General features: G+C 43.5%; 4 protein-coding genes across 10 annotated transcripts in view; 2 read left to right on the top strand and 2 right to left on the bottom strand.

Moving 5' to 3' along the window:
- The window catches only part of Cc2d2b (coiled-coil and C2 domain containing 2B), a 110,651-nt gene extending 10,311 nt beyond the window's left edge, over nucleotides 1-100,340 (bottom strand). Inside the window, exons 1-32 of one of the 3 annotated variants that reach the window (XM_042263452.2) lie at nucleotides 100,146-100,340; nucleotides 92,539-92,603; nucleotides 87,582-87,639; nucleotides 86,596-86,666; nucleotides 85,717-85,782; nucleotides 82,882-82,965; nucleotides 72,765-72,963; nucleotides 72,501-72,637; nucleotides 72,271-72,399; nucleotides 68,308-68,517; nucleotides 63,729-63,826; nucleotides 61,611-61,751; nucleotides 55,910-56,012; nucleotides 55,635-55,753; nucleotides 52,186-52,363; nucleotides 51,480-51,630; nucleotides 48,189-48,336; nucleotides 45,724-45,862; nucleotides 44,811-45,014; nucleotides 42,557-42,649; nucleotides 40,297-40,388; nucleotides 22,844-23,014; nucleotides 21,084-21,180; nucleotides 20,287-20,396; nucleotides 16,379-16,475; nucleotides 11,930-12,028; nucleotides 9,003-9,185; nucleotides 8,637-8,834; nucleotides 7,049-7,138; nucleotides 3,117-3,230; nucleotides 883-1,017; nucleotides 422-544 (exon numbers count right to left, since the gene is read on the bottom strand). In XM_042263452.2, the coding sequence (XP_042119386.2) occupies nucleotides 422-544; nucleotides 883-1,017; nucleotides 3,117-3,230; nucleotides 7,049-7,138; nucleotides 8,637-8,834; nucleotides 9,003-9,185; nucleotides 11,930-12,028; nucleotides 16,379-16,475; nucleotides 20,287-20,396; nucleotides 21,084-21,180; nucleotides 22,844-23,014; nucleotides 40,297-40,388; nucleotides 42,557-42,649; nucleotides 44,811-45,014; nucleotides 45,724-45,862; nucleotides 48,189-48,336; nucleotides 51,480-51,630; nucleotides 52,186-52,363; nucleotides 55,635-55,753; nucleotides 55,910-56,012; nucleotides 61,611-61,751; nucleotides 63,729-63,826; nucleotides 68,308-68,517; nucleotides 72,271-72,399; nucleotides 72,501-72,637; nucleotides 72,765-72,963; nucleotides 82,882-82,965; nucleotides 85,717-85,782; nucleotides 86,596-86,666; nucleotides 87,582-87,639; nucleotides 92,539-92,603; nucleotides 100,146-100,227 (3,984 nt within the window). In that variant the 5' untranslated portion in view covers nucleotides 100,228-100,340. Of the gene's footprint in view, nucleotides 1-421; nucleotides 545-882; nucleotides 1,018-3,116; nucleotides 3,231-7,048; nucleotides 7,139-8,636; nucleotides 8,835-9,002; nucleotides 9,186-11,929; nucleotides 12,029-16,378; nucleotides 16,476-20,286; nucleotides 20,397-21,083; nucleotides 21,181-22,843; nucleotides 23,015-40,296; nucleotides 40,389-42,556; nucleotides 42,650-44,810; nucleotides 45,015-45,723; nucleotides 45,863-48,188; nucleotides 48,337-51,479; nucleotides 51,631-52,185; nucleotides 52,364-55,634; nucleotides 55,754-55,909; nucleotides 56,013-61,610; nucleotides 61,752-63,728; nucleotides 63,827-68,307; nucleotides 68,518-72,270; nucleotides 72,400-72,500; nucleotides 72,638-72,764; nucleotides 72,964-82,881; nucleotides 82,966-85,716; nucleotides 85,783-86,595; nucleotides 86,667-87,581; nucleotides 87,640-92,538; nucleotides 92,604-99,977; nucleotides 100,108-100,145 lie in introns of those variants that run through there. The other 2 variants (XM_076563079.1, XM_076563078.1) reach the window with 2 other exon arrangements.
- A 7,585-nt stretch (nucleotides 100,341-107,925) lies between these two features.
- Nucleotides 107,926-220,565, bottom strand: Entpd1 (ectonucleoside triphosphate diphosphohydrolase 1). 4 transcript variants are annotated; one of them, XM_076563077.1, is made up of 11 exons: nucleotides 220,276-220,442; nucleotides 192,859-192,983; nucleotides 133,899-134,026; nucleotides 125,150-125,267; nucleotides 122,004-122,154; nucleotides 120,855-121,014; nucleotides 119,648-119,887; nucleotides 118,311-118,571; nucleotides 115,154-115,273; nucleotides 110,841-110,978; nucleotides 107,926-108,896 (listed from the first exon to the last, which is right to left on the bottom strand). In XM_076563077.1, the coding sequence occupies exons 5-11, from the start codon at nucleotides 122,090-122,092 to the stop codon at nucleotides 108,690-108,692; spliced, it is 1,215 nt and encodes a 404-aa protein (XP_076419192.1). In that variant the 5' UTR covers nucleotides 122,093-122,154; nucleotides 125,150-125,267; nucleotides 133,899-134,026; nucleotides 192,859-192,983; nucleotides 220,276-220,442; the 3' UTR covers nucleotides 107,926-108,689. The 4 variants fall into 4 exon arrangements, with proteins under 4 accessions (XP_076419192.1, XP_042119382.1, XP_042119383.1 ...); XM_042263448.2 differs by lacking the exon at nucleotides 192,859-192,983 and having other exon boundaries at nucleotides 220,276-220,565; XM_042263449.2 differs by lacking the exons at nucleotides 192,859-192,983; nucleotides 220,276-220,442 and adding an exon at nucleotides 185,017-185,169.
- Nucleotides 220,566-220,571: 6 nt separating this feature from the next.
- Tctn3 (tectonic family member 3) lies at nucleotides 220,572-238,634 on the top strand. Its single transcript, XM_006986067.4, has 14 exons — nucleotides 220,572-220,892; nucleotides 221,045-221,168; nucleotides 221,426-221,544; nucleotides 223,754-223,881; nucleotides 224,095-224,203; nucleotides 224,290-224,405; nucleotides 224,865-224,900; nucleotides 225,390-225,470; nucleotides 226,166-226,291; nucleotides 227,253-227,357; nucleotides 227,817-227,911; nucleotides 228,180-228,333; nucleotides 230,530-230,667; nucleotides 237,639-238,634. Exons 1-14 carry the CDS (start codon nucleotides 220,676-220,678, stop codon nucleotides 237,870-237,872), a joined length of 1,782 nt encoding a protein of 593 aa, XP_006986129.1. The 5' UTR covers nucleotides 220,572-220,675; the 3' UTR covers nucleotides 237,873-238,634.
- Nucleotides 238,635-248,515: 9,881 nt separating this feature from the next.
- Aldh18a1 (aldehyde dehydrogenase 18 family member A1) lies at nucleotides 248,516-286,458 on the top strand. 2 transcript variants are annotated; one of them, XM_016004674.3, is made up of 18 exons: nucleotides 248,516-248,777; nucleotides 251,860-251,975; nucleotides 257,045-257,259; nucleotides 259,720-259,869; nucleotides 259,958-260,062; nucleotides 263,372-263,524; nucleotides 263,926-264,016; nucleotides 267,567-267,691; nucleotides 268,761-268,905; nucleotides 269,536-269,609; nucleotides 270,908-271,001; nucleotides 273,029-273,249; nucleotides 275,452-275,589; nucleotides 278,414-278,609; nucleotides 278,717-278,838; nucleotides 281,884-282,070; nucleotides 283,068-283,163; nucleotides 285,371-286,458. In XM_016004674.3, the coding sequence occupies exons 2-18, from the start codon at nucleotides 251,888-251,890 to the stop codon at nucleotides 285,550-285,552; spliced, it is 2,382 nt and encodes a 793-aa protein (XP_015860160.1). In that variant the 5' UTR covers nucleotides 248,516-248,777; nucleotides 251,860-251,887; the 3' UTR covers nucleotides 285,553-286,458. The 2 variants fall into 2 exon arrangements, with proteins under 2 accessions (XP_015860160.1, XP_015860159.1); XM_016004673.3 differs by having other exon boundaries at nucleotides 263,372-263,530.
- Nucleotides 286,459-288,358: the final 1,900 nt, after the last annotated feature.

Here is a 288,358-nt window from a genome sequence, read left to right as displayed (position 1 = left end):
TGTTGCCATCCTTGCTTCAGCCTCACTCACTGTCCTATTTCTGTCCTGTTTTCATTCTGCAAGACAACTACTATGGTTTGTGATTGAGAGACCACTCTTATTTATCATTTTTTTATACTTGATCATCACTGATGTAAAAACCTACTATGCCATGTTGAACATTACATGCTATATTTCTGATGGGGAAAAGGTTATAAAATCTAAATAACACTCAACATTATATTTTTTTCCCTCAAATTCTTTTTTTCCGCAGATACAGGAATGGGGTCAAATTAGCCCAAATGTAATTTGGATGGCAGAGAAGATTCATTTTGGGTGAACAATGCCAAGCAATTCAACAACCAAGGGGCTGCCACAACTAACAAAGATTAGAAGCAATACTAACACTTATGCAGACACACTTGAAAGAGTATTTATTTACCTGTACACTTTGGGCTTTTGTCCCCTGAAAGTCTTTTGGCAGCAACTGTTTCCAGAAGCTTTCTTTTGAATAGTCAAAATGCACAGCCATTGGTGTATTATTTTGTTGAATATTAAACCAGACCTATAAAAACATTAACAAAAAGTCAGTGTAAGCCCATGGAAACACAAAACCCATGGTGGGTAAGAATGGTGCAAAATATTACAGCCTGGTACTCAACAAAGTGGCCGAAGCCAAGGGAGGCCTGAGGGAGGAGCCGATTCTAGGGTGCTGCAAGGGCAGCATTAGCTTGGTAGTGCCACTGTTGGAAGTTCTACTGACTGGCTTTAAGGGTAAAAGTTGGCCTGATCCCTGGCCCCACAGACTTCTGAGTACCACCACTTCAAAGTTCCTGGGTGATTCTAATGTGTGCTCAGGATGACGTGAAGAAATAACTCAAAGTATTTCCTTCATATACTTACATTTCTATCGTTGAACAAACAGTCCACACTTTGCAAGGGGCAAAATGGGTCAAACTGCTTATGACACTGCCCTGTTGATGGATTCCAAAGCAAAGACTCACCAGTTTCTTGGGTTAACACATAAGCCACGTGCCCCTGCATAGGGAATAGGATTCAGTCATATTTGCTGTATTTGTTGACTACCTTCTCTATAATTATTCTGAGCTTTGAAAGTTTTCTTTGGAGGTTTAAAAAATTTGGCTTCTTTTTTTTTTAAAAAAAAAAAAAAACAACCTAGCAGCAAAACAAAACTCTGAAAAACAACAACAGCAAAAACCCCCAAATCTAGAAAGTTCCAGAAATCCTGAGACCCAGGTAGTATGAGGATTTAAAACAAGAGACCCTGTGACCCTGCCACCATTGGAGGTTCTGTAGGGTACATTGATGGCAATAAAATATGTTACTTGACAAAATCAATATGCTCTGATGACTCTCTAAGAGTTCTAAAGCATTTTGTGACAGGATCACTTTTGTCTAATTCACACAAAAGAACTGTGGGGACTCACTTGGTTAGAATATACTTGGAGACTGAACACCTGGCAGAGTAGGGGAGCAAGACTGGCCTAAGGCTAAGAGGGAATCATTAAAGTAGTTTAAAATCCACTAAATTAAAATCGAGAGCAGGACTTGGAATTAGAAGCTGAAGGATACAGGAAGGCAATCTGATGACTAGGAAGCCGGGACTGGGGAGCTGGCTCCGTGGGTAGACACTTGCCATGCAAGGCTAGCCACCTGATCCTGGGGACTCATGTAAAAGTGCAAGGACAGCCCCACAGAGTTCTCCTCTAACCTCCACATGTGCATCTTGGCATGCTGCCCCCCCCCCACGCTAATAATAAATACTTATTTAGAAAAGATACTAAGAATTGGTTATGGAGCCAGTGAGGTGGATGAGTAGGTAAAAACCTGTTGGCCTGACCCCAGGACCCTGTGTGAGGGTCGGAGAGAAGGCACTCTAAAGTTTTCCTATGACCATCACAAGTGTGTTGTGCCATGTGCCTCCTCAATAATAAATACACGTGTAAAGTTTTTCAAAAATAATTATTTTACTCTACATGTTTCTTTTTAGTGGTGACACTTTCTTAGTGAAAAATAAATAGTTCAAGTAATGATAAATTTAACATTTATTGTTTAGGCTAAGACTCACACTGATTTTTTAGTTCACTCTCAATTCTGTGAGTTGGGAACATTTATTTTGCCCCTCTTTCATGAGAAATCAGAATTTAAGGGACTACAGTGATCATGAGAGGCAGGATTGCACTTCTGGGCAGAGGTTAGGATCTGAGAGGTAAACAAAGCTGAGCTCAGACCCAAATGCAGTTGCTGGGTATTAACCCTTGTCCCCAACCCAGCCAGTCTCAACCCTGCTCGGTGTACCCTGACATCCCTAGCCTCTAGCCCAGAGCTCTTACTCTTCACTATGCTTCTCCATAGTGAAGAAGGGGCTTCACCCCAACCACAGAATTGAGGTGAAATCGGCCTCCTATGGCGTTCCTTCGTGGATTCAAATTAATGTATTTGAGACCTAGTTGTGTGTTTACTGCCACCTAGTGGCATTCACAACTACAGCAGGGGATTAAATGGGGCATTAACAAATGTGACAAGTATTAAGCAATGGCAAAGGATACTGGGAAATAAGACCTAGTAACAAAACAACAACAGAAGACCTAAGACTGGAAATGCTGACATGTGGACAGATATCCATGCAGGGCTAGAAGCAGCTACAAAGGACAGCTTCGGGGAGGATATATTCACAAGTATATAAATCGAGTTGTAAAATGTTTCCTATTAGTAAGGATGTATTTCTCATCCATTCTCGTAAGGTTAAATCCTGGAAGACACCATTGTTGTGTTTGTTCAAGGACTTCCGATGTATCTGAAACCCAGAATGATGGTGGTGCATGAGGACAACTCCATGCACTGATGCTGCTGCATAACCTCGATCCCATTCATTGCGCACGTGCCACGAACAGCTGCTGCTGAGTGATGTAATTTAATAGCCCCAGTGGCCTTTAAAGCAGCACTGTTTTACCAGGATTAAAAAAAGCTATTCTTCGCACTGCAAAAATTTTGGTGGACTACCATTATCCTGAAGTCACAAATGTTTGCCCCTGAGACTCTCTAGGTCGCTGAAAGTCTATCAGATATACAGCTTAAATCTGGTTTAGTCTTGTTCACATTTCCCCAGCACTTACCTCGAGGACTGAGGTCCCCAGGAGCACCAATGCCTTCTTTCCGAAATACAGGAAGAAATTACAGAGAAGTATGGCGTGCTCTTCCTTATTTCCAATCGCCAAACTAATGCAGCACTGGGCAGAAGAGGAGGAACAAGAATACTACAATATAGTGAAAAGGTGGAGACGAAGGAAGAAGAGGAGGAGAAGGGAAAGAGAAAGTCGAGTAGAGTAAGCGACACGTTTAGAGCCCTACACTTCCCTTCAGTCTTAGTGTCCTGACTTTACCAGCTGCTACTATGAAAACACAACCTAACACTCTGGCTTCAGTGAGGCAGAAGAAGAGGAGAACAATAACTTGGAGCACCAGGCCACTCTGACGATGGGACAGTTAATATGAATATTACATAGAGTGGCCAGACAATTTATACCCAAAGTGAGGCACTTTTGTTCAGGACAAGTAGTATACTGACTGCCCTGAGCTTCCAAGGAAGTGTATCTGATAAGGAATCACACAGATCTGGGGAGAAGCAATATTTGGGGCCCCAAAGCTACAGTCTGTCCTTTACCAATATAGTATTTGACTCAAAGAAAGAAAGAAATATGAGTTAGATGATGCCCAATCAGGAAGTGTAATAGAAACTTCTGTACCCTATAGAGCTGAACGCTGAGCTACAGGTAAGAGATCAAATACTGGTTGCCAAGTAAGACTGTAGAGCAAGAAGGAGTGGGGACAGCAGGGAAATCAGCCAGTGACCGAAGACTCATCATCATAAGGGGGTTTGGTCCCTACAGTTTGTTTTATTTTTTGAGACAGGGTTTCTCTGGGTAGCCTGCTATGTGGACCAGGATGGCCTTGAACTCACAGAGATCTGCCTCTCTCTGCCTCCAGAGTGCTGGGATTAAACGCATTTGCCACCATTCCTGGGCTTAGTCCCTATAATGCTTTTAAAAGCAAAATTTTGTGTAAAACTTTGAATTTCTGGCTTTTATGGAAAAAAATCTAAAGATGTGGCTTAAATGTTCAAATGATAGCTAGCTGTTAGGTCTCTCAGGCTGTCCAAATATCCAGAAATGAGTTCAAACTGGACTAGAGGAGGATTCTTGGTGCGTAGATAAAAGCCCACATTCTTTGGGCACTTGTGAAATCTGTTCCCACTTGCCAAAAAAGCCATTTCTCTTACCTCTGGCAAAAGGGACACATGGCTACCTGTGGCACTTACCACACGTCATCAGAGCACATGCTGGCCCCCAGGTTCCCTCAGTATCACAAGCACCTGTCACACATTACAAAGTCCACACTAACATCCTAGCCCTTCTCACCTCCTCCTCACCCTAAACTCCCTCCAGCTCTCAGGCTTCCCTGCCCTTGGCTATTCATCTTTCTCCTACCCTGCTATCCCCACTATTCTCTCTCTTATGTACTTATTCTCTCTCTATCTCTTGCTGTCTTCTTTCTCTCTCTTACTCTCACCAACTCTCTCTTATTTTCACTGTTCTCTCTCTTACTCTCTATGTCCTGCTATTCTCCCCTCTCTTGCAGACAGCCCTGGCCATGTCCAGTCTGCTGGCAATGTTCAGTTTACTTCCTTTTCTCTTTATCCTCACTGCTTCAGATGCTCTGGCTGTTCTCTCTCTCATATCTACAATAAAAACCTGAACCATATCATGGGGTGGTCATGTAGGCAGTTTCTTTACTGTGCACCCTCAGACCCAGTAGCAATCTTTTGTTGAGTAGCAGTGATAACATGCCGACGACACACATACTCTCCAGATCATTACAGCCCCAGAGAGGGCCAGGCAGATGGGGTGGGATGAGGATGCCGCCAGGCTTCTGACATCAACTGTTTATTCAACAGCATGGAAACATCTTACAGAAGCATAACAAGAGATACAACCACACCAATGTGTACTGGCTGCATCTGACACTAGATGACAGGGTTAGGAGAGACAGTAAGGAGAAACATTAGCCAAGAGGAATCTCAAGCATGTAGTAACACCTTATATTCATGGGTGGGGCCAGGGAGGTGGTGCTCAGGGTATGACTGAATGCTTGTTTTCAGCTCAGCTTCTTTAATGCACAACAGGACCACAATACCCTTGAACATGTTTTGATTAGATAGTCTCAAAAGAAGCTAGACTAAATAACAGCATTCTGATTTCTGCCAGGTTCCAATTGTTTGACTGGAACCTCCAGCTCACTTCTGCTTGATCTGGAAAGCCCCATTCCTCTCTCTCCAAGGCCCACCCTCTCAGAGGCTGAAAAGGCTCCAAAAGCCCAGTTCTGCCTTCTTGGTGGCCACCCATAACTCCTCCCTTGAAGTTGTCAGTGGCCCAAGACCCCACCTAAAAGCATACCATACTTGGGCACAAAGCCCAGCTTATGGAGGATATATCATCACCCCTTGCCTACAGGGTATTTAAGCTCCCTCCTTTAGTTTGGGCATGTGATTTCTCCTGCCCCTTCTCTGGGGGCTGGAGGACTCACCTAGGAGTTGCTTTGCTCAAAATAAACCTGTTCTTTTACTTTTTCAATTGGGTTTGATCAGGCTTACTGCATCAGTGGAGAAACCTGCCATTGAGGTACAGAAAACCTACTACCAATTGTTGGATCCTGGAGCAAAACCATCTGCATATGTCCACTTTAGTCCCATTTAATGGGAGGCAGAAAAGCCAAGTATTAAGTTAGTTCTGTACGTCCTAGTTTGTTTTAGCCCAAATCCAGCCCCTTCAAGAAATCTAGGTAAGTGCCAGCAGAACTGTCAGCTTCAGATCAAAGTGTCCCTCTCTCCCTTTTTAAAAAAATTTATTTATTTATTTATTTATTTATTATTATTATTATTATTATTATTATTATCTTCTATCTATCTATCTATCTATCTATCTATCTATCTATCTATCTATCTATCTATCTATCTATCTATCTATTTTGTTAGAGTCTTACTACATTTCCATGGCTGTCTTGGAACTCACTATGTAGACCTCTGGCCTCTGCCTCCTCAGTGCTGGGATTAAAGCAAATAACACCATACCCAGCTCTCTCTTATGATCTTTTTTATATTTGTATTATCCAATTGAAAATATGTGTTGGGCCGGGCGGTGGTGGCGCACGCCTTTAATCCCAGCACTCGGGAGGCAGAGACAGGCGGATCTCTGTGAGTTCGAGGCCAGCCTGGACTACCAAGTGAGTCCCAGGAAAGGCGCAAAGCTACACAGAGAAACCCTGTCTTGAAAAACAAAACAAAACAAAAACAAAAAAAAAAAAAAAAAGAAAATATGTGTTGGATGTTTGCTAAATTTAAATATGAGAAGAAATAAAAACCAGGTGTCCCTCTGCTTCAAAGAGATCATCACTGAGATAGATGTTTATACAGTTTGAGTGTGGGGTCAATTTAAAAGCAACTCAATAAAAGCTAAGGTAGGATGGAAGAAATACTAAAATTAGGGTTTGGAAAAAAATTATCGAATCCCAGTTAAATGTAAATTCCAGATAATATTAAGTACGTGACAAATACTGCATGGGCCCTGTACTCCACTTGGCAATCCGTCTGCAAAGAACCAGAAATGGATGCTAAAGAAGAGCACAGTTACAGGAGTTCTCCATCCAGAGAAGGGGACCGGGAACACTTTTGGGAAATGACATGCTTGCTGTAGATATCAGTCTGGCCATTTCCATAGAGACAATCCACTGATCTCTGGAGGATGTCCTAATACTGCACTGCTAAAATTCCCATGGAATAAAAATATTCATGAGGAATTACTTTGAATTTTGAAAATGAATCATCTTAGTGATTTATTTTCATAAATTATTAGGGAGCTGGAAAGTATACACAAGTTATCAAATACTTTCGCAGCTCACAAGGCAGAACACTGGATAAGAAGTGCTACTTTAAGAGGAAAGACAAGTGAGAAATATTACACATTTAAAGTGACTATAAAGTGTCATTTGTTACCTCTGATGTCATCCATATGTCAAAACCATCGTTTTCATCCAGTGTTTCTGTCGTAAAAGGAATCAAAGATACAAATCGAGCAATGCGGTCCTGGAATAACAGTAACTGACAGTCACTGAGTATGTCCATTGTCCAGCACAGTGCTTTATGAACATTCTCTCAGAGCCACTACAGACCTCTCAGGGGACCGAGGAACAAGCTCAGAGTGATGAAATAACTTGTTCAGGCTCACCAAGATGTGCTACATGAGTCTCTGGTGATTGGGCCACTTGCTAGGTGCTATGTTTTATTGTAATAAATTATTAGAATTTAAAATACTTTAACACTGCATCAACAGGTCGACATTTTTTTTTTTTTTTTTTTTTTTTTTTTTTTTTTTTTGGTTTTTTTCGAGACAGGGTTTCTCGGTGTAGCTTTGCGCCTTTCCTGGGACTCACTTGGTAGCCCAGGCTGGCCTCGAACTCACAAAGATCCGCCTGCCTCTGCCTCCCGAGTGCTGGGATTAAAGGCGTGCGCCACCACCGCCCGGCTGCGCCACCACCGCCCGGCTTTATTGTAATAAATTATTAGAATTTAAAATACTTTAACACTGCATCAACAGGTCGACATTTTTTAAAAGGTGTGAAGCAGTGGAGGCTTGAGTTGCTTTTGCTTCAAACTCTTTCCGAATTCCTTTTCTTATAAACTTGCATTAAGCTGCTGTGGCAGGAGACAGCTGTGACCTGCTTCCCCCACAACAGAAGTCACACTGGGGGTCCCCCTCCCCACTAGAATGTGGCAGACTAAGACTCAAAGGCAAGAGAGGAGGAAGGATGACAACACAGAAGGTTCTTTAACATTCAAAGTGATGTGTGACAGGTGCTATTTACACCCAGCTGTGACTTGTTACACTGATGACTTCATGTGGTTAAGTTACATGCCCCACAATGCTCCACAAGCACACAAGAATACTGCTCTCTCCAGGGCAGTGGTGTTAGACCAAGCAGCATGAAGAAACAACAGAAAAGCAGAGTACAGCTGTAGGTGGACTTTTCTTTTCCACCTGCCAGTTCCCAAATAACCGACACAGAGACTTAATATTAATTACAAATGCTCGGCCAATAGCTCAGGCTTGTTACTAGCTAACTCTTACATTTTCAATTAACTCATGTTTTAATTTGTGCTTTGCCACCTGGCTTGGTACCTTTTCTCAGTACGGCATGTCCATCTTGCTTCTCTCTGTGTCTGCTTGTGACTCCAGAGACTCTGCCCGCCTTCTTCCCAGCATCCTTAGTCGGGTTCTCCCTCGTAACCTTTTCCTGTCTAGCTGTCAGCCACTCAGCTTCTTTATTAAACCAATCACAGCGACATATATTCACACAGTGTAAAGGAATATTCCACATACAGTAAAAAGCAACCTAAATCCAGACTTTGATTTTTAGCTCCTGTTAAGAGAGCTTTGTAACTCATAAATAACATAAATTGTCTGAAGAGAACAAATCACCTAGATTGATCCCCATATAAAAGATATACATGATTCTTCACACATGCTCCATGATCTTGATGAAGCTGTTAAAAACAATAACTGAAAGAAAAAAATGTTACTCACAAGGGTTGCATTCGAGTCATGAAGAAATATATCCAGAAGTTGCTGTGGTGGATTCAATGCCTTGATGTATCTTGTAACAAAGACCTGCATCCCTTCACCATTAAAAACAGTGGTCACGACTCTTCGGTTGGGAAACATGGCCTTACAGTTCTTGGTAAAAGTCTGTGCTCTTTGCAAAATGTCTGTTTGATCTGAAAACTAGAATCAGATTTAAAATAGTTCAAACTGTGCTGCTCCCTTCCCCCTTAGGAGATAAGAGAAAAACCAGTGTTTACTTCTGGTAACTTTGAAATTACTACTGGTTTTTAAAAGACAGTTTATACTTTTTTGATGATTTGTCTCAGAATAATTCAGTGTGAAACCTACCTCATCTAGTTTTGGGTTGAACGTGATATATGATAGCTGAGGTTCAATTGTAGCAAAAATATTCAGGAAGGTGCATTCTTTGGGGTTCTGCCCACTGCAGTCTTCTCTAGGAGGGACATAAGTGTTACTCCAGGTGTACCCAAGCAAGGTAGGTGGAATGTTCACTTGAAATGTCCCGCTAATCTGAAAGAACACGTGTTTAGAATCAACATCAGCCAAACCTATATCCTAGATCAGTCTTCTCCCCAGGAGAGACTTGGCTTACAGCGACATGGGTTCCTGCTGGGGAATAATCAGGCTGTCTGGGGTGATCAATGGGCACTCTTGACACCTTGGATCCCTGACCAATATGTAGTATGCAAAGAGAGAAAAAGTAAGAAAAGGATGAACCAAAGAAGCAGGTTACCATACCACAGTGATAAAAACTCTTAGAAAATCTAATTTGAGGGGCTGGCGTGATGGCTCAGCAGTTAAGAGTATATGCTCCTCTTCCAAAGGACTCTAGTGGGGTTCCCAGTGCCTATGTCAGGGGCTCACAACAGCCTGCAACTCCAGCTCCAGGGGGTTTTATGCCCTCATCTGGACTCACGAACACATACCCACACACATATACAGAATCAAACCTTAAAACAAGAAAATCTAATTTAGGCTCAAAGAAGATGCTGAAAGATCATGTTACATTCTGCATTTGAGTCTGGAGTGTGTGTGTGTGTGTGTGTGTGTGTGTGTGTGTGTGTGTGTGTGTGTGTGAAGGGGGGGGGGGAAGTAACTGCAGGAAGAACAACCCTGAGGAAGGCTTATGGAAACAAGGATCAGGAATGTAAGTGAGGAAGTTGGAGGAGGGAGCCATGAAACATGGTGGCGGTGGCAGCTGATGCTTACTGAGCCCTCACTATGTGCAAGGCCCTGTACCACGTGCTGGTGAAGGCTGTTCTATTCAGTGAGGCAGCTACCACCCCTACCTTTACTTGAAGTATTAAATTTGAGTTTCGGAGAGTTGTAATTTGCGAAAGATCACAGAACTAATGAATAGTGGAGCCAGGATTATAATCCAGATGTGTTCATCTTTGAAACGCACACTTCTTAACTACCGGTCCATCACACAGCCTGGTCCGAGGCTGAGAGATATCTAAAGAAACTCACAACTATAGGAAGCCCTGTGCCTCTGATCTCTGGGATCTCTATCAGTACTATGTTCCATCATGGCTTCGTGTGATTGCCCATAACATCTTTCTATCTTTCAGCTATTATCTGTGATCTCTTTCTTAAAAAAAAAAAAAAAAAAAAAAAAAAAAAAAAAAAAAAAAGCCAACAGTTTCTGTTGGTACCATGACAGAAGGGCTGTGGTCACATAAATAAAATGCAAGCACAAGCCTGGATGGCTGGGGACCTCCTTCCCTGATACAGGGAGTGACTGTCTCTTTCTCCCTGCCCCGGGTCCTAACACAGCTACGAAGCTGGAGTTGTAGCGAAGAGTTTGCCACTCTGAGGATAAAGAACACATAATGAGGTCAGTGGAGCAGAAGAATAAAGATAGCTTGGGTTCTTGACAATATCCCTGAGCAGCTGCCCCTGGCGTCTGGACTTCTTTACCGGGGAGGGGAGCAGACCCCTGACTTACATCAGCCATGGTTGGTTTTCTGTTGTACCTGGCCTAATCAAGTCCTAAGTAATGTACACGTGATTCATCTTCACTCACATGCCCTAAAGTGCTTGTGAAATTCATTGAAATACTTACTTCAGCAAGTCAAACAAGAAAGAAAAAATGTAATCAGACCTTCCTTTGGGCTGCCAGCTCACAAATAATGACATAGAGACTTACTATTATTTATGAAAGCTCGGCCTTAGCTTAGGCTTGTTCCACTAGCTCTTATAACAAATTAACCTGCTTTTATTAACCTACGTTTTACCATGTAGCTTTTCACCTTTCTTTCATTCTGTGTGTCCAAATCCCTCCATGACTCATTGGTGTCTCCTCCGCACCTCGATTATCTCCTTCTACTTCCTCTCTCTGCCCGGAAGTCCTGCCTATACCTCCTGCCTAGCTAGTGGCCATTCAGCTTTTTATTAAACCAGTCACAGCAATATATCTTCACACAGTGTACAAATATCCCACAACAAAACCGAACAAATTACTGAAACATTCTTCTCCTCTGATCCTACACCTCCATTGCCCCAGCGGCCCAGGCAGAGGGAGGTCCTGTTACTCTACACTCACAAGACCCATCCCATATACCACTGAAACACTACAGCATACAACTGCACCAAAATGTTAATCCTCCCTCCCACACCACCACAGAAACACTATAGCACACCACACTGTACCACGTGTTAATCCCCTCCCACCCCAGACAATGAACTTAAGGCAGGAAATTCACTTCTGACTCTTCAAATCCTTGGTGTCCGGCATAGCTTCCGGGATATCAGGTACCAGGCTTAAGATCTTTCAGTAAGGAAGGAACTGAGCCTAAAGGGGAGCCTAGCCTGGAGTTTCACACTGGCTGCTCATGCAGGCTCACTGCTGCTACTGAACCAAGACAGTGGAGGGAGCCTCCGAGGGTCTTGCAGAGGCCAGAGCTCATCATCATGGTATAACTGATAAACAAGACTGGGAGACAGAATTCTTGGCACCTGGGTCTGGCCTTAGAAAGGCCTTTATGCAAATACAAATTTTGCTTTATGTCTTTGGACTAGATTTTTTTTTCTGTCTTAGTAAACACTTTAAAAATGCAAGAAGTAAGTTTACAGGTATCTCCTAGAGACAGTCACACTCTGTAAATACTCTAAACCCCACAACTTGGTAATATAGGGTCATTTTAATAACCCTGTAACCTGTCAGTCACAGACTCTGACTCAAAAACGTCAGAAAGTGCTTTTACTAGGCAGAAACAAATCTTGGAATAATTAGCGAAGAACTTCTCTGTTACCTCGGACTGCTGCAGAAGCGCTGAGAAAGGGAAGCTGAGGGAGCCCAGCCAGTTCTTCTGTATGTAAGAGTGAGCACTGCAGCTCTTGAGACAATGGTCCTGTTAAAGCACATTTAAGGTAAACTCACAAAGACGGTTCCGATAAGATGGATACTCTTACAAGCTCATAGGTAGCTTTAACAAACTATTGTTTTTTGACACCCCCCCCTCCCGCCCCCGTGTGTGTGTGTGTGTGTGTGTGTGTGTGTGTGTGTGTGTGTGTATTTGGGTGCAGTTTGCATGCCTATTTCATTGGGTGTTCTTCTGTTTCACTTTGTCTTATTCCTTTGAGGCAAGATCTCTCCATAAACCCAGGTATGTAGTTGAGACTGACCTTGAACTTCACATCTTTACCTCCCATGTGCTGGGAGTACAGCCCTGAACCACTACACCTGGCTAAGAATTTGATTTTTAAGATGATGGGTTTGGGAGTCTGTTGTGTCTGGTAGGGTGGGTCAAGAGGAGGCAGATTCTCAAAGAGGCAGTTGAACACTTTCAAATGCTAACATTTCAGCACACAATCCTTGCAAATCAAAATAACCCTTTTCTTTTTGTCTTAGGCTGTGGTTTCTTTGTAACCTAGCTTGCCCAGTGGGGGCCTTCTCTTTTTATTAGGGTGTGTTAAAGGGCCACCATAGATCAGGACCAGTGGCTCCACAAAACTGGAAACAAGGAAATAAATATAATTGCTCACACAACTAAATGATGCAATTAAAATTTAAAACTGAAAGTTGCCGGGCGGTGGTGGCGCACGCCTTTAATCCCAGCACTTGGGAGGCAGAGCCAGGTGGATCTCTGTGAGTTCGAGGCCAGCCTGGGCTACCAAGTGAGTTCCAGGAGAGGCGCAAAGCTACACAGAGAAACCCTGTCTCAAAAACCAAAAAAAAAAAAAAAAAAAAATTATTAAAACTGAAAGTTTACACTGAAACCTCTCAAACATTTGAAAATGTAAAAACATAATATACAAAAATTGCAGACTAAGGAAGAATACATAATAAAAATACACAGAAAAGAATGCAAATTAAAAATAGTAGGTAAATCAGGTAGAAAATATGCAGTCCAAGATAGTTTGAAGATGAGGGCATAGTTTTTGAATGGCTCTATTATTTAGGATTGAGTCAGAGATCAAACAAACAAATAAACAGATATTGAACACATCTGCCCAAATAAATTCAGAAGTCATGGTCACAAGGACATTGGAAGAATGTAATTGCCGGGCGGTGGTGGCGCACCCCTTTAATCCCAGCACTCGGGAGGCAGAGGCAGGTGAATCTCTGTGAGTTCGAGGCCAGCCTGGGCTACCAAGTGAGTCCCAGGAAAGGCACAAAGCTACACAGAGAAACCCTGTCTCGAAAAACCAAAAAAAAAAAAAAAAAAAAAAAAAATGTAATAAAATCTCAAGCAGAAATAAATGAAACAGAAAATACAGAATAAGTATAAAACTTCAAATAATTTTTTCAAAAAGATTTGAGAAATCTGGTAGAAGTTCCATGAAGTTCTAAATTTTAGCCCAAGGGTCAGAGGAGGAGGGAAAACAGGGATGTTCATCAGTTAAGAAGATACAGAGTCAAGGCCTGAGTTATCACTACATCCCATCAATACCACGTGCTGCACATCCTGCTGACAAGGGCCACCCAAGCAGAAGCAAGTCTCTCTCGCTAGGGACTATCCTGTCTTGGCTTTTCCCCATCCTTGTCTACAGCCAGTGTTAGTTCATTGTGAATGACTTACGCTCTCCTAGCCCACATTTTCATTATAAAAATGTCCTGGCTTTTAGGTCCTTTTGACTTATTTGGAACTGCTGTCAGGCTTTGCTGCAGGACGTTGCCCGAGGACCCCTTGTGACTAGAAGCTGCTATAGCCAAATAAGCCCCACCCTTTTATTTCATAGCTCCTTGATCTCAAAGAATTTGAGTGTGCTGGCGCATACCTGTTCTCCCTCCCTTTGGGGAACTAAGGCAGAAGAATCGTGAGTTTTAGGACAGTCTGAACAACATTTTAAGATCTTGTCTTAAAAAACAGATATAAGGGGCTAGTGAGATGAGACGGATCAGAAGTCAAAAGCACTTGCTGCTCTTCTAGGGGACCTGAGTTCAATTCCCAGCATCCACATCAGGCTGCTTACAACCACCAGTAACTAACTCCAGCTCCAGGGGATCTGACATCTCTCTGGCCTCTGCATACACATGCACATAAATGCACATGGACACATAAATAAATAGTAACATAAATCTTTTTAAAAAACAGGTACAAACAATAAAATCAGAAGAAAAAATAGAAGCTCTTGGATAAAGTCAGGAATGATAAGTGGCTAACAGTATAATATTAAAGATGAGAAGACTACTGATAATCATATACTAATGATGTGAACTCTTTCAAAAGAATCCTTTCTCCTCATCCTTCAATCCTTCTCCTCTCCCCTGTACTCTCTCCACACCCCACCCCCACCCCAATTTCCTTTCCTAAGTATTTAAACCATCATCTGAGCACTGGATTCATTTAAGTTCTCTCTGTGGCCATCCTGTTTATGTTACAGTTTTAGTTAACCCAAGCTTCCAAATGCAGTTCACGACAGCTCTGCCATCTCTCGGGTTGAAAAATCTGGGATGTGTCTGTGAGACGTATAACAAAAGGGAGAGCCATGGGGAGTAGGAAAGATTTGATAATAGGAAGAAAAAACATAGGAGAAAAGAGGAGACGAGGCATTTGTGAACAGAATAGTGATCAATAATAAACCCAAACTGTCTTTCAAATAGATGCTTGTCGCTCGTTCTAATCTTTTATGGGAAAATGGAGTGTTTCCTCTACAGCTACCTACAATGCAGTCCATGAGGAAAGGCCAATATGGACAGTTTCCTCTTATAACTAGAGTACCAACATTGTCCCAAGCACATCTTAACACATGACACATGTAGACTGAACCCATAACAAAGCAAAGCACTTACAAGAGTTCAATTCCAATCAGCTTATTCCCATTTGTTAAACCAGTCTCTGAGATGGAATCAGAAAACTACTCAGTATAAATCCTTGAATGTAAGCCATCAACAAATGGCCATTTAAGACCTTACCCTCAGCCTTTATTAAGAAATCATTTAAAGTTGGTTTTGTTTTGCTTTTTTTTGTTTTTTTTTTTTTTGTTTTTTTCCCGAGACAGGGTTTTTCTGTGTAGCTTTGCGCCTTTCCTGGATCTTGCTCTGTAGACCAGGCTGGCCTCGAACTCACAGAGATTCGCCTGCCTCTGCCTCCCCAGTGCTGGGATTAAAGGCGTGGGCCACCACCACTCGGCTAAAGTTTTAATACCAATGTTTGTTCACTCTTGGAAAGCTGGCTTAAAGACATTGTTGCTAAGATTGTTTTCTGATGATCCAATCCTGAGCTCTACACTGCAAGGTCTCATCAATCCTCTCTGACCTATAGCTTCCATTCCCCCAGACAAAATCATCTGTCCTTTCAACAAACTGTGGTAACAGGGCCAGTTCTTCAGGGTGTTGTCCTCAGCAGAGTTCTTCTATGTATCCTTTCCTTCCTGATAAAGCCCTCTGCATACCTGAGTGCCTCAAGAATGAACTCGGAGGTGAGGAAGGCTCTTGAGTAATCCTGATTCCTTTCTACCATCTCCCACCTACCGAATACTGGCTCTCAGGCAGTGAGCAGGGTGGACCTTACCCCTAGTAACTGTTGCAATGATTTTAAAGCCATTTATATGAAAGCACTTAACTTGCCTACCCAGAGACAGCAGCTCTGGTGGTCACACATCTTTATATTTTTCATGTCAAGCTAACAGGAAGGAAACTAACACTTCCTACAGAACTTGCTGTGGTGCTAGGCTTTGGGTTAAGACTTTTCACTAATGCACAGGGAAGGCAGTCATTAATTTAAAAAATTATAGCAAACATAACAAAATTCTGGTCCTAAAACAACTTGGTGTCTTGTGTGGAGTGGTTTTCTTTGATCAGAAAATAAAAAATATCTGAGGTTTTCTGCCAGTCTTTCTGTATTTACTACTAAAAAGCTCATATTTGAGTGTGTAATGTTGAGTCATAAGCATCTGTTTCTTTCAAGTCCTGGCCTGGTCACCATCCTTCTCCTTATAGGTTGCTATGATTTGTTATATTTAGAGTGGTTTGTCATGTGTCTAACTTTATTGCACACTGACTCAAACCCTTTTAAGAAAATATTACATATATCACATTAAAAGCAAATTACATGTGCTGGCATATACTCATAATAGCACTGCTACAAGTTCAAGACCAGCCAGGGACACACAGTGACTTCAGGCCAGCCTAGGCTGCACAATGAGCCCCTGTCTCAGAGACAGACAACAAAATAAGTTCACAAACATGTTCCAAGATCTCATTCAGTTTGACCTCATAATTATTTCAACATTAACCAGACAGTTTCCTATATTACCTCATGTTTTTCAATTACCACTTCATCAAAAACATTGATATGAATATTATCTTTTATTTTTGATAAACTAGAGAAGCTGTAATCATGTCCTGGTGATCTGAAAACAAGAAAAGCACATTTGAATGTTTAAGGCTTTTTTTCAAAATCCACTTATTTTGTAAGCATGTAATTGATAAAGTATAATAAATTGACTATGATCTTTTCCTTTGTAAAGTTTAAACTTGGAAAAAGCTATATGCCTTGAAGCCTGGCTTCTACTATTCATTAGAACTAAAGTAAGTATCATAATCTACCTTACATTTCTCTTAAGATGAAAATAAAAATAGACAACAGAATGGGTCCAGCTGGAGATCATGTTAAGGGAAATGAGCCAGGCAGAGAAAGACAATGCTTGGCACTGTGAATCCTAAAGAGAAGACTCATTGAAATGACCAAGATTCCAGACAGTCCATCTTTGGAGTTAACAATTCCCGGATCAGCTAGTGATCACCACATTACACCAGAGTGTGTACCACCCTTCTTTAGTCTAGTTCTGTGCAACAATAATACAAAACATGGGCATTGCTGTGGGATTTTAACTTTTAGAAAGGTAGTATGCCTCACTGAAGAAATTCAGGAATTAGTTCCAGGAGGTTCAGGTCAACTAAGATGTCCTGGCAGCAGATAAAAAGGAAATGCTTGCCCTGGTTGATGTGGCTCTGCCCAGCATGTAGCCTTCCTGTTCCTGGTCTCACTCTACTCCTTTCCCCACCTTTAAGAGCCCTTTGTACCTCTGTCCCCAAGATAGAGCTTTGAGGATGACAGCTCCCCCATCCCAGGATGCCCACAACCCTGAGGTTCCAACTATTGGCTTCTGAGTGGCAAGCAGTCCAGCCCTTGCCTGGTAATATTTTTACTTTTTAACCATACAATTGCCACTGCTACTGACATTGTTAAAGCTTTCTTTTTTTTTTTTTTTTAATGAAGGAAGTACTACTTCAACGAATCTCCAATAATACCCATACTTTTCTGATAATAGGTGCAGCAGTGACCACTGAAAAACACTGGCTGAGTTCCTTGACAATTTTAAATTGAATACTCCTTATATTTCCAAGAAATAAAATAAGCTAATTCTCCTACTTTGTTCCTCTAGGGTTTTGTTTCATGGTAAGAATGCCCAGGCCAAGGCAGGGGAGGCTATGTATCTTTACAGCACTCTACTAGCACAATTAAGGACAAGAATATCTTCAAAACACTTTTCAGTTTGTCCATTTGGTACACCTTAAATTACCAAGTGCTTTGTGCTACCTTACGTTATATAGTATATTCAAATTCACCTCAAATTTTGCTGCAATTCCTTCTCCAAAGTAGAGCTCACTAATTATTCTTTATGTGCTGGCACTATATGTTACACTTGCATGTAGGTTTTTTCCCCCCTTTTCAAATACTAGGAATTGAACCCAGAGCCTCATGTAGACTGCAAATACTGAAGCACTCTACAGTCCTGCATATAGTTTTTAATCACTAGAATGTCACAGGGAACAAGGAGTTGGGACAGGATTTTCTATTACAGACAACAAAAAGTAATAGTTGGATCCTTAGCTGACTGTCTGGTTCCCACTGCATTTTTGGCTTATCTCACCATCAGAACCAGCATCTATGGTCTCCCCTTTAGTTTACTGACAAATTTATCTTTCTTACTGATCCTTTTATGTTCTCCTAATCAAATTACTTTAATGTAGTGTATCTGTCTAGGCATACTGGCACATGGCTATAATCCAAGCACTCAGAATGCTCAGGCAGAAGGAACAGGAGTTCAAGGCCAGCTTCATCTATATAGTGATATCTAGGTCAGTCTGGGCTACATGGCAAGAAACTGTCTTAACAAACAAACAAACAAACAAATTAATAATCCAAGTATTTTCAAGCACACATGATCATCTACCTTCCTTTAAAACTTTTCCAGCAAATACAATTTCTTTTCATTGTTTCCCACTCATCCTACTCCTTCTCCCTCCTTCTCCCCCTTTCTCTCACACATCCTGGTCTTGTCTGGTAGCTTTCACTTTGAGAGAGGAATCTTGGGTAAGAAAGCCCACATAGCATGCACAATGTTACCATAGAGAGCATGTAGATGGTTACATCAGTTCTTCTACGTTTCCTTAGCATTTGTTGGAAGAGGTTATATGTTAACATGGAAACCAGATAAAACATATAAATAATATCAAATCATATAAATAATCACATAAAATGATTGTCATATAGACTATGAAATTATATAAAAGATTCATAGAAAATGATCTTACATTTAGGAATAGAAATTAAATTTTCCAAAAATTGAATAAAATATTATTATTTGAAATAAAATCATGTTATTTGAAAAATGTTTTGGTGTTTAGCAGCTATGGACACTTGATCATGAAGTAAACAGTAAACATGTGCCCAGCAGTAAAACACAGAGATATCAGAGAAAGTAGACATGGAGTTTGACCTATTTTTATTGGGTCCTGTGTGGGCTGCTTCTAAACACACTTAGTTATGAGATTATTTGAGCCCAAATTCATTTTTTCTTCTTTGAAGCAAGCAGAAACATGGGGACATATTTCTTCTGGGAGTTGAAATCTGATTTATTAACTTTCATTAAAATGCCTTTTACATGTAGGAGTCTTTTGAGTAATGTGGTTTTACTCATTCTTGACAAAATGTAAGTAGTCTAAAACATTAATATAAATCACTACAAGTTTTAAAGGAAGGAAATCCACTACTGATTAAGCATGTACATGTTGTACAATCTTGATAGATGCCAGATTACTGGGCCCTGCCCTAAACCTACAAAGTTAGAAACTGAGAAGGTGGGCCCAGACATCTATGTTTAAGAAGCTATCTAGGGGACTATAATGCACAAAAATTGAGAGTCACTAACTCAAAACCGTATGCTTCAGAAGACAAGTTCAGGAATGTACAGAACAGCGCTGTTTGCAAAGGCAAAAAATAAGTGGTGGTGGTGGTGGGGTAAAGACAAGAAAGGGTTAAGTAATCATAGTGTTTTCACTCAGCAGAAGATTATATAGAAGTTCAAATAAAGGGATGAAACTGTCAGTCTATTATGCAATTGTAGAACACCTGAGACAAGGTAACTTGTAAAGAACAGACTGTTCACTCACAGTTATGGAAGCTGGGAATATAGAACCTATGCAGTATCTGGTGTGGGTCTTGATGTCTCTTCACGTAGCTCAAGAGAGAAACCCACTTCTACAAGCCCAGCCTGCTCCACCTTTCTATAACAGTATCAATTCACTGATAAGGGCTGGTGAGTACTAGGACAATGAGATACCCTGTGTTCTATAGTGATATCCTTGAAATTGAAACATTTCTATCCCAGAGAGAGGCTGCTTAAGACTCATGAAGTAAACAATTCACAAATTTCAGGAAGTCCCTGAAACATATTAGATTTACAAGTCCCATTTCTGAAGTTATATAAGCAGTAATGACTGCTGAGAAGAGCATACTCTGACCCATCAAGCTACCTTCAGGTTCTGCAGAGCTCTCTAGGACTGCTGTTTTCTTGATTTGGCATCCAGGCTGGGGTGTGTTTCCTAGTGACGCAGCTGCCTTTGAGTCATCCATGCTTCTGTAAATAAGCCCTCATCTGTACTCATGTTGGTAGCTACAATACACCCATTGGTTTGCCAAGGTGGATTTTTGTAGAATTATTTCTTTGGTCCCTATCTGTCATTGGTTCCCTATCTGGGATGATCAGACATTTGTTTGTGCCTCCCTAAAAAAAAGCCTCACACAACACCCCCTCCCAAGAATAAGGTGGATAGTACCTACCTCTACATATACACTCACTCAAGCATACATGAACATGCTTCCACACCACAGAATTACTCTGACTAGGAACTGCAGGAAAATGGACTCCAACTTACATAAAATCTACTTTGATTTCTTCATTCCAACATGGATGAAATCCACTCGCAGTATTGGTTTGATATATGGTATGTTGAAAAGAAACTTCTATGAAAGGGTGCACAGTATCCTGAAATGCAGAGTAAACACTGACTGGATTTTTGTAATATCTTACATGATGGAGAAAAGCAAAAAGTTAAGAGATTATTTGGTAACTAGTTTCCTTGTTTAGTCATTAATTTAATGAACATTATTGGTCTTATGTTAGGCACTCTTCAAAGATCCAAAGGCAAATAGAATTTTTCCTTAAAGACTTGAAGTTTGCCAGGGAAAAATAAACATACAAGTAAGTACCATGAAATGTAAGCAATTCAGCAAGAGAACCAGCTTGCAGCTGTGGGGTTCAGGAAAGAGCATGGGTATGTTTCTGGGGTGAGGACCAGATGAACATCACAAAGAAAATCCTGCTTGAGCTCAGGCTTTGAAACACTGCTATGCTTATCTGGCTAAGCCCATGGAGATGGGTGGAGGCCATTCTCAGCCAAGGGAGCAACTACTGGAAGCCAAGACAACATGGCTGGCAGAAAAAGAGCTAGACTATCAAAGATTCTGTGTGTGAGTCAGGAGCTTATACCTTGTTCTACAGGGCCTGAGAGCAGAGAACGAGATAATATGAATTCCATTAATAAATAATACCTTTATTTTGTTAATGGAAAATAACTGAAATCTGAGTAATGTAGATATGAAGAGGCTAATTGAGACCCAGGTGCAACTGAGAGCAATCAGCCAATACTGAACTTTATAAGATGTTAAGTACCTCATTTAAGAAGTCATTCGAGGCTATGCACTTGATAGCTTCTTGATGTCTGCGGTAAGACATGGATGACCTCGAGTAAGTAGGCGTATCCAAAGTTCTTCAGGAAAAACAACATCGAGACACGGTTTTAACATTAGTGTTGGTAAAGCAGAGGCAGGCTGATCTCTGTGAGTTGGAGGTCAGCCTGGTCTACAGGGAGTTCCAGGTTAGCCAGGGCTACACAGAGAAACCCTGTCTCAAAAAACAAAACAAAACAAAAAATATTAGTGTTGGTAGGCATGAGGATTACTCTGGATCTTAGAGAGGTGTGTGTGTGTGTGTGTGTGTGTGTGTGTGTGTGTGTGTGTGTGTGTGTGTGCGTGTTTGTTTTTTCTTTTCTTTTTGGTCTTATCACGTTGGCGATCATCACTGCTCTGGTGGAGTGGATCCTAACCACTTAAGTACAAGCTTGATCTAGTCTGTGGTAACATGATCACTGGTTTTCAGCACCAAGGGAACAGTGAACTAAGTGATATTTGGGGAATATAGTCTTCCTACTCTCTTTTGGTGTTAGAATATTTTCTTCTACAGGATGATGGCTCTAGAAAATGACAGAAATTTTATGTCCTTTCTTCACAAATAGATACTAAGATGTGCACTGGTTGTGAAAATTATTAGCTGTGTCAAGGAATAAGGTTGTAGTTTGTAAAACAAAGTAAAAACCTCTAAGGTTTTAAATATAAATTAACAGCCAGTAAGAAAAACGTCTGTTTTTCACAGATAGAATCCATGAGTTATACTTAGCTGAAAAAAAAGAAAGAAAAAAGAAAAAGCAAGCAGAGACCATATATGATAAACATGGAAGAGGAAATACCTGCTATTACGAGGACATTTGGGTAGTAATATTATATTTATCAATCATCCCTGACCCTAAATATCCATGATACATGTAATGAAATTGGTACTCAATATTCACAAGGCCAACATTTGGCCAGCCTTTGGTAGGTAATGTCTATTTTGGTCCCCAAAAATATAAATAAAATGTACTTGGTGCATACGGGAAAGAGAGGTGAAATCCCACTTTGGTAGAGTTACCTACAGACCCTAAGCAGAACAGGCTGTGGCTGTACTGACTCTGACCACACGAACCTTTCCACGTTTGAAGACTCCCTGAAACAAAATGTGTGTCCCATCTGCTTTTCCCATCTTTCTGATTCCGACACTGAGGGCACACCGCTGTGACAGTGAATGGAACGGCTGGCAGCAGAAACTTCTAAAACTCACAGTAGGGGACAGGGACAGACGAGAAGAACTCCCTTGGTGACACAGAAGATGCTAGGGTGGCAAGTGCCTCCAAGGCATGCACCGAGGCTACTCTGGGAGTCTCATACCCCTGAAATGTATTTGTTTGGTTTGGGCCAGGGCTTTGAGCACGTTATGCAAACACTCTACCTCTGAGCTATGACAGAAACTTTTACTATATGACATCGAGAATAGGTTTGACTATCCAAATGAGGGGTTGAAAGCTTATTCATTTTATGCATGTGATTTGTGTGTGTGTGTGTGTGTGTGTGTGTGTGTGTGTGTGTGTGTGTGTTAGACATTACACCCACAGCATTGCATGTACCAGGCAGGTGCTCCATCACTGTGCTACACATCTCCAGGCATTATATCCTGAAACATTAATGAAATACAAAGTTTCACAGATGAAGTAATGAGGATGTTTAGCATATGGTAGAGAGATCTCTGGCAACTGCAGACATTGGAGCCTGTCACTTTACCTATGAGATATTTTTTTTCTGGTAGGAATGTTGTAGGCCCTCAGGATCCTGACCAGAATCTTGATATCTCCATCTGAGACAGTCTGTGCTGTGACCTTTCTTCTTTCTTTCCGCTGAGGCTTTAACTTCCTTCGTGGTTCAATGAACTTACAAATCGCATCTGTCAACTGGCTAAAGAGTAAAAAGAGATCAGCTCCATATAAACAGAATAACACCATTTCAAATACACTAGTGTTTACGATAATTGCTAATAAGTCCACTATTCAGAACCACATTGTGTCCATTATGGAAGGGGACAGAGCTCTTTTCAACTCAAAGTAGAAATCATTTCCTGAGCTTAGAAAGGAAGTGGTGCTAGGTCCCCTGAGGCTGGGTGCGCATATAATTGCTCCATTTCTTTGGTTACACACGCCAAAGTTTTATAGCAGCAAGATGAAGCTATAAAACATCTTTCACCATGATTATTATTACTTTTAAAAGCAAGCACTTTCTCAAAAATGACTGAATACCCCATATTCTCCATTGCTCTCAATCAGTTATTTGCCCATGCTGACAACCTAAATCCACAGATTACAGGTTGATAGTCACAGCAGTTTCTGTTCAAGGTCTGAAAATACAAGACAGTGGATTTCAGTATCGCACAGCAGTCAGACCATTACTGGTGATGCTGAGAATTTGCATGTACCCTCTGGAGGGGTTCAGACCCACTCCCGACTCTCCCCTTGGCCTTCACAGTGGGTGCTGGAGAATGGGGATAACCCAGCAAAGGCTCCACCATTTGCCCCTGTGCAGCTCAGGGCCCTGGCACCACTGAGGTGTTGAGATATTTGATTACATTGTGAAACCCTGAGAATGTGTTAATAAAATCAACCTTGGACCAGAGGGTGGAACCAGCAACTAGTTGACAGGAATTAGCCTTCCAGAGTACAGAAGAGCCAGGAAGATGGATAAAGAGACACACAGGAGGGAGTAGATAGGAACTTGGAGTTCCCTGGTCTTTTTTGGTTTGGGACAGCTGGAGAGATCCTCTGTTGCTGGTTCTCCAGCCAAAAAGGAGGGTGGTCTGGTTGCTTCTCAGCCTTTCTGAGCTAGCAGGTTTTAAAAATGGATTATGGATGTTTGTCTTTGTTTAGAATGTTGGTTACAAATTGTTATGGATAATGGTCAGAAAAAAAGCTAAACAAAGGAGATTAGATTCAGGGTTTTTGTTTTGAAAAGAAGAAAAGGGGAAATGCTGTGGGATAATGCTCTTGTACGCTGTAAAGATTTGTCACTCCCATTGGTTTAATAAAATGCTGATTGGCCAGTAGCCAGGCAGAAAGAGTAGGCGGGGTGACCAGACTAGGAGAATTCTGGGAAGAGGAAAGGAGAGACAGGGTCGCCAGCCAGATGCATAAGAAGTGAGATGAGAATGCTGGACTGAGAAAAGGTACCAAGTCACGTGGTACATAGACAAGAATTATGGGTTAATTTTAAGAGCTAATTAGTTATAAGCCTGAGCGATAGGCCATAGCAGCTTCTTTATTAACCCATGGTAGCAACACGTATTCACAGTGTACAGAAAGACGTCCACCCCACAGCCGCTTCCACCACAACACCTGACTCCCGAGTCCTAATTGGTCAACAGAATGATAGAGACCCGGTGGAAATATCACAATGCAGGGAGGTAGGACTCTGTATATGCCACAACGGATAACGTGAAAATGAAAAAATTAAACGAAGGGATAACTGACTTAGCTGGGATTGACATAATGTCAATTATAATTACTATCAGTTTGGTAATTCATGTTTTATCCTTTAAAAAGTGATTTGATAACTGTGCCAATATGAAAAATTGGCTGATAAGATACAAGCCTTAGAAAGACCTACTAATGAAAATAAGAAAAAATATTCAGACACTGGCAGAGGAATTTAAATGAGGACCTACCATACCACTGCATAATGAAACTGAAGAGGGGCAATCCAAGGTTATTAGAAATCCAACCTCAGTTTATCCAGTTACTATACAAGAATGACCAGGAGACAATAGATACCCCCAAGGTTGTGCAGAAGTTAAATGGAATCCTATAGAAATGTTGGATTTGAGGAGATTTAAGGAAGCAGTCATTTCATAGGGTATACATTCACCCTATGTGAAACAGATGTTAAATTCATGAGCAACTCAGAACAGAATTATCCCCCAAGACTGGAAAGATTTAGCTACAGCAATATTGGAAGCTGGTCCTCAGTTACAATAGTGAAAATGGTGGAAAGAGGAAGCTAGGGACATAGAACAATGAAATAGGGCTAGAAGTATGGATATTCCCAAGATCAGTTTCTTGGTGAAGGACAGTATGCTGATTTGCAAAAACAGTTTGGATTTGATAATCACGCCTTAGCTCTATGGCATTTAGCAGCTTTGAATGCTTAGGACAAGGCTGAAGAATCAAGAAAGAGGACTGAGTCATTTACTAAAATTATACAAGGCTGAAAAGAAACATTTACTGATTTTTTTTTACAAAGATGGACTTGAGCTAGAAATAGAATAGTATCAGATCCAGAAGTTAGAAAAATATTAATTGAATCTTTGGCTTTTAAAAATGCTAATTCATAATGCATAAGGGTGATGAGGCCTTTAAAGGCAAGATTAGCACCAATAGATGAAATACAGCTGATGGACTGGAGAGATGGCTCAGTGGTTAAGAGCACAGACTGTCCTTCCAAAGGTCCTGAGTTCAATTCCCAGCAACCACATGGTGGCTCACAACCACCTGTAATGATATCTGGCGCCCTCTTCTGGCCTGCAGGGACACATGCAGACAGAACATAAATAAATAAATATTTTAAAAAAAGAAATACAGCTGATGTTGGATTTCACGCTTATGATGTTACTTTGATAGGAGACATGACTTCCCAGCTGGATCAAGAACAGAGAGGGAGAACAGGGAATAGGAGACCATGGTAAATGAAGACCACATGAGAATAGGAAGAAGCAAAGTGCTAGAGAGGCCCACAGAAATCCACAGATACCCCCACAATAGACTGCTGGCAATGGTCGAGAGACAGCCCTAACTGACCTACTCTGGTGATGGGATGGCCAAACACCCTAATTGTCATGCTAGAAACCTCATCCAATGACTGAGGGATCTGTATGCAGAGATCCACTGCTAGGTCCCAGGTGGAGCTCCGGGAGTCCAATTAGCGAGAAAGAGGAGGGTTTATATGAGCAGGAATTGTTGAGACCAAGGTTGGATAAAGCACAGGGACAAATAGCCAAACAAATGGAAACACATGAACTATGAACCAATGGATGAGGGGCCCCCAACTGGATCAGGCTCTCTGAATGGGTGAGACAGTTGATTGGCTTGATCTGTTTGGGAGGACCCCAGGCAAAGGGAACCGGGTCCTGTGCTCATTGCATGAGTTGGCTGTTTGAAACCTGGGGCTTATGCAGGGTCGCTTGGCTCGGCCTGGGAGGAGGGGACTGGACCTGCCTGGACTGAGTCTACCAGGTTGATCTCAGTCCTCGGGGGAGGCTTTGCCCTGGAGGAGGTGAGAATGGGGGGTGTGCTGGGGGGAAGGAGAAGGGGGCAGGAAGGGGGAGAACAAGGTAATCCGTGACTGATATGTAGAATTGAATTTTATTGTAAAATTAAATTAAATTTAAAAAAATTTTCAAGAAAAATCAAAATGTCAGATGTTTTAATTGTGGTAAACATGGTCATCTTAAAAAAAAAACTTGTAGGCAGGCATTCATAGAAACAAAGTTTTGTGGTTTTTTTTTTTTTTTTTTTTTTTTTTTTTCAGAGATAATCCAAATAGAAGGCCTCAGCCTTCTGGAGTGTGCAGAAGGTGTGGCAAAGGCCGGCATTAGACTAACGAATGCTGATCAACAAGGGGCAAGAAGGTAACCCTTTGCCATTGGGAAATGCACTGAGGTGCCTTGTGGTGGTATTCTAATTGTACTGAAATGTGATTTTGATTGTATGTTAATAAATAAAGTTGCCCGGGGGTCATAGCAAGAGTGTGGCGGTGGAGGCACACACCTTTAATCCCATAGATCTCTGTGTGTTCAGGGATACAGCCAGCATTGGAGACATATGCCTTTAAGACCTGGGGGGCTGTACATACAGACAGTGACGAGGCAGTCACGTGTTTGGGTTTATAACCAATGAGAAGGCAGAGCAAAATAATATAAAAAGACGGACAGACAGGATATAGCTCTCTTTCGGGAAGCTGGGACAGCAGGAGGAAGGGTGAGATTTTAGCTCTGAGCTTTGACCTCTCGGCTTTCTCTTTTACATTGTTTCTGTGTTTCTTATTTAATAAGACTGTTGGATACATCTACAGTGCCTCTTGTTGGCCCCAATATCAAATTTGGTTTAATTGTTCCCTGTCAGCATTGGAGAAACTCATCCACAGAGCAATTAGAAGACTTAATTCTTGTTGTTTCAAAACCATACTGCTCTGTATTACAGACAACTTCATTAGATAAAACAAAAAATTCAGGGGAGACCATAAAAGAAGTATTTTGTCAAACTTCTATTATCAAAGACTGAGCTAAAAATACAAATAGATGCATTGTAATTGAAGGTTTGGTAAACACAAGTGCTGAGGTAACAGTAATTTCACCAAAATCTTGGCATCCTGATTGGCCTCTTCAGGAAGTAAATATTCAGCATCTAGGGATTGGAACTTTATCTCAGGTAAAATAAAGTACAAAGTGGGTTGAGTATATAGGTCCAGAAAGACAAATAGGAAAATTAAAGCCATATGTGGCTAACATAGCAATGAATTTATGGGGATTTGATTTGTCACAGCAATGGAAAACACAGATTAACATTCTTCCAATCTCAGAAACAAACCATAAAATAAAGAATGATTCTGAGAGAAATATTAAAAGGTATTATTAAGAATAGTAGCCGGGCGGTGGTGGCACACGCCTTTAATCCCAGCACTCGGGAGGCAGAGGCAGGCGGATCCCTGTGAATTCGAGGCCAGCCTGGGCTACCAAGTGAGTTCCAGGAAAGGCGCAAAGCTACACAGAGAAACCCTGTCTCGAAAAACCAAAAAAAAAAAAAAAAAGAATAGTAACTGACAATTCAGGTTGTACATAAGCAGGACACAACAGCTGTTGGTCTCTCAAAGATACCAACAGCTCTACCTTTAAAGGTTAACTGACAAACCTGTCTGGGTGGAACAATGGCTTTTGACATCAGAAATATTACAGGCACTAGAACATCTGGTCCAGGAGCAGCTAAATGGTCTAAATATTGAAGATTCTACCAATCCTTTGAATTCTCCTATATTTGTCATTAAAAAGAATCTGGAAAACGAAGAATAATGGTCACAGATCTGAGAGCTATAAATAAGGCAATCTAGCCAATGGGCTCTTTACAGTTTGGAATTCCATTGCCTTCTTTATTACCTAAGGGATGGTCTATTATAGTGATTGATTTAAAAGACTGCTTTTTCTTTTTTAACTATACCTTTACAAGAACAGGATAGAGAAAAATTTGCCTTCATGGGGCCCACTTATAATAATGGTCAGTCTGTTAGAAGATACCAATGGAGGGTCTTGGCACTTTGTGTCAATGTTTTATACAACAGCTGTTAGAAATAATTCATAAAGTTTCCTCAAACTGTAATTAATCATTATATGGATGATATCTGAGACATGGATACCTTAGGAAAAATGTTTGATGAAGTAAAGAGAAGTTTGCCTTATTGGGGATTACAAATTGCTCCTGAAAAAATACAGGGAAGATTCTATTAATTACCTAGGGTATAACATAGAAAATTCAGTGACAGAAAGTACAAATCAGTAGAGATCAATTACAAACTCTATGATTTTCAAAAATTGCTGGGAGATATTAACTGGCTATGGCCCACAGTTAGATTAACAACTCAAGAACTAAGTCATTGATTTCAAAACTTACAATGTGATAAGGACTTAAATAGTCCAAGAAAATTATCAACTGAGAGAGAATTGGCCCTAGTAGAAAAGAAATTACAGGATGCACATGTGGATCACTTGGATCCAGAGCTTGATTGTAATCTGGTGATTTTACGTTCTACACATTCTCCCACAGGAATTCTTATGCAGAGAGAAGATAATATCTTATAATGTATATTCTTGCCACACAGAGTAAAAAATTAAAGACCTATATAGACAAGATTTCTGAATTGATTCTGAAAGGAAAATTGAGACTTCACCAATTAGCAGGAACAGACCCAGCTGAAATTGTGGTATCTTTTAATAATGCTGAAATTTCCTCATTATGGGCATAAAATGAACATTGGCAAAGAACTTGTAGTAATTTTTTGGGAGACATTAATAACAAATATCCCAAAAAGTAAGAGACTTCGGTTTATAAAAAGAACTAATTGGATTCTCCCTCATATAATAAAGGGGGCACCAATTTCTGGAGCCCCTACATTCTATATTGATGCAAATAAATTAGGAAAGGTGGGTTATAAGTCAGGAAAAATAAGTAAAATGGTTCAAAGCCCTTATGACTCAGTTCAGAAACCAGAATTATGTGCTATTCTCATTGTATTACTAGATTTTTCAGAACCTTTTAATATAGTTTCTGACTCTCAATATGCAGAGAGTTGTTTTATGTATGGAAACCACTGAACTTATTCCAGATGATTCAGAAATAATTTTGTTATTTATTCAGTTACAACAAATAATCAGAAATAGGTCCGGCCCCCAGCTCTCATCCTGTCCCCGACTTCCCTTCTGGACCAGAGGTGAGTATCTGGGCCCATCCCGGACCCCATCCCTGGGCACCAGCTACTTCTGGGAACACCTGCCAACTTGGCCCCAGGTTCGGGCCACGGGGCAGGTCCCCTTCTAGCCCCACTGGGAAGGATCCCCTTGTCTAAGCCCCTGGCAGCCCCTGCAATCTCCACGCCCTGCCCCCACACCCATCTGCCTGAGACCCCAACCACTTCCTGAGACTTAGAGACCGGCCCCCAGCTCTCATCCTGCCCCCGACTTCCCTTCTGGACCAGAGAGAGGGCTCCCATTCTGCCCTGGACTTCCCTTCTGGACAACAGCTCACATCCTGCCCTGGACTTCCCTTCAGGATAAGAGCGCCCATCCTACCACTGACTTCCTGTCTGGACAAAAGCTCCCATCCTGCCCCAGTTTCCCATCCAGATAGGAGCTTCCATCCTGCCCCGGAGTTCCCATTTGGACAAGGGAGCTCCCATCTGGACAAGAGAGAGAAAATTCCTGAATCTGTCAGCTCTGTCTGAAACAAGTGCACTGATAAGGCCAAGAACAAACCATAAGGAGATGGGCAGACTTCAAGGCAGAAGTACATACAACAAAATGAAGAGCAATACAGCATCACCAGAACCTAGCCCACCTCCAACATCTAGATCTGAACATCAAAAATTGGAAGAAGCATAAGAAAACAGCCTTATGAATAACATCATGAAGAAGTTAGAGGCTTGTGGAGAGGAAAAGACAAAAAAATGGGAAGAACGCTGTAAACAACTAGAGGAAAGGGCAAACAATTTAGAAGAAAACAATAAAGTCCTGGAAGAAAACAATAAAGTACTGAAAGAAAATCATGAAAAAGCAATGAAACAAATAAAGGAAACAGTCCAAGACCTGAAAAGGGAAATAGAAAAAATGAAGAAGACACAAACAGAGGGAATGCTGGAAATAGAAAATCTGAGTAAAAGATAGGGAACTTCAGATGCAAGTATAACCAACAGAATGCAAGAGATGGAAGAGAAGATCTCTGGCATTGAAGATACAGTAGAAGAAATAGATTCATCAGTCAAAGAAAACACTAAAGCCAACAAAGCCATGAACCAAAATGTCCAAGAAATTTGACCAAACCTACGAATTATAGGGATAGAAGAAGGTGAAGAATACCAACTCAAAGGCACAGAAAATATATTCAACAAAATCATAGAAGAAAACTTTCCCAAATTAAAGAAGGAAATGCCTATGAAGATACAAGAAGGCTATAGAACACCAAACAGACTAGACCCCCCAAAAAAGTCCCCTCGACACATAATAATTAAACAACTAAATGTACAGAATAAAGAAAGAATATTAAGAGCAGCAAAGGAAAAAGGCCAAGTGACCTATAAAGGTAAACCCATCAGAATAACACCTGATTTCTCAATGGGAACTTTGAAAGCCAGAAGGACCTGGACAGATATAATGCAGACACTAAGAAACCATGGGTGTCAGCCCAGACTAGTATATTCAGCAAAACTTTCAATCATCATAGATGGAATGAACAAGACATTCCAAGACAAAGCCAGATTCAAACAATACTTATCCACAAACCCAGCCCTACAGAAACTAGAAGGAAAATTCCAACCGAAGGAAGTCAGACACACACTTGAAAACACAGGCAATAGATAAAGCCACAGCAGTAAACCCCAAAGAAAAGAAGTACACACACGCTACCACCAAAAATAACAGGGATGAACAATTACTGGTCATTAATATCCCTTAATATCAATGGACTTAATTCACCTATAAAAAGACATAGGCTTACAGAATGGATACGAAAGCAGGACCCATCTTTCTGCTGCATACAAGAAACACATCTCAAATTCAAAGACAGATACTACCTAAGAATAAAAGGCTGGGAAAAGACTTCCAATCAAATGGTCTTAAGAAACAAGCGGGGGTAGCCATCCTGATATCCAACAAAATAGACTTTAAACTAAAATCAATCAAAAGGGATCAAGAAGGGCATTACATACTCATCACAGGAAAGATCCACCAAGATGAAGTTTCAATTCTGAACATTTATGCCCCAAACACAAGGACACCCACATATGTAAAAGAAACATTACTAAAGCTTAAACCATATATAAAACCCCACACATTAATAGTGGGAGGTCTCAACACCCCACTTTCACCACTGAACAGATCTCCCAAATCGGAACTTAACAGAGAAATAAAGGACTTAACTGATGTCATGACCCAAATGGACCTAATAGATATCTACAGAACATTCCATCCTAACAAAAAAGAATATACCTTCTTCTCAGCACCCCATGGAACTTTCTCTAAAATCGACCACATACTTGGCCACAAAGCAAATCTCAACAGATACAAAACAATTGGAATAACCTCCTGTGTTCTATCAGACCACCATGGTTTAAAGTTAGATTTCAACAACAACAAAAACTACAGAAAACCTACAATCTCAAAGAAACTGAGTAATACTCAACTGAATCACCAATGGGTTAAGGAAGAAATAAAAAAAGAAATTAAAGACTTCCTAAAGATCAACAAAAATGAAGACACCACATACCCAAACTTATGGGACACTATGAAAGCAGTGCTAAGAGGGAAATTCATAGCACTAAATGCCCACATAAAGAAGTTGGAGAAATCTCACACTAGTGACTTAACAGCACACCTGAAAGCTCTAGAACAAGAAGAAGCAAAGTCTCCCAGGAAGAATAGACGCCAGGAAATTATCAAAGTGAGAGGTGAAATTAATAAAATAGAAACTAAGAAAATAATACAAAAAATTAATGAAACAAAGAGTTGGTTCTTTGAGAAAATCAACAAGATAGACAAGCCCTTATCCAAACTAACCAAAAGACACAGAGAGAGAATCCAAATCAACAAAATCAGAAATGAAAAGGGGGATATAACAACAGACATTGAGGAAATCCAGAGAATTATCAGGTCATATTTCAAAAACCTCTACTCCACAAAACTGGAAAACCTAAAAGAAATGGACAATTTTCTGGATAGGTACCACATACCTAAGTTAAATCAAGACCAGATGAACTATTTAAATAGTCCAATAACCCCTAAGGAAATAGAAACAGTCATTAAAAGTCTCCCAACCAAAAAAAGCCCAGGACCAGATGGTTTCAGCGCAGAATTCTACCAGATCTTCAAAGAAGAGTTAATACCAATACTCTCTAAATTGTTCCACATAACAGAAACAGAAGGGACATCACCAAACTCCTTCTATGAGGCTACAATAACCCTGATTCCCAAACCAATCAAGGATACAACAAAGAAAGAGAACTACAGACCGATCTCCCTCATGAACATTGATGCAAAAAATACTCAATAAAATACTGGCAAACAGACTCCAAGAACACATCAGAACAATTATCCACCATGATCAAGTAGGCTTCATCCCAGGGATCCAAGGGTGGTTCAACATACAAAAGTTCGTCAATGTAATACACCATATAAACAAACTCAAAGAAAAAAAAAAACCACATGATCATCTCACTAGATGCAGAAAAGGCATTTGACAAAATCCAACACCCCTTCATGATAAAAGTCTTGGAGCGCCGGGCGGTGGTGGCGCACGCCTTTAATCTCAGCACTCGGGAGGCAGAGCCAGGTGGATCTCTATGAGTTCGAGGCCAGCCTGGGCTACAAAGTGGGTTCCAGGAAAGGCACAAAGCTACACAGAGAAACCCTGTCTCGAAAAATAAAAATAAATAAATAAATAAATAAATAAATAAATAAATAAATAAATAAATAAATAAATAAATAAAATTAAAAAATAAAGGCAATTTACAGCAAGCCAACAGCCAACATCAAATTAAATGGAGAGAAACTCAAAGAAATTCCACTAAAATCAGGAACGAGGCAAGGCTGTCCACTCTCCCCATACTTATTCAATATAGTACTTGAAGTTCTAGCCAGAGCAATAAGACAACATAAGGAGATTACGGGGATACAAACTGGAAAGGAAGAAATCAAGCTTTCCCTATTTGCAGATGACATGATAGTATACTTGAGTGACCCCAAAGATTCCACCCAGGAACTGATAAAGCTTATAAACACCTTCAGCAACATAGCAGGATACAAGATCAACTAAAAAAAAAAATCAGTAGCCCTCCTATATACAATGGACAAAGAAGCTGAGAAGGAAATCAGAGATACATCACCCTTTACAATAGCCACAAATGACATAAAATACCTTGGGGTAACACTAACCAAGCAAGTGAAGGACCTGTATGACAAGAACTTTAAGTCCCTGAAAAAAGAAATTGAAGAAGATGTCAGAAAATGGAAAGATCTCCCATGCTCATGGATAGGCAGGACCAACATAGTAAAAATGGCAATTTTACCAAAAGCAATCTACAGATTCAATGCAATCCCCATCAAAATACCAACACAATTCTTCACAGACCTGGAAAGAATAATACTCAACTTCATATGGAAAAACAAAAAAACCCAGGATAGCCAAAAGAATCCTGTACAATAAAACAACCTCTGGAGGCATCACAATCCCAGACTTCAAGCTCTACTATAAAGCTACAGTAATAAAAACAGCTTGGTATTGGCATAAAAACTGACATGTGGACCAATGGAATCGAATTGAAGACCCTGACATTAACCCACACACCTATGAACATATAATTTTTGACAAAGAAGCCAAAAGTATACAATGGAAAAAACAAAGCATCTTCAACAAATGGTGCTGGCATAACTGGATATCAACATGTAGAAGGCTGCAAATAGATCCATATCTGTCACCATGCACAAAACTTAAGTCCAAGTGGATCAAGGACCTCAACATAAATCCAGCTACTCTGAACCTGCTAGAAGATTAAGTAGGAAGTAGTCTTGAACACATTGGCATAGGAGATCACTTCCTAAATATAACACCAGTAGCACAGACATTGAGAGAAATAATCAATCAATGGGACCTCTTGAAACTGAGAAGCTTTTGTAGAGCAAAGGATACGGTCAACAAGGCAAAGCAACAGCCTACAGAATGGGAAAAGATCTTCACCAACCCCACATCTGACAGAGGACTGATATACAGAATATATAAGGAACTCAAGAAATTAGACATCAAAACGACCAACAGTCCAATTAAGAAATGGGCTATAGAACTAAACAGAGAATTCTCAACAGAGGAAACTCAAATGGCTGAAAGACATTTAAGGAATTGCTCAACATCCCTAATCATCAGGGAAATGCAAATCAAAACAACTCTGAGATACCACCTTATGCCTGTCAGAATGGCTAAGATCAAAAACACTGAGGACACTTTATGCTGGAGAGGATGTGGAACTCGGGGAACTCTCCTCCACTGCTGGTGGGAATGCAAGCTTGTACAACCACTTTGGAAATCAATATGGCGCTTTCTTAGAAAATTGGGAATCAATCTCCCCCAAGATCCAGCTATACTACTCTTGGGCATATACCCAAGAAATGCTCAATCATACCACAAGAGCACTTGCTCAGCTATGTTTATATCAGCATTGTTTGTAATAGCCAAAACCTGGAAACAACCTAGATGCCCTTCAACTGAAGAATGGATAAATAAATTGTGGCACATATACACAATGGAATACTACTCAGCAGAGAAAAACAATGACATCATGAGGTTTGCAGGCAAATGGATGGATCTAGAAAAAATCATCCTGAGTGAGGTAACCCAGACTCAGAAAGACAAATATGGTATGTACTCACTCATAGGAGGATACTAGATGTGGAACAAGGATGACTGGACTGCTACTCATATCACCAGTGAGGCTACCTGGAAAACAGGACCCCAAGAAAGACACGGGGATTACCCAATGACGGAGAAATGGATGAGATCTACATGAACAGCCTGGACATGAGTGGGAGCAATGAACGGTGAGGGTTGAGGGAAAGAGAGCGGGAGATCCCAGTTGGATCAAGAACAGAGAGGGAGAACAAGGAATAGGAGACCATGGTAAATGAAAACCACCCGAGAAAAGGAAGAAACAAAGTGCTAAAGAGGCCCACAGAAATCCACAAAGATGCCCCCACAAAAGACTGCTGGCAATGGCCGAGAGACAGCCGGGACTGACCTACTCTGGTGATGGGATGGCCAAACACCCTAATAGTTGTGCCGGAAACCCCATCCAAGTACTGAGGAATCTGGATGCAGACATCCACGGCTAGGCCCCGGGTGGAGCTCTGGGAGTCTAATTAGTGAGAAAGAGGAGGGTTTATTTGAGCGAGAATTGTTGAAACCAAGGTTGGATAAAGCACGGGGACAGATAGCCAAACGAATGGAAACACATGACTATGAACCAAAGGCTGAGGGGCCCCCAACTGGATCAGGCCCTCTGAATGGGTGAGACGGTTGATTGGCTTGATCTGTTTGGGAGGCATCTGGGCAGTGGTGCCAGGTCCTGGGCTCGCTGCATGAGACAGCTGTTTGAAACCTGGGACTTATGCAGGGACGCTTGGCTCAATCTGGGAGGAGGGGACTGGACCTGCCTGGACTGAGTCTATCAGGTCAATCTCAGTCCTCGGGGGTGGCCTTGATCTGGAGGTGGTGGTAATGGGGGTGGGCTGGGGGGAAGGGGAGGGGGGCAGGAAGGGGGAGAACAAGGGAATCTGTGGCTGTTATGTAGAACTGAATATTATTGTAAAATAAATAATAATAATAATAATAATAATAATAATAATAAATAAAATACAAAAAAATCAGAAATAGAAATTGTTTTTTGTATATAACACATATCAGATCCCAATCGGGTCTACCAGGCCATCCAACACAAGGTAATAATGAAATTAATCAGTTAATGGTAGGAAATATGCTAGAAGCCCTAGAATTTCATAAGAAACACCATGTTAATAGTAACGGTTTGAAGAAAGATTCTCCTATCACTTGGCAACAAGCCAAAGAAATTATAAGAAAATATCCTACTTGTCTTTTGTATAACCAAACTCTAGTTAGCTGGCCTTACTAAGATAGAATAAGGTGTTTAGATGGCATGGAAAATTTTGAATTCTCAGGTATAAGTTCAATTCCTATTATCCTAGAAATAAGAGGATTTAAACCTCCACTACCTACAGGAAGCAACCCAAAGGATACTCAAAGAAATGACATTTGGCAAATGGATGTGTATCATTTTGCAAACTTTGGAAAAATTAAAGTATGTGTACCATACCATACAATACATACATATTCAGGATTTTTTTTTTTTTGGTTTTTTGAGACAGGGTTTCTCTGTGTAGCTTTGTGCCTTTCCTGGAACTCACTTTGTAGCCCAGGCTAGCCTTGAACTCACAGAGATCTGCCTGGCTCTGCCTCCCGAGTGCTGGGATTAAAGGCGTGCGCTGCCGCCGCTGCCACCGCCGCCACCACCCGGCCATATTCAGGATTTTAATGGGCAACTGTTTTAAGTTCTGAAAAGGCTGATTCTATAACTATACATTTACTGGAATTTATGGCCATTGTGAGAATATCTGTACAAGAGTAACAGTGCTCTAGCATATGTCTCTAGAAAAATGAATTTTTTTGCATATTCCAACATAAATCATATTACAAGTATACCACACAATCCTACAGGAAATGCAGTTATAGAAAGATCTAGTCCCACCTTAAAAGACATGCTTAATAAACAGAAACAGACAATGAAGACCCCCCCAGGGATAGACACATTGTGCTTTAATAACTTTAATTTTTTAAACACTAATGAAAAAGGATCGACAGCTGCAGAGAGACATTGGATACTAGAAAAAACTACTGAATTAAATCAGTCTGTATATTTTAAAGATGTGTTGACCTCAGAACAGAAACCAAAATGTGTTACATTGGGAGAGAAATATTGCTTTTGTTTCCATAGGAAATGAAAAGCTATGGATTTTTTTCATAATTAATAAAGACCTTAAAATTCTTGGCTTCGAACATAAAGGAAGAAACCAAGAAAATCTACAAGACAGGTGATGTATATGCTGATCCATTGACATGGGAACAGCTCTGAGACTGAAAGAGGCATGATAAATATTGTTGGCTACAGAGTCCTCATGACTTATTATTACATGCCATCCTTTCATATGGCATGGATGGAGATTTATATCACAGTTTGTTTATGCAGTCCAAAGGGACTTATAAAGTTGACAGATGCTTTTTTAATCTCAAACATAGCCCAGGTGATCCAGCCTTTCAGAATGCCTCTGTTGCAGTTTCCTCAAAAATCTGCATCCAAGCTGGGCAGTGGTGGCACACACCTTTAATCCCAGCACTCGGGAGACAGAGCCAGGCAGATCTCTGCGAGTTCGAGGCCAGCCTAATCTACAGAGTGAGATCCAAGACAGGCACCAAAACTACACAAAGAAACCCTGTCTCAAAAAACCAAAAACCAAAAACCAAAAATCTGTATCCAAAACAACTTCAAAGTAGCTAGCTGAGATGGTTCAGCTCACAGACTACTCCAGCCAGGACTTCAGTAAGCCCTGCACTGACCCATCACACAGACTGGACAACAAATGATATAGCTAGCTCTCCCAGGACTTGACCATTATCCCAGTTTTCTCACAGTCCCCTAAAGATGCTGTCAATCCCAGACAACAGGAAGTAATTTTAAGAACATGATACCCACATTCCCGAGAGGTAGGGTAGGTGGTTTTTGGTCATTTAGTGGGTTATGTATGTTTGACATTTTTAGGGGGGTCAGTTGCAAGTTGTTATTGGTTATGGTCATGGAAGAAACTAAACAAAAAAGGTTGGATTAAGGGATTTCTTTCTTCTTTTTCTTTTCTCTATCCTTTTTTCTCTCCTATCTAGTGGGGAAAAAGGGAAGATATAGGAATGATAGGATAAAAGAGTAATTTATTGAATCTACTAAAAAGAAACTACTAGTCACAAAGAAGTTGCATTGGTATGGATTTTTGTATACTGATACAAATTTAAGGTTATTTTTGTTACAACATACTATATGTATGTTTCTACTCTTGTTTAAGGTATTGTACTTATGCAGCTCATTTAAAAATGTGATGTAAAGTTCTAGTCCTTGAAAGCTATTATTATAAACTGTTTAGGATAATTAAGAAATGCAGATTAATAGTTAATCATCTATAACAATCAAATTTGTAGTCATGTTAGACATGTTTTCAAGGTTAAACATATATTTTAGATAGGTTGTCTTCAAACACTTCAGAGATCTTCAGAATATGGCATTTAAGATATTTTAATAACATAAGACTTTTCATGACAGTGAGATATGTCTGCTCCTGGCAGCACCAAGGATAATGGACATCAAAGAACCTCCATATGGAGTTTGCTTTCATTGTGGCAAAGTTAGCCACTGGGCAAGAAATGCCCTTGCCTTAACTGTTGACAGTATTCTGCAATTCCAAATTGGACAAGCAGGATACAAAAGAAGGCAACTGATGAACTTTGCTGAGACAGGGTAGGACAGCCCTTCAAAATTCCTACTTCACAGAAAAGTTTGTCAGATATTCTAGCCTGTAGACTGAAGATGGATGCCTGCCTGTGTCATTTCTATAGTTTTAGAAGTTGTTTGCTCTGCACTTCCTATTTATTTAGGTATATTTTATCATTCTCGGGTCTCTGATGGGGGTTGAAGATGATAGCTACAATTTTCTTTGTTGCCAAATTCAGAAAAAAAAGTTACAAAAGAGATCTAAAGTTGATAAGTTTGAGAGACATACAAGCTTAAGTTGTTTATTTAAGAAAATGTCTTAAGATCTAAAAGGATAATTTTGGCTGGTAATATAAGTTATGATAGAAAGTAATTTAGGTATAAAACTTTGGGTTTATCAAGACTAGATAATAAGTAATTTCTCCATATTTGCCAAATACAAATGGACTTGACATCGTGAATGTAATTCTTATTTGACAATTGTTCCTATTGCATATAGCTTTACTATGTAGAGTTGAAGCCTTTCCTTTTTATTTAGATTAAAAGGGGAAAATATTGTGGGATATTTGATTGCACTGTGATACCCTGAGACTGTGCTAATAAAGTTAACCTTGGGGGTGGAGCCAGTGACTAGCTGACTGGAATTAGCCATAGAGAAGCCAGGAATACAGATAGAGAAGATTCCAGGAAGGAGTAGGGCAAGACTTAGATATTTCACAGTCTCTTGGATCTGAGAAGTGTGGAGAGAAGGTCAGCTGGTCATTCCTCCTCTGCTGCTTCTTTGATCCATCAGGTTTTCACCCCAATATTTGACTTCCAAGGCTTGATTGGTAATAGAACAACTTAGATAAACACATCACTGCATTTTGGCATGTGACATAATATTTATAAAATATAGAGAACCTAGAATGTGGTTATATATTGTACCCTATTAAAATTTGCCTGAAGATCACAGAGACAAAGGAACAAACCACTGCCACATCTTAGCTCTAGGACTCCTCAGCCTGAAAAGCTGTAGTTTCTGTCTCCTCAACCTTATATATGCCTTTCTCCATCCAGCCTTCTTAGTGCTGGGATTAAAGGCATGTGCTACCACTGCCTGGCTCTGTTCCTCTCCTAGACTGAGTCAATCTCATGTAGTCCAGGGTGGCTTTGAACTCACAGAGATCCATTTGGATTAAAGGTGTGTGCCATCACTGCCTGGCATCTATGTTTAACCTAGTGGCTTGTTCTGTTTTCTGATCTTCAGGCAAATTTTATTAGGGTACACAATATATCACCACACCAGAGGATCCTGAAGATAGTAGCTTAAGGCTTTAATTTCACATTTAATAATTTTAAAGTACCTTGTAGATACAATTTCTTCATAGTCAGCCACGATATCGGACAAGTTAAATTTGCTGACTTTGATGATTCTTTTCATTATCAACCGTCTCACCTAAAGAAAAATCCAGAAGTTAAAAGAAATGGAGTGTTTCTGTTTTAAGGCTATGTATTTACAATTTGCACTGTGTATTTTGCCCCTCGATTTTTCAAACAGTGGGTAGGAAGGGAGTCAGGTAAGTGGAAATATGGCTATTTCTACTATTATTCAAACCATCCTCAAAACACAGGTGTTTTGTTCTCTATATTTTATGCCAAAGCAGATTCCTTCTACACCTCTCCCTTTCTTGTTCCTTTCATCTTATCCAAATCCCTTGCTCAGTTTTCCCACCCAACTCATGGTCTGTGGTGCCAGAATGAGTCTTTGCTAAGAAAAAAGGCAGTCCTGGGTGCTCATCTCTACAACAGCCCTAGGAACCAACACAAATCACCTTGACCTGCAGACTGGGAGAACCCTGCCCCTGTGTTTCCCTCAAGCCCATTCCATGCTAACTGTAAGTCCCTGTTCCCCAGCATGGCAAGAGAGTCAGTCAGAGCCAAAAGCTTCAATGATGCTGCTATAAACCTTGATTTTTTTTCTTCTTTTTATAATTTGAGTCAGGGTCTCAGTATACAGCACAGGCTGGCTTAGGTGATCCAGGTTGTCCTTGAACTTGCAATCCTCACTCAGCCTCCCAAGTGCTAGGATTACAGTTATGTACCACTATTCCTGGCCCAGGTCTCTGTTCTTCTAAAGACTACAGTAGTCTCGGGAAACTCTTTCCCCCTCCTTGAACTCTAGTCTTCATAATAGATTTAGGCTTTCAGACATGAAACCAGAAAGTAGGATTGGCAATGCTCAGCTTTCTGTCCTGCCGCACGTCACCCTGGAGACAGTGCAATCTGAAGCTTGGTTGGTTACCTGCTTGAATTGTTGAGGGAATAGAGTGGTGGCAGAGAATGGATAAAACAAACTGTTCCCTTGAAATTGAACCAGACCTCTCTTTCATCTCCCTTGGCACCCTGTGAGACTGGGCTCCTTGCTGCTTCTCCCATAAGACAGATGGGATTCACTTGAGTTTTCAAACACGTAGATTTCTGTTACCTGGAATGTTACCTGTCTCCCCCACCCAGTTCAGGCTTAAATGAACAAGTGGTGAGTTACTATCCAACTGTTCCTGTGGGCTTCCTTTCTTGGCCACCTTATTTACATGTGCACCCCCCAAACACACACACACACACAGAGAGAGAGAGAGAGAGAGAGAGAGAACCTCATATCCTCATTTTCTACTCTTTTCCCTAACATGTTTAATTCTTTCAAATATGATTTATTTTTATTATATGGCTTCTTCTAGAATATAAATTTCGGGAGGTCAAGACTCATAGCAGATACTCAGTGATAAACAAACTGAAGGACCACTCTGAAGAATGCACTAGCCTTTTAGATGCTATCGTTTCAGCAAAACATGACCTAGTGATGCTTGAGCTAGCTGGGACTGTACTCCTTACAGCTGTAGCCCCAGCCTTGGGGGCTACACTGATGCCAATCCAACGGTAAAAATCTAGTGCACATAACTCATGTCCCATGGAACTCAGATAATCCTCAACAACACCCAGCAAACACTGTCAGACACTCCGGTGAGGCTAAGGGTTAAGAATCTACAGACCTAATAGGTCTCCAGGGTAAACATTTTCCATTATCTGTAACTCTAGTACTGTGAACCTGCCAAACTTGTAGGTTTACATTAACCTCGGATGACAGTCTTGGCACAGGTTTACATCTAACTACACAGCCACACAGCTTTTTTAAGGCTCCTTCCTAGGATTGGCTTATGCCTTTCAGGCATCCTCAGCAATTACTCCCTTGGCCCTGGGTAGAACCAGCTCACCTCCCTCTTGGATGTCCCAGAAGGAGTAAAATGAGAAGAGTTCTCTTTCCTCGGGAGCAAGCACATTTCTCTATTTTCCAATATGGCAAACTCGTTATGAGGGCACATCCTAAGCCTTGTTTTTAAAGTGCAGAGTTAATTAGGATGCGGGAGGAGGATGACACTGTAACTTTCTCGCTTAAACAGGAGCTGGGTCTGCGCTCTCACAGTTTGTTCTTGGTGATGAAGTAAACTGAAAAGGAGATCTGAAGAGAGCTGTCCCTCCAGCTCTCTGAGAACAGTATCTGCCGTGTGCCCAGCAGATGGGTTCTTAGACAAGTAAATAAAAACATTGACAATATCAAGCTGTCATTACCTTTCTCAGAAAACTGACAGAATTAATCCTTTGTGCAGTGATAGAGTTCACATCTGAAATGGATATATCCTTCTGTGCCTGACTTTCATACTCCTAAACAGAGAATTAGGTTAGTTTCGCCTGCGTGTAATATGGGGATCAAATCTGATGTGCTCCAACAAAATCACAGTCGTTTGTTTCTGTCCACGCACAAGGATGGTGGCAAACACTCCTTAGAAGGAACCACCCTCTTCTGATTCTCTCACTGAGAAATGGCTCAAACCAGTTTATGACTGTATCCATTTTCTTCCATATAAAGTCCATCGGTTTTTACTTGTATTAATTTGTGTAGTTTATGCACCTGCAGGTGGAGGGCAATTTGCAGGAGTGGGTTCTCTCCTCCTACTATGTAGATCTCGGGGATCAAACTCAGATCGTCAGGCTTTGTAGCAGGTACCTTTATCCTCTGAATCATTTGAAAGGCCCACTTGTGGTGGTATTATGTTCCCCAAAATATTGTTACCCTAATAAACTTATCTGGGGTGTGTTCCCCAAAATATTGTGTACCCTAATAAACTTATCTGGGGTCAGAGACAGAACAGCCACTAGATACAGAGGCTAGAAAATGGCGGCACTCACACCTCTAATTCTAGCATTCCAGAGGCAGAAATCCCTCTGGGATCTCTGTGAGTTCAAGGCCACTTTGGAAACAGCCAGGCATGGAGACACATGCCTTTAATCCCAGGGAGTGAGCATTTAATCCCAGGGAGTGATGGTAGAAAGCAGAAAGGTATATAAGGCGTGGAGACCAGAAACTAGCAGCATCTGGCTGGTTAAGCTTTTCAGTCTTTAAAGCAGCACACTTCAGCTGAGAGCCATTCGGATATGAGGACACAGAGGCTTCCAGTCTGAGGAAACAAAATCAGCTGAGAAGTTGGCCAGGTGAGGTTAGCTGTGGCTTGTTCTGTCTCTCTGATCTTCCAGTGTTTACCCCAATACCTGGCTTCAAGTTTGTTCTTTATTAATAAGAACTTTTAAGATTCATGCTACACCTACTGATTTTCTAACTTACAGTGATGGCCAAGAAAAATTGTCATTTTGAAAATGGGGAGAAAAGTCATCACTTTGCATTTCTTCTTTCCTCTCTGAGCCACACCTAAGGAACTTCCAGGACACTCCTGACTAGGCTGTGAGCATGTTCCCACTACAACTTGAGTTCTAAATATGATGAGATGAGTCCTGTGTAATTTTGTTTGTGCAGCTTCTAAATGACTGAGAGGACATCAGAATATGGCTTTTTTGTAGTTGTTATTGTTTTTCTGTTTGGTTTTTTGAGACAGGGTTTCTCTGTGTAGCTTGTGCCTTTCCTGGAACCCACGCTGTAGACCAGGCTGGCCTCAAACTCACAGAGATCTGCCTACCTCTGCCTCCCGAGTGCTGAGATTTAAAGGTGTGCGCCACCACCAATTCTGGCATTTTTATCCAAGCTGGCTGTCATCACCCTACAGCAGTAATTCCACTGGACAGGGATTTTCCTCAGAGATCGGGAACAGTCGTTTTTAAACTATCTCTTAAAGCTCCAGTGTAGGGTTCTGACAGTTTGCTGCTTTCATGGCCCTCCTTTTTTACAGTCCCTTACTGCGAAACTGGTGAGGTGCTGGTAAAGTGTTTAAAAGCGGGTCCTTTTGAAGTAGGGAGAGAAGAAGCTCCTAGCTGGAACATTTACTATTCCATGGCACAAATACTCCCCCAGCTGCAGATGGATGGCAGCCACCAGGTACTCCTGGAGGGTGTGGCTTGGAAGGGACATGTGTAACAGACTGTCACTGGTTGAACTGAGCTGGCTGCTGCATATAACCCAACAAGACCAGCGCTCCTCTTGTCCCTTTTCCAGATTCTAAAGATCTGAATTGAGATATGTTACAGCTAATATCTACATTCACCATGGTAGTGTTCCTTTCCTGACTCCTCCCTGGAACCAATGTTAAAATTGGTGACATATTTTATGAAAACAAAAATATGCCATTTATATCAATCTGGAATACACCTAAAGGATTTAGGCTGTTAAGTAGATGGGATAATACTACATTGTAAAGTCATGCTAAGGACATGATGGGACTTAGGTGATCTGTACATTTACTATCTAAAGAGAAAGGAAGGATCTGTGCGTTCTTAGTTACCAAAATTAATACAGACATATAATGAAGACAGATTTAAAGCAGCTGGATATTAACTCTATCATACAATGAGCTGTGTCTGAATAAGAGCCGAGTACCTGGAAGACTACGTCTGGAATCTCTTTGTCATAGAGCGGCATCTGCTGCAGAAGGAAGAAATCCAGCTGGCCCGCGTTTCTCAGCTGCAACAGCTGGAAGCGTTTGCTCCTTTTTATTTCTTCCTCAGACACAAAGTTAAATTCATCTTGCAACTGCTCTAGACGGAAATATTTTGGGATTTCCTGCCCTTTGTGTCTCAAATACTGTAAAACACCAACATGCAAAGTCTTTACTTAGGAGATTATTTTTAATTCACAAATTATTTCAGAACACTATTTTTGCTCCATCAACAGTGAGGTCTATTGCAGTCTGAGTAGGATGAAGCAATTGGACCTGGAGAGGCATGCAACCTGTGGACATACAGACTCCAGCTGACGTGCTTTCTAACCTGTCTGCTCAGTACTTACACAGAACGAGAAAATGTCAATGTTGTATATGAACAACAGGCGGGAATGGGCATACGGATGGACTGTGGACACCAGACCCGGAGGGGGGGTATGACAGCCACTGTCAGCTGACAAAGGGAGGTCAAAATAAAGCCTGCTGGGAACACAGAGCAGTTCAGTTGGCTGCAGGGACGAGTACGAGTGACCAGATAATGGTGTTGAGTGCAAGAGTGCATTTTTAAGTCCTCTTGATACATCACCTTCAGTACCTAATAATATGGTTGGTGTGTAACAGATGTTAGCCTAAAGGTCAGCCTGCCAACCATCAGGTAAGGTCTAAAGTAGTCATTTCAGCAGATGCATTGCTAATGCCTTTCCAATGCTCTAAACTGACTGAAAATCATACGTGCCCTCAATTCCACTTTTACATGCACCCTAAGTGTCTAGAAAAATACACAGCAAATAATGGAGGAGTATATGAGATACATGAGTAAATAAAATACATTTGATGGCTTCTAAAACTTACCATAATAAGTTCTGTTATATCAGAATACTCTGGATTGTTTGGATCAATCCTGATGTCATCTGCCCAGTCACAAAGCTTTTGTGAGTTCACGGGCCACGGAAGTCCAGGAACACCTCTGGCGTCAACATTCCTTAGCACACTAATGTGGAGAAAACATTTTGTGACTCTACATACAATATGCAGGTTACACATTACACAGGCTAAAGCCCACCCATGGTAGGAACCCAGTATTTAAGGATGAAACAGAACTTTTCTTTATGATCCCCTGGTGCTCCTCACGGTCTAGTTTCACTCTAGCTTTCTGATAAGTGTCTACTTAAAAGATAATAAGCCTGCTAAGGATAAAACTCTATAGATACTCATCTGTGCTGTCTCCATTTGCAGAGGAGCTGGATGCTTAAGTGAATAGTACTCTTTGGTTGTAGTCCAAACATAATGTTGAGTTAAATATTTTATGTGATGCACAATACTAAAATTTAATCCAAATATTTGTTTGTAAAAAACCAAGAAAGCATACAATGTAAAAAGTGAGCCTAAGGGGCTGGCAGGTGGCTCAGTGGGTCAAGGTGCCTGCTACCAATCCTGGTAACCTGAGTTCTATTCCTGGAATCCACATAGCGGAATGAGAAAACTGTTCTAAGTTGTCCTCTGACCTCCACGGGCACTGCAGCATGTATATGTAAAAAATGTGAAAATAAAATACATACACAAAACAAATAAGTGTGAAAAATATTTTCAAAACATTTTAGGTTGTATTATAGTCATTGAAATCTAACAAAAAGCAATGTGATTTAGTAGACAGTATAGGCCAGGAGAGTGTCTTTAGTTATGAACAACCATCTTCAAACACTGGGGCTATAAAAATAAGCTAGATTCACAATATACCCTTAGTGTCTCAGCAATAGACTAAGAGCAGAAAGAAGGCAACCCTAGAGTATGTGCCTGGAGTTGTCAAGTAACTTGGTGTCTTCATAGATAAGTTAATTAGAAGAATCTGGGTAGGTTTCTAAGATCTTTTCGTTGGGTCTCAAACCTGGGACAGATGGCTGAGGTACCTATTTAACATATCAAAGCAGACCTGGCCACCAGGTTCTCCCAGAATCCCTCAGTCCACCATCCGTCCGTCCGTCCGTCCCTATCTGTTACAGGGTATGGTTGGCAGATGCTGTCCCCCGACAGCTCTCCATCCCAGGACCTGGGCTGCCCTTCTCTATATCATCCAGCCCTTTTGGTTACCTGGCCCTTTGTCTACCCTTTATCCTCCTGGTCTCTTGGTCTCCTACCGGTCCCCTTTCCTCTCCCTGTCTCTCCTCACGTGGCTCAGGGTCATGTCACTCTGGACTCTCCCAGATGTCTCTGCCTCTGGCTATGCTCTCCCTCACATCTACAATAAACCTTCTCCTCCACCATACCGAGGAGCAGTCATGGCTTCCTTTTTTATTTTTCTCTTTCCTTTTCATCCACTTTTCTTGTAGGCACCTAAGAACAGATCCCGCCTGTCAACTGAGGTCCCAGAATTGCAGTTTGGACACAGCTTCTGTAATGTTTGAGCCCCAGAGTGATGTCCACTTGGTATAGTCTCCTTTTACCTGTGTCTCCTCTCACGTCTCTGACAGCTGTTAGCAAGCTGTGGTTGACCCACCCCAGGACATGGTGCCTGCGAACGAAGTCACAGACGTGCCAGGCGGAGTCCGGGCCAGTCTTCCTTTTATTTCCTATTTCTGAACTCGAAGTTGAACTATTTTTCTATCTTTGTTATGAAAGATCTCTAAGAGCTGACACCCTTGACATCTTGCAACGAATTTTCCTTCCTCTTGGGACAGTGTTAGCCCACATGCCCCAGAACACAAAGCTTGAGACGAAACTTGAATGTTCACAAGTAGACTGGAGAGAAAAATTTACACAAGTTACCTTCTTAGGAAGGAAGCTGTCACTGGATTCCAGAGTCCCATGACATCTGCCTCATCAAATATCACAAACCTCAGAACCACGTTGCAGTGACTTCCCTAGATATTCTGCTGACATTCAACTGAGGCCAAGTCCCCACCAGCCGAGAACCATTTCCACCAACAAACACCACGTCAGCCGCACTGTCTCTTGGCTCAAGGCCAGCTGGAGAGCTGAAGTTCACACTGTGCAGACGGAGCAATGGAAGGACATTCTAGAATTCTAGGACTTTCCTTCCACCAAGCCATCTGGAATGACTGGGAAAATTTAAGTCCTCAGAAACGAACTCTTTGGGAGTCTGGGCCTTTGTAAGTTAAGGAAATGCCTCTCCAGTTGTCCACGTGACTGGAAACCTAAGCAGTGAAGAAACACATCACCCTGCACAGAAAACCCTGCCACAGTGTGAAGAGTCAAAAGGAAAGTCGGCAGCCGACCGCTGTCTGCACCCCCTTTACATGCACATCTTATGGGGTGTCTTGTGAGATGCAGAACTGTTTCAAACAGGAAACGTTTATTACCTGCAGTATGCCGATCGCAAGGACTGCGACACAGGCGTTAGAGGGATTCCGTTCTCATCCAAAGCCCACGAGAGGGAATAGCTAAGTTTCCCTGAGGTTAAAAGACAAAGCTCTTCATTCTCACTCCCCTCGAGATTAAAAGGCACATCTGTTTACAAAAGACATTTAAAACACATCACTACTTTAGAAACTCACAAGTTGAGGGGCCGGGAAGATGACTGGTGTGTAAAATGCCTCTTATGAGCCGGGCGGGCACTTGGGAGGCAGAAGCAGGCAGATCTCCGTGAGTTTGAAGCCATCCTGGGCTACAGAGTGAGTTCCACAAACAAACAAACAAACAAACAAACAAACAAACAAACAGAAATGCCTCTTGTGCAAGCATGGAGATGAGTTTGGATCCCCAGAACCCATAGGAAAGCTATCTGTAATCCCAGAGCTGGGGAGGCAGAGCCAGGTGGATCCTGGAGCTCAACTATCCAGCCAGGCTTGCCAACCTGATGGTCATCAGGTTCAGGGAGAGACTCAGTTTCAAAAACAACAGGGTGGATGGAGCACAATGGTAGAAGTTACTCAATGGCAGCCTCTGGCCTCCATCTTGGTACTCTTCACCTCCCCTCTAAGATACCACAGGTGGACTGCCTCAGACTGCAAATGAGTGGAAAACATTGAGCCAAACAGAGATGAGCATCTCTCCATTTCTTATGCCTGGGATTTTGTAACCATTCTTCCCATGGCTTCTTCTAGTAAGAAAGGATCATTGGCAGAAAAAAAAATAGAGGCAGATGGGGTGGTTCAGTGGTTAAGAGCACTTGCCACTCAATCATGAGGACCAGAGTTAGAATCCCGGAACTCACACTGGGCCTCTCACAAATGCCTGTAACTCTAGCTCCAAAGGATACACCACCTCTTTCTAGCTTCCATGAGTGATCATGAGGGAACACGCCCATACACATACACACACACACACACACACACACACACACACACACCTTACACACACTAACTCTTTTTAAAAATGAACCAGACTTTCTCTCTTTACATTCCTGCATCTTCTCTCCCCCACCTCAGCATTTACCACCACTACGTGAAACTACTGCGATGCTCCCATATGTTTTGGGTCCTTAGTCGTAGCTCCAAGGTTTCTGTAGGAGAAAAGAATTTTCTGGTCTCTATGGACCCAAGAAGACTGCTCTTCAGCCTGTCCTTCCTAGTTATTTGCTTTGTTTTTGACTCACATTTTCTTGGCTTTCTCCTGGTTCATTTGTTCATACCTCCTTCCTTTACATCTGATAGGCTCAAATAGAGGCAAAGCCCCTGAGAAGATGAAAGACAGGAATCTGGGGGGCGGGGCTTGTTCTGGGTTCTCAGAGACGTGATAACTAGTCTACTTGCACAAGAAGAGTGAAGTAATCGAATAACAAAGGGATAGAAAATGCCCTTCTTTCCTTCATCCCTTTTCTGAGTCCCTTTTTTTTTCCTTTTCTCTTTACTTTTTATACTGATTCAAGAATAGCAGACACATCCTGTAGCATCCCTACAGTCATTAAAAGAGAGGAAGTCAGAAGCAAAGCCCTGGACTGGGAGATAGCTCAGAACAGGACCTGAGTTCAGTTCTCCAGCACCCAAGTAAAAAGCTGGGCAGGTGGCACACCTCTGCAATCCCAGACTAGGAGGCATGTGACATACACCTCTGCAATCCCAGACTGGGGAGTCAGGGGCATACCTCTCCAATCCTAGACTGGGAGGCATGTGACACATACCTCTGCAATCCCAGACTGGAAGGCAGGGACACACCTCTCCAATTCCAGACTGGGAGTTAGGGGCACACCTCTGCAATCCCAGACTGGAAGGCTGGGGAACACCTCTCCAGTCCCAGACTGGGGAGTCAGGGGCACACCTCTCCAATCCCAGATTGGGAGTTAGGGGCACACCTCTCCAATCCCAGACTGGGGAGTCAGGGACACACCTTTCCAATCCCAGACTGGGGAGTCAGGGGCACACCTCTCCAATCCCAGACTGGGGAGTAAGGGGCACACCTCTCCAATCCTAGACTGAGAGTTAGGGGCAAGCAGATCCTTGTTGGCCAGCCTGCCTAGGTTTAGTAAAAGACTCTGTCTCAAAATAAGGTAAAGAATGACTGATGAAAGATAACCAGCATCTACCTCTGGCCTGTGCACACAAGGACATATCACATGAATACACAACACACATACATACATAGACACACTTCACACAAATAAATACACCCCACACAATTACACACACACACACACACACACACACTTACACCCCCTACATACCACACAAATACACATACCCCACACAAACTTACACCCACACAGACACCCTCCCCCCCAAATACATGCCCCCAGAGCCCAGAGCTCACATTCCAGAACCCACAATGCTCCTTAGGACTAGGAGAAGCACAGACAGGTGTTCAGGGCAATATTTAAATTTCCCAAAGACCTAATTCAAGACAAAGTTTTAAACAATCTAGCTTTTGACACCTGGAGTAATTTTTTTTTTTTGTAACCAAATACTATAAATGGGATTTGTTTGTTTGTTTGTTTGTTTGTTTGTTTTGAGACTTGCTATGGAGTCCAGGCTGGTCTAGAACTCTTCATCCTTCAGGGCCTTCGGAGAGCTGGGATTACAGGCAGGTGCTATCATAGCCAGGGTCGTGTAAATTACCTCCAGAGTGAAACATTCTACCCTGCAGGGAAACAACTCAAACAGCTTCAGGAAGTCCCTCAAACTGACCAGATTCACTAGACCCCTTCCTTGCCAGAATGAGCAATAAAAGTTGGGAATCCCTCTGAGAGGAAGGGAAGCTGGGCTTCAAAGAAGACTCTGAGACCAGACCAGCTTGCCTGGGAGAGGCAGAGACCAGCCAGGCTGCCTGGAAATGGTTTAGACTAACTGAGGCACCTGGAAAGGATGCCTTCCAACCTGCTGAGCTGAGTGCAGGCTGTTCAGGTGTGCTCCAAGTTCCCAGCTTTGTGAGCTGTCACTCATGCTAGGGTGGGCTTTGGGGATGCAGCTGTCTTCTCTGCCCCTGTAAGTAACTACAATAAAACTCATTGTTTCACAAAGTTGGACTTTGGTGGTCTCCATTCTTTGCTCTGTTGTGGGATCCCTATTTGGGGTGAGTAGACATGTGTGTTGTGTCTTCCCAGGAAGGGTTTTGTCACAGAAGACGCAGCTAAGATTCTTTACTCAGGAGTACGACCCAGGTTCATTTAGGATTTGGTACACATGAAGAAAGTGAGGGGAGAGATTGGAATCACTCACTGCTTCCTACGCCTCCATCCACAGGTATGACCAGTTTATCAGAACTAAATTCTGTATATTCCAGGACAGTCTTGTCTTTCAGCTCTGTCTTGTTGGGTAAAGGCAGATAGAGTTTAACCAGTAAACTTGTCCTTTTACTTATTTCATAAACCTAAACATAAAATAAATGGTTGAGAACTCACCAAAATGCAAAACAGGGACCACAGAAAAACAGAAGAACAATCAATAACACATTTGTATCATTTTTGAAAACTGCTATATGAAAATGGCATTGTTCTGTTACGTCTTATTCAGAGTTAAGGTGGGAACAGGAAGCTGGCAGGTCACACTGCGACCTCCCTCACCAAGCAGCAAGAACGGGAAGTGGGGACCAGCTAGAACACCTCAGTTCTGTCTTTTGCGGTGACCCACTTCCTCCAGCAAGGCTCCACCCCCTGCAGGTTCCACAGCCTTCCCAGATAGTGCCACCAACTGAGGATTATGTATTTAAACAGGTGAGCCTCGGAGATCAGGGGTTCGTACTTAAGACATGAAAGACCATAGCAGAGGTAGATTATGCATTTACTAATTGTAAATCCATGGGTAGTTGTAGAAATAAGGCATTCCTTCATATAAAGAAATAAACTACCGTATATAACAGGCATTAACAAGAAAAATGACACATTGGGCATAAAATAAGACAGAAACATAAATGAAAACAGCATACCTCCAAGCAGATTGTTTCAGGCCAATATAAGAGTTGAATGTTAAAAATCTGTTGAAACATGACTTTAAAATCAAACTGTAGGGGAGATATGGAAGTGCAGGAAACCTGTTTATCATTATAAAATATTTTGATAAAATATTTAAGCTTCTGAATTTTGGCTCTCCTCTTTTGCTCATATCTAAAAAAAAATCAAACAAACCATTAGATGACCCACAAAATCAGAGACAATGTAAAATGTTATTTTTTTCCCCAAAATTACCTTAGGATGTTAAAAAAATGATTATTTCAGAAGATAAATTCTGTCTTTAAGTCAAATAGCACCTGCCTGTGTGTGGTAAAAATATCCTTTTTACAGTCAATCATTTTTGAAGAAATATGCACATTCAAAAATAGAAAGGAACTAAAATCAAGGTTTGGCTGTTAATTCTGCCAAGTCCTATCTTAAAGACACTATAACACCCACCCGATGTCTTATAAGAGAGGGAAGGGGGAGACTTTGGCATGGGAGTGGAGGGTTTACATAAACGACAACAAAACTGCGCGTGCACATGCACGCGCACGTGCGCACACACACATCACTGTTCTTTTCTGTTAAAAGAACTGTAAATCCCTTAGGCTTCAGGCTGTGTTTGCCCCTAGGTGAGACAATATGCTACTTTCCTGGGGTCTCTATAGAAACATTTGCTGGCCATAAAATCACTCGGTTAGTGACAGGAAATCCCCAGTCTTCCCTGTGTCTGTTCACTCACCTAGCCAGTTTCTGTCTTCTCAGCCACAGAACAACTGGCCCAGTGAGGATTAAGGCTTGATCTTAGAACTGTTCTTAGGAGGTAAGCCCTAGGCACAGGCCTGAACCCCACTTCTGCCCTCTGCCACAATCAATTTATGGGCCTGAGTCCCTTCCCATTCTTTATCTACGCCTCTTGTAACACTCACAGAAGGTCAGGGGACAGACAATGCTTATTCTACCTCCCCTTTGTCTCCTTCACCTTCCCAATTACCCCAGAGAAAGCTGCCCTGTGGGTTATCCTCTGAAAGTAGTTATAACAACCTACTCCCAAATAGATTATGTGTTAGGAACGTAAGTATAAAACCAAGTCACGTTTTATGTGACTTGAAATACGATGCAAAGATTGCCACCAGAAATGTAGGCCTCATAAGCAAGCCCCTGGGAGGCCACCCCACAGCTCAGATATAGCCTACCCCAGGACAACCCTTGATATGCTAATGAACTGACCCCAAGGTGGCGTTCAGTGTGCTGGGGAACCAGCCCCCAGAGGAGAGCCCTGATAACCGCACAATGGCATGATACAATTGGAACTTGGGGAATGGTCTCTAGGATCACACTGCCATGCTCCCAAGACAGGGCTTTTCCAGCCTCTGTGTTGATACCCATCAGTGAGAAGTCTTTGAGACTCTTTGTGGCTCTGGCCTCAGTAGCTGCTGGACTTCTGGCACTGTCACTCGGCTTGCACAGGCTGCTGGCCAGCATTCTTGAGTACTTCCTGGACCTCCTTCAATGCCATCCTTCCACTTGCCACAGCTGAGGGACTTCAGGGCAGATGTGGGTAAAGCCTACAAGGCTCAGAAGTGTTCTCACCAGAGATTTCCCCAGGAAAAGCCTGCAGCAGCATTCCTGCTTGGTGAGATATCTGTTTCAACTTTTTATATTATCATGACATTATAAGGAATTTTGTTTGAATAAACTGAGCATATTTGAAAGTCAAATCTTGTGTGGACATCCTAATTGCTGAGGACCTTATAGACCATAGACCGTGCTCTCTATGTTATGAAAATTTATCAATTCAAAATTATATTATTATCTTCAGGAAACAGCACCCCCTTTCTTCCACCGTAAACCATCTTTAACCCTCCCCTTGTTTCTGTATTCTTTTCATTTCTGGCCTTAGTATATTTTACTCCTTTCTAAAGAATCGATTTTGTTCATCTGTAAATTGGCAGCCAGCCACACTATCTGACAGTCATGGCTTTGGAAACTGTATTTCCTTTTGCCTTAACCACACTAAGCCTTTTCTAGGTTTTCTGACATGGAGGATCCTCTTTCCTCTCTCCTCTTTCCTTCTCTCAGGCCTCAGGCTCTCCATATGTCTAGAAATAAGCCCAAGCTGGACTACAGAAGGATGTCTGGCCATTAGACAGAAGCCAGCATTCCTCAGGAACTTGGGGTTTTCCATCGCCCAAAGGAGTCCTTCCTCCCAGCTAGCCTCCTTATACTCTAATCTAATCCTCCTCCCTATAATCCGCACCAGTTGTCCCCCCCTGCTCTCTTGTGTATCTCACTGCTCTATCTGCTGCTCTCTGATGCTCTTTCCCCTCTCATAGACAGCCCTGGCCATGCCCAGTCTATTCCTCCTTCTCTCTGCTATGGACTCTTCCAGATGCCTTTGGATATTTTCTCTCTCTTATTCACGATAAAGACCTTCCCCCAAATGGATCGGTCATGCTGGCCATTTCTTCACTGCGGCCCAGATGCCCTCCAATTTCTTTTCTTGGTTCATTTCCCTTCCTTCTTTTTGATGGGTATTTTGTACACGTTTTACCTAATAAATTATCTTAGGCCCCCCATTAAAGGACAAATAAAAGGCTGCTTTTCTGCTGCACCTTTGCTCAGAAAGAGGGTGGTGCTAATTGTGCCCTTCTGTTTGCTATTCTTTGTGGGTTTTTTTTTTTTTTAATATAACGATCTATCCATTTGCTTGTAAGTATTTACTGGGGTATCGTCCACGTCCCAACTCGGTGCTAAATGATGCATTCACAATACTCAACGTGAATTTGTTCTGCCTCCTCTGGGATTACGAAGTAGAAAACCAGATGCAGTTCAGTGCCCTAAGATGCAATGTCCTGTTTATGGGAGATGGGATCTGTAAGCCTAGTGGATGAGAGAAATGGGTATATTTGTGTGTGCATAATGTCATAGGCAAGGACAAGGAAGAAATCTGGGAAGGAATGAAATTTGTACTGTCAAAAAAAGGAACTGTCCAAGGGGCCCTCTTGATATGAACAGTTTTCATAAACACTAGGTGTTCCATCATGAGCATGGTGACAATATAATAACAATGGCTTTACATCCACCATCTCTACCTGAATAAAAATTTCTACCATGACAAAGTGTAAAGCTCACTAATATATCGGGCTTGCTGGTAAAGACAGTATAGGTTGTACTCAAGTTCAAATGGTTTGTGTCCTTCCTCAGGAATGTACTTGATTTGTGGCCTAGAGCAACTTTACCTTCCATTAGAATAAACTCCCCCACTTCCAAGATGAGGACAGCATCCCACTCCATAGAGCAGGGGGGACAATGGAATGTGCAAACGAATATATACAAATGCAACAGTGTCCAGTGCCCGGGACTCAGGACATCTGACACTGTTATTAGAACAGTCCAGCAGGTGACTGGTGAGGAAGAAACAGCTCTCTGAGGTGCTTACAGTGAACACTTGGAAAGGTTTGTTAATTCTGCTGTGAAAGAAAGCTGTGGCACCAGCGTGATTGGCTTTATCTTTTCCACTTCCGTTCCTTCCGGGTCTGGAGCTGGATAGGGGAGTCTCTGGAAACCAAAAACAGAAGGGCGTATAATTTAGCATGTAAACTGTTGACGCTTGCATTTGTCTGGTATCTGTTGCATGTACCAAGAAGCACATACCAAGCAATGAAAGCCTCCAACGAGTTAAGACAGCCGGGGGTCATGGCGCACACTACATACCTCCTGTGTGTCTCCATTCTGAAATGGCTTTTCTTTGCTTTCTTTCCCAGATACTCCTGATGTTTCCGCTTGGTTCTGCTCATCCCATGTGTTCATTTTTATCCTAATTAACAATAAATAAAATTGTTTAGAGCAGAAGTAATGTAGGTATTTGGGAGTTGTCAGAGATAAATTAAACAAAAACAAAAACAAAAAAGCCAAAAAACCAATTTGCTAAGCTTTTCTGCCATCTCACCGGTTTCTTCCTCATGGGTAAATCTGCCACCAGCATTTGCAGCCTTTTCGGAGGCCATCTCTCTCTTCTCAGGTGAGAAAAGCAGCCAGGAGAATGGGGATAATGTAAACTGAAGGCCATGCATCTGGAATCTCGTTTTTGTCTCTCGTGGTTTAAGCTATGCAAACAAGAACTGGTGTAGAGGTCGGGGACCGGAGGGACAGCGGGTACACACTCCAGCTAGTCTCTGGGGCTGATGTGCTAACAGCCAGGAGCTCACAGTGCCACGACCGTTTCTGTTACTGTTGGCATTGGTTAACTCCCAGTACTTACTGAGCATGTGTGCCCTAAGTACTTGATACACATTGACTCAGTCCTCACAGACTTGTGCAGCGGGCACTACTACAATTCAATAAAGTTCCACTTATCTGGAACATTTTTAGAAAGTAACTGTCCTGGGAGCTGAATTTTCTTAACTGGGGGATTTGTGCTTTTCAGTTCAAAGTTTCAGTTTTTATTTTTAAGCTTTAGGGAGGGAGTTGTATGTATGCTCTGTTCAGAGTGTAAAAGGGTACAGCTACTCTGGAAAGCAGTCTGGAGGTTCCTCAGAATGCTAACCAGGTTATTACCATGTGACCCAGCAATTCCTCAGTAAGATGCAGTCACAGGAGAAGTGAAACCTATCCACACATGTGAGGAATGATCACAAACAGGACGGTGGCTTCTTTTTGGGTGATGTAAGTGCTCTAAGACTCTGGAATAGATTTAAAAATTGACAAACTGTGAAGTATATCCTAGTAGAGCTGTTTAAAATATATGCTTTGTCCGTCTGAAACAGAACACAGGGATGCCACTGCGTATAATACCAGTCCAGGCTTGAGACCAGGGTACATGTATTGAAAACCCAGCCTCATTAGTGGCACTACAAAATTCAGACAAACGACTGGAGTGCTCTAGGCCTGCTCTCATCTGAGAGTCAGGTGGATGTGAAGGCCGAATGCAGGTGGCATTTTACGTAAAGTGCACGGCCAAACATTCACAGTAAGACAAAGGATAGCCATTATTACTTTTCTCTGACTCACGGCCATCAGCATGGAATCAGCTGACTTATTTACTTTAATGCAATGGCTCAAACTTTATAACTTATTAAATTACTCAGGGAAATTCAATTTTAAGACTCCTGGGCTCAGACCATGCACCATACCAATTAAATAGGAACAGTGGTTTCTTACAAGTCCCGGGTGATTCTAATAGACAGTAATTTGGAGAACCAGTGTTATTAGTAAGTTAGAGACTGGGTGTCATTAGTCATGTGTCCTTAGGCCATTCAATCTAGAATCCCATTGGGACAGTTATTGAGGTAGAGTGATCTTGGGTTTGTGGACTCCTTTTTATTCTGTACCGTTTGGAAAATGACAAGATTCTGGTTGGTCTATAAGTGTAGGGTCTCCCCTGTGTGGCTTGCATTCACCTTCTCACATCTTCTGATCTTAGACATTTCTTAGTGATTTGAATTGCTCCAGGTAGTAGTAACCAACATAGAACATAAGTGAAGACATACCTACATGAACTTGAGTTCCCTGTATTTACCAGTGTTGTGGTTTGGATACAGTAGCTGGTAGCAAGCAGCTCAGACAGTTTCTCTCTGCCTTTTAAAAAGTTGTGTGTGTCTATATATGAAATATATATATATATATATATATATATATATATATATATATATTCATGTATTTGTTAATTTAGGTAGGGGTGAGTGGCTCATACACATTGAGGAACCAAGGCCCTTGCCCAGACCCCTGCCTTGGCCATTCTGCAGCCATGACAGGCTGCAGAAAAGACCCAATAGGATGTAGGCCCCTGGCACAGCACAATGTACCCTTGAGCCCCTGACCTTGGGCCTAGAACTAGTTACAAAAAAACTCTACCAGATGTCCCTGTAGTTGGAAGTTTTCTTGTGTCCCGCCTGGTCCACAGCCACTCAGACCCAAATAAATACAGAGAGGCTTATATTAATTACGAACTGTATGGCTATTAGCTCAGGCTTATTACTGACTAGCTCTTACACTTAAATTAACCCATAATTCTTAGCTATGTTTAGCCACATGGCTTGGTACCTTTTCTCAGTTCTACTCAGACATCTTTCTTCCTCTGTGTCTGGCTGGCGACTCCTGACTCAGCCCTTCTCTTCCCAGAGTTCTCCTCATCTGCTTGCCCCTCCTACACTTCCTGTCTGGCTACTGGCCAATCAGCATTTTATTATTTATCAACCAATCAGAGCAACACATATTCACAGCATACAGAACATCCCACAGCATGTCCCCATATGGTAAAAATTAAAAATTAAAAGTTACAACTAACCAGTTCATAATAAAGAAAAAATGTAGTGACCACAGCAACCGCTGTAAGAGATAAGAGTTTTCCTGCAGCTGCAAGCTGACTAATTAAGCCAAGGACAGCACCTCTGAATGGGAGGTACACCAATCCCGAGTCTGTTACTATGCAGTCTGTAGACCCTAAAATCTCCCTTGCTTAACACCCTATAAAAACCCTGCCCCATTGCTACCCTGGGTCTCTCCTGCTCTGCTGCTGTGTCAGAAAGATGAAGAGGCCTGAGTTAACTCACATTAAAAAGACTCTTTGCTTTTGCATGGATTTGATCTCTTGGTGGTCTTTGGGGACTCTGGATACAACACGCAGGAACACCATGGCCCAGGAGTCAGTTCTCCTTTTACCATGTGGGTCCTGGGGACTGAACTCAGGTTGTCACACTTGGCAGCACCTGCTGTCACCCATTGAGCCATCTCACCAGCCCAGGTCTCTCTAAGTTGAATGAAGTGATGCTCACACTTGACAAGGTGAGTTTCTAGCCTGAATAAGACGATCAGCTTTCTCTTCAACTTCCTGCTAGTTCCTGTCAGCCACTGCTACTTGTATAAAACATGCTTTAGCTGAGACTGTCATCTCCTCCATGTCAGAAAGCCAATCAGTATCTCAGAAGCATTCATCATGGCCAGATGTTCTTTCCTACTGTACATACATAAAGTGCTCACTGATGTTCCTCTGCCTTGTGTTTGGTCTCTCCTCCTCTAAGCCACTTAAAGCTGTTTCTCAAGTATCTGTTCTTGAGCCTCTCCTAATCTCACTGTCTCCCCTTTCCTTAAGGAGTATCATGGACACTGGTGGCATTAGTAGTGAAAACTAAGCTACTGGCTTCCACATTTTTATTTCTAACATACATCTAGCTGTTCACTCAACTACCTCACTTAGGAATATTATTAGGAAACATCAGATTCTGTGCCCCAACCAAAACGCAAGAAGGAGACAGCATATCGGTGCCAAGCTTCCTTGTTACAAGTTGTCTTTTCTGGAAAAGTGGCTACTGTAGATGTAACCAACCGTCTTATTAAATAAGAAACACAGAACAAATACAAAGAAGAAAGCCAAGAGATCAGAGCTAAGAGCCTTACCGTCTGCTGCAGCTAGCCTCTTCAGCCAAGAGACCTACTTCCTGTGTTTTTGTCTTTATATACACTTTCTGTTCTGCCTTCTCATTGGTTGTAAACCTAACCACATAACTGCCTTGTCACTGCCTGTCTGTACAGACCACTGCCTGTCTGTACAGACCACTGCCTGTCTGTACAGACCTCCAGGTCTTCTATAGTTGGTATTGAGATTAAAGGTGTGTGTCTCCAATGTTGGCTGTATCCTTGAACACACAGAGATCTACCTAGCTCTGCCTACAAAGTGCTGGGATTAAAGGCGTGCACCATCACTGCCCTGTGGTGGTAATCTAATTGTACTGAAATGTGATTTTGAGTGTATGTTGATAAATAAAGTTGCCCGGGGGTCAGAGCTATTAGAGCCATAGCAAGAGTGTGGCAGTGGTGGCACACGCCTTTAATCCCATAGATCCCTGTGTGTTCAGGGATACAGCCAGCATTGGAGACATATACCTTTAAGACCTAGGGGGCTGTACATTCAGACAGTGATGAGGCAGTCATGTGTTTGGGTTTACAACCAATGAGAAGGCAGAACAAAATACTATAAATAGAGGAACAGACAGGATATAGCTCTCTTTCGGGAAGCTGGGACACCGCAGGAGGAAGGGTGAGATTTTAGCTCTGAGCTCTGACCTCTCAGCTTTCTCTTTTACATTGTTTCTGTGTTTCTTATTTAATAAGACTGGTGGATACATCTACACTGCCCAGCTTTTCCTATGGCTCTAACAGCTCTGACCCCTGGGCAACTTTATTTATTAACATACAAATCACATTTTAGTACAAATAAAATACCACCATAGGCTACAATCTTGTTTAGTTAGGATCTACCAGGACTAGGTTGGGTGGTAGTACAATCAGGGTAAAATTGTCCAGGAAAAAGAATTCTCAGGAGCACTGAACATGCTGCTTTTCTAGTTGATCTGAACGATACTTTAGGATCACTGGAGCTAAGCCCTGCTAGGACCAACCTAGTAACTGACACTCTGGGGTTTAGTTCAGGAGTTTCAAAGCAAGAGCACTGTGGTAAACCCCAGCCCAAATCTGTTGAATGCTAGGAAGAGCCCACACTGAGGGCCTCTGGTAGGACTGGAGTTCAAAGCAGTGGAAACAAGATTTGGGGAACATATATTATGTACTCAAGGCCACAATTCTGAATAGCCTTGTGGTATCTGTAGCTATCCTTTGGAGTTCATGGTACATGGGTATGTCGAGTGGGTTAAAAGACTAAAAGCAAGTTCAAGCTCGAATTGATTTGGGAGGTTAAGATAAAATTCCATGCTGGGTTTGGGTTTAGAAACTGTCAGAAGCACTTTTGTTAAAAGCTACTACATAGCAGGGCAACATGCCTTCCCTAGTTGCCTGAAACAACTCACCCTTACCAGTTTGAAAAAGATGGACTCAGGACAAAGAGTTGTTAAGAGGGACCTAGTTACTTCTCTGGAGTTCATAAACAGCTTACATGATTTCTAAATTAGAATACCCATATAGTAGATGCACTTTTATGACTCGATCTAATTATTTAAAGTATGTTTCACCATATTTTATATATGGGGTATGATTGGGGTCCACATTCAACTTTGTGAAGAAGTGCCAGACCACCTCTGTGTCCCTCAGCAACAAGTGGAGATTTTTGCTCCCCGGCATCCTTGGCAGCATCTGTTAATGACTTTTTGTGCTTAGCCATTTGGACAGTTATTAATAATGTTTCTCCGTGGCTTTAACTTACATTTCTCTCTGACATGTTGCTAAGCATGTTTTCATGTGTTCATTGCCCATCCACTTACCTCCTGGGGTATATCTGCCCAAACCCTTTGGCCACTTTTAATTCAAGCTACCTTCTAGCTGATTTGTAAGATTTGTTTATTTATTCAAGACACAGGACTTTACCAAGTACATGAAATAACTATGTTTCTTCTACATCTTTTCCCAGAAAGTGTGAATTCTCTGTATCCAGAGACCAATGGACACAAATAGAGTGACCACTTACCTATAAAACTGCAGCTTTACTGGGGTGCTTGTAAATCCTTGCTTTTGCCGGAGAGATTTCATCTGTTTCCAAGTCTGTAAAACACTGTGCAGTAGGCAGTGGTCCTTTTCCCTTTCTGCCTCATACAGCCGCTTTGTGTCACTGTGAAAATAATTGCAGACCAAGAATGGTCTGCTAGGTTAGAATTGTAAGTTGTAGAAGTAACCATCTTATTCAATAAGAAACACAGAACCAATGCAAAGAAGAAAGCCAAGAGGTCAGAGCTATTAGCAAGCCATAGCGAAAGCTGGGCAGTGGTAGTGCACACCTTTAATCCCAGCACTTGGTAGGCAGAGCTAGGTAGATCTCTGTATGTTTAAGGATACAGCCAGCATTGGAGACACACACCTTTAATTTCAATACCAACCATAGAAGACCTGGAGGGCTGTACAGACAGGCAGTGACGAGGCGGTCATGTGGTTGGGTTTACAACCACTGAGAAGGCAGAACAGAAAGTCTATATAAAGGCAGACACACAGGAAGTAGGTCTCTTTCGGAGAGGTAGGACCACCGCAAGAGGAAGGGTAAGGTTTTTAGCTCTTAGCTCTGACCTTTTGGCTTTCTTCTTTGCATTGGTTCTGTGTTTCTTATTGAATAAGACAGTTACTTCTACAGTAAGTCACCTGGAACACTGCAGAAGAACACACTGGACTGAACCGATCTGGTCCTCCTACTTGACCCACATCTGGACCCTCTATCTTAGGATGCATTTCTTTTATCCACAGAAAACCCAGTAGAAATGGACTCTGCAAAGGTTTTTATCACTATTCAAAAGCACTCTGCTAAAATGGGCTTTCTGGAAAAGGGGAAATCTCAAGCTGAGGAGTCAGAAAGATCCAAAAGGAACTGACAAAAGATGCTGGAAGAAAGGAGTAAAGAAAGGGGCTGGGAGCCCTGGCATCTTAGTGATGTTTCTGCTGTCTATGTGACACTTCCATTATTTCCGGTTGGTACTCTACTATTTATGATCAAACAGTGTAAACCAGTGAGTGCTTTTATTCGCTCTGATACAATGGTGTCCTCCCATAAGTTTTAAGTTCTATTTGAGCAGCCCTGAAGCCACGAATTTAGGAACAATTCAGATATTTTCAGGTCTCAGAATCTCCAGAGATTTTGATGAGAAGTAGTGATGAGGATAATCCAGAGTATCAGTTACTTCTAGGAAGGTGCTGGGGAAAGACTATTATTATTTAAAATACTTGAGGGTAGAGAAATACCATTCAGTATTCGACCTGTATCATCTCCATGGTGGAGAGAGTTCACTCTCAAAAGTCCTTTTATTAAAACCCACCACCCATGACCATGGACCTAATCAACTTTAAAGGCCCCATCTCCAAAAACAACCCATTTGGATACTCCAAGGATGGTACTGTTAAGTGACTAGATCATCAGGAGTCTAACTTAACTAAAGGATGGGTACATAATCTGTTTGTACCACTGGTAGGTGGTGGGGCCTCGCTGGAGGAAGTAGGTCACTTGAGCATGACTTAAATGGCTCCATCTTGTACCTAGACCTTCCCCTTTCCTTTCCTCTCTTTCTGCTTCCTGTCTGCATGCTGTTAGGTCAGTATCCTCCTCTGACACATTCTCCTTCACCGTGGCTTCAAGCTTCTGCAGGTCTGTCACAACCTTTTGGAGCTCCTATGATAAGTGTCAGTCAAAGTAAGGGCTCTCGGGTCGCCCAGTCTGTGATTTTCTGTTTCACAGTCTCAGCATGTCCAAGCTCTTATCTCTAAGTTCACTGACTTTTCTGTCTGCTCAAGCCTACTTTTAAACTGAGTCCTCTTTCCTTTTCAGTTACTCTACTTTCCAGCTCCAGACTTTCTCTTCGGAAAGTTTGCCAAGTTTTTCATCAAGAAACAGTACATATTTAAACCTACTAGTGTTTTCTCATGGTAGTTCTATGAACTGTCTTCTACACAAACATGAGTCTTCAGCAAAGACTGGCAACGTTTCTGTAATCTCTTAAAGGGTAGGAAGTTCTATTTTTCAAATTGTATAAATCCCAAAGGAAGCACAGCATGTCGTCTAATCTGCTTAATAAATGTGTGATGTATGCAGGACTCATTCAAAACTTACCTTATCTGCCAATAATAATCTTGTAACGATTTTCTGGTGAGTTGGTTAGTTTCTGGGTTTTTGCTGGCTAGTTTGGTAGTATCCGTGAGTGCTTTCAGCTGCAATCAAGAAAAGAGTTTTTTGCTGTATTTTAGATACAGGTGACTGCCACTTTAACTCATCTGCAGAGACCTAAGTCCAGATGTGTGCATCTGAATCACACGAGTGTAGTTTGTCCTACCTTTCACAATTTAGTAAGTGTTTAGTAATGAAAACAAGGTAAGACTAGACCAATATGTGAGTGGAAGAGATGGTCCTTATGCACATAACAGTGCATAAATATATGCAGCAGACTACAGTAAAGACAGTTCTTCAAGTCAGCACAGAAATGGCGGTGGTCCACCAGGATCACCTTTGGAGACAAAGCATCCAGTTGGAGCTGAATTTTATTCAAGATATAGCCATAAGTTACACATAGAATAAAAGGCTAGAAGTTACACACACATATCATAATAATACATGGAAAAGTATCTATAATTTGGTCTGTCAAATGCCAGACACTATCAGTTTCCATTAAATGATCTTTTTTTTTTTCTTTTTTGTTTTACGAGACAGGGTTTCTCTGTGTAGCTTTGTGCCTTTCCTGGATCTCGCTCTGTAGACCAGGCTGGCCTTGAACTCACAAAGATCTGCCTGCCTCTGCCTCCAGTGTGCTGGGATTAAAGGATGATCATTTTTCTTGGTTAATAGAGTAAGGATTGATCTGTAAGACTATAATGTGGAAATATGTGACAAACAATGATTTCAAACAGCTTATTTTATGTACAGGGCTATGAGTATGAACAATAAAGATAAAGCTGCCCTGTAAATGTATTAGTAGGCAGTACTCTATGGAGATAAAAATTATTGTTGCTACATAAGGTTTTAAAGATGAGATAATTTCAAAGGCTTTCTAGCCCCAGCCTGCAAAAGGAATGCAGCAATATCTCCACATTAAATAGGAACCAGGCATCATCTTTGTATGATGAGGAGGCATGGTCCTGCCCAGCACCATGGCAGACTAAGCAGGCCAAGAAATCCCACATGCAGGCCTGGGGCAGTCCACCTCAGGCTCTGAGGAGAAAGCACGAGCCCTCTCAATACCTTACGGCGCCAGGCAGCCGGACACTACTATGGTGATGTGTATGTATGGTGAGGTATGGTTGCCTGAAGATCAGAGGACAGAACAAGCCACTAGATTAAACATAGAGGCCAGGCAGTGGTGGCACACACCTTTAATCCTAGCACTCGGGAGGCAGAGATCCATCTGGATCTCTGTGAGTTCAAAGCCACCCTGGACTACATGAGATTGACTCAGTCTAGGAGAGAAACAGAGCCAGGCAGTGGTGGCACACACCTTTAATCACTATACTTGGGAGCCACATGCCTTTAATCCTAGCACTTGAGATCTCACACCTTTAATCCCAGTATTTGGGAAGCACACACGCCATTAATCCCAGCACTAGGAAGGCTGAGAGGAGAAAGGTATATAAGGCGTGAGAAGACAGGAACTAAAGGTCTTTCAGCTAGAGGCTTTTCCGGCTGAGGAATCCTAGAGGTAAGATGTGGCAGTGGCTTGTTCCTTTGTCTCTCTGATCTTCAGGCAAAGTTTATTAGGGTACACAATATATGACCACAGTATGGGAGACAGAGTGGTTCATGCCCTGTGGACAGGGGCAGATCTGAAGAGGTGAAATAGGTGAGGAGCAGGCTGAGGTGGGTGGCTTGATTGTCACCCAGGGCCATGGTGATGTCTGGGCCTGGGCTGCTGCCAGGGCCCATGTCTGGGTTCATGGCTCTGATGCAGTGGCCTTTCTGTGGCTCGTGACACCATTGAGGGCTGAGAGGGTAGGGCTGTACAGAGTTGGCCCCACCCCTCACTGGCTGAAGTACTCAGGAGAGAAGGTCCTACACCTCACCTGGACAGCACAATAGAGCTGACCCTGAGGACATGTAAGCAGGAAAACTGGCCCACCCCTTGCTCATTGATTCAAGCGGTGAACTGGCAAGGGCAAAGCTGGAGACCTCACCCTGGTGGTGAGTGAGGATGGGGGAGAGCTGGCGGGCTGGCCAACTCTGCAACTACCGGCCCAGAACCAGAGTGATGAGCTGGTCCACCCTAACTTCCACCCCATCCATGATCTGCTGGAGCACGTGTAGGGGCTAGTCCTGCAGACCCAAAGCTGCAGGATCTCCAGGACACAGGGCAACAAAAGGATAACCGAGAGGAGCTCCAGTGAGGGCCTAGCATTGATAGTGTAGCAGAAGCAGAGGCCTCAAAACAGACCAATGACTCTTTGCAATGAACACTTGCAAGTAAAGATATATGGAAAAAGGGTTTACTGCCTGGCTCACACACACACACACACACACTATATAGATATATATATCACACTATAGCTTCCATGATGAGATTTTTCCTTTTAAATTTTATTTTATTCTGGGGGGTGGATTACAAGGACAGAGGGCAGATATGAAGGAATGAGGAAATGAATGGGATTGAGATGCATGAGGTGAAAGACACAGAGAATATATAAAAAGAAAGTTTAAAAAAAGAGATGAGATTAACATTTTGTTAGATACATCATATAGAGCAGGAACCCGTAAATAAAATTACTCTCAGGGGCCTGTATCAACTTCAGAATCAGCTCCTCTGTGCATGAACATCATGATCACACTGCACTGAAACTTAGAATTCTTGGTATTCATGGGGACTGTTCTCATGTTACTAATCTATTTACCCCTTCTATTAAATTCTCTCACACAATCAATAACATACAATTCAAACAGATGAACCAAGTTCTAAGATTTCTGCACTAGTATTTTTTTAGAGAGGGGTTTACTATCAATCCCAGACTGATCTCAAACTGAAAGTAATTTCCTCCCTCAGCCTCCCTGAGCTGGAATTAGAGGTGTGTACCACCACGGCAGGCTACACTTGTATCTAACAAGCAGACATTCATTAAAGTACAGTTCATATACAACTTTTTGAGATGCCTGCTGGCTCTATCAACATTTCATGGTTAGTGAAATACTACACTATTTCATTTCAAGCATATTCAGTTGAATGAGACCTACAATTTTTTTTCTCTAAGAGAACATTAGTTAACAACATTCTTGGGTACCAGGGATCCAAAGAAGGCTTAGGTGAGAGATGGCACCATAATCTGTGGATATATCTCTGATGCTTCTTCAGAATTTATGACTCTCTTCATGATGTCCATAGATAACTACTTAGATTAGCTATCCTCAGAAGAAAATTGTTCAGTTTTACAGGAGGTTCAAGAATGCTATTTATTTTAATACAAAATGCCAAATTACAAGATTTAAAAGTGGTGCCTCTTAAAGCCATTTGTGGTGATTTGAAAGCCATTTGTGGTCCCCAAAGTGGGTGGCACTATTAGGAAGTGTGGCCTTGTTGGAGTAGGTGTGGTCTTGTTGGAGGAAGTGTGTCACTGTGAATGAAGGAGGGCTTTGAGGTTTCAGATATGCTCAAGCCACACCCAGTGTTTTAGACCACTTCCTGTTGCCTGTGAGTCAAGATGTAAGAACTCTCAGCTCCTTCTCTAGCACCATGTCTGCCTGCATGCTGCTTGCTTCCCGTCATGTTGATAATGAATTAAATCTCTGAACTGTAAGCCACCCTAATTAAATGTTTTCATTTATAAGACTTGCTGTGGCCATGGTGTCTCTTCACAGCAATAGAAACCCTAACTAAGACACCATGATAATTTCAAATGCTCTTCTTGTATCATAGGGCCAAAAGTAGCACTGACTAGTGGATGCTTTACTATTGTACAAATCCTAAATGGTCTTATAATAAAAACCCAGAGCCAGATGTTGGGATAAATGCCAAAAAGATCAGAGAAACAAAGGAACAAGTCACTGGAGAAACTTCTCACCATTACTGAATCCTCAGGCCAAATGGAAAGCAAGATCCTATCTCCATGAATCCTCTAAAAGCCTCTGAGTCCTCAGCCTAAAAGGGGCTCTAGTAATTCCTGTCTCCTCACGCCTTATATGCCTTTCTCTGCCCACCCATATTACTTCCTTCCTAGTGCTGGATTAATGGCATGTGTGCTTCCCAAATACTGGTAGCAACGGCATGAGATCTCAAGCACTGGGATTCCCAAGTTCTGGGATTAAAGGTGTGCGCCACCACTGCCTGGCCCTGTTTCTCTCCTAGACTGAGTCAATCTCATGTAGTCCAGGATGGCTTTGAACTCACAGAGATCCAGATGCATCTCTGCCTCCTGAGTGCTGGGATTAAAGGTGTGTGCCATCACTGCCTGGCCTCTGTGTTTAATCTAGTGACTGGCTCTGTCCTTTGATCCTCAGGCAAGCTTTGTTTTAAACACAATATATCATCACACCTTACCTGTGGCAAATGTCCTGTGGGGCAGGCTTGAGGCTGTCTCCTCAGCAAGCCAAACCTTCCAATTTGTTCTCAGACCACTGTTCTAACAGGTTAAACCTTTAAGCACTAAGGGAGAATGTTTTCTGTTAGCTGTTCTATTCCAAGAGTGTCCTCTTCCAGTATTAAGTGTGGGGGCCCCCTCACCTTCTCATAGAGCAGCTGAGATAAACTCTGCTTCTGCCTGTCCTGGAAAGACTCACAGAGCTGGAGCAGCCTGGCACACAGGACTTGTTCTTGATTGAAGAGTGGGTGATGGCTGAATTGCAAGCCCACGATGTTAAGATCCAGTTGGTACATTTCCCTTTGACCATCCATCCTGTTCCTAAAACAGCATCCCAGGTCAGGCTTCACTGCCTTTTAAAGAAAAATATGTCCAAGTTCATTTCATTCTGTTGCCTTTGAGACCACAAAAAACCTTCCCTTATAAAATAACATACCAGGTGCATTTAAATTCCAGAGCTTCAGAACTATAAGGGCAGCAAGTGGTTATTCATCTTTGAAATTTTATATTACACTTTCCTTTTTATTACAACACCTTATTTTAACACAGAATCTTAGTCATCATGCTGTAAATTATAGTCATCTGTGTCATTGCTGTTTATGTGGATGTTGGACTTTCAGTTTACAAGACACAAAATAATGTTTTATAGGGACACCACGGCAAACTGTGTTACAACTTTTGTATTAAGAGTTTTGTCTTGTGAGTCAGAGTTCAGTGGAATTATCTATTAAAAATTATTTATAAGTGAACATACTGGTATTCATCTGAAGAGTCCCTTGAAGGAACCCAGACTCTAGTAGGTTAAGGACATTGTCCCTCGTCCCTCTCTCTACAAAAGACTGTCCTCATTTGGATACTAGATTACACCTCCATTAAAACTGCTTCAGTCTGGAGGTCTTAGATTATATGTAAAATGGTTCATCTATGCCTTCATCCGCTGTCTTCAATTTAAGCATGTGTGTCTAAATGTGTGTGGCTGATTTTTAGTGATGTTATTTGAGAGAGATGGTGAGTTCCTTAGCATGTACAGTCTAATCTAATTCCCAGGGCTGAATCCACCTCAGAAGGACAGCACTGAGCCCCCTCTCTGGATCAATCTGGTATAAAAGGTCTACTGTTGGGGTTTGAATGGGGCTTTACCCCTCCGAAGACGCTAAAATCTGATTGCTCAGAGTAGGGCCAACTGGGACTTTTAGGAGGTTATCAGTCCTCTTTGCTCATGAACAGATCGATCACATGATTAGTAGCAATTAATGGTGCCTTAGTCTGCTTTCTTTTGCTGTAATAAAGACCCTGACCAGGAGCAACCTGGAGAGGAAAGGGCTTATTTGGCCCACATGCTCCACAGCCTTGCCTACAGGCAGAGACATTGTCTCAGTTGGAGTTCCTTATCCCAGATAACTGGAGTTTGCGTCAAGCTGACAAAAACCCTACCCAGGACAAATGGATTAACTGGTTCCCTCAAGAGTGGGTCATCGGCTCTAAAAGTCTGTCTTGCTAAGTCTCTCATGCGCCCTGCCTCTTGCCAGGACACTGCACTCACTGTCTTGGGACTCTGCCAGCAAGGTCATTATGAGATGTGGTCCCTCTATGTCGGAGAAGAATCAGGGCCTCGGTGAACTGCTTTGAAGCTTACACAGTCGGTGATAGTGCTATTGAAACAGAAAATTAGGAAGACAATGCTTTCCAGTCTGTGTCACTGATGTCACCCCCGCTGCTATGCTGGGACAAACGATGTCCCACCCCAAACCTGGAATGGCAGACTGGATGAACTAGAGGCCACCAGCACTGTTCCTAAACCTCTGCCTCCCTGCTCTTTCCTGAGTTAGTAATTCAGCCTTGGTAGCGTCAAGGAGGAAGGAGAAAAGCCATAAAAGCTTGTTTTTTACTAACCACATCTGTTAAGTCCCTGTCCTCTATATAATGGCCAACTTGAGCCCCCCTAAGGAACTGATCAGTTAGTAGTATACTGGTAAGCGGGCCACTGCCCGGGAAACCACCAGGAAGACAACAGTTTCAGTTTAAAACCGTTAGATAGAAAACTTGGAGATCCAAGTTCGAGAAGGAAGCTTGTCTCGTTAGCAAATGCTGCACTAGCTAGCTGCGACACACCCTGGATTGTGTTTGTTCAGTGGAGAGGCATTAGCCTTTGCCTGGTCTTTTCTCACTCAGTACTTATTGGCTGTGGTTCTCAGAAGCTAAAACAGGGAAGTTAGAACTTCCACTCCCAAGAATTCTCCATCTTGGCATATAGGACCAAAGTCCACCATTCAATTTATAAGCCAAGGAATTACCCTTTCTCTTATTAACCACTCTCTTTCATTACTGTTCTTTTATGTGAAGAGACATCATGACTATGGCAACTCTTTGTTGTTGTCATTGTTGTTTTGATTTTTTGTTTTGTTTTGTTTTTGTTTTTGGAGACAGGGTTTCTCTGTGTAGCTTTGCGCCTTTCCTGGAACTCACTCTGTAGCCTAGGCTGGCCTCAAACTCGAAGAGATCCACCTGGCTCTGCCTCCCAAGTGCTGGGATTAAAGGTGTGCGCCACCACCGCCCAGTGGCCACTCTCATAGAAGAAAATATTTAATTGGGGCTTGCTTACAGTTTCATTATGATGGGGAGTATGGTGGCACTCATGGTACTGGAGCAATGGCTGAGAGCTACATCCTGATCTGAAGGCAAGAGAGAGAGAGATGGAGGAGGAGGGAGACAGAGATGGAAAGAGAGATGGAGAGAGGGAAAGAAGCAGAAAGTGTGGAGAGGGAGGGAGAAAAAGAGAAAGACTAGACTTGGCCAGCTTGGGCTTTTGAAACCTCAAAGCCCACCCCCAGTGACACACTTCCTCCACCAAGACCACGCCTCCTATCTTTCTCAAATAGAGCCACTCCCTGATGTGGTGGTATTGTGTTCCCCGAAATATTGTGCACCCTAATAAACTTATCTGGGGTCAGAGACAGAACAGCCACAATATTAAACATAGAGGATAGGCAGTGGTAGCACACAACTTTAATCCCAGCACTTGGGAGACAGAGCTAGGCAGAAATCCATGTGTTCAAGGATACAGCCAAGCATGGTGACTCACGCCTTTAATCCCAGAAAGCCGAGCCTTTAATCCCAGGGAGTGATGGTAGAAGGCAGAAAGATATATAAAGTGTGAGGACCAGGAACTAGAAGCATTTGGCTTGGTTAAGCATTTGGCCTGATTAAACATTCAGGCTTTTGAGCAGCAGTTCAGCTGAGACCCATTCTGGATAAGGACTCAGAGGCCTCCAGTCTGAGGAAACAAGACCAGCTGAGGATCCGGCGAGGTGAGAAAGCTGTGGCTTGTTCTGGTTCTCTGATCTTCCAGTTCACCCCAATAACTGGCCTCAGGTTTGATTTTATTAATAAGAACTTTTAAGATTCATGCTACACCCTGATGACTACACATCCCAATATATGAGCCCACAGGGGCCACTCCTATTCAAACCACCACAGAGGCATTTTGGCATTATATAGCAAAGCTGAATGCATACAAACCGAAAACCAGCGTTTATATTCTGTAATATTTACCCAGCAGAAAATACATATACACGTATAGTCAGAACACATGTGCAGACATTTCTCAACGGTGTTGTTACAATGGCCAACAACCAGATACACATGATATCCATCAATAGAAGAACAGAAATAAAATGGGGTTTTCATACCATCAATTTCTATACAGAAGAAAAATAAACTATTGCTGCGTACAAATAGTAATTTTCTAAGATTTCATTCATGTAAAAGAGACAAATCTAACAGGGAAGAGCAATCCACAGGGCTAGGAGTTACAGTGGTGGTCCCTTGAGTACCATTCATTTGGTGCTGCCTTTTAAAAAGTGAGGATCATACAAATGTTGTATTGTGGTTTTCGCTTCACATTTTATTTGAGTATTTCCCATCATTAAATTGACCTCAATAATCTTAAAGATGGCTCTATATTTTATCCAAGGTTAGCTATTCTGTGACTAGGCTCAGTGTCCTTAGACATAAAATAAAACCATAAAAACATGTTATAATTGACATTACAATTGTTTCAATTATAATCATCTAAGCATGAATACAAACAGATCGCTGTTGATTACCTTTCTGTGTATAGTCTTTAGTGCTGGATTCAAAGGTTCCTTGCTCGTGCTGATCCTGAAATTCCAAGATTGTCTAATAGGTGAAGGTAGTGACATTATTTCTCCACTTTCTTCAAACCAGTGTTTTCCCTATCAGAAATATGTACAGAATATAGTAATCGACTATTTCACTAAAAACAAATGTCATATGTTAGCTGCCACTGGTTTAACTCATTAGCTGGTACACTTGCCTCCTGCAGGCTGAGCAGGCGATGTTCCATTTTGTTGCAGATCTTTTTATATGTCTCTGGCTTTTTCTTAATGTACAATCCTTCGTCTTCTAAAATGCGAGGCATCATGCCTTTTGGCAGTTTACGCCGGTTGGCCACTTAATGATAAAACTCAGATAATCACTTGAAAGTCCACAGTGGGATAACAAATACACATAAGGTCAATTATTTTTTACTGCTCCAACATGTACGTAAGTTACTGCGTATTTCAGGGGAGTGTGTTACCTGGAGAACTACTGGGCACAAAAATATTTGCCTCCTGCTTTTCTGTCTGTTCTTGATTGTCCTCATATTCTGCAGCTTTCACTTCAAATAAATCCATTAAAATTACTTCTTCCACAAAATCCTCATCTTGGCCCTCAGCAACATGTTGTAAACTACCACCAAATGCAGAGTGTTTGATGTAACTATCACTTACTGATTTCTGTTGAATATCAAAAATAAAAATCAGTCTGCATGTTTTTCCCCATAACCAGTATGCAGGTAAATGACACATTCTGGAGCCTTACTGTGGCCTTCCGATTCATCTAGCCCAGGTCCAGAGCTAGCTGAAACTATAATATCTATTGTTGGTAAAATAAGTTTTTCTGGCTATAGAGGAACTCATTTAAGGTTAATGTTATATGTGGTGGTAATCTAATTGTACTGAAATATTATTTTGATTGTATGTTAATAAATAAAGTTGTCTGGGGGTCAGAGCTATTAGAGCCATAGCAAGAGTGTGGCGGTGGTGGCACACGCCTTTAATCCCATTAGATCTCTGTGTGTTCAGGGATACAGTCAGCATTGGAGGCATATGCCTTTAAGACCTAGGGGGCTGTACATTCAGACAGTGACGAGGCAGTCATGTGTTTGGGTTTACAACCAATGAGAAGGCAGAACAACATACTATAAAAAAACGAACCGACAGGAAGTAGGTCTCTTTTCGCGAAGCTGGGACAGCAGGAAGAAGGGTGAGATTTTAGCTCTGAGCTCTGACTTCTCGGCTTTCTCTTTTACATTGTTTCTGTGTTTCTTATTTAATAAGACGGTTGGTTACATCTACAGTTATATATTTTTATAGCTCACTGTTCAATTCTCCAGTGACTGTTGCTGAAACAGAATAGTAACTTAGGCCCGTTCTGCCCTAGGGAAAAGATTTGGACACAGGATTGATATGGACTTACAGGGATACAAGACCTGTGTGGTCTTCAGACCTCCTCTGTTTCAGGATATTTGATCACACTGTGATACCCTGAGACTGTATTAATAAAATTAACCTTGAATCAGGGGGTGGAGCCAGTGACCAGCTGACCAGAATGAGCCACAGAGAAGCCAGGAATATGAATAGAGAAGACACACAGGAAGAAGTAGGGCGGGACTTAGAGATTTCTCATGAGATCTGGGAAGTGTGGAGAGAAGGTCAGCTGGTTGCTCCTCCACCACTTCTTTGATCTATCAGGTTTTCACCCCAATATCTGACTCCTGAGTCCTTATTGGTAATAGAACAACTTAGATAAACATATTTTGGCATCCAATGCATGGCATGAGATCACACTGTGGCTTCTGAAGCTGCCACTTCTCTCTGCCACTGCCACTGCTCAGGTGGCTTCTCCTGCCACCCCCACGCCCTTCCTTGCTGTGGTCACTCTGTGTCAGCCCCCCAGGCCAACACACACCCACTGCTGCTGCTGCTGCCGCTAATCCTCTACACAGGCACACAGGACACTCCATCCCCACAGGCTTCTGCAGACACAGACCTAACCTCACTTTAAAAGATATGCTCAATAAAGCTTACATGCTAATGAGAAAGGAACAACAGCTGTGGAGAGACATTGGATGATAGAAACAATTATGGAATTAAATCAGCTTGTATATTTTAAAGATGTGTTGACCTCAGAATGGAAAACAGGGTATGTGTTACTTTGTGAAAAAAGTTTTGCTTATGTTTCCACAGAAGAAGAAAAGCTATGGATACCATCAAGACTGATAAAGATTAGAGTTGAACAGGAGAGGCCTATTGATTAGGAGAGACGATAGTTCATCAAACAGCTTGGTCATTCAATCTAAACTAATGTATAAAACTAGCAAATGCCTTTCATTTGATCAGGTATGAAAAAAAGAAAAAGAAAAAATTTATTAATAAAAGATAGTACTTTTTCTGTTGCCAAAAATAATTTTTCATTAACAAAAATATAACCAGCCAAAGAGGGAACTTCCCAAAAGTAGGGTTGGGGCAGGGTTTTGTTTCTGTCTTCCCAGGAGAATAAAAGCATCCAACTAAGGAATCTAAAGACCGCTGGACAGATGAGAAAGTGTAAGAGGAAGGACGAGTCAAGAGAAAACACCCTAAGAAAGAGAGTAAGTTGGCCTAATGGTACAACACGCCTCCAACAGGGTAGAATTTCACAACTCTTCCCGAAGGCTTGTTTTTGCTGCTCTGTACAAACATAAAAGGCAAATGGTCTTTTGTAGTCCCAATTCAATTAAAAATTAAAGCTGGCTTTGGAGTTGGATCATGGCTTTCTCCTCTAAACCCAAGCATGCTTGTTAAAGAAAAATCCAAAATCTCTGTCTCATGTCAGAAGAGCCATATGGCATGGGACAGAAGAAAAATCAAACTTAAGGGACGAGTCTACTGCCACTAATCTCATCATCTTTGAGTTTCCATTTGATCCTTTAAAACTTTTCTTAAGGTATAAATATTATCTCAAAATTTTTAAGATTTTATATATATAAAGCACATATAAATAATATATATATAAAATCTGTTGTGATATTGGTGGTCATATAGAATACTAATTAATTCTAGAAATAAGCTTCATCTAACTTCTTGTACATGTTTTCGGGCTTGAGAATGAAGCAGGTAACTAGAAATTAAGTTTGTATACCCCAGAGGTATTTAATAGGTTGTGGGCCTTTAACCTCTCAGAGATCTGCTGCATATGACACTTAAAATGTTTAAGTTTTCTGCAGTGAACCGTGACCATCCCTGGCAGTGACCTTTGAGGTCTTGAAGAAGATGATGGGGCCCTACAATGACAAATCCACCCAGACTCTGTTAACACTATTAAGCAAACAAACACCACCCAAATATCAGCTTTAAACTACAAACTGCTCAGGACAATTTCAAAGTGGTTAGCTAAGATGGTCCAGCCTCATAGACGACTCCAGCCAGAGCTTCAGATAAGTTCTGCACTTTCCCCTCACATTGAAACTGGACAAGAGCTCTCCCAGGACTTGAACATTATCTCAATTTTCTCAGGATCCCCTAAAGATGCCATCACACTCATACAGCAGGAAGTAATTTTAAGAACATGATCCACATTCCCAAGAAGTGGGGGTGGATGGTTTTTGGACATTCAGTGGGCCCTGGATGTTTATCATCGTTTGGAGGGTTTGATTGCATGTTACTGGTCATGGTCAGGGGGAAAAAACTAAGCAAAGGAAGTTAGATTCAGGAATCTTTTTCTGAAAAAAGTGGGGGGAGGGAGGGGCTAGATACAGGAATGACAGGATAAAAGGGTGGATTATTGAATCTACTTTTAAACTACAAAACAACTATTAATCTCAAATATTTTACATTGGTATGGATTTTTGTATACTCATACAAAATTTAAGATTAGTTTTGTTATAACATACTGGATATATGTTTCTACTCTTGTTTAAGGTATTGTACTTATGCAGCTCATTTAAAATTATAAAGTTCTAGTCCTTGAAAGCTACTATTACAGACTGTTTAGAATAATTAAGATAACAATCAAACTTGTAGTAAGGGTTTAGATGTAGACAGAAAAAAGCTTCATTTAGCCTCACATATTTTAGATGGATATGTGGTCTTCAAACACTTCAGAGATCTGGTGCTGTGGGATGTTCTGTATGCTGTGAATGTGTTGCTCTGATTGGCTGATAAATAAAACACTGACTGGCCAGTAGCCAGGCAGGAAGTATAGGTGGGATAAACAGACAAGGAGAATTCTGGGAAGTGGAAGGCTGAGTCAGGAGATGCCAGCCTGCCGTCCAGGGAGCAGCATGTAATGGCACGCATGTAAAGCCACAGAACATGTGGTAACATATAGAGTAATGAAAACTGACTGAGTTTAAGTGTAAGAGCTAGTCAGTAGTTAGCCTGAGCTAATGGCCAAGTAGTTTTAATTAATATAAGCCTCTGTGTGTTTACTTGGGTCTGAGAGGCTGTGGACCGGGTGGGACACCAGAAAACTTCAACTACAAATTCCAATTACAATCTACAGAATATGGCATTTAAAATGTTAATAACCTAAGGCTTTTCATGACAGTGAGATACGCTTGCTCCTGGCAGCACCAATCTACTTCAGAGATGATGGGCATCGAAGGACCTCCATATTGAGTTTGCTTTCATTGTGACAAAACCACTCGGCAAGAAATTTCCCTTGCCTCAACTGTGACAGTATTCTGTCCAATTTGGACAAAAAGAACACAAAAGAAGGTGACTGATGAACTTTGCTAAGACAAGGTAGGACAGTTGTTCAAAATTCCTGCTTCACAAAAAAGTCTGTAGATATTCTGGGTCTGTAAGCCAAAGATGGATGCCCCAACATTGCAGAGGAAACTTAGGTGACTATCCAGGCAGCCAGCTGTCTCTTGTCATTTTTATAGTTTTGGAAGTTGTTTGCTATGTACTCCTGTTTACTCAGGTAATATTTAATCCTTCTCGGGTCTCTGATGGGGGTCGAAGACTAGATAGTTATACTGTCTTCTTTGTTACCGAATTCAGAAAAGAAACTTACAAAAAAAGATGTGAAGTTTATAAAGGTTGAGTTCAGGGTCTAAAAAGATATTTTTAGGTTGGTAATACCAGTTATGATAAAAAGTGTTTTAGGTATAAAACTCTGGATTCACCAAGATATGATAGATAATAGAGTAATTTCTCTGAATTTGCCAAATACAAATGGACTGGACATTGTGAGTGTAATTCTTACTTGATAATTGTTCGTATTGTATATAGTTTTACTGTATTAGAGTTAAAAACCTCTCCTTTTTACTTAGACAAAAAGGGGGAAATGTCGAGGGATATTTAGCTACACTGTGACACCCCAAGACTGTGTTAATAAAGTTAACCTTGAATCAGGGGGTGAAGCCAGTGACTAGCTGACCATAATTAGCCATAGAGAAGCCAGGAATACGGATAGAGAAGACGCACAGGAAGGAGCGTGGTGCTTTCTGCTATTTGCAGTGTGGAGAGGTCAGCTGGTGGCTCCTCCTCTGCCACATCTTTGATCTATCAGGTTTTCACCCCAATATCTCACTCTTGAATCTTTATTGGTAAGAGAACAACTTAGATAAACAACACTCCTCCCTCTTTGTTTCCATCACTCCCAAAGCAGCACTACCTAAAAAGATGTGGCATAGACAAACTAGTTTCTATAAAGTATTCAAGAGAAAATAGCAAAGAGGAAAGAAAGAAGTCTATGGCAAAGTGGTTACAGTGAAATTCTGAAATAGAATTATTTATAAAAGTTGTTCAAAAATCTGAGTATAGGAATAAAAAGATATATTATTATTGATAAGTATCTTTCTATCATGGTCATAAGTATGGGTCTGCTTGTTTCAGATACTATGTAATTTAATTTTTTTCACATATTGAAGAAAATATCATCCAATAAAAAAACAAAGCCTCTCAATTCTGAAAATGTACACTTAGGGTAAGTAATAAAATAGAATCACAGAATCATTTTTATTTTTGTTGGGTTTTTGAGCTAGAGAGTCAGTATGTTGCTCTGACCAGTCCAGAACTCCTGTGTAGCCTCCACTGGCCTAAAATAAAACTCAAGACCCCTGCTTTGGTCTCCCAACAGCTTCTTGGAGCTGCATGCCCGCATCAAGTCTGTGCCAGCACCCCTGGCTCACAGAAACCTTGTGACTACAGACCCTTACCTGCTCTTTGATCAATCCCACTGAATGTTTTCCATGTATTTTGGAGGCGGGGGCTCAACAACTTCTTTTTATTAATGATGAACTGGGTTTCGTGATGACATTTTTCAATCACAATTTTTGTTGCTTTCCTCTCAGCCTTCTTCCTCACTCCCCTCCCCCTGTGCCCTCCCAGCATTAAAATGAAGCTCCGTCAGGCATCTCCCAGGCTTGTGTCATGTCACTCTACTGTCATTCCTATCCTTTTTATGAATCACAGAAATAGTTTATATCTGGATATCTTTGAAGTTCCTTTTTAGGATTCAAACAAGGTATGATACCAACAAGAAAAGCAAGATTTTGGAGGGGGGATCTCCTCACAGGGGAGCTCCTTAAATATTCTTACCGCCAACTAAGAAGGGTTCTTTGCCCCGGGTGGCGCTTCCATGCCAGTGTTCCTCTACACCACCACCACAGGTACAGGCCAGTCAATCCTGATGGCTGAGGACAGTGGGATCTCCAATGTGGCCTCTGATGAAGGCCCCTGACCTACGGGCATCTCTGTGAGCTTTATCTAACATTTTTTTTTTTTTTCTGTTTGGGTCAAGCTCTGATCTTGACTCAATAAGCCCTATCTGCCCAACTTTTCTCACTTAGTCTAATCCAGCTGCTATCCCAAATCATCACCTTCCTGGTCTTCTGTGTGCAGCTCACAGCAGAACATTCCTCATGCTGCTGGGTGACAGGGAGTTGAAGCTCAGATGATGCAAATGTAGATGGACATCAGAGAGGACTGTGTGACAAGAGGAGGTGCTGTCCCTGACTATCTCAAAGGAACACCCCTCCCTGACTGTGGAATGATGAGCAGAACCCTCTGAGAGCATCCTCGGACTTCAGTCTGGGTGCATGGATTAGGTTGGACCACCCACCTTTCTCTCAGTAGGAAGGGGCCACACTCAAATTCGGCCTCCTGTAAAATAGATTTCTTCTCTGTCTGACAGGGATAGTGGCTTCCCATGGCCTTCCATCAGGAAGATAGCTTTCCCAGATAGCTCCAAGTAGCGTTCATCTAACCTGGACTCCAGGATGCCCAACCAGGCCCATGGCCACCCTTTGCTTGACTTCTTTCATACTTGCTCTATGAAAAGGAAAGTGCACCTAGCTCCTGAACTCTGCTGGATGGGATGAACATGGACAGAAGTTTCTCCTTTCCCAGAAAAATCCTACCCCTTAACCTGTATCTTAAGATGCTGGAAGGTCAGCTGGCTTAGTATTTAAGATCTCGGGAAGGACTGAAAAATATCTTTTTTGATATTCAAATATTCACTGAGTACCTAGTATGCTCCAGGAAGAAAGTAAGTAGACAAAAATACCTGTATTGGGCAGTACCAAGACTTACGAAGAAAAATAAAGCAGGATAAGGGCACAGATAATTTTGGGCTGGGTGGACTGGGGCTATTACTTTATGTAGAACTTTCAGGCACGGTATCTTGAATCATTTGTCATTCAAACAGACATCCAGAGGTAGTGAGAGATACAACATGATGTGAGACAGGAGCTTTCAAGGCAGGTAGGTGAATGTAAAGTCCCTAAGGCAAGAGGGGGGTCTAAGGGAGGAACAGGTAGAGTAATGTGGCTGGGGTTAGGTGATGGAGGAGGAAAGCAGAAGAAATGAGACAAAGACAGCTGCTAAGTGGTCAGGCAGTGCAGGCCATGGGGAATGTGGAAAGGACTTGGCTTTCGCTCTAAGTATAATGAAAAACTCTTAGAAAGGAGTAAGCCAAAGAATGGTTGTGGGCTGCGAGAGCGTGGTGCTCCAGGTGCAAGAGTGAAGGCCGAGAGAGGCTGGGCAGTGGTCTAGGTCAGAGCTTGTGATGGTTTACACCAGGTGGCACCAGTGAAGGTAGAGGAGCGTGGGTCTGATGATGGGACAGTCTGAAGGTAAAACTGACGGGTTTGTGATGAACTAGGTGTGAGGCCTAAGAACAACACAAGATCTGAGTATGGCTGTAGGGGGTACTGTTCCAGCTTTGACCTGGAAGTACTACCCCCAATGAGGCTTCTGGTAACTGTCATGCCTACCTATGACTGGCCCCTGAGGTGGGGCCAAGACGGAGCCCTTAAGACCCAAGATCCAAATGTGCTGGCTCTCTTGGTTCCTGGTAATCCTGGAGGTTGGATGGTAGACCAAGTAGAGTTCTCCAGAGAACACCGCTGGACTGCACTTCACCTCTCCCAGACCCTGTAACCTATCCCTTTACCTGTTGTAAGTAAATAATAAATAAACCTCCCTTTTAACTACACGGAGCTGCCTTAATACTTCTACCAATATACAGCACCAACAAGGTCTGGCTAAAGAAGCAGAAAAATGGAACCGGCACTTACTAGTTCTTTCTATGAATGAGTGCTCTGTTTATATAAAGCTGGGGGTGGTACATGAGCACAGAGAACATTGTGAGAAATGGTAACAGAAATTTTCTCAGGACTGAAAATCTCAAACAGTGTTTATCTTTCCCTTGTAGTTTTTGAATTAAGTTTTCGAGTAGTGTTTGTGTTTTATGTGTTCAAACATTTTTTTAGATAAAGTTTCTATTATTGTTTTGTGGGTTTTGTTGGTATTGTTTTTGGGAAAAGGTTCTCACCATGCAGCTCAGGCTAGCCTCATCTCTCTAATGGTGGGATTATAGGCATGCCCCATTATGAACAGTTGAAGGTAAGCATTCTTTTATCCTGGAGAAAAAAAAACCCACAACACTAGCAAAAGCAGCAAAAGGACCACAGCAGAACACACAGAAATAGATGGAAAGAACTGGAAGTGAGCAGGAGGACCAAGAGGGTCTTGAAAGAAGGACCCAGGGGATGTGGCCATAAAGAGAAATACTGGCTGGGAGAGTTGGGGACAGGTTCTGGGTGACAGGGCCTTGAGAAAACTTAAAGGTGCAGAGGAACTTGAGGTCACAGGAACAGGGCAAACAGCAAAGGGAGAGATGGAGGAAGGGTGGGGAAGAGCAGTGAGAACGGGAACCGGGATGGAGCGTGCAGCAAGCGCACATGGCAACAAGAGCTGAGGAGTTCCTGAAAGAACAGGAGGATGTGAGAGAACAGAGGGGTCTGTAGTTGGCTATGGAGGAACCAAAACTGGAGAGACGTGGCAAGTAACGGAGACCACAATGTGAGGAGATACTTCTTAGATGAGAAAAACAAAAGAACACAGGCTGTAGATCTGATACCCCACACTTCCCTGCTGTGTGGATGCCCAAATCTCTCGCCTTTGTTTCCTATAAACAATAAAGCTTGTCATTTGTGTGTGTGTGTGTGTGTGTGTATGTATGTGTGTGTGTGTGTGTGTGTGTGTGTGTGTGTGTGTGTACACACACGAGCGTCCAAACAGAGAGTAGCATCAGATGTTGTCCTCAGGTACGCTCCATCTTTGTTCTGAGACAGAGTCTCTAACTGGCCTGGAATTTGCCAAGTAGGCTAGACTGGCTCTCCAGGGTCCCGCCTGTCTCTGTCTCTCCAGGCTGCCAGTATTACAAACGCACGCCACCACACTTGGCTTTTTCACCTGGTTTCTGAGGACCAAACGCAGGCCCTCGCATGTGCATGGCAACCCCTTTACCCACCCAGCCAGCTCCCCAGCCCTCACCTGTGAGTACCGAATACCACAATCCATCTTGATAATAGAGTGTGTCACTGAGCATCTAGCAAGCACTCAGTAAGCGTTAGGTATTATAATGAGCAGTTCAACTCCAAGAGAAGAGGAAGGCATAATAATGAAATTTTCATCTTCCAAGCCTGACATGAGGCTGCACGCCTGCAATCTTAACACTCAGGAGGTTGAATGGGAGGGTCCAGAGCTCTGGGCCAACCTGGGTTACAGGGAAAGACCCTGACTCAAAATGAAACAGAATGCAAACACACACACACACACACACACACACACGCACGCACGCACGCACGCACGCACGCACGCACGCACGAACACACACACACACGCACGCACGCACGCACGCACGCACGCACGCACACAGAGGAATGTTGCCAGATATTTGAGTACACTATGTAAAGATATGTCACTGTGATTGGTTTAATAAAAAACTAGCCCGTAGCTAGGCAGGAGGTATAGGTGGGACTTCCAGACAGAGAGTTCTACGAAGAAGAAAGAGGGAGTCGTCAGCCAGACACAGAGGAAGCAGGACATATAGAAGGAGAGCTATAAGCCACGTGGCAGCACCTAGATGAAAAGAAATGGGTTAGTTTAAATTATAAGAGCTAGTTAGAAATAAGCCTAAGCTAAGGCCGAGCTTTCACAATTAACAAGAAATCTGTGTCATTATTTGGGAGCTGTCTGGCAGGACAGAGAAAGACTCATTACACATGGATCCATCTCCTGTCCAGCTTTCATCCTATGCCTTTAATAAATGGCTGGTTTGGGCGAAAGTAAGGATGTAAAATGGAGAAACAATCCAACCTGCTGTGCAGACCGGCTCACAGCTGAGTCTTCTTCCCCACTCAGGAGGAAAAATGAAAGACCTTCATCCAGCAAGACTTCATTCTGGGGGTTAAACAGTAGCAGACAAGTGTTTAATGGATACATGCACTGTCTACAAGCAAGGCAAGAAACACTTCCACAGTAGGGCAGATGGCAGCTTAATAGCAAACATGGAACAACACAGCAGCTGTTTTATCAGTTTGTATCACTTAGCTTTGATTCATAAATTACTTTTTTTAAAAAGTGTCTTAGTAACTATAGTGAGAACCAAAACTGAGCAAAGCCAAAAATCTCCTTCTCTACCCTGTCATGCTAACCAGATGTTAGAGGATTATCTCACAATTGAATCAAAATGCTGCCCCAGGTCAATGTTCCCATTTTCAAGGGTTCTCATGGACATGTGCAATAATGGGTGGCATATTCTTAGTTACAGACTCATTCATAAATAAGTACTCTTTTTTCATGCTTCCAATTCTGACTCCTTGAAATACAAATCATACCACTTCATCCTCATGCACACATATTGCCTTAAGAGAAGGTTAGAAGGGATTCAATTCCATGACAAAAAGTCACACTTGAAATCAAAGAATTTCAAAACACACAAAGTGTGGAAATTTGCCTCATATTTTGTTTATATGTAGTTTAGCTGCCTGTACATACAAACTGTCCCATTGTCTCTGCTTATCATCAGCTCCCTGCACACATAAGCTTGTATTTAGTAAGGCAATTCTTCATTTATATTATTAATTTATTTTTATATTTATGTATGCATCTGTGTGTGCTTATGTGACTCTGTGTGCACCACATGTATAAAGGATCCTTGTATTTTAAGATCTGAAGTACTAACTATCTCACCTGCCTGAGGCTGAATTACCAGCTCCCCACACAGTCCTCCCAGCTCTGATCACAGAACTTACTCCTGACTGGATACTTAGCTACTTCTTCCATATTCTTTTACTGGAAATGATTCGGACAATTTGCATGTTTGTCCTGTAAAAAGCAACTACAGTTCCTTTCTTTCTTCTTCTTTATCTTTGACTAACAAGTGAAAACACAGAACTGTGTGCCGTGGACTCAGAGATGAAAAGCACATCGCAGGTGTTAAGACATTCATCAGTCTGAGTAACTAACAGGTGAACTAGAGGGGAGCAAGACTTTCTCTCTCTCTCTCTCTCTCTGGTTTTTTGAGATAGGGTAAGACTTCTCTTTTAATGCAGACATTTTTATTTTTAATTGTGTCATTCATTTTTTTATGGTTTTTGTTACAGCAATTTAGCCTGTACTCTAACACAGCTACTACCCCAAGTCCGAGTCGTTTCAAATACGCAATGGCACACAGACTCTAGCACCAAATCTCTAAGTTTGGGAGCATCTCTAATGCTCTTAGAGTAATTAACTGAGAGGTCCTTGGGCCGAGGTGATTCCAAAGTCCATAGTTCCTATGTAAGAATTCAATGTAGTGAGACCTACGCCAGGAACATGAAGCTTAGTTTTTAATCACGAACTGCCAGCTGACTCCTGATGAGGGACATTATTACAGTTACTTCCCTGTAGTAGAATATTGTAGCAGGAATCTTAAAGAGTCTAGCCAACTTCTCAGCTGATCCTGTTTCCTCAGACTGGAAGCTTCTGTGTCCTCATCCCAATGGCTCTCAGCTGAACTGTGCTGCTAGAAAGCCTGAAGCTTAACCAGCCAAATGCTTCTAGTTTCTGGTCCTCACGCCTTATATACCTTTCTGCTTTCTACCATCACTCTCTGGGATTAAAGGAGTGAGTCACCATGCTTGGCTGTATCCTTGAACACATGGATTTCTGCCTCTGGAATGCTAGGATGAAAGGCGTGTGCTACCACTGCCTATCCTAAGTATCTAGTGGCTTTTCTGTTCTCTGACCCCAGATAAGTTTATTAGGGTGCACAATATTTTGGGGAACATAATACCACCACAGAATATTATTTTAAGGTGTGTTACTTTTGCTTATGTTGCATTTGTTTGACTCTGTGAAGCTGTGTTACTGTGCCTGTCTAAAACACCTGATGGTCTAATAAAGATCTGAATATCCAACAGCAAGGCAGGAGAAAGGATAGGCGGGGCTGGGAGGCGGAGAGAAGATATAGAGGGAGAAATCTGGGAGGAGATCTAGCAACCAGGGAAGGAGGGGTACCCCAGGGGCCAGTCACCCAGCTACATAGCAAGCAACAGAGTAAGAGTAAGATTTACAGAAGTAAGAGAAGGGGAAAAGCCCAGAGGCAAAAGGTAGATGGGATAATTAAAGTTAAGGAAAGCTGGCTAGAAACTAAGCCAAGCTAAGGCCAAGCATTCATAAATAAGAATAAGCCTCCGTGTGTGATTTATTTGGGAGCTGGGTGGTGGGCCCCCCAAGAGAGCAAAAACAGCCAACAGTACTGCCCCACTTTGCCAAATCAGATGTTCTCACTTCTTCAGGCCTTCCATGACCGCTTTCCCTTCACGCCCCCACCCATGGATCCCTAACCACTTGCCATCTGGAGCTGCCCAATTCATGAGTTGCTATCTGCTCAAGAAAACTCTGTAAAATTTTAATGTGCTGAAGTTTATCTTTTAATGGCATCTTACTATAATTTATTAGGATAAGAAGTAATGCTAAGTGGGAGAAGTGATTGCAAATGGGCATGAGAATGGGTTCTTCTATGGGGCGATACAGATGGCCTAAAGCTGGATTGTAGTGTCCATCACACAATTCTACAGTTTAACTAAAAGCCATGTGCTAAAAGTGGACAAATTTTTGCTGTGTAAGATATACCACCATAAAGACATCTTTTAAAAAGTTATTCACCTTAGACCATTGATGAATCTTTGTATCAGTGAGCAGCTGAGCTGAGGACTTTTCACCTTGACTGATCTGAAACACAAATTACAGAAAATGAGCATAGGAGAACATGCAAGTCTTTTGCCCAAAATGAATAAAAATCACTCAATGTTTTTCTATTTTAAAGTGTGTTTATGTATTCATACAAACATTTATCTTTACCTGAATTGTCATATATAATTACTATGACCGGACTGATTTTTCTTTGATTAGGTTTAAAATTAGGGGGTGTTTGCTGGCTAGCCTTACATTAACTTGACAAAAGTTACAAGTATTTGCAAGGAGGGAAACTCAATTGAGAAAATGTCTCCATAAGATCCAACTGTAAGGCATTTTCTTAATTAGTGATTGAAGATGGAGGAGGAGAATAGAGGAGGGCCCAGCCCATTGTGGTGGTGCCATCCCTGGGCTGGTTATGGATTCTATAAGAAAGAAGGCTGAGCAAGTCATGGAGAGCAAGCCAGTAAGCAGTATCCCTCCATGGCCTCTGTATCACCAGCTCCTGCCTCCAGGATCCTGCCCTGCTTGAGTTATGGTCCTGACTTCCTTCGATGATAAACAGTGATGTAGATGTGTAAGCCAAATTAACCCTTTCCTCCCTAACTCGCTTTTTGCTCATGGTGTTTTGTCACAGCAACAGAAACCCTGACTAAGATTAAAAGAAAGAGAAGAAAAGAAAGGAAAGAAGGAAAAAACAAAGCAGGCTGGAAACTGAAGCCTTTTTAGATTTGAGCTATATTAAAACAATGTCTGCTCTTTCTTGACATTAAAAAAGAAGTTTATTATGATCCATGTTCCACTTATAACATCATTCTGAAAACAGGACAAAGCAATTAAAAGCATTACCTTAGCATTTTTTAGCTTTTCTCTTACTTTGCCTCTCAGTGTCTTTGTTATGTTTCGATTTTCTTCTGCATCTAAATCAAGACACAAATGTTACAGAGTTCACACCATCTTATTAATTAATCAGCAGGACAGCAGAAGCATCATGTGTGGCTTAGCTGCACCTGTGCCTAACCATCATGATGAGCAGGAAGGAAAGGCCAGTGTCCCATGAGCACTCGGAACCCTGCAGCTCTCTCCCTTCCTCAGGGGGAACAGTTTTATCTGTGTTAAATTGTGTTTCTTTTGTAACTTTTTCTCAATCCTTCCTCATCTCTCTTGCTTCTTCCTCAGAGAGCAGCCAGAGTCTTTGCTGTATACAAGCAAGACATAAAACAACTCAAAGATCCTTTGTTGTTGTTTTCTTATTAGAAAAAAATCCCTTGAGAACTTTTCTATTTTATATAGAATGCCCTAAGGCATGAACTAATGTCGAAGACACATTATGTTGTTGTTGTTATTATTAACTGAAAGAATGGACTCTCAAAGAAAGTGTGTGTACTCCAAGCCATTTGTTACTTTCTGCCACTAATAGGATGCACTGAGAAAGACAGTGGTTGCACAGTTCTGAATACAATTTTAAAAAGGGAAGATGAACTGATCATGTTCCCTTGCAGTTTGCTTTTCCCTCCCCCACCCCTTGAGTACTTGTAAGTTGTGCAAGTAGGGATGAGGAGTAGGAGTTAAGTCACAAGAGGTCTTCTGAAGCAGATTCTGTATCCACCCAGTCTCAGGCACCAGTGACTCCTCCACGTGTACAGTTCATGAAGGAGAAAATGGAACATCATGAATTCAGTTTCTATGTATTTCTTTGGGCCCATCCTGTCTTATCTAGGATGCCTAGTTTATGTTTACACTCTGGAATGCTGCAGCTCTAGGACGGGAGGAATCATTTACATCTTTAAACTAAAACCCGAGGATGTTAGAGCTGTGGCACACTGATGGAGAACCTTTTGAGAGATGCCTGTCCGTTATCTCTTCTGTACCGCCGATTGCTGCTTCTGACATCTGCGGGGGAAAGCAGGGAGGTTAGATGGCATTTGGCAGTTACTGACAGGCACTTCTTATGTCAATCAACCTTCCAAACATCGTCTCCTGTAAGGTATCAATTCATATTCTTTGTCTGTCTACTCAAACTTGAATCTCTTTTTCAGTAATTTATGTGAATTCTTTATATACGATTGATTTTAAAATTAAGTAACTGTAATATCAAAAAAAAACTTTAAATGACAAAATGTGACTGAGACTTAGTTCTTTATGCTTACGTACTACCGGTCTCATACTTCTTCTAGAAAAGTCTGATGAAATTATACACGTATAAAAGTACTTTAAAAGCCCAACATTACAGGAGTATCACTCCTTGAGGACTTCTCTGACAACACACACACCTCCCTTCCTGAAAACTACACTGCCTTCTGTTTTTAGCCATCTTCTCCCCTGTATCTTCAGTGGACACATCACAGAAAGGCACATGTACTCAAGGCTTTCGTGGTGAACTCCATGGCCTCTCAAATATGTGTCTTCAGCTCTGATTTCCCTCCCTAACATCAAACACCATCTGGCTGCCCCCTGGTAGGAGGAACTGAATGCCATCATTAAGAGTTCAGTATGTTAACATGAACATTCGCAGTTTCTCAAAGCTCAGCCTATAAAGTAACTGTTCTCCCACTCCAGTGGTATGGAGTGTGAGTGGGTTTTAAACTTTGAGATATATTATTACATATCTTGAAATTTACTATATACTCTTGAAAAAACAGTTGCACCTGCTGACCAAAACAGCTGGAGTGGGAAAAGTAAAAAGATACATGTTAGCTTCACAATTACATTAAGAAGATGGATTCCGGGGCTGGTGAGATGGCTCAGTGGAGGGGGTGCTGGTCACCAATGCCAGCGACCTGAATTCCATTCCTGGGACCAATGCCAGCTACCTGAATTCCATTCCTGGGACCAATGCCAGCTACCTGAATTCTATTCCTGGGACCAATGCCAGCTACCTGAATTCTATTCCTGGGACCAATGCCAGCTACCTGAATTCTATTCCTGGGACCCACATGGTAGAATGAAAGACGCACAAGTTGTCGTCCAACCTCCATGGACATTCTATGACATGTATATGTATGCAGGAAAACACCCACACACACAAATAAAGTGAAAAAAATTTAAGAATGGATTTTTGTTGAAAATCAAAGCAGGTTATCAACATGATCGTGGGTTAAAAAAAAAACTAATATAACAAGAATCTAGTCAATAGACTTTACCAAGGAATTTCAAAATCTACCATTGATTCCTATATCAGTTAAAACTTCTGAATAATGTCACCATGAGCCAATATACGTATCCCCTTCTCACTAACCACCAATGCTATCCTCAAGACAACTGAAGACACCAAGGATAGCGTCCTGATGTAACAGTAGATGACCGACCTTGGGAAGAGGTTGGTAAAGGGAGATCTAGCTTTAATTTCCAACAATTCTGTCAAACATCCCTCGGCTGGGAAGGCATCCTGACCTAACTTGTTTGAATTAAGGAGACTGGCACCCCTCCTCCCATCTACAAAGCTACCAATAACAGCCGGCTGACGGCTGACAGAAGGAGCAACACCATCCCAACTAGGAGGAAAGGCTGCTAAGAATATTCGCTGCTTCATTTCGCAGCTTGTTTTTCATCTTATATTGGGATTTTTAATTCCTGCTTTTGATTTTCAGCCACTTAGTCATTTTCAGCTCGTTAAAGCCTCAGTAGATACAGAAGGATCAATGTGGTTTCTTATGTCAGGTCACAGAATGAAGCCTGCAATTGATGGCAGCTGAAATCCTAGAAACTACAAACACTTAGGGACTGAAATGTACTCTCTCAAAGAAAGAGTGCATCCTTGAAGAAATGTAAAAGTTCCTAGAGTCAAATGAAAATGAAAGTACAACTTACCCAAACCTCTAGGCAATGGCTCCCAACCTTCCTAATGCTGTGACCCTTAATACAGTTCCTCATGTGGTGGTGACCCCCCAACCATAAAATTATCTTTGCTGCTATTTCATAACTGTGATTTTGCTACTATTGTGAATTGCAATGTAAATATCTGTGGTTTTGGATGGTGGTAGGTGACCCCTGTGAGTGGGCCATTGGACTCCTAAAAGGGGCTGCAACCCACAGGTTGAGAACGGCTGTTCTAGGCTATGACTAAGGAAGATTTACAGGTATAAAGGCTTTTAAATAAGAGAATTTCCAAATAAATAACATGATGATTTACTTCAAGGTCTTAGGAAAACAAGCCAAATGTAAAGATAGATACCAGACATAGAAGAGATCAGGGCAGAAATGAAGAGAAATGAAGACTAAAAGAACAACATAAAGAATCTATCATATAAGGAGTTGATTCTTTGGAGAAAAAAAATAAATAAATCAGACTGATAAGCCCTTAATGGTTAACCTTGGCTGTCAACTTGAAGGAATCTGAGATTAACTAAGAGACACACCTGCTAGGCAGGTCTTTGAGGGAGTTAGTTTCTCAGGATTAACTGAGGGGAAGACCCTTCTCAAAAGAGTGGCACCTCCGGATATAATACAAAGTGGTCCAAAGTCACAGCTTTTGCTTCTTTTTCTCTTTGCAGATGAGCACATCTGCCCTGATAATGTCACAGCCGCCACTACCCTTGACTGACATCAGAACACAGTCTCCTTAGTCTCCCAGTGTGGGAGGACCCAGCTATAAACCCATACAGCTGGAGCTGGCCAAGTTTTGAAAAAGGTGTCAAAACATACATTGCAATAAAGACAACATCAACAAATGATGCTGGGAAAACTGTACGTTCACGTATAGGACGATGCACGTCTCTTCTCTTAAACAAAAATCAACTCCAAGTGGATCAAAGACTTCAGTGTAACTTTTAAACTGCTAGATAAACTGTTTGAGTTTTCTAGAAAATATAGACAAGAACATTTCAAGTGAACATAGGCAAAGACTCTGAAAAGGACTCCATCAGAAGAGGAAATGATCACAAGATCAAATCCCATCTGAAAAATCCCAAATGAAAAAGCTGCTATACTGAAAAAAAAAAAAAAAAAGACAACCAGCACGGGAAAGAGGTGAGGCTGTAAAGAACTGCAAAAAACGAAACACCAACCCTAGTCATCCCACCAGAAGAGGCTCTGTGCATGTGGAGGTTTGAAAGAAAATGGCTCCCAAAGGGTGAGGCACTATTAGGGGGTGTGGCCTTGTTGGAGGAAGTGTGTCACTGTGGGGACAGGCTTTGAGGTCTCTTTTACTCAATATTCCCTCAGTGATAGTCAACTTCCTGTTGCCTCTGAGTCAAGATGTAGGACTCTCAGCTCCAGCACCACATCTGCCTGCACGCTGCCATGCTCCCCGACCTGATGATAACGGACTGAACCTCTGAACTGTGGCAGCCACCCCAATTCAGTGTTTTCTTTATAAGAGCTGCTGTAGTCATGGTGTCTCTTCACAGCAATAAAAACCCTAACTAAGACAGTGCACTAAATAGCTCTCAAAAGAAGCAATGTGAGTAGCCAATGAATGGCTCAAAACTCTCAGCCACCAGGGAAATGTAAATTAAAACTGGGGTAAGATTCTGTCTCAATCCTGTCAGAATGCTCATCATCAAGAGAACAATGAATTCAGTCTGTGGGTATGTGAAGAAAGAGGAACCTGTATGCACTGGTAGGAATCTAAACCAGGGCAGCCACTAGGAAATCAGTATGCAGCATCTTAAAAAAAACTGAAAATGCAAGGATAATACAATCCAGCTATACTATTCCTGGAGATAGACTCAACTCAAGTCAACATATCAAAGGCATTTGTAGTCAGGCATGGCGGCACATGCCTATAATACTAACACTCAGGAGGCAGAGGCAGGTGGATCTCTGTGAATTCAAGGCCAGCCTGGTCTACAAAGAGAGTTCCAGAACATCAGGGTGACAAAGAAAGACCCTGTCTCAAAAAACAAAACAAAATTCAAAGACATTTGCACATTCATATCTATCATTGTGGGGTTCTGCCGCACTGGGAACTTATGTCTTCCAGAAGGAACAACCTGGAACCGAGGAAAGGTAAGTGCACCGCTCACTGGCCTGTTCCCCAGCCTCCCTTTTTCCCAGGAGACAATCAGATGCAACCAAGTCAGGCAATGACTCATTTATTTAAAAACAGCAAGTTCTTTTAAAGCATAAAGAAAGCCAGGCAGTGGTGGCCCATGCCTTTAATTCCAGCACTCAGAAGGCAGAGGTAGGCAGATCTCGGTGAGTTCGAGGCCAGCCTGGTCTACAGAGTGAGTTCCAGGAAAGGCACCAAAGCTCCACAGAGAAACCCTGTCTCGAAAAACAACAACAACAAAAAAAGCATAAAGAAATCAAGGTTTGGGGTGCTGGGGGGAGGGGGGGGCATGGAATGTCCCATTGGGCCAATCAGCTTGAAGGTTACCCGGTCATGTGCCTAGTCTACAGTATTTAGTGTTACCCACGAGAGAATCATGTACTGACATCATGTTTCCTGACCTGAAGCTCCAATCATACCTTTTTGTAAACAACTTGGGTTCCACCCTCTACACTTTCCCTTGGGGCCATCTTTACTAGCACCTGGCTCCATAGCCACCACCCCGCCCCCCAACAATTCATAATAGATAAGAAATGGCCTCTAGTACATGAACTCATAAGATGAATGCCATTGCCTGGGAGGAGGCATGGATGCTTTTGATGACCTTTATAAGCCCCTTTCTCTCCAATATTCTTACATCCAAGTTGTTTACAAACTGTTTAAGGATCATAATGTATGACAAGAGACCACTAAAGCAACTGGATGCAAATGAACACTGTTTTCAAGAAATTGTATGTCTTAGTAAAATGCTATAAAAACTTGTTTTTTTAAAGCCCCCCAAAATCCCATTAATACTTCACCTTTTTAAAAATCTCTTCTCTTCTCTTTGAGAACTTTTTCATGATGACTCTTTTATTTTCACTTTCTAAATAAGTAAGAATGAGAAACCACGTTATTAAAACAAGATTATTATGATAGGATTGAAAACCAAGGTAGGGGCTAGAGTGATGGTTCAGTATTTAAGAGCACTGGCTGCTCCTCCAGAGGACCTACGTTTGATTTCCCAGCATCCACATGGTGGCTCATAACTTCCTATAACTCTTGTCCCAGGGCCCCCTTCTGGCCTCCCCAGAAGTACATACACATGGTCCACAAGACACACATGCAAGCAACATACACACATACACATTAAAAACAAGAAGTATGGCATTAGAAAGTTCAAAAAGATACAAAAAGCAAGATGAAAAATATCGTCATTTTGCTCTACCTAAGACCAGCCATTAGATTGATATAAAAATACAAAACAAATAATTATTACCTTCAATATGTAATACTTAATATTTTCTCACTGCTTAGTCTTTAATAGAAAATGTCCGATGTGTAGCAATTTCCTCTGAGATAAACACCTTGCATCTTAAAGAGTAGCTTCTTAAAGCACAGAATGTTTTAAAGGGAAGTGAAATATTCCATCTCACATGGAAGCTCATTAAAACTCTGGAAGTAGGCAACTGGAAAGCTTCAGGAAGTCCCTGAAACTGACCAGAAGCACTAGGCCCCCTCCCCCTTTCTAAGCATATATAAGTACAGAGATGCTCTCCAACTTGTCTAACAAGTTGTACAGTATACTTCCAGTTTCCAGCTTTCATGAGATGTCACCCATTCTGGGGGGTGGCTTTTGATAATGCAGCTGTATTTGAGTCATTTCTGATCCTGTAAGTAACCCCAACAAACTCAGTGGCTCACTAAATTAGATGTTGCTGGTATATTTCCTTTGGTCTGTCACCAATTCCCCATCTGAGATGAATTCACATCTCACCAGGAAGAGTGTCACACAACAATGTTGCTCTTGGGTTGTGCCCAAAGGAATATAAGCTGGCATATTCACAGAGACACTTGCACAGCCATGTTTATTGTAGCTCTGTTCACAATACCCAACATAGGGAACTTAGATGCCCATCAACAAATGGGTGAACAAAGAATGTGACATATCTCTATATCTATCTATCCATCCAACCATCCAATAGAATTTTATGTAGTCATAAAGAAAAATAAACGTGTCATTTTCAGGGGAAAAAATACTAGAACTGAAGATCATGATACAAAACAAAATAACCCAGACTCTGAAAGACAAGCATGTTTTCTCTCATATGCAGAATCAGTCTATCTATTTATGACATAAAATGAAAAGGGAGACTGAGGGAGAAGAAAGATATCAAATGGAAAGGGGCAGACTCAAGAGACTAATGAAGGAATAAAGAAAGACAAAAGACACATTCTTACATGAAGTTTGCAAAAACACACATGCACATACATGTACACACAAATGCACGCACACACACACACACACACACACACACACACACACGAATGGCATGACAGTATCAAGGGTAGGGCATGGTGGTGTAGGTCTTTAACATCAGCACTCAGGAGACAGAGGACCGTGAATCTCCGTGCATTTAAGGGCAGCCCTGTCTACATGGTGAATTCCAGCCAGCCAGGGCTACACAATGAGACTCTGCCTCAAAAATCTAAGAAACTTTTTAAAAAGTAAAAAGAAGAAGGAAAGAGACTCTTTGGTGGTGGTGGGGCAGACACATGGATGTTAGTAGTATGATAGGTATGAGCAAATACAAGGAGGTGTGTATGAAAATGTCTTAAGGAAACCCATTACTTTACTTAATAACTAAAACAACTTCTGGTGTATAAAAAAAAAAGAAAAGAAATGCTGCTCAATGTCATAAGACACACAAGAGTTACAATTCCTGGGAAGATAGGATTATCATTTTTATAAATGATAGATATGTACACATTGTATTCCAAGGAATACAATGGAACAATTTCAGGCATAAATTAGAAAGCTTTTCAACAGGAGAATACACAAGATACATATAAAAATTACTTATACAATAAAGTTTTTTGTTTGGTTAGTTTTATTTTTTGTTTTGTTTTATTTTGAGACAGCCCTGGTTATCCTGGAGAACTCAATGTGTAGACCAGACTGGCTTCAAAATTACAGAGATCCACTTGTCTCTGCTTCCTGAGTTCTGGGACTAAATATGTTATAAATATATCCTAATATGATAAAAAAAATTATCATATCAACTTGTTTTTGTTTTTGAGACAGGGTTTCTCTGTGTAGCCTGGAACTCACTCTATAGACCAGGCTGACCTCGAACTCACAGAGATCCGCCTGCCTCTGCCTCCAGAGTGCTGGGATTAAAGGCGTGCGCCACCATTGCCCGGCTCATCTCAACTTTTAAAATTTCAAAATACCTAGGAATGTAGTTCCATGACAACAGTAGGAATGGGAATTTTTGATTAAATAAAGATGTATTTCAGGGGCAGAACACTTTTAGTATCCTAATAAGGAATATTAGAGGGGCTAGAGAGATGGCTCAAAGGTTAGAAGTCCTGGCTACTTTTGCAGAGGACCCAGGTTCAATTCTCAGTACCCAGATGGCAGCTCACAGCCCTCTGTAACTCCAGTTCCCAGGGATCTGCTGGTCTCCACAGGCATTGCATGCAAGTGGTGCACATGCATAAACAAGGCAAAACACCTATATATGTAAAAAAAAATTAATTAATTTAAAAAATGATAAATGGTGGCTGTCACTTAAAAAAAGAAATCTATACTATGGGACTGAATTTAGAAATGGATGTGGGAATGGAGAGCAGATGTGCAGGAGGCTGTGGGAGTATACAGCAGGTGACAACCAGTATTTATCAGGTTAACAGGTCGACCGATCAGATAAATAGCACTCTGTTGAGGAGCCCCACTAGGCAAAGTCCGTGGGGTCACTGGCTGTGGAAACTGGTTGTTTTCTGTCTGTAACTTTCTCATGTGCTACCACTTACCTCCCTAAAAAGAACAGCTAGGGGTTCTTTCCACAGCCCATTGATAGTGTGTTTTATGTCTTTGGGCACACTTATGACTGTGGATGGTCAGGAAGACGATTTCTGTTTAAGCTTTACAATTCTAATAATACTAGAATATTTTCATAACTGATACAGGAAAATAAGAGTATTCTCAGTCACAAAGACAGCTAATTTTGGACTTCAGAATAAGTTCAAAACAGACTGGCTTCCCCTGCAGAGAATAAAGATAAGTCCCAGGTGTTTGATGCTGAATCAAGGTCAGAACTGAAGTAGGTAGACGCAACCCCCTGAAGTAACTGACTTTTTACTAATAGCCCCAGCCTCAGTTTATGTTATAGGCTCAAGGTTCAGCCAACTGTTCACTTTCTGTCTAGGAACCCTCATCAACTTAAAGCTAAGTGCATGGCCAAGCATTACTCACTGGCCAGTCAGCTTGCCCTTCCTAGCCTGAGAAAAACTGTGTGACTTATCATTTGTTATGAGAATGGTTTGGACCCTGAAAATGTAACATATAACTGTCCAGAGTTTGGCTGTGAGAGAGGAGTGAGTGTGTGAGTGTGTGTTGGTGTGTGTGCTTGCTGTGGATATTGCTCTATATAAATAAAGCACTGATTGGCCAGTGACCAGGCAGGAAGTATAGACGGGACAAGGAGAGAAGAGAATTGAGGAAGGAGGAAGGAAAGAGAGACCGCCTGGAGCCGCCGCCACCGCCAAGACAAGAAAGATGTAAAGTACTGGTAAGTCACAAGCCACTGGCAAAGTAAAGATTAACAGAAATGGGCTGAATATAAGAGTGACAGCTAGACAATGATAGGCCTGAGCTAATGTCCAAGCAGTTTAAATAATGTAAGAGTCTGTGTGTTTATTTTATAAGTGGGCTCCGGGACTGGCGGGACTTGGCGGCAGGAGCTGGAGAGAAATTCTCCAGCAACATGTGCTAAGTGAGGGATGTAGCTGAGTGGGCAGAGATAATGTAACATATAATTGTCTAAAGTTGGGCAGAGAAGAGATGTGAGAGTATGATGAGCGAATGAGTAAGGAGTGAATGAATGATGCAGTAGTGTGTGAAGGGATGTAACAGAGTAGAGAAATATATAACTGTATGTAAACAGATGTGCGGGGGGCTGTACAGAGTTATGTAGGGGAGCTGTGTGAAAGAGCTAGAGGTCAGTGTGGGGGGGCACGCGTGCACACACGCACAGAGGGAACTGAGGAAAGAGAATGAATAGCTAGGCAGGAGAGAGAGCAAGAGAGATGTGCATGAAGAGATTCTGAGATGTATGTATGTAAAGAGAGATATATAGCTGTATGTAAAGAGATGTAGCTGTGTGGAACAAGAGAGATTTTCAAAGAGGATTTTTTAAGGTGAAGTGAAAGTGGTGTGTTTCCTTATTTACCTGTCAGGTAGACACAAACTTATTTCTAAATACTCTCAGATAAAAAAAAAGTTTCCTAAAGCCCTCGCTACTCTGAGGTTTTCTATTCACAACCCTGGAGTGGTTCTCGGGAGCTGGCCTCCCCCAGACTGTGTTACAGATGTATATGAGATACTCAGGGCAGAGACTTGGAAGGGATGGAAAAATACTGAATAGATTTGGAATAGAAAAGAGTCAAGTCTAAGTTACTTATGTTTTTTTTTTTTTAATGTACATTTGTGGTTTTGCCATTGTGTCAGGGTCCCCTGAAAGTGGTGTTACAGACAGGTGTGAACTGCCATCTGGTTGCTAGGAATTGAACCCCATCCTCAGGAAGACCAGTCAGTGCTCTTAACTCCTGAGCCGTCTCTCCAGCCCCCCTTTTCATTATTTATTTATTTGCTTAATTAGTAGATAGGACAGTTCAATGATTGGCTTAAAGACATTTGGGATTCTCACTGCTGGTGTGCCAAGGTTAGATACAACAGAAATCAATTTCTAGTTTACCAATTCTTCCCATTCTTCAAGACCTTCTATAGTGAACTGTAGAAGTAACCGTCTTATTCAATAAGAAACACAGAACCAATGCAAAGATGAAAGCCCAAGAGGTCAGAACTAAGAGCCTTACCCTTCACCCTGTAGCTATCCTCTTCAGCCAAGAGAGCTACTTCCTGTGTGTTTGTCTTTATAAAAACTTTCTGTTCTGCCTTCTCATTGGTTGTAAACCCAACCACATGACCTCCTCGTCACTGCCTGTCTGTACAGACCTCCAGGTCTTCTACGGTTGGTATTGAGATTAAAGGTGTGTGTCTCCATGCTGACTGTATCCTTGAACACAGAGATCCGCCTAGCTCTGCCTCCCAAGAGCTGGGATTAAAGGCGTGTACCACCACCGCCCAGCTTCTGCGATGGCTTGCTATTAGCTCTGACCTCCAGGCAACTTTATTTATTAACAAACAAATAAAATCACATTTCAGTACAAATAAAATATCACCATAATGAACCCCAAGCCCAGCATGATGGTGCACACCCATAACCCTAACATTCAAGGAGGCTGAAGAAGAAGATCCTAAATTGGCCCTCATGGGCTATATAGGGAGACCTTGTCTCAAAACACCAAAAACACAATAAAATGAACTTCAAACACATACTTGGTTTTCTGATGCCTCTGCAAATTTTGCCCATAAATTACAGAAAACATTAGCAGTCACACATCCTCTACACAACAAAACATTAATGATTTATTAAATAAAACAGAGAAGACAAAAATGTTAAACCAGTTCTTTTTGCAAATCTGAAGATGTTTTTAGAATGTTTGTATTCCATAAAGGATATAAAATAAACAAACAGTTATCAACAAGACACTGGATAAAACTGTACAGCTGGATGAAAATCGCATTTGCTGTATTAAAATCTCCCTCCAACAGCACTTGGCATTCTCTCTTTAAAAGCTGGCTGCAGGTGAAGGCCGACCCTTCTTTCAGACATTGCCATTTGTTTTTGCAGTTAAAGCTTTTCCTAAAGGTTGAGGAAACTGAGGATTAACAATTTCTGTATCAGATGCCCTACACGTCCATTGTCAAAGTACTAGAATTAAAGTCAGCAGTTCTTGTCACTGATTATGACCCACAGCAAGTAGATGGCAATTTTATTAGTAAAAGGTTTGGCTCCTTGCTTGCCATTTAGAAACCCATGGATGCTGGGAGAGAAGGCTCAGTGGTTAAGAGTGCTTCTAGCAATGTGTTTCTCTTCGGGCTCTTACTGGGCCTCTTTTTAAATATCTTAATGTCTCCTCTTTCCCACTTAGGACAGACTCCAGTCCAGTGCGGTTTTCTCTTTACCTCGGTAAATCTACTGTCATATGGCACAAAGGTTTTTAAAAGTTGTGTTTCTTAAATCATGTTCTTCCAGACTCTTTGAGTTGTGTTAGGATGCTGTGCCAAAAAGATTCCAATGGAAATTGAAACAGTGGGCAGCATTTTGTCCAAATAAAAATCCACTAAGCATATAGCAGCAGCTACCCTATAGCAGTAGGGTACAGAAAAAGCAGAATTTAACAAAAGCATCCCACCAGTCATATTCTATAAAAAGCATCATAATCCTCGGGTATTCTACCTGACACATTCAAAAATTCTCATCTTTTCATTAACTGTGATTTGCTTCCCAAAATCAATTGAGTAGGAATCATGGACCAGGCTCAGCCTGGTGATGTATGCCTAAAATCCTAGCACAGGAGAGACTGAGACAGGAGGATCAAAGAAATACATGAGCTGAAAAGAAACCTTCTAAACAGTAAATTGTTGTCTTTGGAGCCCAAGTGAAGAATCACAGCCTCCTCCTGTGTGACAAAGACTTCACTTTCATCTTTTTCTCCCCTCTCTCTGCTGCAGGTTTTGAAGAAAGTGTGGTGAATAAAAACTGAAATAAATATGGAAGCAGGTAACATACACTGTCATACAGATTGAAGGTCTGTACCTAATATTTACAAGGCAATGTAACTACGATACCTGGAAACTGATCAGTAGCATTATGTAATTTACATCTCAAACTCGGGTCACCAGGTCCAGTAAGAGGCTGAGAGTCCTGTGCTGTTTATAGTCTAGCCTCAAGAGCCATCTCTGGGTCTGCACTTAATCTCAATTGGAGAAAGCCAATCCAGAGGTCCTTCTCAGTGACAAAGCCCTCAGGCCACACTTAGCACATAATCGCTAAGGCTAGAATATTTTTCCCTGTCCCTCTTTTCCTTTGAGTTTTGCAACTTTTCTCAATGGACTGCATGCCATGTTTCAGGCCTAATTTTCATTCTACAGTCTTCTGGGGACTTTTTCCTGGCTCTCATACACACCTTTTGTTGGTCCTTACTTTCTACCCTGGAAGCTCATATTTCCGCTGATTCTAAGATGTTATCCTAATACTTACCCCAGCAAAGAGTTCAACTCCAGCTGACCACCCTCCTCCACTCAGGAAATAGTTTTCTGACCCAAACTTAATCCAAATCGCGCACTGACCTCGAAGCTGTGAAATGCACAAGCTTTCTGCGCCATTCCTAATGGGATGGCTGGCAGGCGGCGAAGTTCTGTGTTATCCCAGCCCCAGGATTCCACACAGACCAAGGCTCCATCCCCAGTGTGTTCAGGGGCCATCGTGGGGACCTTAAGGGACAGCAAGACAATCACCTGATGGACAATGCTCTTTTGATGTGCTTGGGAAGTAAAGGCAGATCCTGAGCAGCCGCCAACGCCCACAGCCCCAGAGCATGCGCAATGCGGGTTCCTGGTCTTAGTGTTCTGTCCCCGGCCCTTCCGCTCTCCAGCTACTGGGTCTCAACTCCGCCTCCATGCACGAGATCTCCCCCGTGAGCCTGGGCTGCTTTCCCCGCCCCGGTGTCGTCATCCTCTGGTGCTCCTCCTCATGGGGGGCGGGGGGCGTTGGGAGCATACCTGCCACCGAGGATAGAAGAGCTGGCGCTGGGTGTGGGTGCTTTCATGGTCACAGCTCTCAATTCAAGCGATTTGTTTTTATTTTCAGAGCTTGCGATTCATGTCACAACTTCAATATCTTTTAAGTCTTGGGCAGGGTGCTGGAGAGATAGCTTAGTGGTTAGGAGCACTTATTGCTCTTGCAAAGGCCCCGAGTTCACAGCACCCAGTTGGGTGGCCTACAATCACCTGTAACTCTGGCTCCAGGGTGTCTGGTGCCCTCTTCTGGCCTCAGCAGCACCTGAACTGACACGTACACATATCCTTAACACCCGTACACACATAATTAAAAATAAAATAAATCTAAGAAAAAGATATATAAGACGTCTTGGGCTGGGGAGATGGCTCAGCACATAAAACACAGTGTGAGTTCAGTAAAGTTCGGATTCCCGGAACCCATGTAAAGCCGGGCAAGTGTGGAGGCAGAGGTGGGGTGGGGCTGGGAGTGGAGGAGGGTGTCCCTGGGGCAAGCTCTGGGTTCCAGGAGAGACCAAAGCCTTAGTAAATAAAGAGGAGAGTGATGGAGGAAGGCAGCTAACACAAAACTGTGGCCTTCGAGAGAGCACTACATTGTAAGTACTCAGGCAATAAATAAACAAAACACCCACTCCCACGCCTGCCTCTTTTCTCCTTCTTAAAATAATGACCTAATAAATAAGCCTTATAACATTGGGAGCTTGCTACTGGGGCTCAACACAGTGGTGTGTGTCCCTTCATTCCAACGTGACATTTTTATGAACTGTTTTCTGTGCCTCTCCTATTGAATGCTTGACCTGTGATTCTGGAGACACGTAGGAGGTCTAGGCCGTCTTTCACTTCCGAAAAGAAAGGTACAGAAATAAAGCTGTTGCAAAGGTAACGGGGCCAGGTTAGGTAGGGTCCCCGGGGCACAAAGAGATGAACTCAGAAGTTCCACTTGCCTCATTATCTGGAAAACAAACACAACAAAACAAACAAAAACCACACACCAAAAAAAAAAAAAAAAAAAAAAAAAAAAAAAAGCCCTGCTTACTGTTAAATGTGTCTGTGTCTACTGCTCAAAATGATTTGGCCAAATTCTCTCCAAATAAGTCCTTGTGATTCTCCCATCTTTGTTGTCTAGGGCTCACCTGGTAGAGCCATTTAGGAGCAGTGACAGTCAGTTCTTGTCGTTTTGGTTGTGAGCCGAGCCATGTCTACAGCCCAACAGCAGAGTCTTAAAGCAGTCCAGAATGCTTCCTTTAAACACTGAGGTCTTGGACTAAATGGAATATGTCCACATGTTGCAAGTATTACAGAATATGATGTACTTTAAGAACACTTAACTTCTAGGATTACTATCCAGTGTCATGTATTTTTAAAAAGCACACATGCCCATATATGTGTATGTGTGTATGCATACTATGATGTATTATTATTATTATACATAAATATTAAGTACATTGTCCAAATAACTAAGTTGAGATAGAGTAGGATTGAGATCTCCTACTAGAGAGTTTATAGTACAGAAGTTGAGGAGTCCTGGATACTTTCAAGAGCATTTTCTATCAGAGGGGAGGAGGTGGAGGAAAGTTATTAGCATTCCAGTAGATACTTCAAACTAGCAGTCTACTCTCACATGAAGAACTGTTGATTCAATCCATTGTTGTTGTTTTTAAACTGCTCCAGCTAAAGATCATATTTCATATAAAAATTTCAATTTCTTGACAAAGATTTAATGAAACAGTATCTGTACAGGCTGGCAGACAGGCGACCACCAAGCAGCAGAAGTCAATGGTAAGCGGTCTGCAGCTGTTTTCTGTGCACAGAGAAGGCCTATCCAGTTCTCCATAGGCAAACCTGCTCCAAGGCATTTCATGGTGGCTTTCTTAGCTCTCCAGCACTGAGTCTCAGCATTAATCTCCTTTTTACAATTGTTGCTTTGGTCACCTTTTACCAAAGTAAAAGTCAATATAGTGTCAACCTGCCTGGGCACTTGAGTCTAAAACACTGTCTGTAAAGATTAAGTGAAGGTCAGGTATGGTGACTTACTCCTGCAATCTTAGCACTAAGAAGGCTAAAGCAGGGACATCTTGAGTTTCCCAGTCAGCCTGGGTTAGCTACACAGAGAGACCTTTTCTTGCTCCCAATTAAAACAACAACAGCAACATTAACCTTAATTTATGATATTACCCGTTTCACAAGTGCAAATTATCTGCTACAAGCAAACCATGTTTTGGTCCAAAAGCTAATCCTCCATCACTTCAGCTTTAGAAGATGTATCTACCTGGGACCTCCCTGGGATCCCTATTTGGTCAGGTCCAATTTTATCATCTGAACAGTGGGGAAGGGCTGGATAACCATGCTGTTTTCTGTCTTCCTTTCTTTCTGGATGATGGCAGAATCTGACAGTGATGTGTGGAAGTGCATTGTAAGCTGTAGCCAGAGGAGTAATAAGTCTGTGACAGCAGTTTATTGTTCCTCCAAAGGACCTCTGTCCAAAGTTAAAAAGAAAAAGAATTATCACACCATCACAGACAAGAGATACCTCAACTGGGGAAGAATCAGAAATCCATCTCTGTCTACCATGCTGCTTGGATCTGTTTATTCAGGGTGAAGCTCTTCGCCGACCTAAAATCCCCTTGCCTTTGGTTTCTCCCACCTTTGTGGCTTCAGTCCAGCCATTTGCTTTTTCATCTCACCGAAAAAGCACCTAAGTTTAAAATGTTCCATTTTATTTTATTTTTTATGTGTATGTATGTATATGTGTCTGGTGCCCTGGAGCTGGAGTTCCAGGCAATTGTGAACTGCTTGATGTGGTTGCTGGGAACCAAACCCCAGTGCTCTGTAAAAGCAGCAGGTGCCCTTAACTGCTGGACCATCTGTCCAGGCCCATAAAAAAGTCACTAAATTGTATTAGTTAAGATAATAATAATAATAATAATAATAATAATAATAATAATAATATCACATGAGCAGACTGTTACCAAGAGCACACAGCACGGTCTGTGGTGCAATCCTGCCACCATGTCCTTTCCTGCCCACCCCACTGTCAACCTTGAGTTTTCAGCAGCTGGCTTTGCTTTTAGGAAGCAATAGAGATTCCAACATGAACACTAACCACCAGGCCAACTTACCATGAGCAGACAGCTGTCTCTCCTGCCCCAAGAGAACGGGTATGCTGGGCCCATCACAGCCGCTCTGTCCTGGGTCCCATCCAGACTATCCCTTCGGGGTCCTTGTGTCATGACCAAAGTCTCAATCATTGGTTCACCCCCTCCCCACCTCACTGCACCAGTTCCGTCCCCCTCACCCAACAACGAAAGGAAAATAATTCTCAGATTTCTTTCTTATCCTTTACATCCAAACTTGTAGAAAAAGCCATCTCTTTCCTTTCCTCGAGTGTTATTGTCTTACCTGGTGTCTGGCCTCTTCCACCCACCATTCCATCAAGGACTTTCTTTTTATTAAATTTATTTATGTATTTATGTATGTGTTTATTTATTGATTGTGTGGCTGCGCATGTGCCGTGGCATGCATGTGGAGGTCAGAGGACAACTTGTGGGGATCCGGTGATTTGTATAGACATTAAATGTTGATAAGCATGGCCTTCTAAGGTTCATTTTCATCCTTACAATTCCATTTTAATATCTACAGTCAAGTGCTGGATAGTGAACTACTCAGAAACTAAATGCATATTCCCAGTAGGAAAATTTCTATGAGTCTAGAATAATTGAAGACGGTTTCACTGCCCAGTCAGCTGAGCAGTGGAGAAGTGTAGTCGTATCAAAGGAAAACTCTAGGAACAGAGGTTTCTACCCGGCCTGGAGTTGGAAGGGAGGTTGGCTGGAACTGCTCCCATAGGCTCCACTAAAATATCTCTGAGCCCTGCTTTTCAGAAAGAAACAGGTCACATACTTTGTCCCAAGGAAGCATATTCTGGACAGAATGGTCTGAGTCTTCTAATGAAACTCTAAAGAACTGTGGTAGCACAGGAAGTGATCTGGCCTGGAGATCAGGAGACAGTTTTGCAACAGGAAGGACATCTGGGCTGAGATAGAGTGGAGCAAAGATAGCTGAATCGGAATCAGTCTACCTGTACAGAACACAAGGAACACCAGTAGGTGAAATGGGTGTGAGCCTGGAGAGAGCTCAGAGCCAGGGACAATCGAAGTCTCGGCTGTTGCTAGGGAATCTTACTTGTAGGCAACAGGAAGTCACCTATGATTTCAGTCAGGGATAATATGATTAAACTTGAAGCTTTTATTTTTAAACTGAAACTTTTTATTTTTTTTAAGAATTCCATACATGAGTACTATAAGCATTACAGCTCAGATTGAAAATTGTCCTGGCAGCTGGAAGCCAAGGAATACCACAAGTCACACCGCAAAACAAACCTCATGCAAGAGATTTATTGGGAGGGAAAAAACCAGGAGGGTGGCTGCCTCTGTTCAAGCAAGAAACAGCAGCAAACTGAACAGGATACAAAGCTTATAGAGAGCTTTTTGGAAAGGGGGTGGAACTTTTCAAGGTGGAGCTTTCCAGGGTGGAGATTGATGGGATTTCATGTTCAGAGATTGGGCTTTTTGCTCTGCAGGGTGGGGCCAGGGTCTAGCAGTTAGGGCAGTTAGAGTATTCTGTGGGTGGAACCTGGCAGTTAGAGGTCCTCAGGGGAGGGGCCTGGCCACTGGAGGGGCTCAAGGGGCTTCCATATATGGTATTTATATCATTTCTACTTTGTTTTTGTTTTGTTTTGAGACAGGGTCTCTCTACATAGCCCCGGCTGTCCTGGAACTCACTATGTAGCCCAGGCTGGCCTCAAACTCATAGGGATGCACCTGGCTCTGCTTCTCTAGTGCTGGGATCAAAGGTGTGCACCACCATACACAGACTTTTCTACTTTTAAAAAAAAAATTCAATGGTGGGGAGGTGGGTCAGCGGTTACCAGCACTGGCTGTTCTTCTAGGGGACCCAGGTTAGACTCCCTAGCACCATGTCATTGGGCATGACATGCATGTGGGGCACAGATATAATATGCAAGCGAAATACCCATACACATAAGACTTTTTTTTAAGTTTTAACGATGATCTTTGATTTTTATTTTGACATTCAAATTTACATTTTGAGAAAGGCAAACATGAATTACCTTTGAACCAGGTGGAATTTTGTCAAGCTCACATCACATGTCTTGGCCCAGTTGTCACACAAAGGCAGCAAAGCCATGGGAACACAACAGAATGCTCAGCTGGGATCTAAACAGCTTGTGTAGGAATAGCATTCCCATCGATGTGTGACGAGCAGACAGCAGGATATTGCCGTCTACCTAACCTACTTGTGTAACACCCCCAAGGAAAGTCAGTGAGGGATGACCTCTTCCCTACCCTTATAAACGTCACAAGTATTTTCCAAGTGTGCCAATATGCCAACATGTAGCTAAGGATGGGCACCTAAAAGGTGGGTAGTCTTCGGTATGATGTGAATGTCATATACACATCAGATTTTGGAAGCTTGGGATTTTGAAACCATATATGAATAATTTTTACATTGATTAATTATTGAAATGAGAATATTTAGAATTTAGTCTCTTTCTTAAACATTACTTGTTTCCCACTTTGGAGTAGGATCTTGGCTAACAAAACACTAAAATGAAATGTGTTTTTGAAACCTTTTTTGTATCACGTTATATTTCTTATTTGGATGAACCAAAACCTTTCTCTCCCATACACATCCATGTGCACACACATACAAAGCCTAGTTCCCTTGTAGGTTCATAGAAGAAATATCACCAACTTGCAAAGGAACAGGGTTAGCAGTCTAGAGATGAATAGTAATTAACTAAAACCAATGGGCAATCCAATATTAAAAGTGATTGATAGTGATTTTTTTTTTTTTTTGGCCTGCTCCATCCAGAAGGACTCAAAGAAGATTAACCTGGATTAACTTTCCCTTCAATGGAACTGAGATTAGGTTGTACCTCATTGTCTCCATTATTATTTTTTTAACCTGGGAAACATGACAAAAATGTAATTAGACATAAGAGATTTTTGTTCTCTGACAGAAACTTGTCATTTTGAATTCCAACATATTATCAGTGGTGGTGGAGTGTTTAACAAGGGCGCAGGGGAAATGACCAGGCTTATAGCCCACGCCTTTAATTCCAGGGAGGCAGGGGCAGGTGGATCTCTGTGTTTGAGGCCAGCCTGATCTTCAGAGTGAGTTCCAGGACAGCCAGAGCTACACAGAGGAACCCTGTCCTGAAAAAAAAAAAATCGAAGCCAGGCGGTGGTGGCACACACCTTTAATCCCAGCACTCGGGAGGCAGATCCAGGTGGATCTCTGTGAGTTCAAGGCCTGCCTGGGCTACAGAGTGAGTTCCAAAAAAGGCGCAAAGCTACACAGAGAAACCCTGTCTCGAAAAAACAAAACAAAACAAAAAATCGAAAACAAAAGAAAAAGATAGGTTCGAGGCAGATGTGAGTTTGAGCACAGCTCAACCATGAGTATTGGAAGTGGTAAGAACCACCTTCTTCAGACTGTTGTGAGAACAGAATGGGGAAGATGGACACAATGCACCTAAAGTATAGAACATAACCACAGATGCTCAGTCAATGGCATCTCCAGCAATCTAGTCAGTACATTCCACTGTGAGTAACAGAAGAGACTCACAAAAAGAAGAAATGACTTGACTACCCAAGAGATATGGGGCACTTGGCTTCTAGTTTATGGGAAACTTTCCTTCCTGAGTAGTCAGTCCCCAGATCAGAGATGGACAGACAGCTTGGTGTAGGGTGAGGATACATCACTGCTCAGTTCTGCTCAACAGTTAATTCTTGCAGCAATGCTCATAGGAAGGGTACAAGATCTCTTCAGTTTTCCATAATAAAAGTCCATAACCACTTATTCATTACCCCCACGAAACACTTCATGAAATAAGGAAATAAGGCATGTGTTGCATAACAGAGGGGTAGCAACACTTGATGTGTAAATACCACAACAGGGCAAAAACCTGCCACCCCTCACTAAATTAAGTCTTGGGACAAGAAGATGTGGTATGGCTTTCAAACCCAGTGAGCCCTCTCTGTGGAGCAGGTCTACTTAGTGATCAATGGAACGGTTTGTGGCTTGAGAAAACCCATGTATGGTCTTGTCCCCAGCCAACTTCTTGGTCAGAGAATGCTATAAAATAGTGGTGTAGCTGGAGAGGTGGCCCAGAGGTTAAGAGCACATATTGCTCTTGCAGAGGACCTCAGTGTCATTTCCAGCACCCACACTGGACAGCTCACAACTGGTTGTTTCTAACTCCAGCTCCAAGGGATTGTCACCCTCCTCTGGCCACTATGCTCACTGTCCTCGTGTGCACAGACCCACACATACACATCATTAGAAAGAAAACCTTCAAAAGAGTGATAATTGTAAAACATTGTAAATGTACTAAATGCTACTCAGTTGCATTGAGCTGAATGTAAATATGGTGAAATTCATGTTCTGTGTATTTTAACATAAAAACCACACAACTCTAAAGATGCATTAGAGGGTATCTTTTCCCAGTCCTGAGCGGTGACTGTAGTTTTCTTCCTAGCACGTACACTACTGTCACATAGTATCCCCTAAATGCCCATGTGTGCATCCACTTTTCAAAAACCTCTGGTCTGTGTGTTCTACTTGAGAGGGTTTTGGCATCATGCAGGAATATACAATGTGTTTCCATTCTTATTTTCAGCAAATGATGAATCACATTAGCTGCCCAAGCACATAGGCTCCTACGCAAAAACTCTTTGGCTTTAGCACATATTTATCTACTTTAGAAAATTCTCCTGTCCAAAGGGAAGGCTTAGAATGGGTTTGTGTCTCCTCTCTCCAAAGGCACTGCATGGCTTTCTTAGGAGATGGGGGAAAGGGGAGTCCCAAACTATGACTCGGATGGTTTCTGAGTTTCTTCTTTCAGCCAGTTCAAATAGGCAGTGTGGCACTCAAGACTCTTAGTTCTTTGAGACAAAGTTGATATTGTTCTTTTTTGAAGCACAGACCGTAAAAGTCATAATCAGAAGCACAGAGGACAAAGAAGAAAGAAGGTAGCTGGAAAAGACAAGAGAATATCACCAGGAAGTCCTTGCAGCAGAGTGTCCCCAAGGAAAGGCGTCAGCAAAAGCCTCGGAAGCTTCATGCTGGTCTAGACTGTCCCTGAAAAGCAGGGAAGGTGACTCTGGACTCCCCTGCAGGGAGGAACACACTCCCTGGGCAAGTTGCTTTCTCACTCCAGACAGCAAATTTCAGCTGCTCCTGCTATACCGTCTCTTTCCGGAAATACGAAGGCTTGCTATAGAGGAACAGGCCTGTGATGGCCACAGCAACCAAGATCAGGGAGAAGATAACCATGAGGCTGATGTAGGTGGAGTGAGGGAGAGGCGGGGATAATGGCTGTTCGGCTGGGATCATGTTGGTCAAGTTCAGCATGTAGCCCAAAGTCCACCCGGCATTGCTGTCCTCGATCTGAAAAGAGTAGGGAAAATCTTATTGTTCATGATCCAAAAAGATAATCTATATTATTCACATAACCCTACCCAGAAAACTGAGCAGCCAATAGGAAGAGAACACCTTGTGTGGTTCACACAATAGATTGACTTTATATGCTACATTGGGAATGATGTAGGGGGAGGGGGAATCAAAGCAAATGATTAAGATAGAGTTTGGAGCCTCAGCATTGTATTCTAGAAGTTCAGGAAGTTTGCTGAATGGCTGTCTGGTTCACCTGCCTGGGAGCACTTAACTCAAATAGACCGTGAGAGAGGTCTGCATTCTTCTGTTTCACAACAGGGAACTAAGTGAGAGGTGACAGGAAATGGGTAAAAAGATGAGGGAATAATGATTAGCTAGTGCCTTTTACATGCTTGCCAGGCCAGAGAAGCCACATGGACCCAGGGTTTCATGGGAGAAAACTGGGAGAAATAATTCCAGCAAGTCAACTTTATGAAGTTGGAAGGCTGTGTGCCTCACTGCTTATTAAATTATAAGACATTCTCTGACCTTCTCACTTTTGGAAAAAATAATTTCCAGTCACTCAGAACTTACAGTAATATAGGTGATGTTTGAATAATAATTTTGGAAAGGTTTTATTATAAGAGCTGTTTATGATGACACAGAGAATTAGCAAGTACAGGCAAGCCTAAAGAAGAAACCCAAAACTCTGCACACAGTGCCACTCAGGACTTGCTGATGGCCTTTCTTTGTGACATTTCCTTCTGGTCCTCTATGAATACGTTGCCATTGTTTTTTATAAAATAAATAAGTAGATGATAAATTGTATTTGGAATAATTCACTTAGTAATACTTTATCCCCAGCGTCTTAACATATTTCTGTATCATCACTTCCAGCATAGACTGCTTTTCACTCATTCCAACCAATTACTTAGTATCCAAGTAATGGAACAATAGAACAAAATGATGTACACATTTTTAAGTCTTTCAGTACATATTGTCAAAAAAAAATCTCCTAAAGGGTTGTGCCAACTTACAATACCCTTTTCTTCCAAACCCTAATGCATATTGACAATAATGTGTAAAAGGACTATTTTTCCTCTCCACGTGGGATGAAAACTTTATCTGATTTAAGGGAGTCCTCTCTTGGACTTAGGGACATCAGATCACGCAGTAGCATTCCAAGAATATAAATCAACACTACCCTCTGTATCAACCAAATTTAACATAGGTCCTTCTAACAAACGAAACAGACTTATAGAATGGAAGGAAGCCTGGGAGTTAAAATAAGGAAAAGTTTCATTTGAATGAGCAAGATCTGTAAGGAAGACAGTATTATCATATGAGTATCCCTGGAGCTGCCACGGTCCTGATTCTTTGGTTTGTCTGAGGTCACTGTATTTTAAAAGGTGGTAGAATATTTTAGGCACTAGCAGATATGGGGCTAGCAACACAGAGAACGCTGTGGTGTTTCCCGTCAAGCGGGGGTCGCAAAGCTGCTTGCTTCTTTACTCCTGGATGCCTGCAGGTGGCGCTGTGGCGAAGCACAGCATGGAGGTTATTTCACAGGTCTCACTCTAGATCAGGCTGCCAAGCAACAGCCAGATTAGCAAGGCTGGTAAGAAACCGGGATCATCAATTCCTGGATCACAGGGCGGCGCCCTTGGGGAAATCTGAAGTCAGGACAGTGGTAATGAAATATTATTAAGTGAATAAACTGACTTTTTGAGAACCAGTTACAGTTGCATGTGCAGAAAGGTGGAACGTAGAATGTGAATACCTATCATTAGAGTTGTCTGCTGTTCTTAGAAGGGCTTAACACCAATCCAGCTGCAGGGATGGTGGAATAGACACCAAGTCAAAACTTAAATCAGGTGGACTCCCACCATTTCTAAGCTCAAAACTGGTTTGCCACCAACTCCCACCCAACTTCTGCACCCCAACAGATTCCCAAGTTACCTTGCCCATAAAATGAATCTGGTCCCAGGAACTGCCTGTGAAGTTATAGCCTTGCAGAAGGAGGGTGAGGATGTAAGCACCTGAGAAGCAGTATTCATTCAGGTACTTCTCCTTTACTGTAGGATGAGATGTTTTTACCTAGAAGTAAAATGAAGGAAATATCAAAGCTGTAGAACAGGCCTCTCTTTGTGGCCCCTTTTCACCACTAGATCCAATACAGAGCCAAAGAAGGCCCCAGCTCACATGGGTCTGAGGGTCAGGCTCTCCCACAGGCTGTGGGGATGGTGCATCACACTCCTTAAAGGGTGCAGAGTTTTCAGTTAGGGTCTCCCAAGGAAGTTTTTCTTCCTCAGGGCTCTTGGTGAGAACAGTAAGTGTTCTAGGGACAAGTAGTTCCTTCTGTCTGGGAGTTTCAGAAACAGTCAGCTTCAGCATCTCATTCCAACCCTTACGCTTGGAGTAACTCAACAACTGTATTAGAGTATTAAAAGTTGTGAAAGTATCCTCTGGAGGAAGTCCATTATTCTCTGTTTAAGCAGAGTTTCTTACATACTTTTCACTGAGTCATTAGTGCAGAGCCTCTAGAGGCATCTTAAGGAAATAATGTCCAACCAAGCCTTACCATTCAGGTTAGCCCTAGGAGGACAGCATCATCAGCATCCCTTAGGAAGGTATCATTCCTTACCCCAGGGATACCAACTCAGGATCTGAGTTTTCACTTGATGATTATCTCTGTTTCTCTGACTCTCTGACTCTCTCTCTCTCTCTCTCTCTCTCTCTCTTTCTCTCTCTCTCTCTCTCTCTCTCTCTCTCTCTCTCACACACACACACACACACACACACACACACACACACACACACACACACACAATTTGACAAAAACAGCCTTGGAAGACACTTTCAGAAGCACCTTGCTAATCATGCTGAACGTGCTGACACCCACCTTCTGTCTTCAGTTCTCACTCTCCAGTTCATACCCACATTGTACAAAGCAGTTGTCTCACTGAGTCTTTTCAATCATCCTGTTCTCTAGAGAGTAAGAGATGCCTGCCACTCCTTAACCTTACCCACTCTAGCTGCTGGAAACATAGCCCAAAAGCTCACAGTTGGCTCAGCTCTTTCCTACCAAGAGGGCAGGTGGCCAGGACACCACCAGCTCAGCACATAGGTCTGTCTACTGCTGTATTTCTCAAATGGGCCTTTTCTTTTGTCCACCATGAGCTAAGAGACAACTACCACCTGTTAAACATGTATTGTGTACTCAGAAGTGTGCCGAACATTCTATATGCAGTATTTCCTTACCCCATTGTTTTCAATATCATGCCCATCAAACGAACGAAATGTGCCATCAGTAAACCCTTTCTGACTGCGATCTAATAAATGCAGGGGAAAACATCCTATAAGATCCAATATTTCTTCATAATAAAAACACTTAATAAATAAGGTATACAAGGAACAGCCCCCAATATAATAAAGACATCTATTAGGCAAACTATCATCCAATACCACACTGAATGAAAGAAAAGCTGAACATTTTTTGCATCTGTGTTCATCAAGAAAATTGGTACCTCCCTCCCCTGCCTTCCCTTTTTTCTCTATCTAGTTTTGTTATCAATGTCACACTGAAGTTGCAGAATGAGTTTGGAAGCATCACTTCCTGTTTATTGTATGGAGTGATTCATTTGGTTCTTCCTTAAAGGTTTGGTAGAATTCATCATTTGGCTTTTTTTGCAAATCAAATTCAAGAATACATTACAAAGACCATGTATCATGATCAAGTTTGGTTTCATTCTAAAGATGTGAGAATGGTTCAACATATGGAAATCAGGAAATATAAGGCAGATGTAAATAAAATCAGGCACAAAAATGCAATCATCTCAACAAATACATTAAAAATCTTTTGATAAAATATAGCATTCCATTCTTGTTCTTTTGATCTGATACTCAACAGAGCAAACACTATCAGAAAACACTTCAATGTTATAATTTAGTCAAAGTAGTAGGATACAAAATAAACACACAAAAAAAAATCAGTACCTTTGCTATACATCAAAAAATGACCTTACAGACCAAAAAAAAAAAAAAAAAAATCAAAAAAACAACCCCACTCACAGTTACCTCAACAAAAAAAACAAACAAACCTAGGAATAAAGCTAACCAGAAAGCTGAGTGAAAACTGCAAGAAAAACTTTCACACTGAAGAAGACACTAGATGGGAAGTCCTCTAAGTACATAGATCAGCATAAGTAATATTGTCAAAAGAACCCTGACACACTGTTAACAGAGAAGAAACAGTATTGTCATTACAGAAAACAGTACAAAGGTTCCTCAAAAATTACCAAGTGGTTCTGCATGATCCAGCAATTCACTAGTGTGTGAATATTCAAAGGAAATAAAATTAATGTCAGATAAACACCTGAATTCTCATTTATTGCAGCACAATCCAGAACAGAACAGATAGGGAATTAACCAATGTCTAGAGGTAAATACATAAAGAAAAATGAAGCTATACAGAAAATAAAATGCTAGTTAGCCCTACACACACACACACACACACACACACACACACACACACACACACCACATAAAGAATAAAATGATACAATACAGATGAACCTGGAGAACATTTCGTTAAGTCAAATAAGCCAAACACAAAAAGACAAATACTGAATTATCTTCTTATGGAATATTAAAAAGTTAGCCATACATAATAAAACCCATTATTACATAATAAATAGATACTTAAAAAGATTTCACAGCATTGAGACAAGGAGTAGTGGTTATCAGAGGACAGGAAAAGCAATGGTACAAGGGATGGTGGGGGGCTGGTAAGAAGATGAAAGGTCATCACCAGATAGGAATAAGCTCTGCTCCTCTCCTGTGTGGTAGTTTGACTATAATTAGCAATAACAAACTACAGATTTAAAAACTTAGAAAAGGTTGTTGATTGCTCACCACAAATAAATGGTACATGATTATAGGTGATAATTATGACCATTATTCTGTATGATATGTGCATGGTACATATATAACACTGAAATATCATATTGTATACCATAAAAAATGTATCTATTAAAAATAAGATAAAACAATAGAAAAGTCAGCTTTTAAAAAATTAAGGGATGGGGCCAGGAGGTGATGGCGCATACTTTTAATCCCAGCACTAGGGAGGCAGAGGCAGGCAGATCTCTGTGAGTTAGAGGCCAGCCTGGGCAACAGAGTGAGCAGAGTGAGATCCAGGAAAGGTTTTAAAGCTACACAAGCGAAACCCTGTCTTAAATAAATAAACAAATAATAAAAATAAAGGGATGGGGCTGGAGAAGTGGCTCAGTAGTTAAGAGCACTAGTTGCTCTTCCAGAGGTCCAGAGTTCAATTTTCAACAATCATATGGTGGCTCAGAACCATCTATAATGTGATCTAATGTCCTCTTCTCTCATGCAAGCCTACAGGAAGACAGAGCACTCATATATATAAATAAATCTTTAAAATAAAATAAAGGGATGACTTCATTTTTGATGAGGGACTTCTGGATGGTCTTTTTTAATCCTGCAAAAGGATATATGTATCTGCTTCTTCCCTCTTCTGACCTAACAGTAAAGGCCCTGGCAGCCATGCTGTATCCATGACAACCATGACACTTGAACTAGAGAAGCAATGGCTGAGTTAGAGAAGCTACTAATTCCACGGGAGCAGCTGCTCGTTGCAAAACTGTGCGTTAAGTAACAAATGCAGGACATTGCTTAAGCATTGCTTAAATCATCAGGGACTGGTGATAAAGACATTCCCAGGCCCATTCTCTGGCCTCCTCTAACACATTTGCTGGACTTTTGTCAAATCAGCATGAAGCCATGTATATGTTTACAGCCTTCACAACATTGCGGGTACAGGACTGCTGTGGGATGGTCTGTATGTCAAATTACTCTGATTGGTCAATAAATAAAACACTGGCCAGTGGCTAGGCAGGAAGTATAGGCAGGACTAACAGAGAGGAGAAAAGAACAAACAGGAAGGCAGAAGGAGTCACTGCCAGCCGTCGCCAGGACAAGCAGCATGTGAAGATGCCGGTAAGCCACAAGTCGCGTGGCAAGGTATAGATTTATGGAAATGGATTAATTTAAGCTATAAGAACAGTTAGCAAGAAGCCTGCCACGGCCATACAGTTTGTAAGCAATATAAGTCTCTGTGTTTACTTGGTTGGGTCTGAGAGGCTGTGGGACTGGCGGGTGACAAAGATTTGTCCTGACTGTGGGCAAGGCAGGAAAACTCTAGCTACACAGGACCAATTTCACAATTGTGATTTCTGGTCACTTACCTCTTCCCAAGGCTTTGAGCAAAATTTTTTTAAGATCTCAGTCATCTTTTCCTGGGAGGAGACACTGTCTTTTTCCATCTTCTTAAAAAAATCCATCACAAAGTAGAAAGCTGAAAATGCCTGTGGAAGCAGAGTGCAGAGTTTCAGGCTGTGTCCAACACACGGGGGACGTCGACTAGAACCCTTCCAGAGCTCACTTCCAGCTCTAATGACAAGGGAACCCTCTACTGGCAATCCTATAATGTAAACAAGCTGTCTGCTTCAATTTCAGCTAAAATAAACCCAGTGGGAGTTTCTTTAAAGATGCATAATTTTAAAAACTTTGTATATAGAATCATATCTTAACAAAAATAAGTAACTGTATGCATTAGTCATTTGTATGACACATGGTACATTTGTATGGAATAAGACTTCATTTTTTAAACCTTGATTTTTCTTGTATTTCCGGTTTAAACCGTTGTCTGGTAATACAGCCCCAAGGCCAGCAAGCCCCCTCCAGGTCAATTTCACCTCACTTCAACTACTGACACAGGAGCCCAGAAAACTCAGAACCACAAGATGACAAGGACAGCAGCGGCTGGTCCAATAGCTGAGGTCCCATGCATACTGAGGCTGGGCAGGGGAGACAGCCAGGGAAATGTCGGCCAGTCTTACACATCCGATAGTCCAACCACAGAAGGGGAGCAGGAAGCCTTGGCAGTAAAAAGCAAAGAAGCTGAGATCTTAGGTGTTGGATTTGCCCCTTGACCAGATAATGAGAACGGCACTGTCTAGGCAGCATGGGGCTTTGGGCATTTTCCCTAAGGAGTCTCTGTTCGGTAACAACAAATGTGTCTTTGTAAGCCTTGACTTTCTCACTGTACCTTGAAAGACTTGACATTGTTCCATGTCTGGTCACATTGAGATTCTCTGAGAACTTCATTTTTAATTTGTAACAAGTGTTCACAAAGCTGATTTCTTTCAAAGAAGGAGGGAAAGGAGGACAATGGGGAGATAAGAGGGGAAGGAGGGAGAAAGGAACATCTGGTGGCACATGTCCATCATCCCAACTAACTACTTAGTTGGAGGCAGGAGGCTTGCAAAGAAAAGGCCGGCCTGGACAACTTAATAAACTGCTGATTCAAAATTAAAAAGCACCTATTAATAAATTCTTAAGTAATTTTTAAATGGTTGTATGTGGATTTTCAATCGTGCTGCTCATTGACCAGTGGGGCACCACCCATGCATGTAAAGCATTTAAAATGAGCTTTCATTATACTTCTCTATTTCTGCTCTTTCTTGTTTATGTAAATTGTACAAAGCGTTCTTAAGCAACAATTTCTAAATTACCTCATAAATAATTCTCAACAGATGTTCTCTCTTTCCTCTTGGTGTTTCTACTTTGCTTTGACATTAGATTCAATCTAGGTGCCAAGGACACAGCATTGCCAGACTAGAGAACACAGACTAATTTTAATACTACATTTTCAGTGAGATACAGAACATCAGGCTGACTAAAGTTGCAGCAAAGCTTCCCGCTCCACAAATGCTCTGTGCTGCACAACTCCGGGCTAACTGGCTCTGGAAACAGGAACACATTCTTTCCCACAGGAGTTCATTCATTTTCCTTTAGATTTATCCTTCTCGGCTCTAACCAGAACGAAAAAGCCCTAGGCCGTCTCCAGAGACCTTAGCCATATGCCTCCTTCTTGTGTCCCCTTTCTTCCTCTTCTAAAAGTTTCTCTCAAGCTAAGGAAGGTCCCTTGGTCCCCCAAAAACCCCATGGCAGGAAGCCAGTACCAGTTCGGCCACATGGCATCTAAGCCAGGTTTCAGGTTGGAATTGATGCCAACAGCTGACCAACTGCTCAGCAGCCATTGATGGTGCTGTACTCATCCCAGGAGCCTGCGGAGGGGAAAGCTGTGGTCTCACCACAAGGCAGACCTGGGTCCATGGCTCTCCCCATTGTTTCCTCAGAGGCCACGAGAACTGAGAGCACCCACAGTTCACAGGACAGGGGTTCAGTCAGTTCTGATGACAACAGACCCTCTGCTCGCTCCCTGCAGCTCTTTGTGTGACATTAGATAGGACGTGCAGACTTTGCAAACAAACGAACAAACCCCTCTCATGTGGGGTCCAGGGATAACTGAACCTCCCCTTGTCATCTGTTCTGCTTTCTGAAAAGGAAGAAAGGAAGACAAAGGCCTGGGCCTTTGATCAGTATTGTGGACAATGAATATATCTGTAACCATTGCTTTGTAGTTGGCCCTGGGTGGATGGTAGGTAACTCTTAACAATGTACTTCCTAACTGTGATCACAGTAGTGTGTGGTCTCAAGAAACAAACAGGCAGATTGAATGATTAATAGATCAAGGGGTATCTCTTCCTCTTCAGCACCAACACTGTCTTATTCTGGAGTGATTAGGAAAAGAAGAAACTGGGAATCAGGATCCAATAATCCCTCAGTCCTCCAAACTTTGAGGGATGCTTATTTATTATTATTACTGAAATTATTATCAATGAAACGGGTGTTTATTTAAGTTCTCCCTTGGTGGTTCCCGGTTTTCTGCTTCCTACATGTTTCTTAGAGAAGAAATCCCACGGCGGAGTCATCCCATGGCTGCTGCTGCTCTGACATCCTTTTTCGTGTGCTTAGCACTAAGGGCACAGGTTTGCCACGCATGGCTTGCAGCCGGCTCTGAGGGAGGGAGCATCCTTATGGAACTCTCATTTTACCCAGGTTGAAGAAACAAACAATAATTAACCTAAGCCAAGCATACTACTAATTCCCTTTATCAGATGGCTTCAAGATGTGCATTTCACCAAGGTCTGGCCAACAGACCCTGACAGGTGTCTGTTGTCTGGTGCATGAGAGATGCACAGAGAGAAACCTCTTGCCATTATTATTCTCTTTCCTACCTTGACTTGGCTGGTGAAGATGTGATGCTTGGAGCAGCAGCCACCCTCTTAGCACCATGAGAAAAATCAAGAAGATAATGGGGAAGGTGATCCTAACTATTGACATTGTTAGGCCAAAGTATCAAACACTGAGTTGTATCAAGACATTCTTACACGTAAGAAAAGAAGTTCATGTTATTTAAATACTTTATAGGCACATCCTGTACAACTTGTGACCCCAGACTCTCTAACCACATTTCTCGTCATTTCCCAGACTTACCCCAAAACTCCCATGGAGGGGTGGCAGGAAGACACCGTTGAAGGCGCACCGGGAGTAAGGGCAGTAGCTGTCGTTGAAGAGCTGGAGGATGCTCTGCTGGCACTGTTCGTAGTCTCCGGTGCCCTGGATTTGAAACTGATCAAACGGCAGCCTCTTTTCAAACCTCTTGGTGCAGGGGGTGCCGTAGAGCTCGCTTACATTCACTACCTTCTGGTATCCCGGGTGAAAGCATGGATCCCTGAGGGTCCCGTGACTTGAAACCTGAACGGAAGAAGCACTTGGATACCAAATGATTGTACTCAGAACAGCATCCTCATGTCCCCTGTCCTACCTTTATCACTCTTGAGAATAAGTTTTTAAAAGAAGGTTTATAGACAAGGCCCCAGGCACGGCATATGATGTATCAGAGTATTTGTGCCTGAACCCGGAAATGCCACCAGCTGGGAATGGCCATGGGCTCTTAGTGCACAGCACACAGACGAGGAGCAGGTTCGCAAGGACAAGTGTCCAGAGACTCCAGCCTGGGTGTGGCTGTGTCTGCATGTGGTCCCTTCTCCTCCCCAAGCAGACTGGAGGCTTCAGGAAAATGGGAAGATGCCTCAGGGCTTTTATCCCAGCAATGAAAAAAAAAAAAACAACATAGATTTTTAAGCCCCAAGAAAAATGAGAGATGTTATGGATAAGAGTAGTGTGAACTTTGGGGTGTGGGGACACCTCTCAACTGCACCTGCTTCAGGATGGCAGTCTTGGTGATGATAGTTTTAAGAACAAGAGAGTGCATGGGGGAGAGTAGAGGACTGTCCTTTCCTAGAGACAGGACAGCTGGATGTGACAACTTCCCTCTGTGTATATTTGCCAGGGTGTGTCCAGTATTCTCATTACATCAATTATTTATTCCTGAATTCAACACGCAGAAAACATCTGGGGGCAATTTTTAAAGTGCTGATTGACAAATTCTGTATTTTCCCTGCAGTGGTTTTTTTTTTTTTAATCTCTCTGAAAAATGGTGTAGACAAACTTACAAATGGCCACTCCTCCCCCAAACAATACCCTAGCATGCAACTTGCATTTATCAACACCACTGGGGCCAGAAATTAATTCCCAAACAAAGGTCTGAGTGATGTCCTTGGAGACAGTGCAGTAAACAAACATGGGAGAGGACGTCTGGTGGAACCATCACAGGGGCCACCAGATGTAGTTTGGTGTCCCGCCTGAGAAGGGCTGGAAAGTGCAGTGCCCAGCTTCAGACCAATTACGGGATTGCAAAGGGGGATAACAGGATGTGGGGGCTGAGGACCAGATGTGGGCAGGGCAGAACTGAACTCAGTTGCACTTGCCTGAATGTCCTTGGCTAGTTTCTGCCAGAGCGCCTGGTCCTTCCCATAGCACAGGAAGCTGTGTGTGTACACAGTGTAGTCCTCACCATAGAGGCGAAATTGCAGAGAGTTTTCTGGGGCCTCTATAGTGCTGTTGAGGGGCACAAAGGTGATTTGTGTAGAGGCGCCTCCGAGATCCAAAGCGCCAAACGTGTCCTGTTTCTGATGGTCTCTTGAGATGAGGCTTCGCCAACTCTGTTTCTGAAAGGAAGGACAGTGCTAGAAGTCTCTGGACATCCTACCTCCTAAAGACAGAGGTCCAGGGTCCGAGAGTGGGGGGAAAGCCCACTATGGATTCCCAAATCAGCAGCCAGCAAGAGGGCTTTGAAGACCAAGCTCAGGGAAGAGCAATGTAAGGCCAGGAAACCCACAGCTCACAAACGAGAGCAAATCCCCCACTCAGTCACCAGCTACTTTACCTGGGCCAGAAAAGATTCTATTTTTAAGCATCATTGGCGGGGGTGGGGGATGGAGGGGTAGTGCTAATAGGGGTGATAATGTGCCACATGTGGCTGTTCTGTGAGTTGAGCTACACCACGAGGAGAGTGCTAAGTACTGTTTGCTTAGCAAATACTGTTTCATTTTACGTTGTGTTACTATGTTGCTCAGGCTGGACTCCAACTTGAAATTCTCTTGCCTCAGTCTCACTCAGTCTCTGTCCAGTTAGTCTTACTTTAAATAAGATTAAAATGATCTTCAATGAAACAGATTTGGGGGGCTGGAGAAAGCTCACTAGCTAAGTGTACATATTGCTCCTGCAGAGGACTTGAATTTGTTTCCTAACATTGGGAGGCTCACAACTGCATGTAACTCCAGTTTCAGGAGATCTGACAGCCTCTTCTGACTTCCGAAAGCACTTGTAACCATGTACACATACCCACACAGAGGCATACCATATACATAATTTTTAAAAATAAAAATAACATCTTTAAAACAGATTTTAATTTCCTCTGTGTCTCCCTGGGATGAAGACATGGCTTCAATATTCTCCAGTAGTAACAGTAAAGTAAATATTCCTCTAGTGATGGTTACAAATGTAGGAGTACATTTATCCACTCATTTATTCACTCATCTGCCCATCATTCATTTTACTAAAGACCCAAATATTACCTAAGACAGCAATGGCATTGACCCTCTAGGAACCACCTCCTTGGAGTGAGATATTTACCTGAATGAATCTGCCCAGCAGGTAGTTGATAGTAATCCACCCATAAGCACCTTCCTCTTGGCCAGTGATGATCTTGGCACCCTGGAAGTCAAAGGGGTAGCTGCTAAGGCTTCTTGACACTGCAGCCAGGACCCTGTCTGCTGATTGTTCACTTTCCATTCTACATAAAAGAAGAGATGAAGTTATCATTTTTTTTTTGTCTTCATAGTTACACCTACCCATTTCAGCTAGAGAACATAACACACTACAGTAGACACAGGGCCCTGGGCATGGCTTTCACAGGAGTCATCCTTTTGGCTCTGCCCCTCCAAGTCCAAATCCTCCAGTCATTGAGTAGATGTACCTTTCCAAAGTACCAGTTTGGCTTTGCTCCCTGGCTTAAACAGTATCAGAGGTTTTTAATGGCTGTGGTGGTAGCTTGGTGTTGTCTGGCCATATTGGGAGCTGGGTTGTGCTGTGTTAACCATCACTGGCCCCTGCTTGCTTATACTTCAGACTCTGAGTGATGCCAGTTTGGGCTGTAGAAATGAGTAACAGAGGCCCAAGTTCCCCTGAAGCCAGACTGAGAAAATCTTCCTCTCATTATTATTTTTAGGTTTTTAGGTCTGTTTGAAACCCTGAAACCTAAAGGGAGTCTTCACAGTTGTCATATAAAGATGTGACTGTTCCCAAGACCCAGTCTGAAACTCTGAGAGCCCCTGAGTGAGAGGGTGCACCTCCCAGCTGGGTCTCACATGGAAAGTCACCTTCTCACATATTGTGGGCTGAGCAGGCACTCACAGCACCCTGGAGGAATGGAAGACGATGTAAACAATTCACACAGATACTGATGGGGTGACCAGCCAATTTGTTAGCTGTAATTACTTGTCTTGGGATATTGGTGGGTCTCCCTTTGCCTTCTTCCTCCCAGATGTTGATTGATTCTATCTTCAGTCCTGAATTTCAGAGTACATGTCCTTAATCTTCCTCTCCAATACTCTGTCCTCTTTGACTTCCCCAAGGGAGACACTTAAAACTTACCATTATATATACTTAATAAGGTATTTCTTAGCACAGGATCTGGTGTGTGAGGTAGCTATAAGTCCCATAATCCTCGGCACCCTGGCACTGTCTCTAGCTCCTAGTTCCCTAGTCTACATGCTGCCCTACCTAAGTAAGCGCATGCCAGCCGTGGCTCCCAGGTACACAGGTGTCTCACGCTGCTTAGATGTTGGAATCAAGTCAGTGGACATTTTCATGCATTCGGCCAAGTATGTGCCTATTTCATTTGTTTTCTGAGCATATTTTGAGATTCCAGGACCTAAGGAAGATACAGAAGATGAAAATCTTAATTAATAAATAAATAAGAAAGAAAGGAAGGAAGGAAGGAAGGAAGGAAGGAAGGAAGGAAGGTGTGGGGCACACCTTGACCATATCAAAGAAAATTGCTTGCTGAGAAAATGGAAGGAAACACTTCTCCATATGACCTACATTATGCTGTGTTACTTAGAGGGAATAGTGATTAATTTTGATTGTCAGCCGGGCGGTGGTGGCGCACGCCTTTAATCCCAGCACTCAGGAGGCAGAGGCAGAAGGATCTCTGTGAGTTTGAGGCCAGCCTGGTCTACAGAGCGAGATCCAGGACAGGCTCCAAAGCTACATGGAGAAACCCTGTCTCGAAAATAATAATAATAATAATAATAATAATAATAATAATTGATTGTCAACTTAATGGCAGTAAGAATTACCTAGTGAATGAACGAGGTACCCTTTGGGTGTGTCTGTGAGGCTGGTTGGAGAGAGCTTTAACTGGAGGGGAAAGATGTGGGCAGCACTCTACCCTGGGGCTGGGGTTCTAAGAGAAAGCTGGGTGAGGCCATTCGCTGCTTCCTGATGTGCCCAGATGTAAAAAGCTCCTGTCGGCCATGCTTCCCCACCATGACGAACTGTTTCCCTCAGAACCAAGAGCCAGTGTAAGTTCTTCTTCCTTAAGTTTCTCTCTCAAGTATGTCATCATAGTCGTGAGAAAAGTAGATAATAATATGGTATTGCTTAAGATGTAATTTTTAAACCTTGCCGGTACAGCCTGGTGTTCAACAGTTTGGCCACAAGATGGTGCAATTTCACATAAAATTGAGCACTATCCTCTGACACTACAGTGGCCTCTCTCTGTTGGCCACTTTTGGATGATCCTGCCACTGAGCTGTAATTAGCAACGTTAGTTCCTGGAGGGCCAAGGTAAAGATAGCGTAAACGTTGAAATAACACATCTGACACACTGGCTTTTCCTGAAAAGACAGAACGTGTCACCAGCTAGCTATGTCATAGAGTGTGCCCCAAAATTTATATGGTTTCTTCCTTTGTTAAAATAAACAGAAACAGAATCTGCGTATCCTGAGTCTTCTCCGCTCCGGCACCCTGCCTCCCTACTAAGACTGTTATTCCAGTTTTAGAGCAAACTAATGGTTGCTATGGTGAGGACTGAGCCAGGCTCCTGAGCTTTCTGAGTTTAATACTGCCATGTTTCCGTCTCACTCGGAGGTGAATTCCAGAGCGCTTCCTAGCAAGAATCTGCTTTCAAGGTGATTGTTCAAATGGGCTTTTAAACAGCCTGCTTGCTTAACATCATGCGACGCTCCGTGCTGTGTTAGCAGTTCACTCCTGACCCAGGCAATCGTTCTTTGTTTCGTTAACTCTGCTTGGAGGAGAACTCCTGTACTTGTTGGGCCAAACACCTGCATCCATGGGATGAGTCTCAGAAGAAAGACATCTGCTGTAATGTTTTGTTTTATTTTAAAATGGAGGGCAGCCCGTGAAGTGAAGGGTGGAACTTCTAGGAACTCATGGAGCGTTGCCTCATTGCAGCTGCGAGGCCTAAGAGGCTCCAGGCAGAACGGCATTCTCTCTTTATCCACGCTTAGTCCCTTGGCAAATTACAGAAATCAGTGGAAGCTCCAGACCATCAGATAAAAAGCCAGTTCTCTTCTGGAATCTAGTTTATTTGCTTGAAAAGAAACAGTATGTTCTTGGCTGCAAAGGCCAAGAGACAATGATCACAGGGATTGTGGTAGGATGTGGTGTCTGGGGCATGGTGGAGAGCAGGATGGAGGAAGTCAGGGAGCCGGGCAGCCAACCATCCTCCAGGTGTGACCTTAAAAGGTGGCAGGGGGGCAGGGGGGGCAGGGGGGGCGGGGGGGTTGTCAGCATGTAAAGCAGCACTTCTGTGGTGCCTACAGCACAGCCAGGGGCCTGGGGCACCAGCCAGTTCTTGCCACTCATGGGGCACTAACCCTCCAGGCTTTTTTTTTTTTTTCCTTCCCTGGAAAACAAGATTTAAATGACCCCAGCCCTAAAAGTCTGTGGTCTGCTCTTCTCTGCCTCTAAAGAGACCAAAAGTGTTTGAGATGTTCCTTCAAGTTGCAGATCTGAGTCTAAAAATGAAGGGAGCAGGAGATCATACCATCAGAAGTACCTGGTGACTTTTGGAAATGTAAATCCCCAGGCTCCGCCCAGATCTGTTGTCTCAAGGAACTCTGGCAGTAGGGGGCCCTACATCCACGCTCTAAGAGCCCCCTCCCACCCCTACCCTGTAGTTCTGGGTCGAAGAATCACTGACCCAGATGTGGGTCTAACAGCCAGCTCCATCAGTTGCCGGTCTAAGTCACTTGAAACAAGTGGCATGACCTGTCTTAATCTTGCTGCCCTCATTTTTTTTTAAAGCATGACTTCTGCTACTCACCCAGCCGGTCCTGAGAGTGAGAATACACGCATTGAGTTCTTAGTGTGGAACACACAGAAGAGCCCTATTGATGAGAACTATTATTGTTCAATTCTTTTTATTTGTGTGTGTGTGTGTGTGTGTGTGTGTGTGTGTGTGTGTGTGTGTTGCTGGGAATCCAACCTAGGACATCACAACTATTAAGCCTGCACAACACCACTGAGTCACACCTTCAACACCTCCAGCTATTTTTAAATTTGCTTATTTTTCAAGGATTGATTTCAATATTATTGTTGTTGTTATTTTCAGTAATATGGATTAACAATGTAAGACAAACCTCTACTGCTGAGCCACATCTACGACTTGTTTGAGGCAGAGTCCTGCTACGCTGTCCGGACTGACCATGAACTCACTCTGTGGTCCAGGCCGGCCTGAAGCTTGTGACCCTCCTGCTCACCAGCCTGTGCTACTAGCCCTGGCTCAAAGTCATTTTATAGTGGCTGTAAAATAGCAACGCTGCCTCCACCGTGTCCCTCCCTCGGCTCCGTGCCGGCTCCTTCGCTCCTGGGTCTTCCCTCTTCCCTGGCCTCCGTCTCACCTTTCACTTGACATTCTTCTAACTGGTGCACCACGCCCGTGTCGTTCTCCTTCTCCGCCGGCCACTTGTAGATGTACAAGTTGGTGTGCGAAGACCCGGCGTCCAGCACAATCCCATACTGAGGGCGAAGCAAATTGAAAACACTTATCAGCGTGACACATACCTCTCCATATTTAGCTTGCAAAGGAAGTCGACAGAGAAGACAGGAATTTTCAAACCATAAAGAGAAAGTACTCTAACCCGAGGGGAGCATTTGGTGCTGGGGACTAGACTTAGCCCAATCCAAGGATTACCAGTGAACCAGGGTCCTCTAGATAAGGACTCCTAATGCAGCCTACACTTTACACACATTCAGGCCACACCCAGAGCAGGCCTGAGCCATGGGATTATTCAGAAAATGCTCAGTTATTCTAGTGCAGAAGCAGCTGAGATACTGTGGAAGGAACAGAAAACGAACCCAGTACTTCTCAAACTTGTCCACACCCTGGGATCACCCGAGAACTCCAGAGGCTGAGGCTGGGTCCCACCTCAGACACTGGTTTAGCAGTGGTCTGGTCGTGAGCATAGTCACAAGATCCTGTGGGACCCTAATGTGCAGACAAGCCTGGCAACCACTGAGCTAACCCATGGAGGCTGCAGAGACGTAACAAATACGTTCATCTGATTTGGGGTCAGTGAGTGTGGAGTTATATTTTAAGAGAGAGAAACACTAAGTGTGCTTGCTTTTTTTAATTCAGAAAATAACTGTGAAGTTGTATTCAGTGTATTTTAAGACATATAAACTTCATGTTTGAGGCTCTTAGGGGGAGGTCGCAGGAATCAATGGAACCAGGAGAAAATGAGCACAGGGCAGGAGCTCAGGTAATAAAGTGCTTCCAGCCCCAGCCCCTGCATGAGAAACCAGGCATGGTGGTGTATGTTTGCAACCCCAGCGCTGTGGAGGGAGGTAGAGGGGTGGGTCTGAGGCTGGCTGGTCAGCTAGCCTGGCCTAATCAGCAAGGCCCAGGCCCCAGCGAGGGCTCTGTTCAAAGAACAAGGAGGATGGTACCTGGGAAGGAATGGTACCTGAGGTTGTCTTCTGGCCCTACCCATGCATATGCACACATGTGTAGGTGTGCCCATCCACACATGTGTAGGTGTGCCCATACACACATGTGTAGGTGTGCCCATACACACATGTGCTCCTAACACATAGAAAATAAGAAGAAAAGGCAGCGTGAAGATGAACTAGGCAGTTAGAGGAGGAAGGGGGAAGAGTGAAGTCCCCACATTGGGTTTCATGAGTGTGTTTTAGTTTATGAATTTATGATATGAATGTAGATATGAATTATCTTATCTGAACTCAGAACAACGCCAGGAGGTAGGGGCTATTTTTATCCTTCCTATATAGATAAGAAACCACCAGAAGGTTAAAAAAAAATCTAGTTTGAATCAGGCTCAGAATCAAGACCTTATACATGGAACATGGAGCAAGGCTGAGTGCCAGGCTTCGGGGAGATGCTCCCTTAAAGACAATCCGTAACAACAACTCCAGCCCGGCGTGCAGGTGCGAGGATGCACCCCAGTGAACTTCTGCACGCTGCACACTCATCTGACCACCAGCAAAACCAAGATACAGAATCTTTGCTAGCCCCAGCAGGCTTCCTGATGCTCCTCTTAGTCATTTTCCCCAGGGAGCAGGTGACTTTCGTCTGTTTGGAACTGTGACAAAGGGAAATGACGTGGCATACCCACTAGGTGTAATCTCTTTCACTCTAGACTGAAATGCGTTCCAACTGTGTCCTTTGTTCATGCTTTTCCATTAGTGTAGAGTATTCTGCTGTGTGCATATGCTATGTTTTTATTTATTCTAAAGTTGATGGACAGTTGGATTATTTCTAATTGAGACCATTAGGAATATAGCTGCCTTGAACAGTCTCATGAATTTCATGTTTATGGAATAAAAGCTTCCACATTTTTTTTAGCTATCTCTCCCTTGGAGTAGACTGTCAAGTGTCTGCCCATTTTGATAAACTGATTATATTCCTAAATTGGGGATAAATCTGATGTTGATTAGTGATATCTGCTGAGGACTTTGTGAGAATAACGTGCTGGTACACATAGTTTGTTTTCTTACATAACTATGTGTAAGTGGTGTCCTGTGAGTATATATATATATTCACGTTGGCACATATGTGTGGGTGAGTGCATGTGGAGGCCCCAGGGTGACCCAGGAGTTTTCCTTAGTTGCTCTCCTCCTTGTTCACTGAGGCAGGATCACCAATACAGTTAGTCTAGCCAGTTTGCTATGGAGATCTCCTATCTCCACCTTTTGAATGGTGGGGTTATAGACAGGCTGCCAAGCCCTCCAACGTTTATGTAGTTCTGGGATCAGAACTCTGGTTCTCCTGCTCACCAGCAAGTGTTTTATCAGAGCTGTCTCCCCAGCCCCAGAACCTGTAGGTTTTACTCATCTCTAGTGGGAAGATGGAGAAGAAAAGTTGAGGAATGGTGTGCCATTTGAGCTGTGCAGTTCAAAAGGTGGTCTTCCACTTGAAAATCACACACACACACACACACACACACACACACACACACACACACACACACACATTTATATTATTTAAGTCCATATTGTTTATCTATTAATACCTAAGCGCTTACAGGTAGAAAAGACAAGAGTGAGGATTTAAGAGGCCTCCCTAAGCCACTAGGAATAGCTAAAGGTAGAGCCACTTGGGTACCTAGAGTCATTCCATTTCACCGGGAGGCACCAATATACAGACCTCCTAAGGATGCTTGACCCTCCAAAACCTCCTCAGTGTTCTCTGCCTCCTGAGGCACGGTTGGGGGGGGTGTCTCTTTAATTATTAGCTTCATGTGCTCAAAAAAATAATATCTGTATACTTGCTCTAAACATAACCAAGGAGCAAACAGGGAAGGCTCCTCTGAGTCATGGGAATCTAAGAACTGGCTTAGTTAGGTGATCACGGTGGGCAGGGAGAGATGCTGACTGGGATCCAGAACCTTTAGACCCCAGGGAAACCTCCCAGGGTTTGAAAAGGCACTCTGGGGTTATACAATAAAAAATTCCACTGTTCCCCAGCAGGGCCCCTGAATTCTTCCCACTAGAAAATGTTCCAGCCACAGTGGCATATGATAAGAGCTAGTGAGATAGTGGCAAGCAGCCTTTATCTAGAATCAGGATGTCCCAGTCTATTTCTGGCAGCATGAAAGCCTCCCTTCCAGGAGAGCCGAGGAGCTGGCCTTGCGTCTGTCAGCCTGTTTGTCTAAGGCCCTACGCAGTGAGACAGTGGAGAGATGATAGCATTAGGACATTTGTTTGCAAGTATTTAAGGAGGTGGCATTGGACATTCCTCAAGGATGGAAGACATTTCACCCCATGCACGGCACCTGTGAACCATACCCACTGAGGGCTGGTTTAGGTTGCCTCTAAGTTGTTTCATAGAACAAAGAGTTGACGGTTTGAGAACAGCTAAAGCTGGACAGTCCATGTTGTCAGTCAATACGTTTGGGGAGTTTGCCTCTTGTATTCCAGTGTCCCCCAGGATCCCAGATAGTCCCCACCTTGTGCCTGTCCACCACCACAGCATTCTCCAGAATATGCTCCAAGAAGCACGGGGGGGGGGGGGGGGGGGGGGGGGGGCCGCGCCGGCAACAGGATCTCAGCAAATCAATCTTGCCGGAAGTTTGGGGAATGTCCCTTCTCCCTCCCTCCTGGACTCACCATCCCATTAGCTAGTGACTACCTTAGGGAAACCTGACCATGAGAAAAAAACATGGTAAGATTTCCTGTAGCTCATATGTAAAGCATTTCTCATATGTAAAGCATTTCTGTGAATGTGCCTTTCATATTAAAGAAAAACATTAAGATTCCAATGGTGAGGAAGAAATCTGGCATTCCATTACTATTTTTATTATTATTATTATTATTATTATTATTATTATTATTATTTCAATAGTATTTTCCATTTTAAGAGTACCAAGGACCTATTAAATATCACCTAGAAAACAAGGGGGAAATACATTTAAAATTCCATCTAGATGCTTTTATTACCATTTTACCACCAAATCTTTGCTTCCTTCTGATCTTTTTTTAAGTGTGCATTTTCACAGGGTGATGATCTCTCTGTGCAAACGACCTTGCTCTAAGCCACCCACAGTCTCCTAATAGAAAGCAGTGACATTGGGGTTACTTTACACACTCTACCCCAAACTGCACAGCCGGGGGCTCTGGCTTAATGGTTTCCTCTCCAGCATGAGTTTGCTGGGAACTGACTCCCCATGTGAGTACCCTGGGAGGTGGGGCCTGATGGGAGTGTGTGTGCGGGACATGAAAATGCTATTTTCATGAGTAAATTAGTGAGCCAGGGAAGTGGGCTTGGGGAAGGAGGTCTGTCTTTTCCTAACCCACTGCTGTATGAAGAGGAGTGGCGCTCCCCTGCTAAGAAGGCAGCCTCCGGGATGTCATTTTGGAAACAGAGACTCGTCCTTGCTAGACTTAAAGTACAAAAGTTCATGGACCTTGGACTTCCCAGTCTCCAGAAGTTGGAGAAAGTAAATGTCCAGTCTTCATAAATTACACTTTTTGGTAGTCTGCCACAGCAGTTCAAAAGGGACTATGACTCCAGCTACCAGGAGCAACGTCACAGGGCCCCTTTAGAAACACTGGCTCTTTAAACCCTCTCCTCTCACTGTGCCCCGAGCCTTCCACTCCCCACCCCCCACCCCTTTAAAGGTCTTGTAGTAACTTCAGCAGCCCTGTTGGTCTGGCTCAGGGAGCCCCGGTATATAAACAAAGCTTATCTTTTACAATGTGTTTCTAATCCCTATAAACAAGCTAAGCTAGTTAAAGTGATGCCAGCGGAGCTGATAAACATCTATAAACTATTTATTCTTTTCTTTTTTCCTTTAGTCAGAGTTACTTACTAGTTCTTGAATATAAACTCTTATTTTGTTGTTATTTTTAAACCTGTGGTAAAACATGCATAAACACAAAATATACTATGTGAACCATTTTAGTGGCTGGTGAGTACATTATCATTGTTGTACACCAATCATCGCCATCCATTTCCATGTGCTGGTTTTAAAACTGGAGAATGTTAAAATACAGTAAAGTAAAAATAACAACAGCTATTTTCCAAGTGCACTTAGGCGTGCAAGTCAAAGCAAGTTCTTTCAAATTCTCCATAAAAAGACAGAATCACAAATGCCAATTCCAGAGTACCATTTTAGTCTGTTTTGGAAAGGCAGATTTGGGGAAATCCACCACCCTTCAGCAGCAGTGAGAAACCTTGCAGAGTGCTGGCTCAGAAACCCCAGCACACTAATGGGGAAGGGGCTTCCATGGAGTCTGTCTTCTGTCAAGAGGTGTCTACAGTGGACCACCACCCACACACAGCTTGGGTTGTCACAGATGCTCTGACAAGCCATCTCTTGCTTTATTCCATTTAATCCCAACCCATCTTCCAAGTAGATGTTATTACTGTTCACTTGACATGTAGGGAAAATGAGGTTTAGAGGAAGGAACTCACCTGTTTGTACCCCCTGTAACTGTGATTGAAATAAAAATATCCTGCCCCTTGAGTCTACTTTCCACAGTAAGGGCCTCTTGAATGCAAGCCTGAGGTTTGGTATAGGGCTAGTTAGCATGTCAAAATGTGGAATGTTCATGCTAAAAGGCATGTCAATGGCCAGTGTCTATATGAGCAGGGAATTAAAGAGTGGTAGACAGAGCAAAATTCAAAGCCTTTTCCCCACCTAGACTCATGGAGACAAAAGCACTCTTTAGAGGACAAAATTTGACATTGATTTTTGATTGTCCACTCCATTGAAGTCTTTGTTTTTAGAAGTACAGATTGATCATCTAAAAGTGCATGCTTAGTACTGATACGCAGTAATTCACTAACTTCCGTGGCCAGAGAATGCCTTAGGATGTCTGATGAAGATAGATTCTGAGCCTTCTTTTTGAACATTTACACTGAGGGTAAACAGGATGTCTGGAGGGTCCTGGGCTGGTGGTTTGCCACCTCCACAACACCCCTGTGTCCAAGAAGGATGCAGACTTTTCTTCAGATCCTGTTCACTCTACCAAGTCAGCAAATTTCTATAGCATCACCACTCAATTCAAGTGCTGGCCTGGCTGTGTGCTGACACTTACAGTGTGGCTATTTGATCAAGGATTATTTTCTCCTCCCAGTGTATGTACTTTCCAGTGGTGCTCACTGGTATATTTCCAGAACCTCAAACAGGGTAAATGTTCAATGACTGTCTATGAAATGAATGAGTACATAAAATGTATGCAAAGACAAATGAAACCCGGCCCCTGTCCTCAGTACATTCAGAACTGAGTAGTAGCTGGCCAAGTGAGTATGTGGACACAAAAAAGTGCTCTTACTGTGTTATGCCAGGTGCACCCCAGGCATGAGGCCACCACCTCCTCAGCAAGACTGAACCCAAACCATGTTAAGCAGAAATAAAACAAGGCTAGATCATCTGCCTACAGCAAAGAGTCTTCGAACAAACAGTCAAACAAGTGCTGTCTTTTACACAGTCACTTTAGAAGTGAATACAATCAGTTCTGCGTGTCTGTGGAGTCTTCATTCATGGAGAATGGCAGAAAAAAATACGACAGATGGCAGAGCAAAAATATTTCCTAAAATTGGTTCATACTAAACCTGTACAGTTTCTTCTTGCCATTGTTCCCAAAATAATGCAGCATGACAATTATTTGCACAGATTTTATATTATATTGGGTTTTATAGGAAATCTAGAGATGATTTAAAATATATAGGAATTATATCTCAGAACCTCAGATGGGTTATATGCAAATGGTACCCTTTGGCTATCATAAAGGGCTTGATTAGCCATAAATTTTTTAATAATAATGTTTTATTGATTCTTTGGGAATTTCACATCATGCACCTCAATTCCACTCATTTCCCTGTCCTTCCAAATCCACCATTGATCTTGTAACTCCCCCCCCCAAAAAAAATAAAAAAATTAAAATTAAAAAAGAAAGAAAAAAGTCTTGCCAATCCCTCTGGGCAATGACCTGCTCCTCTGTCAATCACAACCTTCTCTCATTCAGTTCTGTACTTGTACCACTCCACTCCTCTACCTTTCCTGCCTCTCCATCACACATTCGTTCATCGTCGTAGCATTGGGAGCTGTGGTGTGTCCTGCAGTACACACTTTTGCCCAAATAGCTTTACTTGCAAATGTTCATTACAGTGAATCATTGGTCTGGTTCAAGGGCTCTGGCTTCAGCTACACCATCAATACTGGACCCTCACTGAAAATCCTCTCAGATATACTGCTGTTGCCCAGAGTCATGGAGACCCTGTGGCTATGGTTCCAGAGGACTGGCCCCATCATGTCCTCCAGCTGCTCATGGTTGTGGCAGATATTGGGGTGGGCCAGCTCAAGGTAGGCCTGGGTGGTAGCTGAGTTGGTCAGTGCAGGGCCTCCTCCAGGCCTCACCCCGCCCCTGAAAGGAGTGGAGCCAGCTCTCCTAGGCCCACACCACAAAGCTAGGCACAGATTTTGATACTCAAGGTGGGCATCTTGGAACGCATAGACTCTGAGGACCAACGGTGCTTTTTACCAATTAACTTCTCAACATAGTTTAGTAGGCTGTGATGTATCAACCACACAGTAAAAATGGATCCATTTTTGTTTCTTAAGGTTTTGTCTCATACTCCATATTCATTCAACTGAGGTTTGAACCATTTCAGAGATGTCATCCGAGAGGACACTCTAAAGCAGCAATGTCCAATAGACCCTCTATAGTGGTGGACATCTGTCTGTATTGTCCAACATATCATTCCAAATATGTGATAGAAACCTTACTGAAATCAGCTAGGAACTTCAACTGTCCAGCTTTTGTATGTAAAATTGTCCTTGTACAAAATGAATCGGCAACATTTCCACATTCACTTCAATGGCAGTAGATGCTCTTTCGATACTATCACCTTTTACTTAATAAATGCCAAAGACCTTGCCCCCTTTTGCCAAACAATGTAACAAAACAGAAGCACAACAGACTTGAAGACCACTGCGTGTGAAGCAGCCAGCCCTGACCACAGCAAACACTGGGAACACAGAGCTCAAGTGTGCCTCCTCGGCAGCCCTTTCCCCCAGTGATGCAAGACAGAACATGCAAAAAGGTCAGAGCAAGAAGGCGATCACTTACTTTTAGAGCTGGTAAACAAATAGCAAGACCAAGATGTCATGATGCTTCAACTGCGAGTGAAGTCTTGCCAAGAGAACCAACCAATGCCACTAACATTGACCACCATCAGTGAGACAGCGCCAGCTTTTGCCCTGACAAAGCAGCTGCTGTACACAGCACAATCGGGATGAACTTGGGCAACAAACAGATGCCAATGGAACACCCACCCACGCCTTCCTACACAGCAAGTGATGTGGGTGGGTGGCAAAGGTTTCAGAAGCAGGGCATCCATCTGACTTCCCAGGCTCATAGGTCATCATCTTCTCATCAGTAGAATGAATATACTTCAAGATGTGTGTTTCAGGATTTAACTTATGCATATGTTATTGCCCACATACACATATGTGTTCACGGGCCCACTCTCTGTGAGGTGACCCCTTATAGATATGTTTATTGTCTTTTCACCTTAAACATAAAATAGCATACTTATAATGTATATATAAATGTACTACACTTTTAAATTAAAAAATAAAACAAAATAATGGCTGCATTACAAATATTTGTGATTTCACTTGCCTTAACATTTTCTGGCAATGGTTTGTTCTGGGTCAACCCCACAGCAATCAAAGCTATCACGGCCGAGACAGAGGAGAAACCGAGGATGATCAGGATATTTTTGGAGCAAAATCTCTTCACCTTAGAATCTGGAAACAAAAAACAAAACATGAGTAAGAAATCAATAAACCATGATTTTCCTTGCCTTTTTGTCTGGTTTTATGATGGTATCTAGAAACACCAGAGACATTAACAAAAAACCTATCTGTAGCCACAAGATACTTGCAAATAATTGGAAATAGTTCAAGAATAAAAAGTTTTGTCTGTACCATGAAGACTAAGCCAAGTCGGTGGTAAGGAAGGAAGGAAGAACAAACCTGGGCTACTCACAGGTGTAGAATGAGAAAGAGTACCATGGCTGCCTGATTTAATGGTGTGTCTATAAAAGACAAATAACAGCTAGCACAAGACATAATAGACCTCTTCATTTTTAAAATATACACATAAACTATTTAATTTACTGAAAAGAGAGAAAGAGACATCAAGCATATGTACGCCATCAAACATCAGATCCCACCACTGCAGAACGTTTTCTGGCTTGACACACCTTCAGGATCCCCAACACCTTTACATGGTAAGCTGGCAATCGCCTTAAGACTGAGGAATTTTCAATCCTTTAGACTGTCATTCTACTAGCTAATCTATTCTGGTTTAGTCAGACCCTAACAAAGGACATTTTAAAAGCTCCACTAGAGGAATTACATAATGTTACTTCACCTGGACGTAAATAGATCACTTAAGGACATGAACAGGAAATGGAAGGTTGTGTCAGTCCATCCATTTTGATGACTTGACCTCTTCTTCAGTCAATTTCTCAAACTATCTTCAAACTTTTCCTTATGCTTTGGGAAAGGATGGGAACACATAATACAAAATCATCTGAAACTGAGATGTGTTCTCCAAAGAAGTTTACCTTTCTCTGAGGACAGAGTGAGATCAAGAGAGGTGAGAGAGAGGCCCAGCTTCCTTCTCCTTGTTCAGCTCTTTGTCAGCAGCAGCTGTCTGGGCACTGACATGGGAATTCTTCCTTATGCTTTGGAGCAGAAACCTGAACTTTTCCCAACAGACTGTGACCACATGGGTGCCTAATCTGCACCAACCCCCAGAGTTTTCAAGAAGTCTCTATTCATCAGGTCAAATGATACAAAACTCAGGACAAAAATACCAGCAATCCCATTACGTCTTACTTCCAAAGAAGGAACAGCATTGAAGCCCACAGCATTTCTCTCCTCTCTTCCTGAATAAACATGCACCTTGTTTAGATGCCTGCCTCCCCTAAGCTAAGGGATGAACCAGTTTGTGGGATCGTACGCGCCTACCAGTGAAGGTTTCTACAATGGGTAGACACCTAATCACCTAATCACCGTCCCTGACAACCTGACATCTGCTTGGGCAAGACTAGTGAAAAAGTGGGAACATTCTCTCTTCTCACTGCCCTGCGGGGATGGAATGACAGACACTGATGGCAGAGCCCAGAGATGGAGGGAACCTGAGTCCTCAGGGTCATTTTGAGATGTTAAATTGACCAACCTTGAGCTCATCTTCCCATAAGATCACACTTTGACCCAATGCCAGGACATTAATTACCTGAAGCTAAAACATCCATGTGCAGATGCTGTGGCACCACAAACTGTCCTCTTTGAAGCCAGAACTCTAGAGTCTGGGGTTGGGAGGGACGTCTCTGTGAGTAGTCCCCTTCTTCATCTCCAAAGTTAGGAAATTAAAACAGTACTAGCAAGCATGGACTCTGGACGATGAGTTATAATGTGGATAGGGAGCATTTTGTAGCTATGTGTCATTTGTAATAGAACTTTAAATGCTATTTTTCCATTCCTGAGGCTCCCAAAAAAGAACTACCCATACAGTTATTTCCTTTTCATAAATGACAATTTTGCTGACTCATTTTCCTACCACATCTATTTTGGCATTATTCCTGGCATCTAAACAACTACAATGAAAGAAATCAATATGATCTCTACTCTTTAGAATTAGCCTTTCATTGAGAGAGAGAGAGACAGATAAACCAAAACAAGAGATTACCTGTATAAATGATTTCAGGTGATGATAAGTGCTAAGAAGAAACTAAAACCAACGAATGTGGTCAGTTGATTGCTGTAGATTTGGGCTTGAGGTAGATAGTGTTAGATTGCAGGTCAAGAAAACTTCTCTGATATTTCAGCTAAGAACTGGGTGATGGGAAAACACTAGCTATGAGAAGGAATAGGAACATTCTAGAAAGAAGGTGCAGGAGCTGCAGAAGCTCCAAGGAGGTGACAAAGCAACTGGTTTTTCCCTTTTCCTACGCAAATGTTTGCTAACCGCTTTCCACATTTACCCAGCTCTTGTGATGTTAGCCACATTTCTAGAATATACTCAAGTCCCTCACCATATTCTTATTTCTTGTTAAAGATAAGCAAAAGAACTTAAGGGTACGAATTTTCCACGTGTAACTTTCAAAATCTTTACTACTGAAAACATGGCTGTTTGTTTTTCATGTAATTACCCAGAAAGGAGTAACCAAAATGCTGTCTTTCACAGACATTTCAAAAGCCCTGATCACAGCCAGGAAACCAGACATGTCACAGGAAGTGGTACTAGATGTGGAGGTTCAGACTGGCAGAAAAGGGAAGGACAGGCTGCAGGGGTACCCTTGCTCAGCATGTGGAAGTCTCTGGGTTCGATTTCCAAGAGTGAAAAGGGGAAAGGGTTTGGGGAACCACCTTCGTCACTCCTGCCTTTGGCCTGCAGAGCTTTCAGATCCGGTTTTCCTGAAACAGTCATGTTTATTATGAAAACTCACAGCGACTCTTCTGCATAGAAAGCCTCACCTCACTGACTCATGGGCAACAGAGAGGAAGTTTCCATCACTCAACATAAAGTGGTGTGTATTTTGTTTTGTTATTTTTGGTTTTTGCTTGTTTGTTTTTTGAAATAGGGCTCACATAGCCCATGCTGGCCTTGAACTTGCTATGCAGTGGAGGATGCTCTTGAACTTCTGGTCATCTGTTGTCACTGCCTGAGAGTTAGGTTTACAAGCATATGAATTTACCAGTTTTATATGGTTCTAGAGATCAGACCCAGGCAGGCAAACACTCTACCAACTGAACTACATCCCCAGCCCATAACATGGTACTTTTTAAAAGTTCAAGGAATGACTTTACCAAGAATATGCAAGCACAAAGTGTTGCTTTTTTTGGAATTGGTTATACTGGAAAGTTCAAAGCTGCACCTTCCTCACATCTCCTCCCTTTCATGTGACAGGGAAACAGGTTTTTCTGCTTAACATCGAAAGAGCCAAGTACCAATTAATGACTTCCACTCTTCACTTGACAGAAAGTTCTGAAAGAAACCCAAATTTTAGTAAAATACACACTAATTTCAAGCTAATAGGCTAACAAAAAACAAAAACAAAACTCCTTACTTCAATTCTTCCTTCTTGAGATATCCAGTTAGACTCTTATTAAAGTGGAAAAAAATCACAATTAGTTTATCAAATGTCACTGTAGAGAGAAATCCTAGGATCTCTGTTACACGATACCAAAAATATAATCTTTCAAACATTTTTCCGTCAATGAAAAGCTTTTTGATGCTGACAGATGTGGTGAGTCTCAGGCAAAAGGCAGCTGAATATTTCCCCTGTAGATTCTGAGCAACTGAGGGGACAGACTGCATCCAATGTCCTGGGAGCCACATCTGGAGTAATCCTGGCTTGTCCTGGGAGAAAACAGCAGCCATGGGCAAGTGCTGACAAGAGACAGACAGACAGACTGCGGTGGTTGTGTTTCCAGACAGGGGTGGGACGCTCACTGGTATTCAGGAGCACGCTCTGGTCTCATCCCCGTCGTTCCGGAGTCAGTCTCCCCACTGTCTCTGCCACTCTCCTCTTGTCCATCAGAGGACACACACTTCGGCCACCCCCTTGGGGACACTCCCATTTCATCTGATCCAGAAGGCCCTTTCCAGGGACTCCCACACTTCCTGGTTCCCTTCCCTGTCAGAATTCATCTTTCCGATGGCTGTAGAGATCTTCCATAACCCAGGAAGTTCCTGACTAAGAACCTGTGGTAACTTCCTACTCCCTGCTGTGTCCAAGATCACAATGAGTGCTATTCCAGCGCTGTCAGCAGCAGGTACTCCCTGGGGGCAGGAACTGTTTTTCTGGCTTGGTCACAGCTGTGATCCCATGGGAAATGAATGGGCGAATTTTGAATTCTTCAATTTTTTTTTCAATGTGATATTGCCTTCATTTGGAATTGTATTCTCCTTGTTCTTTACCAAGTCTCTTTGTTGTTCTTGTCAATCAGGCTCAATTAGAGGTTAAACTCCTCTCCATATCTTTTTCCTCCCCTTTAATTTTTTTTTTTCATTTTTAAATTGCATCTGTTTAGTGTAAGTGTGCTCACGTGTGGAGGTCAGAGGGAAACTTGCATGAGTCAGTTCTCTCCTTCCATGGAGGTTGCAGGGATTGAACTCAGGTCATCAGGCTCACTTGCGGTGCCCTTCCCTGCTGCTCCAACTTGCTGGCCCCGGTAGTGCCTGTTGCCGTGTGCTCCCTCCAGTTAAATCACTTTTGCTTCAGAGTTCCACAGCTGTTGACTAGGAGGCTATGCTTTGTGCAGTCTTTCAGTTAAATCTTCAGTAATTATTGAATACAGCGCACTATGGGGCTAGACTTGTCTGTGGCTCTGTGCTATAGTAGTGAACAAAACACATAAATGTTCCCACATTCATAGAGCTTATACTCTAGTTTGGAAGAAAAAGAAAGACAGGATGGTAAAATTTGGAGGATGTTACATAATTATAAGTACTAATAAAGCTACAGAGAGGGCGATGAGTCAACAAGGAAGGCCTTTGAGATGATCTTGAGTGAGTCAAGAGGAGCAGAACATTTAAGAACTGGAGCTGTGTAGGAAATAGCTCTGAGGCAGGACGGTGCCTGGTCAGGAGGACAGTGTGGCTGGAAGAGTGATAAGAGGAGGAACGGCAAAACAGTCAGATGGGTAATAGGGGACTTTGCTCATAAGGCCTTGGAGGTCCCAATGAGGCCACTGCCCTACTCTGAAAGACATGACTTATTCCAGAGTGATTTGTATGATTTATGCTCAACAGTTCAGAGGTAAACACAGAACCATCCTGTGGTGATATTCTGTCCCTCAATATATTGTGTACCCTAATAAACTTATCTGGGGTCAGAGAACAGAACAGCCACTAGACAGACATAGAAGCCAGGAAATGGTGGCATATATGCCTTTAATCCCAGCACTTGAGATCTCATGTCTTGCTTGGGAAAGACACATGCCTTTAATCCCAGGAAGTGATGACAGGAAGCAGAAAGGTATATAAGACATGAGAACCAGAAACTAGAAGCCCTTTTAAGTTTTTAGGCTTTCAGCAGCAGTTCAGCTGAGATCCATTCAGATGTGGATTCAGAGGCTTTCAGTCTGAGGAAACAAAATCAGCTGAGGAATTGGAAAGGTGAGGTTGGATGTGGCTTACTGTTTCTTTGATCTTCCAGCATTCACCCCAATACCTGGCTCTGGGTTTGTTTTTATTAATAAGACCTTTTAAGATTCACGCTACATCATCCAGGGCCATTGAAGTCCTTGGGGCTTAAGGATGTGGCCATAATGAGGATATAGTCATGTACGGCAACATTTCCCTGCTTCTTGTTCTGATACAAGGAACTTCCAATAGGTCAGGCCATGGGACAACTACACAGCCAAGTGTGGCCAGACCAGGATCCATCAGATGCAGCTTGTTCCAAAAGAGTCAGGCAGGTGTGTCCAGGAGTAAACACAATGCTCGGGAAGTCTCAACACCTTCTGCACTTTGTTAAGAGAGAGTCCTCAGGAGGAGTTGGAGCTCAAGTCACTGGAACCACCAGTAAGAAACCAACTCCACAGAGGCGCTCAGGCTAGTGCTTGCCTGTGTAGCCCTTCTGAGCTCCTGGATCCTTGTGTCAACATGGCAGTGGTATGACATCTGCTTCATAAGGCTGCTATGTAAGATGCAGTGAGTTCACAGCATAACCTACACTTAAGAACTCTAAGGCTCACATTCAGGTTTTTACCTTGTAAATAATAATGTATCTGCCACAGACTAAACCACTTAATCCTATAAGAAAATATACTGTTATTATCAGGCAGATAAAACTTTCATAAGTTTCCTAAGACTGTCCCAACAAATAACCACAGACTTGGTGGCTTAAAACAATAAAAAGTTCTCACAATTTTAAGGACAGAGTCCAAAATTGGGGTGTTGACAGAATCATAGTCCACTCTGGAGGACTCTGGAGGAGATAGTCTTCTTGTCTGCTCCAGCTCCTCATGATTCTAGGCATTCCTGGGTTTGTAGATACATCACTTAAATTCCTGCCCATCTCTTCATATCCCCTTTTCTAGTGTCTATTTGCCTGTCAAACATGTGGCTTTCCTCTTATTAGAACATAAATCACTGACTTACTTTTACTTTTAATCTTTTGTTTTTGAGACAGGGTCTATGTAGCTCTGGCTGATCTGGAACTCATTATGTAGAGTTCAAGACTGGCCTTGAACCCACAGAGACCCACCTGCCTCTGCCTCTTGAGTCTGAGATCAAAGGTGAGCATCACCACCCCATCTTGGTCTATTTTCAAATCTGGAATGACATCATCTCAAGACCTTTAATGAATGGACTGGGAGATGGTTTAGTCTGTCATGTTTGCTGTGCAAACATGAGAACCTGAGCTGAGATCCCCAGCACCCACGTAAAAGCCAAGCACAGTGCAGTGGTGCACATCTGTAACCCCACCACGGGGGACTGGGGTGTGTGGAGAAAGCAGAATCGCTGGGGTTTGCTGGCCAGCAAATTTGCTAAACTGGTTAGCTCCAGGTTCAGTGAGAGACCCCATCTCCAAAGTCCTGCACAGTGCTTGGGACATCATGTCATATGTAGCAGCGAATTCCATCATCCAGAAATGGAAGTGACTAGTAGCAGCAATGATGGGAGAACTGTCTAGACTGCTTGGACGATAGCACCAGTTCTGCCCTTTACTATTGCAGCATCTTCGATCCAGACAACGAGAAGCTTACAGTTTGGTGGCAAAGACTGATTAGCAAGAATATCTGGGGATGTGCTCAGTCATAAATGTTACAAAAGGCAGAGCAGGGATTTGACTGGGATCCTCTGACTCTACCCCAGTGCTTCCAATGCCTCCCTGCACTGGAGATCTATAGAAATTACTCAGTAGCAACCATTCCTGGTTCCCAAGTTCCATTCGGTTGAGAAGATCTTATTCCGTTTCATGTCCCTCACATTCCTCCAGTCAATCAATCCACACTCAGTTCAAGGATAAAGCAGTTAACTCGGTGGGGGTTTTCCTGCCGAAGGTTCCTTTGATGAAGGCAGTCCAGATTCCACTGAAAACGAACTGCAGGAACCTGATTACGATCAGGTGGTTAAAGGACAGGAGGTAAAAGGATGGGGAAGGAAAATAAGATGACGATGAGCTGAGAGACACAAAAAGACAAAGACAGAGAATAAGCAGGAAGGGCAGGGGTGAGGACAAGGAGAGCAAAGGAGATCGAGAGGAACTGAGTCATTGACTCTGTGCAGTACTTTTTTTCCAGGGTTGAAGCCCTCTGAGAAGCAGTTACCAGTTTGGGTTTGCGTTCTAATTAGCTGATTCTTCTTCTCAGCTCACAGCTCTTTAGCTGGAAAATAAGTAAGTGTATTTGTCTTAACCACGTCTGGCAGATGCTCTAAGCATCGGCTCCGGCCAGGGAGCCTATCTAGGGACAATCAGGCAGTGGGGACAGGGTGGGGTGCAAAACAAGCCCTGCTGAGCAGCAGGCTCAGTCGACCCTGGACTGCCCACTCAACGACTCTTGTGGGATGTGCTCATGTCCGATTAGACACTGGCGCTGACACGACATTTGATTGTGCCTGACTCCAAAAATGCTAATGACTGCAAAACGCAGATGCCAACAGAGTTCTGTGGGGAGAGGAGGGAGGCAAAGGAGTCCCCTCTCCCCCTCCTTTTCTCACTTCTTCCCACCACGCCACCCACTCTCTTCACCCACTCCCCTTCTGCCTTCCCCCGAATCCACTTGCCCACAGAATGCACTGAACATAAAAGGTCTTTGTGATTAGCACGGAGTCCCCATGTTTAAGGGTAGGGTTGGCAGGGAGCAGGGATGTTTCCGGCAAAGTGATGTCACTAAGTCTGCACACTGGAATTCCCTGTGTCCTAGCCAACAGGCATAACAATCTGAGGTCTCTACACATTGCTTCACTCAACAAGTCTTCTCCACAGCTGAAATCAAACAAGTGTGCCCTGGGGATTCCACTCTTTCTCAGAAGCAGCTGCATATGTCAACAATCTGTGGGTATTTGCCAACACACACACACACACACACACACACACACACACACACACACACACACACGTACACGCACATGCACGCACACAGTGAGAAAGAAAGAGACAGAGACAGATAGACAGACATTGAGAAAATCTTTTCTGGCTATGCATCAGTCTCCTGGGCAACAGCGGGATCAGCATGAACTGACTCACACAGACTAGGTTGCTCTGGTGGGCTCTTGTTTTCTATATCTTTCATGGGTCAATTCTTCATTCCTATCACCTGATTTTTTTAGACATGAGGCACAAACTCAGAGCCTGCACAAAAATATTAATGTGGAAAAAATATACTGTAAACAAAATTAAAGTTCTGAATCAGGGCAAATGTTTTCAATACTATCAAATATTTTGTTTCCTAATATATTAGTCATTAAAGTCATTAAGGAAGTCATCAACCCAGCTAACAGAAAAGTAGAAAACGAACATGAATAGGTAATTTAAAGAGAAGGAAATACATGATTCTCAATATGAGAAATGTATTAGAATTATCTTTCATTAAAAGGAATGTAAATGAGCCAGGAGGTGGTGGCACATGCCTTTAATCCCAGCACTTAGATCTCTGTGAGTTCGAGGCCAGCCTGGTCTACAGAACAAGATCCAAGACAGTCACCAAAACTACACAGAGAAACCCTGTCTCAAAACAAAACAACAACAACAAAAAACCAAAAAATACAAACAAACAAACAAACAAAAACCCCAAAGACAAAGAGGAATGTAAACGAAGCCACAGTGGTGATACATACTTTTATTCCCAGCACTCAGGAAAGCAGAAGCAGGGGGATCTATAAGTTCAAGTCCAGCCTGGTCTATATAGCCAGTTCTAAGCAAACCAGGGCTACATAGTGATATCCTGTTTTAAAAAGAAAAAGAAAAAGGAAAATGAAAAAGAAAAAAATATGTAGATAAAAAGAAGTAAGACAAGAGGTATCCCAGTAGAATTTTTTCACACTTTTATCAATATGTACTTACTAAAGTGGCCCCCAAATTTAAAATACTGTCAATACTCAGAGTTGGTCAGATAAGGAACAACCAGAACACATATATTACTTCTGGGGATACAAAATGACAAATGACACATGGCACAGCCAATCTGAAAATGTTCGGCAGTTAGTTATGAAACTAAATATAGTTGGCCTCCATAACGCTACGTTCTGCATCTGAAAACTCAATCAGTTGTAGAGGACAGATATTTGAGGAAATAATTGCATCTAAACTAAATATGCACAGATTTTCTCCTTGTCATTAGTCCCTAAGCAACACAGTATAACAACTACGGACCTCGCACTTACCTTGCATCAGGTATTGTAACTAATATAGGGAGGCTGTGACATGTACAGGAGGATGAGGACTATATCACTTCACATCTATTTGGTACCCCCAGAGTGTCCTGTAACCAATACTCCAAGGAAACTGAGATACAGCTCTAAGTATTTACTCTATGATCAGGTAATCACACTCTTAGGTGTTTAGCCCCAAAAGTGCAGATGTTCATACAAAAAAACAGTATCTAAATATTTCTAAGAGCTCTATTTATAACCATAAAAAAATAAAAGAAAAATCAAAATGTCTACCAACTGGTGAGTGTACACAAATTATGTTACAACTATACAATGGAATTATTCTCAGCAATACAAAAGGAATACACTAGTGATAAATGTAACAGCATGGGTTCATCTCAAAAGCACTGTGCTAAGTGAAAGAAGCCAGACTCAAAGGCCATATGCTGAATGACAGTAAGTGCACTGTTTCCACGGGGTAAACATAGACTTCTCTGGACAGATATACAAGACTAGCAGCAACAGTGACAGGAGCAGCTCTTGAGAAAAGGAATTGTAAGTGGGAACATGCCAGGGTTTCCAAGAACATCCCAGGTTTGACCACCAAAGGGGCTTATAGGACTCAGCACATAGCCATATGCATGGCTACAATTAACCACAGCAAAAAGACCAACGGAAAAATCTGCAGGAAAAGATCTGTTGAGCTAAGTCTGGCAGGAACCAGGCACATGGTCCCAGGGGTGCCCCCTCAGTGGTGTCACACAGGGTGTGCTTACTCCCCTAGCACACAGCTGTGACAGGGCATGTGACATATCTACCAGGGAAACTCTCCAACACCCCAGTGCCCAGGGCTTTCATGAGGGCCAGTCACATGCCAGGCCCCCACAAGGAAAGCAGGGATCTAAAACAGAGAGCACAATCCAGGCATAGCAAGCCATCCCTGCTGGCTCTGAGAATGATGGGAAGCATTCTGAAATCCAAGCTCTGAAGACTCTAGCCAAGGCTTAACTGTGCAAGTAGGCTCATCTGAGGATGGCAGTCTCAGGCCTGATGGCCTCCTTTCTACAGTCCAATGCTTGTGACCTTCCTGGATCCCTGACTCCATACTTTTCCTTATTTCCTTTGTCCCTTTCCCTCTCTTCCCTCCTTCCTTAATCACCTAAGCAATTTACAACTTGTAATAGAAATTTCTGAAAAACCCAAAGGCTTTGAGATGAAGAGGAAAGTGCAGAGGGCTATCGGTTTGAGTCAAAAAGGAATGTGAGCAATGGGTAAATGGGAAGCTGTGCTTTGGTGGTCTGGTGTGGACTTTGCAGATTGTTCATGTTAGTGTCCTGCCAGCCACTGGCCAATCCAATTCATTCATGCGGCCACTTCTGGCTCCCACTCATCCAGACCAAGGTCATACCATCTATACTTTCAGGAAGAACTGTCAGATCTTATCTTGGATGGATTCAAAGCTTTGAGAGAACAGTGGTACTGTCCCTTTGAGCATCTTTGGTGTAGAGAGAAGGAATGATCCTTTAGTAAGACATGGCAGAGCTTCCAGAGGTCCCCGGTAACTTCATCATGGGTCATCATATTTAAGAGCTGACCCTTCACCTTTCAGCCCAGAGTACCTGAGCTTTTAGGTAAGGAGAGTGCAATCTTAAATTAGTTAGACTTAACTTCCTGTCAAGAATGTGATAGATATAACTGATAACTCAGAGAGACAATATAAGGGTCCCTTAGATATTTTTCTAAGTATATTTTCTGTACCCATTTAGTTGAAAGGGAGACAAGAAGAGTTAGAGGAAGGAACTCAGAGACAAGGGTGTCCTCTCTTGTTGGTAGTCATTTTGTGTTTTGTTTTGTTTTTGTTTTGTTTTGTGTTTTGAGACAGAATCTCTAGGCCAGGCTGACCTTAATCTCCCTACGTAGTCAAGGATGACACTGAATTTCTGAGCATCCTAGTTTCAACCCACCACACCCAGTTGAGGAAGTTCTGGGGTCTAAACCCAGGGCATGCTAGGCAAGCATTCTACCAAATGAGTTCACTCTGAATCCATAGAAATGCCCTCTAGCAGCAACACTAAAAAGACCAATACAACAGTGAGAATGTCTTCTACCACATTTACCACACTTAAGAAGAAAAAATGTGTTCAGTCCTATATCTTGGAAACTTAATCAAATCTAGACTATGACCAAGAAAGTGGTACCCTACTACTACTATATTCTAGATAAAGAAAGAATATATGAACATGTTGGGGACAGGGCCAACTGCATGGAATAAAGATAGTGAAAAGGACCAGCAGTGCATCTCCAGCATGGTCTGTGGGAGCTGTCATATGGATGCTGGGAATTGAACTTAAATCCTCTGGAAGAGCAGTCAATGCTCTTAACTGCTGAGCCATCTTTCTAGATCAACTTTTCTATAAAGTAGAATATGGGTTGGCCAGTGTTAATAATAAATGGACACTACATCTTACATGCCCATCTTTCAAATGTTAGTTTTACAGAATTCTCTTTCTTTTCATTCCACAAAATGCAGTAGATTGTCTGTCCCTCTAAAACCCAAAGGCCATCTGAGACACATTTTTTTAATGTACTAGTGATGCCTAATGTGGTCTACCTATGAATAGCCCATGTAGAATTTGTCCTTAATGCAATAAGGTTATACATTGTTATGAACTGTAAAATTAAAGTCAGTATGAGCTATAATAAGAATCTGTAGCTTAAAAAGTAGGTTCACATGTACAGGTAAGTATATTGTATATTTCTGTTCATTTTCTGTCATAGTGTTGTATAATAAAATATGATTGCTTTTAAAAAAAAAAAAGCCAGGAAAAGACAACATGGAGACCACATGAATGACAGGGAGTTCAACCTCTGGCTTCCTGCTCACACTCAGGCTGCCTGTGTCCTCGTTTACTTAGGCTCACAGGGGTAGGAAGGGTGTCAGACCAGGAAGTCCTCTTGGGAGGGCCAACAGAGACAAGAATGATCTCTCCTTCTTGCTTTCCTTTTGGAACTACAATAATGTTCTCAGTGGAAGGAAATGAGTCTCCACCTTAGCAAAAGCTCACAATACCACATCTGAGGGAAGCACAGATTCTAGAGTAGGAAATGAGTGTCAAAAGAGTTGGAATTCTTTACAGAGACTCCTGAAGGGCCAACGGCTATGAGAAACACACTTGAGTCAAAGAGGAAAATTTTATTCCACCTTCTGGGAAAACTTGCTACCTAGAACTGACCTTTAGGATGACAAATTGGCAGAGCTACCCTCAAGGCTGGGACAGGGAGGAAAGACAATACTTGGATGTCAAAGGCAACACTGGACCCACCCTCCCCTGTTTTCTCAGGATTGAGCGGGGTGAGGTCACTGCCCTGCAGAACTTCATACGGTGCTGTTCCAAAGCAGCAGTGAGCTAATTCCTGAAACACCAGAGCTTACAACTCTACCTCCTTTGACTATTGACTGTCTCAGATGGGGAAATCAAGATGGGGATGGTCACTTATGTGTACATTATGTGTAATGGTTCCAAGAAGTCGTCCCAGAAGCCTTTGCTTGCTGGCCTCAGGGCCTACCTCAGTGCTACAGCAACCTTTAGCCAGTGTCTGTCTCTGCTTGAGTCTGGACATCTTAACCTTTCCAGTGCCCAGCAAAGGGTCTGGACGGCCGCACATTCCGCTGTCAGTACGATAAATGAATGGATGAGGTTGATTTGGATTTTCAGTAGGCGATGTTTCCCAGAGAAAAGAGAGAGGTTGCTTTGACCATCCCAAATGTGCTTTAACATCTCAACTCTGAGGTTCTATTTTTAGTGAGCTGCCATGCGAGCCCAACTTTAGTTCGTGCGTTTTGTAGGAAGCAGGGGGACAGATGTTTGGGTCGTAAATCCCAAACCTAAATCCCAAGGCTTAGTCATCCACTCCACCGGATATGATTTCCAATGAATTACCAACAATAATAGACTCAGATTCCATGTTTATAATTGAGAAAACTGCACCCATAGCTGGTCATTCCTTAGCAATAATTTTTATGTTTATGACTAATTATGCTTTGTTTCTGAAAATCAGTCATCTGGTTGAAGACTCTGTTTAAAAAGCAATGCACCGAGTTCGAGGCCAGCCTGGTCTCCAAAGCGAGTTCCAAGAAAGGCGCAAAGCTACACAGAGAAACCCTGTCTCGAAAAACCAAAAAAAAAAAAAAAAAAAAAAGCAACGCACCATGGAATCTCAACTCTGTCTATTACTAGCTAGTTACTTAATCTTTCTAAGTCTTCATTTGTATACTAAAAATTAAAGCTATTATTTACTTTGGTAAGCTGATATGAAGGCAGAGTAAACTTTATAGGAAAAGGGGTGATTACAGTGAGCCGTGCAGTCCTGTGATCTGTCACAATCCACACAGGAGACACTCTGTCCAGACATATGCATGTGTGACCTTTCTGCTGCCCCCTACCTGTCCTTTCAGCTTGGATTCCCCACAAGCACCTCAAGCATAGCGTGTCAAAGAGAATTCAGACTTCACTCCCTGGGCAGCTTGTTCCTCCCTGAGCACTCCCAGCTCTGTGAGAGCCTTCCTCCTCCAGATGCTGACATCAAGGAGAGCAGCCGCCTCCTCCACTCCTCTCTCAGCTCCACCCTTACTTTTCACATCCACACAACTCACTCACTCAGCAAATGCTGCATAGTCCTTCGCTACATCCTGGGGTTCTCGTTCCCAAACATTCCAATGCCATGCCTCTTCAACACTCTGCTGCTTTCTTTTCCAACCATAACATCCTCCTAGGGCTGGTTCCTAATTGGTCTCTACATCCATTCTTGCCTCTCAACAACACGCTTTCCAACTGTAGATGAAGTGGTCCTTTCAAAGTGTCCACCTGTCCACATATAGCACACAAGTTTCAGAACACTTCATAGCTCTTTGCTGCTCTTAGTAAAACAGAACAAGGTGTTTAATACAGCCCATAGGTCTGTGTTTGGCCCATCCCTAGTCTCCAGACTTGCTTGTCATTATCCCTTCCTTCACTCTGTCACTCTTCAGGCCTTGAATATCAGCTTGTCTCTTGCCATAAGATCCCAGCACGATGGGTTTTCTCAGCCTGGAACTCCTACTCATCTCCCACCCTCTCCGCTCAACTGTTTTCTGTTCTTCCTCAGATTCCAGCTGCAAATTGCTTCCTCAAGCATTCTTCAGATGTTCCTTCTCTAACGCCCTCGAAGCACTCTAAACTTCTCCACAGCACACAGTGTGATCCAATAGTTTAGTTTTCTGGGTAGATGTGTCATTAAAGCAGCCTTTCCCAGATCTGCTGTGTGGCACATTCATGCAAGAGCTTTAGAAAAGCATCAGCTCTGGGATCCCACTCGAATGAATTAAATCAGAATCAAGGTTAAGGCTTGGGCCTTGGCATTTTTAATGACTCCCTGGGCTATCTAACAAGCAGCCACAACTGGAAACCACTGGCGAGAAGGTCAAGGGGATGGCTGGGGATGTAGGTCAGAAGTGAAGCTCTTGCCTGGCATGTGCAAGGCCCTGAGTTTGACCCTCACTGCCTACAGAATCGTGAGTGCCCGCCCTGCTTTATTCCAGGCCAAGCACACAGCGGTGCTGCTCAGAGCTGCTGGGTTTACTGTTATCTCTGATGCAGTTGTTACTAAGGTCAGCATGCCTGACGGCTTTCTTTGTACATTTCTCACTGCCATGATTCCTGCCCACAGAAGACAGCAGGGGCATCACATCAGATCCCCTGGAACTGTAGTTACAGAAAATGGTGGACAGCCATGTGGGTGCTGGGAACTGAACCCAGGTATTCTGGAAGAGCAGCAAGTGTTCTTAACTGATGAACCATCTCTCTAGTCCCCCAAATCACTTTCTTACAATTCAACACATTTCTATTTCCCTGTCAATACAGAGCTTTGACCTATGAACTATGGACTATGGACTATACCTTCATGACAGAGTATTTTCATAGTAAGGTGAAACAGAATACAACCCGCTTAAAACTCCAGTTCACACCACGTCAACTCCCTCTGTGTCTGGCTCTGTATTAGTAACATCAGAGGCTTCAGTACTGACAGCTAACTTTGTAAGGCTGTGAATTAATTGGCTTTGCCTCCACCTTGTCCTTCTGATTTCACTCATCTTTCTCAGCTTTTCCCTTTTCCTGCTACACAAACTCCTTTATCAAGTAAATGTGAACTCCACTCAGTGGCCAGGACTGAAGGGTCTTCTGCATATGGTTCCCATTGTTCAGACCTACGTCAGAGGGTGAGCCCCAGAAAATTCTTCCTCTAAAAGAGTCCTCTAAAGACAGAGTCATAAAATTCAGTTCTCGGCCACCAGTCACATCTAAAGACTTGGAAAAGCAGCAGCTGTCAGCTCCTTGGGGTTTCTGATTCAGCAAGTCTGAGGTGAAGCCAAAGAATCTGCATTTCTGACAAGTGTTGGGTGATGATGGTGATGCTGGGCTAGGGACCAGACTTTGAAAAACATCCGGTTTATAGCACATTACAGCCTCCTCTACCTAGTTAATGTTATGTGTTGTCTCCTACATACATGTGAAATACTACCTACAAAGAGCTGCACAAATCTAGGTGGAGACAAGTGTATAAAGACAGAGCGGAAAGGGGAGTGCCTTTTCAAAGTACAGTGGGTAAAGACTACTGACTTTATTCTTTATGCTTTAAAGCACAGCTATGAGCCTTTTCCTGTGGTTTCAGAAGGGTTTTCTCTGCACTATTTTTGTAAACAGCCCCAACCCTCCCCCATACTTCTCCATTTCGAAGAAGAAATTGTGAGGGTATGTAAGGCCAGCATGCCTCTAGTCAGTTCCTTATTAGGTAATTTCTTTAGTCATTGCTAACTTTTAAAAGTTCCCCTTCCCTGAAGCCAGCCAGCTTACTGAAATCACGTAGGCATTGTTCATCAATGTGGAAGAAAGGCTGACGTATCAGGTGGGGAGCTGCAAGAAACTCTTCAGTGAGGAAAGGACTCCCAAGGCATCCCCTGGAAGCTTGTGAGCCACGAACAGCACACTGGCAAGGAGCCGGTCCAAGCAGTAGTGAGGCTCTTGGACTGGAATAAACAGCTGCGGGGAACATGGCTGTCTCTGCCTTGGAGCACCACATTACACCAAGGCGATGCCCTCAGATGGCAGGGATGTCACCAGGACAGTGAAACTCTCCCGACTGCCCTCTTCTGAGTCTATGGGGCACTCTTGAGGATGCTGGTAACCATCCCAGCTCCCCAGCACTGTCCTGGTTGTAATATTGTAACATCCCAACAGAACTCCCAGGAAGACATGCCCATCTTCGGTCACACCCACTTCGTACTAGCCAACCCAGCTTCACTCCAGTACTTGGCCAACCTTGCAGGCACCTTCTCTGTGTTCTCTCCTGCTAGCTCTGGCACTTTTAGTCTCCTCTGTTCTCCCCTGAGCTCAGGTGCACCTGACTTCCCATTTTAAAACATTCCATGAAAGGCTGTTATCTTCTTTCACGTTGAGAGGATCCTTAACGTTCACTCCCTCCAGAAATTCCCACCACTGACTGCAGAAGAATACCCAGGGAGTTGCCCAGTCCTTTCCAGGGCAGAGCCCAGGCTAGGGTTGTGTTTAACATCCCCAGGTGATTCTAATGAATGGCTGGGGTTGCAAACCTGGGACCCAGTCCAACTGCTACCACAGGGCGAATCCCTTGCTGGAAAATGCTTGAGAGCTAAGTTTTAACCTCTGCAGTAAATTCCTCCCTATGGGACACAGGATTTCAAAGTCATCCAGGCTAACAACAGACACCTGGAATTGTTGGGAAGCTCCAATCTTGACCCAAGTTTAGTCTCCCTCTAACTTCCACCAACTGACCCAGCTCTAGACCATCAAAGCAACTTGCAATGTGTTTTTCCCCCAAGTCCTCAAAGGCAGCCAGTATGTGTACCTCAAGTTTCCTGTCTTCCAAACCAAAAACCCCAGTTCACATACCACGGTTTTCAGATTATGTCACCCTGATTACACTCTGGTAGATGTCCTCTAGCTTGTTAACCACCCCTTCAAAACCTACTGGTGTGACTGAAGATGGTGCAGGAAGATGGTTTTCTTAATCCTGTCATCTGTAAACTGAAAGTTAACACCCGTGTGACTAGTCATCTCAGGCATTTGAACGGGTATAACCTTCAGATCTTCCCCCAACAAACGATCATCAGGTCAGGATCCTCACCTCATGTGCCCACTTAAATGTCAGCCCCCCAGCTCCACAGCCTACAAGGTAACCCTTTTTTTATGTCGTATATCACGACCCTCACTGAAAGCTTCATATTGTTGGCCGGTTTGCTACCTGTGTTTGCTGCTCCTTCTCCAAGCCACAGTTCTCTAACTCACTTTAAGGTACATCATGAAAGATCCTGCCATATCTCTTCCTCAGACTCAAGTATTGACAGGGAAAATTTGGAATCTCCAGATCTGCTTCTTCCCAAACCAACAACAAAAGAGTGTCTCAGGGAAAGGGTGAAAGAAAAACACAACTCTCAGAATACGGAAAAACGCTGAAAATGGGTAACAGCCCACAAGTCTATCACACCACCCTTGTTTCTGTTTGAAATTCTTATAACTAAAAACCTTTTAAATCTCTTGTTAAAATAAAATATACTATGAACTTGAGAGACTGCCAAATATCTTAGTCTATCACCTTCCTGCATGTCCGCCATATTTTGGTAATTTGTTACAAGCTGACTTGGTGAACCCAGGCCAGTTTCTTTTCCAAGTGGTAATGAGTCTTCCATATTCATTTCCATATTTTTCTAAATATTAAGCTCATAGGGAGATTTTCTCAATCTAGTCTCTTCCATCTTTGTGATGTAGATTATAAATTCTTAGAATTTAAAGAGCATGCATAATCTCTGTAAAGTTCTTACATTTGGTTTAGAACCATCAAGGACTTGGGGCTCAGTCTATCAAAGTACTTGCTGAGTTTGATCATCACAGCCCACCGTGGAAGGAGAGAATAAGCCCTGGGGGGAAAGGTGTCCTTGACTTCCACACGTGTGCCAGCTGTCTTCTGGCCTCCCCACAAGTGCCCTTCCCCCAACACTCAATTACTGTGCTAGCTACAGAGTCACATGAGGAAAGGGAACCTCCACTGAAGAACTGTATCGTGGGGGGGCTGTCTTAACTGCTGGTTGACACAGGAGAGCCCAGGTCACTGTGCAATGCCTAAGCAAGTGGTTTCTAGGCTGTGTGAGAAGGCTAGCTGAGCAAGAGCGAGCCAGAATGAGCTAAGGAGCAAACCAGGAAGCGGCCTTGTTACTCCATGGTTTCTGCCCTGAGTGCCTGACTAGCTTTCCTCAGTGATGGACCATGACAGGAAGTGTAAGTGGAAACAGACCTTTTCTTCCCAGGGCTGCTCCTGATACGGTGTTTACCACAGCAACAGAAAGCACGCTAGAGCAATGACGCATGCTCACATTGTACAGACTGGGATGCATTTCCCTAGCTGAAAGTGAAGTCCTTCTAAGGGTCCAGTTCCTCTGCATCCTTCATCCTTACTGAACCTCTTCTGCTCGAAGTCCTACTGAACCACACCAAAACAGCTCGGTATCTTTGGCATTTTTTCCTGCCTCATCTGCAGCAGACTCTCAGCCCAAGTGGTGCTGGAAAGAATCCTCCTAGATTTTAAATATTCTTCTCAACTATTTGCTGCCTCTGTTCCCTACCACACAAACCCCATTTTATAATGTCCCATTTACTGCTATGGTTTGGCTTCAGCTGGCCTCCAAAGGTTCATATGTTAAGATTGTGGTCCCCAGTGTGGTAACCTAGGAGCTTGTTATCTACTGAGAGATTCTAAGTCATGGGCACCCTGTTCTTAGAAGGGATTAAGGTAGTTCTCACAGAACCCATCCATAGTTCTCATGAGATTTTTAGAAGGAGCCCTGGCCTGGCCCACACAACTCTCTGAATTGCTGTTGTTGTTTTAATGTTAACTTAATAGCTTGCTCCACACTGTCCGTGCCATTGATGTCCACCAAGATGTGATGTGTGAAAGGATCCTCATGTACCTGTCCTTTTCTCATTTGATGGGTGAGGGGCTTGGGACAGAAACTCGGTAGCCCAGACTAGCCTTGAACTCACTCTGAAGATGAGTTTGAACTGAACCTCCTGGATCTAGTGGCGCATACCTGTAACCCTGGCACTGGAGACAGGCAGACCCCAGGGGCTGGCTGCCCAGCCACTCTAGCCCAAACAGTGAACTCTGGGTTCAGTGAAAGGCCCTAGCTCAAAAACCAAGGTAGAGTCTGTAGCTGGAGAGATGGCTCAGGAGTCAAGAGCATTTGCTGTTCTTAAAGAGGACCTGAGTTTGGTTCCCAGCACCCACATCTCAGGTGGCTCACAGCCACCTGTAATTCCAGCTCTGGAGGATCCATTTCTTCTTCTGGCCTCTGTAGACACCTGTACTCACATTCACATAACCCCTACATACATATAATTAAAAGAAATCTTTTAAAAAAAATAAGGTGAAGAATGGCAGAGGAAGACACAGTGTGGCCTTCTGGCCTCCACATGTGCACACACATATGCAAGCACAGAAACATTTAATTGAGGCCATGCATTTGCATACCTTACATTTCCTAGTGTCTAAATGACCTGGTCATTTCTCCTGCCTTCTCAGCTACATCTTTCTTCTGAATTAAAATGAAGTCAGGGAAGAAGGCCACTAACATCTTCCTTTACTTTACAGATGAGAGCTGCAAGGAAAAATCAAGAAAGTTCCCCAAGTGCTACTTTGGAAATTTGGATTTCCAGTTTTCATGACTGAGAACAGTCTGCGAAGGTGATGGGGGAAAAGGAGGCACTTTTTTTGTGCCGTGTAATGTATTTGGCATCTTTAAATTTTTATTTACTATTGTCAAATGAGATAAGTACTGTTTTATCCCATTTACAAATAAGAAAACAGAGTTTAAGCAATGGCACCGATATGAAGACTCATCTTTGAAATAATAGTGTTTATTTAGTGAGCAAACCCTCCTTGAGTTTAGTTGACACTCTCCAGGGACAGCCTGTCTGCTTGCCTCAGCTTTGTATTCATAAAGCAGCACCATGTCCCCAGCACCCTCTTGCCTGGCATGGATCATCCACATGATGGCCCTTTCGTTTCTTCCTCCTTGATATTCTCACCAAAGCCCTGGGCATGGCTGCCAACTTTGTGCTTCTAGGTTTTCACTGAGATAAATGTTACCTCTCCCTCCTTAAATAAGTACCTTTGAATAAGGACCATGGTTCAGAAGCTTGGGAGATGACTCCGTCAGCAAAGTGCCTGCCACGAAAGGATGGGGACCCAAGTCCGGCTCCCCATGTAAAATGGTAGGCTTGGGGGTACTCATCTATAGCCCTACTGCTGGGGAGGTGGGAGGGATATGGGGAACCCCCAAACTTAGGGGCAGCTAGTCCAGCCAATCAGTGACCTTTGGTGTCAGGAAGAGGCCCCACCTCAAGAAAATAAGGTAAATAATAGAGGAAGAACCCTAATGTCAATGTCTGTCCTTTATACACACATGCACACAAACATGTTTTCACACGTATGCTACACAGACACACAGACAAACACACATAAAAGTCTGATGCTTTTCCTCACTGGATTTGGTACTTTAAGAACTAAGCTTTTCCTTCTGACAGTAAGCTTTGGGGCCCAGAATTCAACAGACCTTGGCTTGGTGGGTACCAATCCTGAGCTGCCCTTTTGCTGGAAGAACAACATTAGCATCAGGTTCTAAAAATCAAGGTTCACTATCTCAGATAAAGAAGACTTAGCGGGGAGGCTGGGGACAGGCACACCTTCCCCCTCCTTCCTTCTCCTCTATGCTTATTCTCCAGGCTCCTTTTGAAGCCAAGCTGGACGTCCTGGGCTAAAGGTACCCTCCATCCTCCATTGTTTCTTGCTCTTTTCATTGTCCATTTGGTGAGGTTAAAGAAAAAGATCCCAGTGAGTTTAAGACAAAAGGGAACTGTGTCATCATCCTCTTGCCAAAACCTGGCTGTGGCCCAGCTGAACGGGGAGAACAAGATTTGCAGTCACCATGAGAAAGGGAAAGAACTGCAGATCAACCCAAGGGAAGTAGGAACAAAGGTTTTCAGCAGCACCTGGCGAGGGAGGGCACGGGGTGGGGGTGGGGGAGAAGATGGGCTCAGGAACGAGGCCCTCAGGCAAATGCAGCTGCTTCTCCAGCGACCACTGTTAGGTGCTCAGGAGCCTCCTTAGACATGTGCAGCACCACACAACTGGAGAACACTCACCATGTCCCCTTCACCACGCACTGTACGCTTGTTGCTCATGGGGCACTTGGCATGCACTGCTCATGGAGGAAGCCCAGCAGCAGCAGCCATCTGTCTTTAGGCTGCTTTGCAAATGAACAAAGCCCAGATGAGAAAGCTCACCACCAAGGTGTTCAGGGTCACGCAGATGTTAAACATGAGAGCAGGGAATGGAACCTAAGCTTGGTTCATTCTGGGGGTTCCGTGATTTTGTTTCTCGGAGAACCTGACACACGCTTAACTCATCTCTTTTCCATTCTTCATACCTGCTGATAACTACTTCCTTGGGTCAAGTGTAACCAGTTTACACAGCCATCTTCTGAGAAACTCGAACTGGTGGTTTCTGCTTCAGAAGTAGCTGGTTTGGCTTTGTGCCCAATCTTATTTCCTGTGACCTTATGATCTTGACCAAAACAGACTGTTTCAGAAACTACTGCTACAGTCAAGGAAAACTATGGGCCAGACCTGTACCCATTACTTCATTTAAAGCTTTAAGTTAAAGACAGATATCAAAGTCATTTTGTACTCGAGAAAACTGATACATGGTGAAATTAAGTCACCTAGCTTAGCGGGGGTAAGTTACCTGGCTAACGTGGCCTGTGTAGTAAGGAAGAAGCCAGAGTTCCCAGAGCCAGTTCATCCGGATGCCTGGCTCTCTGCTTGCCTTTCTTGCGCGCGCTCCTCTCTCTCTCTCTCTCTCTCTCTCTCTCTCTCTCTCTCTCTCTCTCTCTCTCTCTCTCTCCTTTTTTCTTTTTTCCTTCTTTCTTCTTCCTCCTTCCCTCCCTCCTTTCCTGCCTTTCTATTCTTTTTTACTCTCAAGCAAGGACCTTGTTGGATGCTAGGCATAAAAACTGAGAAAATCTGTCCAGTCGCTGCAGCAAGCGATAGAGAAGAACAGACTCAGAGAAGAACTGGGTTCTGAGGACCACAGAGTGACGGAAGGGGAAGTCCACAGTGGCTGTCTGGTCATTTGGGCTGTGGCTGCCATGCCCTCATAAAACCTACCCCTTGAGACTCCAGCAAACAGCTTTAGGGTCTTTACCTGTGTTCTCTTACTCTGCATGGTCTGTCGGCTCCAGTCACCGCAGACTGAGCCCGTCCTCATCACTTCTCCCACCCCCACCCCCACTCCCACCCCTCCGTTACCATCTTGGTCTGCTGGAGGGCAGTGGAGCTTTGCAGACTCGGAAGCTCGTATCCTGCTGCCACTTCCACAAGCTCCAGCCAAACTTCCTCTCCCAACAGGTAACTCATTCCTCTTTCTTCACTGTCTTCCAACTCAGCTCCAGGGCAAAGAATGCTGGGGCCTGTGGAAGCCTTCCAAGGGCGACTAAGTATTCCAGATCTACATTAAATATTTGCTGAGGGAAAAGTGAGACATAAGCACTGTGTAACTTGGAAGGCCGCACGGCTCTTACCCTCTAGAACTGCCACTTCCTGTGTCCCTTAGGCCTGGGGAACAAAGTCAGAAAGTTCTTTCCTGGTCATCATACCCTGCAAGTAGTCCTATTCTCTACACAAAATGACACAGCTCATAGGAGTCTCCAGGCCTCTGAGGGAGTCAAGATACAGAGCCACTGGTGTGAGCTGGTGCTAAAAGTGCTAACAACCAGTCCTTAGCTCGATTTTAGCATCTCCATAAAGTCTGTATGTCCTAAGCAAGCCATGTTTGTGAGCAGCAGGGCCACATCACATGATTGGCAGGCAGTTTCAAGAAACTTCCAAGTCTTTGACGCGCTGGAAATTACCACCTTTTTCCTTTTCGAAAATAAACACAAATTTGGTTATCTAAGGCATCCAACTCCATTTCTCCCTCAGGAAGGCAGGATATGATAATCAGAAACAGACAAGAAAACAACTGACTAGAAACCTATATGTTTGCAAAGATCTCTACATCTGCTCCTGCCTTCTATAATCAGAAAGATCTAGAAGCTAAGTTCCCAAGGCAACTACAAATATTTGTTATTATTTCTTCCATGTGATTAGGCCTTAAAATAAATTCAAACATTTTTCCCTACCACCAAAATGCCAGGAAAAATATAAATGGGTATTGTTTTTCCCCCTGTTTTATATCTATGAAATAAGAAGTCTAATAATACTTAGCTGAAATTTCTAGGAATAAAGTCAAGTCCTAAAATAGAAGATATAAAAAACAGTGTTGGGTTATTCTATATTTAATATGTGACATGCAAAAGAGAGCTTGGGGAAAAAATTGGATTGCAACAAGCTGCAACACACATGTAACTCACAGCAGACTCATGCCAGTGCACAGAAAGGGAGTAGTCAAGACTGCATGTTAGAAAGGGAGTAGTCAAGACTGCATGTTAGCGCTGAACTCCAGTGACACTGTTGCTTGTTTTCTTTGGCATGCACCCCTGATGTGCCAGCCAGAGACACCCCTGGAGTCCCGTGTGAATCCAGGACAGAATACTTTGGGGAAATCATAGGCAAAGTCTCTGTTTAAGATTCCCCCACAGTGAGTGATGACCTCACTATACAAATCATTGTGAGTGAGGGCACTTTCAAGGTAAAACCAGGTATGTGACTGGAAATGTGGTAACAAGAGCAGTAATACTCATAAAAATGCCACATTTTAATTGTCTCAACAACCTCAAAAAGTGTGTGTTTGCTCTATTCTTGGATTTTTCAAATAAACTCCCTAAGACACATGCTCCACGGTACACAGACACACACACACACATACACACGTACGCACACTTCACAGGTATAAAAATCCTGATGCTAAAGCAGGGGAGCACGCCCATCCCATATGGAATCCATAGGGACTGAGTATCAAGTCCAACCAAAATGTCTACTTCCATCTCAGCATGCTTATCCTAGACACCTGCCCAGTGCCTTCACCCCCAAAATAATTCTTTACTATCGCTAAAGAATTCTAAAACCAGTAAGATTTGTGGTCCAGGGGACCAGGAGTTGAAAAGAAGCCTTAGAATTTCTAGATAATCAACTCAGAAGTTAGTAAAAGAATGGAAAGGCTGTTAGGGAAAAAGAGAAACAAGGAAGGGGAAGGGAAAAAAACAGAGATGAGATGAACTGATGGAGAAAGGATGGAGCCACTGAGGCAACATGGGCATTTCTTTTCTTTTCCTGCACATCTTCTTCTTCGGGACCACCTAGCCTCCTGTCAACAAGAGAGAGCTTCCTCCCACGTCTCTGCAACAGCTTTGACTCCAGCACTACGTTGGTTTTTTCCAAGTCCATGTGAGCAGCTTTTAAATACTTAATTAAACTTTCTGAAGGACCAGGAGCAAGTTTGCAATTTTTGCTTAGAGCTACCATGCTAGTCCCAGGCACGTTCATTTTCACTGCCTCTTTCGACACATTCCCCTCCTTATAGGACATGGTTTCTGGATCTTGCTGCACCCCGCAAGACCCATGCAGTTTGTCAAAAATCTGACTTCGAATGTGAAACAAAAAGGATATATATTACTAATAAAACAGAAACAAAAAGGAGACATACCAGGAATAAAGCAAGTTTCAGTTCTCCACTCAGTAAATCATGCAGAATGAATAAATGGATATTGACTCACAAGGGCACTTTTATTGGCTTGTGGCAGGGTCTTATTACATAGCAAAGGCTAGGTTTTTGTTGTTGTTTTGTTTTAGTTTTAATCACATGTATCTAGTTAGTTAGTTAGTTGGTTAGTTAGTTAGTTAATGGGTTGTCTGTGGGCACTAGTGTAGAGGCTGAAGGACAATTGGAAGGACGATTCTCTCCTCCCACCATGTGGATCCCAGGGATTGAACTCAGGTTGTAGGCTTGCCACTATCTTGCTGTTCCCTCTCTTAGGCTGGTCTTGGACTCAGCAGCCTCCTACTTCAGCCTCTCAAATGCAGGGATTACAGGCTCCACCACCATGGCTTTGAGGAATATTCTTGTGGGATGGAAATGTTCCATATGGGCAACTTGCTTTGGGGTTGTCGGGGTAGAGAAGGTCATTGTTTAGCATTCATCTTCCACAGTTCTCTAGATCTGCAGGCCCTCATCAGACCAGACAGTGTATTCTGACAGTGACTGCCAAACAGGAGGGTCCAGGACCCCAAGAAGGCAAGCAGCTCCTGCTCACAGAACTCCCACCAGCCATCTGTCTTTCATTTTGTCTTAGCTGGCTCTTCCCTGTCCTACAGAAGACATAGTGAGTTTGTCTTCTGAGGATCAGTCCACCTAATTCCTGGAATGTATAATAGACTGTCCCTATTAGCTGGAAGGCATCTGAAAAACAGTTGCTCATGAGCTTGTGGTAAGGTCTTGGGTTTTAATCTCTCCTTTGGGAGGATCCAAGAAAATGGCCTGGCTCCATCTACTTCCTAGTGTCTAATGGGTGTATAGCCAACATTCTGTCTGCTGACCCAGATCCTCACCTGTATTTTAATTCCATCCTCAGACCCAAAGCTTAACCTTGAATGCTGACCAAATTGGTAGGGTGGCTGTCTCCACTGGTTTCTGTTCACTATTTCCCACTGGGGTCTGAATTCAGTTTCCAGAAGCCCTGAGAACAATTTTCCTGCTCCAATAACCTGGACACAGACCAATACTATAAACTCCCAGATGACCCTGCAACTGGACCGCACACCTTGGCTCAGAGTCTCTGAATACATGCAGTCGTGGCCTGGATCAAGCATGGCTTTGTTCCAGTCCCTTTGACATTACAATCTGGCATGCCCAGGGCAACTTCCTCTTACTCTCTTCCATGTGCAAAGAGCTTCAGGCACAATTGGTGTCTATTAATATTCTATTGAGAACACTAACAACAAAGAAGGGAAAAATACAAAGAGCAAACACACAAATACAAAAAGCCCAGTGCAGGGTTTAGACAGTTCTAAAAGCTACTGCAGTCAAAGCGCTTTCCCAGCCTCACCCACGGCCTCATTCACAGGCGTGTTTGCCCTGACCTGGAGACGTCTGATTGCCTGAAGTGCACTCAGTTTCAGACATAGGGCCACAGATTTACTAACATATAAAGGGCCATAAAAATTGACGCTCAAATGTCAATGCTGACATTTTACCTTCAGCGTGTTCTGTTAAAGAAGGGAAATACACAGGACTTCTCATTAGACTAGATAAATCAGAAATGTCAGGAATAAATTGCATGAAATGCAATGAGAGAGTGTTACTTCCTTAGGTTACAGCACGACTGGGCTGTGGTACTAGGTCTGCATCATACCCCCAGCCCTCCTAGTTGTGTGACACTGGCCTCAATTCCTCATCTATGAAATGGGTATAACAATAATTCTCATATCAAAAAGTTGTTATAAAGGGCAAATAAAATAACACAAACTGGGTGCTTAATATGATGTCTAGAAAGTACCTGTTTATATTGTGATTTTGAAGGGAGCAGGCAAAAGCACCTTGTCCTAAGTACTGCCATTTTGATCTCAGACTCCATTTTACCTGTAGGATGAAATGAAGTTCCGGTTCCCAAACCCTAGGGGAGCTGAGATCTTTCCAATGGCTGACCCACCTCCCCCTTAGACAATAGAAATAGTCTATTATGTCCCTTAGTTCTCTACAACATTATGGCTGTTCCTAACAACAGAAAGAACAAAGGAATCTAATTGCTTGGACTGGAAAGCTTACATTTTGTGCAGTTGACAATGAGGGAACAGACAAGGAAAGTCCCTAATCTTTGATTCCTGATTGGTGAAAATTGTACCTGTAACTTGGCAACAAATGTTTGTGATTTCTGTGCTTATAAAGCCTGCTTCTGCCCAAGGACAGGCCCACAGTGACCCAATCCTCCAACAAGGCTTCCCACTTCCTCCTTTCACCACCTCCCAAGAATGCTATCACAGAATTATGAGTCCAACAAGAGATTAATCCACTGATTAGGATGCAGTTACTTCCTAAGCCCGTAAGCTGGAAGCTAATCACATCACCGGAAGTCCTTTATTTCTATAGTGCAGAGGGGAAAACGAACTCTAACAATGAAAGATGAAGGGGCAGGGAGCGAGATTAATGTAACTTGGAAAAGCCAGAACTGTCTAGCTTAGTGAGACAGCCAGATCGAGTGAGGAGAGATTAAGAATTCAGTAGAAAAGCCAGCTAGATCAAGAAACTAAACTGTGGGTTTGGTTGGTCTGTGATAAATTGTTTAGGCAATGTAAGGGTTAATTCTCATGGCCAACTTGACTGGATTTAGAATTGCCTAGAAGACACAGATCTGCTGAGTCTGTGGGGTCATTTCCAGACATGAACTAAGGTATGAAGACTCACCCTGAACATGGAGGGTTCTAGCTTCTCGCTCAGAACTCAGACTGAAAAAAAGAGAATCACTGAGCTCTGGTGTTCTTCCCCTGCTCACTGGCTGGCACCATACACCAAACTGCTCCATGCTTTCCCCACCATGAAAACTTCATTTCTCTACCAGTGAGCGCAAATAAACTCCTCCTCCACCCAGCTTCTTTTCTGTTGGGTATTTGGTCATGGTGAAGAGAAAACTAATACAGACATCTATGGTAAGAACAAAATTAAAAACTGATATATCCTTTAAGATCCACTAACTATAAAACAAGGGGGATGGTATACTTGATATATAGGACAAAGAATTAAATAAGAATGGGAAAAGGTCTTCAATATCAAAGACGGAAATCTACTGTGGGAGCCCGTTTTCAGGTTCCTGGTGGCTTTACCCAGCAGGTCTGCAGAGAGAGGATGATTAGGACCACGGGCCTGAGTGCAGGTGTCTGAGATGGTCTGCACTTGACTCTGCTGGGGGGAGGTCTTTTGCTCCACCCCTTGACGTCTCTATAAAAACCCTGGGACAGAGGCAGTCAGGGCCCGTTGAAATAGGCTCCAGGCCCTCTCAAGGCTATCCTGTATTTTCTGTCTGTTTATCTCCACAATCTAAATCCTTCTATCTAATATTTCCTGCTGCTCTCACTCATGAAAACTCTGGGGAACTGTGGGGTTGGTGGGTAAACGCCCTGCAATCTACAAAAATAAAACATAATTAGAAACGGAGCAAACAAAGAAAAAAAAAAGTCAGTCATTACACCAAGAGATGGTGCATATGTGACAGCGAGAGAATATGGTTCCGTTTAAGTAAGCTGTTAGAAATTTAGACAAAAATAACCAAAATAAGTATCTTCATAAAAATGTTGAACATAAGGTCAAGGAAATATCCTAAAAAGTGAGCTCATGTCAGAGAGCAGGGCTGTAACTCAGGAGGCTTTGCAGAAAGAACACAGAGAGCGATGGGACGGAATCAGAGACCAGATGAGAGAGATGTGCAGAACTGGAAGGCGAGAGTCTGGCTGGGAGGAAACAGATGCTCCCACGCAAAACACCAAACAAGTGGATCACAGTGGATAGAAACTAACGTGTGCCAAAACACATCACCATAAACTTTTATAGTACGTGAAGGAGTAGAAGGGGAAAAAAAATAAAGCACAATACTTTACATCCTTCCTGGAAACAGAGGGTAGTGTGGGAGCAACAAATGACATAAAAACACGCGGGAATAAGAGCTATAACTTGGAAATCGTAAAAGATGCAAAAGCCTCCATTGCATGCCTGTTTTCGGGGAGTTACTGAAGGGTGTGCTCCACTCAGATGAGGCTGGGAACCTAGAAAGAGGAAGAGATGTTAGTCTAAAAGTTAACATGGGACAGAGGCCAGCAGAGAGAGGATGACAAAGGAGCAACCGGCTGGAACTAAACAGGACAAAAGTCTTAGAAGAGAGACTTTAAAAATGAGCAGACGAGAAAAGAAGAGGAGGGGGAAAATATAAAACAAAACAAAAACCACAAAGAAAGGCTAAAACACCTGGTAGATTACTGATCATGGAAACTGAATCAAATTTGGATTTAACTTGGCTTAGGGAGAAAAAAAAACCAGTTACTAAGCAAAACAGCAAACGAAGGAAGCAGAGAAACAGGCGTTACTAATGGCAGCAGAGTACAGGATACATAGGAAAGGAAGCCTAAGGCGGAAAGAAGACTCACTCAGTTCTGAGGAAGGCAGGGAATACAGGCCTATCCCACATCTGTCCATCCCGGCAGTGGGAGGGTTTGGGAGGTGAAACAGTTGGCCGTCATGATAGAAAAGCGACAGCTATCTCAACTGATGCTGAACGAATGTCCATGCCAGAGGACATTGTACAAAGGTTAGAAGCAGCCATCCTGGATGGGCAGCGGAAGATGGGGCATTGTGGGGAGGGGTGGGCACAGTGCTTTGTTACCACTTAGTGCACTTGCGTTTAAGTTATGTACTTGTATTGCTGACACAAGAGACTGATAATTTATAAGAAAAAATACCTCAGCCGTCTATCAGAGCCTCTGAATTAAGGTCTGCTCCACCCTAAAACAGTTACTGGAGTCTGTGTCCTATAATGGAGTTGTTCAGGCAGGAGACTGTTAATAAGACAGGGGAAGGCGGCCGCTGTGAATCTGACTGTGGAGTTTGTTAGCTGTTTTCTTTTAAATACACGACCTTTTTATTTTCATTGTCCATGAGCTTTATTCTACTGATGGTAAAAGAATTAGATCCCCACTTCCAGAGCAGCCCCACCCTTCTCATGTTCACATTACATCAAGATACATGACTTCTTGAGCCAGCCTACTGTGAGTATTCATTTTAGTTCCTTTACTGCCTTTTTCCTTCACTCAAATCCAGATGTATTTACTTTTAATTTCTAGAATATTTTTCTGAACCATACATAGCTAAGTTTTTGATATTCTATGATGATATTTACTCTCAGAAAGACAGACTTTTGCCGGGCGGTGGTGGCATACGCCTTTAATCCCAGCACTCAGGAGGCAGAGGCAGGCGGATCTCTGTGAGTTCGAGGCCAGCCTGGGCTACCAAGTGAGTTCCAGGAAAGGTGCAAAGCTACACAGAGAAACCCTGTCTCCAAAAACCAAAAAAAAAAAAAAAAAAAGACAGACTTTGTATGTTTGTAGGCTGGTAGAAAAATTACATATATCACTAAAAATAAGGCTAATAAGCAGGTTACCATGCTTCATATGGTCCTTTTAAATCTGTTGTTGTTTATTTTTATTGTTCTTGTTTGAGACAGGGTTTCTTTGTGTAGCCTTGGCTGTCCTGGAACTAGCTGTGTAGAGATCCACCTGTCTCTACCTCCTGAGTGCTGGGAGTAAAGGTGTGCACCAGCACTGCTAGGCATATCTGATTAATTTTTAATAGTAAATTAATAACTTTCCAGTTAACTTTAAATGAGAGGCATTCTAAGTAGCATTTAGTATTTCTTCTTATAACAGAAAAATAATATATGCTTGTTAAAATTCAGAAGGCACAGAAAATATAAAAAAAAATCTATGTAAACAATCTATTTTAATATTTCACCTTTTTAGTCCCCCTTCTGCACATATTTGGTGTCAAGGTAACTATTTCTAACCAATGGGTCTTGACTGTTCACTTTGGTAGCCTGGTTTCCCTCTTTACAGTATCTTCCTTTACTCTCACAAATCTTTCTCATAATCTCTTTGGAATATAGCTATATGTTAGGTTATTTCCATCAGTTCTCGATTGCAGACAATGTGCCATTGCATGTCCTCCAGGGAACATTTATGCAAACACTCAGGATAGTTTACTTGGGCAATTTTTGTAGCAGTTATGTTGGATTAGGATAATAACATTCTTCATGCTTTAAATAATTATAACCAAACTACCATTCCGAAAAGTTTAACCTATACTTTGGCCAATGTGAGAATGTTAATTTCCCTGTATCTTCAGAGGTCCTGATCATTAAAAGAAACAAACAAAAAGAACAACAAGAGAAGCTCTTCCCTTGGGCATTGAAAACAGCACCTCACTGTTGGCATTGTCTTGGTTTGCTGGTGATGGGGAGATTCTCATATTCTTTTCATAGTCTTTAGCCACTGAGACTCCCTCACTCGTAAACCAGCTGCTAAGCTCTAACAGGGTCTAATTTCATCTGCCCACCTATGGGCAGGTGGTTTGATTGCTGGGAAACAGAGTCTGCATGCCAATCAACTGGGCAACGGTGGTGGATGCAAAGCACCATGCTTAGCTTGCCTTCTCCCAGTCACCTAGCTTGGCATAGTTGCTTCATCCTGTCTTGTTAGTGGTCTGCCTGAGTCTTGCCAATCTCCTTGATCTTGTCACTCAATACAAACACTTCAAATAATATTCACGCAGTGTGTGAGGGGGTGTTTGTAAAAGACAGTAAGATGCGCGTGCGCGCACACACACACACACACACACACACACACACACACACACACACACACTGCTTTGAAGTGGAATGATGCTGTTTAAAAGTCTGGCAACTAAGCAGAAAAGGCTCTACTCATGCCGCCCAGCAAGCAGGAGGGGGTCTGAGGAATTAATTGGTAGATGTTGATTTAACAATTGATTTTAGACTCCGGAAGAAAAAGGGGCTTGGTGCGGGTTGGATGATGTGTAGCTCTAAGGATGCTGTTTACATGCTAGACCATCCAGAGACCCTGAAGCTAACCCACACAAAACACCCATTGTATACAGCAGCTCTGTTGGGGTGCTTGGGAGTCACGGGAAGTACTTCCAGACCATCCCTGGGGATGAGCTGCAGTATTTTCCTTGATATCTTGAGAAATTGTATGCAATAGGATGACTCATAAGAAATGCCAATCGTTTAGTTTTGACATACAAAATCATCTATTTAAAATGGTTTAACCCATAAATATAGTATAAATAAGTATACTGTAAAAGAGAGGAAAGTTTTGTAGGGAAATTCAGAACTGGCCAAGCTGCCGCTCCCTTTCAGGTTTCTTAGCTGTGGAAGAGTCGTCAGTACAACCTGCTCTCCTGCGTAACTCGTGGTGCATTTTTGCAAACCCAGCTGAGTGGGTAAGGTGAGTCAATGGGTAAACCAGGACTGGGGTAGGCTAGGGAGGAAGAGATTTTTTCAATCAGTAAAACACATGGAAAGATAGTCTTCCTATAAGGAAACCCTACAGTTGTAGGAGGCATGTTGGTCCTTGTGCTCATAGATAGCCACTAGGGGAGCTAGGAATGTTAAATATACAGGGCTGTCCCTTCAAAAGGAAGGATGTATAAACTGTTACCCACCCAGAAGGCCAGAAGTAGATGTGACTAATAGCCTGGTGACCTTTGTGATATCTGTGTGTCCAAGACAACACTGGATCCTCCTCTAGACCCTTATTATGAGCTTGTCAATCTACAGAACCTATCTTTATTGTAAGTGGCACATGTACCGCCCGGCAAAGAGTTCTGATGTAGTCATTCATGTCTTAAGCTTTATTGTGTACACGGGACTGAGTTATTTATCACTAGGATTTTTTTTCACCAAACTGTGCTGTGCTTAAATATGCCTAAAATAAACTACTTGGGGTCAGACTCCTCAAGTTTGAACCAACACCCACTACTGAGTCCTACTGAACTGGACTACCTTCTTGCCTCTCACAGACGTTACTTTGCTGGCTGTGGTGGTTGCAGAGACGCCCATATACGGCGAAGGAGAATTTTGGAAACAAAATGCACAAGAGTCCAATAAGGTTAAAAAATCAGTCTGAGAGCAACCAGAGTCATGACTCAGCAGGTAAAGAGTGTTTTCTGTGCAGACCTGATGACCTGAGCTTTATTTCCAATCCAACTTTAAAAACTTTGATGTTATGTAGGGATCTATAACCCAGGCATTCCTATGCAAGACAGGAGGCAAGACAGGAGAGTGCCTAGAAGCTTGAAGGCCAGCTATCCTGGAGTACACAGTACTTCAGAAACTATAAGAGAGACCCTGCTTTCGCAAGGTAGAAGGTGAGAATCAACTCCAGCAAGTTGTCCACTAATCTCCACACATGTACTGTATGTAGCATATTATATATATACACTTTTTAAAAAAAATCACTTGTCAAGGAATGGTCCATGAGTGGTGATCTTTGACTAAGGGAAGAACACCTGTAACCCTAAGAATATCCATGGTGGTTTGAATAGGATTGGCCCCCATAGACTCGTGTGTTTGAATGCTTGGTCTATAGGGAGTGGCACTTTTAGGAGGTGTGGCCTTGTTGGAGGAAGTGTGCCATTGTGGGGGCGGGCTTTTGAGGTCTCATATGCTTAAACTATGCCCAGTGTGGCACACAGTCTCCTTCTGCTGCCTGCAGATCAAGATGTAGAACTCTCAGCTCCTTCTCCAGCACCATGTCTGCCTGCACACTGCCATGCTTCCTGACATGATGATAATGGACTAAACTTCTGAAACTGTAAGCCAGCCCCAATTAAATGTTTTCCTTCATAAGAGTTGCTACCATGGGCTGGGCAGTGGTGGTGCATGTCTTTAATCCCAGCACTTGGGAGGCAGGGGCAGGCCTGGTCTACAGAGCAAGTTCCAGAATAGACTCCAAAGCTACACAGTGAAACCCTGTCTCAAAAAACAAAACAAAACAAAACAGAAAAAAGAGTTGTTGTGGTCATGGTGTCTCTTCAGAGCAATAGAAAACCTAAATAAGAAAATATCTAAGAATCATTTCCTCTGCTGGAAAAGAGCACCTGTTTGTCACAGAGTGTGCCGTACTCATGGATAAACTGGACTGGCTTGTTCTTAAGGTTGATATTTCTTTCACAGAAAATGTTATAATAGGTGCTCAAGAACTATAAACCTGCCCAGAAGCGTTTCCATCCTAAATGATTTCACATGTAGCTTATGACAGGAACACAAATAGATTCCAGTGGGTAGCTATAGACTATCTGTAGCCAAAGTGGATGTGTGTTGTTACTTAATGCCAAGAGTTCATTTCCTCTTCTTCTGGCAGCAGAACTCAAAATTTCCTTTGAGGAAACATGTCTACCTCCCTTTCAACCAAGTTCTTTAGATGTTATAAATTCTTCCCTAGTTCTTAGACAGAGGAAAGGGGTACAAATGAGGAGATGAGAGAGCAACAGGACCACCTCCATGGATAATTTGCCCCTAGCACTCCACCAAATGTCAAAGGCCACCTAATGGCCTCCACTGTCCTAAATGCCATACTAACCACTCCCCCCAACCCCTAGTTTCACCTGAATTTGACTCATGAGCCCAACAGACCCAGCTCACCACTTCCTCTTCTTGAAGCACTCTGCTTGGCTCCCCAAGACAGCATACTCCCTCGGTTTATCCTCTCCCCCACCCCAACACCCCCCCACACACACACCCCGCACCCCAAACAGGCTCATATGTTTGAACACTTGGGTTTCTAGTTGGTGGCACCATGTTGGGAGGCAGAAGAACTTTTAAGAAGAAGGGCCCAGCTGCAAGTGGTGAGTGGCTGAGGGCATCTTGATTAACTGCCCTCTGCTTCCTGACCTGTGGCCAGCTGAGGAATCTATGCCACAAACTTCCTGGACCATGCTGGTCCCAGCCACCATTCCTTCCCCATCAAGATAAACTCTATCTTCTAAACTGTCAGCCAAAGAGACCCTTCTTGCTCTATGTTGCTTCCATCGGGTGTTTTGTCCATGTGAGAAGACAACAGACTTAGATTGACCACATCTACACAGGTTTTCATCTGTCCAGCTCAACTGCTCCCCTCCACCGCCCCTCTTCATTTCAAGGCCACTCCAGCCTTCCAGTTCCTCAGAAGGTGCCAAATCTTTGAAGTCAAGTTTCCATCTCTCTCTTTCCTGTTAAATTTAACTGGGACATTTTACAGCCTCTGTCTTCAAAATAGACAACAATGCAATTGTTCCTCAACATTCGCCCTGATGCCATCTACTGCTGGGCACCTCCCTTATCTCTGTCCTGCATCACTACAGCGGCATCCTCGCAGGTCTCTCTCCAGGGGGACCCTATTCAAACACAGACTAGACAAGGCCACGTCTGTGCTCCACGACTGCTGTGATGTTTCCTTTCTCTGTGAATACAAGCCAAAGGCTATTCTGCGCCCCACAAGAACCTAGATGTTCTGTCCCTCAGGTCTCTCCCCTTACTCAACCTGAGCTATGCTGGAGTCCTTGTTTCTTACACCTCTCACTTCTCTCTAGGCCTTCGTAGCTCACGGCCCCTCCAGCTGGAATGTCCATCCCAGACACTGCCACGGGACATTCCCTGATTGCTTTGTTTTTGAGCACTGGTCACCAAGCACACCTACACTTTTCTCTTTTCTTTACTGTCAGCCTCCTGCAACCCCTCCACCCAGAAGATAAGCCCCATAAAAGTCAAGGGGTTGGTTTTGTCTCCTGGTGTACCCTCTGCATCTGGAATAGCATTTTACACACACACACACACACACACACACACACACACACACACACACACACACACACTTTGTTCAGTAAGTACAGTCTGATGAATGTCTTTGGGCCATCTCCCAGATGCTGGCTTTTATGATTCAAATACGACCAAATTCACTCTTCATTTGGTCTTACTAATTTCCCAATAATACCTCTCTTCTTACATAAGGCCCTCCATTCCTACTTTCTTGATTCCTATACTTTAATCTCTTGATATGGATAAGTAATCTGTGAATTCTATCCACACCAACAACAGTTATAAGTTCCAAATTCCACAACCCTGTCACTACATTTCCCCATTAGAAGTTTTTTCCCTACATATATTTATTTATCTGTGCATTCCACAACATACATGTGGAGGTCAGAGAACACACCCTGCATGGTAATTGGCTCTCTCTCTTAACCATATGAGTCAGATTTGATGGCAAGCGTCTTTACCCATAAAACCAGCTTGCTGGTCCTCATTTTTTTTTTTTTTCAAGAGAAAAGTGTTTTTTTGGAAAGTATAAAATGCATCTCAAAGCACTGGGCTGTGGGTAGGAAGGACACAGGTGAGAATGCTAGAGAGATGCTGAATGCAGTCTCACCCTGTGGGTAGGATGGAGGATGCAGGTGGGTATGTACAAGAGAGATGCTGCATATGATCCCACTCACCTTCTTGCCTTTTCTGCAGCTGTAAACTTGAACACTGGTCTCCTGGCTACCGGGTCCAAATCATCTCTTTGGCTTTCTTCTACCTTTTAAGGCATTCTTGCTGAATCTCTTTTCCTAAGCCCTTGCTCCTTTCTTAATGTGGCGTTTCCCTAGGTACCATTTTTCACGATCTTCTGTATTTATTCTCTGTACTCCAGGCTGACTTATCCATGCCTGTACTCCCAACCACTAACTCTACATCTCAATTGCAACTCCTCTTGTCTCTCAGTCTCTAAGATCTACATCCAAATTCCCAGCAACCAATAGGATACCTATACCTTACCTGATGTCTTATAACCATCTCAATTTAGTGTCCAAGATATTTGTTATCTGCCCCTCAAATCTACTCTCCCTCACCTGTTCTCACCCTTGATTATGAATACATATTGACCCAACCATCTAACTTGTGACTCAGGATAAGTCCTAACATCCTTCTTCCCTCCCCCTCCCAAGAGGCCACCTAACCTGTTACCTCTCCTATTCCACTTCAGAAACACTGTCAAAACTGAGCCCTTCCTGTCCATTCCTCTATCCATGCTCTAGTGTGTGATCCCATCACCCCTCGCTTACTGAGATATTACTGCAGATGCTAATGCTAATCTCTCACAGGGCCGTTCACTAACTGGTTGGTTCATTCTTAGACTGTCCCTAGAGTAATCTCACAATCTTGTGACCACTGAACATGATGTCAGCATAAATACCAGGTCAAAATATCTTGTCACACTTTCCCACAGTCTTATTAAAATCCACCTATGTATCCAAAGGGAAATATGTTTTGGCAAAATAAAACAACTTTATATTAGGATGAAGAAATTGTAGTAGTGATCATCATGTCCTCATCTAAGGCAAGGTGGTATGACCAGGAACAAGTCAAGTGAGGACTCAGATCTCCTCTCAACATTGCTACACCTGGAAACAACAGAACACACTAAGAAAGAAATACAGCCCAGTGTGACAGAAGGAACAAAGAAATGTCTGGGGAAACCTTTGGTGTCTTGTTTTTTATCCTACCCTGCCCCCTCCCCATGAATCGGCAGCCATGTATCTAAGGTACCAAAAGACCTAATCTCCCATGACAGCATCACTGTGGGGGAAGTGATAAGCACAGGGCAGAGCTCATTGCCAGGCTCCATACAGTTTCCCTCTGTAACTGAGGAAGTTATAGGGAAAGAAGCACAGCAAGAACATATCCCAGAAAAGCATCCTTCCTGGACATCTTGTGCCTCTGGACAACAATAGTGACAGAACTCTGACAGCCTAGTCTCTCTGTCTTCTGCAACATGAAAATACGCAAGATGACTCTTACCTTCTCTCCTAGATTAGAGTGAGTCATCCTGCCCAGAGGACTTAGATTTCCTCCCATACTTAGATGAGGATCTAGTCTTTGAGGATCCTAAACAAGATCGAAGCAGACTCCTCAGGAGCTGTGGGTAAACCACCCATCCGACCATCTCTCAGGTTTGCTGGAGATAAATCTCCAGTGAAAGCCATTTAAACTCCCACCCTCTCTTTTTTTTAAAATGAGGCTGGAAAGACGGCTCAGTGGTTAAGAGCACTGGCTGCTCTCCCAGAGGAAGATTTGAATTCAATTCCCAGCACCCACATGGTAACTCACACTATCTGTAACTCCAGTTCCAGGGGATCCAACACCCTCTTCTGGACTCCATGGGCACTGCAGGCATGTGTTTGCACTGACATACATGCAGGCAAAGCACTCATACACATAAAATAATAATTAACAAATAAATAAATAAATAAATGTTGCAATAAAGTTGAAAGATGGAGGAGAATGTCATCTCCATTGATAAACTGATATAAAGAAGAAAGGGAAATCTTTGATTTTAACTGGATAGGAGAAGATCTTGCTACGAGAAACAAGCTAAAAGATTTCATGGAGGCCAAAATCACTGCAGCTGAATCAAATTTGATGTTGGCACTAGTTAAGGGAAATTGAATGATGTAGAGGAAAATCTTAGGAAAACACTCTTGGAATTTGGTGAAAAATAAATGAAGGGGGAAAAAGGATAAAAAAGGAAATAAAGAAATATGAAATTCGAAGACATCCAAATAGTAAGCCCTTGGAGAGTTAAGACAAAAGGCCGGGGCAGGGACCAAAGCACTACCGAGAGGGTCTCCTCACTCCCGCCAGAACAGCTGCATTTGGAAAGCAGCGGGGTTATCCCAGGCCAATCTAAAAAAGGAAGTCTATCCTCAGCTACCTCGCTGCAAAAGTTTTAACACTGGGATACAGTGCATAGAACACAATTCTAGCTGAAAACATTTACATCTTTACAGCATCAGACTTCCTGAAACACTGGAGGAACTTTCCCAGTGATGTGGCAGTGAAAATTTCTGTCCTCAAGATGGCATGTCACACTTCTTCGAAATGATCATCTTTCTGGAAAGTTAATTTGCTACACCAAGAGGATAGCTCATCAGGAAAGGAGCCCAGATTAAGAAGTCAAGAATGCAGACAGCATGGTGAGAAATGAATCATTCTGAATACCAGTTCAGCCATCAGAGCTCTGCTACACAGCTCCAGGTGTCCAGGACACCTTCAGGGCAGAGCTGTTGTGCTGACCAGCTAGAGGTGTCCGGGATACCTCGCCCTTCAGGGCCGAACTATCTCCTTGCAGTTCAGCCATCAGAGCTCTCCTAAGCAGCTCAAGGTGTTGCCTGACTCCCCCAGGTAGTCAGGACACCAAACCCACAGAGTTGCAAAACTCACTTTTTGCAAAACATGCAATTTACTTACATTTTTGGTACCAAAACCCAGGACCAAACCCACAGAGTTGCAAAAAGTCACCTTTTGTAACCAATTTACTTACACTTAGTACTGATGTTGACTATATGCACAGATTAGACATTTAAGAAAAAAAAGGACATGGGAAGCAGGTGCTATTGAGTCCTTTCTTCACATTAAGATCGAAGTTGCTCATTTCTGCTTCAATATTAAGATACACTGAAACGAGGATGCTTTCCTTTTCAGGTTCCCATGGAATCTGAAAAATAAGATCTCTATCATCCACATCTTTGAAGTCATAACAATGAATAAGCCAAGGTCCAGTGTCAAAAGAGAAAAGGAAGTAAACAAATATGGACTATTTCAATTCCTCCATCAAAACAATGTGAAAATTCATTTCAAAAGCTAGTGTTTTAAATAGGGAAGGATATATATACATACATGATAAAATGATATAGATGCTTTGGAAATAAAGACGGACAGTATATATGAACCAAAGAACTCACAGAGATCTGCCTGCCTCTGCCTCAAAAGTGCTGCAGTTAAAAGCATGTGTCTGGGAGCTGGAGAAATGTCGCAGTGGTTAAGAGCACTGGCTGCTCTCTCAGAGGTCCTGAGTTCAATTCTCTCAACCACATGGTGGCTCACAACCATCTCTAGTAGGATTTGATGCCTCTTCTGGCATAAAGTCATATACGCAGATAGAGTACCCACATACAGACAGGGTTTCTCTGTGTAGCTTTGCACCTTTCCTGGAACTCACTTGGTAGCCCAGGCTGGCCTCGAACTCACAGAGATCCACCTTGCTCTGCCTCCCAAGTGCTGGGATTAAAGGCGTGGACCACCACCGCCTGGCTAAATCTTTTTTTAAAAAGCATGAATTTGGCTCCAATTATTCTTTAAAAGGCATCAAAAAGAGGGAGGAATACTTTGCAATAAATATGACAAAACAAACCTAAAACCTGTGGTCTAAAAACCATAAAGTATTATTGAAAAATGTTAAAGATGCAGATAAAAAGAGAGCTACCACATGCTCATGGATAAGAAGCCTTATTTTTATTATGATTCATTCATCTATTTAAAATCCAGTGCTCCAGACTGCCTTGAGCTTACTGAGAACTCTATCACAGAGCTACAGACCAGTCTTTGATAGTTTTAAAATGACAATTATTGGGGTATATTCAATCACACTGTGAACCCTGAGTTTGCATGTGTGTTAATTAAATAAAGTTAACCTTGGGTCAGGAGGCTGAGTTAGCAACTAGTTGACAGAAAGTAATCAGAAGGCACTTGATAGACACATGAGAAGTAGGAGGGAGAGATTTTGAGTGGTGCAGGTTTTTCTGTTTTGGTTGAGTGGAAGAACAGGCTTTGGGGAGACACCAGCAAGGAGAGGTTAGTGAGGTGCTACTCAACCTCTCTGAGAGAGCAGGTTTCAACCCCAGCTTTTATACATAGAACAATAGAGATTTAGTTAAAGCTGCCTTTAGCAGCAGTGGCAGAGCCAATGCCTGCAGGAACAGGATTCCTGACAGGCTGCAGCCTGAGCAGCCAGGCTACTGCCAGAGAAGCGGGCTGGTAACTGTGGAGGAGCAACTGATGGCTGAAATAGCAGTAGATTAAGGAGCAGCCACTGTACCAGAGATGAAACAACGATCTTCTCCAAATACATTTATGTTCAGCTTAATGTGTCATTCTCATCAGCATAATGTAGAATCCTTATCAAAATCTCAAGCAGCTCCTCTTGCAGAAATTAACAAGATGGTCAGACATTCATTTGAAAATCCATGGAGCACAAAACAGCAAATCAATCTCGAAAAAGAGAAGCAAAGTTGGAGAACTCAAACTTCTGATTGTGAAGTTCCCTACAAAGTTTTAGTGACCAGGACAGTCTGGGGTGAACACGAAACTGAGAGTCTAGAAACAGACTTTCATGTACAGCAAATTCATTCCCAACTATGCCAAGATAATTCACTAAGGAAAGCAACACTTTTCTCAACAAAGGATGCTGGGGTAACTGGATATTCAAAAGAAGGGTGGGAAGTGGAGGGAAAAAACAGTAAGAATCAGAAATCTAAATATAGGGATAAAAACCATAAAAATGCAGAAGAAAACATAGGAGGCTAGAGATTCTCAGCAGTAAAGGACACGTGCTACTCTTTCAGAGGACCCAGGTTTGATGCCCAGCACACACATGGTGGCTCACAACCATCAGCAACTCTTGTTCCAAAGGGTCTGATGACCTCTTATGGCCTCCATGGGCACTGCATGCATGAGGTACACATAGATGCAGGCAAAATATACACACAAAATAAAATAAATCTTTTAAAAAAATCACAGATATAAATGAGTTCATGAGTTTGAATTAGGCACTGAGTTCTTAGAGATGACATCAAAAACATAAGAAATCAAAGATATAATATCTTTATAAATATCGTTTTAAATATACAACTTTTGTACAACAAAAGTTATCATAAAAAATTGAAAGATAACTTTAAAATACAGAAAATGTTTGAAAGTCATCCATCTGAACAAACAGAATACATAGTCACTGCAAATCAACAATAAAAAGTCAAACTTAAAAAAATTGATAAACAATACAAATGGACATTTCTCCAAAGAAGACACACAATTGCCTGGAGATCTCATGAAGAACTGCATCAACCACCCAGAAACAAGACCCAAACCACACCAAGACACCATTCTTCACCTGTTAGGAAGGCTCTAACCAATGACAGGTGACAACAGGTATTGATGATGTAAAGACACTAGAACACCACACTCTGGTGTGTAAAATAGCACACCTACTTCAGTAAATAGTCTAGCTGTGCCTCAAATGAGTAGACATAGATATGACCCAACCATTCCACTCCAGGTTTATACCTATGGAGATTAAAGTATTGTCTACACCAATGTTTGTCCAGGCATGTGCAAAACAGCATCCTTCACAACAAAAAACAAGATATGAAACAGCCCCCATATCAACTGAGTGATGAACAGGTAGCTAAAATGTGATTCAACATAGAATGTCATAGACAGGTCATAGCTGGACTAGGCAGAGCTACTGATAAAAACTGAATTGTGTTGGCCTGGGGTCTGGAAGAGGGGACGGATGGGTGAGTAGATAGGAAATGGGAAGTGATTATTAATGGGTGCAGAGGCTTTGAAATGACAAAAATGTTCTAAATTGATTGTGACAATCGTCCACAATTATGGAACTATACTAGCACCCATCAAATTGTAGGTTTCAAATGCATGAGTCATGTGGTATGTAAACCATATCTGCAAATAATAATGAGACCAACGCCTAGAATTTGAGTCTGAACTCCAAAGTTTCCAACTAAGAGACATTAGCTGAGTTGCTTAACTGTTCTCATCCCTCAAATATCAGTAAAATGGTGAAATTAAATAACACCAATCTCTGATGTTTCAAAACTAAATTAACATCTGTAAAGTGATTAGAACAGTGTGTGACCCAAATACATCTGTATGGTAACTATAGTAACTTCATATCCATTTATTAAATACTTACATATTAGCATCCTAAAATGGCTGCTGTCACAAATTAGCACCAACAAGACAATTTATTCTTTCAAAGCACTTGAAGTCTGGGGATAGGGAGAAAGCTCAGAAGGTAAGAGTGCTTGCTGTGAAGTATGGGGACCTGAGTTTAAACCAGCAGCACCCATGTAAACAGCCAGGCACGGCTGGGAATGCCTGTCTTGAGCAGGAGAGACAGGTGGATATAGACAGCGGAATGGCCTGCCAGCAAGCAAGCTTCTGGTTCAGCCAGAGACCCTGACTTAATATACAAGGTGGACGGTTTTCGAGGAAGTCATTAACATGAACTTCGGGCCTCTACCTACACCCATACATGTGAAAACACATGTACACCATACACACACACAAACATGCTCTTGAACTCAGTGAATGCATATACACTATAATTTCACATAAGGGAAAATTATAATTAGAGATAAATTACAACATAATTAAAGAGATTAAATTGGTTAATATCAATTTTATATTTTAAAAGTAATAAATTAGCCGGGCGTTGGTGGCGCACGCCTTTAATCCCAGCACTCGGGAGGCAGAGGCAGGCGGATCTCTGTGAGTTCGAGGCCAGCCTGGGCTACCAAGTGAGCTCCAGGAAAGGCGCAAAGCTACACAGAGAAACCCTGTCTCAAAAAACCAAAAAAAAAAAAAAAAGTAATAAATTGCATTCATAAGTATTCATGGGTTTATAAAAATTCATCATATGTTTATTTAAAAGGATATTTCAGATATTATAAAATCATATTCTCTAACCATTAAGAAGCAAATGAAAAATTAATAATAATCTAAACAAAAATAAGAATCATTTAGAATTTAAAACATATTACTATGGGTTAAGGAGGCAATAAAAATACAGTATCAAACTATAAACTACAAAGCTTTATGTAAAAAACTGTGTTGGATCTCTTCATAAAAACAATATAAAATATTACAAAAACACTAGGAACAGATTCCACAAAACTATTGCAAGTATAGCAGAAAATTAAATAGCTTTAGGTAATGAATCACTTATAGAAATTAAATTAAAAACATAAAATGCAAATTAGTAATAAATGGGCAAAGACTGTAGACTTTATGCAAAAAACTAAACATACTGTGTGAAGATTCCAAGTCACTAAAAAAATTACAAAGACTTTTAAAGCTGATACAGTTAGTTTTAACCAATCATGAACACCGTTGGGGATGCCAGAAAACAGGGAGCGGCAGTGGAATGAAGGGCCCATGTCTTGAGAACGAACTTGACCTTGGAACCAACTTGGCCTTGAAAAGGCAACTTAGCAATGGGGAGAGAGAACTTCAGAAAATATTTACAGGTTTTAAATCAGTAATCCTATTTCTGGGATTCCATCTTCCGAGTGCACCCCTATGTAGGGAAGAAGTTCCTCTGCAAAAGACGGAAATTGATAAATCTACTATGTGACTGTAAAAAGTGTGCTACAGATGGAGAATACTTGTGATTCACACCTTCTAAAAGCCAGACTTTAAAGATGTACATAGCTTGATGATCGTGGTGTTAGCATTTTTCTTCAAGGGGTACTCAAGTAAAGGAGAAATAAGAGGGGCAGCCCCCGCCCGCAGCTCTCGAGGCCCTGTCCTCACCCTAGTCAGGATTACGTGGGAGTTCTCACGGTATGCACTATACCACTGGCATCCTCGTGGACACAGAGGAACTGTACACACATTCTGTAGGAGGCCAAGAGAAACATCTCTGAAATGATTCCTTGAATTTTGACCACAAAAAAATAATTCCTTACATTCCATTCCTTCATCTTTTACTTTCTTGTATTCTACCTCAAGGGCATTAGTCTTTTTTTTTTTTTCTTTTTTGTTTTGAAATGTCATTGTTACTTATTTTCTCCTTTTATAATAAAAGCATTTTTTCCTGCCAGGCTTGGTGACACATGCCCATATTACAACACCAAGGGGCTGAGGCAAAAGAATCACAAGCCTAGTTTTTGTTTTGTGTGTGTGTGTGTGTGTGTGTGTGTGTGTGTGTGTGTGTGTGTGTGTGCAAGAGACATTTTGTCTAAGTCAAAAATCTATTACATAAAACAATAAAAATTAAAAAACAAAAGAAATTCCTCTTTATGTTGGGTGGGCAAGTTCTATAATTTGGTCTCTAAAGTCACTTTGATAATACAGAATTGAAAAAATGCAAGTTGTGTGCCCTTCAGAAAACATCTTCCACAGCTTCAACTCCCCAACAATGTTTTCTGCTCACAATCCCCTCAATTTTCTAAAGCTAAAGTGCTGTGGGGTGTCTTTCTGATGCTGTGAATATGTGCTGCTATGACTGGTTAATAAAGAAGCTGCTCTGGCCTACGGCAAGTCAGGTTAGAGCCAGGCAGGAAATCCAAGAGAGAGACAGGAAGAGGAAAGGAGAGTAGGGGAGAGATGCCAGCCACCACCCAAGTAGCTGCAAGATGCCAGCAGACCTGTAATGCCACGGCCACGTGGCAACATATAGATTAATAGGAATGGGTTAATTTAAGATGAAAGAGCTAGCTAGCAACAAGCCTGAGCCATAGGCCATACAGTTTGATAAGCCTCTGAGTAATTATTTTATAAGCGACTGTGGGACCCGCAGGTGGGAGAGATTCATCCAGACTGCTGGGCAACGCAGGACCAGAGAAATTTCCAGCTACACTAAAGAAATCCCAGCATTCCTCCCTGAATCCACTTTCCTACCTTTGCAACTAGGATCATCCCCACTTTAGATACACAGTGTAGACAATACCCAGTCTCAGAGCCCCGAGTCCCTGCAACCCCCACCTCCCCTGAGACTTCTAGGTTCAGCACAGGATTCTATAGGCAGCCACACATGAGCTTCCAGCCCTGTTCAAGCTGAGAGTGGAGAACAAGAGAAGTTTAGGGGGGCTGGGGACTGTGGAGAAACAGAGAAAAGTTGAAAATGGGGGCTGGAGAGATGACTCGGCTGTTAGGCGTGTGTCCTTTCTTGGAGAGAACAGGCATTCTGTTCCCATGACCTATGTCAGCGGCTCACATCTGCTGTACCTCCCAGCTGCGGGTGATGCGATGCCTCTGGCCTCTATGGACACCTGCACTCACATGCTTATACCCACACAAACACACACATTCGCATCATTAAAAGTAACAACCCTTTTTAAAGGTGAAAATATTTAAGAACTCTAACAAAAGGCCTTTCTGTTCTGCAGTAGATTGTGTGCTGGAAAGGTGGGCTTGTTTCTAAGTCATAGCAAACTGGAGGCCTGAATCCCATCGCAGGGCATATAGTCCTCTGAGTACAAATGAATTAGGCTTCCCATTATCCTGCCATGGCATAGCTCATCAGTGGCTCCACATCCATCTCAGAGAGTGTGGGGTGAAGAAGGGGTGAGGGGTTGATCCATGGGTACCAAATAAGCCCTGAGACGAAGACATGACTTTCTGATACTGCCAGTGAGGTGGCCATGGAGGGTCAGCATCACCGTCTGGCCTGTGGGAGAATTGCAGGTCCCCAGAGCTTCTGAAGGAGAGTCTGAATTTTATCATCTTCAAAGGTGCATGTGCATGTTAAAGTCTGAGAAACAAGATCCCAGAAACAGGCACGCGTGCACACACACACACACACACACACACACACACACACACACACACACTTTACTAATCTCATGCCTCCCCTCTCCCTTCTGTCAAAATGCCTGCTGATTCTCTACCACAAGGGCTTAGTTTTGGCCTCCCTCCGAAATATTTGAAGGAGTAAACTCCACATAATTTCCCACAGGCCTCACCATCACCCTGTGCAGGCCGAGCCGCCCAGCACACCTGAATTAAATCCTCCAACTCCTGACGAGAATGGAGAAGCAACTGTACCACCACAGTAGAGAAAAGGACGCTTAGGCCGATTAAGGGCCATGCGAATTGCAATCACTGGCGCTCAGATGTACCCCATCACTTACTCTGTAACTATGAGAGGAAATCATGATTAAGGACATCATTTCATGTGCAAATGGTCACTCTGTAAATGTTTATTTAATTGCATGATTGGTAATCCCAAACTCTGCCATTGTCAGGACCGGTCACAACAATGGTCAAGACTCTCCACAACTCTGCCTTCAAATCTCTAGGACAGGACGCAAATAGGTCCTGGGCAGAATGTGGAAAAGTGGGGGAGCTTTCTACTCTTCAGTCCAGGGTTAGTAAAAAGAAGAGTTCCCTTGGCGTTATTGACTGGGGAAGGAAGGGACTTTCTGTGGGCACTGGACTTGACTTATCTTTCTAAGTCCAGCTGAAAGCAGCCCATTCTTTGAGAAGGGGTCTGAGAAGTCACTGCTCTGAGTTGTGCTCCTCATGGCACCATCACTGGACTGCTCTCGTGGTTCTCTGGAGGTAGGACTCATCTGTTTAGTTCAGGCTTTACAGACTGACCACGTGAGCAAAAACGCCCCCTCTGCCTCTTCCCAGCCGTGTGACTTTGGCCAAGTGACTTCCTTCTGTAACTGTGACATGCATAAATCAATCCCAAAGAGTTGTTGTGGAGATTACATGAGACAGCATATATAAAACATTAGTGTCTGGCACTTAGTAATCAATGTTAGCTATTATTAGCACTTGACAGGCTCTGGCTTCCATTAGAATTGGTTTCGTATGTTTCCCTCCCCTACTACATCATGTGCAAACTGTTTATATCCCAAGGAGCTGGCACAGGTACTTACAAATGGCAGACAAACAATATTTGTGGAGTTGCTTTGAAGGCATGCCAGGAAGAGGAAAAGAGGGGTGCTGGGGACAAACAGTGTGCGTTGATTTTACCCAGGCCCAGACTCGGCAGTGTTTGCTTTTCTTTCATTACCAGAATACACTGCCTCAGACAGCAAGGTTCTATAAAGTGGGGCTAGAGAAACACCATTTATCAAACCAGATGTTTTGTTCAGAGACAGCAAAGGTATGCTAGGAGATAACTAAAAATCTCCACTTTGGTCCCTGGCTGAGTGGGGAATAGAAACTGAAATTCATCCAGAGCTCTACTGGACAAACTGGGTGCCTTGGCATGAAGTCACATCATCAATTAAGACCATCAACCTAGAGGTGGGGGGCGTTTTGTTCTTCAGAGTATCTACCTAGAAAGATGTCTGTGGACTGTTTAGGAGTTGGATGCATCAGTGGAGGGGAAGCCTTACTACAAACTCAAAGGTTCCTTGTAAACCTTTCAGACTCTTGAATGAACAACAACTACAATAATAATAGTTTATTAGCCATAATAAACTATTATTATTATATTAATAGTTTATTAGCTAATAGTTTATTAGCTGATTGAGTGCCCACTAAAGAGCTCAAGGTGCTTGTGGCTGACAAGAACCTTCTAGACTTGCACAAAAGCAAAGGGAATACCACCTTCTAGACAAAGCACAGTATCTTTTCTGAGATGATATCAACATCAAGGACTTGTCCTTGTGGCTTATGACCACTAAGCTGTTTCGTAATAAGGACCCTAGGGACTTGTTGTGGACCTCATGTGGTGAAACTCATAGCCCAACCACGGGCCACTGACTCTCTTGTGGCTCTTACTAAATCAGTACCCAGGCTCAGGCTTCTTCCTGCATGCCTCCCAGCACCACATCTTCTCAGGCTCTTGTGTGAGCACCCCAGCTGCCTTCTGCCCTTCTGTCATGACTGAGATCTCTCTCCCACCACCCTACCTGCACAGTCAACAAAGTGGGCCATGACTTGTAAGGCTGAAAAAAAAAAAGTGGGGGAGCGCACTGGATATCATACATCCAAAGACGAATACAGATATTATCATTTGGGGCTGGAAAGTGACACAGAGATAAGAAAAATAGTTGAGTATGATGAGTGCCGTCTTAAACATTAAAGGTGAGGTATTGAAGAAACATCCAAGGCAGGTCCTGATCTAGGCCAAAGCATGGGAGAGGCTTAAAGGGGAGAGCAATACTCAAGACAAATCTAGGAACAACAGCAACAGCGTACTTATTGAGCACACAGTCTCCACCAGGAGCTTGTATAGATCGTTACTCTCTTTAAAACCCTCTGAGCCGGGCGGTGGTGGCGCACGCCTTTAATCCCAGCACTCGGGAGGCAGAGCCAGGCGGATCTCTGTGAGTTCAAGGCCAGCCTGGACTACCAAGTGAGTTCCAGGAAAAGGCGCAAAGCTACACAGAGAAACCCTGTCTCGAGAAATAAAAAAAAAAAAAAAAAAAAAAAAAAAAAAAAAAAAAAAAACCCCTCTGAGGCAGGTATTATTCTCTTCGTTTCACAGGTGAGAAAGTTGAGGCTCACAGTAAAAATGAATTCAAACAGAGGTGGGTTGGCTCCAGGATAAAGAAGAAAAGAGGCCAGATAGGCCTTCAAGATGGAGGAAGCTGCCTTGCAGCAGGCTGAGCAGGAGGAAAGATCAGTTCCCTGGGGGAACTGAAAGTAGCTTGGTGAGGACTAGCTGGGGGTGGGACACGTGTTCAGAAGAGAAACCAGAAGTACAGGAGCGCTCCTCAGACCCGGACTTTTTGACAGCTAGACATTTGATTCATGCGGTCTAGCCCCTCCGAGCTCAGATTTCTCCCTTTGGTAAAAGACCACACATAATAACGATGCCTGCCTCTCCCCCATGAAGAATGGCCATTAACACCAACTGAGATTGGTGGTGTAAACTTGATTGCAAAATACAAATTCCTTCACAGACTAGATTTCATCACTGACTCTTCCCCAGTAGCTTCGGAGATTCACAAGCCTAGAATCGGGTGACCCAGAATCTGTGTACCAGAGAGCCTTCTGAGCAGAGCGACAGTGTGGAGGACTAGAAGAGCCCTGACCCCCTGCATCCCACGCTTTCCACCTCCTAAGTACAGAAGGCTTGCCGGCATCCACAGTAGCCACTTCCTAAGTACAGGGTCCCAAGGTGAGTTACCCGCTTCGTTCCCCGGGGGAACCGGAGCTGATAAGGACAGCACTTACCTTATATGGATGATGTGAGGGGTGCGGAGCACACATGCTAAAAGGGACACAGGTCCCAGCACAGAGTAACGACTTAGTACTAACTCACACAGCCATCGTCTACTGTAACTAGGAAGGAATCTGCTTGTTATCCTCCAATCCCTCTGCATCCTATGTGATAGAAATCTGTGAGCGTATTAGAAGCTGGCGATGAAGGAGGTTTGCGACCCTACATTGCCCCTTTGTTCCTGGCTCCCAGGGACTGGCGAGCAGCTGGCTCTCCGTCCTGGCAGAAAATGCCCAAAAGAGGTAAAAGGCAGAGACTGCACACCATTTGTGCAAACCAGTCTGCGCTTGTAGTTTCCTAGACAAGATCTAATGTGGTCAGTCAGATGTGACCTGCTCTTTTAAGAGGATCTCTTCCTTTTCCCTCCACCCCTCTTTCCCTCTCGGGGACAAGCGCACTCCCCCACACAGCTCAAGAAGCTTGCAGCCTTTTTACAACACGTACTCTAGGGTCCTGTTGTGACAGCCTCTTGCCACATTAACTTGCCTGTCCGACTCCCGGCAGAGAAGGAGCAGGAGCCTTTGCTAATGTCCCAGAAGAAAAGAAGCAGGAAATTCGAACAAAACAAATCTACACGCAGAACCCAGCAGCTGCAAGCCAGGGACCCAAACCGAGACTAGATGACTTCAGACTGTAGATGAAGAAGCAGCTGCCTCTTTAGGTACAAGGGGACTGAAAAACAGTTACTTGCCGCTAAAAAGAAAAAACCAAACAGATCTGCATACCAATTAATTATGAATATTCATCGACTCCAGCCTGCTCAAGAGCCACTCTGCCCTGCAACCCTGGGCTCTGCTTCCCCAAGCTCTCTGCCTCGCTCAGGCGGAGAGTGGGAAAGTTCATTCAGGCGCGTTGCCTTTGGCTCGTTCAGGAACTCGCTCTGGATTTGGGCTTTTTTTCCCCCTGAAGGGTTTGGATCAAATCAGTTCTGGTCTTACCCTTTATATCTTCCATAAGGGGCAGCTTTTTGTTTTCTTCCTCTTTCCTCGTTTGTCTTGGGTGTTTTTGTTTTGCTGCCTCTGCCTGCTGTGGTGGCTTTCTGGGAGAGAGGTACTCACGGATCAGAGATATAACAGACCCTAGGGCTTGTGGGAGGGGCTAAATTGGCCAGCCCGGTTTCGGAAGGAACCTCAAACCCTGTGTCTTTTTCATTGACTAGAAATACAGATTGGTAGAGGAGGTAGGGCGGTTCATTTCCCTAGTTACTCGAAAGCTTCCTGGGGTTGCAATGCGTTGTAATTTATTTTTCCTAGGCTCGAAGCAGTGTGTGTTCAAAGCTCACTGTCTCCTTCCCCTTTTATATACCCTTCACCCTCTCTGTTACAAAAAAATCCATTTTTCTCCTTTGAAAAAAACATTTTTTTTTTTTTACTACAAGGGGAGAAAAAACAACAACAAAAAACCTCTGTGTCCTGCAGTTATGATGCCAGATAGCAAGAAAGCTGTAGCCTTGATATTCAACACCTGCGGAAGGCAAGAGCCCCGGTTCCTGCCCCCTGAAGCTGATCTCTTCCTATCCCACGATGAGCAATCCTTTCTGTCTCTTTGGAGAAGAACTCAAGAAGGGGCAGCTACAGGGGAAGCCACAGTATTGTCTGGGAAGCCTCACAGAGCAAACTGCTCACTTGGGACCTCTGCCACCTGTAAAGTGGCAAAAATCATCCACCTTTTCCCAGCTTTGCCTTCCTACCTCCAAAGTCCTATAAACATGGATGATAGCCACTCCCAGACTTTGCAAGGTGACCCAAATGCAGGTGAGAGGCTGACCAAATTTTAAGCCATCTATGAACTCCTTCTGAAATTGAGCCCTGGGGAGGAAGGTAAGTCCTCGAGTCCCATAGCCACTTGGACAGCTTCTCCTTATAAGGCTGCTGCTAACCTTAGTTAGCATTTGAGGCTTAAAGGCAGCCTCCTTGGGCATCCCATCAATCCAAGGTGACAGAAACTAAGGCCCCTGCTCCTGTTCACATGCCACAGAGCCCAGAGTGGGCCTCTCTGGTTTGCCATCAGGCTCCCAACGCCAGTTTCTCCCACAGTGCAGGTACTCGGTACAGAGCAGATACTCGGTACAGAGCAGGTACTCGGTAAACACCAAGTGGGTGGCTGGTTTGTGAATGAACAGCAACAATGCAGGACTGGAGACACAGCCTCCTGATTCCTAGCTCATGTTTCATTTTGCTTTTTGTTTTTTGATTTTTTTTCCCCGTATTTCCTTTATTAGCAGAGAATTCATGTCGGAAGCTAATTACACCACAGGACATAGTTCTGCACAAAATCACTTACTTCGTGACCACTGAAGATTGCTTTGAAGGAAATGCACTCTCTCTACACTTTCAGTGTGTTTGTAACAGGGCAAGGCTGACTTTTCCGCGTGGATGTCCGTTGCCTTGTGCAGTGCGGTGCCTGCCACACAGCATGTGCGCAGTGAATTCTGAATATTTTGATAAATCCAGAACTGCATAGCAAGACTTTCTGTGTCTTACTAAATGGTGCATAGCTATAGGATTTTGCATTTAGAAGAGCAATTAATTACTGTTTGACCAGTTAAATCTGCAGTGATGTGGCAAGCTGGGATGTTACAGGTCCGGAGGCTAACTACCTTGCCTTGGGCTAGCTTTGGCTCCCTGAATAGCCACTCCTTGCCCACCTGAGCGTCATAACTAACAAGCTGTGGCAAACGGGTAAAAACCTTTTAAAATCTATTAACTTAGCAGACCACCAGCTTCCACCAACCCAAAAGCTAAGGATGTCATCAGAGAGCATCTTGGGCCTACAGAGAAGCCTCCCCCATCCTGCTGTACCTGCCTCTCTGATGTACCCACAAATGTATTTTACACTTGCCATGACTTATGCCTTTCTTTGTTCTGCAAAACTATAAGGCTTTATAAAAATGTGACCCCTCCCCATAGCCCACATTTTACTGGTGACCAAATATTATTGTTCTATTCCTTGCCATTTCTCAAATCTGTCTCCTCTCCATTTCTGTAACCTCTGTCATAGTGCTTACTCTCTCGTCTTAGCCTGAACAACGCTAAGTCAGTGTCCCATATCCCAAGTCGGGAACAAGAGAAGTTAAAAGCCTTTTAATATGCGAGTAAATAAAGCTCGCATTCAGTCACTCTGCTTCACAAGGATGTCTGCTCTCTCTGAGCATCCTTAAAATAAGGAGTCTGAGAACCCAAACCATGGTCTCAGGAACTATTTCTGTTTCGGGGACGGGATTAGGAGAGTATCAGAAATCCACCATTCACTGTGCTCAGATTCAGTTTTCATCAAATGCCTACGGAGAGTAGAAACCTGGCCCCAATCTCCAAAGCCCAGTTACAGGACGACGTCAGCCAAGAAAGCAGTCCTGATAGTTTGTGTGCCGGTGCTTTGGAGTTGCCCCTCCAGACATCCTCCCTGCTTCACCCGCTGTCTACATCAGAAGGTCGGTTCCCTAGCTCCTTGTCCTCTTGGATTACCTTAAGTTAGCTAGGCGTCTTGTGCCCCTGGCTTTATTGAACTTTTTCCCTTTAGGGCTTGGTACCTGCTCCTTCCCTTGTCCCTGTGAGCTAGTTCCATCTAGACTGCTGCTATCAACCTCCCCTTCCATTCCAGCCTAATGACACGTGGCTCTCTCTCATATATATGTTTGTTTTAGTTTCTCTGTATAACAACCTGGCTGTTCTGGAACTCACTCTGTAGACCAGGCTGGCCTTGAACTCACAGAGATCTGCCTGCCTCTGCTCCCAAGTGCTGGGATTAAAGGCGTGCGCCACCACCTGGCGCTCTCATATATTTTTAAATAGTCCTTTTACATATAAACTCTCCTTGACTTGCATCTTCTGTTTCACTTTAGGGACTAGCTAACACAGTCTATACAACATTTCACCCCTCTAAAACTCTGTTCATGTTAACATCATGCCCCAATAGGTGAGGCTACTAGTCTTCCAATGGCCAATTCCCTCTATGCAATAACGATGCTTACGTAACTAAAATCTGTTGAGTGAATTTTAAATGCATATTAACTCATTCATCATCCCAATAACCCAGCGATCTTAGTATTGTTATTATCCTCACTTTACAGACCAGGAGGCAGAAGCTCAGAAAGATTAAGTATCTTGACCAATGGTAGTACATGGTAGAACTGGTGTTTGAACCCAGCACTCCAGTACTTTCATTTATCTATAATTCTACCTGCTTCAGACTTGTTCCCTGGCCACCTTTCATTAGTACTTGCAGGTCTGGGGCTGTCAATCTTATTCTCTAGTTCTCCACACCACTGCAGAGATGGCCTTTCTGCAATGTGTATCTTGATCATCTTTCCCAGTGTTTAAAATCCCCAGTTTCCTTATAACCTATAGCAAAATTCTAATTCTCCTCATGGAGTAGTTCAGGGCCTGCCCTACCTCTCTCCCCTTGCTTTCTGACATGGGTAGAAGCACGAGCTCTGCTCACCCCATCAGATGCTACCAATATCATGCTGCTTTACAGTCTCATTCATATCTCAGGCCATAAACTTTAGACTCATTGGTCAATCTTCTTTCTTTACAGCTCATGTCTAATCCCTAACAAATTCTGCGGGTTCTTCCTTCAAAACATATCCAGAAGCTGATCTCTTCTCATTGCCTCCTCTGCTACTGTACTCATGCCAACCCTATCATTTGCCACCGGACTGTGACAGCCTCTTCTGCAGGCTCCTGTTTCACTCTTGATACAGCATCCATGATATCAGGATAAAACCAAGGAGCCTACCACTGCCCCACTGAAAACCCTGCAGTGGATCCACCTCACTACAAGGAAAATGAAGCTCCTACCAGGCCCTGCGTGCCCTTGGCTCCATCACCACTGTTGCCATTTACTATACTCTTGCTCCTTCTGGTCCAGCCTCAGGGGTGTGCTCTGCCCTTCCTCCTGTCTGGAATGCTGTTTTCACAAACATACACGGGCTCCTCCCTGCATGCCCTGCGCGTTTTGTTCAACTGGCTTCCACTTTCACCCCAAACTACCCACAGCTTTCATCCCAAAGCGAATAAGAGACCATTTGTTTTTTAACCATTTTTGTGACCAGATTTAGGTTGCCCCAAATTCCATGCTACCATAAAAATTATATCATGAAGTTTTCTAGTCCTAAGTCAAGTGCAAGATCCAGTGGTGGATACATCAGAGAAGGGGAGGTTTTTCTGGAGTCCCAAGATATAATCCGATGGCATTCTTAGCTTTGGGGTTGGTAGAAGCTAGTGTCAGCTAAGTTAGTAGATTTCAAAGGCTTTTTTTTTTTTGTTTTTGGTCACAGGTTGTTAGTTCTAACACTCAGGTGGGCAAGGAGTGGCTTGCTATTCAGGGAGCTAATCACCTAAAATCAGGTAATTAGCCTCTGGGACTGTAATATTCTAACGTCTCCACATAGTTGCAGTTTTAGCAGTTTTAATTGGTCAATCAGTCTTTGGGGACACAGCCTCTTTAAGGAATTCTCCTCTATACATCCTACCATCAAGACTGCGATCTGCACTATTATTCCCCACTAAAATGAACCAGACTCTTTGAAAAAATAGCTGAGCCCAAGCCTACGGCAGAAAGCATGTGAGAATATGAGTCTGAAGCATTCTGTTACACCAGAAAGCAGGGCTGCTATCCAAAAAAGAATGACTTGGGGCCAATCCCAGGTAGACGCCATTAGTCAAAGTAGGAAAAGTTGAAGCAACAATCGAAATAATAACCACAGTGAGTTGAAACCCAACAGACATGTAACATGGCCAATGTTTATGACAGGGGGACTATCAACACTCCAGGGCCTTTGTTGCACAAAGTGTACCAGACAACCAAATGGCTCATGCGGAAAGTTCTCTTTCAAGGCTTACAGAGAAGAAAGGGACAGCACTGACAGCAATCACTGTCACTGTTTGCTAACAACTAGGACAGTCATGTGTTTAAGTAATAATCATCAATGTTGTTTGCATCACAAAAGGAGGTACAAAGCCTTCCTCGTGTACCTTCTCATGGAAGCATAACCCATCCTGTCCGAAGCTGTTTTACTTGTAAGAGAAGAGATGGGGGAGGGAAAGGAGGGAGGGAAAGAAGAAGGATGAGCTTCTAGATCTAAATACCATTTCCTAGGAAATATTTGGCACAGAACAACAGAACACACCAGGACACTCCAGAGAGCTAGGTGTGATGGCATACCCCAGCAATCCCAGCATTCAGGAGGCTGAAACAGGAAAAAATCTTACGTTCAAGGCCAGCCTAGAATACACAGTACAACTCTTAAACAAATTTTTCTCAAGAGAGTTGAATATTTAAACACTGATTGGCTATTTTATTATTGTTTCATTTTTAAGCATGATATTGTTATGGCTACAATTTTTAAGTATATCCTCTGGAGATTCATGATAAAATGCAAACAGATGAGTTAACTATTAAAATAGGAAATGAAGTACTATTTTCTCTATAATTTAAACATTTGAAACTTTCTGAAATAAAGGTTAAAAAGTGATTCGAGACAAAAAGAGGAACCTGAATTAATAATATGCATTGGCTACAAGGTGGAATTGCGACGGAGAGTTGAATCAGTGTTTACTGAGTCTGGATTCACACGCTATACTAGTTTGGGGTCCAGGGGTGGCAATATTCAACTATGGCAAGATTCAGTTTAAAAAGTTGTAATCTGGCAAGATGATGGTTATAAAACAAGCCAAGCCTGGCATGGTGACACCAGCATTTAAGCTCAGCACTCAGGAGACAGAAGCAAGCAGATCTCTGTGAGTTCAAGGCTAGCCTGATCTACATAGCAACCTTGATGATAGCCAGGGCAACATAGAGAGACTATGTCTCACAAAAATCAAACCAAAACAACAACAAAGCAATAAACAAAAAACAGGCCGAGCATGCCACTGTGCAAACAGTCAGATGAAAGAGATCATTTGCATGAAAAATAAAAGTGATTGAGCAATAAGCTGATCAAAGCTAAACAACACTAGGGTAAGCAAGAGAAGCAGATCGCTGTGCAATTTGTCTGTAGAGCAAAATTGAGAAGCAACATCGCATCTCCTTTTATTTCTATGTGAGACATTCAGAACAGAAGTCAGGAAGGACTGTACACTCCATCCAGTGTGCATTGAGCATAGTGTGGCTTGACAGTTTCAGGGAGAGGAAACAGCTGGTTGAACTGAGTGGCCAGTGGACATTCTGACCTCCATATTGTTTCTAAGCCTCCATTAAAACAGTAGTCCTTTGATAAAACTCATGAAAAGAGGTACTCGGGTTTTATGTATCATAAAAATAAACGCCCTGGGTAACTATTGTACAAATGGCTTGCTCTGCCAGTTCCAAGAATGCCTGTACTTATCCATTCAGCTTTTGTTATGAGTGACTACATTCAAACACTCTGCAATATTTCAGTGTTCAAAACCTTATGTTCCTTTGGTATTTTTTAAACAGCATGATCTAATGAAGTGTTCTTTGTTTAGTTTGGAATGTTTTTGTTTTGCTTTTTGTTGCTTTTTGTTTGTTTTGTTTTTATGAGACAGGTTCTCACTGTGCAGCCCAAGTTGGCTTTGAACTTGCAGCAACCCTCCAGTCTCAGCCTCCCAAATGCTAGAATTTATAGGAGTGAAGCACCATGCCCTGTTTACAGTAAAAAGGATATGAAAAGAATGGGTTTTCACGGGACTCCTAACAGTGGGAGTGGGGGTGTCCCTGACTCTTGCCTGTGCTTTGGACCTTTTTCCTCCTACTGGGTTGCTTCATCCAGCCCTGATATGAGGGTTTGTGCCTAGTCTTATTGTAACTTGTTAGGCCATGTTCAGTTGCTATCCCTGGGAGGCCTGTTTTTGTTTGTTTGTTTTAAGGGGAAAGGAGGAGAAGTGGATCTGGGGGAAGGGGAGCAGGAGGGGGGGGCTGGGAAGAGTAGAGGAGGGAAACTGCGGGTGGGACGTAATGTGTGAGAGAAGAATAAAAAAAAAAATCGGGTGTTTTTTTTTGTCGAGACAGGGTTTCTCTGTGTAGTTTTGGTGCCTTTCCTGGATCTCACTCTGTAGACCAGGCTGGCCTCGAACTCCTGAGTGCTGGGATTAAAGGTGTGCGCCATTGCTGCCCAGCAAAAAAAATGGGTTTTTATCACTGGTACCAATGCCTTAGAGATAGTGAGTCAAAGCACTCTCAGATTTTGGGGGAAACGTATAAGGCAATAAAAATACCCAATCTTGAGAATTCTTAATTTTTCCCAACAACAATAAATCCAAGCTCTCCCTTTCTTTTTAAAGAGTTAATTACTGTACATTAATTGGTAAACATTGATGATGGCTTCATTGTGACATTTTCTTACACACTCTGGGCACACCTGCCCCCATTTTCTTCTCCTTTTCTTCTTTCTCTCCCCATCTTCTTCCTCTGCCATGATAGCACCCTTTCTACTTCCATGTGTGGGTCTCTGTCTTACATGTTTATTTTCCCTCAAATACAACCTTGCTCCATCTCCTTATACCCCATACACAAGGCTCTAAGTCCGTGCTATCGGATAATGGCCTATGACTAACTCAACTAACCAAATTTTCCAACATGCTTTGTAAACATATCAAGTCTGATACTCTTTGGCACTGTGCTTTGATAGTATATCATGACATACATACTTCCTTAAAAGCTAAACAGGGACTAAATTAATTCAACTGTATTTAAGTATTTTCTACAGTTTTGTTATTGTGTATCAACCACAGGATGTGTGTGTGTGTGTGTGTGTGTGTGTGGTTTAATTACAAGATTTCTACACATGTTTACAGCACCTCCACTCCCCTCTTGCCCACCTTCCCGGAGGTCCTGATCCTCACATTCTTCTTCTGTAGTTTCCTTTCTACTTTCCTGAATTGTACTTCTTTGCTGTCAACAACTTCTCGATCTGCTGACTACAGGTGTCCAGATATGACTGACCCTGTGGAAATGAGGAACGAAGGCTATGGAGCTGATCTACACTTGCTCCACTTGCTTGAGGAATGCGATACACACCGAACCATAAATTGCCTGGTTCCTTCATTGTTTTTGTTTTTTGCTGTTTGTTTTAAAGCCTACTTCATAGAGTCATGAGTATAAATAATAATATATAAAAATATAATTAAAAATAATAATATTAAAAAATATATAAAAATAAAGCATATGAGACCCCTAATAGACACCCTGGCACACAACTTGCTCACATGAAACATGGACTTCCTTGGTCTTTACCTGTGCTCTAAATCTGTGTTGAACAACATTGTATGCTTTTTCTTAGGTCTCTTGCCCCACTTACATGTTTTGTGTATTTTTCAGAAGTAACCTAAGGGCTTCTGAGGTGACTGAGAATAGAAGCCGTTTCATTTGCATGGGACACAATGTCTCTTCACTCCTCTTATCTAAAATTAAAGTGATCCTAAAGATTCAGTCAGTAGCTGCGGAACTGAGGCCATGTTACAAGAAGGAGCAAAAGGAGGAAGAAGAGGACCTGAGTCTCAAGTCCTTCTGTTTCCATGAAAAGCTCATGCCACAGTAATAAGGGATACCCAAGATGCTGAGCAAGGGTACGCCATTAGCTGCTGCAGAAGAGCCAGTTTCCCCAAAAGGGAACTGTGTGACCCAAGGGTGGCCTCACGAGAAGACCAGCCCAGAGCACGTAGCATAATAGCTGTGCTGTCTTGAGGGTCAACTGTGTTCTGTTCCAACGAAAGCACTCATTACAATTCAACCAAGATCAGGCTCCAGAACTTCTGAAAATATTAAAGTTTAAAACCTTAATCTACTAAATTACTATCAAGACACCAAATATATCAGTGGTGGCCCAAGACTCTTGGAAATAGAGGACAATTTAAACAGGTGAGTGGGAATTTGTGTGTATGGGGCTTCTTGTTTTGGTAGGACTAGGATTTGAGCCCTTAGGCATACCAAAAGATTTTTAATACCACAAAACTATTCCATATGATACATAATGGTATCTGCACAGCAATATGCATTTGTCCAAACCTAGAAAACTTTATTACACAAGGAATGAACCTTAATATATTTAAAAAAAAATTCAACGGGTCAAGGGATCCCAAAATAAAGTGTAGGTTGTGACAAAAGGTGTCTGATTGTGTTTGAAGTATGGGAACGACCTTACCGAATGGCTGGAGGGGAAAAGGGCCCTGGCTGAAATCGGTCTGGAGCTGAGTGGCAGCTGTAAGGTTAGCGGGCAGAAGGGAGTGCGCCGAAGCACGTTTTTGCACAACCACTGCTCACACTACTGGAGTCAAACAAGGAAGTGGATGGTGGGCAGCAGGAAGCGGATGGTGGGCAAGCAGGAAGTGGATGGTGGGCAGCAGGAAGCGGATGGTGGGCAGCAGGAAGCAGGGCTCTCGGTGTGGCAGCTTTGGGGTGTTTGAAACAAGGTGAAGCTACTCAAATGATACACGTGGTAATAGACCGGAATCACAGTCAGTCAGTTCAAGATCAGCTGAATACAGAGACAAGTGGATAAATACAGCAATATTTATCATTGCGTATAAATGCCAGTTTGAGAATACACACGTATTTCTTTGCACCGTCAACAGGCAGTATCAGTGAATGGAGATGTCTGAATAGCAACAAGCCTTACCCACAGACCGTTCTCCAATACCAGGAACCAAAATTATTCTGAGCAATAGCTGATTCTAGGACTGATACAGGCAATGTACGTGGTGAGTCTGAAGTATCTTAGAGTACCACGAAGTGGGTTTTTATTTTAAAACTATTTTTTAGCCAGGCAGTGGTGGAGCATGCCTTTAATCCCAGTACTCAGGAGGCAGAGGCAGGCGGATCTCTGTGAGTTCAAGGCCAGCCTGGGCTACAGAGTGAGTCCCAGGAAAGGCTCCAAAGCTACACAGAGAAACCCTGTCTCAAAAAACCCAAATATATATATATTTTTATGTGCATGGATGTTTTGCCTGCATATGTCTGTGCAGAGGCCAGCAAAGGGTTCCAACTTGTTGTGAGCCATTACATGGGCACTGAGAATTGAACCTGCGTCCTCTGCAAGAGCAGGCAATATTCTTAACCATTGAGCCAGCTCTACAGCCCCAAAGTGATTTTTGAAAAATGTTTTCTAAAGCTTGCAAAGATAGGTATGTCAAAATGAAAACAGAGACCAGTCAAAGAGATTCCAATATGCCATAAACAATCTAAGCAACAAAACAGATTCTAACAACAAAACCAAGTGAAGCCCATCCTGGGCAGCACTTTGTCACCTCTTTCCAAAGAGCACAGCATGGAAAGGAAGGAAGGGAGAATGTCGGCAGTGCTGGTGACTAGTCCTGTTGTTGGCAGTACACACAATCAGGATGATGTCCCCAAAATGGAACTTTATCTCTGCGGTCTTCCTCCAAAAGCTACTTAACCCCAGGATAACCATGAGAAAGATGTAACAGCTGCCCCAAATGAGGGACACTCCATAACATATCCTGACCAGCATTACTTCAGACTGTCAAGATCGTCAAAAATAAAGTCTGGGAAATCATAGCAGCTATGCGGAACCCAAAAGTATATGAAGATTAAAAATAATATGTAACATCTGGGGAGAAAGCTAAGGGACTATGAATAAAATCTTGTGTTAGATTTTTCTATCTTTGTGACCAAAGAGCTCAGAGAACAGCCTGAGGAGAAGAGGTGTGTCTGGGTTCAGGGACCCAGAGTTTTCAGTCCATGGACCACCACTGACTCTGAGTGCGTGGTGAAGCTGAACAACACAGACGTGGAGGTGTGCTGCAGAGCTACTTGTCTCACAAGAGGAAGCAGAGGAGTCGTTAGGGACTGGGGCCAGGTACATCCTTCAGTCGGTGAGTCTGCAAAGGGCATCCCATCGTCAAGCCACAACAGATCCGGACTTTAGCTTCAATAATGTTGTCAGGGCCACGGAGACGGTTCAGTGTGTAAAGTGCTTGCCGTCAAGCCTGGCAACCCGAGTTCGAGCCCTGAGATCCACATGGTAGGAGAACGCTGACTCCCACAAGTCATCCTCTGACCTCATATACACACTATGGCATGAACATGCCCGCCCCCCACACAAATTAAAAATCAATATTAGGTGAGGACAGTAACCCACACATTTAATCCCAGCACTCAAGAAGCAGAAACAATGGATCTGTGAGCTCAAGGCCAGACTGGTATATAGACCTAGTTCCAGGACATCCAGGGTTACACAGAGAAACCCTGTCTCAAACAAACAAACAAAAATCAATGTTAGTTCATTAATTAACAAATATGCTATGCTAATGTAAGATGTTAATACTGGGGGAAACGTAGTGTGCAATATATGAGAACTTTCTTACTATTATGACTTTTCTGTAAATTGAAAATTATTCTAAAATTGAAATTTTATTTACAAATGTTTTAAATTCAACATTGTGTGAAAGCTCAAATGCAGCTTTTGTACCGAAGCCCTTCGCTAAAGCACATTTTTACTGAAGTAACTGCTAAGTGACCAGGGTTTTGCAAAAGCGTCTGTTACACATGATTTCTTGTTCAAACAGAACCCATTGTATCCACATTCAGCAAAGCAAAGCAAACTTGCGCTGTGTGCCAAAACAGGCAAGTAGCCTGTTATCCTCGATGTGATAGTACCGTTCAAATCTTTCCATTCCATGACACACAATATTCCCTTTGCTCAGGGGAAGGAAAGCCCTCTAAGATGATTCTTCACTGGCTCAAAAAGTTTCCAGATGAGTGTCTCTGGGGAGATGTCAGAAACTCGCACTGGGGGAGAGCAGGAAGGAGAAGATTGCTGGCCTGGGCCTTGAAGGAAAAAAAAAAAAAGGAAGGAAAAGGCTTGGGCTTCCCCAGACGGACTAAATGATATGGGAACACTGCCAGAAAACTTAGCGTTCCGCGGCAGGAAAGCTGGCGCTCAAGTCTGACCGCACTCACCAGCCCTAACTGCCGGAGGACTGGACTTTCCAAGCAGCCAGGATCCCAAAGGGCATAAGTCTCTATCTTCTCACAGTCCTAGGAGGCAGTGGAAAGTTCTAAAAAACAAGAGGCCCTTCAAGTCATGCTGATGACCTCAGAAGTAGGGTTCACACACCCAGCTCCTAAAGACAATAGCATCGGCCAGGCTCCAGCTGGAAGCTCTCTTGTCACTTCTAAGGCCTCCACCTTTGCAGAGATCAGCTAGGGGTGACAAGCAAGGAGAAATGCCAAAATAAGGCCCCCTCTTTTCCTCCATATTAGGGCCAGCAGAGCCTGAGGAAATGCGCGTACAGGGAAAGAGAATACCATTTTTAGACTTTTGAGAGTAGTTTACAGACTTGTGGATTTTTCACTTAGCCTATGGGGTTATTCCAGCTCATCCTTTAAGGTCTCATTCAAACCATAAATCTTTCAAGTCTCCCAGCATCTTCTTCTCCTTCCAATTCTAAGATTATAATCAGTTTCTCATGAGCTAAGCGGCTTGTCCCTTGTAAGGCCATGCACTCCGAGCTTTTCAGAAGGAATATTTTCATGCATACAACCCAGAGGTGATTTTGAAGTTCCGGGACCTGAATGCAAATTCTTCTTCTGTCTTCATTCAAGTCTTCCGACATCCCATAGCCTTTAGTCTAGTGTTCTGTATGTGCTTAATGTTAGACTGGTATTGATGGAAGAGACATGGAAATTATCGACAAAATTCCCCTTGATGGAAGCACCTCGTCCTTTAATCAGAACAATGAAAGCCATCAATCTCTCCATGGGAGTGGAGACTGTGTGCCCTGATGCACACAGGAGGCTTGGGGGCTTGTTTAGGGCAGAAAAGAGAACTTTTGGGGTGGAAGGTTCCCACAGCAGGTGTGTTCCTTGCAATTTCAATGCTGTAAATGCCAATGGTGGTTGGTGTGTTGATCTTTTTTATCAGAGTTTCCGGGATCCTAAGAGCCTGCAGGTCTTATCACTCAAGTCAACTATTCTGTCTAGAGTTTTCTCAGCCCAGCTGAGGTCTGAGGTCTTGAAGTAATTAGCCCTTTACTTGATATCTGACCTTCACTGGCTACTGTGATCTCTCTGAAATTTGCGATAGGGACAACTAATTACAAATCAGATTTTACTCTTCTAGCTATTCATTCGAACGCCCAGCATGGTTATGGTCTGCCTGCCTGTGACAAGTCTTCATTTGAGGGGAGAAGAAATAGGTTTGCTCCCTCTCACCAACAGGGTTATGCATGTCACTGTTCAGTTTTGCCCATTTTGACTCATGCTTCCAACAGGTCCTCAGACCCCGGCTGACTGATGCACCTAGCTTTAGTTGGGAGATGATGTGGTTTCCGAAGCCTTTGGAAAGTGATTCCTGGGTTGAGCAAGCACAGGGGACTCAGCCCTGTAGCCTGAGCTTAGCACTCACTGGCTTTCTTCATGTCTGTTGGTCACAGATTTGCCTGTCCTCGTATTTGTTAATATCTGACAGTCCTCTTGTGAAAAGATAGAATCCACCCACCCTTAACTGAACCCTTAGCATTTGGGAACCCAGGCAGGCACAGGTAATGATTAGAAAAAAAATTCTAATTAGACTATTAACATTAACCTAAGTATTGCAGAAGTTGATGCAAAATAATGGCTTGCTGTCTTCTGTGTAAAGTCTTGCCCTGATGAGCATCGTGAACATATTTATCCATTCAACACACATTCCTGAACACCGACCATGTACAGAGAGCTCTTCTGAGCAGGGAGATCCACTTCTGACCTCCGGTCTCCTTCATTTTCTCTGTCTTCCTCTACTGCCTTACTCCAGACATCCCGGATCTTGCTAATCACATCCGATAGGCTTTCAGTTTTGAGTGACTGTGATGATGCGATTCAGGGCCTCCAGACACCGTAGCATGACAGGCTTGTGAGTTCAGCGTTTCCTGCTAGTGTGACTATGTCGCATACTTACATGTCTCCCATTCCGTCACAAGGGTCCTCTTCTCTTCATCATTTCACCGAAGGCCCACCTTCTAACACTCCACACTGGACCTGGACCAGAAAGGAAGTGTGGCTCATAGGTCAAAATACGTCATCTAGACAATAATTCCAAATAAGATGTAGGAAGAAACAGTAAGATAGAGAAGAGAGTTAGAAACTAGGAGGGAATGAGTAACTGGGACTGGGGTCATGGTTGAGGAACAGAGATCTTCCCTGAGATGAACAAGGATCTGGGTTCCATTCCCAGCATCACAGAAGCAATAGATTAAAAAAATAATAATAATAAAATCCTTTTTTAAAAAAGCTGTTCTACAGTCATTGCTACTTGTAATGAAATTCAACTCCAAGTGTTAAGTGCAAAAGCAATTCTTTACAATGAGTTTAGGGTTATACACATCATCTAAACATTAAGAAAAAATTTAAAAATTAATAACCAAATAAATTTTCTCCTAAAAAAAAGCTGTCAAATTTTAAAATTAGTCTCCTAGGTGCCCCCTTGAGAGATCCTCACTTCGTTCTAGGTGGCACTTACTCAATTTGAAAAGACTTACATATGAGATCACCATTTAACATCTCACTCCTCTGCTAAATGAGCCCAGGATAGCTCAGTGTTCACCACTAAATACCCAGCCCTACAAAGATCCTGCACATCATAGGACAGCAGTAGGTATTGGCTAAAAGGAAGCACAGAAGTCCTTGATTCTGGTTCCTTCACATCTCAAGGCCCACTACTTTATCTTACCATTGTAAAGGGTGGCTTAGTTCAACTTCAAATAGACTCAGAGAGGATGTCTTTCATGTGGACCACCACTTTTGGTAAATACCTGGGATATGTAAACAAAGTCGTATACCCAGAATTGTTTTTAGTGCCCCAAACACCGAAGACATGGAATTACCTGAAATGACTATACTGGAGAGAGCTGAGAGAACTCAACTTCATAGTTTTGCATCTGTCAGTCATTTCTCTAGGAGCAAAAGTTGGAGATAAATTCCTAGGCACTTCTGACCCCTGTGTGCACAAGGAAAGAATGTTCTACCAACCTGAGGCCCATTTGCTCATGAAGTGATTTGGTAAAGGCCAAATCAGGCAAACAGAACCAGGAACCAACACTGGGTCACAGAAACAGTGGCCATCTGAGGAGATGTGGGTGTGACACAGGTTTGTGGTAGGTAGCCTTGTAATTAGTATAATGATGGAAAGCATTGCTATCTTTTTTGTGTGTGGAAGTTTGAAGAAGGAAAACCCCCACAAGCTTGAAGCTACTCTGGCCACACAGTGAGCCCTAAGCCAACCTGTCCTAAAAGCAACCACGAATCACCATATATATTTGCATACTAATTAATGACTTCTCAAAGGAGCTCACTACTCATGTAGATGCTGTCTGTTCTTTCTCCTCACTTTAAACTTCCCTTCGTTCCAGTCTTCTATGACTACCAGACCCGAAGTTCCACAGGGAAAGGCCAGTTTATTATTCCTGCTATATCCTCTAAAAGGCCCTAACCAGGAACTCTCAACACTGCATTTGGAAGTGCACATCCCTCTCAGTGGTCCCTCCAACATGCTTTTAATTCTTAAAAAGTATTTTTGCCACAGCAAGAGCAGAGACAATGAAGAGATCAGGCAGCCTGGGGCAGAGGAGCTCTGCGATACTGAGAAGGATGAGCTGTCTCCTAAGAGCTGTGCTACAGGCAAACCAAGCAACTCTGCCTCCCAGAAGAGCTCAACCAGGGCCGAGCAGCTCCCCACTAACGGCAGTCTCTAGCCCTGAGGAAAACCCACAGGCAACCCCTTAGTGCTTCTTCTGACGTCATGGTTACGACTGCATGACATTGCTGCCCTGACCCCTGTTGCTTCCAAGAATTTGATTAGCTCACAGTACCTCCATAGTTTTAGTATGTGAAGTGCACCTCTGTGGAACAAGCAGGTGCTCAGAGCTGTTAGCTTCATCTTCCTAACTAAAAGAATGCACAGTGGTACTACCTACATAAAGATTCCACTGCCCCTTTTTGCCCCAAGGCGGTGAATCGATCTCCAGTTAACAGCTCTGTGTCCATGAAGAACCTGAAGACCTACATTGCCCTGGAGACCCAAGGAGAGAAAGAAAGAAGTCCCCAGAATCCAACAGCTGGCCGTAAGGAGGCAGCTATGTCACGGTAGCTGTGGCTTCAGAGTTGAGGCAGGCTTCTCCACAGCCAATCTTGAGGCTTCGATTTGAGCATTGTGGTGGCAGTCTCGGGAGGCACTGGAAAAGCTGTGGGGAAATGATCTGGGGAGGAAGGCTAATACGGAAGCAGATTGCTGAGTGACACTGAAGTTCAGTCTTGATGAGGACCGCTGGAGAGGATGTAGAACCAGCTTACAGATGCTCCAAGCCAAAGGAAGAGAAGTGGAGGCTTTTATCTGCCAATTTACCTGCACCATCACTACATGGACCTTCTCTGGATTGTCTAGTGCCTGTGACCTGCCCTGTGCATGGGCTCAGCATGTTTTTGTATCTGGAAAGACTCCTTGGGAGGAAAATGCCAGATACAGTCAAAAGGAGTTACCATCATGCATAAGGAACAGAGAGGTTAGGTTCGTGGGAGAGGGAGCCTCAAGGTCAACTGTTCCTTCAGTTAAGAATGGTGACAGCCGGTGTGTGGAAGGAGCCGGAGAATGAATGCCAGAGCTCACTCTCTTCCTCACCCTGACTAGAACTCCTGTGATGCATTTCATCTGGCCGGCCAACCAGGACACGGAACAAGGTGGAAGAAGACAGTGAGCAGTGAACGCCCAGGGCCTCTACATTCAGACATTTCCATGTTTCAACATTTAAAACCTCAAACAGCCCTGTGTGGCTACAACAGACATTATGATTAGGTTTTAGCTAAAACCAGTGAAACTGGAAGGGAACTTGGAAGCATTACCTGGCAGTCTAAGCAATTGGAAGAGAAAGTCTAAATAGAAATTTGCATTCTAGCTCTGGCTTGGATCAGTTGTTAAAAATGCTAGTTAGGTAAATCCTTAGCAGTCAAGTCTGTTTTCTTACTCTTCTAATGGGGCCGGTCCTATTGACCTAAAGAAGCCATTGTGAGCCGGGTCGTGACACACACCTATAACTGAGACCAACAAACATGGCAAAACAGGAGGGGCGGGACAGCAACAACCGCAGCAGCAGCAGTTGTGAACATCGAGGGTGCAGTATCGGTATTCTCTTACCGGTTTAGAAGTCAGGAGCAAATCCAATTTCTTTGGTTTGTTTTTGTTTGGTTTGGTTTTTTGAGACAGGGTTTCTCTGTGTAGCCTTTCCTGGAACTCGCTTTGGTCTCTGGCCTCGAACTCACAGCGATCCACCTGCCTCTGCCTCCCGAGTGCTAGGATTAAAGGCGTGCGCCACCACCGCCCAGCCAAATCCAATTTTAAATGCATTCGAGGAACAAATAGGACAATTTTCCTCCATTGCTTCTTTCATTTAGGATGACATTCACACAAATATTTACCACCACAAAACTTTCTCAAAGGCAGGATTTACTGATAATTATTTTATTTCCACTAATCCTCCCTCCTCAATAAAAAAGAGTCCAGATTCTATTTATACTCCAGGAGAAAGTAAGGCTCAAGACAAAGCATGGCCAACTGCCCCACACAGAGCCTGCCTGCATTCCACCGCACACCGGGGTGGGGTGGGGTGGGGTGGGGTGGGGTGGGGTGGGGTGGGGGTGGGGTGGGGGTAGGAGGTGGGGGTGGGGTGGGGGTGGGGTGGGGGTGGGGTGGGGTGGGAGTGGGGTGGGGGTGGGGTGGGGTGGGAGTGGGGTGGGGGTAGGAGGTGGGGGTGGGGTGGGGGTAGGGGTGGGGGTAGGAGGTGGGGTGGGGTGGGGGTAGGGGTGGGGGTAGGAGGTGGGGTGGGGTGGGGGTAGGGGTGGGGGTAGGAGGTGGGGTGGGGTGGGGGTAGGAGGTGGGGTGGGGTGGGGGTGGGGTGGGGTGGGTGTAGGAGGTGGGGGTGGGGTGGGGGTGGGGTGGGGGTGGGGTGGGGGTAGGAGGTGGGGGTACGGCAACCTAAGCCTAATGGCGTGTCAGTTTCTAACAGATTCCCCCATTGTTTCTCTACCTGGTGGCTTGCTTCAGCCATGACAACATAAACCAGTTTCTAATAAAGCCATCGGTTGGTTTTTTTTTCTCATTGTTTCCTTCTATTTCTTGCAGGGTGTTTTGTTTTTTCAACCACTTCCTCATAGGCCTAAACACTGACAGGACAGTCCAGCAACATGTCTCCAGTCATGATCCTTTCTCCTTTCACTTCCCTTTCAATGGAGAAATGTACAGCAGTGATGGACATACCATTGGATGATAGTAAGAAATACTCAATGGAACATCACCGGTGTTTCAATAACCAAGGCCAGTGAATGAGCAAAATTACCACTGTTTCTCTGTGGCGATTTCAAGATCTCTGCCTTGTTATGGATGGAGAACTGGAGTACAGTAATCCTGAGTGGGCCTTAGCTCACAACCTGTGTGGAGTCCCTGGCTTGGCTGGCCTCCTAGTTTTCAGAAAGCAGCTTTGGGAAAGGGGGACTTCTTATAAATGTGCCACCTCTGGGTAAACAGGCGTCTACCATTCTTCTCCATCCAGAAGGTGGAGGGTTAATGCCATTACTAAATGCAAACTTTCCTAGAGCGAACACAAAGGTGCCTTCTCACTGCTGCCCCATTGTTTCAGGTCTGCCGCAGTGGGTGGGGAGCAGGAAGACTCAGAATGGAGGGAAGGAAGGGGGCTGCCCTTTTCAGTAACGCAAGTCCACTGGGCTTTGCTGAGACGCTGTTATCTCTGCCTCTGGCTGCGACACATTATCACACCATCTTGAGGAAGTGGACACTGCCCTCCTGAACTCTGAGGAGGAGCAAACAGATGCAGCAACTCCGGCCTGACTGCCCAGCAAAGCACAGACTCCCAGCGACAGTGCTGGGAACTGGTTATTAGAACCTCCAGGCAAGCCAGGTGTGGATAATCTTAGCATGTGAAAAGTGAAGGCAGGAGGGTCAGGAATTCCAGGTCATCATCAACTTCCTCCTGAGTTCCAGGCCAGCCTGGGCTACAGGAGACTCTGCCTGAAACAAACAAACAAACGAAAAAACAATAAAACACGGTTTAGGGAGACTGAGTCTGAAGCTAACTTGAGATTAGCCTGGGCTATACAGGAAACCCTATAAAATGTCTCTAGTGATGAGGAAGAGGAGAAGACAAGTCATTTTCCAGAGATCATTTTCAGGGCCCATAGTATGCTTCTCTGTAGACTGGGAAGAACAGTGCTACAATTAAAATATATGTTTATAAAGAGAGAAAAAGATTGAAAATCCAAGTAATATGAAATAAATATGGCACTTAGCCTTACAAGGCTATTAGTAGATTGCTCCAAATCACAAACCTAAAACTAAGATTAACTAACATGAAGATTTAATTTCTCCTGGGTTGAAGAGACTTAAATTTACACAGACTGTCTAGATGAATAGTCTGGTGTTTACGTAACTACCATCTTAAATGTGAAAGCTTCAGCCTGGTTATAGTTTTACCATCAGACCGCTAGAAACAACCACATAGGTAGGAGATATTATTTTAGCATCTTCTTGAGGATGTTGCTTAGAGAACCTCTATCAAAATAAAAATCTTCTGCCATTTGTCTATTTTTAGCCTTCGGTTTTTTTAAAGATGTATTTATGCATGCATATGAGTGATCTATTTGCATGTATGCCTGCGTGACAGAACAGGGTATCTATGTGCATGACAGAACAGGGCATCAGACAGAAGAGGGCATGAGATCCCATAAAAATGGTTGTGAGCCACCACATGGTTACTGGAAATTGAAGTCAGGACCCCTGGAAGAGCAGCTCTTACCTGCTAAGCCTTCTCTCCAGTCCCCTATATCTCACATTGTTAAAAGATTTTATTTTTAATTATGTTTCTACTGTGTATCTGTGTACATGTGCACACAAGTGCCAACGATGTCCAGAAGAGGGCATCAGACTCCCCCGTGGAGCCAGCATTGCAGGCGGCCATGAGTGGTCCAAAGTGGGAGGTATGAACCACACTCTAATCTTTGCAAGAACCCTTGAAATCATATTTTCATTTTTATGTATTTATTTTTTGAGGTAGAGTCTCGCCTGGAACTTGCTATACAGACCAAGCTGGCCTTGAACTAATAGAGATCTACCTGCATCTGCTAGAATTAGAGGTGTGTGCCACCATACCCCACAATATCTAACCTTTTTTAAACTGCAAAGGAATGCTTTTACTTCACAGTTGGTTGTGATTATCCATGAGAAAAGTTATGCCAACAGATACTGAGAGCGGGCGGCAGGGAGTTAGACATGAGGTAATCAAGGGAAATGCAGCTGTACCTCCTGATGATCAGATGCCTCTTGTGGCTAATCATCCTTGAAGCTGCAGGTGGATTCTTCCTGCTATATCAGCAGAGCCCTGGCAGACTGCCCTAATGGCCATGTGTGAACACTAATGAAGGTCTGCGTCCAAAAAGCGCCAGGATTCATTGTAATACTATTTGCACTGTGATTTTGAGCCTCTTTTGTGGACATTTCACAAGGATTACAAAGGGAAATACCTGAAAGGCAGATTCAATCTACCATAATTGAGGAAGGCATAAAAGGTCACCTCACTTCCACGAATATGCCACCCACCTCAAGAATACTTATAAAATCTTCTTTAAAATACATAATGCAGAACTGAATGAGCTGCTATCCCTTAGCCCTTCTGCAAGTCACTGTCCAGTCCCATCCCGTGTGTGTGTGTGTGTGTGTGTGTGTGTGTGTGTGTGTCTGAAGAACAGAATGGAAACCTTCACCTAGTAGTAATAATACTTGTAGGCTGAAGTAAGAAAATGCATGTACTTGAAGGAATTATAAATATTTATATTAATGTGGATTATAAGCATTGACTTTGCCAATAAACAGGAGATAGGCGTTAGAGCAATCATACTCTCCCACATTTTAAGTTCTGACACTGGCAACTCATAAAAGTGATGGATGGGTGAGGATTCTTGCCATGAATAAAATGGGTAATGATTAAAATAAATCTTTATGATGTTAAAAAGAATGATTGCATGTAAATTATCTGCAGGGGATTCTTACACAACTTCCAAACACAAAAAAGGGCCTGGGGGTCATTTCCAGGCTAAATTTGCCCACTCTCTCGGTGGGGAGGAAATCTTCCTGAACGCAAACATGACGGAAGCCCTGTGCTCGGGTGGTCATCTGGGTTTGTTAAGATAAAACCTCTCAATTAAATGACTCTCTCCTTTTCTTTCCCTCAAATAAACAGGAAAACTCCACATACCCGAGCTATGCTAGATTCTGAAGGTCAAGAAACCCTGGGGATGGTAAATGTGAGCCCACTTCCAAATGTTAGCGCTCCATGTCTTAGCAAATAAGCCTCACAACCTGATGCGACTGCTCAGGTGCATCACCAGATAGAACAAACAGGGTCTTTACCGATTTCTGAACCTGTGCTGGAGCCTAACTTACTGCAGAAACGCTGCTACTGAACTTCACTGTCTTGGGGCTCAGGAGAGCGCAGCAGTTCAGCAGTTCAGAGCACACATACTTGAAAAGAAGCTGAGTTTGGCTCCCTACACCCAGGCTCACAGTTGCCTGGAACTCCAGCTCCAGGGGATCCAACACCCACTCTTGCCTCCACAGCGGGTGCACATGCTTTTGGACAAACCCACACACACTCACATAATTAGGCAAAATAACATCTAAAAAAAGGAAAAAAAAGAAAGAAGTGCGGGGGTGGAGTGAGGTGTGGGTACATGATGCAGGTGGGGCAGACTCCACGTTCTGGAAAGCTCTAGATCAGAAGCTATAGAGTGCAGCTAGAAGTGAGCCAGTACCTGGATGGTTTGTGCCTACAGAGAAACAATGCCACTTCAACTTGGAGGAAGCTCAAGGCCTGAATTTACAAGTGAGGAATCGAGCAAGAACCGTCTGCTTCTAAAGGGTTCTTCCATGGGATGACACCGATAATTTTGAACACAGAGACCTAACAGCTGATGAACTCTAAGAGAGTTAAATTCCAAGAAAGAGTCAGGTGGTGGTAGTCCATGCCTATAATCCCAGTACTCAGGAGGCAGAGGCAGGTGGATTTCTTGGGGAGCATCAGGATAAAGGAGGACCAGAGCCAAAAATACAAGAGAGCAAAATGGTCTTTATCTTTCCTCTTGAGCTTTTTAAATTTTGTTTGAAGAACAAAAAACAGCATTTGTGTTTTGTCATGCCTTAAATGTATGTAAAGAACATATTTAAAGTATATTAATTAATATTAATTAATTAATATTAACTATTAATAATTAATTAACAAATTATTTAATATTTATACATTGTATTTAATATATCAATGTTTTATTATTAATTATATAATCATCACATTAATTGATTATATATCAATATATTTTAATATTAATAATTAAAGAATAAAATTAATAACTAAAAATTATCAAGAGAGAAGATAAAGGTTCCTACTATCAAATACATTTCCAGACACTGAGAATCAGACAAAGTCAGAAGGTAAGTTGGAAAGCATTTCTTTCTGAAAATCTGCCAGAACTCTGGGTAAAGACAATGGGAACTGTGACCTGCTTTCCTGGATGTCTTCTGCTTCCTCTTCCACCTCCAACACACAAGCTTGGCAAAAATGAAGCTCTGCCAGTATGGGCCGGCCATGGAGACCAGCAGCTTTCCTCCCAGACAAGTCTGATTCACATCCCAAACGGGAGGAGGAAGCTAGACTTGTCAGACAGAGTGGCACAGCATAGTCCCTGGGCGTGAAAGAGGGAGACTCACAGCTCTGTAGTTCCAGTGGGGTCTAGAGGTAGACAGACCATCCAGAAAGTTGCTGGGGTTCTCTGCATGGACAAAAGGTCTTCCTATCTCTCCCAGCAAAAGTGAGAGCCAGACCCGAGAGCTGAGAACAAGCCCTAACACACACTAATTTATAGACAGAGAGTGAAATGGACTCAGAGAACATTTCCCCCTAAAACATTGGCTGATGTCTTTGTTTTCTGTTGCTATAACACAATACATGAGACAGGATGATTTATAAAGAAATGATATTTATTTTTGCTCATGGCTGTGGAAGCAGAGAAATTCTCCAGCAGGTAGCCACAACAGCTGAGGCTTTGTGCTACATCATTTTTCACAGAATGGGAGTGCTTCGAGAGCGGCAATTCTGCCATGTGAAAGGGAAGAGGGGTCAAAGAGGTTCAGGACATTTTATAACAGTATGCTAATATGAAAAACTAATCCAGCCCTGACAACAAAGCCAGTTCTGAGAAGAAAAAAAAAAAGACATTAATGCCTCTTAGGACAGAACCTCCTAACACCATTCTCTACATTGGCAACCAAAGTTCAAACTGAGTTTTTACATGGACAAGCTACATCCAAATATAGCACCCTCCATTAAAGTACAGTAAACACTTGGCAATTTATAGGGTACCAGACCAAAACATAAGAATAAAGCTTGAGCAAAGACACACTGGCTACACACCATGAAGACAGAATTCAGAGTTTAATGAGTCTAGAGTTTAATCTCAGGCAAGTTGCTAGGGAAAAAAATAATTTTTTTTTTTTTTTTTTTTTTTTTTGGTTTTTCGAGACAGGGTTTCTCTTGTGTAGCTTTGCGCCTCTCCTGGAACTCACTTGGTAGACCAGGCTGGCCTCGAACTCACAGAGATCCGCCTGCCTCTGCCTCCCGAGTGCTGGGATTAAAGGCGTGCGCCACCACCGCCCGGCGGAAAAAAATAATTTTTAAAAAATAGCCTGAAAAATCTAAGAAAATCAAGCATCGATGAACCACAGATTTACAAGACTGAAAAGAGGGACTTGAGAGATGGTGTAAGAGTGTGTACGGCTCTTGTGAGTTTGGTTCCCAGCACTCACAGCAGGTGGCGTGCAATTACCTGTAACTCCAGTTACAGGAGATCAGATGCCCTCTTCTGGCCTCTTCACACACACACACACACACACACACACACACACAAAATAGTTACTGTAAAGTTCAGGGAGAAATCAGAAGAGAATAAAAATAATCACTAAATAAACATTTTAAAAACTGTTAAGATTTATTTATTTTATGTTATGCACATGAGTGCTCTCCCGGCATATTTGTCTGTTCACCATATGCTTGCCTGGTGTCTGTGGGGGTCAGAAAATGGTGCTGGATCCCTTGGAACTGGAGTTATAAATGGTTGTGAGCCAATACATGGGTTCTGGAAATCAAATTCAGGTCCTCTGAAAGAACAAGTGTTCTTAAAGGCTGGTAGATCTCTCTAGTCTGTGTCGAAGCCTTTGGCTTAAATGATCTAGTACACAATTCTATGCTGACACAGATATAAAAGCTGAGCCTGCAGATGGAGGGTTCCTAAAGGAATGACTGCAGGGAGATTGGAGACACCTGACATCACCTTTCTACCTTCTCCCTTTCGGGAATCAGCCTGAAAATATGTTGAGAAAATATTGTTTTGCTTTGTTTCAAAATTAGTTATGTTGTTGTGATTCTTTTTTATAGGCTAAAATAAGGACATAAGACAACACTTTCTCTCCTTTACATCATTTTTTTCTAAAACAAAAATTTAATTTCAAATTAATGATTCTTGTATTCTCTTTCCCATCATCCTTTGGCAAGCATCGGGCCCAAGGCTTACTAAACATAAGATGGCACACGAAATGTCACATTCTTAGAAAGTGTAAGAAAGTGGACCTAAAAATACTCCATCTTGTCTTTTGTTTTCACTTAATGTTTTAGCATGTTTTAATTGTACAGAATATTAGGTTTCACTGTAATGTTTATTTACATACATAGCACATACGTTGATCGTATTTACCCCATCCAACACCCTTTCTTTCCCACCTTCCCCCTTCCTCTTAGAGCCCCTTCCCAAATCTTGATTACACGTATGAGGGAAAGCACACCATTTGTCTTTCTGAAACTGGCTTATTTTGCTTAATGTGATGATTTCTAGTAATGTCTATTTTCCTGCAAGTGGCATCACTTTATTCTTCTTCACAGATGAATATAATTCCATCACATACATGGGCCACATTTTCCTTATTCACTCACCCACCGACAAGCACCTAAGCTAATACTATGTCAGGCTATAGTGAGTAGTGCTGCCATTTATTGGGCTTGTAGGTGTCTCTATTGCATACTGACTTGAATTTCTTCCAGGAAACACACAGGAATGATATATGGCATATTGTGGGTCATATGGTAATTCTATTAAAGTACTCTAGAATCTGGAGGCTAACCTTTTCTTTAAACAAACAAAACTGAAGCTGGTTGTCCAGTGCCAAATGATTAGCCCTGAAAACAGACACACGAGTAACATTACATGGACTCAGTAGGTTATATTTGGGAATATATATGCATATACAAATATGTATGCAGTAACAACTGAGGAAAAGGCCATGAATTTGAAGGAGAATGGGGAGGAGTAAATGGGAGGGTTTGGAGGGATGAAAGGGAAGGGAGAAATGTAATTAAAATACAATCTCAAAAATAAACAAAAAAAAAACCCTGTTTTTGTTGTTGTGTTACAGCTTTGTAAAAGTTATATATCTCAAAAAAAGAAATAAAGGGGCTGGAGAGATGGCTCAGAGGTTAAGAGCACTGGCTGCTCTTCCAGAGGAAGAATTCAATTCCCAGCACCCACATGGTGGCTCACAACCCTCTGTAATGAGATCTGGTGCCCTCTTATGGTATGTAGGCATATGTGCAGGCAGAACACTGTATACATAATAAATAAATAAATCCTAAAAAAAAATAATAATAAAAGAGAGAGAAATAAAGTCAGGCATGGTGGCATATACCTTTGATCCTGGGATCAAATTTAGGAGGCAGAGACAGGCAGAGCTCTGTGAGTTTAGGGCCAGGCTGGTCCGCATAGTGGGTTCTAGAACAGCCAAGGCTATGTAATGAGATCCTGTCTCAAAATGTTAAAATAAATAAACAAGCAAATAAATAAATAAAATTTTAAAAAGGAAATAATTTTTGAAATGCCTTCTAGAAAAATAAATATAAATTATATATAATCCTGGCTGGACATAAAGTAACAGAGAGGTAACTAAACAAACGTAAGTACTGTGCAAGGGTTAAGAGATTATAAACTTAGTTCCAAGATGGGGTCTCTTTGGTATAATATCATAAGTGAAGGTGTTTTAAACTACTCGTTCTATGTTTTCAATATAATCTTAAACTCAGTAAACAAGGCAGCCAGCCTCTTTCCCACAGGACTGTAACTGCACATGGTGTGATAGGTAACTTCACAGAGGCCACTCACCTCTAAGAGGAAACATGGCTGGTTACGCTACAAACCGAGCTCTGGAAGAAAATACTTTGTTTTGTTTTGTTTCAGAGTTAGTTATAACTATATAATCCTGCTTTATAGGCTAAAATAAGGCTATAGAGGTCTCTCTCTTCTTTAACATAACTAATTTCAGTTTTGTTAACCTAAAACAAAAATTTAACTACAAATTAAGACAATTTAATATAAAGTAATAAGATGCATGTCATTAAGGTTGATAAATTTTTATAATTTTTATTTGGGAATCATTAATTGGAATAAGGAAAAAGCTGGTAAACTAAGTTTTCTAAGTTTAAACTTTAAAGAAAACTTATTTCATCTCTGGGATAATCTCATTATTACACAATGAAAATGAAATATAGACATACTAAATTTTTATCTACAAAAAAATTGGATTTATTCCCTAAAACCAAATGAGCCGTGACTGTTTAAACTGATGCATAGATACGCTGTATAGATAGATGGTAGATTTCCCTTCTTTCTGCTCCTGGGTCAGGGTGAAGCTAAGACCTTAGCACCCTTGGCCCACACTCTGCTCTGGCTGCACTATGCATCTAATCTGCAGGGATTCAAAGCCATCCCAAAGCTCCTTTGTCTGTGTGGCCTCGAAGACGTCCCCTGACTGAGTGAAGTTTCGGGAATTTAACGGAGGTGAGAGTGGAGTTACACCAAGCCCCGCACCCCCACAATGGCATTCCGTCAGTGCCTACAAGCCAAGCAGCATCTCTCCCCACACGTACACTTCGCACATTCAGTTTTATGATCTGTAATGGAGATGTTTGAAAGGACTTCACAGGGGCATCACCTCCTTCCTCAAGTATCACTGCGGGGAGGGAGAAGAGAGGACTTTCCACAGTTTCTTCCTGGCAATGGAGCTTAGAGCCTGGGAAGAGCCCTGGACAGGAAAACCTGCAATGGATGGGAACACCCCAACAACACTAACCACTCCCAAAATGCTTCACAGTCTCAAGATAATCCACCTTGATTTACTCCCAAAATTCTTTAGATTTCTAGTTTAAATAAATCTTTATAAATAAAGATGATTAAAAATATAAAGATTATCTGTATAAATAGTTTAAATAAATTTAAAGTAAATTAGTCTTTAAGAGTCTTTTTTAAGATGTATTTTATTTTATGTGCACATGTGTGTACTTGAATGTATGTCTGTGTGCTGTGTGTGTAGCTGCCAACAGAAGCCAGAAGAGGGGATCAGACCCCCTGGAGCTTGTGGGCTGCCCAGTGTGGGTGCTAGAAACTGAGCCCAGGTCCTCTGCAACAGCAACATGTGCTCTTAACCACTGAGCCATCTCTACAACCCCCAAGGTTTTTAAAAAATTATTTAAATATCTGGTGTCTTGTAAATACTGTCAAACAATAACCCAAACTGGTGAGTTAATACTATAAAAGCAAAATATAAGCTTTTCCACTTAAAATTTATGACCATCCTCTTTTCTTTCTTTTTTCTTTTCTTTTCTTTCTTTCTTTCTTTCTTTCTTTCTTTTCTTTTTTTTTTTTTTTTTTTTTTTTTTTTTTTTTTTTTTTTTTTTTTTTTTTTTTTTTTTGTGCCTGTCCTGGATCTTGTTCTGTAGACCAGGCTGGCCTCGAACTCACAGAGATCTGCCTGGCTCTGCCTTCCTGAGTGCTGGGATTAAAGGTATGTACCACCGCTGCCCAGTAACCATCCTATTTTTCTAGTAATTCTTGATTGTATATGTTGAAAATAAATATGGTTTTATGTTCTCTGAAATTCCTAAGTGACTTTTGGAATTTGGTTATATGTGGGAGTTAAAAGGTTCATATTTAACTAAGGCTTTTTAAAACTCATGATTCACTCCTAAATTCAGCTTTTTAAATAAAAGTAAACTAATACATATAGTCATCATATAACTCCTACGTCATATTACCATATGTATTTTCAAAATACAAAACATATACATTTTCCTAAAGCCTTATAAAATCAAAAGGCCTGAGATGCTATAGAAATAACCTCACTGAGCCAGGTGTATGCATTTAGTCCCACTACCCGGGAGGCAGAGGCAGGTGGATCTCTGTGAGTTTGAGGCCAGCCTGGTCTACAAAGTGAGTTCCAAAACAGCCAGGAGACACAGAGAAACCTTGTCTCAAAACAAAACAAACAAAAATTATAGCTAGTCCATATTCCCAGATGTGTGTCTTCCCAACCTTCACACCATGACCCAGCCAGGCTCCTGGGTGAGGTCATCCAAGACCATCCAGTCCTGCCAAGACAGCCCAGCTCAGCAGGCTGGGACCAATAAATCAAGAATGGTTTATCGTTTGACTCAACTCACTTCCATGTGACTTGTACATCAGAAGCAAACCCAACTCACCATGTTCATATGAAACCCCAACACTGTGATGTACTGGACACTGGAAACTAGAAGTACAACTTCTAACAGAAACTGATCAGAGTTCCCTTTCTTGATTTAAAAACATATAAGAAAAAAAAAAGCTATAAAAAAATTCCAATACCCCAGACTTGGAAAGATTGGAGCTTATCTAGCTCTATGTAATGGCAGAAACAATGAAGGCCAGAGACAGCATCAGGTAGAGTTTAGTATGTGTGGTCTTAGTGCTGATAAACAGTTATTTTAACTGAACTGCAAGAATATATAAAGTGGCTGATGGCTGGGTCACTGAAAGGCGAGAACTTGAAGCAAGGCATAGTACACACACCTGTATTCCCAGAGTACAGGAGAACTGAAGTTCAAGGTCATCCTAGGCTATTTAATGAGACTGTCTCAAAAGAAAGAGAGGAGAAGGAGGGCAGGCAGGCTGACTTCTACTAGAGTTACCCAACTTTTTAATCTCCAGGTAACATATAAACACCATGCATTTGATACTTAGATAAATGCTTGTCAGCTGCTTTATTATTGTTGTTGTTGTTGTTGTTTTATTTGTTTTTATTATTATTATATTTATTATTACTATTAATATTATTTTGGCTTTTGAGACAAGGTCTCTCTGTGTTGCTAAGCGAATCCATGAGAATCTGTTAAAGGGTTATCAATGGATTTATTAAGATATAAAATAGGCAGAAATACACTCACGGATATAGAACAAGTAAACAACCGTCATCATTGTCCTCAAGAGAGAATGAGTGTGTGCCCCCTCCTCAGTCTTAAGCAGTCACATACCCAGAAAAAAACACGCCTCTATCGGGTCAGATACCCCAAGGTCATTGGCAGAGCGAATTCCCACAACACTATGTATGTCCTGGATCTTGCTATGTAGACCAGGCTGGCCTCAAGCTCACAGAAATTCTCCTGCCTCTGCCTCCAGAGTGCTGGGATTAAAGGTGTGTGCCACCACTGCTGTGAGCCACCTTTAAATAACTTAGATGATCATTGTAATCATGTCTATTATAAATTAGTGATAGTTAAGACTGCACCACGGGGAGGATCAGGAGGAAGGAGATTTGGTTAGGAAAGGACCATGGGAAGAGATGGAGCTCTGTGCCTTTTCTGTCGTGGCAAAAACATGAGGGCACACATTTGTTAACACTACCAAAACTACCAAAACCACAGGGTCATGCAGGAATCTGAGGCAAACGATGACCAGTTCAGAATACACCACTGCGCTATCTACTCACAACTCTCCTTAGACAATCCGTGTCCTGGCCCCAACAACAGGACAGTTCTGCCTTGTTTGGGGTTTCTTTTACATGAAGAGGGAGACTGGGGAGAGGACTCGGGGGTTTAAAGCTCTTTGTTCTTGCAGAGGACCTGCTTCCATTCCCGGCATCCACATAGTGGCTCACAACCATCTGTAACTCCAGCTCCAGGGGCTCGTGAGTCCTCTTCTGACATCCATGAGCACATACATACATACATGCAGGCACAACATATAAATATAACATCATACATATAAAATAAACATATCTGAACAAATTTTTAGTGAAATCATATAAAATTATTCATTTTCTTTGCAATAAACTGTTTTATCATATGACTACACTATACTATGACATATACATTTGTTGTTGTGTGATCACTGGTGTGATATAAACAGTGATATGCTACAAATATTCTCATATAAGTCTTTTGGTCACAACAATTTACCCTACCAGTAACAAATGTGAAGCTACCATGACAGCTTATGCCTATAATCTTAGCACTCAGGAGTCTGACACAGGAGGATCACTTCGAGTTCAAGGTTAACCTGGTCTACAAAGCAAGATCCTGTCGCAAAAAGGGGGTGGGTAGAGAAAAGAGGAAAACCTAGTGATTCTACATCCTCACTGAAACCTTCTATTAGCTGGTTTTTCTATTTTTTGCTCCTCAGAGGGTTATGGTATTTCATTGTTGTCTTTATTCTGATTCTCTTGATCACTAATGTTTCTGCTCTTTTGTTTCTTAGTCACTTGGATTGTGTTAGACAGCTTTACCAGCACTGTCAAAAAATGCCTGACACAGCAGCTTCCAAGAAGGAAAGGTTTATGTAGGAGGTTTTCTCCCTGTCATTTGGTCCCACAGCCTTTGTGCCTGTGTGAGGCAGAACGTGAGGGAGGGAGGAGCACAGGGCAAGAGGAAGGTACTCACCTCATGGCAGCCAGGAAACTTCCTCCTGCCACCCCCTACTTCTGGAAGATTCTATCACCTCACAACAGCACCATAGGCTGGTCCTCTGAGACCTCAGATCCAAATTATAGTAGATGCACTCTTTCATAAAGAGCTTGGTCAGGTCTTTATTTCCTATGGATTCTTCATATAGTTTAGGTAAAAATCCTTATTTTACACACACACACACACACACACACACACACACACACACACACACACACACACACACACACTTATAAAACATATATGATCACTGAGAGCCTCTTTTCATGGTTTTGCTTTTTGATTAAAAAGAAATCTTTTTATTCTGAAGCCAAAGCGGTACCAAAATTTAAAGCAAAACTTACAGGGTAAGACTTAACAAAACTACCAAGGAGCATCAAAGGAAGTGAAAGCGGACACGGGAGCAGGGCAACTATGAGTGACTGAACACAGGAAGGATGAAGAGAGGGAGGACAGAGTTGGGGGGGTGTGCTCTGAAGATACTAGGAAAGAGGAGCTGCTGTTCCTTCAATCTCTCACCAGCACCTAGGTAAAGGAATAATCAATGAGGTGGGATTTCAAATTCCACCCTGTGCTTAAGCATCATCCTCTCCTTCCTCAGCCACCTTTTCATCATCTTTGATCAACTCCAGCTGCTCACACACTCCCCACTTTTGTTATTATCATTGTCAGCCACAGGCCACCTGCTCAACAGGGTCATCCGCATCTGCCTCAGACTCCATCTTCACATTACTTTCATGGTTCTGCATAGAGAGGCTGCTCTGCCCTTCTCTGGCCCTCTTCCTCCTCATCTCTACTGCGGTGAGATGGGAAATGGTACATCCTGTCACAGCAATTCTGTTGGAAGGCACAGTCCAAGTCAAGTAAGGAATCCTCCATGTCTGCTGCAGATCACTTCACACCTGCTCTTCCTTGATGCACTTTTAGCACTGCAGTCAGATTAAGATCTAAACCCCCGGCCAGCAATCCTTCTGCCATTCTCTCTGGCTACAGCAGTCCCGGCATTTCTCTCATGAACATACTTGACCAAGGCAGAGCCCCCTATGTACAGAGCAACCCACAATTTTGTCATACTTTGAAGAGACCGCCTCCACATCAGACTTCTTAAGCACATCGTGCTGAGATTGCCAATGAATACTCGGGACTTCATGGGTCAAGGGTCTGTCTTGGTGGTAGCATTGCCACCATCTCCTTTGATGATAAGGTTTCTCCTACTGAGGTTCTACAGACGCCAAAGCTACAGCAGTGGACAGCCCGCAGCTGTCTGCTCCCCATCTCTTCCCCCAAATTCTCTTTTCTTGTTTTTCAATTTCAAGGTATGTTCATGTCTGCATGTGAGTCTGTGCATCCAACAGCCTTTTCTGTGATGTTTAGATTTATAATAGAGAATTCATTCCCAATTGTGACAGTTGAACAAAAATTTGTCTAAATTCTTCTTACTTTCTGTTTGCTGGAACCTGTAACATAAAAATCTCAATTCTTGCCAGGCAGTGGTGGCTCATGCCTTTAATCTCAGTACTTGGGAGACAGAGGTAGGCAGATCTCTGAGTTTGAGGCCAGCCTGGGTCTACAGAGTGAGTTTCGGGACAGCCAGGACTGTTACACAGAGAAACCTTGACTTGAAAAAACAAACAAACAAACAAACAAAAAAACTCAATACTTTGGGGATCTAATATTGAAATCTAAAAGATTTAAAATCTAAAAGATAATTTTGAGGAGAATGAAATTTGTTCCCATGTGCCATGCAGATGCCAGTTTTAAGACAGAGCCAAGTCTTTGGATGGGTTAATATGACATCACCTTAGAAGTAGAGATTTCCAAGTTAGATCATATGATTCCAGCAAGCTGTCTGTGTTTGAGAGGAAAAGTGTTCAATATGTGGTTGAAAACATAGCAGATTGGATCAAGATGGAAGACTGGGAACAAATTCTAACTCTCCTCTTGACTCCTTCCTAGATCTCTACAAATTACAGAAAAATAAGATGGAGAAGGGGCATAAAACTATAAAAATAAGAAGGGGCATAAACTCCTGCCCCTTCCCCAGTGCTAGGGACAGAGTGCAAGGCCTATAACATGGTAGACAAGCACTCTGCCACTGAGCTGAACCCAGTCCTTACGTGCTGAAATCTGAAGATAAGAAAAAGCAACTCAGATGTTGCTGAAGAGCACTTCCTTATCAGTTAACCCTGAGATTACTTCACCCAGCCAAGTTTGCAAATAATCATTGAGGAATAACTTGAGAGTGGAAATGCAAATTCTAAAATTTGAGATCTAAAAGATTTTATGATCAGATATAAAGCAGAGTTTAGAAAGATAGGCACAATCTGAAATAAAATAATCTCTCAAGAACCCAATTGCAGGAGTTCAACAAAACAATCATCAATATACATTTTAAATGTTCATATATGTGCATAGCTAGCGTGACTCGGCAAGAGGATATTATCAGCAAACAAAACAAATAAAAACCTCTTACCTACAGAAATTATATTCTAGTAAATACATATAATTTGGTCTTTGGAAAACAATGGAATGTGGGCTGGAGAGATGGTTCAGTGCGGAAGAATGCTTTCTGCTCTTCCAGGGTACTGGCATTCAGTTCCCATCATCCACACCAGGAGGCTCACAACCTCCTGTAACTCTAGCTCCAGAGGAATCTTACTCACTCTTTTGTCCTTCACAGGCACCAAACACGAGGCACTTATACATAAAGAAAAAATAAATCTAAAAATAAAAAAGCTATGGAAATTGCTAATACAACCAATAAGTGTATTAAGGCCAAACACCACATAAATATATTTATTTACTTCCTAGTTCACCACCCAGTCACATAACAATGTTTGAGAATATTTAGAGCATAAGTATATATTTAGCTACAAATTTCAAGACATTATAAAAATTAAGATCTTCTTGGAACATATGAGCAATTTCAAGTGTCCCAAATCTTATCTGCCCAGGAAATTCACTGGAAAAGAGAGGTATCAGAAGTCAATTTTAAGGACATGGACTAGAGTTTAGTCAGGTAACTTACTTTATTTCTCCAAACAAACTATTAAAATAATCCAGATGTTGGAATTGTGACTACAGGGAGACAACATCTGGCAGGTGTGTTGATCTTATACAATCTAACTGCTCAGTTCAATAGCTATTAGCCACCTGAGGTTGTTTAACTTGTAATTAATTACAATTTTAAATATTTAGCAGCCCAAGCAGACTAGGTGCCTATCACACGTGGAGTAACCTAACCATCCATGCCTGTGCCGACCAGATTAGTGCAAGTACAGAATGCCTGTACTATTTGGACGGTCAGAAGGGGCAGTCCACTGCATTCTAGAGAGTGTTACAAAATCTTGTATTTAAAACGGTGAAAAAGGCAATAAGCTTGCTCCTCAGCTCCTTGGCTGAGTTCCGTTTCTGTATCTTACCTTCTCCTCAGAATATGTTTCTAAATTTTTACTTTCTCCAGCTCCTCAATGCTTCCCTGCCCTGTTTTCTTGTACTGAAACTCTCCTCTCACTACCCTTCCCAGCAACAAATGTACAGATCACTTTTACAGATAGGATGCACTTACTATTTTTTTTTTCCAGTAATAAAATTGAAGTTGGTAGAGTGTTTGCTGGGTATGCATGAAGCCAAAGCCTTGAGTTTGACCTCCGGGATGTTGTGGTGATCTGCATGACTCTAATGCCAGCAACCCGGAGGATCAGAAATTCAGGGTCATCCTTGGCCACATCTTGAGTTTGAAGGTCAGCCTGGGCTACATGAAACTATATTCAAAAAAAGGGGCGGGGGTGAGGAGAAAAAAAGGAACTCATGGAGTTGAATAAGCACTAGTTTTAGTGTCCTTTCTGAAAATACCATAGTATTAGAGTGGAGATATTTAAAGGCTACCAAGTGAGTTCCAGAAAAGGCGCAAAACTACACAGAGAAACCCTATCTCGGAAAAAAAAATTTTTTTTTCTTTTAGATTTTAAGCATATGACTGTTTTGCCTGCATGTGTCTCTGTACTGTGGGTGTGTGATGTCTACTGAGGTCAGAAGATGGCATAGGCAATGGATGCCCTGGAACTGGAGTTACGAATGGTTGTAAGACACACTCTGGGTGCTGGGAAGCAAACTCCAGTCCTCTGAATGAACAAATGTTCTTAGCAGCTGAGCCATCTCTCCAGTCCCTATCATGGGGGACTTTATACGTTTGTCTTTGTTTTAGGGAACAGAGTCTCATTCTGTAGCTCAGGTTGGCCTAAAACTCGTGATCTTACTTGAGTCATGGGAGTAACGAGTATGATCCGGGACTCAGTTTCCTGGCGTGTTTAAGGGATGTGACTTCCAATGTGTTTTTCTTTTTGAGATCATGACCCTTCCACAGAAAGGGCTTCTTACCTTGAGAAAACGGATTGAAAGAGCTGTGTAATTCCAGTTCCTGCCTCTGGGTCTTCCATTTAACCGAGACCTCACTTGACTCCTCCAGGTCCGCATAGGGCATCAACATGACGCCAGCCGCCATCTAGCGGCGGGAAGGAGCAAAGGCGCCTCCCCCGGGCTGGTTCCCAGTGGTTGCCAGGTGACGGGAGCCACGCGCCGCCAAGGAGGAGGGCGCCCTACGAAGGATACGCAGGATCGCAATAACACGGCCTTCCATTGGCTGAAGAGCACTCAACAACCGCCTGAGCCAATGTGCAGATGGAAGCAGATGACGTCATGCGACTCCTCCTCCCTGAGCTCCTAGGACGCTTCTGGAGATTGAGGTTCCTATCGCACCCCTCTGTGGCCCGGCTGCCCTATGTGCATTCCGCAGCTGCATCCGCTGATGCTGGTGATCCTGATGCTTCCTGACGCCGCCGGACCTCAGCCCTTCTCCCCAACCCAGGCTCTGCCCACTTCCCCGGCCCTGGGGCCAGTGACGCCCGAAGTGGCTACTGCAGCTCCGCCGGACTCTGAGGGCCCTACTCCCGGGACCCCGTCGATGCCCGAGAACGTGACCACAGACCCCTTCCCAGGTGATGATGCGGCGGTATATGGGATGGAAATACTGACTTTTCAGACCTAAAATTCTGTGAACAAAATTGACCTGTCACAAAGCCGGTAGGAGCTGTGGTATCCGCGGGAAAACTTTGGGGAGCTTCATCTCGCTTTACTTTATCTTGCACAGCCTTGCCGATCTGCGTCTGTGACTTGACTCCTGGTACCTGCGATTTAAACTGCTGCTGTGACAAGGATTGCGATCTTCTCCATCCCAGGACCGTCTTTTCCTTCTGCCTTCCTGGTAGTGTAAGGTGAGCTGCCATGCTCTTAGGGTCTAGAAGTAAGAGTGAGCCTCCTACCCCTACGTCCTCCCCTAGGATGTTCCCTTGGGTTTTCCTGGGAGTGATCCTTCTTTCTGTTTCTGTAGAGCCCAGACATCCAGTAAAACAGAACCTGTGTGTTGAACCGCCGCTGCCCGCAGAGCCTCTCATTGGCATCAGACATCTGTGGGGCCCCTCCCCTCTCCCTACCCCTTGCAGCTCCTCAATATCTTCATCTTTCCTCACAGATCTTCCAGCTGGGTGTGTGTCGACAACTCTCTTATCTTCAGGAGCAATTCCCCATTCCCTTCCAGAGTTTTCACGGATTCCAGTGGAATTACACAGTTTTGTGTCCGTGTGAACAACTGTGAGTAGAAACTAGTTTGGCTGTTCTTGTCACTTAACATTTGTTAAGAGGTGGCTTTGTCTTTGGAGTTGCCCTGTCTGTTTCATTTTCTGAATCTCCATCTCTCACCCTCTCCTACCCTTTCCACTCCCTCTTCCTTTCAGTTAGTAGAGGACATAGTAATTTCAGAACTCTCCAGTGACTCTCCATTACCTTGGAAATACTGCCCAGCTCCTTTAGTCTGGCAGTCATGGTGCTCTCATACTCGAGGTAACTCTTTTTTTCTTTTCTTTTCTTTCCTCCTTCCTCCCTTATTTTCTTTTTTTCTACTTTTTGCAAGCTTTTCTCTAATGATCTTACACTGACCTTTTATTTTGGCCAAATTAATGTTCCTTGTCCTTAAGATATGCCTTGAATTTCCCTAAATTTTACTTACTTTTCTCCTTGACTAAAGTGGTCCCCTTTTCCCTTGCATTTTGAAAACCTTAGCTCTCCTAAGAATCTTCTGTTGCTTGCCTGAATTGGAAGTGAGCCCATCCTCAGAAGTTCTGAGACACTCCTTGTCTTGAGTCATTTCTTTATAACTCATAGAGTTCCTTGTGTTCTTAGCAGTTTATGTGAATATTGTGACTCTCCAGATAAATTGTCAGCCCCTTAAAAGGACAAACCGTATATTTATTCACAATGGACAGGACCCCTTGACAATGATCATCGAGGTCTATTCTTACCAGGGTCTCTACATCACGGCGGAGTGGGAAAACTGCAGACCAGGAATTGGGACATTGGTGATTCGCTCCTGGTTTGGCTAGCTTATTCTGAGGCTCTTGCAACTCATTTGCCTCTGAGGTGCCAAATGTCGTAGTGGGATTTGATGAGATGGTCTCTAGGCTTCTTTTCACATTCATAGTTATATCAAAATCTAACTACCTTTAAACTGTTGGGTATTGGTATGTCATGTGCAATGATGGACATTAACAAGGGTAGATGGATGGATGCATGGATGGAGGGAGGGAGAGAGATGATAGGTAGATGATAGATACATAGATAGATGATAGATACATAGATGGATGATAGATACATAGATGTTTTTGTTATATATGTATATAGCCTTAGCTTGTCGTCTCCTTGTCACCGCTTCCACCAGTACACCTGTACTGAAGTGAGGGGCAAGTGATAACTTGCTCTTACTGTAAAAGCCACGGGAAGAATGGATAGATATTGGCTGTCTGACCTCATCTTCTTTCTCCACTTCACTTTAACTTTTACTTACAAAGATGGTGATAACTGGATTTGCTGTGAAGTAAATAGTCTTTCTGTGCAGTTTCTGGAGGAAATGTTAAACTGCTCCTGGAAGCTGCAGAGCTGGAAACCTCAGCTCCTAGAGATTCAGGGCAGATGTAGAAGGTGATGCACAGACCAGATGTCAGCGCACCTGTGCTAGAAGGTGATGCACAGACCAGGTGTCAGTGCACCTGTGCTAAAAGGTGATGCACAGACCAGGTGTCAGTGCACCTGTGCAAGAAGGTGATGCACAGACCAGATGTCAGTGCACCTGTGCTAGAAGGTGATGCACAGACCAGGTGTCAGCGCACCTGTGCTAGAAGGTGATGCACAGACCAGGTGTCATACACAGACCAGGTGTCAGCCCATCTGTTCCTGAGCAGTACTTTGTTCTGTAAAACTTACATTTATTTACTCTGTGTGTGTGTGTGTGTGTGTGTGTGTGTGTGTGTGTGTAGGGGGTGTGGGCACATACATGCATGTGACATGAATACTTACCACAGCACACTTGTGGAGATCAAAGGACAGTTTATGACAATCAGTTCTCTGCTTCCATCATGTAAGTCCCAGGGATCAACTTCAGGCCATTGTCAGTCTTGGTGGCAGTCACCTTTGCCCGCTGAACCATCTTGTAATACTTTCTCTTTTGTCATTGTTTTGTTTTTTGAGACAGGATTTCTCTGTGTAACAGCACTGGCTGTTCTAGAAATAGCTCTGTAGCCCAAGCTGGCCTCGAACTCACAGAGATCTGCCTGCCTCTGCCTCCCAAGTGCTGGGATTAAAGGCGTGCACTACCAACGTAGCCTGACTTGCAGTACTTTCTTAAACTCTTGATGTTTGTTTGCATGTGATAGTGTGTGTTTGTTGTACTTCAAAGTTGTTTCTTATGTCAGATACTTAAAAAGAAATGTTTTTATCTAAGTTTCTGTTCTTTTTAAAAACATTTTAGCAAAACTAAATTATTTCCAGAAGCTCCAAACAGTCAATGCAACCAACTTCGAGGCCCTGGCTGCAGAGTTTGGAGGCCAGTCCCTAACTTCGACACCGAAAGCCCAGCCGCCATTAGCGTTTTACAGGGTGAGCCTGGAGAAAGGGGTGGGAGAGTCTGGTTTTCCTGAAGGTGCAGTTGGCAGTGTAACTTTGCAGTACCCTTCCTACAGTGAGATTAACCATTCTCAACTCTTAGAGGACAGTAAGCAAGCCAGCGAGTTATCTTTTGTTTCTGCTTTCCTTTTCTGGGCTGTTCAGTCTAACCTTGCCGTGAATAAATCTGTCCTCTATTTTATTCAGGCTGGGGATCCCATCCTGACTTACTACCCACGCTGGTCTGTCGTGAGCTTACTGAGGCAGCCTGCTGCAGTGGGAGCTGGGGGATTCTGTGCTGAGAGCAATCCTGCAGGTGGGTCCGGGGCAGGCGTCCACCAGCCTGGTGCTGTTTTGGAACTAGGCCTTCTCACTCGCCCGTCTCACTCTTCGTGTTTCAAGGCTTCCTGGAGAGGAAGAGCACAACCTGCACTCGCTTCTTCGGGGACCTGGCCAGTAGCTGCACCTCGGAGCCAGCCCTGGATGCTGCCACTTACCACAACTTCAGAGTCCTGAAGGTAGGTGTCCTTTGTCCCCCTCTACAGACTCCCCTCACTCAAATCACTCTCAATTGTCACCTTAAGCTGGAAGTCACCATCCCTAAGACATGTAAAGTAGAGGGTATGGAAACTGTTGTCAGAAGAAAGATGGAAGAATTAGAGGCAATAGATCCACAAGACCTTGTCACCGTCCTCGCTAATGGGTTGACTTGAGAGAGCGAAGCAGCAGATGACAGTTCCCTGTTTCACCAAAGTTCTTGCTTTCGGAGCTCTGTCTGGATAGGTAGACATTGCATTCTGGCATCCAGCTCCACTCTCTGGCGTTTGGTGAAGGAGAGTCACATGGGAAATGAGAGGCCATACCAGTATTTTGATCTTCTCCTCCCCCACGTGTGTGGGGTCATATGAAGTAGAAACTCCTGGTGATTTTATGAAAGGCATATACACCCTCATGCCTCTGTTTTTCACCTTTCCTAGGTTCCAAGAGGTATGACTGATCTTCAGAATACACAGGTAGGATGCTGTTTATATATGAGGCCAACTCATTCTAGATTATAATAATGAAAGAGATTGTAGGCATTTTTGTACCACAGTCAAGCATGGCACTAGGCATAGCTTCACACGAGATAAAGATTGGTGAGATGTTGTTAAGTCTAGAAAACACCTAAGCTAAATCTAGCTAAAATGTTGCATTTGGAGTGGGCATCCCTGAGTCTTTTCATATACCAACGGGCATTGTCAATGTCGAGGGGAAGTGGAGTACAGAATTCTTTACATTTGATTGGCTGTGGGTCCTTGCATCATGTGTAATAAGACTGGTGTCCCAAGAAGCTTGTGTTGAGATGTGCTGACAGAATGACTTGGACTTAAGTTGTCTGGCACTGGAGGGAGAGAAAATTGGGACAGTCGAGGAGGAAGAAAGTGTTCATTTTAGCTCACTATGTAGCTAGAGGAGAGAAGGCCATTTTCAATGTCTGTTGATTTGCCTCTTTCTCTTACCAGCTCCAGGTTCCTGTAACACTTACCTCACAAACCAGTCCTCCTCTGTTGGCTGGGAACACGTGTCAGAATATAGTTTCCCAGGTATGGATTCTAGACTGGTGCACATCGGTCAGTATCACCAGAGGGACCTCATCTTCCCATAGGGGCTGGACTGAAGCACTGAGCTGCTGGGGTCGAGCCTGCCACTTCTCCCCTGCCAAATTTCCGTCATGTCCATCACTGCTGTCCTCCAGTGTTTCAGGTCCAGACTCTTCCTTTGTACACACAGTCTTGTGCTGATCGACTTTCCACATTTCCATCTGCTGACACAGTATCATCTCAAAGTCTGAGAGGAGTTGGCTTTAGTTTTCTCTTATAGTCAATGGATGTGTGAAGGAGTAAAAATGATCTTAATCATTTTTAAGGACTGTGCTCCCGTCTGTCCCCAGCTACTATTTTTATTTCTCTCCAGACACTGTGAGGGTCTAGTAACCCAGGTTTCCATTCTGTGCTTACCTTTGCTCAGTACCATACCTACCTGTCTTTGGCCGCACTCAAAACCCTTGTCTTAAGCACAGCTCTTCTGGGAACCTTTCCTAAGACTCCTATTTGGTCTCTTTTCCATGTGCAAATGCAATATCAAGCCATCTTTATCTCTTCATGCTCTTATTTTTGGTGTGTTTCTGATTGCTGTCTAAGTCTCTTGCAAGCAGTTAACATACAGGCAGAAGAGTCTTCTGTACTCAACACAGTAAATCCACAACTGTTTATTGATTGATTCTTCTTTTGCTTTTCAGGTCATCTATGAGATAGAGACCAATGGGACCTCTGGGATCCAGAAAGTGTCTGTGAGCTTTAGACAGACCAACCTGACTGTCAGGCCAGGTGTTTCCTTACAACAAGGCTTCCTCGTTCACTTCAGGGTCAGTGGCCTTCTCTCAGAGAGGGTTTCGGGGCTGAGTTCTAGAAAAAGCACTTTGCAGAACCAGTGTCCATACTGAGTCTGTCTGTCTTTCTGAGCACCTCTCTTCTCCTACTATAATATCTTTAATAAAATCTCCCACTCTACTTCATAGAAAAGAAATCATAACACTTTGTTTCTGTACTGCATGCAAAATAGAATCAGGATATTAAGGCCTGCTTTGTCCTTATTTGAGGTCTTGACATTCACTGTTCCTTAATTTGACTAGAGTGACAGGTATTCAATACTAGTGTCATTAATGTTTTCTCTGATGCTCTGTTTGGGCCCAACCAGAGTGGTACTCAAATCAGAACTTGTTCAAGATGCTTACCATGAGTCTTAAGTTCAGCAGCACACAGAAATTTTTTACTCTTTTTTTCCCTGTTTTGGATATTCATAATTTTGTTTCTCACTGAGTCTTTGGTTTGCAGCCTTCACTACTGTCCTCTGTCTGCCCTTCTTCTTCCTTCTTTCCTCCTTTTGAACCAAGCAGAGTTCTTTCCAAGTCTGTGATCAGCCAAGCTCTGTGTTTCTCAAAGCCCTGTTACTGATTCAAATTAAATTTATATTTAAATTCCTCTGGATTTAGCCAGGCCACACAATACACGAAGTCAGTATCAACATGTGAGAAGTAGTGTCGAGGGGTCCTTAGGAGGTCCTTGGCTTTAATCCTTGGCAGAATTAGCATGTAGTGAATTTCAGTTCAGATTGCCTAGCATATGCAGGACCCCAACTACGTTCAGTCCTCAGTACTCCCCAAAACAAAACAACAGATCACTCTGGATTTATTTTAGAGAGGGAAGAAAGGGAACAGTGGAGATAATGGTACAGTGTTCAGTGCAGCTCATAGATTGCCTGTAGGAGGGAAGACGGAGTCCGGTGGGGAAGCGTGTTTCACAGTAACTGTTTTCTTCCTGCTGCAGGCATTTGAACACGGCGTGGCTGCTTTTCCTACTCCGAGAAGTGGGAATCCCGGCTACCTCATCGGGAAGCCACTTTTGGCGCTAACTGGTGACTTTGGACACTCGGTATCTTTTGGGGAGCTGGGTAGACTGTCACAGCCTGACAAGACATGCTGCTGATGTTTCGGCTTTTCCAGTTCTCATGGTTCCCTCGGGCGTTGGTATTTAGCACTTTCTTTACCAAAGTACATCACGTTCTTAATGTTGATGCCACCAAAGGCTTTACAGCATAGACTAGCCTGAAAGTGAGGATTGTACTGACTTTTGCTTATTTTAATGAGGTACTCACATGCTAATATATATGTATTATATAATACACATGTAATATATATATATGGTTAATCATTTTTAGAAAAACTAATTGTCTGGTTTTTTAACTGTTAGAAAAAAACAAAATCATGACTAAATGCACAGTATATTAATTAATACAAATAGTGCTTAGGGAACGGGGAAACACCGGTTTCCCAGCCCTGCCCACTTCCTACTTCTGTTATAATCGCCTTGACCATCACTTCTGCACCTCAGATGACCCTGTTGCAGAGCGACGGTAATGGACTTTGCTCTGGTAAGAGACACGAAATACAGTTTGGAGTGAACACAGTATCTGGCTGCAAGTTAAGGTAATTATTTGCCTCAGAGCACTTCCCACCATTTTGTTTCTGTTTTATAGGGACACTGTGTTGATGTAGTAACTGTTTAATACTTTAAATAATACTTTAGAAAATGATAGTCTTTATTTCTGTTACTGTATCGCTAAGTATTTTCTGATGGTGTGGAGTACCTGTTAAGGTTATTTAATCTATCATAATATCAGTTTTAATGTTGAATGCTAATATGGCCACGACCATGTTAGTGTTGGACTCCAGCTTCCATGGCGTTTACTTACAGACCCACAGAGGTGAACTGCAGCCATTTGCAGAGGGAGATTTACCAGGCTCTTCATGGACGGCCCAGACCAGAGCACGTCGCCATCTTTGGTAATGCTGACCCAGCCCAGAAAGGAGGGTGGACCAGGATCCTCAGCAGGAACTGCAGTCTTTCAGTAAGGAAGGAAGCCACTGCTGACTGGCAGCTCCTTTCCCATCCTTGAAATAATGCATAGCAAGGCAAACCAGCCCGCCTTCTGTCTGTATTTATCATATAAAGAGGAATGTAAGGATTTATGACTGTTTGGGGTCACTATTGCAGGGTACACATGCAGCTAATCTATTTTCCTTACTTTAAAGAAACTTGAAGATAATCTAGGCAGCGGTTCTCAACATGTGAGTCACAACCCCTTCCAGGTTTAAACAACCCTTTCACAGGGGTCATCTAAGACCATCCTGCCTATCAGATCTTTGCATTATGACTCATAATTACAGTTATGAAGTAGCAACAAAAATAATTTTATGGTTGGGGGTCACCACAGCATGAGGAACTGTATTAAAGGGTCTCAGCATTAGGAAGGCTGAGAACCACTGATGGTTGCTTATGGCTCAAAGCCATGCCATATATTTCAAATATTCTCGCATTTTTTCCCATTACATTATCATGTGTGTGCCTATGTATGGAAGTCAGAGGACAGCTTGGAGAGGTGGTCCTCTCCTACCATGTGCATCCTGGGGGCGCTCAAACTCAAGTTGCCAGGCATTGGCAGCAAGCAAGCTTTACCTGCAGAGCCGTGTTCCCAGCTACCCTTACAGTCTTAAATATTTGGTCAGTATAGGGTTGATTGGGAGGCCGGCAGCAGGCCCGTTCCCTTGTGACTGCAACAGGTTAGGTCTTTAGGACAATGTGTGGCTCAGTGGAGAGCTCTTGCCAGATAATTGAATTGGGTTCAGTGTTCAGTGCCACCAAATAAAGATCACACTTCTCACATTTACCTAACGTGTGGTAATGGTTTAAAAGATGAAATCAAATAAGATGTATCTTCCTACATCTTACAATTATTTCTCTTAGGGTACTGCTTTAAATATGCCATGTTTCTGTTCTGAAGATTTACATGGCTTCCTGGTGCCTTCAGAACCGACTGTTTGGATGGCTTCAGAATGTGTCTTTTTTAACTTGCCATTGCTTCTGTGTTCACATCCTTTCTTTATCCAAGTTGTCTGCTCAAGGCCACGGCCTTTCTTATCCTTGGTCCATAGGAGACACTTTGTAGCTGTCTCTTAGTGAGTGTTTCTCCTTGGCAACAAAAAGTTGTATGCCTTTTTGGAGGTTTTATTTTTAATTAACATAAGTATATATTTATGGACTATCTAAAACTTCAGTGTATCCATACAATATTTAGTCACCTCCTTATTGTTACCTTTAGAGTCGGTTAACTCCTCTTTCAAGCTCTTTTTCCTTTTAGTGCTGGAAACTAAACCTGCAAATTCTGTATAAAGTACACAATCAGTTATTTGAAACTGTAGCTGCCCTGCTGTGCTGTGAGCATGAGAGATTCCTCCTCCTGTTTAACTGCAGCTTGGGACTGATTATCCCCCCTCCTTCCGCTCTGTGCACCTCACCCCAACTTTAACTAGTCTCCAGTCATCACTGTAGGATTCTACCCTTCTGTGTTAAGATCAACGTTTTCAGTTCCCACTCATGTGTGACAGTGTGCCCGTGTGTCATTTCATAGAATGTCGTTTCTCCATGTTCACCCATTTTACTACAGGTGACAAGGTTTCCGTCTTTCTTTTATGAATGAATGAATGAATCTTATTCCATTATATGAAGACTGCATTTTCTTCATCCATTGATGGGAACCTTAGTTGTGATCCTGTCTTGGTTGTTGTGAATAGTGCTGCAGTAAACTATCTCTTTGACATGCTGATTTCATTTCCTTAAATGTATACACCCAAGAGTAGGCTAGGCAGACCATGTGACAGATGTGTCTTTAGTTTTCAGAACAATCTTCAACCTCTTGATAACTTTTAACTACAACTTTTTTTAAGATTAAGAACAATTATACGACCTAGTTCTGTGCTTCTTCTAAGTCATATGGGCCTTCTGTGTTACTACATGATGCTTTAAAAATAATATCTGCTCAAGAGATGCTGAGAAGTGGCTCAGCAGTTAAGAGCACCCACTGGTAGCTCGCAACTGCCTATGACTCTATCTACAGGGGATCTGACACCTTCTCTAGTCTCCATGCACATCTGCACACATGTGCAAATACAGAGAGACAAACACACACATATACACAAATAAAAATAAAACAAATCTTAAAAAAAAAATGATGGCAACTGAGTGCATGCTTCTTTACCTTCTACAGGCTGTTAACTGCACTTCCTGCTGTTTCATACCAGTTTCCCTGGAGATCCAGGTGTTGTGGGCACATATAGGACTTCAGTCCAACCCACAAGCTCATGTGGCAGGAGCCCGGTTCCTGTACCAGTGCAAGTCTGTACAGGTAAGTCATGTTCCTAGCAGCCATTTGATAACCAGAGCATCGTTAAGCTTCTGAGAGTATATGTTGCCAATCAGTGTTTCTTTAGAGTGAGTCCCCAAAATGCATTTTCAAGTCTATCTTTCCAGCATGGTTATGAAAATTAGTATTTTGTCACAGTGGATACGACCATATCCATTCTCTGCCCGCCCCCCATTTCAGCAGTAAAGGTTAATTTCTTCTAAAGAATCCTACTGATTTGACCACAGAAAGCATTTTCCACGCATGTGTGTTCACTGTGATAGTCACTCAATTAATAGTGTTTTAGAAATGTTGATTGTGATTAAAGTTATTGGTATAGTTATCAATTCTCACTTCTGTAGGCTCCATTAAATAAATCCTTTCATCTGTAGTAAACATATGTCTGCTGTTTATAATGTGCTATAGCTTAGCATCTCCTTTGGTTTTAGAGTGTAATCTTTAGCTTTACAGGTTCAAAAGTATGTAAACTTTTAAACCTAGAAATAATGAGCTGAAATGATTTGTGTATGATTTGGAATAATACTAATTTTTAATGAAAATTGTAACATTGAAATTTCTGTTTGTTGCAATATATTTACTTTCTAGAAAAGAACCTGGGAACTGCATTTGGGTCTAGCGTAACATACTTTACTCCCAAGCAGCAGGGTTGGGCAACTTGGTTGTCTGCCTATCAGTGGTGTTAACATCAGGTTATCAGAAAGTTCACTGAGAGCTTCCTCTTCTTTCTAAGTGGACATGTTTCTGTGAGGCTCATGTAGTTTGTTACAGAGCCTGCAATGAATCGCTGATAATTCTTCCCAACTGTAACTTGAGTTCTGTTGTCACAGTTCTGTTTATGTGCTACTTCTTTTCCAAAGTCTCTGACTGTCCTGGGCATTACACCATCCAGTGCCTTCTTTCTAATCTGGATATTTCACCTCATGTCTTTTTCTCTGGTAGTTTGCAGTTAACTTTTCAGGTTAGTTTGCGTTACCTACAGCACTATGGAGTCAATGAGTCCACCTGACAGAATCGGATAATAGTTAGAATTTCAGCTGTTGTTTTGGTCATGAACCATTAACTAGTCCAGTGATAAGACTGAAAAGGGATCACAGAGGAACTGAGATGATGAAACTTCTGCCTCTTTGTGGTGGTATTGTGTTCCCCAAAATATTGTGCACACTAATAAACTTATCTGGAGTCAGAGAACAGAACAACCACTAGATATAGAGGCCAGAAAATGGTGGCACACACGCCTTTAATCCTAGCATTCCAGAGGCAGAGATCCATCTGGATCTCTGTGAGTTCAAAGCCACACTGGAAACAGCTAGGTGTGGTAACAAGAGCCTTTAATCCCAGGAAGTGATGGCAGGAAGCAGAAAGGTGGGTTTTTTTGTTGTTGTTGTTGTTGTTTTGTTTGGTTTGGTTTGGTTTGATTTTTCGAGACAGGGTTTCTCTGTGTAGCTTTGCACCTTTCCTAGATCTTGCTCTGTAGACCAGGCTGGCCTCGAACTCACAGAAATCTGCCTGACTCTGCCTCCTGAGTGCTGGGGCAGAAAGGTATTTAAGGTGTGAGGACAAGGAACTAAAGCTGGTTGGTTAAGCTTTTAGGCTTTTGAGCAGCAATTCAGCTGAGATTCATTTAGATGAGGACACAGAGGCTTCCAGTTTGAGGAAACAGGATTAGCTGAGGAAGTGGCAAGTTGAAGTGGCTGTGGCTTGTTCTGCTTCTCTGATCTTCCAGAGTTAACCCAGTACCTGGCTCCAGGTTTGTTTTTATTAATAAGAACTTTTAAGATTTGTGCTACAGCTCTTGTTTTGGCTTCAGCTGAATAACCCACAGTTATCAGTCAGAACTCGGACCTAAACACTAGTGCACATCAATTTTATTGTTTATAAATTATACATCAGATAAAGCATTAAAGCCCAACAAAAAGACATTTAAGAAAAATAAATAAATAAACGGAAAATCAGGCCAGAGGGAAATACTTGCAATATATATACCTGATGGTGTTCTTCATGTAGAATAAAGAACTTGTGTATCTCAGTCGTGAGTTAACATTCTGGCCAAAGATGTCTGTTCTGGTTCATAGACCTGAGTGTAGCTGCAAAACACAATGTCAGAGGAAGCACCTCCAGCTTTTTAATAATAGTTTCCATTTGTAATGATTGGATGGAGAACATGGTAGTTTAAAAATTGACTAAGATGCAATATAATACATAAGGTGTACATCCTGTTACAAAAGCCAACAAACCTAACTCAAACTCTTCATGTTGCTGGCTAGTAAATCTTATATTTAAGAAAGGATTTTGCTGCATTATAGATTTATGTGAAGCAAGTAAACCTCAAACCTCAGGAAGTGTCGGTGATCATTTCTAAAGTAAATATCATAAAATATCATCACTTAAAGTAGAAATAAGTGAGGTCAACCATACATAACAGAACTGGAACCATAGTAAAAAGAAATGTGCTGCTGTGGCTGTATCATTGTTTGTCCCAACAAAAGAAATGAGTCGAGCAGAGTTTGAGGGAAGTGTTTTAGTGACTCACACACTGAACATTTTTGCCTGTACATAACTTTAAAATGCAAATACAGAAAGTTTAGACCAAAATCCCAATTCACTACATCAAACATAACTAAAAACTTTGTTCTCTGTGTGCTAATAAAACTGCACTCTCAAATGGTCAGCCACATTTGGCATTACTCAGTGATCTGATGAGTACAATTCCATCCCTTCTAACTGGGCAGTCTTCTGGACGGTGTTTACTCTCAACCCTCATACAACCGTAAAGACTCTTGGTTTTAACTGGAGTATAATTTGTGGGAGCCCACAGAGGTTTCCTAGTGAGATCTGAGCTTGCTTTATGCAGCAGGGCTACATGTTGACCGTGTGTGTGGTTACCAGGTGTTTGGAAGGGTCTGTACTTGGCTGTGCTAGTGGGAGGTCTTTTGCTCCACTCCTTGGCATTTCTTTAAAAAGCCGTTTAGAAGCTACAGAAGGGGCTGGTGGATGAGGATCCAGGCCCTCCCGAAGCTATCCTGTGTTTCTACCTGTCTCTCTCCCCTCTAAATTTCTATCTAAATCTCTTATCCCATACTCCTCAAGAGTACCCTGGGGGGAAAATGTGGGGGCAGGTCCCCCACAATAATTGTACGTGTTTCTGGGATACAGAATGAGATTTTGAAACAAGATGCAATGATCAAATGAGAATAATGAGCACTTCTATCTGCTCATACATGACCTTCATTTCCTCTGTAAACCCTCCCTTCACCCACATTTTTCTTAGATTATCATCTCCCCATTTCAGTGAAAGGGTGGGTTCTGTCCCTATTTCCTGGATGCGTTGTTTCGAAGACATCTTGAAAGTCTAGTCAAGTAGCAGCTCTGAGTGTGTGTCCTGTGTGCAGCTAAAATCTGTTCAACACCTTGTTGTGTGCAGCTTCTTAGCCATCAAGATGCCACTAAGCAATCAAAACTTTACTATTGAGTAGACCCGGGTGTCACAGTTGCCGCCTTGGGCCCATGGGTATCTGGGAAATCAGTTCTAGGTGTTTGCAAACCTCAAGTCCCTGAATTGAAGTCTTTCCTCTGCCTTGGAAACTGTACCAGGCTTTTTCTTTTGGGCCACCAACCAGCCCCCAAATCATGACACAGGGATTTACTATTAGTTTTGAATGCTCCGTCTAGCTTGGGCTCGTTTCTGGCTAGCTCTTTTAACTTAAATTAACCTGTTTCTCTTTATCTGCCTTTTGCCTTGGGGCTTTTTACCTTTCTTGCTTCTGTAGATCTTACTCTCGCTGCTCCTCATGTCTGGCCAGTTGGGGTCTGCCTGGCTTCTGGCCCCAGGCGTCTCCCTCGTTCTCTCCTCTCTCCTTTTCCTCCTCCTCTTCTCTCTTGAACCTAGATTTCTCCTCCTACTTATTCTCTCTGCTCACCAGCCTCACCTATCCCTCTTCTGCCTAGCTATTGGCTGTTGAGCTCTTTATTAGACCCATCAGGTGCCTTAGGCAGACAACACGTCTTTATGTAATTAAACAGATGCAACACAAACAAATGTAACACATCCTTACATAGTTAAGCAAATTCAGCATAAACAAATGTAGCACACCTTTACACAGTTAAAGTAATATTTCACAGCATAAACAATTGTAACACATCTTTGCCCAGTTAAAGTAATATTCCACAACAGGAAACCAATGAAAAAGAGCCAGATACAGGATTTGAATGTCAAGGTGGTCAATATGCCAGCTACCCTGATCTGATTATTCCCTATTGTATATGTCTTAAAAGAGTACACTGTACCCTAGAAATATATATATATATATATATGATTGATATGTTTATTAAAATTTTAAGCTAAAAATTTTATTTATTTACTTATTTTTTGGTTTTTCGAGACAGGGTTTCTCCGTGTAGTTTTGGTGCCTGTCCTGGATCTCACTCTGTAGACCACACTGGCCTTGAACTCACAGAGATCTACCTGGCTCTGCCTCCCAAGTGCTGGGATTAAAGGTGTGCACTGCCACTGCCCGGCTAAGAGAAAAAATTTAAAAGAGAGTCAGACAAGTACACATTAAAATATCAGTTTTGGGCCCAGGAAATGGTTCAGCCAATTAGAGACACCTGCCACCAAGTCTGAGTTTGATCTCTAGGACCCACATGGTGGAAGGAGGGAAGTGACTTCCACAGGTTGTTCTCTGATCTGCACATACACACACACACACACACACACACACACACACACACACACACTCTGCATGCACACAAAGAATAAAAATAAAAAAACTTTAAATGTCGTAGAAACTAAAAAATCAATTTTATTACTAATAAATATGCTCTAGATAGACGTGGATTGGGTATCTCCATCTGAGGCCACTACCCCATTTCTAACCACAGCTTTGTGCAGTGTCCTCCCAGGACATCTAGGCAATTAAAAGTGTCTTCCTCCTGAAAGCCCTGCAGTGAGTCAGTACATTAATTAAGTTCCTACACAACACCAAGCCTGGAAATGAAAATTCAATCCCTGTTCCATTTTCCATACCAAAGTATTTCTGACCATTCTAGCCAGCTCATGGGCATTCTTTAAATAACGCTCTTAGATGACACATTTTTCCAAGTTTGTTAATATACCTCATTTTCATTCTAAAGTTCCTAGGGACGAAATTAAGGTCCTAGCAAAAAAAAAAAAAAAAAAAAAAAAAAAAAAAAAAAAAAAAAAAAAAAAAACTTATCATAAGTTAAGTTCCAAAGGAAATTTATTACTTATTCTTAAGTTTTCCATGTTAAACATGCCCTGATTTTCTTTGGTTAGTCTCAGCTAGTTTTTAAGTGTCTGGCTGGAGTCTTGTATTCCCTGGGCCATTTGTACCAAGGCAGGCTGTCCTGGGATGAAGTGGCTGAGCATCTCAGTTCTGTGCCAAAGCTGTGGTGAGTGTGGCTGTTTTTACAAAAGAGCCCCGAAAGTTCAAATAGCCTGTGAGATTATCACTGGCTTCTTCTCTTCTAGATGACCCAGGTTCAGTTAACAGCACCCACATCACAGCTTACAACTGCTAGTAACTCCGATTGTTGAGGATCCAACACCGTTTTCTGGTCTCTAAGGATAGCAGGTGCACACACGTGGTACACAGGCATATGTGCAGGCAAAAACATCCATGCACATAAAATAAATCTTTAAAAACACAAATAAATAAATGAACTCCAGAAAATAGTAGGTATGTGCATCAGAGGACACAGGGAAAACAGGACAGTTTTGTTCCAGGTTCTACAAGATAATTATTTTCAACTCCGGGGCTTGATTAGCACATCTAGAAGTCCTGTCTCTGAGATTAGCTATGGGGGTCAGCCTTACATGGGTATTTCTCTATGGGGGTCAGCCTTACATGGATATGTCTCCTCTATGGGGGTCATCCTTACATGGGTATTTCTGTATGGGGGTCAGCCTTACATGGATATGTCTCCTCTATGGGGGTCATCCTTACATGGGTATTTCTGTATGGGGGTCAGCCTTACATGGGTATTTCTCTATGGGGGTCAGCCTTACATGGATATGTCTCCTCTATGGGGGTCAGCCTTACATGGGTATTTCTGTATGGGGGTCAGCCTTACATGGGTATTTCTCTGTGGGGGTCAGCCTTACATGGGTATTTCTCCTCTATGGGGGTCAGCCTTACATGGGTATTTCTGTATGGGGGTCAGTCTTACATGGATATTTCTGTATGGGGGTCAGCCTTACATGGGTATTTCTGTATGGGGGTCAGCCTTACATGGGTATTTCTCCTCTGTGGGGGTCAGCCTTACATGGGTATTTCTCTATGGGGGTCAGCCTTACATGGGTATTTCTCCTGGGAGCCTCCCCTCTTGTTGACTTGAATTGGTAGATGGTTGGGGAATCTTTTTAAATCTAGGAGTCTGTGAATCTGATAATTGAGGTAAGGTTTTGTTTGTTTTCCCCAAATTCTTTGTTTGTTTTTTTTCCCATGAAATTTCGGCCATCTTCACTGCTTCCGCTGTGTATTGTTTTAGAGCTGCAGCTCCCGGGCCTGCTGGCGGGGAGCTGCTGAGCATGTTATAGCAGTGGCTTGGTCATCTGCCCTTTCTGCTCAGTCAGCTCCCTAGTTAGAGACAGTGAAAGTCTCTTTCGAGACAGGGTCTTCTATAGCCCAGACTGGCCTCAAATTTGCTGTAGTCAAGGGTGGCCTTAAACTCCTGATCCTCCTGCCTCTACCCTCCAAGGACATGTGTGCCAGGATCTGAGAACAAGTCCCTAGGTGCACCTGTTCACAGTTCTGGAGTCGTGGGCTGTTAGAAATTTGTTTGCTGGTATCTCACACAAAGAGAATGACACAGGACCATTCCAGAAGATGTATATTGCTTAGAGCACGTTTGTTTTCAGTCCAAAGAAAATAATTCTGGTGGAGACTCCATGAACTATAAGTAGAGCTGACCTATCCTTGCCTCCCTTCCTGTAGGAGCACCAGCGAGGGATAGAAGTATCTTTGACAACTCTTGTGAACTTTGTGGACATTACTCAGAAGCCAGAGCCACCACGGGATCAACCTAGAACGGACTGGAAACTGCCGTTTGATTTCTTCTATCCTCTTAAAGTGGCATTCAGCAGAGGGGCCAGTGTTCAGGACTCAGCCTCGCCTGTGCTCATCCTGTGCATCTTTCTGCTTGGAGTTCTCTACTCACAGACTAAGTGAAAACGGAAAATAACCAGGTTTCATTTTTCCCTATGGGAAATTCTAAGATGGCCTGCTTGTCTTGGCCGAAGAGGTCCTCACTTACTCATGATTACAGGAGGACATTTAGGGAAACAGAACCTCACTAAAGGAAATTGTTTTCCCCATTTTCTCACTGTGTAACCTTGGCTGGCCTGGAGTTCCCAGTGTAAACCAGGCTAGGCTCAAACTCAGAGATCCCCCTGCCTCTGCCTCCCTACTGCTGGGATTAAAGGCGTGTGCTGCCACCATGCTCAACCAGAAATTTTTATAAATTCAAGATGGTATTCTAAAATGCCATTAAAAATATTTCATCATGATAGCTTTCAGCTTAGGGCTCCACAGAACTACAGGTACACTCTGAGTTCTCTGCTTCTAAAGCTGGGCAGGCCAGAGCCTCCACCTCTTCATGTCATATCTTGTCTCTAAATATTTGCAAGATCTGTCCAGCTGCTCACAGGCACATGTTCCTGCTGTCACCCAGACTGAACTCAGAAGGGCTGGACCCTGCACCAGTGCTGGCAGTTCAAGCCAGGAAGCTGCTGGCTCTGTATTTTGTCTGGCTCTTTTGCCAAAGTGTGGCCACACCCCTTGCCCAGACCCGAGTTAGGAAAGTAGTTCTTTCTGCTCATTTTCCAAAGTGAATGGAATCCCAGCTCTTCTCAGTAGCAAATGGCCCCACCGTTCCTTTCTGTCCTTTCCTACTTTGTGGTGTGGAGAAATAAAAGTGACCGAGAACTCTGATGTGCTAAATCCATCGTTGCGGCAGAAGCTGACACCCTGTGAAACACCTGAACATTTTTATGTGTATGAGGTTTAAAGGGAGTTGGAATTCTATAAATTGTACAGTAGTATTCAAATGGGGCACTTGGGGTTTTTTTGTTATTTTCTTTTTTTTTTTTTAATCCTGAAGAAATACTCTCCTTTACTCCAATTTTATGACCATGACATCTATTTGAAATCTGATTGTTTAAGGGTAAGGCTTTGGTTATTTGCACAGAACCCTGAGTGCCTGGCCAATTCACACAGTAACATGCACAGAGACTTCTTGAAGATGTCATTTCCTATTCTTGAGTGAAGACGCCTTGGTTAAAAATTATAGTAGAAAATTTGAAACTTAAAGACTCATGCTATTATTTTAATTAAGGCAAATTTTTGAAGGAATAAATGTCATATCTAATTATTTTAAACATTAAGCCTTTAACATTAAACATGAACATAAAGAGTTAAGATGTAAAAGACTAATTCCAGTGAAACATGGAATTCTAAGTCACCATCCCCCTCTGAGCGATATGTGCCACTGGAGACACATTTGTTTGGAGACAGTCAATGGGGCTTACGTTCTTGAGGGATGAGCTTTGACTACACAATGAGATCATAATGTACATCAAAATCTACAGGCTTGGGAAAATGAATGGGAGGGGGAAGTGACCTGGGAACTTGGGACAACCTGAGGGGAGACCCAGATATTTCCGTGGACTAAACTTACTATAGGAAAAATACTAAATGGATGAAACAGAGGTGGAAGCTCCCTGTGTGGGAATTTGAAAGCCAGGCAGAGAGGATTTCTGTTCTATCATATATTAATGCTCCGAAACCCAAATTGTCTTTTAATAAGACACTTAGTTATAATCCTGCTTCAGGAGCAGAAAATGCTGACTATATATACCATCTCCAACTGCTTTATTATTTTGCTCCCTTCCAGAGTCCTTAGCAAGTAGCCAGTTTCTCTGAAAAGGGCCAAGTTCTCGCAGCAGTTACTACTAAGGACAGTCGGGAGTTTGGGAAGCACAGTTCTCAACAGAGTCCGTGACACAGATGTCATCTAGAGCAGCAGCCTTGGCTCCCAGACATAGTCACTCTGACCACTAGGTTTAGAGTACTTGGGGTCTTCAAATTTGGTCTTAAAGGTTAATAACCCCATGTGACAGCTGGTCCTAAGTTGTGGATTAGCTGACACCCAATCCACCTTGAGCCAACCTTTGCATGAATCTTTATTGGTCTTATAATAAAAACCCAGAGCTACAAGTTCTTTCCAGAATCAGTCCCTCTCCCTCTGTTCTTTGTGCAAATGTTTATCCCTATGCCCTAGGCTGTGAAACTATTCTCTGTCTTTAAAATTTCCATCTAGCTAACATGGAGCCTTCTGAAATTTTCTTTTAGATTTATTTTTATTTTATGTGTTTGAGTCGTTTGCTTGCACATATGTCTCTGGATCACATGCATGCCTGAGTATGATGGTTGTGAACCACTGTGTGGGAGCTAGGAACTGAACCCAGGTCCTCTGTAAGAACAAGTGCTCTTAACCATTGAGCCGTCTCTCCAGCTCCTGAAAAACCAGGCTTTTAAAGTGCACAATTCAGCCCTGGAGAAATGGTTCTGTTGGTAAAGTGTTTGCCATGAAAGTGTAAGGGCTGGCATTTAGATTCCCAGAATTCAGTTAAAAAAAAAAAAAAAAAAAAAAGCCTGGTGGACATGGCAGTTTGCCTGAAATCCCTGTGTGACAGGCAAAGACAGGGAATCCCTAGAATAAACAGGCTAGCCATACTAGTCAAAGCAGAGAGTTCCAGGCTCAACTGAGAGACTCTGCCTCAGTGAAGAAGGTGAGTGATTGAAGAGACCCAATGTGCCATTGGTCTATGCACACACGCATGCACACACACGCATGCACAGTGTATGTGCATGCGCACACACCCACACATGCACATACACTGAAAACATTTACCAGAAAAACTCTAAGTGTATAAGTCAGTGTAGTGACAACAGCAATCATCACTAACACCAGTTTTTTCATTACCATAGAAAGAAAAACTCATTTGCAGCTTCTTCCCATTCCCCCTCTCCTGGTAGGTGTCATTGAATTTTTTTTACTCTTTGGGGGCCCACCACCCAGCTCCCAAATTAATACATGGAGACGTATTCTTACTTATGAATGCCCGGCCTTAGCTTGGCTTGTTTCTAGCCAGCTTTTCTAAATTAAATTACCCCGTTTCTCTTTTACTACATTTTGCCTTTGGACTTTTTGCCTTTATTCTATATATCCTTCTTCCCTCCTTACTCTGTGGCTGGCTGGGTGGCTGGCCCCAGGCGTCAACCTGTTCTACACAGCAAGTTCCAGAGCCAGTAGGATGGCTCAGCAGGTAAAGGTGCTTGCTGCAAAGTCTGATGATCTGAGTTCAATTCCAAGAACCCACACAGAAGAAGCTAAGAACGAGCTTCCACGTGTTCTGCCCTTTCCAAGTCACTCAACCAATCAGTTAAGAACATCAAGTTCCAGGGAAGCCAGGCCTATGTAGTAAGGCCCTATTCTAAATGTCCGGCTTTGTGCACGACTTCCTGGCCACGTTCAGCCTTATTCCCGTTTGCTAAAACAGAAGTCAAATCCGCCCCCACAGGCAAACAAAAAAAAAAAAAAAAAAAAAAAAAAAAAAAAAAAAAAAAGATTTGTTTTATCTGTGAGGAAGATACCACTGCTGAATTACTTCCTTGATTTCCGAAGAGAGACAAACAGGCTTTTTTATGTGCCTAGGATTTGGTTTTCCCTTATCCATAGTCATCTAGCCTATTCCTCTCTCCCTAATGGCAAAGTAGAACATTAGTGGCAAAATAATAAACTGTAAAAAAAAAATAATCAAAATGGGAGAATGTTAAGGATTTTTCATGTTTGAGTCTTTGAAACACTGTTGGATAAGATGTTGTTGCAGAGCCTAGGCTGACCTGGAACTCACTATTTATGTAGCCCAGGCTGGTCAAGGGTCTCATTCCTCTGACCTCTGCCTCTGGAATGCTGGAATTGCAGACAAGCCCATGAGCCCAGCTTAACAAGGATGCTATTAATAGCCAAATTTCTTTTGGGTACTAGGGGGTCAATTCCTATTTCCTTTTTGAGAAATCTAAAATTAAAAAAAACTAAAGAAATCAAATTTATTCACTCCTCAAATACTTACAAAGTATCTTTTATTTCCAGAAGCTTGGAAGGCAGACAAGCATTGCCTAAGGTGATGTGTGGGTGAACTGAAGAACCAGAATCAGCCTTCTAACTCACAGAGAACCCCACTCCTTTAGTCTAGTTATCCACAGTGCCCTAGCTATATAAGAATCTTTTTTGAGAAGCCCCGGTACTAGATCTAACCAGCTCCTGCTGTTTTGTTTCTCTTGAATCTCCGCCCCCACCCACAATGTGCTCAAAATTTAACATGTGCCTGGCACTGACACTCTTCCCAAACCACAGCTCCCCTCATCTTCCTAGCTTTCACCTGAAGTACCATCACATTCCAAAGAACACCTCTTCCTGGTGCTCACCCTTGCGAGCGCTGAGTGCTGTGAACTCTCCTTCCTTTTTCCTCCCATGCCCCCTGTTGGAGCCGTTTGTCCACCCATCATTTCTTCCGTGGACCTTTGCAATGGGCTAACCAACTTCCTGGCTTCTACAGCTCTTTATGGATTTCTGACACAAAAACCTGATCATATCATTCCAGGCCTTAAAAAGTTTGGATTTACTAATATGATGGCTCCATGAGATTCAAAATCTTTAGCATAGCACAGAACATACTTTACATGATGCACTCACAGCCAGATATCTCTCCTGTCATCTGTTGTGGGGTATTCACCAGAGAAGGCTGCTCAGACAAGGGTTTAAGCCAATATAAAGTCTTTATTAGCAGGCAGGTAACTACACTGGGCGTTTGGAGGCTTTCTCAGGGTGAGCATTTAAGCAGAAAAACTATGTCCTGGGTTGATACACTTCAATTAACAAGAGCAGGTAGCCAGAAGCAGAATTATAAAAGTAAAAAACAAAGTTAGTACATTTAGAGACTTTCCCAGAACTGTGGACTTTGACGAATTAGGTCTGTGTTTTAGGTTTGATAGGTGGTGCAAGACAGCTGAGTTTTACAACCTGAATAGTGCTTCCATCATGAAGTCAGTTATGCTAAGGTCTCTTGTTGCGGAATATTTAACTATGCAAAGATGTGTTGCATTTGTTTATGTTGTGGAATATTTAACTATATAAAGATGTGTTGCATTTATTTAATTATGTGAAGATGTATTGCTGTTTTACCTTGCCTGCCTAAGACACCTGATTGGTCTAATAAAAAACTGAATGGCCAATAAATAGCGAGGGAGGAGATATAGGTGAGACTTCTGGGCAAGAAGAATAAGTAGAAGGAAGAATTTAGGCTTGGTGGAAGAGAGAAAAAGAGACCAGGGAGATGCCAGGGTGTAGCTAGAGTTTTCCTGCCTTGCCCACAGTCAGGACAAATCTTTGTCACCCGCCAGTCCCACAGCCACTCAGACCTGACCAAGTAAACACAGAGACTTATATTGCTTATAAACTGTATGGCCATGGCAGGCTTCTTGCTAACTGTTCTTATAACTTAAATTAATCCTTTTATAAATCTATACCTTGCCACGTGGCTTGTGGCTTACCTGCATCTTCACATGCTGCTTGTCATGACGGTGGCTGGCAGTAACTCCTTCTGCCTTCCTGTTCTTTCTTTTCTCCTCTCTGTTAGTCCTGCCTATACTTCCAGCCCAGCTACTGGCCAATCAGTGTTTTATTTATTGACCAATCAGAGCATTTGACATACAGACCATCCCACAGCACCAGGGGACAGACAGACACAGAGGAAGCAGCAAAGTAAAGAAAGGTAAAAAGCCCTGAGGCAACATGTAGATGAATAGAAACAGGTTAAATTAAGTTGAAAGAGCTAGTGAGACAAGCCTAAGCTAAGGCCGAGCATTTATAATTAATAATAAATTTCTGTGTCTTTATTTGGGAGTTGGTTGGCAGCCCAAAGAAAATTCCAACTATTAATGGCGCCCAATGTGGGGCCCGAATTTCCACACAGGGCCCGAGAAAGCTGAAAAACAAAAACAAAAACAAAAGGAAAGGTGCAAAACTACACAGAGAAACCCTGTCTCGAAAAAACAAACAAACAAAAAGACTCTACTCTCAGGGACCCAAGGAGGGGGCAGAGCCAGCTGCAAGAGCCACACAGCAAAGGGCCTAGCTGCCACTTACAAGTTTAAGGTTTTGCCCATGCTGTCAGATAACACTACAGGTGCACCGTAAAACAGGTCCAGACCAGAAAAAAAAAAATAAAAATTTTAGACAGGTTACAGTGTGCATAGGTGCTTAAGAAAGAAAAGAAAATGGGTATAGATAGTCGTAGGAAAAACTGAGTAGTTTAAAGAGAATTAAAGTCTTTAAGAAAGCATAAACTAACATAAAAGGAATACGCCAGTAAAAACGAGAAGCACACAGAGAGTCTGGATCCTGTGTGGTGCTTTGTTGATTTTGAATTTTTTGAATGCTGATGAGTGAATGACAGCTGCTAAGAGACATGGGGTTGTAAAAGGAATTGCTTAATTAAACTAGCCCAGATACTTTAGGATGTCTTAACTTTAAAATGAAATTTAGAAAATGTTTTGCATTGGGGGACAGGTTATGCTTTTGTTTCCACAGGAAATGAAAGGCTGTGGATTCCTTCAAAATTAATAGAGACCAGATTTGATTGTGGGAGTCCCTGAAAATCTTGGCTACAGACATAAAGAATAAACCTAAGCCAGGTGGTGGTGGTGCACGCCTTTAATCCCAGCACTTGGGAGGCAGAGGCAGTTGGATCTCTGTGAATTTGAGGCCAGCCTGCGCTGCAGAGTGAGTTCCAGGAAAAGCCCCAAAGCTACACAGAGAAACCCTGTCTCAAAAACAAATAAATAAATAATTTTAAAAACAGAATAAACCTAAAAAAAAAAATTACATAATGGGTGATGTATATGCTGACCCCTTGAAATGGGAACAGCTCTGAGACTAGATGAGAGATGATAAATCTTGTTGGTTACAGAGTCCTCATGACTTATTTTTACATGCTATCCTTTCATAGGGCATGGACAGAAGTTTGGTTATACAGTCCAAACAAACTTATAAAGTTGACAGATGTCTTTTACCTGCTCAAACATAAAACAAAAAATCATCTTTGTCTGGATTGTGTACAATGCACAGTCCATACTTGTGTTAATGCAGATATGTATGTTACCTTTGAAAGTTTGTGTGTTTTCAGAGCAAGGGGACCAGACACCAATGCAAATGGGTAGTCCAGGTGACCCAGCCTCTCAGCTGCCTCTTGCAGTTTCCTGAGAGTTCTGAATGCAGAACAGATTCGAGGCTGCTGACTAAGAGGATCCAGCTTCACAGACTATTCTAGCCAAACTTCAGATAAGCCTTGCACTTTCCTATTACACAGACACTGGACAGCAAACGTTATAGCTAGTTTTCTTAGGACTTGACCATTATCTCAATTTTCTCAGGGTCCCCTGGAGATGCTGTCACCCCTAGACATCAGGAAGCAGTCTAGAGAACACAACACCCACATTCCCAAGAGGTGGAGTATGTGGTTTTTGGTCATTCAGTGGGTTATAGATGTTTTTCATCATTTAGTGGGAATATAGGATAAAAAAAACAACTATTCATCGCAAATATTTTACATTGGTATGGATTTTTGTATATTGATACAAATTTAAGGTTATTTTTGTTATACTGTACATACGTTTCTACTCTTGTTTAAGGTATTGTACCTATGCAGCTCATTTAAAAATGTAATATAAAGTTCTAGTCTTTGAAAGCTAGTATTATAAACTCTTTAGGATAATTGAGAAATGGAGGTTAGTAGTCATCTGTAATAATCAAATTTGTAGTTAGTTATGTTTTCAAGGTTAAACAGATAAATATATTTTTTCAAATACTTCAGAGACCTACAGAATATGGCATTTAAGATGTTTCAATAACCTAAGGCTTTTCATGACAGTGAGACATGTCTGCTCCTGGCAGCACCAATCTACTTCATAAAAGGATGACGGGCAACAAAGAACCTCCATATGGAGTTTGCTTTCATTGTGGTATAGCTAGCTATTTGGGCAAGAAACTACCTTTGCCTTGACTGCTGACAGTATACTGTACAAACTGAACAAGCAGGACACAAGGAAAAAGACGACTGAACTTTGCCAAGACAAGGTGGAACAGTCCTTCAAAATTCCTATTTCACAGAAAAGTCTGTCAGATATTCCTGACCTGTAAGGTGAAGATGGATGCCCCAATGTTGCAGAGGAAACTTGAGTGACTGTCCAGGCAGCCAGATGTCTTTGTCATTTCTATAATTTTGGAAGTGTCTTGCTCTGCATTTCCTGTTTACTCAGGGAATATTGTATCCTTCTCAGGTCTCTGATGGAGTTGAAGATGAGATAGTTATAGTTTTCCTTGTTACCAAATTCAGAAAAGAAACTTATATAAGAGATGCAAAGTTTATAAGGTTGAGAAACATAAAGACTTAAATTATTTATCTAAGAAAATGTTTTGAGGTCTAAAAGGATGATTTTGGGTTAGTAATACAAGTTAGGGTAGAAAGTAAATTGGGTACAAAACTTTGGACTCATCAAGATAGCATAGATAATGGAGTATTTTCTCTGAATTTGCTAAATACAAATGGACTGGATATTATAAATATAATTCTTACTTGATAATTGTCCTTATTGTATATAGTCTATTTTAAAGCTAAAACCTTTCTTTTTATTTAGACAAAAGGGGGAATGTTGCAGAATATTTGTTTAACTATGCAAAGATGTGTTTCATTTGTTTAATTATGTAAAGATGTGTTGATGTTTTACCTTGCCTGCCTAAGGCACCTGATTGGTCTAATAAAAAGCTGAATGGTCAATAGCAAAGGAGGAGGTATAGCAGGACTTTCACGCAGTGAGAGTAAGGAGGAGGATGAATTTAGGCATGGGAAGAAAGAAAAAGATGCCAGGGAGACACCAAGGGCCAGACAGACAGACAGACATGAGGAAGCAGGAAAATAGGGCATACAGAATGAAAGAAAGGCAAAAAGCCCTGAGGCAAAATGTAGATGAATAGAAACAGGTTAAACTAAGTTAAAAGAGCTATAGTTAGGGGGGCGGCTGGAGCGGGCTCAGTGGTTAGCCACTGGCTCTCTTCCAGAGGACCTGGGTTCAGTTCCCAGCACCCACATGGCAGCTCACAGCTGTCTATAACTCCAGTTCCAGGAGATCCAACACCCTCCCAGGGAATATATACAGGCAAAACATCAGTGTACATTAGATAGATAGATAGATAGATAGATAGATAGATAGATAGATAGATAGATAATAAATCTTTTTTTTTTTTTTAAAGAGCAAGTGGGACAAGCCTAAGCTGAGGCTGAGCATTCATAATTAATAGTAAGTCTCTGTATCTTTATTTGGGAGCTGGTTGGCAGCCCAAGGAAAATTCCAACTACAGTCTCTGACCTACTAAGGTCTGAGTCCCTGTTTCATCAATTCTGTTTTCAAAGGGGCCCTGTCTTTTCAGTGAACTTGTTCTTCATAACACAGTCCAAATGACAGCTCTCTTTAAAGCCGTCCCAATCTCTCCAGGCACCCATTCACTTTATCACATTATTTTGTAATGATTTGCAGATATCTCTCTCATATAGAAACTGAACTAACCAGTGCCTCACTCCCCACTTAGGAAATGCCTTGCATGATAATGAGCTGAGTCCATTTTTTAAATTTTATTTATTATTTATTTATTTATTTATTTATTTATTTATTTATTTATTTATTTATTTATTTATACAGGGTTTCTCTGTATAGCTTTGGAGCCTGTCCTGGAACTCGAGCTACAGACCACACTGACCTTGAACTCATAGAGATCCACCTGCTTCTGCCTCCTGAGTGCTGGGATTGAAGGCGTGTGCCACCACCGCCCAGCGCTGAGTCCATTTTGTAGAGCTGTATTAGAATACCAAAGTCTGGGTAGTTGCTTGTTTACTTATTTCTTTACTTATTTTGATTTTTCATGGTTCTAGAGGTTGGAAAGTTCAAGATCAAGGCCCTGGCTTGATCGTGATTTCATATTTTGTCCTCACAAGGCAGAATGCAGGACAACCCAGGTGCCTTAGTATGGCTGAAGAATGGAAGGGGAACCCGCTTCTGCAGACCCAGCATCTATGAGCCTGATCTCTCCTGATCTGAAACCTCCTTTTAGGCCTCTCTTCCGGATACTGCAGCATCATGGATTAAGAAGTAGCACTAAACCCCCTTTAGTGAATGAGGAAATGAATGAATAGGCTCAGCAGCCTTGTCAGGACTACAAAAGCGCAAAGCACCAACTTCCAACCACAGCTGACCTCCTCTAGACAATGTGCCTGTGTGCAACGGTGCGATGGTGAGGAGAACACAGCCAGCTGGGGAGGAGGCAGCCCGTACTCTTTATGCATTCCGTTTGGGAATAATAAGTGATCGGAGATTAAACACACCTTTTTAAAATGCAGCATTCTTACCAACACCTTTGCTAAAAACACTTGGGCTGTTATTTCCGGATAAACTAGGTGTCAACTTACTTTATCATGGTGACAATTTTTTTTTCAATAGCCAGTTTTTGTTTGTTTTTGAGGGGGGCAAGAATCTTAATTGATCCATTCTGTGTCTTAGGTGAGCCTGACATACAGATGATCACTGCCAAGCACGCCTTATGAAAACCATCAGCAACTGGAGCCAGCCATCCCCTTCTCTACCTCTCCGGGAAGTGTCCGGGGCGGCTCCCGTCTGGGTGCCCAGAGCCCCGCCCCTATACTCTAAGGGCGCGGAGCTTGGGAGTGGGAGGGGGCCGCCACGTGGAGCGTGGGCGCGATTCTCGGAAGCGCCTGCGCCGTTGCCGCGGCGTAGCTCGGGTCCGACTCGTAGCCTAACGTCAGCTGCGCTGGCGCCGCGGCGGGGGTTCGCCCTAACGCGGCTGACGCAACGCCGGAGAGCCGGGACGTAGACGGAAGAAAAGGCGGAGGATCGGGCAGCCGGCGCGGAGAGTGGGCCGGGACTGGGGTCGGCCGCTAGCAGGTAGGCGACTGGGCTGCACTGGGCGAGGGTGCGCGCGGGGCAGCCGCGGGCCGGGGGAGAGGGCGTGGGAGCGGGTCGCGGCTGGTGGCGGTGCAGGGCGCTCAGGTGCTCAGAGATGCTGGTGCACAGCTCCCTGTGCGGGGCATAAAAGGCCCCGGGGTATCTGGCGATCTCTTGGGTTCGCGACTAAGCCGAGGCCTGAAGACCCTGCAGCCCCTTCTCACCCAGATCCCGGACCCGCGTCCAGTGCTCCAGCGCTGCAGGTAGTGATACACCTGATCTATAAGGAGCCGCCGTCACACCCCCGGGGCCTGTGCCTGCAGTTCTCTGAGATGGCTTGCGCCCTGACATATGGAGCCTGTACATAGCTGATACTCCCTGCAGCCAAGGTTATCCCCAGAGCCTCCGCGTTTGATAATTATCTCTTGGCATAATCAGGGTGCACTCAGAATTTTCACTCCCCACGCCTCACTCCAGCTTTAGTCCCCCACCCTCTGAAGCAGGGGCATTTATCTCTGGGCTTTTGTCTTTTTGTTAAGTGGTGAACCATGAACTCAGCATGTGTTTTCCTGGGTGGTTTGTTGAGACTGAAGTTCACTTCTGTAAGTGAGATAAGGGCTTTCAGTGTAGATGTGTATAGGTACTTGAGAGATGTTCTGAGTTAAAATGTAAGAACTTCTCTCTTGATCGCAGTCTTGACACACATACCCTTTGGGCTTTTGTATCACTTGTCTGGTTTTGGCTGGCACAGTAAACTGCCAGGTTGAACAGTCCATTGCAGTGAAGGAATCATTGGCTGCCTCCTGGGGACAGAGACAAGGTACAAGGGAAGACCGAGTGGCATGATGGATTTCAAACATTCAGAGCTTTCTGTACTTAGACATGACAGGGGTAAACAATCTAGAAATATGTATGCGGTCAGATCAGAATCTAGTCTGAGACAGGGTCCTATGGAGCTCAGGCTGGCCTAGAACTGGCTGTGTGCTAAGAATGACCTTGAACTTCTGATCCTTTTGCCTTTCCCTCCCCAACTTCTGGGATTAACGGAGTATGCCACCACACTCAGCTGTCCATCAGTGGCTCTTTTGACCTTTATATGTCTGTGAAGGAAATAAAAAGTGTAAAGGTTAAGACATGCCAGTGCCTTCTAAAAGGCAGAGGAGGGAGACAGCCATGAGCCTTACCTTTGTACCCATGCGCTTTCCATGCATTGCCTGGTCTAACTCCCACAGTGATCCCATGCTGTATTAACCGTTATTATCCCTCATTTGCAGATGAGGAGATTGAGGTTTACAAAGTTCATGTCAACCTCCAAAAGGCATACCCCTGGCAAGGACAGAGCTAATGCCCGAATCTGCCCAACTCTAAAGTGGTGTCCCCCATCCTGTGTACCATGCACCAAAGGGAAGTTGGTAGCCCATTTGTGGAGAGCAACAGTGCCTGAACTAGCTCACCTGGGGGTGTCTGTCCATCTTTGAAGGCTAGAGTTGCTGGGAGGATGGTCCAAAGGAGCACAATTAGAAGTATGCTGCTGTTGGCTCTTTATCGATATTTTGCAGAAGGTGTGTAAATAATTGTTTAGCAGCCGTTATTGAGGGGATTTATTTAAGTGTTGACGGTAGATTATGGGCCCGCAACATACTTGAGCATATGCAGAAACTGAAGTCTGCAAAGCCATCCCTTCCCGAGTTCAGTTGTCTCCTTGCTGCCTTATGTCTTACTGCAGAGCGGTCCTGTCCATCTCTTCTCTCTCCACCCCTGTGCCTCTGTGCAGAATAAGTGTAGAGTGGTACGTTCTGTGTCTTGCTTTTCTTCGCTGCGAAGCTAAATGCTCATTTCCTGAGGCACTCTGAAGAAGGGATTTGGGGGCCTGGGGAAATGGTTCAGTGGGTGTAAGCACGAAGACCCGAGTTCAGATCCCCAGCACCCATGTGAAAATCTGGGTGTGTTGGTGTACCCCCGTAACCCCAGAGCTAGGGGAGTGAGACAAGCAGGTACAAGCTCACCGGCCAACCAGTCCAGCCAAAACAGCAAGCTCTGGGTTCAGTGAGAGACTTGATCTCAACCAAATAAGGTGGACAGAGATAGAGCGGACACCACAGTTGACCTCACCTCCAACACACATGTACACACAAAGGATTGGAATATATCCACCAGTCTATGGGGCACAAGTTAAAGGCAGGCCCACCAGCGAAGGAAATGCTGTTATTTTTCTTGTCTTGTGAAATAGCAATGACCTTATAGCATAAGAGCTCAATAACAAAAGACTTTTCTATGTACATACAGGAATGACTCTCCTACTGTGTTTTTGTTTTTATTTTTGTTTTTTTTTTTTTTGTATATATGTATGTGGATATATGGATATGTGTGTGATATTCTTTGTCGAAAACCTTAGGTTTGACCCAGACTGAGGAAATGTTCATAACCACCATGTCCATATTGCTGAGATCACACACACACACACACACACACACACACACACACACACTAATAATAAATACAATAATAAAGGAAAATGCTAGCCATTTATAAACATTACATCCCTGACCTCCAGAGATGCAGGAGTTACCCTAGATTCCTGTGGCAGCCAGAAAAACTTGGCTGTAGCCCACCCCCCACCCCCACTCTGGCCTTCCCCTTGTGCTGGCTAGAACCAAGCTGACATTTCAGTTTCTGTGAGCCCCCACGTTCAGTTGGGAGACAGTAGCAGGCTGCTGTGGAGGCTGGATTTGTTAATCTGTTAGAGTCCTTAACAGGATGGGTAATGTAACAGAGATTTAATACCAACATATAAACATTGTATCTTAAAGATATTTTATCATTCAGAATATTCATTGTATATAATTACTGTTCGGTATATAAAAAGTAAAGCAGTTCTTTTAAAAAAAGGAAGAGTGAAGGCAGCCCTTTATTCTTTTTCTTTTCTATTCCTGTAACACTGAGCAGGTGGTAGTTTCTCTAATATAGCAAAGTTTAAATGAAGAGGGTCGCAGTTTTACTCTAAGAGAAGGAGAAATGGAGGGAAAGGTAATGTGTTGATAGCGTTTTTCATGATCCCCCTTTTAAAAAATTCTTCCCACAGGTGTTTGGATCTGTGACCACATCTCAACATGTTGAGGTACATGCACCACTCTGGGTTTCAGCCCTTCAGCCGACGTCTTCTGCCCTGGGTCCAGTCCGCAGCTGTGCCCAGATCTCGTATGTACCACTGATGAGTATGTGGGAAGTGTGGTGGTCAAAGTGTATGGCAGGCTGGGATTTAAAGGGGAAAAAAGCTGTAGTTTGGCAGGAGTATACAGGAGGCTGCCTGCTGGCGGATGCTCCAAATATTTGTTTTTGTCAATAATGTGGTTTTGTAAATAGTCATTCCTTCCAAAATATATACAAATTAGACTCTTTTCTTTTTTCTTTTTTTTTTTTTTTGGCTGCAATTAAGTCTTTAATTTTGAGATCTTTACACTTATAATACTGAGAGATCCCTTGTATCTTTTTTTTTTTTTTTACCTAATTTCAAACAATGTTTCCAGCGGGATACTAGCATTAATATAGTGAGGATACTCCATCAGACCTTTGTGTTCATGTTTCTTTTTTATCGCTCTCCCTTAGTCCTAACCCTTGGCCACCACTAATCTCTTTTATGTTTAATTTCTTTTTTTCCATTTGAAGAATGAATGCTATATAAATGAAATCATCTGGTGTGTAACTTGAAGTTTCTGGGTTGCTTTGCTCTGGTTTTTTGTTTGTTTGGTTTTTGTTTGGTTGGGTTTTTGTTGTTGTTGTTGTTATTGTTGTTGCGTTAATCCAACATGATTCCCCATAGCCCTATCTGAATATTAGTTATTGGTAAAGGGGAACCATTGTAAAATGGTAGAGATGTACCATATCTAGAATAACCACTCTCATTAAGGACATCTGGGCTTTGACCTCTCGAGTATGCAGAGAGGGTGTGCATAAAGCCACGCTGAATGTGCACACACAGGAGTTTTTTACATTTCTCTGAGATAAATGCCCAGGGGTACAGTTGTGTCTCCTAGGTACTGTCTTTGGTGAGGTACATGGTCTGCAAGCATGTCCTTTTAGTTTATTGATGTATCACTTCATTCTTTCCGCAAGGTCTTTCACAGAGGAAAGCTTTGTATTTTGATGTGGTTCAACTTACTGGTTTTTCTTTTTATGAATTTTACTTTAGGGCCGCATCCAAAAACTCTCTGTACATAGCCCTAGATTCTAAACACTTTCTCCTGTGTTTTTCCCCCCTAAGTTTTAAAGTTTTATGTTTAAGTTCATAAAGTAGTTTGAGTTAATTTTTGCACAGAGTATGAGAGTTGGTCAAAGTTCTTTTTAGCATGTGTGGATAGATACCAGCTGCTCTGGCATCATTATTGAAGGGCTGATAGCTTTAGCTAGCTATCGTCTCAAGTTATAGCAAATCTAAAACTTCCCGGCTTCTTTGGGAGATGGCTTGCTTCCCCTTCTCAGAGAAGCTCTGTTCCTTCAGATGCAGAAGAGTGTTAAGTGTGGAAAATAAGATCTGGAACCAGCTCCCTGAGTTTGAAAACTAGCTCTGCTGCTCATAATTAACTAACAACTTACTAACTAAAACCAACAACTGCCCATCAGGGTCGCTGTTCTGTGGGTTGGCTCTTGGGCCTGGGTTTAGCTTATGGTGGTTGTGTGTCTGTTGGCTTAAACGCTGGCTCAGGGATTCCTGCTGGGAATCCAGCGCATCTCTGTTCCAGGTGGTCTCCCACCATCCAGTAGACTGCCCACCTGTTGATGGGAGAAGTTGCAGAGTACCATGGTCATTTCTTTTTTTCAATCTGGTAATGTTGGTAAATTACTGCTTTTCCTGGACTAAGTTTCCTTATTTATAAAATAGAGATAATAACTAAAGTATAATTCATCAGTCTTAACTCATAAGAAGCAGTAAGATCATGGTCATGATAATTGTTAGTCTCTTTCCTGACACTGTGACACAGTGCCTAAGGAAATCTATATAGGGTTGTGACATGGTGCATGTGACTAGTGTGCTTAGTTCCACTGTATATTAAATATTTATTTACTTATTGACAGGAAGGATCTCACTGGGTAGCCCAGGCTGGTCTCAAACTTTCTGTGTAGCCCAGACTGGTCTTGAACCCATAACCCTCTTTCCTTAACCCTCCGGGGACTAAGATTGAAGATGTGTATCACCTGGCCCAGTTATTCAGTATTTTAATATTTGATATTATTTATTCACATTGATAAAAAGAAGCACCTCTGACTTTGCTCATTTTTGTATCCAGATTTCTCTTGGGTCCCAGAGCCCTGGCTTAACTGGGCATGGAGAGCCAAAGAGCAGACAAGAAATAAGAAAGGCAGAGTGACAAGGTGTGTGCCTTTGCTACTGTTGTGATAAATACCAGGACCAAAAGCATCTTTTAGGAGGACAGGGTTTATTTGGGCTTCCGGAAGACTCCAGTCCATAATGGCAGGGAAGGCATGGCTTGCTGGCAGCAGCCAGAGACTGGCTGACACATTTTATCCATGCACAGGAAGCAGAGAGGGAAGACAGGAAGTGGGGTGAGGCTCTAAACCCTCAAAGGCCACCTCCAGTGACATACTTCCAGCAGTGCTGCACCTCCTAAAGGTTCCATAGCCTCCCCCAAACCACCTGGAGACTGCCTATTCAAATACGGTAGCCCGTGGGGGACATTTTTCATTCAAGTTTCAGAGGCCCCATTGCAATGCATGGACACTGTGGTGCACGGTCACTGCAATGCATGGTCACTGCAATGGACGGTCACTGTGGTGCACGGTCACTGCGGTGCATGGTCACTGCAATGGATGGTCACTGCAATGGATGGTCACTGCAGTGCACGGTCACTGCGGTGCATGGTCACTGTGGTGCATGGTCACTGTGGTGCATGGTCACTGTGGTGGACGGTCACTGTGGTGCATGGTCACTGTGGTGCACAGTCACTGCAATGCACGGTCACTGCAATGGATAGTCACTGCGGTGCACATCACTGCAATGGATGGTCACTGTGGTGCACGGTCACTGCAATGCATGGTCACTGCAATGGATGGTCACTGTGGTGCACGGTCACTGCAATGCACGGTCACTGCAATGCACGGTCACTGCAATGCACGGTCACTGCAATGGATGGTCACTGTGGTGCACGGTCACTGCAATGCATGGTCACTGCGGTGCACAGTCATTGCAATGGATGGTCACTGCGGTGCACATCACTGCAATGCACGGTCACTGCGGTGCATGGTCACTGTGGTGCACGGTCACTGCAATGCATGGTCACTGCAATGGATAGTCACTGCAGTGCACATCACTGCAATGCATGGTCACTGCGGTGCACAGTCACTGCAATGGACGGTCACTGTGGTGCACAGTCACTGCAATGCACGGTCACTGCAATTCACGGTCACTGCAGTGGACGGTCACTGTGGTGCACAGTCACTGCAATGCACGGTCACTGCAATTCACGGTCACTGCAGTGGACGGTCACTGTGGTGCACAGTCACTGCAATGCACGGGCTTTGAAGTACATAGTCACTGCCCTGCTTCTCTTTGGCCTGTGGTAAGGCAATGCCTCACTCGGAGGTGCATGACGGAAGACTGCTTACCTCGTGGCAGCTGGAAAGAGAAGAGGGACAAGGGTCACAATAGGCCCTTCAAGGACACACCACCAATAACTTTACCTTCTAAGCCCTACCCCTAAAGATTGCACCACCTTCCAATAGTTCTATAGGCTGGGGACCAAGGCATGCACACATGACCACTGAGGAGATTTAAGGTCCAATCATAACAGTCCTCGATGTAAACCTTAAAATGTAAAATAAATTATAGAATATAAAAAATACTCCAAGAAGTCAGGTATCATAATGTACTCTTATGTTCCCAGCACACACCATGTCGAAGCAGGGAGACTGAGAATTCAAATCCAGCTTTGGCGACCTGGTAAATTTGAGGCTAGCCTGGGCTACATGATACCCTAACTCAAAAAAAAAGAATGGTAGGGTCGGTCATTCAGGATGGGGAAGATAAGATGGTTTTGTTCGACAGGAAACTCCCAAGCCCTGAATTCCTTGAAACTTCCCTTGAATGCCCCATTGAACTTGACTAAGTTCTTATCTGCTTGAAACCTTGCTGATAATTATGACCCCCTCTTGAACTTTGTCGGCTCTAATCTGCTGTGACCCAGTTGCCTGCAAGCGTAACAGCCCTTGACTGCCTGACTCCAGGTCAGACCATGCTTCTCTGTTGATAGAGACTGTGTGGATCACAAGCCATCTTCATACTAGCCCAGCTGCTGGGTTCTGATTGGTGTCTGCCACTTCACCACCTGGACTGCTTACCGTTTCTTCCCGTGCCCCTGAGGTACCCTATCGGGCTGCCATACCCTTACGCCCAAGATAAGGAAGGCCCTGTCATAAATAGGAGAGACAAAAAGCCTGCAGGCCTGGTCCTGACGGCTGCTCAAGGGACACGTGATACTTGGTGGAGCTCAGGGCTCCACCTCTGTAAAAGCCATTGATGATCCAGATCTGAACCCCAACAGTGTAAGTCTGTCTCCCCACCCCCTTTTTCTCTGTCAGGCCACAGAAGCTATACATCAGGTATACAACTTCTATATTAGATGTAGGTACACATGTTATTTAGAATCATACTCTGAAGACTGAGGGAGGGCAGCTGTACTGGTTAGCCTGGAGAAGGCAGGCAGGCCCAGCAACAAACACACCAGAGTTTTAGCCCCTGGGCTGTGTCCTCAGAAGGAAAAAACAGTACACCTGTGCGTCCAGTAAGGATGCTACAGTTCCCCTGTCCCAAATGGTGCCTCGGTGAACATCTCTGTGCCAGGTGCCAGACTGCAAGCCCATTGTCAGAAAGACAGACTATCTTCTTTGCATTTGCATAACCTGAAACATAGTCACTCGAAAGAATAGCTGTATAATGAAGGGATGGACTTTAGTGTTATTATATAAGACGGTCTTTCTAAGCGTTGTGTGTGCCGGGCATGGTGGCACATGCCTGTAATCCTAACATTGGGAGACTGAGGCAGGAGGACTGTGAGTCTGAGGCCAGCCTGGGCTGCGTATGGAGACCCTGACTCAAAAGCAGACCAACAAAGGATTTGTATTTAAGGTCTAGAGACACAGTGCAATAGCTCAGCTCTTGTGGGTGGCCAGCTGGTTAATTGTTGTACATGCATTTTTTCATTGTAAAATTACACTGTATCTCTTTTTCCTGCCTGTGACTTTGGGATATACAGATCAAGTCCAGCCTTCAGCTGTCAGACATGTGCGTTCTTGGAGCAACATCCCTTTTATCACAGTACCCCTCAGTCGTGCCCATGGCAAGCCCTTTGCCCACCGAAGTGAGCTGAAGCATGCCAAGAGAATCGTCGTTAAACTCGGCAGTGCCGTGGTGACCAGAGGAGATGAGTGTGGCCTAGCACTAGGGCGCCTGGCGTCGATTGTTGAACAGGTCAGTGTCGAGGTGGAAAATCCTGCTCAGCTAAACAGGGTCTCTGAGTTGGTGCCAGTGTGTCAACTTATTAAGAATAAGGTGTGTGAGAGCAGATGGGCCAGGGAGGAGGCAAGCTTGAGAGCAGTGATGTGACCATCAGGGAGGCTGGAGAGCAGAGTGATCATCATCAGGTGGGATTCTAGACCCTCGCCTAGATAGGGCTTCAACCTCAAAGGAGATGAAAGGTTCTGATCAGAGGAGAGACTTGATGAAGTGTCTGGGAGAGTCGCCCGCTCAGCCTTTTGCTGTTGTGGACCTGTTAGAAAGGCTCTAGCCATCGGGTCAGGGCCTTATGCACAGTCTTATCCAAGACATCTGGTCATTTTAGGTGGATTCAGAAGGCAGCATTAAGTGCCATCCAATGGCTGTAGATAGAAAAGTCTGAATATGAATAAAGCAGCTACTTAGGTGCAGTAAGATGTTTAAATCCATGAATTCCAAACAGTTCAGACACTCACTGATGGGTTTGGGGATGCAGCTCCGTGGCCCTGGGTTTCATCACCAAATGTCTGAGTTAGAATATTAGCATATTGCGCCGGGCGGTGGTGGCACAAACCTTTAATCCCAGCACTCAGGAGGCAGAGCCAGACGGATCTCTGTGAGTTCGAGGCCAGCCTGGGCTACCAAGTGAGTTCCAGGAAAGGCACAAAGCTACACAGAGAAACCATCTCAAAAAACCAAAAAAAGAGAGAGAGAGAGAGAGAGAATATTAGCATATTGCAAACCCTAATGGAAGAGGAAATCTCAGTGATTTCCTGAAGAAAATCCTTGACACACACACACCCCCCAACCAAAGCCTGCTGACCTGATGTGAACACAGAACAATGAGGGCTGGGAAATCATAAAGGGAGAGGAGCTCAGTTGAGCAGAAAAATGCAAAACAGAAAACGAGGGAGAGGAAAATATATGGATTAAAAGGCTCAAATGATATTTTAACTGCTTGCAATATATGCACTGCAGTCTGAGCAAGCGAAAAGTAAACTGGCGGAAATGTGAGCACTAGCTAGTTGACACCGAGGAGGCCATTCCGATGTGTTAGGTGATAATGGTTTTGCATACATGCATATTTCCTGGTTTTAATGATTGCTGCTGAGATATCTACATAATGCATGAGGACTGGGATTGAGGTCAATCCATGGTGGAGGTATCGAGGCTTCATTGGAGAGGAAAACTGGTTATTGGAGGAGTTAAAGAAACTGGATGGGATTTATAAAACCATTCTCACCACTTTGATTAAATACTGATTTAAAAAAATTCCATCTGGTCAGAGATGGCGCACGCCTTTAATCCCAGCACTTGGGAGGCAGAAGCAGGTGGATCTCTGTGAATTTGAGACCAGCCTGATCTACAGAATGAGTTCCAGGACAGCCAGGACTGTTACACAGAGAAACCCTGTCCCAAAAAACCAAAACAAATATATATCTAATCCAGAGGCATTGGATCACCCTGTAGCCAGATTTGCAGGTGGTTGTAAAACACTCATTATGGGTGCTGGGAACTAAACTCAGGTCCTTTGCAAGAGCAGTATATACCCTTAACCACTGAGTAATCAGTCCAGCCCAATACTGAAATTTTCTTTTTTTTTTTTTAATTTACTTTTATTTCATGTGCATTGGTGGTTTTGCCTGCATGTATTTCTGTATGAGGGTGTTGGATCTCCTGGAACTGGAGTTATACAGACAGTTGTGAGCTGCCATGTGGTGGCTGGGAATTGAACTCAGGTCCTCTGGAAGAGCAGCCAGTGTTCTTAACCACTGTGCCATCTCCCAAACCCCTGATACTGAAATTTTCTAAGATAAGAATTGACTGTTGCAACCTGGGCAGTGGTGGCCCCCACTTTTAATCCCAGCGTTCAGGAAGCAGAGGCAGGCCTCTCTGCATTAGAGGCCAGCCTGGTCTACAGAATCGACTGTTGTTGGTTACAATGCTTAGCAGCCACTGTGAGTTCTGCAGGTCACAGGGTTGAGTCATTAGGGGAATGGACAGTTAGGAGCAGGGACTCTGTTGCATTGTGAACCTTTGTTTTTGTTTTTGTTTTCCATGGATCTAAGGTATCACAAGTGGCCACAGCTGGTCCTGGGCAGAATAGAGTAGGGTCAGCATCTGCCCCTGGTGAGGGTGACCCACAGGACTCAAGAGTCTCCCCAGGTTGCTTCTGCATTATAGGTGGGAGATATCAAGTGCTATAGATTCCAACACGGCTAGAATCACCTAAGCATCTCATTTCTGCCTGCTACCTGTTAAACAGACATTTGAAGCGGTGTAAGACTGTTTCTACCAAACAATCGGAGCAGTTCTTCCTGAGCACTGTCCCCTAGAAGAGTATTGGAATCCACTCAGGTCTGCCCTGCCTGGGTCTCCTGTGAAGAGAGAAGCGGGTGGTACCATGACTTGTGCGTTTTCCTGTTTCCGCGCTAGGTCTCGGTGCTGCAGAATCAGGGCCGAGAGATGATGCTGGTCACCAGCGGAGCCGTGGCCTTCGGCAAGCAGCGCCTGCGCCATGAGATCCTTCTGTCGCAGAGTGTGCGGCAGGCCCTGCACTCCGGGCAGAACCAGCTGAAGGAGATGGTGAGTGCTGCTTCCCCAGCCCTGTCCCGGGAGTCCTCGGGGTCTTCCCTCCGTCCCAGTCATGAGGTGTCTGATTGATGTATTGCAGGCAATTCCAGTCTTAGAGGCCCGGGCCTGTGCAGCTGCTGGACAGAGTGGGCTGATGGCCTTGTACGAGGCCATGTTTACACAGTATAGCATCTGTGCTGCCCAGGTGAGAGACGGGGCCTCCCTGGGGGTGTGGGACCCGTAAGGGTGGTTCTTTTGGAGTAAGAAGCCTGCAAGCAAGGCCCCACAGCCAGGTGTCAGTGTGCAGTCTTAAGCGTCTGCCTGGGTTTCCTCATCTGAAAAATGGAGGTAATATCAGTGCCTACTTCAGAGGGTTTTAGGAAAGACGCAAGAAGAAAATACATGAAAAGTATTTAAGATAGCATCTGGTATAGAGTACACCTCAAGCCCATGAATTACTGCAGTAGTAACCCTATAGCAGTTTTTCTCAACCTTCCTAATGCTGTGACCCTTTAATACAGTTCCTCATGTTGTGGTGACCCCCCAACCATAAAATTATTGCTACTTCATAACTGTAATTTTGCTACTGTTATGAAATATAATATAAATACCTGATATGTCGGATATCTGATATGTGACCCCACCCCCATGGCATCCCCCACTGCTCTAGAGACTGTTACTAGTGCAAAGGCTTCTGAACAGACGATCTAGGCTTCGCTTTCATCATCTTCTCTGACTCCTGGTGGCCTGCTTCCCTGTGGCCCTGGTTGCCGTTTATAGTAAGTACATCGAGTTGATGGGAAGAAGAAATGCTGGTGAATGCCTTGTTCTACACTTACCCAGTGAACATTTATTGATCACTTGTGATGTACAAAGAGGTCTGCCTGGCATTAGGGTTCTGTGGTACAAAAGCCAGGCAAATTTCCAGTCCTCATGGGACTTCCTGCTGAGTACTTACCTCTAAATGTCGTGAGCCTTTTTTCTACATTTTTTCATTTTTACCTAAATGTCTTGTTAAAAACTGTGATTTTAGCTGGGCGGTGGTGACCCACTCCTTTAATCCCAGCACTCGGAAGGCAGGCGCATCTCTGTGAGATCGAGGCCAGCCTGGATCTACAGAGCGAGATCCAGGACAGGCACTAAAACTACACAAAGAAACCCTGTCTCGAAACAACAACAACAACAACAAATTGTGATTTTGATCACCTGTACAGCCAGCCATGCAGCAAACAGAAACATCTGCAGTGCAGCCACATAGCCGATAAGCAGCCGGAAGTTAGTATTGCCACCGTCTGCTACCTTTGACCCCGCTAGCTAAGCTGTGTGGCTGTTACCTTAGACAGCAGACATCGCGGGTTTGGTGTCTTCCTGTCCTGTTGCTTTTCCTGGTTCTCTGTCCCCCACAGTTGTGTTCTCGTCTAAGTGTGCTCAAGTGTGCCGAAGCAGAAGGGCACGGAGCTCTTCCCTTATGGCCTGTGACTGTAATCTCAGATTTAGTGGTCAGTTAGTGTGGCGGTTCTCAACCTGTGGGTCCCGACCCCTTTGGCAAACCCTCCAAAGATATTTACATTACAGTTCATAACAGTAGCAAAAATTATGTTCATGAAGTAGTAACGAAAATAATTTTATGGTTGGGAGGGTCAGCACAGCATGAGGAACTGTAGTAACGGGCTGCAGCTTCAGGAAGGTTGAGAATCACTGAGTTAGGGTAAATACAACAGAAATTTCCATTTCTATCTCGTGTACTATCTAATCTCTCTTCTCCTCTAACATCTGTGGTGTTAGTTGTTTAGTGCCTGGAGCCAGGTGAGCACACTGTGGTCCAGGGACTGCACTTTGTGGTGTGGTGGTGGTGGTGTTTTCCCTCAGGGTTGATGCTTTTGGACGGTTTTTATTTTGCTTTGTCTGTAGTGACAGTTCCATTAGAAGTCTCTGCCACTGTGTGCATCGCTATCGAGGTAAAAGCTCTGCCCACCCTATCCCCAGGAAGCTCCAGTCCAGGGCCTCTTCCACCCTGGCCCCTCCCCTAAACGGGGCTTATCATATGTGCTCTTTGTACCTTATCCCGTGGTTCCTTCTTCTCTCCAGGAATCCTGTGTGGAAGACCATTATCAGTGGGTTTGAGACCCCACCACATGGGCCTCAGGTTAAAGACTTACCCAAACGCAGCACCTTGTATTTCCTTCACAGAAATGAGTCTGCTTTGTCATCTCGGCCAGTTACCTTTGCCCAGGCACCGGCTTCCCGGCCTGGGAGGCCCCGGCTAGAGCTGCAGCCCTTGTTTGTGAAGCCCTGTTGTAGTGACAGGTGTGCCCCTGGACCTTTAGCCCTCTGGCTCACCCCCCGTACCCTTACGTACCCACCCGCATGCTTATGTTCATCTACAGTCTCGCGGGGGCATGCCAGAGTCGGTGCCTTCAGCTTTGACCCCGGCTGATGCCTGCCTCACTAAAGCTTATGCCACGCTGCATCGAACCGTCAGCATGTCTGCCCTCCATCGTTGTGACTGGGCTCGGGTTCCATGTTGAGTGAGGCAGGCATTCTTCCCCTCAGTCACACTCCCACTCTGCCCTCATGACCCTACCACTTATAAGCAGTGTAGCATCGGCCCTGTTGCAGGGTCCTCAGATCTCCTAGGCAGACCCTGTGCAGGCCTTAACCTCTGCCTGTATCAGCGCCTTCCTCCTGCCTTTCCTGTGTCAGGGATTGCAGGAGAACATGTTTTTCCCCAGAGTGTGCTATCCTTTAGTTCCTTGCTGTCATTCTCACTCACTTTTCTCTCTTGTTACCTTCTGCCGGATACTCTAATTCTTCAGTGAAAACCCGTTGACAGCTTCCACCCCAGCTCTCCACCCGTGAGCACCTTACTCTGATTCTTTCCCCTGAATTAAGTTCTGTCTAGCCCTTCTTTCTGCTCCAACTCCCGTTCCCACATATTCAGACACAATCTTAACTCCAGCGGTGCTCTGCATCAGAGCAGAACCAGGGACAGCCTAGCCCTGTTCCAGTTGTCTAATGCGCTTTTGCAGACAGGTAAGCCATTTGCCCACTCACCTAGCACATAAGTGCCTACTGTGGCCAGCCCCTGACTCAGATGCTAGAGTATACAAAGAATTTTTTCAAACCAGTCTTGGACCACTCTGATGTTCCTTTAAAGTAGGTGCGTCAGTTTTCCAATTTTGTGTGTAGAAGAGATTTTAGCGTCATTAAATAAATCTTCCAGACAACTGTAGTTCTTCCAGGGGTCTCTCAAACAAATGGCTCAGCATGTTAGAAATGTAGTTCAGTGGGAACATGCCTGGCTAGATATGCCAGACCCCAGGTTTGATCCCTAACACTGCATTTTTTTTAATTATAAAAGGAAAATAAAACAAGGAATTGGATCAGTATCCAAAGGTGTGTGTTATTCTAGAAGCCTAAAGCTTGGCTCTCCAATGTTCACTGTCTTTTTAGGCTGTTCCTAGGAAGTTCACCGTTTTCCTCCCCCGCTGCATTTTCTGTTCACTCTCTTTAGATTTTGGTGACCAACTTGGATTTCCACGATGAGCAGAAGCGCCGAAATCTCAACGGCACGCTGCACGAGCTGCTCCGGATGAACATCGTCCCCATTGTCAACACAAACGACGCTGTCGTCCCCCCAGCCGAGCCCAACAGTGATCTTCAGGGGGTAAATGTGGGTAAAGTAGTCCTAAGAGTTGAGCATGCTGGAGACACTAACACATGCTGTGTTGCGTTGCACTAACACTGGACGTTTGCATGAGCAAAAGGAGGCCTGGGGAGACCTGGCATTACGGAACCATGGCGGCAGAGGCACCTCTGAATGAGGGCGTTTCCTTCACCGGGTGAGGTGCTGCAGTGGCTCCGAGGGCGCCGTGAGCATGGCTTGCAGAGTTTGGCATGCATGTGTGGAAGGAAGCCTTTGTGTTGTGCAGGCCGTGGGGCCTGAGCTCTCATTCGCATATTTTGGATCATGGCTTTTGCCTGCCAGAGCCTAGCTGGCTGCTTCTGGGACTTTCTTTTTAAACTGCATAGCTAACTCACTACTTTTTTTTTTCCCCTGTGTTATAGGTTATTAGTGTTAAGGATAATGATAGCCTGGCTGCCCGACTGGCCGTGGAAATGAAAACTGACCTCTTGATTGTCCTTTCAGATGTAGAAGGTACACAGCAATGCCCTTTTCTTTTGTTTACACCTGTGAGCACGTGGTTTTCCTTCTGATCATTTTTCACTGTGGAGTTATTTCCTGAGCCATGTGAGCCGAAGAGTTTCTGTGACTCGGGTGGGTGTTTCTGGAAAATGCAGCTTGGATGCAGAAATTATGTTTTTAGGTGCTTTTGTTTTTGTTTGTTTTAAAAACAGCTTCAAGGAAATATTCACACACCACATAATTCACCTATTTAAAGTTTTCAGTTCAGTGATCTTTGGACTCACTCACACACTTGTACAACCATCTCGACATTAACAATTATAAGTTATTTTCCTCACCCTGACAAGAAACCTCAGACCTGCTAGCGGTCACTGCCTATCTGCATCCAAATCCCCAGCCGTGGACGACCTCCAGTCTACTCTGTCTCTGTAGGTTTGCCTATTGGAGATGTTCTATGAATGGAATCTTATGCTGTGTGGTCCTTTGTAATAACTGGCTCGTTTCACTTAGTATAATGTGTTCACAGGTTCCTCTACATTATCGTGTCCGCCAATGCTGTGTTTCTTTTTATTGCCAAATAATATTCTGTTGCTAGAGTTTTCCGCCTTGCCCACAGTCAGGACAAATCTTTGTCACCCGCCAGTCCCACAGCTGCTCAGACCCAACCAAGTAAACACAGAGACTTATATTGCTTACAAACTGTATGGCCGTGGCAGGCTTCTTGCTAACTGTGCTTATAGCTTAAATTAGTCCATTTCCATAAATCTATACCTTGCCACGTGGCTGGTGGCTTACCGGCATCTTCACATGCTGCTGGTCATGGCAGCGGCTGCAGTCAGTCCTTCTGCCTTCCTGTCCTTTTATTTCTCCTCTCTGTTAGTCCCGCCTATCCTTCCTGCCTAGCCACAGCCGATCAGGTTTTATTTATTGATCAATCAGAACAACTTGACATACAGACCATCCCCCAGCACAGCCAAGTGCAGACCATTTCAGACACCTGCACTCAGGCCCATGGTCCTAATCATCCTCTATGCGGACCTGCTGGGTAACGCCACAAAGAACCCAAGAAGGGCTCCCACAGGACATACAGAACATCCCACAGCAATATTCCACTCTGGACATTCCATGTTTTACTTATTCAGTCATCAGTTGGTGGGCACCTGTGCTATTATTAATAATGCTGCCATAAGCCTACTCTTTAAGAGTATTTTATTTTCACCGAAGAGTCTAATTGTTGTCAGGTGGTAGTGGTGGCAGTGTACGCCTTTAATCCCGGTACTCAGGAGGCAGAGGCCAATCTCTGTGAGTTCGAACCCAGCCTGGTTTACAGACTAAGTTCCAGGTCAGCCAAGGCTACACAGAGAAGCCCTGTCTCAGAAAAACAACAACAAAAGTGTAATTGTCGGGCTCCATGGTAGAAATGCTTGCCTAGCAAGAACAAGACCCTAGAGCCAGTCCCCAACTCTGCAATTAAGAGAGAGAGGTGAGGAAGAGGGAGCAGGAGAGAGAGGACTTGCTGACTCCTGTGCTAACTTGGTGTTGAAAACCCACCTTGGTGTTTCTCATGGCCACTGTGCTGTCTGGCATTGCCACCCCCAGAGCACGAGGGCTCTAATTTGTCTGACAACACCCACTCGTTACTCTGTGCTTTTCTGTGTTATAATCACAGAATGTCCGTCCTAATGAGAAGGTTTTATTCCCTTCCTTAAAAACAACTATTACATTTATTTATTGGGGTGCAGGAGCATGTGCTGAGATCAGAGGACAGCTGTGAGAGTTGATTCTCTGTGGCATCATGTGAATCCCGGGGACCAAACTCAGGTTTATCGATAAGTGCCTTTGCCATCAAGTGTTAACTCTTGGAACAGTATTGTAGCTAGAGTTTTCCTGCCTTGCCCACAGTCAGGACAAATCTTTGTCACCCACCAGTCCCACAGCTGCTAAGACCCAACCAAGTAAACACAGAGACTTATATTGGTTACAAACTGTATGGCCGTGGCAGGCTTCTTACTAACTGTTCTTATAGCTTAAATAAATCCATTTACATGAATCTATACCTTGCCACGTGGCTTGTGGCTGGCTTACCTGCATCTTCACATGCTGCTTGTCATGGCGGTGGCTGGCAGTGTCTCTCTCTGCCTCCCTGTCTCCTCAATTCTCCTCTCTGTTAGTCCCGCCTATAGTTCCTGTCTGGCTACCGGCCAATCAGTGTTTTATTTATTGACCAATCAGAGCAATTTGACATACAGACCATCCCACAGCAAACAGAGTGAGCAACTTTGGGCTCCAATGAATGATTACACCACTCACCTCTAAAACCTTTCCACAGGTCAAGTGTGGACCTAAAATCCAAGCTTCAGCCATTGCTTTTTGCTGAACTCTCAGGCTGCAGGACTGAGAAAAGGATGGTGTGTCAAGGCCAACTTCGGAGTTAAAACCCAAAATGGCTGGGGAGGTGGCTCAGTGGGCAGAGCACGTGCCTTGTGTGCCTTGTAAGCATGAGGACCTGAGTTTGATCTACAGAACAAACATTTAAAAAAAAAAAAAAAAAAAAAAACAAGCCTAGTGGTGTGGGCTCCTAATCTGAGAACTGAGGAGGTAGAAACAGAGCGTGGTGCTAATCATCCTAGCCCACTTGGAGGTTCCAGTGAGGCTCTGTCTTTAAAAAGTAAAATAAAGGTGGATGGTAACTGAGAAACGGCACTGAGGTTGTCCTCTGCCTCCCACACACATGTGTGTATAATATACCTATACAGTCACTTGTACCCGCACACATGTACACATAAACACAAAACCAAAAAGCATTTCCACCCAATGTCCTATAGCCAGTTCCCAGCCATGGGCAGTGTCTCCTTAATGTGTGTCTTCATTTCACACTTTTTTCAGGCCCTTCATCCTTCTCCTCTCCCCTCCCAGGGTCTCTGCACTTTCAAAGTAAAACTCTGAGGGTTGTTTTTTTTTAACCTCATGTTGTATGCTTATAACATTTCACTTCACTGTGGTGTTACCCTGCTCAGATGCATACGGGTTATATGTTTCATAGTAATGAATCCAGCCTGAATGCTGAGAGTCATAACTCTCCTGCTGACTTTGTTCACCCTCCACGACACTCACTCATAAACCGGGAGGTTATCAGTCAAAGGGTAGGGTGTGAGTTAATGAGTACCCACTTCACATCGCATCCTGCCCTAATGGTGTATGGCCACCGTACTGTTCCGTGCTTGTCTCTCTGTTGCTGATACCCCTGATGTGCAGCAGGCTAAGCAGCGATAACAGAGGGAAGGCCTCCGCTAGTGCGGTGGGCGAGGATGGGTGGCCTTGCTCAGAGGTCAGGAGACATTCGTTTGGGGTGGGTTAAAAGAGCACAAAAGGTGCTCTTGGTTAGTGTGGGCCGGCTCCACCCATCCCTTGTCGTCCTTCCAGATGAGGCAGGTGTTGGTACGGTGTGTTCGTTGTTTTTGTTGGTTTGGTTTTTGTACATACAGTAGCAGGTGCCTGGGGAGGCCTATGGGGACACACACTTGTGTCAATGCCATGTTACTGACTCTGATCCACTCCGTAGGCCTCTTTGACAGTCCCCCAGGCTCAGATGATGCGAAGCTCATTGATATATTCTATCCTGGAGATCAGCAGTCAGTGACGTTCGGAACCAAATCTAGAGTGGGATTAGGGGGCATGGAAGCCAAGGTAAGCTGATACTGAGCTATCCCAGTCATCAAGCCCAGATGGTATTTTAGCATCTTTTACTGCTAAGCTTGTCTGGGAGCTTATGGTTCAGATAGCACACTCATACATTTAAATATTCACCTATCTAAATGTGTTTCATGACTGCGGTATACCTGTGTTTCATCATGTCTTTAGATGTATTTTTCTTAACATAAGCAGTACATTTTGTGCGTGTGTGTGTGTGTGTGTGTGTGTGTGTGTTCATTGCTTTTGGTTGCTATGACCAGACAGCTGATAAAGCTGTTCTGGCTCACAGTTAGAGAATGCAGTCCTTCCAGGCAGGGTAGTCAAGGCAGCGGCAGACATGGCAGCTGGTCACATTGTATCCACGGTGCCCGGCTCGCTTTCTCCTCCTTACCTAGTCTGTGACCCCAGCTCACATTTAGAGTTCTCCTTCTCCAGTTAAACCTTTCTGGAAATGCCCTCGTAGACATTCCAAAGTGGATTTCCATGATAAATACAAATCCAGCCAAGTAGACAGTGAGAATTAACTGTCACGGTGTTATAAGCCCGTAGAGGACAGGGCTCGTGTAATTTTCACACAGTAAATCCTCTGTTACCAACTTGGGTATTTCTGGAAGTTTTTCAAAACTCCTTTCCCTCCCATCAATTGTTCTCAGAAGCTGTGTACCCTTCATGCAGAACATCATGCAGGGGTGATAGAAAAGAGCAGAGTCTTGTTCACACAAACCTTCTTCCTGTCACTCTAACTGTTCAGTTGTTGCTAAGTTCAGGCATGACAAGTCAAAATGTCCAGGCATGACAAATCAAAATGTCCAGACATAACAAATCAAGATGTGCAAGTTTTGAGTCTAGTTCTTGTGGGTCTCAGAGAAATCAGGACATATTGGTTCTCCTTCAGGCAGTACATGGTGGGCTGCATGTGTTTTCCCGGATCTGAGCTGTTAGACACATCCCTCTGTTCATTTAGTCTGCTAGATAATCAAATTGTACCTTATGTCATCGAGCAAGTTCAGAGTGTGCATGACTAGGTCTGAACCTCCTTTTTGGATCTGGCCCGTCCCCTTAGGTGAAAGCAGCCCTCTGGGCTTTGCAAGGCGGCACATCTGTGGTCATTGCCAACGGAACCCACCCAAAGGTGTCCGGGCACGTCATCACAGACATAGTGGAGGGGAAAAAAGTCGGCACCTTCTTTTCAGAAGTAAAGCCTGCTGGTGAGTAGATTTCCCTCAAGTCCCAGGGCCTGTGGGTGATAGCCAGTGCTACCTGAGCCTAGATGGAACTGAAGCCTGAGCTCTTAGCCTGCCAATCCAGATTATGAAATCAATGTGGTCACATCATAAAATCTGATGTTTTAAACAGTTTATAGAACTGGATTTTGTGAGAGTCTTGTCTACCCTGCCTCATTAGTCCTCCCGTTCTACAAAATCAGGATCCATTTGCTAGGTCTGCACTGGCTGCTAAGAACTTGTGAGCAGTAGAGATGCAGAGGTGCATAAGACACGGATTGAGCTCTGACGCACTGGCAAAGATGTGCTCGCTGTCTGCACTCACAAATGCAGGCACATGAGGAATGTGCTTGCCAAGATGAAATTGAACTCTGGAAGGCACAGAGACTCCTGTCTACGTCAGACATGGGAAGTTTCTGTATTTTTCCCTGAGCGACTCTGGCGTGGATCTGTTTGTTTGTGGTTTTGGTTGTTGTTGGTTGGCCCTGGTGATCTCTGGGTGTCAACCAAGCATACCAAGACACCAGGTGTTCCTTCTGCATTCAGTGAAGCGTGTGATGGGAAAGTGAGAGTGTGAAGCCGACCATGGTCTGATGCTTGCGCATGCTCTTGCAGGCCCTACAGTGGAGCAGCAGGGAGAGATGGCTCGATCCGGAGGGAGGATGCTGGCCACCTTAGAGCCTGAACAGGTGAGGACGTTCACTGACAGTTTGATCGGTTTTCGGAACAAAGCGTGCTAGACATTTTTGTTTAATGGTCAAGTCTGCTGGCCCCATTTATTCCTAGTGTTAGCAGAATTACCTGGATTAATTTTATGTTCCCCTTTGCCTGAAGACACTCTTTCTGTCACCATGGTTTGATCAAAGACAAGATTAGGATCTGACACATGGCAGACATGGACACATAGGAGAGTTACCTCCTCCTGTTCATACTGAATTGTCTGCAACACCTAACAGAGGGAAGCTTGAGAGCCTGCTCCGTGATCATCCCCATTCTGGTCCCTGGTGAATCAGTCACCTGACAGAGGGTCTTCAGAGCATGCCCTGTGATCCTCCCCTCCTGGTCCCTGGTGAATTAGTCACCTGACAGAGGGTCTTCAGAGCATGCCCTGTGATCCTCCCCTCCTGGTCCCTGGTGATTCAGTGTCAGTAGCAGTTCGATAGAGCTGGAGATGGTGAGGCCAGGGGAAGAGGGCTGGCTGCCGGGGGTGTGCTGCTGTGGCTGCCATGGTACAGGTTTCTTCTGTGGAGCACGTTGGTCTGAGAAGGGAGGAGAGAATGACTGCAAGTGAGGGAAATTAAAGCGAAGGAAGAGCCTGGCTCCTCTCTCAGACCACTCTGCTCTACTTCGTGATCGTTTCCCAAAATGGTGGCCGAGGCTGGAGAGATGGCTCAGCAGTGAAGAGCACTGACTGCTCTTGCAGAGGACCTGGGTTTGATTCCCAGCACCCACATGGTAGTTTACATCATCTGTAACTCCAGTTCCAAGGTCATCTGGCGCCCTCTTCTGGAATCCTCAGACACTGCATGACTGCAGTGCATAGACATCCATGCAGACAGAAAGAACTCTCATACACATAAAACAAAATCTCAAAGAAAAAATTATAAATAAAAGCCAGATGCAAAAGCTTACCTGGGAAATAAAATGTCTGTTGATACAAAAATCTGTAAAGTTGAGTGTGTTATTCCTAATTCTACATGCCAGCTTATTTCGTGGACAAACCACCTAACTCTCCTCAGTGCTGAGCCATGGATCCCTCATGACAGTAATCAGGAATGGAAGAGAAAGGAGAAGTGAGAGCAGGCTGGAAACACGTAAGGAGGTGGACAGCACCAGGAGTGTGGGAAAGAAAGCAAAGGGACTTCAGTCTGTGACAGCTTTGGCCCCAGGGACAAGCCTGGCACCTTGAGGGTGGACAAAGAAGCATGTGCATTCTTAGACCTCCCTGCTGTCTTCAGGATCTTTTTGTTTTGTTTTGTTTTTTCAGAGAGCAGAAATTATCCATCATCTGGCTGACCTACTGACGGACCAGCGGGAAGAGATCCTGCTAGCCAACAAAAAAGACTTGGAGGAGGCAGAGGGTAGGGAGCTAGTCACGAAGTTTGCATTGTGGTGGTGCTCTTTCTTTTCCTGGTAATTCTTGCGTCTGTCTAGAGGCAAGGTTATTAGAAGAAAGTACATTATTGTGAGTAGTTTTTATCGAGAGCGGCTGGCTAGTGCTACTTAAGCCTTTTCTAACTACCCGTGGTACTTCCTCCTGCCCCCGTGTCCAGATATTTTAATCCAACCCTCCAAGGAGCTTTCCCTGTTCCCAAGAGTCATGTGAGCTCTGGCTGCTGTGGATGCTCAGCTAATGATAGCTGAGACCATCGTACCAGCAGGCACTGTGCTAAGGGCCTTTCCAATAGCATCACCTTTAAATTGCAGAGCCTACTGAAGCCGAGGGAGCTACTGTTTATTAGTCCCACTCAGCAAAGCTGTCATTCACCCACAGTCATATGACCAGTGGTGGGCCCAGGATTCCAGTTCAGATGAACTGTCCGTACAAAAGAACCACAGAACTGCTTCGTGTTGCCTGTGGTGAAAGATGAGATAACTCTTGGGCCATTAAACCAGCGTGTTATCTTTATGGTTGGCATCAGGTGCTGTCCAGAGAGGTCTGTGTGGTGCTCGTGGCAGAGTAGATGATATGGCTAAAGTCATATCACAGATGACCAGTTGTGGAGGCCCACAAAGGTTTCCTAGTGACATCTGAGCTTGCTTTACCCAGCAGGGCTGCATTAGAGGATTGCTTGACCCCATGTGTGGTTACCAGGTGATTGGAAAGGGTCTGCACTTGGCTGTGCTGGGGGGGGGAGGGAGGTCTTTTGCTCCACCCCTTGGCGTTCCTATAAATGGCCCTTCAGAAGAGACAGGAGGGGCTGGTGGATAAGGACTCAGGGCCTCCCAAGGCTATCCTGTGTTTCTATCTGTTTCTCTCCCCTCTATCTTCCGTCTAGTATCTCTTATCCCTCACTCCTCAAGAGTACCCTGTCATAAAATGGGGGAGACCTGGGCCCCCACAACCAGTTGTAACTAGGCCCAGATGCCCTCTGTCGTCTCTCACTGTTCTCTGCTTTGCCAGTTTAAGACAGTGGAAGACAGCTGGGCATGATGGTCACATAGTGAGACCCTGTCTCAAATAATAATAATAACAACAGCATCAGAAAGGAAAAGTAGACAGATTGTTGTAGATGTAACCAACCGTCTTATTAAATAAGAAACACAGAACCAATGCAAAGAAGAAAGCCAAGAGGTCAGAGCTAAGAGCTAAAACCTTACCCTTCCTCTTGCGGTGGTCCTACCTCTCCGAACCAGAGCTACTTCCTGTGTTAAAGTCTTTATATAGAGTTTCTGTTCTGCTTTCTCATTGGTTGTAAACCCAACCACATGACCGCCTCGTCACAGCCTGTCTGTATAGACCTCCAGGTTTCCTATTGATTGGTATTGAGATTAAAGGCATGTGTATCCAATACTGGCTGTATCCCTGAACACACAGAGACTTACCTAGCTCTGCCTACCAAGTGCTGGGATTACAAGCATACACCACCACTGCCCTGCTTTCCTATGGTTTGCTAATAGCGCTGACCCCCGGGCAACTTTATTTATTAACATACAAATAACATTTGAATACAAATATCACCATACAAATTGTCATTGTTCTTGATGCCATTGAGACATCAGCCTGTGCACATGTTCAGACTTGATGTTTCTCAGTGAGCATTTTTTACATGCCACACGCCGGATAGCCCAGCTTGTCGGTAGCCGTGGTGGATTATGTGTAACAACTACATTGCAGCTTCTTGTCGGAATTGTTAGGTAGGGTCCAGGCCTCCCTGTTTGGAAATGCTCTGACGTACTTGTTGCATGCCGAAAAGGGATCATTTGGGGGACATGAGATACACAGTTGTCAAGCAGTCCCTCCCCACCCCCAGGAGGAGCTGTGTAAAGCCGCATGTCACTGCCTCACCCCGACCCTCAGTTCCGTGTCTGTCCCTGCTACAGTGAAGTGGGTGGCCAAAGCCTGCCCACATTGCTCCTTGACCGTGTCGTCCTGTCGCCTTTTCAGGGAGACTTGCAGGCCCTCTACTGAAGCGCCTGAGCCTCTCCACATCCAAACTGAACAGCCTGGCCATCGGGCTGCGGCAAATTGCAGCCTCCTCCCAGGACAGTGTGGGCCGTGTTCTGCGCCGGACTCGGATTGCCAAAAACCTAGAACTAGAGCAAGTGACTGTCCCGATAGGTGTTTTACTGGTGATCTTTGAGTCTCGTCCTGACTGTCTACCCCAGGTATGTGTGACCATGGCCCTGCCATTGGGAATGGGTTGGAGGGAGCATATATTATCAGGACTAGAGATAAGTCACCATAAGATGACTTATCACCCTTGTGTGTATGTAAGGGAGAGAAGGATGGGGCTGGAGAGATGGCTCAGAGGTTAAGAGCACTGGCTGCTCTTCCAGAGGTCCTGAGTTGAGTTCCCAGCAACCACATGGTGGCTCACAACCATCTATAAGATCTGGTGCCCTCTCCGGCGGGCAAGCATACATGCTGGGAGAACACAGTGTACATAATAAATAAATCTTTAAAAAAGAAAGAAAAAGAAAAATTAATACTCAGAGAGAGAGAGAGAGATTTTTCTTCAACCCCAAAGATAACTATTTCCATGGTGTTGTCAGTTTGTTACTAAGGTGACTTATGTTCTTCATCCTTCCAGCCATCCCAGGGCAGAGATAACAGCTGAGCATTATAAAGTTAATAGTCCTTGTCACACTTGTAAGTGTAGAGCTGTCACCTGAGCCCAAATCAACCCCCAGAGGGATGGGGAGAGCACATTCTCAGCTCTCCTGGCCCACAGTGCACTTTGTTCTGAGACTGCACATCCCTGCCAGCCTGCTGCAGTCATTCACCTAACACCTGGCTACCCACACACAAAAAGACTCCATCATCAGCATCCCGGAGTGCTTCCTGTGGGCACATCTATCAGAGACAGCACTTTGGGTAGTTAGTGGAAGACAGCGTGCAGCCCTCTTGAAGGAATGTGGTTAGCTACATGCCAAAGCACCCGAAGCATGAGGTACAGTAGAAGTCGGCCTCACTCTGTTGCCCTAAACTCTGAGAAATTGATCACCATTTCCCCCACTAAGCTGTGAGTGGGATGAGATCAACTCTTTCTTTGTATTGGCTCCGAGGTCTCACAGGGAAATTGCGTTTTAAAATGGAAAGCTGGCTGCTCTGTGTGCAAAGCGTAGGGGACTGTGAAGCCGCCAGTCCTCCGTGGAGGGTCCTCCCTGACTGGACCTCACAGCAGCTCGTTCCTCACAGGACTCCCTCCCCACGCTTGTGTGTCCTCAGCCAGGCTCGCTACCCCTCTGGCCACAAGTTCATCCTGTGGAAGAGCCTGGTGGCGGCGGCGGCAGAACTCATTTGTGCTAGCAGAAATGGGTCCTGACTCTGGGTGGCTCTGTTCACGAAACGCCACCTCTCGGCCACCCGAATCCTCCCAAGGAATAGGCTTTCCCCTGTGGCTGAGACTCCTCACCCGAAGTGTAAGCCCTGGATGGCAACACACAGATCCTAAAAACTGTGTGTGGAACGTGGTGTGTCTGCATTTAGCTGCAGGAAAGTCTGCATAACCTTCCTAAGGGACTCAAGAGCAACTCAAGCAAATAGAAAGGACTGAGAACCCCTAATCTGGCTGGGCAGTGGTGGCGCATGCCTTTAATCCCAGCACTCGGGAGGCAGAGCCAGGCAGATCTCTGTGAGTTCGAGGCCAGCGTGTTCTACAGAGTGAGATCTAGGACAGGCATCAAAACTACATGAGAAACCCTGTCTTGGAAAAAAAAAAAAAAAAGAACCCCTAATCTGGAGATTTAAATGGCCAACCAAAGAGTTTTAGTAGTCTTTTTTATTCTCCTTTGCCAAACCTGGGTGATTTTCATTTATCTGAAAAGTATTCAGAAAATCAAGCTTCAGGCTTAGGATGACTGCGCCGGCCTCTCCCACTGCTTTAATGAGATAGCTCATCTTCCCCTGCCCTGGGCAGTGTGTGTTCCCAGCAGGCCGCTGTCACCATCCAGGGCTGGCTTGAGTTCACGTTCTCCAGATTCTCGGCATCAGGCAGTTAGAGCGCCCGGGTCAGTTTCAGGATCACAGTAGGCTGCGGCCGCAGGTGCCTCCCAGCCTCTGCCGACTCAGTGGAGCTTCACTGTGGAGGCAACTGAGCATCCCACTCGCCACTGAGACCAGAGCGGGGAGGGAAGCCATGTAGTTGAGTTCCCCAGAGGCAGACATCTCGGAGTTTTTTTTTGCCAGTCCTGCATTTGTAAGCTGTGTGGCCTGGGGGTCACCCCCTTCCTGGGCTTCAGTATAAAGTGGGATAACATGAGTTTGCGATGCACTTGGCTGCTGGTAAAGGTGAGACAGACACGGTAATGGAGCCACAGCAATGCGGACGTTACTGTCACGCTGCCTGTCTTCCCTTTGATCTGCAGGTGGCAGCTTTGGCTATTGCAAGTGGCAACGGCTTGTTGCTCAAAGGAGGGAAGGAGGCCGCACACAGCAACCGCATTCTTCACCTCCTGACCCAGGAGGCCCTGTCCATCCATGGAGTCAAGGATGCCATACAGCTGGTAGGTCATAGGGCCAGGTGAGGTCTGGGGAAATTTTTAGCAAGTATTAGGTTGTGTGAAGCCAAGACAACCGGTTCTACAGGTAAGCTCGATTAGAGAGGCTGCAGGTTCTGTGAACCTGTGAACACTGCTGTTCTGCAGAGCCAGGGGGTCTGCGTTGGCTTGGGAGAGCTACCACCAGACAGACATACCCTGGCACTGCTGGGCTACTCAGGATCAGTTAGACCTTCACTCTTTTTAAACTTAATTTTCTTTATTACTGGTGTGTGTGTGTGTGTGTGTGTGTGTGTGTGAGAGAGAGAGAGAGAGAGACAGAGAGAGAGACAGAGACAGAGACAGAGACAGAGACAGAACAACTTTATGGAGTAATTTCTCCCTTTCTACCTTTATATGGGTCCCAGGAATTGGACTCAGGTCTCCAGGCTTGTGTGGCAAATATCTTTACCTGCTGAGCCATACGTATCCCTGGCCCTCAGACCCTCATTCATTAGGTTATAGGAGTGACAGACCCACTATAGGGCTGGGTTCCTCTCATTGGTGGAGTTATTTGAGGTAATTGATTCAGGGGTAAAGAATTTACCAGTCTTTGGTAGAGTTTAGTGTTGTTTGGTTTTGCTCTTTTGGGGGGCCTGCCACCCAGCTCCCAAATAAATCACACACAGGGGCTTACTCTTATTTATAAATGCCTGGCCTTAGCTTGGCTTCTTTCTTGACAGGTTTTCTTAAGTTTAACCCATCTATCTTTTGCCTCCAGGCTTTTCCTTTTCTATTCCTGTATACCTTTTTTTGTTTCTTTTTTTTTTTTTTTTTTTTTTCTTCTAAGATTTTTTTTATTTTATTTATTATGTATACAGAGGAGGGCGCCAGATCTCATTACAGATGGTTCTGAGCCACCATGTGGTTGCTGGGAATTGAACTCAGGACCTCTGGAAGAGCAGTCGGTGCTCTTAACCTCTGAGCCATCTTTCCAGCCCCTTTTTTTGTTTCTTATGCCGTGGCTTGCTGTGTAGCTGAGTGGCTGGCCCCTGGGTCCTTGTCCTCCTTCTCTGGCTACTTCTTCTCTCTTCACTCCTCTATTTTTTTAATTCCTCCTGCATATTCTGTCTGCCTGCCAGCCCCACCCATCCTTTCTCCTGCCTTGCTATTGGCCATTCAGATCTTTATTAGACCATCAGGTGTTTTAGACAGGCACAGTAACACAGCTTCACAGAGTTAAACAAATGCAACAAAACAAAAATAACACACCTTAAAACAATATTCCCCGACAGTTTAGATTTGACTTACGTCACTTTAAGAAAGTTTGTCATCATGTGGTATGGAAGAATGAGACCATGTTGCTGCCACTGTTACTGTGGTCGCTAACATGGCCTGAGCTGCCAGATGAGTTCAGTGGGAACAGCTGCGAGTCATGTGAGGCCCTTTCATTATCTCATTTATTTCTCAGTATCACCCTTTGAGGAAATGCTGTTTGTTCGTAGGCCCATGTTCTGGACTAGGTAAAAGCAGACTCGGGTGCAAAAATTCACCAGTTTATGGGAGGGTTTAGATTTGATTTAAGCCATTTCTAGATCTTTCTTTTCCCATGGAAGGCCCCTCCCTTCACCATCTCGGGATTCCCTTCCTCCTGGTGGGTGGAATTGCATCATTGCTTGCTCAGAGAGGATCCCAGGCTTAGGAGCTCAGCCCAGCTCTAGCACAGCCTGGCTGAATGGGTTCTCTCCCTCTCTCCCTCCCTCCCACCCACCCTCCTTTCCTCCCTCCTTCCCTCTCTTCCTGACAGCGTGTACCATACTTAGAGTAGTACATGCAGATCACACATAGACATCTCTATAACTGTATCTGTGTGGATATGCATGGCCACTAACCACATGTCCCCAGCACACCACAGGGCCCCTCCGACCCTTCTGGTGTCCTGCACCCCACCACACCATAGGGTAACCACTTTCTTTGACTTCCGCCACAGTCAGTTACTTTGGACTGTTCCTGGGCTTCGATGGAGTGATCCAGAATACAGTTTTCTGTTCCATGACTTTTGTTTATTATTATCTTGGTGGCATTCTCCTGTATTTTTGCATCCAGCAGTTTTTTTCTCCTTTTTCCGTCACCTTTTTCATCATCCATTTATAGCCACATACTACAGTTCATCTTTTTTGTCAGTGGGCATTTGGTGTGGTCCAGGCATTGGTTTCATGAAATGAAGTAGTTACGAAAAGTCCAGCACATGTACATCTATATTTCTGTTGTAACATGACTAGATGGAAGACAGCGACAAATTTGGAAAAGAAAAGGAGATGCCTGGCATCTCTGTGTCCCAACACAGGCTCTTGTGATAGTGTGGTCTGCATCCCAGGATAGAGGCTGTCAGTGGAAGTCTTGGGGAAGAAAATGTGACCCCCTAATGAGACCCAGCGTGCCCTCAAGCGGCCACTTCTTTTCGTGATCCTGTAGCCTGGCATCATCTGTGCCTCCTTATCACCCACCCCCCCCCACCCCGCCCCCCAGCACTCGGCCCCTCCTGAGCGTCCTCTGCCCCTCCTGAGCGTCCTCTGCCCTGTGCTGAGGTTAGCTTCCCACCGTCATCCCTTCCGTGACTGCGCTCTCTGAAATGCAGGGCATGGGTCCCATCGAGGCCTACAGCCCTGATGCTCAACAGTCTGGCCAGCATTCACTGGACAGTGTTTCAGTTTCCACAGTCACGAACCTGTTTTCAGAATAAGTTTTCCCGGTGCCGGAGGTAGTTACTGGGGAGTGCAGACATTGGTCTGTAAGGAAGGAGGAAGCTGCTGTTTCCAACTTCTTCCTCTTGGGTTCTCTCCCTCTTCAGGTGAATACCAGAGAAGAAGTGGAGGATCTCTGCCGCCTTGACAAAATAATAGATCTCATCATTCCTCGTGGCTCCTCTCAGCTGGTCAGAGACATCCAGAAAGCTGCTAAGGGGATCCCAGTGATGGGCCACAGCGAAGGGATCTGCCACATGTATGTGGATTCTGAGGCCAGTGTGGACAAGGTCACCAGACTCGGTGAGCTGGCCTGGGGCTCCTGAGGAGTGAGAGGAAATTCTTGGTGTTTGCTCTGTGCCTGTGGATCATGTAGACAGGACTCACTCTTTGCTCTCCCTTTTCTTCAGTCAGAGACTCTAAGTGTGACTATCCAGCTGCCTGTAATGCTTTGGAGACTCTGCTCATCCACCGGGACCTGCTGAGAACACCCTTATTTGACCAGATCATTGATATGCTGAGAGTGGAACAGGTACACTAGACCCTCGGGAAAGAGTGGGCCAGGAGCAGCTTCCAGGCCCTTTAGAGAACAGTATGTTACACTTGCACTGTGCATACAGTGCTGTGCTGAGTACAGAGGTGAATAAGACTGCCCTCTGCGGTCTGCTGGGTGGATGGAACTGATACACAGGTGGCTGACTGTATTACAGAGTGCAGCATGTCCCCTACCGCAAGGGTTCGAAGGTAACACCATATAGCACCATACAGAGCAGAATCTTGACAGCAGTGTTTTATTTGGGTGATGAGGTTTTTTTTGTTGTTGGTGGTGGTGGTTTGTTTTTTGGCAGGGCAGGGGGAGTGTTTTATGATTTATTTTATGTATATGAGTGTTATGCTTTGTATGTCTGTATACCACATGTGCCTGGTTCCTCAAAAGGCCAGAAGAGGGCATCAGATCCTCTGGAACTGGAGTTATAGATAGTTATGAGCTGCCATGTGGGTGCTGGGAATTGAACCTGGGTCCTCTGGAAGAGCAGCCAGTGCTCTTCACTGCTAAGACATTCCTTTAGCCTCAGAAGTGTTTTCAAGAGTAAAATTTATATGCATTCATTCTCCCCCTCCAAAAATGTCTTCGGTTGCCAATGTAATTACTTACTGAGTGACATTCATGATGAGCATTTTGGATAGCTTTCTTTTGGACTTTATTTATAACTTGTCATCAAGGTTACGTACAAACACATTCAGTAAGTTTGAAATACAGACAGATTTATGCTGTCCTAAATTCACAATTGCAAGTTACCAGAAGGTCCTGCGGCCAGCTGGACAATCTATTAAAGGTCGTGCCTGGCTGCATTTCCAGCTTTGGTAGCAGGTGTGAGTGCACTTACATAAGCTGGTGCAGTGCAGGGAAGCAGCCTGACGGCCTCTGTTGCTGTGACCCCATTGTGGCATCCTTTTCCTAGAAGGGAACCATGCTTGTCAGTACACCATGGCCCCACTGAAGAACTGTGCTAGGCTCCTGTGTCACTACAGCCAAACAGAACACCCAAGGAAAAGCACCTTACAGGACGATTGTTATAAAATAAACACGACTGCATGGAGGACCATACAAATCCACAAAAGAGCCAGGTGTGGTGGCGCACGCCTTTGATCCCAGCACTCAGGAGGCAGAGGCAGGCGGATCTCTGACTTTGAGGACAGCCAGGGCTCCACAGAGAATCCCTGTCTGGAAAAACAAAACAAAACACACACACACACACACACACACACACACACACACACACACTAAATATAAAATTCTAAAAATTTACACAAATCCACAAAAGAACAGCAGATGCCTAGAATCTCTGTGTCTGAGCATAACACTGTATATCAGTCTGGTCTAAAACACAGAATAGAGGCTGTCAGTGGGAGTCTTGGGAAAGTGGGAGCCAGTGTTTTCCCCAAGGCTGCAGCTAGAGAGCCTGAGAAGTGACAAAGCAGCCACTTCCTTTAGTTACCCTAGAGCCTGTCTGTAACTCTAACTCAGCTCACAGAGGGTTCATCCTATCATGGTGGGGGAGCAGCTCACCTCATGGTAGCCAGGAAGAAAGGAGGAATACATACGGCCTTCAAGGACATGTCTCCAGTGGTCTCCTTCCTCAAGTAGGCTTGTCTTTTCTGCCTTCCACCCCCTCCCAATAATGCCATCCTACCACAGATCCATCAAGGGCCTAATCCATTCATTAGGCCAGAGCCCTCAGGATCTAAGTGTCTCTGGAAACCCCACGGAAGACACATGCAGAGGTGTGATTCACTAATCCCCAGTCAGGTGAACAGTCAGAAGAACTACCCAGCACCTGAAGTCGTTGGTTTGAAGGTGAAAGTGCACCCACAGAGTAAAAGGGAATCGGAGCACGTGACTGCTCATTAAGTCTGTCCACTAGCCGCCCATTTGATTGGCTAACCATAGATGCCCGCTGTCACGGTCACCTGCACTGCACAGGAAGAAAGCTGTCCTTGGCTAGACCTGAGCCCCTCATGCTACCGTGGACAAACCCTTGGCCTCCTCGGGGTCAGGATGAGGACGGCCTGCAGAGGCTTCAAACCATGATGAGGCCATGTGTGTCCTATAGACAGCACTTTTGCATGTAGGAACTAAATCCTTGGTGTGACCTGATCACAGATGGGTTCCCCAGGCCTGGAGAAAGTACAGTGTCCAATAAAGTCACAGCAGGGCGCCGGGCCGTGGTGGCGCACGCCTTTAATCCCAGCACTCGGAAGACAGAGGCAGGTAGATCTCTGTGAGTTCGAGTCCAACCTGGTCTACAGAGTGAGTTCCAGGAAAGGCACAAAGCTAAACAGAGAAACCCTATCTCGAAAAACCAAAAAATAAAAATAAAAAATAAAGTCACAACAGGGCCTCAAGCCACCAGGGAAGACAGATACAAGCTTGTCGTAGCTGAAGCCAAGGCCTGAAGGAATCAAGCCCTGAACCTGTCCTGCGTAGTCTCGGAGAGCAAGGCCTGTTTGCAGTCAGACTGATGAAGTCCCTCTAACATTAACAGGATCAGTTTAAGAGCCTGGAGCTGGGTGTGACAGTCGGGAGTCAAACAGGTGATTAGTTGGAGGTACTTAACCTTGAGTACCAAGCCAGGGCTTCCCTGGGGTGTAGGGAATAAAGATACATATATGGTGCCTCTTTGTTCTCACGAATCCAGTGCAAGTTCCACTTTATAGAGAATGGGAGTTTATGGTCAGAGGTTCCTTTAGTAAAAAGCCAGAAGTCAAGGGCTTGTGTGCCGCATGCATTCAGCACTCAAAGGCTTTCCGTTTGAATCCCTGCCCCAGCTTGCTCAAGGGCCTGTTGCTGGAAAGGTGGCCAGTGAGTCCTGGCCTAGCACAGAGCAGGGCATGCTGGTGTGAGGAGGGCTGAGTCACCCTCCAGGCCCACGAGCAGCTTGGCGGCCACTTGCCAGGGCTTTGCTGCGTTACAGACTCCTGTTCACCCAGGCTCAGCACACAGGCCCAGCTGTTGGCTCCTATTGCTGCTGCTGCTGTATTCTCTTGTTTACATATTGGCTTATCTCTCTGACAGGTAAAAATTCACGCAGGCCCCAAGTTTGCCTCCTACCTGACCTTCAGTCCCTCAGAAGTGAAGTCACTCCGCATAGAATATGGTGACTTGGAAGTGTGCATTGAAGTGGTGGACAGTGTCCAGGAAGCCATTGATCACATCCACAAATACGGCAGCTCCCACACAGATGTCATCGTCACAGAAAATGGTCAGTTTGCAGGACTTCGGGCGTGTGGTGCCAGGTTTCTTTGCTCTGACCTGCAGTTGGTGCTCTTCCTCCCAGCCTCTCTGGTCCTGCAGGAAGGCACACGCCAGACTGACCAGTGACAGTCCTACTGTTCTCCGGTCTATCTGTTGGTCCATCCCAGGGGCCCCCATCAGCAGGGCAGAGATGATCAGCCCCATTTAAAGACGGCTTCCCGTGCTTCAGATGCATTGTCTTTACCCATGCAACTGCCGTACCAAGCAGTTCAAAGCCAGACATTGTGACTAAGCACCTGTAATCTCAGAACTCAGGAATCTAAGGCAGGAGGATTGCCACAAGTTGCAGGCCTGCCTGGGCTCCGTAGCAAGACCTTGAGTCCAAAAAAAGAAAAACAAAAAATGTACAGCCTGAGAGTGGGACAGACTGCACATTCATCCCTCGGACACTCGAACAGCATGTCAGTGAACATGTCAGGGTGTCTGGCTCTGAGGCCTGGAGGTGCAGGAAGCCGTATGGCCCCTGAGGAATTCACAGCCAGTTTACTGGAACTATAGCCATAATACTAGGCAGCAGCAGTTGTTAACTGCCCACTTTCCATGGGGCACTGGGGTGAGGGCTCTCAGGGGCCAACTGGCTTCACCCTGAGGACCAGGCAATGTCCTTCCCTTCTCATGCATCACAGGGATGTTCATACACCTGCCCGAGGCCACAGAGCTAACGTGTGTGAGCTTGGAGGTCAGACCTAGATGGGCTGTTCCACACGGGGGCATAACTGCCTAGAGATCCGATTCCAGCAGTCCCTTACCTGCCCCGACCACAGGGTCTGGTTTGCCACCCTTCCCCTTCAGAGCTCTCCTAAGCCTGCGTGTTGAACATGTGAGGAGCGCGCGCGTGCGCGCATGCACGTGCGAGCAGTCAGATCTGTCACCAGGGAGTGGCCAAAAGCACGGGCGTGTTCTCCATGGTCATCCTCATTTGGTTTCTCTTTCTTTCCCTGTAGAGAAAACAGCGGAGTTCTTCCTCCAGCACGTGGACAGCGCCTGTGTGTTCTGGAATGCGAGTACTCGCTTCTCTGATGGCTACCGCTTTGGACTGGGTAAGAAAGACAGGGAAAAGGAGTCCCCTGTGGCTCTGTCACCACAGGCTCTAAAGACTCTGGTGAAGACAAGACACCTCCCTCCAGTCCCGTGTGTGATCTAGCTGTAGAACAGACAGAGAATCATCATGAATAACCCCGTTTACCCACCTACGTTGGTAGACCTTTCACCTGTGAAGAAGGTAGCTGCTCCTAATTCCTTTTCCGTAGATGGGGAAACCGAGAGATAAGTCAAGTAAGTTGTCACACGGTGTCAGACTTGATATGCACAAGCCCGGGTGCCCCCATTGCAGCGCAGGCAGGCACAGCTTATCTTAGTTCACAAGCTGCTGTGGTCCCCGGAGAGCATGCCATTGCGGATTTGGATGACATGGTCAGGTTGCCTCAGAGATAGGAACCACACATAGGACAGAAGGTGTTGGACTTGGTACCTCCCTACACAGAGCCTAAGCACCAGGATCAGGAACCAGCAAGGAAGTGGGAGGCGGGGGATTCAGTCTAAAGCATGTATTTAGAATGCGCAGGGCTCTGGGTTCACCCTTGGCACCAGCACAAACAAATGTGATCTTTAGAAATAGACACCTGGTCCTTTCACTACTTATAAAACTTCTATCTCTCCATAGAGTTGTTTGAACAGTCCGATTTTCCAGGGGACCATTACACAAGCATCCCAATAAAACATTTGTGGCATATTTTGTGAATATTTGAGGTGTAGGTGTGTGTGTGTGTGTGTGTGTGTGTGTGTGTGTGTGTGTGTGTGTGTGTGTGGTGATGTTTTGTTTTTTGAGACAGGACCATTCTATCTGTATAGCACTGGCTATCCTAGAACTTGCTATGTAGATCAGCCTGGCCTCAAACTCAAAGATCTACATACCTCTGCCTCCCAAGTGTGGGGACTAATGGCATGTGCCACCACTCCCAGCCACCATTTGAGAATTTGAATCCCTTAAGTTGTTTGCTTTGTTGTTGGTGTTGGTTTTTTCTCTTTGGTGCTAGGGATCAAACCCAGGGCCTCTGACATGCTAGGCAATTGCTCTGTAACTGAGCTGCACCCTTGCCTCCTTTCCTCCTTTCCTCCTTTCCTTTTGGAACACGTGATCTGCCTGGAGAAATCACTCTCCCCGATTATGGAAGGCTCTAAGGGAATTTACCAGTTTTCTTAGTCATTGACTTTGAGTTGCCGTTTCTGTTGCATCGGGATTCTGATTTCACTTTCACGGCCCTCGAACTCCAACACCGTAGAGAAGTGATAACTGGCCCGTCCTTTGGCTCCCTTGCCCAGTGAACATCTACTTCACAGTAACAGGACCTTGTTCTTTGCTACCTCATCCCTAGGCCTGGTGCAATGTACACACTTGGTGAAGTTGTGATGTGTGAGGAATCCCAGCCTCCACTGAACACAGTGGAGAACACTGAGCCAGACCCAGGAAATCCCTGGTCTCCCCAAAGGAAGAGAAATGAGCAGTAGCTGGCAGGTGCTTTTGTTCTAAATTCCTGGGCGGTACTAAGGACTGTGCTTTCTAGAGTATAAAGACTATCTGGGGAGCTGAGGTTAAGAACACTTGCTGCTTTTGCAGAGGACTAGGGCTCTTTTCCCAGCACCCACGTCAGGTGACTTACAACTGCAACTCCAATTCTGGGAGATCTGACATTCTCTTCTGGCCGCCATGGGCACCAGCATGCATATAGTACACATATATACATGCAATTTCCACATATAAAATAAAAATAAATGAACCTTTCAAAAATAAATACAATTTTGGCATAACAGCTCATACCCAAAGTCCTACCACTCAGGAGGCTGAGGCAGGAAGATGAAAAATTCAAGGCCAGCCTGGGCTGTATAGTCAGACTATATCTCAAAACAAACAAAAACAACTGTTTAGGGAGATGAACTCTATACTAGACATTGTTGTACACTTCAGAACATGCCCAGATGTTAAGATGGGGTACACAATTGAGACGCGTAAATACTGATGTAAAACTGTCCAAATACACTTGGATGAAGGTCGGTGGGAGAAGGGCCATTACAGTCTGCAGTGACAGGGGACACACCCACACGGATGAGGAGCAGCAGCTGGCCGGGGAGGATGAGTCTGAAGTTAGCAAAGAGAGAAGATGCCCATTGTGGGCTCATAGATGTACAGGCAGCAGCGACTGGAAAGCTGCACCTTGCTCCATGGTTTGTTTGTTTTGTCTCTGAATAGGAGCTGAGGTAGGAATCAGTACATCACGAATCCACGCCCGGGGGCCAGTAGGACTAGAAGGATTGCTGACTACTAAGTGGCTGCTTCGAGGGCAAGACCATGTGGTCTCAGACTTCTCGGAGCATGGCAGCTTGAAGTATCTTCACGAGAACCTCCCTGTTCCCCAGAGAAATTTCAGCTGAGAGGAGCCCAGCGGTCAGGACTGTTCTGTGCGGTCTGGCACAGTTGGGCTACTCCAGGATCTCCAGAGAGAACTCGATCTCGTCCCCACCTCTTAGAAGGGTCTGCCTGCTGGACAGTTCACCTGTGTCTCTGGCTCAGCTCATCATCTCCAGTCTTAGCTAACGTTCATATTCCATTCCAGCTTCTTGTGCGTCTCTGTCTCTGTTACTGGGGTTGGACCCAGGGCCTCGAACATGCCAGGCAAAGGCTCTATCTCCAGCCAGCCTGTCTCCCAAGCCGCACAGGCCAGTCTTTTTAGAAAGAGCATCATTGATGTAGGTGGAGGCTTGGGTTTTGCCAGTCCATTCCCCTCAGAAACGAAGGACCGCCATCTCTTACCATCCCACATCAATGACAAGGGACTGTCCTGGCTGCTTATATCACCTCAGTGAGGTAAAGTCTTGGCATTCGACCAGGACCAGCCCCAGCATCCTCTGACTCTCCATGTGTAATTTCATTTCTTTCAAACATGCTCATCTTCAGAAGGGGAGATTGGGAGTTTTTAAGGAAGAGCAGCTCCTTAAAACCTTTACCATTTTCACTGGAAATGGTGCCTAAAGTGGACTAACCTACATCCCTGGGAGGTTGGCCTTCATGAAGTTACGGGTGTACATCCCAGACAGCTGCAGTCTGTCCCTGGCCAGGGGACAAACGGTACCTTTGATGTAGTTGGAATCTATCACACTGGAGGTATGAATTTCAAGATGTTCCTACAAGTAGGAGGAAGATCTACAATTATGCCTGACCTTTTTATAATGAATTATTTTGTCGTCCTATCCTTGACCTCCAGAACAAAGATTAGAGGATTATTTTAATACTTTGGATTCTTCCCCCCTTTTTTGAGAAATAAAATTCTTACAAAAGCCCGTGTGCACGGTGAAAGTTTTCTCCCTTATTTGTCCTCACCCTCTTCCCTTTCCCTCCCTGCTGACCCTCCTCCCCTGCCTGCTCTCAGCATGCTATTCTCTGGAAGTTGGGGGTGGGGAGCAGTTTCGGTGGAATTGGTGCCAGGAAACCCTCCAGGGAGGGACTCCGGCCTCCAGAGGAAAGGAAAGCAGGACAATGGGCATGGAGGACTTGGAGGCTAGTTATAGGATGACCTGATGTCTGGGGCTGTGCATGACATGTCATGTCCCCACGGCACCCACTCCATGGCACAGCCTAAGTCCTTGGTTCACTGTGGCTGTAAGTTCACACTCCTGATCTGGGAAGTGTCTCTAAACAGTCCTAATCCCCACACCCCCTTCCTTTAGCCTTGGTCTCAGGCTCTGGTACTCTACAGTCTGCATTTCAAAGCCGCCTTGTTTCTTGAGGGCCTCCAAAAGTTAAGTACTCACTGACATGCTGCTTCTGACCCTCAGCGTAGTTTTATGGGCCTAAGAACCACAGTCGTGTAGATCATATTCCCAGGCTGGCTCCAGGCTCTACCTCTCATCCAGACCCTTACATGGTCTGGCAAGTCACCCAGCCTGCCCTGTCCCGTGAAGGGGGAGTTCAGACATAGCTTGCCTGAAAAGGCAATAAGCAAGGTCCCGCTGAAGAGACAACCAGCTCCCACCAGACAACACGCCCCAGGAATCTGAAATAGCCATCCAAAAGAGCTGAGCCCTTGGTTATGTGGGCTCTGGGGAAGATGGGTTCTGGGAGTGACCGGGGGCAGGGCTTGCAGGCAGCAGGTTGGTGCAAGTGAGGTCCGGGGTGAGGATGAAACCAGCGAGTCCGGAGGGCAGTGGCTGCTGATTTAGGGCAGGCTATAGATGTTCAGAAAATATGTCCTAACAGTGGTGTTGATGTCATCTCTCTTGGAGACTCCCCTTTTTACAGCATGGGACAGGGATGGGGTATGGCCTAGAAAAGGCAGATAAAACTTAGTCAACAAGGTCGTTTTCCCTAAATGTGTCAGTTTCCATAGAGACCGGGCCGCCAGCAACCTCTCTCCTCCATCCACAAGGAAGAAACCTAAAGGGAACTAGAAGGCAGCCATAGTCTTGAAAGTGGCCCTACTTGGGTGGCCCAGTGTTGACAGGGTTGTCCTATGGGAAGGGACCTCTTATTCTGAGGCTACCCCTGAGGTCCTGCCTTCTGTCACCAACTCTTTTTTTTTGTTTGTTTGTTTGATTTTTGGTTTTTCAAGACTGGGTTTCTCTGTGTAGCTTTGTGCCTTTCCTGGAACTTGCTTTGGAGACCAGGCTGGCCTTGAACTCACAGAGATCCTCCTGCCTCTACCTCCTGAGTGCTGGGATTAAAGGAATGAACCACCACTGCCCAGCCTACCACCAACTCCTAAGCTCACATGCCACAAAACCAATCAACCCTGAGTCCTCCAGTTCTCACTAGGGGCAAAAGAAAAAAAGTCCCCCTGGTGTATACAAGTTCATGATCTTACTCAGACTACAGTTCTACTTGGCTGTGGATTGGCAACAGTATGGGACATACCAGCATAAAGACATTGTTTATTAGATAGGTAGGCAGCAAGGACTGCATGGGGAGAGGTATGTCTGCCCTTCATCTTCCTGAACCTGTCTCTACCTGGTCTTGTCACGAGCCTATCAGTTGGTATGGTTCAAAGCCGGACACAGCTTCTCCTCTTCTACAGTTGGTGTTCACATGATTCGGGCCTCGTTAATCCAAGCACTTTGCTGGGCACGTGGTTTACATTTGACCAAATAGCATGTTGGTGAAATTTTTATGCAGTTATTAGGAAAAGCAAGCTTTAGTCTCCTGGGGCCATAAAGTCTTTTTCAAGGAGATTCAAGCTGATTGTGT

Source organism: Peromyscus maniculatus, chromosome 1, assembly GCF_049852395.1.
Source record: "Peromyscus maniculatus bairdii isolate BWxNUB_F1_BW_parent chromosome 1, HU_Pman_BW_mat_3.1, whole genome shotgun sequence".
Taxonomy (NCBI): Eukaryota; Metazoa; Chordata; class Mammalia; order Rodentia; family Cricetidae; genus Peromyscus; species Peromyscus maniculatus.
Note: the sequence above shows the minus strand (reverse complement) of the source record. Positions and strands in the feature narration are given on the sequence as shown.

Bases quoted from the DNA above. Each gene is read 5' to 3' on its own strand.
- Entpd1 (XM_042263448.2), bottom strand. From the start codon at position 220,399: ATGGCGGCTGGCGTCATGTTGATGCCCTATGCGGACCTGGAGGAGTCA. The intron at 122,155-125,149 runs GTGAGACGGAGG...TATCTTCCTTAG, and splicing joins AGAAGAATGTCAAGTGAAAG to GTCCTGGAATCTCAAAATAT. The intron at 115,274-118,310 runs GTAAGTCTGGGA...CTGCTTCCACAG, and splicing joins CCCTCCATGGGAGTTTTGGG to GCATTTTCAGCTTTCTACTT.
- Tctn3 (XM_006986067.4), top strand. From the start codon at position 220,676: ATGTGCATTCCGCAGCTGCATCCGCTGATGCTGGTGATCCTGATGCTT. The intron at 220,893-221,044 runs GTGATGATGCGG...TATCTTGCACAG, and splicing joins GACCACAGACCCCTTCCCAG to CCTTGCCGATCTGCGTCTGT. The intron at 225,471-226,165 runs GTATGGATTCTA...TTTGCTTTTCAG, and splicing joins GTCAGAATATAGTTTCCCAG to GTCATCTATGAGATAGAGAC.
- Aldh18a1 (XM_016004673.3), top strand. From the start codon at position 251,888: ATGTTGAGGTACATGCACCACTCTGGGTTTCAGCCCTTCAGCCGACGT. The intron at 271,002-273,028 runs GTAGGGAGCTAG...TCGCCTTTTCAG, and splicing joins AGACTTGGAGGAGGCAGAGG to GGAGACTTGCAGGCCCTCTA. The intron at 283,164-285,370 runs GTAAGAAAGACA...GTCTCTGAATAG, and splicing joins TGGCTACCGCTTTGGACTGG to GAGCTGAGGTAGGAATCAGT.